At 51.0% G+C, this 285,716-nt stretch overlaps 1 protein-coding gene and 3 long non-coding RNA genes across 20 annotated transcripts; 2 read left to right on the forward strand and 2 right to left on the reverse strand.

Annotated features, from left to right (window-relative positions):
* The first annotated feature begins 21,240 nt into the window (after positions 1-21,240).
* Positions 21,241-30,376, forward strand: LOC138991269 (uncharacterized). Of its 10 annotated transcripts, none has more exons than XR_011467278.1 (6): positions 21,558-21,929; positions 22,389-22,447; positions 22,840-24,077; positions 24,322-24,390; positions 25,690-25,805; positions 25,930-30,371. It is a non-coding gene; the product is annotated as an uncharacterized lncRNA (long non-coding RNA). The 10 variants fall into 10 exon arrangements; XR_011467275.1 differs by having other exon boundaries at positions 21,559-21,929; positions 25,690-25,801; positions 25,930-30,370; XR_011467276.1 differs by having other exon boundaries at positions 21,560-21,929; positions 25,690-25,801; positions 26,636-30,376.
* A 35,421-nt stretch (positions 30,377-65,797) lies between these two features.
* Positions 65,798-200,482, forward strand: LOC102267212 (SPRY domain-containing SOCS box protein 1). Of its 7 annotated transcripts, XM_070385184.1 has the most exons (6): positions 65,798-66,289; positions 74,287-74,392; positions 80,429-81,065; positions 82,498-82,615; positions 96,077-96,346; positions 97,591-101,951. In XM_070385184.1, the coding sequence occupies exons 3-6, from the start codon at positions 80,448-80,450 to the stop codon at positions 98,952-98,954; spliced, it is 2,370 nt and encodes a 789-aa protein (XP_070241285.1). In that variant the 5' UTR covers positions 65,798-66,289; positions 74,287-74,392; positions 80,429-80,447; the 3' UTR covers positions 98,955-101,951. The 7 variants fall into 7 exon arrangements, with proteins under 7 accessions (XP_070241285.1, XP_070241284.1, XP_070241282.1 ...); XM_070385183.1 differs by lacking the exon at positions 74,287-74,392; XM_070385181.1 differs by lacking the exons at positions 65,798-66,289; positions 74,287-74,392 and adding an exon at positions 74,717-74,866.
* LOC138991271 (uncharacterized) lies at positions 117,998-129,606 on the reverse strand. Its single transcript, XR_011467282.1, has 3 exons — positions 129,145-129,606; positions 126,828-127,326; positions 117,998-118,355 (listed from the first exon to the last, which is right to left on the reverse strand). It is a non-coding gene; the product is annotated as an uncharacterized lncRNA (long non-coding RNA).
* Positions 200,483-243,368: 42,886 nt separating the features above from the next.
* On the reverse strand, positions 243,369-257,646 carry LOC138991272 (uncharacterized). Of its 2 annotated transcripts, XR_011467284.1 has the most exons (4): positions 257,544-257,589; positions 254,848-254,991; positions 247,220-247,290; positions 243,369-244,555 (listed from the first exon to the last, which is right to left on the reverse strand). It is a non-coding gene; the product is annotated as an uncharacterized lncRNA (long non-coding RNA). The 2 variants fall into 2 exon arrangements; XR_011467283.1 differs by lacking the exon at positions 254,848-254,991 and having other exon boundaries at positions 243,370-244,555; positions 257,544-257,646.
* Positions 257,647-285,716: the final 28,070 nt, after the last annotated feature.

The raw sequence follows: 285,716 nt of genomic DNA on the forward strand, positions 1-285,716 counted from the left end.
CAACGTGCAGCACTTCTAGGGCAGTATACTTGCTGATTGCTTCCTGCATTATTACTCACAACAACCAGCTAAGACACTGCCAAAGAAACACTCACAGCTGGCCCCGCCGATGACAGAGGGCAGGCCTGTCCCGCTTCTGCTTGAAACCTGCAGAGAAAGAAATGGGGAGGGGAGGAAAGAGGATGGAGGAGAAAGCTGAGATCGCAAAGATCCCAGCAGGGCTGGCCCACGACCCACACTGATCAGGAGGAAAAACAAGCCAGCGCTTCCCTGGATGAGAAGTTAGAAAATGACAATAGTTTAAAATTCATGGGGACTTCCCTGGTGGCCCAGTGGTTGAGACTCCACCTTGCATCCCAGGGGATGTGGGTTTGATTCACGGGGGCAGGGAACTAAGATCCCACATGACTTGGGGGGCAGCTAAGCCCAAATGCTCCAATAAGAGAAGTCCTTGTCCTGCAACAAAGACCCAGGGCAGCCAAAAAAAAAAAAGCAAGCAACAAAATAAAGCAGCAGTGACTGCTCCCAGATCCCAGGCACGGTCTAGAGTGGATCCATCAGAGTTCTGACAAAGGAGATACGGATGAAGATTTATGTCAAGGAGTGGGCTCATGTGCTCACAGGGGCTGTTAGGCCAGGCTGAAGTCTGCAGGGCAGCCTAGCAAGCTGGAGACTCCTGGGCCAGAGCAGACACTGCCATCCAACCACAGAATTTCTTCCTCTTGGGTCCCAGCTGGACTCTTAAGGCCTTCAACTGACTAGATGAGGCCCACCAACTCTCCTGGATGATCTTCACTCAGAGTCAACTGATGGTGGATGACGACCCACCTGCAAAACGTCACAGCAGCACCTAGGGTCTGGCTGGGTTCCTGGGTCCCACAGCCTGCTCATGCAGACGCCTCAAACTGACCATCACAGAGAGGCAGCCTGAAGATCGCATGACTCACGGCTTTGGATGCAGACCACCCAAAGTGCGTGTGGGGGGACATGCAGCAGGTGTTCTCTACCCCAGCAAGGGAAGTCCCAGAAACCTGTGTTCCAGGCAAGGGGGTACAGAGGAAGGCAGCTCCCCAGCCAGAGGAATCTCTCTGCCCGAGAGGAGAAAGCCCCTGGGAGGGTGTCCTACACACACGCTGCAGGAGGAGGGCACATAGGCTTATCCTTTCTTGGCTACAAAATGTCCAGTGGGGCTGATGGAATGACTGCTTACCTCAGTCTTCTGCCCCCAAACAGGTGAACACGTCTGTATTCTAACAAAGCAAGGCAGGGGACTTCTGGTGGTCCACTGGCTAAGACTCTTTGCTCCCAATGCAGGGGGCCCAGGTTTGATCCCTGGTCAGGGAATTAGACCCCACATGCCACAACCAAAGATGCCACGTGCTACAGTGAAGATCAAAGACCCCGCGTGCCGCAACTAAGACCCAGTGCAGCCAAAGAAATGAAGATTTAAAAACAGTAAAATAAAAGCAAGCCAGGCGTTATCTTTTAGTGCGGGAAAATGCCCCAAATACGTCCAGTTTTACCCCAAAAGTAAGTCCTGGCAGAACACATTCATCAGGTTAGAGCACCAGTTTTCCTGTGTTTAAGCATCGGTTTTCCTGAGTTGCCTGGGAGCTTGGAAAGGGGCAGATTCCCAGCCCTACAGTGGAGCTTCTGATCCAGCAGGTCTGGGAAGGGGCCAAAGGCACTTCCTGCAGCGACCATACCCTCCCGTGAGCACAGGGACAAGAGGGGTCTGAGTCTCCCCTTCCCTTGACTCCCAGCCTAGGCCGGCCCAGGCAGAGGACCCTGGAAACTGGAAGCAGAGGCAGGCTTCCCACTGTGAAGATGACTACGTGCAGACCAAGGGGCAGTGGCATGCCTGGCCAGTGTGGGCACTCTCCGGCTGCAGTCCCAAGTGTGGCTCTGCCACTACTGAGGGTGGGAGGGCTGTGCATTTCACGGGGACAGGGCATGTCTTCATCCCTGGCACAGGTCTAGAGCAGGTGTCACAGGGTGTGGGAAGGATGGAGACGAGGGGCCTGTCAGATCCGGGTCCAGCCCACCCTCAGGCTCAGAAACAGTCTGGAAGAAAAGATGCCTCAATGACTTCCGTGGTGGTCCTGCAGTTGGGATTAGAGATTTCAGGTCTGGGTTAGATTCCTGGTTGGAGGGGCACTAAGACCCTACAAGCAGCTCAGGGCAGCAACCCTCCAAAAGAAAGATGGCTCCAAAAAGCAAGATGGGGGGCTGGGGGTATCCAAGCCAGCCCCGCCCCCTGATTTCCATGCGGAACCCCATTTTCTGAACCTAGGCAGCAACTTTGATGAAGAGGTCTACTTAGGGAGGCTGCCTCACTCCCCTCCTCCCGTCCCCACCCCAGGCACCACAGCTGATCAGTCAGGGCTTTCAGATGGAGAGGACAATCTTCCAGACAGAGGAGGCCAGGACCTGAGGAACAATCTTTCCCATCAGAGACAGGAGGCTAGCGTGAATAATCAGTCAGTGCCTCAAATCTGACTGCATTCCATGAAATTTACAAAACACACCAAGTTAGCAGTCTTTCACGGAATCAGACTTTACTGGAAAGTCACGACCCATGTGAACATACTTTTTCAGTGTACTTTCCTTTCTACTGAAACGCTTTGGTCCACTTGCCAGGCAAGCTTCTGCTGCATTAACACAAGATGTTCAAAAGGCCCGGAGTTCCGCTCAGAGCTGTGATGATGCTTCTCTTCTCCTTGCGTGTGTGCTAAGTCGCTTCAGTCGTATCCTGCTCTTTGTGACCCCTATGGACTGTAGCCCACCAGGCTCCTCTCCTCTGTCCATGGGATTCTCCAGGCAAGAATACTGGAGTGGGTTGCCATCCCCTCCTCCAGGGGGTCTTCCCAACCCCAGGATCAAATCCACATCTCCTGCCTTGGCAGGCGGGTTCTTTGCCACTAGTGCCACCTGGGAAGCCCTTCTTTTCTTACAGGGGCCCTTCTGAGCCCCAAGCCCGATACATCTTGCTATAGAGCTAGAGCTGCCGGCCCAGGGAACCAGGAATACAAGAAAATACAGGGAACCAGAATACAAGAAAACCAGAAGTCATCTTCACCAGGGGCGTTTTAAGTTCCTGGCACTTAAATTTTAAGCATTAAAGAAAAAGTGGATTCTGAGAACAAGGCTCTTGAATGTCACCATTCCTGGGAAAGCAAGACCCGTTCTCCATCCACGGAGATGTGGAAATTCACTCAGGAAACCTTCCTAATTCCACAGTGCATCTTTCAGAAAGCATGAATGTCCCCTTCATGAACCCATAACATATTAACTTTCACTGGGTGCTGAAGACTCAATGGGGAGGATGTCCTAGGTCTTGGGAGACTCCTGGTAAGAGAGAGAGATATGGGGAGGAAATCACAGATGTGCAAAATCATAACTGTGAGCAGTGCTGAACCACAGGAACAAGTGCTTTGTAAGAGCCCGGCCTGGTGGCACAAGCAAGGTACTCCAAGAGTCACGGCTTTGCATCATGCGCGCCTCTGCAAAGCTTTGCAAGGAATCCAAGACATTTCATACCAACCATAAGTGTCCTCTTGCATTTCAAAGTGATGTCAAAAGTGGGAGGAAGGATTTCCCTAGTGGTCCAGTGGTTAAGAATCGCCCTGCCAATGCAGGAGACAGATTTGATCCCTGGTCAGGGAAGATTCCACATGCCTTGGAGCAACTAGGCCTGCACACCACAACTACTGAGCCTGTGCCCCAGAGCCTGTGCCCCACAACGAGAGAAGCTACCACAGTGAGAAGTCCACATACCGCAGCTAGAGAATAGCCCCTGCTCACAGCTATAGAAGAGCCCAAGCAGCCACGGAGACCTAGCACAGTCAAAAATAAATAAATAAATAAATAAATATATATATTTTAAAAGGAGAAAAGCTCGAACTCTTAAAAACCACTGGCCCAGATGTTTAAGGAAGAGGGCCTCCTAGGAAGTGAAAGGCTAAGAGTGAATACCATGATTACCTAAATTGCTCTTGCATTAAGAACTGCGTATTGAAAAAAATACATGTGTTTTAGGAGCAAGAGTTACTGCCCCCAAATCAGTCACAGATCTGAATAAACATAAATTTTTGATGTGGCAATACGGCCCCAAATTCACACCCTCTCTCCACCTACTCATAGACTGATTTGATGCAGTTTATCTACCCTCCTCTCCTGGTCACATGGGCCTCAAGAACTCCATCACAGTAACCCCCTCCTCCTTGCCACTGATTGGCTGGGGCTGGACGGGGCATTGGGAAAGTTTCCTCACTTACAATAAGAGACCCCAGGAAGAGTTAGGCAGGAGGTGAGCTGGTGGGACACAAGTCAGTATGTGGAGGATGGCAGAGCAGAAATAGGGACAAAGTCTTAACTCCTTGACCTTGTTGAGTCCTGGATACATAACCTATCACAAAACTCCTCTATCTCTGCACTTATGTTTTATAAAAATTTTAATGTTCTGATCATTTGTTATTTTGAGTAGTGTTTTCTCCTACTTACAGAAGAAGGAATCCTAACTGATATATCCCATAATCCAAGCAATTTGAACACCACAAATTACCTTGGAATTAAAAATGAAAAAAAAAAAGGGCAAACCACTTAACAAAAAATGTGTATGTTACAAAAGGTTCAACAGCATAAGCAGCTTCTGTGTCCTCTCCCTGCAAAGTGCAAGGGCAATTTGAGACAAACGTGGCATCTGCTCTGAGCACCTGGGTGATGTTCCCGGATGTTGGCAGATAGAGGAGGGCATGGAACGCAGAGAGGAAGCAATGCGTAAGTTTAATGATGCCAGACAGGACAAAATCAGTCCCCATTTCCGGCTGAGAGTCCTGGCTTTGTTCTTCAGATCTGTGCTTTTCCCTGCCTGCCCTCAAGCCAGAACCACTCCCCCCTCCCACCCCAAAGACTAAGGGGACAACTTCCGGGCTAAATAAAATGTGGGTGAAAACCTGGACACTGGCTCTCACAAGTCTAGTCCACCTTAGCAGGAGAGGTGACGTGAAACTTCAAACAATTTCAAAATAAAACTCTGCCCAAGGGCTGTAATGTAAGTTTGAGTTTTGGAAGGAGCCCAGCACCCTTCATGCTTCTGAGCTGAGACTCGGCGTGAGGCAGCTCAGCCCAAATCCACTTGTTGTTGTTTAGTCAGTAACTGTGTCCAACTCTTTGTGACCCCATGAACTATAGCCCGCCAGGCTCCTCTGTCCACGAGATTTCCCAAGCAAGAATACTGGAGTGGGTTGCCATTTCCTTCTCTAGGGGATCTTCCCAATCCAAGGACTGAACCCACATATCCTGCATTGGCAGGCGGATTCTTTACCTGTGAGCCACCTGGGAAGCCCAAGGAGCCTGGATGCTGAATGGCAAATCAGGAGGGCAAGGTCCACAAACGAGAGATATTTTTTTTTGTAACTGTGAATGAGGAGCCTGTGGAAGGAAGGCTTTGTTGTGGTTAGGTGGGCTGTTTTCCTTTTCCATAAGGAGGATTTAAGGGCTCCTGTGGTGGCTCAGAGGTAAATAATCCACCACGGATTCTATCCCTGGGTCGGGAAATCTCATGGACAGAATAGTCCATGGGGTTGCAGAGTCAGACATGACTGAGCGACTGAACAACAGCAACAACAACAATCTAGGCTCCGTAAGAAACTTGCTTTTCAGAACCAAGGACCAGACAATCAGATGTGCTTTTCTGAGGCCAAGGCCAAGTTTCCTACATAGGAACACGGCAAGTACTCTCCAAAGAAACTTATGATTTCCCTTGAAAATCTCAAAGGCTTTCTTTTCCCCCAAGGCATAAGTGTTGCCTGAAGTTGACAGTGAACTAAACCAGCAGAAAAGATAAAAAGATGGATTACCTGGTTTGTGGGCTGAGGGAGGACCAGGATGGGACCCTCAGCTGTGCCCCCGAAGCCACTGGACTTGCTCCACCTGTCCGACCTGCCGGGCTCGCCTCCACCTCTGGGCCTGGGCTCACTGCCAGTGCCCAGGCCCTGCCTTAGGTGTGCATTCACCTGCGGAGAGGTGCTGGCACCCGGGGTCCCCTCCCCTCTCTGCCCCCACCGTGTGACCTACCCCCTCCACCCGCCCAGCCTCTCAAGCACTGGAACATCCCTCCTGAGTCACCTGGATCCTAAATCTACAGCTGGTGGGGAAAAAGACAAAAGGGGAGAGGAAGAAGGGAGGAGGAGAGAGGAAAAACCCAGCCCCCACACCCGCCAACAGTGCCCCGGTGATGGGTAGAGGTGGAGCCAGGTGGGACCAGGAGCCTGGGCAAGACCTTTGCAGGGATCGTCAGGGTCAAATTCCAGGGCTGCTCTCTTCCTCTGGGTGGCTATTCTGGGAAAGTAGCTTTCAGGCAGCCGCTGACAGATTGGCTACCACGGAGGCTGGAATCCGGAAAACTCAGAGCTGGCACAGGTAAGGGCAGGGAGAACAGCCCCAGGTAATAAAGGGTGCCCCTGAAACTCCGCTCTGAGTGCACACAAACCCACTCACCTGTCTTGGTCCCAGCCCTTCAGGAAGCATCTCTGGGCACCTGGAGTACTGACTGTCTGGTTTGAGAGAGGAGGTCCTGGCTTCATGTGCTAACCGGGGGTGGATGGGCACAAGTTGGCGGGGCTGGTGGCATCTGGTGCAGCCGGCTAGCGTCCTGCCATCCAGGATGAAGAGCTCTTGGCAGCCAGATCTAGTTTCTGGTCCCTTCTGTTCTCTGGCCAGTCCAGCCCAAGTCAATAGCAAGCATGGAGCTCTCTGCACAGGCTGAATGTGAGGTCACAGGTGGCGCCAGAGGGGTGGGCCTGGGCATCCCAACTGCTGTTCAAGTTCAGTTGTGTGCTTCGGAGGTAGCCAATCGAGCCAAGCCTCGGGGAGCCACAGCAGAACAGAAGCACCAATGCCCGAGAGGAGAGCTGTGGGCACACGAGATCTTCCGATAACTAGAGTTTTCAAGTGCAAGGCAGGTGTTAAGATCTAAAGCCCCCACTTGGAAACCAGGACCCATTTCCCTAAGCAGTCAGTGAGGCAGGAAAAGGAGCCCAAAGAGAGGACCAGTCACAACCCAGCCTTTTTCCTCGGGGTTACAGCCTTGCTTACCAAGTGGGTAGAAGGCGTGGTCTCTGACCTCAGGATTGCATCAGTCCTCAGGGCTACATTGAGCTTTGTGCAGCCCCACCTCAAAGGCAGTAGCTTTCTCAGGGCCTCAAGAGGAGCCCCCAACAGGCCAGGCCTTGCCCAAGGGTCCTGATGCACAGCAGTGGGGTGTGACTCTGGGTGGGTGGGTCCACCTGGAACCTGTCTCTCCTTCCTCCTTCTTCCTCCTCGTCCTCCCTCTCCCCCTCCTGACTCCTCCTCTGCCTTCCTCCCCAGCCAGTCCTAGGTCAGAAGCCTTAAGAAAATCCCCCAAGCACTGGCCAACTCCAGACCGCTCTGGCCCTTAGATCATCTGCTAGTCACTGGGCTAAGGCCCAAATGAATGGGAGAAAAATGCTTGGTGATTTCAGAAAACTGAACTGCAAGGGTACTCACAGTAAAATCTTCAGCAGGAGCCCCGCATGTCCTTGAATGCTGAAGGCAAGGACTTCAGAAGCAGAGCTAAAAGAGAAGTGTCTGCCTCCAATTTAGCAGACGAGAATCTTTTAGATTTACGTACAGAGTCCCATGATAAGTCATTTGGGATCCCCCAACATAGGAAGGCTCTTGTGGTTAGAGCTGGGTGAGTCAACGAAACAAACAAATGAGCTCGATGAGGTCAGCCTTTTGGAAAAGGAACAAAGAAAACTGCACCCGAGTGAGAAGCCGCTCATGATGCCAAGGCAGTGATCGCTGGAAGCCCAATCTGAGTTCTCGAGTCCAGGGGCTCTCAGTAGGGGTGAATCTGTCCCCCGGGGGACATCTGGCAATGTCTGGAGACCTTTTTGGTGGTCACAAGCAGAGGTGGAGATGCTACTGGTAATGAGTGGGTACAGGCCAGGCAAACTGATGCCATCTCACTGCACAGGACAGACCCACAGCAGAGAATGAACCGCCCCAAATATCAACAATGCTGGGACTGGGAAACAGTTCTAATACCACAAAAAAGACTTCCCTCTCTTCTTTAAAAGTCCTGGACAAACGGTCACCTTTAATCACTGGACATGTCCCCAGCCCAGAGGGCCACCTGCTACCTGCTAGGCTAGGTGATCACGGATCAGTATCTTTGCAGGCAGCTCTACGTACAGACCCCAGCGAGCTGCCTGGCTGCCCCACCCCAAGGGTCCCCATCCTCAGAACTGACTCCTACTGTGCAGCTGCAGAGACCTCCCAGTGAAGCCATGGAGAGGGAGTGGTGGCAGTCCTCCTGGTCACAGCACACAACCTCACCGGTGACAGGTGCTTCTCGGGCATCAACGACCTTTCACATACTTTGTCACGCCCAAATAAATAAGAGCCCTGCCCATTAAAGCAGTCTTTCTGCGTTCCTGACCTGCCTGGCCAGTGGGATACCCAGGAGCCACATGTCCAAGGGTGCAGAGGGATGGGGACCTCACAGGAAGGCAGGGGACCGAGGGAAGCTGGGAGCTGAGAAGCTCGAGCCCCTCACCCTGAGCTGAGTCCAGCCAGACTCCATCCTCTGCCTCTGCAGATAGGCTGAGGGTTGGGAGTACCTGAGTAGTAGTTACCAGTCACATGGTGAGCCCCCAGAGACTGGAGCTGGGCTGATCACCCGGCATCTGGGGGTGACCCTGGCTCTGAGCGGCAGACCCCGCAATCGAGGGTCTGGATATGAGTCCAGCAGAGACAGAGGCTCATCACACTCCTGGAGGTTTTTCTACCGCGATGCTCAGCCAACAGTCAATGGAAATCACCCTGAGGGCTGGGTGGGCGTGAAGGACCAAGCCCAGGCTGACAGTGGCTGCCTTCAGGGAGTAGGGGGCCCAACCTACTAACTTCATCTACCTCAGAACTGCTTGACTGTTTTTTTTTAAATGGTTTTTTAAAAAATTATTTTGAGGTGGACCATTTTTAAACTCTTTATTGAATCTGTTACAATTATCACTTCTGTGTTTCAGTTTTTTGGCTAGGAGGCACGTGGGATCTTAGCTCCCAGACCAGGGATCAAACCTGTGCCCCCTGCATTGGCAGGCGAAGTCTTAACCACTGGACCCCGTCAGGGAAGTTCCTGAACTGTTTGACATTTTATGATCATTACTATTAATTTTATAATTTTAAAAGAACATGAAAAAAGATGATTGAGAGCTGAATATCTGGCGTCCAGGCCCTCTTTTGTGGGAACACACTTTGCCTGCTCAGGGCTCTCTGCACGGCCGTCTTGCAGGGACTCTGGACCCCGGGCGCCAGATCCCAGAGAGCTGCCCTGGTGAGACTCTGCGAAGACCACAGAGAAAGGGCAGAGGCAGTGAGCGAGGGCAGCTCCCTTCTGACAACTGCAGGGAACAAAGACGGCCCAGCCAGGTCAGCAACCTGGGTGAGAAGGAGGCTGAGGACACGACACCCCACGTCTCCTGCGACACTCCCTGAGCAGTTGACTGTCACCATGGTGGTCTTTCAGACCAAGACGAGGCTCTGGATCCATTGCTCACCCCGAGGTCCACAATGTGGAGGAAAGCTGTGCTCGGTTAAAATGTGTCTCCCACACCCCATTCCACCCCTGCCCCCCTCACACCTCTAAGCTCAGTGTCTCTCCCCACCCAGTCTGCTCGCAACTGGAACAAGGCCCAGACTCCCTGAAATGCCATTTTGACCTTCATGCACCCCACTTCAGACCCACGGAACCCGAGATCTGGTTTTTCCAGGTCCAATCAGTTTCTGGTCTGGAGCCAGCACTGTCACCACCGTTCAGCCCCTCACTACTCTCCAACCCCCAGTTCTGGGGGTGAAAGCGCCTGCACAGCAAACCGCCGACAAAATGAAGACAGCCTACTGAATGGGAGAAAATGTTTGCAACTGATATAACCAATAAGGAGTTAATGGCCAAACTATATAAATAGCTCATTTAGCTAAAAAAAAAACACATACAATTAAAAATGGGCAGAAGACATGAATAGATAACTTTTCTGAAGACACACAGATGGTCAACAGGCACATGAAAAGATGCCCCACATCTCTGTCATCAGAGAAATACAAATCAAAACCACAGGCGAGAGATACCACCTCATACCTGTCAGAATGGCTATCAAAAAGATCACAGATAACAAATATTGATGAGGATGTGGAGAAAAAGGAACTCTTGCACACTGTTGGTGAGAATGCAAACTGGTGCAGCTATTATGGAAAACAGTATGAAGCTTCCTCAAAAGAGATAGAAATAAAACTATCATAAGATCAAGCAAGTCCACTCCTGGGTATATATACCCCAAACCGAAAAACACTAATTCAAAAAAATACATGCGCCCCAATGTTCCTAGCAGCATTATTTGCAATAGCCAGGATACGGAAGCAACCCAAAAGTCCATCAACAGATGAACAGATAAAGAAGATGTGGTGTATAAACATATAACGGAATACTACTCAGCCATAAGAAAGAATGCAATTTTTCCCATTTTGCAACAACACAAATGGACCTAGGGGGAATTATGCTTGGTGAAGGAAGTCAGACTGAGAAAGACAAATATTGTATGTCATCATTTACATGTGGAATCTAAAAAATAAGCAAATGAATATAACAAAAAAGAAGCAGACTCACAGATATAAATTAGTGGTTAACATTGGGGAGAAAGAAGGGGGAGGGGGCAAGATGGGGGAGGGGACTAAGAGTTACAAATTACTATGTAAAAAAGTTACAGAGATATATTATACAGCACAGGGAATATAATCAGTATTTTATAATAACTTTAAATGGAGTATAATATATAAGAATTCTGAATCACTATATTGTATATCAGAAACTAACATAATATTGTACACCAACTGTACCTCAATAATAAAATTATTTTAAAAACTAAAAAAAAGAATATACAGGTGCGAAGGTAAACAGCACCAGTATTCCCAGTGGGTTAAAAGGAAAAGTCACTCCGATGCTATAGCAATGCTGCCCTATTGGTTTCCATAAGGAGGGAGCAGCTCCCTGAAGACCCAGTCTGGGATCTGGACTCTGGAAGTTAACTGGGGGTCTGGGTTTCAGTGGGGAGAGTGGAAGAGATACAGAAGCCAAGCAGACATTAATTCACTGCTCTGCGCAGTAAATTAATGGAGGAACCTACTCCTTGCCCCCCACCCCCGCGCCCAAAGAGAAGGCTCAGGATCGAGGTTGTTTATGAGGCCGGGCAGGAGAACTCAGTGAACCAACATGGTCAGACAGCTCACCCACCACACCACCTGTGTTTGCTCAGTGTGTCTGACTCTTTGCAACCCCATGGACAGGCTCCTCTGTCCACAGGATGTCCCAGACAGGAATACTGGAGTGGGTTTCCATTTCCTACTCCAGGGGATCTTCCCAACCCAGGGTTAGCTCTGTGCTGTGCTGTACTTAGCCACTCAGTTGTGTCTGACTCTTTGTGACCCAATGGACTGTAGCCTGCCAGGCTCCTCTGTCCATGGGGATTCTCCAGGCAAGAATACTGGAGTGGGTTGCCATGTCCTCCTCCCAACCCAGGATCAAATCCAGGTCTCCCACATTACAGGCAGATTCTTTACTCTTTGAGCCACTAGGGAAGCCAAGGATTAGCTCAAGGCTGGCCAAATAGGAATTATAAAGGAGGGATGTTTGTGGACCCCAGTCCATCCACTTTGCTCTTGTCCCCACATATTAATGGCTCACTTTTCACCTATGCCCCCAAACCATGCCTGATCCCTGATCCCTGAGTTAATAACCCTGTCGTTAGAAGAATCAGACATGCTGACAGGCAAACTGGCTGGCTGGACAGGAAACTCAGCCCATTCAGGGGATTTCGCATCTGAGTATAGAATAAATTTGCTGTTTGGCTTAAGCCAAAAGAATGAAGCTCTAATTTGTAAATTTCAGCCACAAACCAGCTCTCTCAAGGAGACTGGGTCTTGGTGGCAAGGAGGGGGAAGAGTTCCCTGAGATTACACACCAGAACCTTCTGCTCACCCTTCTGCAGGCTCTCCTGCCTCTGTGCCTTACTGGCCAGCCTCTCTGTCTTGGGCACCCTCTTTCCAGCTTCATCAAACGACTTTAAAGTCCTTCAAGTCTCAGTCAGCCCTCCTCTCCTGGGGGAGGCATGGTACCTGCCCTGGCTGTAGGCTCCCGCACCCACCCCAAGCATCATCCATCAGCACCCTCAGCCTGCTCTCAGAGTCAGAGTTTGCATGCTCCACTTGTTAACGACCAGGCTGGGCTGCAGGTGCATTGGCTGTACATGAGGAGGCACGACACAGGTGACGCAGGAGATGGGAAAGTGTTTCAAGAACTTTAAGTGTAAGGAATTGTTTACACGTTAGAGCCTCTGAGCGCACCTAATCAGCAAGTTAACGGTGATTTGGACTCTTCAGAAGTTTGTTAGTTTGGTGCCTGAAACCAGGAATGCTGCAGCCCAAAGGAACCACTCAGTCAGCCCAGGCAGGTGCACTGACCCAGACGGGTCAGAGGTAGCGGGTGGGAGGCTGGGGTGGTCCACTTAGCTGAGTGCTCAGAGCAGACCTCAGGCATCCAGAAACGCCCCCGGGACTGTGAGAGAATATATTGCTGTTGTTTTAAGCCATCCAGTTTGTGGTCATTCGTTACAGCAGCCACAGGACACTCATATGTCCCTGGGGTCATCAGTGAACTCACTGCAACAGGAAGAGGGAGGGGGCCAGGGCTTGTGGTCGAGAAGAGGCCCCCGAGCAGCCTGAACTCCTGCCCTTCCTCAGGATGTACTGTCACCCCCAATACTGTGCACTTTCTGTTAATCAATACTTTCTTTGGATAAACCTAGTTACCCCAACTTTACAGCTAGCTGAAATTCAAAATCAAGTAAGTGATATGACTAATATTAAATGAAAGCAGTGAATCAAAGTTTTGTTTTCAAATGACACCCACGCCCTTTTTCTGATTTTGGGGTGGGGGCAGGATTGTCCTTGAGATCCACTTATTAGCTCATTCTTTAATCTGCCTACAATGCGGGAGACTCGGGTTTGATCCCTGCGTTGGGAAGATCCCCTGGAGAAGGGAATGGCAACCCACTCCAGTATTCTTGCCTGGGGAATTCCATGGACAGAGGGGCCTGGCAGGCTACAGTCCATGGGGTCACAAAGAGTCGGATACCTGAGTGACTAACACTTTACACACAATGTAATCAGATATAGGGGGGTTTCGTGCCCCACAGTAATTTAGAAGCAGCCACTCAGACGGCAGGAAAAGGTTTGCTGAAATTGGATTCACTGGCGACACCAAGCAGAGACAAATGAGGGGTGCAGAGCAGAAGAAGTGGAGATGCTCCAAGACACACTCACCAACACTTAAAAAGAGCACAGGGAGCACGGCTCCGGGCTCGGTGAAGACCTAGAGGGGTGGGAAGGGGTGGGGGTGAAAGAGAGGTTCAAGAGGGAGGGGATATGAGTACACATATAGCTGATTCACTTTGCTCTACAGCAGAAACTAATGCAACTTTGTAAAACAATTATACTCTAATTTAAAAAATGAATAAAAAATAAAAGAGCCAGGAGCCCTGAGGCTGGGGCCTTCAGGCCATGATTCCATACTACACAGCACAGCCTTGCATCTTCAGAGTGATGATCTGGCTAACAGAAGGTAAAATGGTATTTATTCTGCTTTAAGAAACATACTGTTCCCTTTGTCCGCCTGTCCCCACAGTGAACTCCAGGCTGGTCCCCCCGCCCACGTTCCCAGGCAGAGGGCATCCCACCCTCTCCTCTTGTTAACTCTGCCCTGGATTCAGCGAGGGGACTGGTGAAGAGCTGAGCACATGACCCAGAAGGGGCTCACCAAGCGAGCCAGGATCAGGGACACATAAATGGATGGATAAAGGAACAAGAAGAGATGGGTGAACTTCAGATTTTGATTAAATGTCTGAATTCCTCCCTGGGCTTGGCCCTTCTCTCTGCTGACTCTGCCTCAAACTCCCGCGGCTCCATTTCTCTTTCAGAAAATTCCTGGGACCATTTAACCATGGAAACAGCCATGACGATATGAATGGCCCAGAGGGCAGGTCCTCAAAATCCAGGGGGATCAGGAAAAAATGTCAGAAATGCTGCTAGTGTCCTAACTTAAAAAAAATTGTAAATAGCTGGCATGACAAGAAACTATGAGGACAAAAGGCCCACAAATAGAATTAGAAATGGTTGTGGGGGACTTCCCTGGTGGTCCAGTAGCTAAGACTCCAAGTTCCCAACGCAGGGGGCTTCAGTTCAGTCCCTGGTTGGGAAACTAGTTTCCACATCCTGCAGCTAAAGATCCCACATGCCCCAACAAAGACCTGGGGCAGCCAAATAAATAAAATATGTACTTTTTAAAAAAAAAAGAAATGGTGGTGGACAGATCCCTCAGGGCCCATGAGGGTGGCTTCCTGGTGCTCAGGCCCTAACGCCATCTTCTCCCCTTGGGTGTGGACGGGACCTGGGACTTCTGATTGCGAGAAGAGGACTAAGGTGGTGGATCATGGATCTTAAAAGTGCCTTCACACCATCTGGGTTCTGATGCCCTGCAGTCTTTCCCACATTGTGGGGGTGGGGGAAGCAGCAGAGTGATCACAGCTGCAGACTGAGTCATGCTACCTGCACTCAAGCCATAACCACACTTGTGCCAGGGAGGTAAACCCTGCTAAGCCTCAGTTTCCCCATACGTAAAATGGGTACAATAGTAGCTTCCTCACAGCCTTGCTGTAAGGATTAAATAAGGTAATCTTTGAAAAGTGCTTCGCACAGCATCTGGCATGCAGTAAGCACTCAACAAATGTTTGCTATTGGTGCATTACTTATTCACCTCTGTTGCCCTGGCTGGACCGTAAAGTCCACGTGGGCAGCAATGGTCTGTCTTGCCCGCTGTGGCACATAGCCTTGAACATGGGGTGGATCACGGAGTATGTGTGAACCATGCCATCCTCTGCGAGGCAGGCAGGACGGGAATGTTTTTATTCCAAGAAAGTGAGTTGAGAGATGTTAAATTCTTGCCCCAAAGCACCGAGGAAATGGAGGGTAAAACAAGGACCGTCTGGATCCCAAACAATGTTCTTTCTATTTCTCCACCGCCTTCAGCACGCCTTCTAACAAAGTTAATTTGACACATATTTAAGGATAAGTGCTAGCCTCTAGTACAGTAATTAGGCTTAAATGGAAACAATTCACATAAATGAACATAATTAGCACTGTGTGTACACACTCGAGTTTGCATTTCTGGAAGTGTTTGGGAGAAGGTGTGATTCTCTAGTAAAGAGGAGAGACTGAGAGGCTGGGAAGGGTTTGCTGTCCTTTTTTTTTTTTAATTTGGTGTAGGAGGATGTGGCTGAGGAGTGGCATGAAGGGAAGTTTCTGAAGTATTCTGGGGTTAAATGGCTTTTGAGGGGATGGGACAGTCCTCAGTGTGGGGGCCAAGGTGGTGGTGGGGTTTCTGGAGACATATCAGGCCCCAAGGTGCAGGCTCGGTCTGAAATATTACTCTGGGTCCGTCCTCCCTTCTCCCCTGCTAAAAATCTACCACAGCTGCCCGCTTACCCTAGCAGGGTCTCTCTACATCCCAGCCCACATTCCTCCACTGGCTCGGCCCCTGATCAGGGAGGTGGGTGTTAGTGGCAAGAAGACAGCCAGGTGGTCCCTAGGGGAAGGAAATTCAACACAGGCCCCCAACCAGCTGTTCCTCTGCACATTATGAAGTGTTTCTCTGCATCTCCAGGTTGGAGGCAAGGGCTTTGAATTTGCTTGGAGTTTGGGCAGGTAATTCTGGGAACCACCACTCGCCTTGCGGTGATCCCGGGGGAGGAACTGCTCCGTGGCTGATGTCATGGGCCAGGTTTAAACCTGCTTCACCCCATCACGGGTGGTGGGTTTCCTAATCAAAGGGGGTTACAACGGCAGTAGTCACCCACTTTCAAGTCTAGTTTAAATAATTTTGTTGTGAGATGATGTGACAACCTCAGAAAATGTTTTAACGTCAGGTTTAGGAATCAATTCGGCTCAAGTCAACTAACACCCCTCCTCCAGTGTGGACGTCCCTCCCCCACTACAGTCAGGCCAGCTCTTTCGCCTCTGGATGGAACCTCCCTTTCCTCCGCCCACTTTCCCATCTACTGAGTGTCGAAACTCCACTTTCCTCATAGGAAGCTGCGATCAGCCTGGGGCTGATCTGCCAAGTGGAGGATGGGCCAGTCCAGAGGAGGTGATGGCAATTGGGCAGGAGCTGCCCAGACTGGTGCTAAGCTGAGGCAGGGAGGCCGGTAGCAGTGACTCAGCATCACTGGCAGGAAGGGACAAGACGAGCATCAAATGACGGGGCAGTAGAGGTCAGGACTAGACTGGTTGACCATAGACGCCATTTATGGGAGCTGCTGGAGCTTGGTTACCGCTCCAGTGTGTGTGTGCTAAGTCGCTTCAGTCATGTCCAACTCTTTATGACTACGGACTGTAGCCCCCCGGGCTCCTCTGTCCATGGGATTTCCCAGGCAAGAATACTGGAGTGGGTTGCCACGCCCTTCTCCAGGGGATCTTCCCCACTCAGGGATCGAACCCTCATCTCTTTCGTCTCCTGCATTGGCAGGCGGGTGCTTTACCACTAGCGCCACCTGGGAAGCCCATTACCACCTGCCCACAGCCAAGGATATAAAGGATATGGGAGCAAAGAGTATTCTTTCTGCATCCACCCAAGGCATTCTGCTCCACTTAAATCTCTGCAACACTAGTTAACAACAACAAAAAGGAAAGCAGTGATTTTGGGGAAGGGGAAGAAAGGGATATCTGCAATGCAAAATTCTAACAAACAAAAAACTTCAAAAACCTCACTACATTCTATCAGTGTAGAGGAAGTTTCTTCTGATTTAGTCAAAGATTAAACATGCTTGATACCTAACAGCCCCCACAGTGCCCTGCTGCATGGCTGATGTACATTATCTAATTGATTTTACACTGTGAAGTAGGTCCTAACACAAGCTCAGCTTTACAGATGAGGAACCAAAACCCAGGCAGGTTAAGCTGTATTTGCAGATTCACACAGCCAATGACAGAGATGGGCCTGGCAGGCAAGTCCTTGACTAAAATGCCATGAGCTTCATGGACTTTGGGGTCCCAGGGGGAACTGAGGTGCCTTTGAAAGGAGAGAAAAGATCCATACTTGCTAATGGACTGCAGCATCTGGCAGCGTTTGCATGGCATCTACAGCCAGACCCTGAATGGGAGCGGACACCCAAGGTCAGCCACCCAAAGCTTTCACTCCTAAGGACTCTTTTGTCATTGAAACTGGGATTTAAAGTAGTTCTTACCAGTCCTCCTGACTAACACACACATCAGCCCTGGTGGTCAGACAGCCTAAAACAAAATGATGCCGATTCTGTGGGTGCTAGAGCCAGGACTCTCTTCCTCAGGGTGTCTCTGTATTCTTCCTGTGAGACACAGGCAACCCCGACAGCAAAGGCCACCACTGCAGACTCGGCAGGAACTGCTAGAGGGCTCTGGGGGAGCCTACACCCACACCACTCCCTAGGGACCTAAATTCCGAGGTCCTTGTCGCTTTTCAGCAATTAAAAAGGATGATCAGTGATTCCCTGGTGGCTCAGTGGTACAGAATCCCCGTGCCAGTGCAGGGGACACAGGTTCGATTCCTGGTCCAGGACGATTCCACATGTTCCGGAGCAACTAAGCCTGTGCACCACCACTACTGAGCCCACACCCTAGAGCCCAGGAGCTCCAAGTACTGAAGCCCAAGCATCCTAAAGCCTGTGTTTCACCACTGCAATGAGAAGCCAGAGCACAGCAACCAGAGAGTAGTCCCCACTCTGCGACCAGAGAAAGCACTCACGTAACAGCAAAGACCCAGGACAGCCAAAAAAAAAAACCAGGATCATAACAGATAACCAACAAGGACCTACCGCATAGCACAGGGAACTGTACTTAATGTTTTGTAATAACCTATAAGGGAAAAGAATCTGAAAATACATATATATATGTACAAATGAATCACTTTGCTGTACACTTGAAACTACCACAACACTGTAAATCAACTATACTTCAATCAAAACGAAACCAAAAAAAATATTGCCAAGATTGATATCAAAACAACAAAAATGAAGATCCTGATCTCCTCGACCTATCTACCCCACAGAGACCAGAGGATGTACTGTCAGGCACTGTACTGTGGCTGGGTGGCGGGAGGGGGCCTGGTTACCCAAGATCTGGCCAGGTGGAGGCCTGGGGACAGAGACAGGGCATGGGGACAGGCTCTCTGTCCTCCAGCCACCCTTGGGGGGCAAAGAGCTTCAGCCAATTCCACCCCACCCACCCCCTTTCATAAGAACTCTCCACCCAGTCTAACTATGCCATAACTGCACCAGACTCCTAAATATGTCTCATGGATTCCTAATTTTGCTAATGCCATTCCCTTCAATTTACTTTTCCCTCTCCGCAGAATCCTGGCTGCTCTCCCAGGCTCAGATCATATCCCTTCCACTTCCACAGACTGCCTTGGTGTCTCCCCAGCCCTGTGAGTCCCATTTAAAATCCTGTTACATCCCCCGCTGGGCCTTTAGGTACTCAGCACTGCACAGCAGTCCTACGACATTTCATGTGTCTATCCACCCAACAAATATTTATCAAGCATGTGCCATATTGTTCTGTCACTTCCCTTGTCCATTCTCTCTCCATCTCCCAAGGTGACTCCTTTACCTCTTCTCAAGCTCTCCCCCAAGCCTCCCCAAATCCCCCTCAGCAACCTCACCCAGTCTCAAGGTATAAGGTAGTCACTAAGATTCCCCTGCCCTAAACTCTCTCCTATGCTCCAGCTGCCAGCATCAATACCATCTCCACTCGGGTGTCTAACAGATGACCTACTGTAGCCAGATCAGAAGCTTGTAGCCTGTGCCTCCCAGTTCTCCCCGCCTCCATAAATGATTCACCCATCTGTGCAAGCCACAAACTTCAGTCATTTTCGTCTCTTTTTTCCCTGCCCATCCTCCCTTGTCCATCCAGCTACAGACTCAGTTGACTCTACCTTCAACAGCTATGGCCTCTATCCCCTCTGGGCTACAGGCCTCCTGCAGCCACTGTGGTCTCTAGCAGGACCAAGGAATCACCTCTAGTAGGTACTCCCTAGCTGCCACTCCTGTGTATGTTCTCTACACAGAAGCCTGAGCCATTGTTTCAAAACATAAGATCATGATATTTGTAGCTCAAAACCCTCCAAAGGCTGGGGAACATCACCCTTTGGATTTCATTCTAAATTCTCAGCCCTGCCCAACTTAAACAGTTACCACTCACCTCCAGCCTCTCTGGCTTCCTTGTAAATTTCTCAAACGCACCTTTGCACTTGCTGACCCTCCCACCTAAAAAACGCTCCCCTCACTTCACTGACTTAACCTCACCCTCCCAGGGAAACAACACCCCTCCCAGCACTTCACCCTCCAACTCCTTCACAGCATTTATCATGACCTAACATTATTTGAAATATTTATTTTGTTCATTTATTGCCTCTTTCTTCCATCAGATCAGCTGCGCCACCAAAGCAAGGGTCTGCCTGTCTGGCTCATGGGGGTATTCTCAGGGTTAGATGATGCAGGCACACAGCAAGGATTCAATAATATTTGCTGAATGAGTGAATGAATGGGTGCTGACAAGTCATTTTCTTGTTGCCTACTTTTGACCTCCTCTAACCCGAGGCTTGAGCAGCCTCTAACCATTTTGCACATGCTTTCATTTTCCTGTACCTGCTAGCCCAGGGCCCAGTTACAAGGGCAGGTTCAGGGCTCGGGAAGACCTGCTTGTACCATCAACGGTAAGTGCTGCCTGGCTTGCGGTGGAGAGAAGGACCCGAAGCCAGTCTAGGTTTAGCATCATTGATTTGTGATGGGTGCCAAGGGGTGGGGCGTAAAAGTGCAGTTCTTGGGGACACCCAGCCTGGTAACCAAGGGGTTCTTGGGGCCAGAGAAAGATGGATTGGCAGGTGGAGCAGGACTGCCCTGGCCAGTCCTCAAGGTTGGGAAGCTCAGGAAATAAGCCACTAACCCACAGGGCAGCTGATGCCAGTGGCCTCAGGGCACCAGCCAATGTCCCCATCAGCTCTCTGCTCTTGGATAGATCTTCAAGGGGAATAACAGGGAGTACAGGAGAACCCCCTCCTCCCTAGGCCTCCCATTTCAGCCACTGCCATACAGAGGCTCAGGGGAGCGGCCATTGTCGTGGAGGTCTCTCAGATCTGGGGGCAGAGGCAGAACTGGCCCCACATACCTCACAGGGGGCCATTTTGCCTTCCTGACACGATTTCTGGCCACAAGAGCTCCACAGGCACTTATCCAGGACGCCCAGCCACTTCCTGCTGCAGGAGACCAGCGAGAGTGTATGGGGGCCTGGGGGCGCTAACGCCCTGGGCCTGTCTGCCCAGCACGCGGTCCCTTTGCTCCCTGTGCCCCAGCAGCACAGAAACCGTGAAGCACTGGCAGGTCCCCTATGAGGTGCCAGCCTCATCCACCTAAACCAAGGGTGGGCGTCCAAGCATGGCTCCTGTGCCTACCAGGAAGGTGAACTAACTACCGGAAGTGCCATCCTGACCCGGAAGTGCCATCCTGACCTGCGGCCCCAAGCCTGGACAGCGTTTTTACCAGCTGGGGGTGGGGTGGGGTGGGGGTGGGGAGCAAGGAGAGACTGGGATGGGGAGGAGAAGGAAGACAACCCTCCAGACTGGAAGTTTGAAATCCTCTCTTTAAAACACGAACTGGCGGGCTGGACTTCTTGTATAACACTCCTTTAGTGACTGAAGCACTTGTCACAACCACCTTGGGGACCTAGCTTCAATGTCCCCACTTTCAGGAAGTCAAGGTATTTGCTCAGATAGCACGTGGCTGAGCAGCGGCAGTAAAATCAGAATCCCCATTTCCACTCTTAGACCAGTGAGCCCTCCTGCACCCACGACGGAGACTGAGGAGGAGAAAAATAACCAGCCATGCAAAATCCAAAAAAAAAAAAATCCTTTCAAGATTATGAAATCAAAGAGCATTTTGTTGTTTCTTGGACGTTCTTCTTACTACTCTGAGGCCGCAGAATTCAACAGACATCTCTTTATTGTTGTTAAAGTACTTGCTCTATCTCCTGCCTCTGTTACCAACTTTCACACCAACCGAGAACGCAAGCGTTTACCTGGGCTCCATCCTTGGACGGCGAACGGGTCGCGCAGGCTTCCGGCCTCCTCCTCCCTGGGGTTTGGTTCCAAGGCTCCCGCAAAATCTCGAAATCACCCCGGATCGGCGCGGCCACCGAGGGAAGCAGCCCGGCTCTGAACAAGCCCAGGCAAGCCCAGGCAGAGCCCGCTTCGCGGTCCTTCCTCCTGCGCGAACCACCCGGCCCCGGGGCGAGAGACGCGTCTCTCTGGCCCCAGATCCGTGGAGTCGTCTCTCTCCAGAGGACAGGGCGCTGGCCCTCTCCTCCACCTGAGAAGGAAAAGGGCGCAGGTAAGGGCGCGGAGGGGCGGGTGGGGGCGGCGCCAGCCCTCAGGGAACGGGGCGGGAGCGCGGCAACCACCCGAGTCACGTCGGGGTGGGGTGTGCGCTAGGACAGAAGACCGGGGTGCCGCGGCGGGGCGCGCTGCCGGGGCACCGAGCGCGCTCCGCCGTGGAGCCGGTCCCCCACAGGCATCGGGTCCCGACCCCTCCACCACTGCCGCCTGCGGGGACTGGTGCGTCCTCTGCGACAGCGCGGACAGCGCGGCGCCCCTCGTCTCCTCCCGGGGCGCGCTCCCGGAGCCGACAACCGGACTCCACGGCCATCGCGACTCTTCCGGGAGCTTCTCGCCGCTCCGCGGCGGGACCGAAGCCCAGGCGGGCCGAGGGTGGCCTGTAAGAAAGCAAACGAAACCATGGGGCCCGCTCGCCGCAATGCCCAACCCGCGGGCCTCAACCCCAGGAAGAGGGAAGGAGAAACCGCGTCCCGAGCGCGGATGAGGGAGGTGTCCCAGGTCTGGACCTGTCGTGTCCGGGACATAGCCAGCCTGGAAAGCAGGGAAGGACCTAACAGCCCCGATTCGAGGAGCCGGGGAAGGACTTCTAGCGCCAGAATCAGACACCCGGCAGGGGCCACCGCCCGCCGGCGCCCCGCCCCCACTCACCGCGCCCCCAAGTTCCGGCGCTGCTTGCCGCCGAGGTGGCTCGGCTCGCGCGTTCAGGGGCGCAGAGGCGGGTGGTGGTCATCGCCGAGATGCGGCGCTGGAGCGTTGGGCGCGCCGGGCGGGGACCGCGCGGGGGCAGGGCTCGGCTGAGCCGAGGGGCCGGGTGCAGCCCCCAGCATCTGCCTTACAGGTCCCCGGAGGCACAGATTCGGACGCGGCGAGGCGCCGGGCAGCCCGTGAGGTGGTGAGGTGCGCGCCTCCCTGTCCTCGCGGTTTCTACACTGCCCTGCGCATGTCGCGGGACGCCCCTGGGGTTGATGGGGACACATGTGCAGCGGTGGCCCCGAAGACGCCCTTCTCAGTTGTGGGGAGGGGACTCCCCAGCCACCACCCTGCCCCCAGCCACCATAGATCCTACCCAATCCGACCAGGTTTGGACCTGGGACCCTTGGGAGACAAACTGCCCTGCGGCCCTCACGGCCTGGTATGAAGGAAAGAGGAGTTACCCAGGCCTCCCCCTGCAAGAGTTCTGCGCTCAGGGCTGTTGCTTCCTCCGAGGCAAACCCTCTTAGCAAACTCACACTTGGTGGTACTCTGCACGTGATGCACCGAGACCCTGCAGGAACTTGTTTCCTCCACAGGGACACAACTGAAGGACTAGGGTCTTCTTGGCCCCATGAGACACCTGCATCTTGCACTGGGAGAAGTTGGTCCTTGGCGGGAAGTGGCTGCTGCCCCAAGCATGTCATCACATGCACACTGCGGGGAGCAAGTGAGGCCAGCTGTGAGCTGACCCCATTTGACAGATGACAGTCCCCAGCTCACAGGGATGAGTCTGCATGGAGCCCACGTTCCCAGCCTTTTCCAAGGATTCTAGAAAAGTCCCAGAGAAGGAAAGAGCCGGTCAGAATGCCCAGATGCACTGGATAGCTACCTTTCCCCACATGGGCAGAGGACCATTTCCCACCCACCCTCCCCCCAGGGTGGCCATCACTGTACGGTAGCTTGAGTGGGGAAGGTCTTTGCAGATCCTCAAAGATTCAGGAGGATTTAATGAGGCCAAGGCTTCCCTTGTGGCTCAAACAGTAAAGAGTCTGTCTGCCATGCAGCAGACCCGTGTTTGATCCCTGGGTCGGGAAGATCCCCTGGAGAAGGGAATGGCAACCCACTCCAGTATCCTTGCCTGGAGAATCCCATGGACAGAGGAGCATGGTGGGCTATACGGTCCATGGGGTCACAAAGACTGAGCGAGTAACACTTTCTTTTCAATGAGGTCAGTGGCTCTGGAGGTGGCACAGGCGACAGAAGGGAAAAGCTGGTTCTAATTCTGATTCTGTGTGTGACCTCGGGGAATAATAATAATAAAGCTAACTCACACTGAGTGCTCAGTGTGCCAGAAAGAAAGTAAGTGAAGTCGCTTAGTCTTGTCTGACTCTTTGTGACCCCATGGACTGTAGCCTTCCAGGCTCCTCCGTCTATGGGATTTTCCAGACAAGAAAATCCCATAGATGGATTGTCATTTCCTTCTCCAGGGGATGGCTTCCCTGGTGGCTCTGTCTGCCTGCAGTGCGGGAGACACTGTGTGCCAGGCATCAACCTAAATCCACCCTAGATAATAATCTCTTTCAATTCTCTACACAGTCCTGTGAGATACATACCAGTACTACCCCATTTCCAGGTGAGAAAGCTGAGGACCAGAAAGGTAAAACTTGGCCACCATCACGAGGGGGAGAATGAAGTGGAACCAGGACCCATATTCATTCCTTTCTGACTCCCAAGCCTCACTCCTTAAGCAGCTGCATCTGGCCTCAATTTGGCAAATTGCTTAGCCTCTCCACGCCTTGGTGTTCTTGTGTGTACAGACAGCATCAGGCTCACGGTATGGACTCAATATATGTTGGTGGAATGAATGAACGACCCCCACACCCCTCAAGGTGGTTGTAAAGACTGTAGTAAATGGAGTTGCTGCACACAGCAGGCACTTCATCAGCTTACCTAAGGAACCTCTGGAGCCCTGGGCCCAAGGAAGCTATAGTTCCCTGCTCCACACTTATGGACGTTTGGGAGCATTTCCAGCTGAGACCTCCACCCTCACTGGTCCTTTCTTCTCCCTTTCCTTTCAGAGCCACCGAAACGCCTTGACCTGGGCGGCTGACAGATGAAGGAGTACATTTGGGAGACTCCAGACTCCGGTAACTAGAGGACTTGAAATAAGATTTATATCCACTTTTCCATTCAGAGGCCAAACCACATTCAGGCCTCTTTTTTTCCCCCCTTAATCATGTTTGTGTAAGTGAGGACTGGTTTGTAAAGGCATCTCCATATGTCAGTCTGTCTCACCAAGGGTGTTCAGCCCATCTGTATTTCCCCTAGAATTCATCCCATACCCAGATGCAGATGTACACACACCCCTGACTAGCAAGCAAGGGCACTATAGAGAAAGGGGGCTACAGAGGTAGCATGCACAAGCTTCAGTTCATGGCCCCCACCCAGACACAGCTTCAAAACAGTGCACCCGGGAGGCATTCATGTCTTAAATTTAACCACAGAAGCCCAAGAAGTCCTACTTCCGAATCAGCCTATGAGGTTGATCTTGTCCAAAAGTGTGAATTAAAAAAAAAAAAAAAAAAAAAGGCTAGGGACTTCCCTGGTGGTCCAGTGGCTAAGACTCCATGCTGCCAGTGCAGAGGACCCGAGTTTAATCGCTGGTCAGGGAACTAGATCCCACATGCTGAAACCAAAGATCCTGCATGCCGCAACTAAGAACCGACAAAGCCAAATAAATAAATATTTTAAAAAATTAAATGTAAAAAAGGATAGTGATATCCTAGGATTACATCACACTGATGGTTGCACAATTTTGTGAATCTAGTCTCCCTCCATATCTAAGTGGGGGTCAGTTCCAGGGCCCTCTTAAGATCCTCAAATTTGAAGATGCTCATGGTAAAGAACCCGCCTACCAATGCAGGAGACCCAAGAGACTCAGGTTCGATCCCTGGGTTGGGAAGATTTCCTGGAGAAGGAAATGGCAACCCACTCCAATATTCTTGCTTAGACAATCCCATGAACAGAGGAGCCTGGCAGGCTACAGTCCATAGGGCCACAAATAGTCAGACATGACTGAAGTGACTCAGCACACAGGCAAGTTCCTTACATAAAATAAGGTAATATTATATTTAAATATAACCTATGCACAGTCTACTGTATACTTTAAATCATCTCTAGATCACTCATAACACCTGATGCAATATAAATACAATGTAAATAAGTATAGCATTGTGTCAGTCACTCAGTTGTTTCTGACTCTGGGTGATCCCACGGATTGTAGCCTGCTAGGCTCCTCTGTTCATGGAATTCTCCAGGCAAGAATACTGGATTGGGTAGCCATTTAAGTTTAACGTAAATGATAGGTAAATAGTTGCTGGCCATTGGCAAATTCAAGTTTTGCATTTTGGAACTTTCTGGAAATAGTTTCTTTTAATTTTTTTCAGTCAACTGTCAGTGAAATTCATGCAACTGATATGGATACAGAACCCATGGATACAGAGGGGTGACTGTATACTGGAACCCACCAAACTGTACTTTTAAGTGGTGAAATTTACGGTGTGTAAGTTATATCTCAGTAGAGGGAAAAAAGGGGGGCACCATTCTTCCTAGTGGCCCAAAATAAATGGCATGAACCCAGCAGGTTTCTGAAAGCCCCATAACTCTTTTTTCTTTTTTTACTCCAGCACGCTTGATAAATGCTAACTCCCCTGACTCAGAAGATTCCTTGGTGGTCCAGTGGTTAAGACTTTGTGTTCCACTGCAGGGGTTGTGGGTTTGATACCTGGTTGGGGAACTGTGATCCCGTATGCCACAGGAAACCATAAAAAGAAATAAATAAATTGGGCCAAGATACAAAAGAAAATCTAATCCTGGTGTAGGTAACACAAGGGAGTCGGGTATCCTGTGGCTGTTCTGCCTGGACCCTGGCAGGTACTGACAAGTCCAAAGCAGCCTGTCTTTTATGCCCTCGAAGACAGGACTGTGGTGACACGGGGTCTGAGACTGGACCCTGCAGAAGAAAGGGGGCTTGGTGGTGGGGAGGACTTGCCTATTGCAACCCTGCGTCTGTGAATGACAGATGTTTACCATATTGGTAAACAAGGATGCTGCAACCTTCAAGCCACCACATTACCAGCCACATAGACCATAAGCCCTGAGGGAACTCAGGATGGAGGCAGGAAGCACCCACTCCCCAGCTAGAAGTCAGCCGCTGCAGCCACCGCCAGGGGGTACCCTGAGGAGACTCAGGATGAGAAAACACGGTATTCTGGCCCAGAGAGCAGAGGGTATACCAAGGAATGACGTCAGCAAGCCCAGACTTTTGCAACTTTCCCATGCATAGACAAGCGCTAAATTCCTTAACTTGAAATGTCTGGTGTTCTTTAACAGTAAGGTGGCTCAGTGGTAAAGAATCCGACTGCCAGTGCATGAGACAAGGATTCAATCCTTGGGTTGGGAAGATCCCTGGAGGAAGGCATGGCAACCCACTCCAGTATTGCCTGGGGAATTCCATGGACAGAGGAGCCTGGAAGGCTACAGTCCATTGGGTCGCAAAAGAGTCGGACATGACTGAACAACTCAACAACAACAATAGCAGCAATATTTTGATGTTCTGACTACTTGGTCTTTGTTGCAGAAACTCCTATGTATCCTGGCTCCTCGCTTGCCTCTTTGGAGCAGTCCCACAGGGCTATCTGAGAGGTTATGTCCTGGGCTTAAGTTCTTTAAAGATGTCCGCCAAATAAAACAAAACTCTCAGCTCTGAGGTCGTGCTTTTTTTTTTTTCAGTTGATATATCGGAAAGTCATTTGGTGGGCCCATGGTGGATGGGCCAGTGTGGGGACCTATGTGTAACCTGTGGGGGTGCTCCAGGGAGCCTGCCTAGCCCTTGCAAAGCCCTTGTGTCAGCAAGCACACTCTTCAAAACCCCACTTCTGAATAAGGAAGCGCAACTTGACTTGTTGGGTTGGTGAAGAAATCTCCACTGAATTAAAAATAGCAAATAAATGTAAGAAGTCAAAATGCTGTACAAAGGGGAGAATTACTTTAAGTGTTTACTCATGGCTATGCTGACTGGGCATTTTAACTAAATACAGCTTTACGTTTCTCCAGCTCCTAAAGTTGCCCCGTGGCTTGTGCATCAAATTCACCTTTTTTTCTAATTGAGGACAGAGACAGGTCTAATTATTCTTAGGAGATAGCCCTATGGAGCAGTTGATTGATTGATAAATCAAGCACTTTATTTCTTTTTTAGTTTTTTTTTTTGGCTGTGCTGCATGGCTTGCAGGATCTTAGTTTCCCCAACCAGGGATCGAACCTGGGCCTCCTGCAGTGGAAGCACAGAGTTCTACCCACTGGAAAGTGAAAGTGAAAGTCACTCAGTTGTGTCCAACTCTTTTGCAATCCCGTGGACTTCATGGAATTCTCCAGGCCAGAATACTGGAGTGGGTAGCCTTTCCCTTCTCCAGAGGATCTTCCCAACCCAGGGATCGAACCCAGGTCTCCTGCATTGAGGGCGGATTCTTTACCAGCTGAGCCACAAGGGAATCCCAGAATACTGGCGTGGGTAGCCTATCCCTTCTCCAGAGAATCTTCCCAACCCAGGAATCAAACCGGGGTCTCCTGCATTGCAGGTGGATTCTTTACCAACTAAGCTATCAGGGAAGCCCCAACCTAACCACTGAACCGCCATGGAATTCCCAGAAGCATTTTATTTCTGATGTAGATAACTGCCTTATTCTATTGATTAGAAAGGAAAAAAAAAAAAAAGAAGAAGAAAAAGAAAAGTCAACCCATGCCAGAAGGAAAAGTGGCTTGTCCTATAGAAGAGAGGGTCATCCTTGGAGGGTTGGTTGAACACAGTTCCATGCCTGGGCTTTGAGGTTGTTGAGTGGGGAATGTTATAGAAATGCCAAGGACATGGGGCTTCCCTGGAGGTCCAGGGGTTAAGATTCTGTGCTTCCAATTTAAAGGGCGTGGATTTGTTCCCTGATTGGGGAACTAAGATCCCACATGCTGCGAAGCATGGCCAGAAAAAAGAAAAAAATGCCAAGGACAGGTTAGGACCCCCCACGAAATGGGACAGATGTTAAAGAGATACAGTAATTGGTGGAATGAGCCACCCACCTAAAGTAAGTCTACCCCCAAAGGAATGCTGAGGTCAACGAGAAAGCTGGAAAGCCTCCCAGATCCTAGAATATATAGACATTCCAACATAGGACCATGGGGATGACGCTTATGAATGATGCCTCAGGCCCCTGTACTTACTGGAACCCCTTCTCTGGCTGGCCACACCAACACCCGTCCTCAACCCTTTGGGCGGATGCTACCAACTTCTGTATTTGCAGCCATCACCCCTTTCCCCTTAGTTTGTCAGGTTAGCATCACCTCTATCTTTCTATAAATAGAAAGAATGCTTAGCACAGCCTTCAGAAAATCATGTGTAGCAAGCATCTGGAAGAGATAAAGGGCACTCACAGGACATCTTTGCTGGAGCTGGGTCTCCTTCCCTGGTAGGAACACCTTGGGAGAGCAGCTGCTTTGGGCCTCCAGGGAGCTGGGGAAGCCAAGAAGCAAAGCAGTTGTGAAAACCAATGCAATTCCAGCACCAGGTGTGCAGGGAAGTGGCCTGCAGGTGCCTGGCAGGCTGTTCCAGTCTCCTTCACCACCCTTCTCTCCAAAAAGGGACTTTGCTGGGAGGGACTTCTCCTTCGAGTTAAGGCATTGCAGTCCCCAGGAGATGCCTGAGAGTGCGTGTACCTTCCAGAGACCCGTGGGCACTGGTGTCCCCAACAGAATCTATTAGTACAGACATCCAGAGGGGAAGATAGAGATGGGCAGATGCAACCGAATGTGGTGCTCAGGCTGCTAGGCTGAGCACAAGTGCTAAGCGGAGGCTTCTTAGTGACCTGGAGTCCCTCGGAGATTCCAAGGTTGCCTGGGAGACCTGTGGGGTGAAGGCCAGAGGGGAGGGAGCATCAGAGACAATCTGGACCCATTTTCAGATTTTTATCCACCCTATCTTACTCCTCCTGTTTTGAAGAAAAACCTAATTTGTACTTTTCTTTAAAAACCACTTATGTCTGGTCCACTCCCTGTTATCAAATAAGCACATTTATCACACAGACGGAAGCCTGGTGTCTCTGAGAACTTGAACGGACTGTTTACAACACTGGGGCTGCAGGACAAGGTGACCTTCAGATCACAAAAGGGCAGTGCTTTGCGTGCGGCAGGGCCAGTCAGAGGACATGAGGCATCCAGGCCAATGCCGCGTCTAAGGCAACCTGGGAGTTTACAGGATGGAGAGATGTCAAGACAGGATTAGAAAAATGCATTTTAAACATTTAAAATTTAATGCTCTTAGATGTAAGTCATACAGAAAAAGACAAATGTCCTATGATATCACTCATATGAAGAATCTGATAAAAAATGATATGAATTCACTTATAAAACAGACTCACAGATTTCAAAAACAATCTTGTCACCGAAGGGGAAAGGTAGGGGGGAATAAATTGGGAGCTTGGGACTGACACACACACACTGCTATATATAAAATAGATAATGATATTCTGTGATAACGTATATGTGAAAAGAATGAAAATATGTATGTGTGTGCATGTGTGCTAAGTCGCTTCAGTCACGTCTGACTCTTTATGACCCTGTGGACTGTAGCCCACCAGACTCCTCTGTCCATGGAATTTTCCAGGCAGGAGTACTGGAGTGGGTTGCCATGCCTTTCCATCCCCTTTCCTCCAGGGCATCTTCCACACCCAGGGATCAAACACACGTCTCTACATCTCCTGCATTGGCAGGTGTGTTTTTACCACTAGTGTCACAAGAGAAGCCCTGAATATATGACAGTGAAAGAGAAAGTGTTAGTCTCTCAGTCATGTCCAACTCTTTGCAACCCCATGGATTATAGCCCGTCAGGCTCCTCTGTCCATGGGATTCTCCAGGCAAGAATACTGGAGTGGTAGTCATTCCCTTCTCCAGGGGATCTTTCCAACTTAGGGATTGAACCTGGGTCTCCGTCATTGTAGGTGGACTCTTCACCGTCTAAGCCATCAGGGAAGCCTGAATGTGTATAACCAAATCATTATGCTGTACACCTAAAACTAATACAACACTGCAAATGATTATGTGAAAGTGCAAGTCACTCAGTCGTGTCCGACTCATTGCGACCTCATGGAATATACAGTCCATGGAATTCTCCAGGCCAGAATACTGGAGCGGGTAGCCTTTCCCTTCTCCAGGGGATCTTCCCGACCCAGGTATCGAACCCAGGTCTCCCACATTGCCAGTGAATTCTTTACCAGCTGAGCCACAAGGCAAGCCCAAGAAAACTGGAGTGGGTAGCCTATCCCTTCTCCAGTGGATCTTCCCAACCCAGGAATTGAACCAGGGTCTCCTGCATTGCAGGTGGATTCTTTACCAACTGAGCTATGAGGGAAACCCTGTAAATGAATTATACTCCAATAAAATTAAAAAAATAATACAGTAAAGTCAAATGCTTTCAACACACACACAACTCAAATATAAGAGAATTGCACTGTATACTAGAAATTATTTTTAAAAATCTAAGCATCTTTTTTGAACATGGAGCCGAGGCCAGATGTCTCAGCCCCAGCAGACAGACCCTGGAGCAAGTTGCCCCAAGAAAATAAGTGACAGGTATTGACCAGGCACTGCAGCAGGCATCTGAGCCCCAGGACAGGACAGGTCAACTTCTAGGCACACTTATAAACTCAAGTGACCTGGCACACTGGCAAGATGTCTGAGTGCCCACTCTTGACCAGGCTTGACTCAAGGAAGAAGGAGCAAAGGGTAGACCTGGAACCATTAGGTGTCACTGAGAAGTGACCCTGTCCCTCAGTGCCCTGCCACCCTATTGTCATACACTGAAATGCTCTTGATTTTTTTAACTGAAGTATACTTGATTTCCAATGTTTCAGCACTGGATTTCCAAATTTCAGCCAAGTGATTCGGTTATACACATATATATTCTTTTTCAGATTCTTTTCCATTATAGGGCTTTCCTGGTGGCTCAGCTGGTAAAGAATCCACCTGCAATGTGGGAGACCTGGGTTCTATCCCTGGGTTGGGAAGATCCCCTGGAGAAGGGAAAGGCTACCCACTCCAGTATTCTGGCCTGGAGAATTCCATGGACTGTGCAGTCCATGGGATCACAAAGTGTCGGACATGACTTTCACTTTCACTTTTCATTATAGGTTATTACAAGATATTGAATATTGTTCCCTGTGCTATACAGTAGGTCCTTGTGGTTTATCTGTTTTTTATATAGGAGTGTGTATCTGTTAATCCCAAATTCCTAATTTATCCCTCCCCCCTAAATTCTATTGACTTTTTAAAAAATATTTCCCAAAGAGCCTCAGAACCAGCATTTCACTTATTTACTTATCTATTTATTGGCTGAGCGGCATGTGGATCTTAGTTCCCCAACCAGGGATTGATCTTTCTCCCTGCGTTGGAAGTGTAGAGTCTTAACCACTGGACCACCAGGAAAGTCCCTCTATTGATTTTTTTTATGGCAAGTATCAGGGGACTTCCTTGGTGATCCAGGGGTTAAGAATTCGCCTTGCAATTCAAGGGGTGCAGGTTTGATCCCTGGTCGAGGAACTAAGATCCCACAAGCCTCGGAGCAACTAAGCCCTCTTATGTTAACCACTGAAGGCCTCGTGCCCTGGATCCCGCACAACACAACTAGTCTAAGCGCCCCAGCGAAGGATCCTGCACGAGGCCAACAGAGATCCTGTGTGCCGCAACTAAGACTCCATGCTGCCAAATAAGTATTTAAAAATAAGTAAGCAAAGGCAAGGATCATACCCTCTGTTGTGTGTACCTACTCACAGCTCAGATTTTCATGTCAGTGGATGCTTGTTGGGTTGAACCAAATTATCAAAGAATTCTTTGGGAGAAATAATTTATACCACTAGAGTAAAAAAAGTTATGTGTTGTCTACTGGTCCTATTTGAGATGCCCCCAGTCACATTTCTTGGTTAAATTTCTCCACTTCTGTCAAGTTTACCTGCACCTAACCAGGGGTCTGGCAGCTCCCTTGCTCTGCAGCAGTTACATTGACAGGCCCATGCAGTGAGCTAATGACACAGTCTTACACCCACCCCAAACTGGAGAACCAAGAACTCCAGAACCCCTGGGCAGGATAGCATGCCATCTAAAGGCATATTTTACCATAGAGAGCAAAGGTCATCTCATGACACAAGAAAATGAGCTGTCTTTTAGATAATTGCAGTAATTCACCTCTGAGTAGCTGAAGGTTATTAGCAAGAAAAATTTTAGTCTCAAGGGTGTTCAGGTTGGTCTTCCTCACAACTGCAAATCAGCATTAAACAAGTGGGGCCACTGGGGGAAACAGGGAACTCACTGGGCGTGAGACGATGAGCTGAGATGCCAAATAGAAATCCCCAAACAAGGACAGAAAGACAGACCATCAGGGGGGAGATCAGTGGGGAAAAAATGAGGCCAAACCCAGTGGTTGATTCACGTGGACTCCGGTCTGGGTTTGCTACTGTCCTTCTGTAACATTCCTCAAACAAGAGGTGGGCATAAGGACCCACCTGAAATCCCAGGGTGGGCTGAACCTCCTGCACATGGACCAGCATGCCCAGTGCAGAGTTGCTGGTGGTCCAGCCATCTGTCCTTTGCCACCCTGTTCAAGGATGGCCAGCTCTCCCTGCGAATTTTGTGAGATTTCCTCAGATAACAGAGGCACAAATGACTCATTAAGCCTACTCTAAGAACTGTGAACAAAGAAAACCACAGCATACCCCTCTGTATTGAATTCCCCAAGACCTTTCTAAGAAGCAAAATGAAATGTGGGAGGGCCCAGGAGATGACACACATCCTGAATGGCAGGGAAATTTCTAGGTAAACTTTCTGTTTTATTGGTCAAAACATAATCCTGAAAAACTTCTGCCTGAATGCATGCTGCTGCTAAGTTGCTTCAGTCGTGTCTGACCCTGTGCGACCCCATAGATGGCAGCCCACCAGGCTCCTCTGTCCCTGGGATTCTCCAGGCAGGAATACTGGAGTGGGTTGCCATTTCCTTCTCTGGCCTGAATGCATGGGACCAAATAAAAACTCATATCCCCATTTTCCCAAACCGCCAGGACCGCAGTGAGAGGCTGGGTTTTCTTCCTGAGTCCTGGGCTGCCCTCTGCTGGAGGAAGTCTGAGCTACAGAATTAATAACAACTGGTAGCCACCAGGCTTCAGTGGCCCCAAATTCCCAGAACTCCAAAGAGAAACAACTAGAAAAGAAGTCCTACATTTTCTCCCCTGGACACTTTGCCCAGTGAGAGCTGTAAACCAGAGGTGCTGCAAACCTGCTCAAAAGCAACATTCAGTTCCCAGAACAACACTGCCTGATGTCCAGTAAGTTTTGCTCATGGTCTTTAGAACCTGAGATCAGTGTCACCTCCAGGTCCCCAATTTACTTACCTTGTCCTGTTTCACTGGAGTCAGGGTGCTCAATGGGTCCAGCGCTGATGACTTTGTCCTTGTTTGACGTGCTGGTTGAAACACATCCCAGGGACTCACAGACCTGCCCTTGTGCTTCCTGTCTCCTTTGGGCAAGTCAGTTAACCTCTCGGCCTCACGATCCTTGTCTCTGAGCTTGGGCTGCCATCAGATGACTTCAAAGTATCTTTCATGTGTGGGGCTAAAGTTTGCATGCATAAGAGGACAGGTAGCTTCTGATCCTTAACCAGATCTGCTGAGAATGGGCACAGCAGAGAAACCGCTGACTCTGCATTGGGGGAAAAGCAAAAGTGGTCAGTGGAGAAAGCACCTTGAGCCAAGATCTGGCCCTGGGACCCCATGATCCCAGCAACACCTTGGAGCCTCTTCCTGTCCTCTCCACCTGCCCCCCAACCACCCCCCCCCCCCCCGCCCACCGCCTGCCTCTTCGTCCTCCCTGTCTTCGGAACCAGGTGGGCACCACCAGTGTCCCATTTCCAGCTGAAATCCAAGCCCACCACTGGCTCTCATGGCCCTCACCTTTGCTTTACACCTCAGTTCCTGGAGGAGGCCCGGGGACTCGGCTGGCCAGTTGGCTCTGCCTGGAGGGTACAGGCAATCCCTCGGAGAGCTACCTGCCCCTGCGTCCTTGGCAGGAATACTGGCAGCCGCAGCACTGCGCCTGTCCCAGACTGAGCAGGAAGGCTTCTGGTGTCAGTTCTGGGGCAGCCTCCAGCTGGTGCAGGCCCTCAGACTGATGACATCAGCAGGGAGCAGGGTCTGCAGGGCCCTCGACCCCGGCCATCTCCCCCTCGACCCCTGACATCTCCCCCTCCTCTTCCTCTTCTGCCATCTCCTCCTCCTCCCAGCGCAATGCAGGCTTCAAGGGCAGTCTCCAAGGTGGAGACGCTCAAGTGAGCCATGGGAGGGAGCGGCCCCCAGCACCCAGGCTCTCCCTGCAGAAGTCCAGGGCCCAGGACAGTCAGAGGCATCAGTCTCCGAACTGTCTCAGCCCCAGAAGAGCAGGCAGCGTGACATCACTTCCCATCTTGCCAGGAGACAGGTCCCAGGGGACGAGTTGGGCACCATTTTCATGCCCCTGGTATAAACGAAGACCTTCACAGGAGGCTTCTATTCTGAGCAGAAAGTGCTGCCCAGACCCCCTGGGGAACTTCTCTGTCCCCGGGTCCCTGACTCCTGCCCCCTCAACCCTCACTTCATCCAGGAGGGTCCACAGCGGTCAGACACCACCCATACCTGCTGGCTCAGCTTCCCTCTGCAGGGGAGCTGGACTCCCTCCTCATCCAACTTTAACCTTCTTCAACTAACTCCATGACACTGGGAATAAAAAACCTTTCTCCCATCACCTTTGTGCCTCAGTCCGTCTCCATGGGCTTTCCCAGACATCCTGAGTGGAGCATTCAAGGATATGGTCCGAGAAGGTTCCTCTGCCATCACCCAAGAGGATGCCGGAGTTGAGAATCCCTTCTTATCCCCCAGCTGGAAAGGCAGCCTCACTTTCCAGACCGGTGTCCACGATTCAGAGCAGGAGGTCCAAAGCCAGGGCCCAAACACAGCATCCCTGGGCTCGTCTGAAAGCCTTCACCCTCCCAGCCCTACCGAGGTGCCACACAGTCTTGTTCTTCTATGGAGGTTTCCGCAAATCGCGCCCCACACTTGGTGGCTGCTCCGTACAGAAGCAGGTGAAAATGATCCATCCAAGGATTCACGAAGACAGTCGCTGGTACCAGACCCCGGCTTGTCATCCTTCCCAGCCGGGAAGGAAGGCTGCCTCCGGCTCCAGCCCTCAACTCCGAGGAAGTCGAGTCGTGCAGAAAAGGTTGTATAAATAAAGCCCGAGACTCACTCACTGCACCAATCAGAGGCCGGGTGCTGTCTCGGCGCTGGCTGCGCGCAGCCGCCGGGAGGTGGCCGTCGGGACGAGAGCGCGGCAGAGGCGCGCCGCCCGCCAGCCCGGAGCAGTGGTGCAGGGCCTCTGCGCCGCCCGCTGCTGCAGCCCCGGCGGCGGCCAGCACTGCTGACTTGGCCCCGGGCGGCGGGGAGGGCGGGGGAGGGCCTGCAGCGGCTTGGGTCCCCACCGCCCCTGCGCAAGGAGACCCGGAGAACCAGCAACGCGGGCTCCGCGGGCCAAGGCCGGGGCAGGTGATGGCGGGGGGAGAGAAGAGGGCGAGGGAAGCCCTGAGTCAGCACTGGTGCATCGCGAGCCGCCGGGGAGCCTGGGACCGAGACGCACACCACCCTCCCGGCCCCTCCAGGCACCCTTCCCCCCATACCCCCGCTTCCACCACCTAACTTAGGGACCAGCTCTGGCTTTACTGTTTCCCCGCAACAATTACAGGGCCGGGATGCGCCTGTTGTAAGTGGTCTGGGAGGTGGAAAGAGAATTCTTTTTAAAGATCAGCCCAGTCCCATGGCACCTCCTGGAACTTGTCCACCGGCAGGGAGGGGGAGAGTTGCTTCCTGTTCCCACCCTCCTGCAGCCCCTGGGCTAGTGGGTCTGACAGTGGGGGAGATGGAGGCAGGGTGGTGGTCCTCACCAACGGCACTGATTTTCTTCCTGCAGAAACTGGTCCCTGGCTGTCCAGCGAGTGAGGCCAGCTTTCTCCATACCAGCTCCTCAGCAGCTGGCTTCCCCATCCTACTTCCTGAGAGATGAGGGCCTCCGGGGGCCTGCCAGGGCTAAGACCCTGCACACCTGTCCATCCCAGAGGCTCTCAGTGTCACTTTGCTTACTTCTTCCCCAACTGCCTCGGTTCAGTCCTTTTGGCCCTGACTGCACCCACGTGAGGGAAGAAGAGCTCTCACCATGAGAAGCTTGTAGAAACCCCTCATTTCATCTTGTATTGGCAGCACATGTCATTTGTTTTCCAAGCCCCAGTTATGTGCGGGGCTCTCGGGTCATCTGCTCCTCTCAGGGCACATTTGTGAAGTTCCTGCCTCACCTGACCTCCCCTTTGGGAACCAAAGACCAGTGGACATGGGTGGGATGCTGAGATCAACAGTGGTGTTTTCTCTGTAGCTATGGAGGGGTGGCCTTCTTCTTGGCTAATTCCAGATACAAAGGAATTAATTCCAGATGTAAAGGATGCTTGTTTTTAATCCAGGCAGGGGAGGGAGGCGCTGAGTTGAAGAGGAGTTTGCCTGGGGCATGCCAACTCTAGTCTCTTGCTTCGCAGGGTGGGAAGGCCACTGACACCTCTATGACACTGATGAGGGAAAAATTCATCAAGGTTTGTTCAAACAGCACATCCTAGCAGCTTTCTGGGCTGTGGGGGGGGGGTGGGGGGGTGGGGACGCAAGTTCTGCCTGATGCACCAGTGAGGCTCCAGGGTCAGCCCCACATGATGCTGATCATCAAAGACCCTAGTGTGTGGGACCCCTGTGGCTCATCTGGGTGCCCCCAGGCTCGAAGTCTTTCACATCCAAGGATGTTAGTCTGGAAAAATTAAGTAGCTGTATATCTCAGAGGGTTCTGCAAGCCCACACTACAGATTTATGAGCCGAGGTCAAAGATGGTGTTAAATATACAGGAAATGTATAAAAATGGTTGGAGCAAGACAGAGGGACGGGGGTATTGAAAGTGAAGAAGTATCAAGATGCCCCTAATTTGGGAGGGGGAGCTGTTTTCACCTACAGAAGGCTTTTCCAGTCTAGGCAATTATATAGTCTAAGACCCTACAAAATGTTTGTCTATGAGCCCAAATTTCCCCAAAGGCTTGTGGAGGGTTTGATGGGACCACCTCTCACATCCTGAGGAGCTATGGCTGGTATAGCCGCTGCCACAGTACAGGCAGGATTTTCTAAAGATGAGGCCCCAACTCTGACACCCAGCAACCCAAGGAGGTCATGGCACATGACCAGCCTTAGCCTATTGCTGCTTCAGGGACTTGCCTGGATACTTTATATCTGAGAGGTTTCCTGTGCCTTGTTAGAGCAGATTTATTACCAGACCTAAAGTTATTTTTGTTTGTTTGTAAAAAGATACCTTTTTGCTTTGGGAAGAACCACATAGGAGCTCAGCCTGTCTAGTACCCAGGACCACCTAGGCACATTGGCCCTGCGTGACATCACCCCCAGTGCAGACCTGGATCCAGGCACTCCATGTCCCAGAATGCCATGCCAGCAGTGCCAGCCTTGGCACTCCTCCAACCGGCACCTACTGAGGCAGCAACTGCCTTTGGGGTGGCCTTTCAGCCAGACAGGGAGGAGTCTGGTCCTGGAGACAGAGCTCAGACACCTTGGGCTCCTTGTGTATCTCCCCAGAAAGAGCTGCTGCCCCAAGAGTGCTTTAAGCTGCTCTTGTGCAGTCCCCCTCCTCATTTAAATGAGGTTTCTAGGACCCCCACAACTGCCTGGCACCCTGTGCATCAATCACCATTCAACACTACTACTAGTAACACATCCTTTCTTAAATGCTGCAACCTTGGCCCTGCGGTCGCAAATCATCGTTTGAGTTTCCCACCAAAGCTCATCTCAACAAACCCACAAGAAGAAAACCTCCATCCCCAATGAACAAGGCAGCGAAAGCTGCTTCTGTGTTCCCAGGGTTCAAGCCAGGCTGCAAAGATCACAACAGAGATCAGACCAGAATTCTCCACACGGTTTAAAGAGCCAGTTAACCCGACACAAACGCACACACGCACGCAGGCACGCACGGAGGCAAGGACTAAGCTGAAACTCATCAGTGAGTCTGTGGGGTCTCCCCGTGTGCCCAAGCGTGTGGACCAACCCAGAGTCAGATCCTGAACGCACTTTGGATTTTGCCCAGGGCTGAGCGCTCCCCAGGCTGAGTTACCCAACGGGCTGACCCAAGAGTGGGAGTCCCTCTCTTTCCTCTTCCTTCTGCTGTCTCCTCCTGCCGCTGAGGTTCTGCAGTCACTTGAAGGAGAAAGATTTCGCAGTACGGCATTCTTAAAGCTGCAGTGTCCAAATTTTCCTTCAAACCCCAAGTGTCACAGACATCCACTCACTTACCGGGGTCCTTTGCAGAGGGTGGGTGGGCCAGGAGACATGGGATAGGAGGCTTGGAGAAGCCAGGCAGGTGGGAATCAGAGACTCAGACTCTAGCAAGGGTAAAGAGGAGAGGCAGACTGCACTGTGAGAGCCTCTGCAGTTAAACCAGGTTGCTGGGACTGCAGCAGACTGCAATGGAGTAATTTTTTTTTTTTAATCACCAAACCCCCACCAAAAATTTCCCCACAAACTTATATTTATTGTAGCTGAATTAAAACGCAAGGTGCAAACATGAAACCAACATAAGAAAGAAATCCGATTTTTTTTTTAAAACAAGAATTCGCACCTCATTTAACAATTGTTTTGGAAAAATCTACTCTTGTGAGCAACTGACTCAGCTTTCCTTACACAGAAAGCCATGCGGCGAAAGACCTGGATGAACTTCATGGAGCCAGAGTTTCCTCAAAGTGCAGGGAGAGGGTTTCAGCTTTTTAGAAAAGAAAGTTTTTTTAAACCCCCAAGGAAAGGGGATTGTTCTGCCTGGCCATCTAGGAAGTGGGGTGAAATGAACTGATCTAGCATCCAGAAACCCACACACCCCTCCCAGAAAGTTACCTCTCTCTCCTCTGCTCAGCGGCTGCCGGCTGCTGTCCTGCCAGGATGCCGGCAAGTTGCAGACTGCTGCTGGGGAGGCAGGACCCAAAATAAGAAGTGTCAGCTGGGTCCCTGCACCGAAATGATGCCAGGAGTCAACGCTGCAGGCGCGGGGATGGTCTCTCCCCTTTTCCCTCCCCGACTCGGCTTTAATTTAAACCCCTGACACTGCAAGATGCCTGCTTCTACAGAGTCACATCTCCAAAAAGCCTCCTCATCACAAGGTCCAAGGCTTTTGCTCCACCTTCTGCGTTTGTTCACCTGAAGATGATTTTCTGGCAAAAAAAAAGAAGAAGAAGACAGGGACTGCAGAATCCTTAATTCTTTCCTTCTTGGGACTACATTTTGGAGGAGGTGTGACTTGTTTAGAAGTTTGAGAATTGCAGCCTGATGCCCAGGAAGGAGCAGAAGCAGTGAGTGACAAGCCCGCTTTGCTTCAGGCGAAAGTCTACACCGTCACTTTACCCAAAAAAGGGACAGAGGTAGACCTAGGGTGAAAAATATAGGAAAATTCCTCTCTGTCTGCTGGCAAATTTTCAACAGTTTGGGAAATCTCTATTTTTGCTTTCCTTCAAGAAAATCCCATTTTAAAAATTAGCAGGCACCTAAAATGTAAAAGATACAAAAGTGTAAATTTTGTCCTGCCACGTCTGGGATTCTTGAAGTTTTTGCTCCTACCTCCGTGCAAGTTAATATTTAAAATGGAGATGGAGATTTAATTGGGAAAATTCCAGGAGCAAGAAGCCCTTTAAATGCAGATATGTTTAAAACAGCACATCCTAACATAATCCACAAGAGATAAAGCAGAAGAGTAAACTGAGAAGGAGAGCAGGGTGAGGGGTGAAAAAGGAATTTCCAGATTTTGCATTTAACGCAAACTCAGAGTCTGAGAAAGGTCAATTAAGGAGAAAGGCTGGGGGAGGGGAGGGGAACAGAGATTCTAAATAAATTGGTCAGAAGTACCGACTGCATCAATTTCACGTACACTTCATTACCAAAGTAAAGCCTGGTGTGTAACTGGTTTCTAAAGAGACCCCGAGGGAAGGCTCTGCAGCCGGCATTCTGCCTGGGGACACACAGGGCCACACTGCTGCAGTGCACCAGCCACGACGTGTGCACCGCATCCGCGGCTGCCCTCACCCACCTTCCTGGCTCTCGGGTTTTGGCAGAGACGCGTAGGGCTGTGCACCATGGGCTATGCTGGCAGACAGAGCCAAGGACCTGCCACCGTCAGGCTAGGGGCCCCCTCCACGGTGCAGCCCTGGTTGTGGCAGGGGGTGGCCACAGACTCATGGAGGGTCCCAGTGGAAGGGACCCCAGAGAGCAGGCAGCCCCACGCCCCCATTTCACAGACGGGTAATCCTGAGACCCAGGAAATGGTAGGACCTCTCCCAAGGTCACCTGGCCAATGAGAGGCAGAGCCAGGGTTAGAATCGGGGTCCTCCCATCCTTTGTCCTGTGAGTTTCTCACCCTATTTGCCATTTCCCCTGCCCTGTAGAGGAGCCGCGTTCCTCTGCCCCTTCCTCACATGACCTTGGGGATCACCTCTCTGTTCTGTGGTCAGTCTCCCCTCCCTAGATGGTATGCAGACTTAGGCCAAGGAGTTTCAACTCTCTGGAAGCGGGAAAATTCCCAAGTCATTTTCTCACTTTCAGAGGCAAGACCATACTTAAGGCCTAGGAACCAAAGCGAGGGTTTTTTCAGTCTTCTCCAATTTTGAGACCTACAGGGCCATCTGTGTCGTTCTAGGGCTACTGAAACAAAGTGCCACACATTCGGTGGCTTCAAACAACAGACACTGATCGTGTTGTAGTTCTGGAGGCCAGAAGTCTAAAATCAAGATGTCAGCAGGGCAGTTCCCTCTGGAGAATTCATTCCATGCATCTCTCCTGGCTTCTGTTGGTTACTGGTGATGCTGGCCCTTCCTTGCTCAGTTCAGTTCAATTCAGTCACTCAGTTGTGTCCAGCTCTTTGCAGCCCCATGTACTGCAGCACGCCGGGCTTCCCTGTCCATCACCAACTCCTAGAGCTTCCTCAAACTAACGTCCATCCAGTTGGTGATGCCATCCAACCATCTCATCCTCTGTCATCCCCTTCTCCTGCCTTCAATCTTTCCCAGCATCAGGGTCTTTTCCTTGTAGATTCATCACTCCAACCCCTGCCTCTGTCTTTGAGTGGCATCTCCTCCATGTAACTTCTTCCCTTCTTGTTTGTCTCTTCTCTTATAGGGATACATGTTATTGGAATTAGGCCCCATTCTAATCCAACATCATCTTGTCTTGAGATCCTTAATTACATCTTCAAAGACACTTTGCCCCTGTAAGGTCAACTGCAGAGGTTCTACATCTTTCAGGGGGGAAGGGCCATGCTCCACCACTCTGCACTGTCCGCTGAAAATTTTCATATGAGACCCAACGGCAATGGAATATCACAGCGCTGATCCCACCCCAATCGCTTGAGGAGCCATAACACAGAGCCTTTTGGTTATAAGGCATCAATAAGAAGTTATGAGAAGTTAATCATGCCATTTGCAGCAACGTGGGTGGACCTAGAGATTATCCTACTAAGTCAATAAGAGGAAGACAAATATCATGTCCTATCTCTTGTGTGTGAAATCTGAAAAACAGGATACAAATGAACTTATTTACAAAACAGACTTTGAAAACAAACTTATGGTTACCAAAGAGGAAGGGAGGGATGGATAAATTAGGAATCTGAGGTTAACATATGCACACTATTATTTATAAAATAGATAACCAACCAAGGAGCTATTGTATGGCACAGGGAACTATATTCAGTATGCTGTTATAACCTATATGGGAAAAGAATATGAAAAAGATTGGATAGGTGTATATGTATAACTGAATCACTGCGCTATACACCTGAAACTGACCACAATATTTTAAATCAAGTATGCTGCAATATATATAAAAATTAAATTAAGGGACTTCCCTGACAGTCAAGTAGTTAACAATCCGCCTTCGGATGCAAGAGGTGCGGGTTCAACCCCTGGTGAGGGAGCTAAGATCCCACATGACTTACCAAAAAACCAAAACATAAAACAGAAACAATATTGTAACAAGTTCAATAAAGACTTTAAAAATGGCCCGCATCAAAACATTTTTTAATTAAATTCTTGAAAAAAGAAGCTAAAAACTATGTGTACAGAATGTTTGGCCTCTAAGTGTCAATTTGGTTAATTTTTTCAACAACCTTCTGCAGCAGGTACTGTCATTATCACCCCATTTTGTGTGCTGTGCTAAGTCGCTTAGTTGTGTCTGAGTCTTTGTGACCCTATGGACCATAGTCCACCAGGCTCCTCTGTGCATGGGATTCTCCAGGCAAGAATACTGGAGTGGGTTGCCATTCCCTTCTCCAGGGCATCTTCCCAACCCCGGGATTGATCACCCTATTTCACTATGAGGCAAACTAAGGCACAAAGAGGTTCAGGTCACACAAGCTACTGAGCAGCAGGATGGAGACCATCTGGCTCAGAACTCTTACTCTTGATCACACTTCTGCTCCCTTGTGCTGGGGTTGCAGATACTCTTCTCTCTCTCGGCTCGACATCAATGATTTTCTGTCTAGTCTGCATCTCCAGTTGGTTTCTTTTACAGATATTTTCTGGGCATGTTTGGATATGTGCTCTGTGCTGGTCCATCTTCCGGTCAATGTCTTTTGTCATCCCTACATCCCTATAGTCAAAGCTGTGTTTTTTCCAAGAGTCATGTATGGATGTGAGAGTTGGACTGTGAAGAAGGCTGAGCAGCACCAAAGAAATAACGCTTTCAAACTGTGGTGCTGGAGAAGACTCTTGAGGATCCCTTGGACAACAAGGAGACCAAACCAGTCAATCTTAAAGGAAATCAACTCTGAATATTCATTGGAAGGACTGATGCTGAAGCTGAAGCTCTAATACTTTGGCCACCTGATGTGGAGAGCTGATTCATTGGAAAAGACCTTAGTACTGGGAAAGACTGAGGGCAGGAGAAGGGGGTGACAGAGGATGAGACCGGTTGGATGGCATCACCAGTTGGATGGCTCAATGAACATGCGTTTGAGCAAACTCCAGGAGATGGTGAAGGACAGGGAAACCTGGCGTGCTGCAGTCCATGAGGTGGCAAAGAGGCAGACACGACTGAGCCATAACAACAACCAGGAACACCTCTGCAGCCTTTAGACACACTGGAGGGACTCAGGAACATTAACTATGTGGATAAGCCCAAGGGGTTATCCTAAGAATGGAATGCACATCTAAAATTGTCACTCCTGATTAACAAAACATCCGTCAGGTCAGTAATTAACAAGAAACAAGCATCCACTTTCAAATCAACAAGAAAGAAGAAACTTGGTAAGAACAGTGGTCTTTGGGAGCTGCCAACACTGTGGGTCCTCGCGTTGGGTCTTCTTTCTCAGGCTGTTTTAGTTAATTTGGTGAGCCTTTCCCTTTCTTCTAGAGTTCTAACCCCCGTTAGATTTCTTCTCAGCCCTTAAGTCCTGATAGCTTTGGCTATGACTTATACCTTGAGAAATAACTGGGGCTGTCTAGTTCCTCTTTGGGCTTCCTACACTGGCATGGAGTGGTTTGCATGCACAGGGGTAAAAGCAAATACAGTTCCAGTTTTTTTCACTGGCTGCCTTACGTGGGGTTAATATGCAACAGTCCCACTGTCTCTTACGTGTTCAGTAGCAGTAATAGAAGTCTAGGTTCCAAATACTGCTAAATACATTAGGTTCTAAAATATTACTCTAGATCATATCTTCCCCTTCTTTTTTTTTATAAATACAATTTTATTTGTATTTAATTTATTTATTTTGTCTGCACTAAGACAGTTCCCCAACTAGGGATCAAACCTGTGCCCGCTGCACAGAGTCTTAACCACTGGACCGCCAGGGAGGTCCCCAATCTTTCCCTTTTAAGGAGAAGGCAGAACCCTTGAAGGCCCAGAGCTGCCTGGAGATAAACTCTAGATGGCCATCTGACTCAGGAGATTCTCTGCCTCTTACATCATAAAAAGTCCCTTGACCTTTACATAGCAGAGCATCTGGGTTGGAACTAAAGAACGTTGTAGAGTGCATCACAGTGGCTTTTCTTTCCGGATGAGTAAAGCTTTCTGTGATGACTTCCATGTGCTTGGCCTTTTATCTATCAACACAAAACCACCATCACCAGGGAGGGGTCCAAGAGGGTGGCTTTCGTGTTCAGCGGAAGACGAAGTCTTTGCCTGCCTTGAATTTCCTACAGCTTTGATAGCTGCACTGAGCGCAGCTTGTTCTGCTCTGAGCAATGCCACGTGAGGGCACAGGGAGGGCAGAGTCAAGTGCGTTTTACGATTAGGAAGAACACTTCCACCCTACACGGTCACACTGTTCCCTCCTCCTGCTTCTTCACGGTCAGCTGGGGAACAGCAGTCTCCTACCCTCTTGATCTGCCTCTGAGTCTATTTAAACAAAACCATAAATGCTCAAATATCAGATCTGCCAGCTTACATACGCATTTTGTAGGTTTTCTCAGTTGTTCCTTTAAAAACTCTTGGTTGAGGGACTTCCTTGGTGGTCCAGTGGTTAAAACTCCGTGCTCCTGCTGCAGGGAGTGAGACTTCCATTCCTGGTTGGGGAACTAAGATCCCACATGGCCAAAAAAAAAAAAAAAAAAGTGTTGATTGAGCATCTACTATGTGCAGAGTGGTGGAGAGACACACATTTTGTCAACACTGGGCTGAAGGCGAGCTTGTGCTCCATAGGTCACTAATGTATCTTTGCTGAGGCATCAGAGGTTCACAGCTTGAGCTGAGATTCTTCCCCAAGATGTCTGTGTTAACTGCCAAGTGATGATGGGGGCATCTTCAGGCCCTGGCTGCCTGATGACACATAGTTCCAGTGCAAGGAAGCCTACCTGGGATCCTTGAAATGGTCACCTCAGCCATGAACATCTTTCACTGTGTCCATGGGATCTGCCTCTTTTGGCCTATGCCCGAATGTCTCCTTATTGGGGTCACTCTCTTCTTCAAAACAGCACACCAGCACCACCTCCTCACTCTATTCCCTGCCTTGTGAGCAGGTACATCAGCACTTGACATTGTCCACTTGTTTGTTAGTATCTGTCTCCCGGTGCTGGGAGGCCACCTCCCCCAAAGCAGAGAGGTTGGCTCTTTGGCTCACGGCTGTGTCCCCAGCACGAAGGACAGAGCCTGGCGGGCAGGAGAGACTCCCTGTATTTTTGTAAATGAATGAATAGACGAGCAAACACACCCCCTTTCTTTTCTATTTGCACCCAGTGGATTCTTCAATTTCGGGCAAACCTATAATCACCACCACATTGTGTTGTTCAGTCGCTAAGTTGACTCTTTGCAACCCAATTGACTGCAGCACACCAGGCTTCCCTGTCCTTCATTATCTCCCGGTGCTTGCTCAAACTCATGTTCATTGAGTTGGTGATACCATCCAGCCATCTCATCCTCTGCTTCCCCCTTCTCCTCCTTTTCTTAGTTTTTCCCTGCATCAGGGTCTTTTCCAATGAGTCGGCTCTTTGCATCAAGTGGCCAAAGTATTGGAGCTTCAGCTTCAGCATCAGTCCTTCCAATGAATATTCAGGACTGATTTCCTTTAGGATGGACTGGTTTGATCTCCTTGCAGTCCAAGGGACTCTCAAGAGTCTTCTCCAGCATCACAGTTTGAAAGCATCAATTCTTCGGCACTCAGCCTTCTTTATGGTCCAACATTCACCATCTGTACATGACCACTGGAAAAACTATAACTTTGACTCTATGGACCTTTGTCGGCACCTGGGGACTTCTAATATTCCCTCATCAGTGAAACCTGGTTTTCCCCAAGCCCATAGGATGGCTCTGCACATCATGGCTCATGGAAGTTACGGCTGTCCTTCCTGGAGACACAGGCCAGGAGGAAGGGCTAGCAGAGCTGGCCATCTCTCTATGATCGTACACCTCCTTGGATCTGCCTTCTCATCCTAAAATGAATTGCAAACACCATACCAAGGCCCAGGAGGTTGTGAAGTTCAGCCTGGACCCTTGCCTCCAGCCTCCTTCCTCCTCTTGGCTTACCTCTCTTTCTTGCTCAACCCAGCAGCCCCCAGCCTCCTTGTGGTCTTTCTGGAAATCCCCCTGATGGCTCTTCTTCAAGTGTCATCCCAGCTCCTCTCTTTGAACAGCCTCCTCTGATGGGCTCCCTGGAGCAGCTCTCAGCTCCATGATTCCTCCCAGTCAGTTGCCTCAGCCTGGTGTCTGTCACCATCTGTGATTCTCTGGTACATCTGTTCTCTCGGGAGAATGACAGCATTCATCCCTGATTCTCTGTGCAGGAAAAATTCCTGGGTCAATACCACCACTGATGTCGACATCAACAAGAACATCCATTGAATCAAGGGCTGCATGACTGCTCCAGGTGCTTGCTGCCGTGTTCCTACAGACTTCTGTTTCCACACCTGTCTGAATCTGCCAAGGCCACCTTAACAGAATACCACAGACTGAGTGGCTTGTACAACAGCAATGTGTTCCCTCAGTTCTGGAGGCTGGAAGTCCAAGATCCAGGTGTAGGCAGGGTTGATTTCTCCCGAGGCCTTTCTCCTTGGTGCTGGATCCTCACTTGGTCTTCCCTCTGTGTCTGTCTGTGCTTTTGTTTTTTTTGATTCTGACAACTTTTAAAGACTTTATTGCTGCTGCTGCTGCTGCTAAGTCACTTCAGTCGTGTCCGACTCTGTGCGACCCCATAGACGGCAGCCCATCAGGCTGCCCCGTCCCTGGGATTCTCCAGGCAAGAACACTGGAGTGGGTTGCCATTTCCTTCTCCAATGCATGAAAGTGAAAAGTGAAAGTGAAGTCGCTCAGTCGTATCTGACTCCCAGCGACCCCAGGGACTGCAGCCCACCAGGCTCCTCCATCCATGGGATTTTCCAAGCAAGAGTACTGGAGTGGGGTGCCATTGCCTGTCACAATACTGCTTCTGCTGCTTATTTCTGGTTTTTTGGCTGAGAGGTACGTGGGATGTTAGCTCCGCATCCGGGGATCAAACCCATTCCCCCTGCACGGCAAGGTGAAGTTTTAACCACTGGACCACCAGGGAAGTCCCCTGTGCCTGTGTTCTAATCTGCTAAGGACACCAGTCAGATCGGGTCAGGGACCCCTAAAGACTTCACGTTAATGTAGTTGCCTCTTTAGAGACCCCGGCTCTAAGTACAGTCACACTCTGAGGTTCTGTGGGTTGGGATATCAGCATACAAATCTGGTGGGGGACACCTAGCAGCACATAGGCTATGCACTCGCACCACCCCCTGCCCCGGCCCTTGTCATCAGGTGCCCTCTGCGAGCTCTCCCACTCTCCTCTGACTTTGACCTTCAGCCCTAGTCTTGCTCCCACCCCTCCTCTCGGTGACCTTAGCATCCCTGTTGCTCATGTTTTACTCATAGAAGGTTTCTCCTCAGATCCTGTTTCTCAGGCTTGGTTATCCGGTTGCTCAGCCCACCACACAGCAATTACTCCATTTGCTGAGTGCTTACTCAGGGCTGGGTGCTGCCCCAGCACTGCCCACGTTTAAGCCTCACAGGAGGCGGCTCTGGCTACCCCCAGTATTACAGGCAGGAACCAAGCTCACACAGGTCAAATGAGCTGCCCCAGGTCATGGAATTGAAAGTGAGGGGACGTGGAGTGGGACCCAGACTTCCAGCTCCGTGTTCCAAATGCCGTGTTTGCCCACAGATTTCCAGAGCACATCATCCACGGGGAGAGGGGCTGAGACAGGCAGACTCACTTAGAGAGCAAAAGACAGGGTGATCGATAAGAAATGGGAACATTAGAAAGAGCAGAATGAGAATAAAAAGCATGGGACTTCCATGGTGGTTCAATGGTTAAGACTCTGCTCCCAAAGCAGGGGACCTGGGGTTCAATCCCTGGTCAGGGAACTAGATGTCACACGCCTCAACTAAGAGTTCAAATGCCACAGCAAAAAAAAAAAAACAGAACGAAAACAAAAAAAGATTCTTCATGCCACAATGAAGACCTGGTGCAGCCGAATAACTAACTAAATAAAAATATTTTAAAAAGGAATAAAAAGTGTGGCAATCTGGGTCTATTTCCACAATGCCTAAGAGCCTTCCACACCTCAGTAGGTCCCAGTGTATCACCATATACCTCATCATAGGTTAGGTAACAGCATGAAAAGAGCCTGTTCAGTTAGGACTGGCAGAGTCAGCAAATAAAAATACAGAACTCTCAATTAAATTTGAACTTCAGATGAACAGCTAACTATTTTTTAGTATAAGTATGTCCCATGTAATATTTGGGGCATGCTTTTACTCAAAATCTATTTCTTGCTTATCTGAAATTCAAGTTGATTTGGTGTTCTGTATTTTATCTCCCAACTTTGTTTACTACATACACTACATGCTTGATTTTAAAAAGGAAGAGGGTATACAATGTATCCTAGAGGGATTTCCTTCCAAAATGGATAAAATAAAATGATGGGTACTTAAGTGATTCTTCTTTATAACAGATGTCACAGATAAGACTTGTGTAAATGATGGAAGCCATAAATAAAGACTTAAAATAGAGTTTTATTTCTCTTTCATATAAGAAATTCCAGGTGTCAAAGGTCTACAGTGTCAGCTAGAGTCTGGATTTTTCCCACCTTTCTCTTCTGCCATTCTTGGCATCTGAATTTCAGTCTTACTGTCACCTCATGAGCCAAGAGAGTTGCTGGAGCCCTAGCCATTACATCAGCATTCCAGGAAAGAAGCAAGGAGCAGGCGGAGGAAGAATATGAAAAAAGCGTATGCCAACTGTCTATCCCCCTTTTCATAAATTCTACTTGGCAACTTCTACTTATATCTCATTGGCTAGAACATAATCACATGGCCATATTTAGCAGCAAGAGAAGCTTGTAAATGTGTTAATAATTACATACATTGCCACATGGTAAAAAATTAAGGATTTGTTAGTAGAAGAAGGGGAGAATGGATATTAGGTAGGCAGGTAGACCATAAAACACTATATCCTCTTTCCTTACATATTAGGGCACCTGGCCTTTCTGTAGGAGGACTTTAAGGGCCTACTTTTGAAAAATATAGGCAATTTTAACATGACTGATATCTTGCTTTATAGACTTTACTCATTATAATTCTAAGCCACCAAGGTTTACAATTTAATATAATAGAAGAGTAATAAAATAAAGCAGCAGATTGATCTTTTTATATCTCAAATCTAATTAAAAAGAATTTTTAAAGTAGAAGAGCAAATTCCTTGAAGAATAAATTCCAGGTCTCTCTGGATCTCCCCACTTTATCCTTAGATTATGATTCAGTTCAGGCTTTGCCCAGATAGATCCTACTATGCCCGGCATAGTGCAGGCCCAAGGGATAAAAGGAGGGGGGAATGTTGCCCATCAATGGGTTACTTGCTCATGGAGGTTACATATGTGAATGAAATGGTCTGAGATGGTGCCTGGGTTCCTTCCTGGTTGGATTATATGGGTAAATCACTCACATTCCTGACAAAACTCATACAGTGGGGCAGAATTCTGGTCTACTGATACTCCAGGTAGGCTGTAAAGATCTTCATTATCTACTGGAGTTCTTCCTAGTGACTCACGTTTGGGAGCAATTTTCTTTTCCTCTTTTTAAATAATAATTTTATTTATTATTTTTTGGCTGTGTTGGGTCTTTGTGGCTGCTGAAGCTTTTCCCTAGTTGCGGCGAGTGGGGGCTACTCCTCATCACTGTGCTGTCTTCTCATTGCAGTAGCTCTCTTGTTGCAGAGCACAGGCTCTAGCTAGAGCATTTGGGCTTCAGTAGTTGTGGCTCCTGGGCTCTAGAGCACAGGTTCAGTGGTTGTGGTACACGGGCTTAGTTGCTCTTCAGCTCGAATCCTCCCGAATCAGGGGTCAAATCTGCGTGGATTGGCACGTGGATTCTTCACCAGTGAGCCACCTGGGAAGCCCCTGGGGCAATTTTCTGTCTCCTGAAATCACTCTGATTTGCATGAGTCTCTTGAATTCTGCTGAGAATATTTCCCCTTTTAGATTTAGTAGGAAGCAAAGCTCTTAAAAGATGGGTGAGGGGTAGGGAAGAAATCTCTGCTTTGCCCTCAATCATTAAAAAAGTGTGTATTGAGATGTTCAAAAGGGACTCACGGGCTTGATTTCAGCCACGGGTCCAGCCCTGAGAGGCCAGAATTCCCAACTCCAGGGGGTGCAAATATGCAAAGGAGAGGTCAAGCGACTGCTTTGCATCCATCAGCTCAACAACTACTTGGAGGAGACAAAAGATTGCAGGACTTTTGAGATCAGAGAAGAAAGCTTGTCAGTGGTCGGTGTCCTGCGAGTATCGCCCCCACGTGGAGGATCGGGGAATTGCTTCCTCTTATCTCCAGCTGGCTGAAGGAATCTTTATGGAGACAACTCAGGGGACAACACAAGTACCCTAGTTGTTGTTTTTTTTTCAGTTGCTCAGTCGTGTCCGACTCTTTGCGACCCCATGGACTGCAGCACTGCAGGCTTCCCTTCACTATATCCAGGTGCTTGCTCAAACTCATGTCTATCAAGTCGGTGATGCCATCCAATCATCTCTTCCTCTGTTGTCCGCTTCTCCTCCTGCCTTCAATCTTTCCCAGAATCAGAGTCTTTTCCAATGAGTCAGCTCTTCAAATCAGGTAGCCAAAGTACTGGAGCTTCAGCTTCAGCATCAGTCCTTCCAATGAATATTCAGGGCTGATTTCCTTTAGGATTGATTGGTTTGATCTCCTAGATGTCCCAGGGACTCTCAAGAATCTTCTCCAGCACCATAGTTCAAAAGCATCAATTCTTCAGTGTTCAGTCTTCTTTATGGTCCAACTCTCACATCCGTACATGACTACTGGAAAAACCATAGCTTTGACTAGACACACCTTTGTTGGCAAAGGTCCCCCACCTGACTCCCAAGTCCAGGTGCAACTCCCATCTGAGAAATCTAAAGGTGGGGAGGAGGCACCTGACTAAAGCACCCCCTGGTGGTGACATTCTTTCCTTGAGAGCCAGTGCAAGGTGGGAGCTTCCGGGGACCACTGTGCATCTGGGAGAGTCTTAGATCCTCCCAAGGGATCACCTGGGGGGAAAAGAGACCTCAGAGGGACAGGTCTGATCTCCGGGGACTGAGGATGGAATTACAAATAACAAAACACCAGCCAGAGAAGGTGTTTTCACAGTAGTCAAAAAGAACAGCAGGTGTCACCTCTTCCCTGTTGAAATCTCCAAAGACTCTCCAAAGTGCCTGGTCGGAGAAGCTTTGATTATTCGCTGAGCCCAGCAAGCAGCTATGCCAGCGCCCAGACCTCCCAGTCCAGGTAAACCTTGTCTGTCACCTTCTCATGTCTTCTTCCTGCAGTTTTGGAGCAGGCAGAGATCCCAGCTAGCAATTGCAGGGCTGCCCAAGTGGGAAAACAGGAACTGGGCATGGGAAGATGCTGTACCTTGGAAGGACTGATGCTGAACCTGAGCTCCAATACCTTGGACACCTGGTATGAAGAGCTGACTCATTGGAGAAGACCCTGATGCTGGGAAAGAGTGAAGGCAGGAGGAGAAGGGGATGACAGAGGATGAGATGGTTGGATGGTATCACCAAATTGATGGACATAAGTTTGAGTAAGCTCCAGGAGATAGTGAAGGACAGGGAAGCCTGGCATGCTGCAGTCCATGGGGTCGAAAAGAGTCAGACACGATTTAGCAACTGAACAACAGGACGTTTAAAATCCTGGCTGGAGAGAAAGGCTGGGCAAGTCAGATTTCTATTTCAGATTTCATCCAAAGGTGGAGGAAACATTCCAGCAGATTTGAATCGACAGAAAGGCGAGATGAAGTTTTGTCTTTTGCATCCAATGAGCCCTACTTGTTCAATGCAACTTTTGCTACACGCAAAAGCTTTAAAAATATCCCAGGGTTAATCTCCTAGTTGCCAGAAAGCACAATAAGCAGTGCATTAATTAGGGCTCCATTTAACACTTCCTGTCTCACCTCTAAATACTTGTTTATGTGGCACTGGTTCTTCTAACAGCTGCCTCATTCGTGCTGTACTTGTAATTCGGATTTTCTTTAAGTACCTGGGAGCCATGCTCTAACATTACCCAACTTTCTGGAACTTAATACAGATAAACTCATTTGGGGTCTCATCCATCTGGCACTTAATTCTAGAGGAATTAGGAGGATGTTATTAGCGTGTTACCCAATTGTATGGGGGCTTCCCACGTGGCTCAGTGGTAAAGAATTCTCCTGTCAACGCAGGAGAGGCAGGTTCAACGGCTCTCTGGGTCAGGACAATCCCCTGGAGGAGAAAAGGGCAACCTATTCCACTACTCTTGCCTGAAAAGTTCCAAGGACAGAGGAACCTGACTGGCTACAGTCCATGTGGTTGCAAAGAGTCGGACTGGACTGAGGGACTGGGCACACACACACCCCATTGCATGGGCTCTGAGAACAAAGTATTTCAGATACCTTGGCATATGTTTGAGTTTCATTTGCCTTCTATTTGGTAACAAGGACTCACATACTCAACATTCTCCCAAATTGGACTAATGATCAAAATGAAGTGTCTGATTTTAGCTAACACATAATGGACCTTTACAATAAGATTGCAATCGGACAGTTGAGGAGGCGTTGAAAGGGATACAGAAGTAAGAGAGAAGATCTGGGCCCTTGGAGAGGCTTTTGCTGTGTGAACATCGGCTACGATCCCAGCTCCGACAAGTGTCAGCCTTGGGGATAAACTTCTGTGTGTCTAGCACTCCCCGTACAAAGGTCAAAAAGGATGACTGGGACTTCTCTGGTACAGTGAAGAATCCACCTGCCAATGCTGGGGACACAGGTTCCATCCTTGGTCCAGAAGGATTCCATGTGCCTCAGAGTAGCTGAGCCTGAGTGCCCAAACCACTGAAGCTTGCAAAAAGAGAGGCCACCGCAATGAGAAGCCCAGGCACTGCAGCAAAGAGTAGCCCCCACTTGTAACTAGAAAAATCCCGTGCACAGCAACAAAGACCCAATGCCACCAAAAATACATTTTAAAAAGGATGACCAGCTTGTCCTAATCCTAGGACACAGGGGAGCCAGGTAGGCAGGGTATCACAGCCTAACCAACACCACGCAAGTTAGACACTTCTTGGATCTTCATCCACAGGAGGCCGCCCCAATGTGATCTTTTTTTTTTTTTTCTTTTTGTGATTTTTAAAGTTGTGAAAAGTATACACAACATAGGATTTCCCAGGTGGCACTAGTGGTAAAGAACCAGCCTGCCAATGCAGGGGACATAAGAGATGCAGGTTCGGTCCTTGGGTGGAGAAGATCCCCTGGAGGAGGGCATGGCAACCCACTTCAGTATACTGGCTTGGAGAATCCCATGGACAGAGGAGCCTGCCGGGTCCCTAGGGTCCCACAAGAGTTAGACAGGACTGAGCGACTTTCACTTTCACTTAGTGGGTGTGAAGTGGTGTCTCATTGTGGTTTGACTTGACTTTCTCTAGTGACTAATGATGTTGAGCATCTTTTTATGTGCTTTTTGGTCATTTGTAGATCTCCTTTAGAAAAATGTCTATTTAAATCCTTTGCCCATTTTTCAACTGGGTTGCTTGGTTTCCTTGTTGTTGAGTTGAGAGAGTTCTTTATATATTCTAAATATTATAAATATTTTCTCCTATTGTGTGGATTGTCTTTTCACTCACTAGTGTCCTCTGATGCACAATCAGGTAGGATTTTTTACATATATTAAAAAAAAAAAGTTTGATCAGACAAAGATCTGCCAGCTGGCAGCTATGTTGCTGTGGGTTTAGTCACTAAGTCATGTCTGACTCTTTGTGACCCCATGGACTGTAGCCCACCAGGCATCTATGTAATATTAATTAATTCACTTATTTAACTAACAAGTATGTATTAAGGAGGACTTCCCCAGTGGCTCAGCAGTAATGAATCTGCCTGCAGTGCAGGAGCCAAAGGAGATTCGAGTTCAATCCCTGGGTCCAGAAGATTCCCTGGAGGAGGGGATAGCAACCCATGCCAGTATTCTTGCCTGGAGAAACCCATGGACAGAACTGCCTGGCGGGCTACCGTCCATAAGGTTGCAAAGAGTCAGACATGACTGAAGTGACTTCACACGTATGCATGTAATAAAGAGAGCCTTGTTCTGGGGTTTATATTTACAAGATATAGTAGCCACTGGGCAGCTCCTCATTAAAGTATTTATAGCCTAGTTGACAAGACACTTCCCAGAGGCTGGAAAACAACAATGAATGTTTGCAGGTGACATATGATCATTTCAAACGTGTAAATTCCACTCGGATGTGATGGGAGTGCTCCTGCAGCAAGGGAGGGTGGTCAGGGAAAGCCACACAACTTCACATCACTTGCTTGGAGGCACACAATCACATTTCTCAACAGCAGTCAATATTTCCATGCTCACAGTGGGTGATGGGTGACATGTAAACTAGCAAGAACTTGGGAACATTAACCTTAGGTGTTACAACATCCCCAGCTTAGTCCCTAGCCAGGTCAAGATGATTATATTCTGGGGCTAGAGCTTCTTTGTAGCTTTGCAATAGATATAAATACACCACCAGTCCCTCCTTTCATGGAGGCTACACCATCAAAATTGCAGAAACATTTTTTATCGCGTGCCTATTTTATGTAATTTTATTGTTGTTTAGTCGCTAAGTTGTGTCCAATTCTTGGCCACCCCATGGACGTAGCCCTCCAGGCTCCTCTGACCATGGGATTTCCTAGGCAAGAATACTGGAATGGGTTGCCATTTCCTTCTCTAGGGGATCTTCCCAACCCAGGGACTGAACCCGAGTCTCCTGCATTGGCAGGCGGATTCTTCACCACTGAGTCATCAAGGAAGCCTGTTTTTATGTCACGAGTGCTCTCTTTTCTTATTTGGTTAGATCATTTTAAAAAAAATTTATTTTTAGTTGAAGAATGATTACAATATTGTGTTGATTTCTGCCACAGAGCAGCATGAATCAGCCATAGGTATACATATGTCCCCTCCGTCTTGAACCTCCTTCCCACCTCCCACCCCATCCTACCCCTCTAGGTTGTCACAGAGCCCCGGTTCAGTTCCCTGAGTCACACAGTAAATTCCCATGGTTATCTATTTCACATTTGTTAGTGTATATGCTTCCATGCATGCGCTCTTTTCTTAGTCTTAATTTTAAAATAATAATAAAAGTTATTTACGGTTATATACCACTGAATTTAACAGAAGTAGATCTTACAAAACAAAAAAGTTAAAAGGCCATTATTTATACAATCAAAAGAGCATATATTTTTAAAAGCCTTCATCTTAAATTTTTATGAAGAGATTTTCTAAGGCAGATAAGTATACTTTGCCTTAAAACGCAGATTAGTATACCTTGCCTTAAGTGACAAAAATGTTGCTGAAAAACAACATATAATTCAGATACAATATTCCCCTCATGCGCAATATCTGAGTCATATGTTGTTTTTCAGTAACATTTGTTACTTAAGGCAAGGCATATTCTTATTTCAGGGAGCCTAATGCCACTGATTTGAAACTGTCCCTACTTGTAGCCTGGCTCCCCTATGAGAGTTTAAGCTCCTTGAAGGTAGCCGTGTCTCCTGAGCCTTCAGAGACTTGCTTGAGAATGAGGGGACCCAATTGCCAAAGCCAAGGGGTCCCCAACTCCCAGGCCATGAACTGGTACCAGTTCATGAGCTGTTAGGACCTGGGCCGCACAGCAGGAGGAGGTGAGCTGGCCAAGCTTCATCTGTCTTTACAGCCACTCCCCATTGCTTACTTGCCGCCTGAGCTCCGCCTCCTGTCAGATCAGTGGCAGCATTAGAGTCTCAAGGGAGCTTGAACCCTACTGCGCGTGAATCATCCTGAAACCATCCCCTCTCCCAGCTCCCAGTCCGTGGGAAAATTGTCTTCCACGAGACCAGTCCTTGGTTCTAAAAACGTTGGGGACCAGTGGCTTTAATCCAAACAGCCAGACAACATCCTTGATTCTTCCTCCTTCATCACCTACATCTAAAAACATCAGCTAATCCCATCAATTTCCTCTCCTCTCCAGAGCCTCTCCCCACAGAATACAGGTGTCCCTTGGGTGTCAACCATGTGTTTCTGATCCCTTGATGTCTGGGGCCTTGCTGACTGTGGAGGGACTGCCCCTCCCAAGGCTGGCCAGTTCCTAGATATAGTGATTCACTCTGGAGTGTGCCTTTCATATGCGAACAAATTGATCTAATCCCTAAGCCCCAACCTCCTTCTCCATCAGGCTCTCACACCCTGGGCCACTATCGACCTGCCCCCATTACCCTGGACCAACGACAGACAAGTAGGGGGCAGCCTCTACGCCCCAGAGCCTGCTGATGCTCTTCAAACTGGCCAGTCCTAAGCCTACTGACCCTGTCTCACCCACGCCTTTCCATGGCAACCACTATTGAGGCTCTTGTACACATTTTCCCTCACTCCCTCTGTCCCCTGGCTGACCCTGGTGCATCCTCATGACCCTGCATGGGTGGCAGGGCATGCCCACTCTTCTTGGGTACTGCAACTGACTACCTTCTCAGCAGCAGTTCTCTTTTGATTTGTTTGCCTTGCTGTATCTGAACAGTAATTGCATCTACATTTTAATCCATCCTGGAGTTGTGGCCCTAGGCTGTCTGGACTCTATAGTAACCCCACCTACTCAATATGCTTCTCCTCCAGGCCTGCAGCCGTGAACCCGGCGACTTTCCGAAATGAAAACTGATTTTGTCAGTTCTCTTATTTAAAATTCCCCAGGGGCCTCCACTGCAAATTAGAATAAAACCCACGTTCCTTCCCATGGCCTAGAAGGCCTCTCGTGTCCCAGCTTCTACAACCTGTTCTCAGGCCTCCCCCTGCTTGGTACTCTAGCCACACTGGCCTCCTTTCAGAGACGCCAAGCTATTTCCTGCCCCGGGGCCTTTGTACGTGCTGTTCTCTCTGCCTGGAACACTCTTCTCGGTTTTGTGCAACTGGCCTTTTTCCCTCTAGTCTCAGTCCAATGTCACCCCTGGAGAGGCCTTCCTTAACCATACAGTCAGACATCCTATTCCATTATTCTGTTTTATTTTCTTCATCACAATTGTGATTCTGTAATTATTCTTTTGGGCTTCCCAGGTGGAGCTAGTGGTGAAGAGCCTGCCTGCTGATGCAGGAGATGTAAGAGATGCAGGTTCAATCCCTGGGTTGGGAAGATCCCCTGGAGAAGGGTATGGTAATTCACTCCAGTATTCTTGCTTGGAGAATCCCATGGACGGAGAAGCCTGGCGGGCTACAGTCCATGGTGTCGCACAGAGTCCGACACAACTGAGAGACTAAGCTCAACATAGCACAATTATTCTTTTGGGATTCCTAGGCAGCGCTAGTGGTAGAGAGCCTGCCTGCCAATGCAGGGGACACAAGAGACACAGGTTCTATCCCAGGGTTGGGAAGATCCTTTGGAGAAGCATATGGCAACCCACCCCAGTATTCTTGCCTAGAGAATCCCATGGACAGAGGAGCTTGGCAGGCTACAGTCCCAGGGGTCACACAGAGTCAGACATGACTGAAGTGACTGAGAATGCACACAATTATTCTTTCACTGGTTAATCTTCTGTCTCCCCACCACACACCCCGACTTGGAGTAGAATACAAGCTCCTTGAGAACAGGAGCCTTGTTCATGGCTAGGTTCCCCGAGCCTAGACAGCCTGGCATGTTGTATTGGATGCATGAATGAACAAGGGGTACCTTACCTGTGTGTCCAGGACTGGAGAGGGGAGTGGAAGGGGCTGAGGGGTTAGCGATTGTCCCCTGATATGACCCTGCAGCCACTTGGGAGCTGCTGGTTCATCAGAGGCTCCCAGCTCCTGGCTCCAGACCAGGCCACTGCAGAGTCAGGGCTGGGAAAGGCAGACAGCATCTGCTTCCTGGAGAAGCCAACCGGAAGCTGGCCTCTGTCTCGTGAGGTTCTGCTGACCATCACATTTCCCCAGCAAGGGTGCCTTGTCCTTCCGCAGACCCCAGGTTCATCTGTCGCCCGCTCCAGAGGCTTGGCTGTCCCCAGGCTGCAGCTCCACTTGGCTCGAAGGATCTCATGCGGCTTTTGCTGCTGCAGAGATGTCTGGGGTGGCTGCCAACACTTTTATCTTTTCATTTCATCTGCCAGCCAAGAGCTTTTTCCTGCTCTTGCCTCTTGAAGCTTAAGGCAAGGAATGCTGACCTTGAGTACAGGTGCTTCTCGATTCGTCACTCAAGGTTCCCTGCCCTGGTTCACATTCAAGCCAGCTGCTTCCCAATCTTCTCTCTTCCTTTCCCTTGGCCTCCCTGTTCCCTGGCAGCCCTGAAACAAACTTTGGGAATTTTTTTTCTCCCTGAGATCTGGGTTTAGGCAGTAGGAGCCCTGCTAGTATGCCCCCTTGAGTTCCCTCGTGTCCTAATGGTTAGGATTTGGTGCTGTTATTGCCTGGCCTGGTTGCGTGGCTGGGATCCTGCCAGCTGTGCCACATGGCATGACTAAAGTTAACAAAACAAAAAGACTCAGCTTAGTTTGCCCTCTTCACTCAAGGGTACCAAGGCACCTCTTTAGACTCTGGCCACGTGGCCACTGGGAGAAAATATTGCCAGGGTCACAGCCAAGTGCAGAGTGAAGGGGACTCCAACCCCTAAACATGGGGCTCTGATTCCCCACCTTCACCACATTCATCTGACGAACATGTTTTAAGGATCTGCTGCTTGCCAGGCATTGGTCCGCTGGAGTCTCGCTTACTGGACTGGGGAGGGACTTGGATCATGTCCATATTGTAGAGCAATCCAAGAAGATGTGTTTGGAACCCATCATATGACAGTTCAGCAAAGCATTCTGGGACAGCTGGATAGCCACATGCCAAGGGATAAAGTTGGACCTCCTTCCTCTCACATCATCTACAAAAATTGACCAAAAATGAATCAAAAGCCTAAATGTACAAGCTAAAACAAACTTTAGAAGAACATGCAAGCATACATTTTCATGGTATTGGACTAGGCAAAGCCTTCTTAGATATGATTCCAGAAGCACAAGCAACAAACAAAAAAAAAAAAAAAATAGATAAGCTGGACATCAGAATAAAAAAAATTCTCATGCTACAAAAGACATCATCAGGAAAGTGAAAATATAACCCACAGAATTGGAGAAAATTTTTGCAAATCTGGTAAGGGGCTTGTGTTGAGCATACATAAAGAATTCTAACAACTCAATGGTAAAAGAACCCACTTGAAAATGGGTGAAGAATATGACTAGATAGTTCTCTAATAAGATATGGCCAATAAGCATACGAAAAGATGCTCAATGTCATGTGAAAGTGAAAGTCGCTCAGTTGTGTCCGACTCTTTGTGGACCCCCATGGACTGTAGAGTCCATGGAATTCTCCAGGCCAGAATACTAGAGTCTGTTCCCTTCTCAAGGGGATCTTCCCAACCCTGGGATCGAACCCAGGTTTCCCACATTGCAGGCAGATTCTTTACCAGCTGAGCCACCAGGGAAGCCCAAAAGGCCACATATTATATGATTCCATTTATATGAAATATATAGTGTAGGAGAATCCACAGGTACAGAAAGTAGATTTGTGGTTCCCTAGGGCTGAGAGAATTGAGGGGAAGTAAAGACATTACTTTGCCAACAAAGGTTCGTCTTGTCAAGGCTATGGTTTTTCCTGTGGTCATGTATGGATGTGAGAGTTGGACTGTGAAGAAGGCTGAGCGCCGAAGAATTGATGCTTTTGAACTGTGGTGTTGGAGAAGACTCTTGAGAGTCCCTTGGACTGCAAGGAGATCCAACCAGTCCATTCTGAAGGAGATCAGCCCTGGGATTTCTTTGGAAGGAATGATGCTAAAACTGAAACTCCAGTACTTTGGCCACCTCATACGAAGAGTTGACTCATTGGAAAAGACTCTGATGCTGGGAGGGATTGGGGGCAGGAGGAGAAGGAGACGACAGAGGATGAGATGGCTGGATGGCATCACTGACTTGATGGACGTGAGTCTGAGTGAACTCCGGGAGTTGGTGATGGACAGGGAGGCCTGGCGTGCTTCGATTCATGGGGTCGCAAAGAGTCGGACACGACTGAGCGACTGATCTGATCTGATCTGAGGGAGTCAGTGCCAACAGGTACATCATTTCTTGTTGGGGTGATTAAAATGTTCTTAATTGATGTGGTGATGGGTGCACAACTCTGTGGCTATATTAAAAAACAATGAATTGTACACTTTAAATGGATGAATTGTGTAGCATGCGAATTATATAACACTAAAACTGTTACCAAAAAAATCATGTGATGAAAACCCTGGAAAATCAAGAGGGTTTGAGAATCTGTGAATTCATAATTTGTGGTAGGCAGAATTGTGACTCTCTAAAGCTGTCCAGGCCCCAGCGTGTGGAGTCTGTGGGTATGTCACCTTATATGGTGAAAAAGACTTTGCAGGTATGATTAAAGGTATGGACTCTGAGTTGAGGGAGATCATCCTGGTTTACACAAATGGGCCATCTAATCATATGAATCCTTAAAAGCAGAAGTCCAATCCCAGATCCATCAGAGAAATGAGCCTCACAGTAAGGATGAGAGATGCTAAGCACTTGACCTGCCATTGCTGGTTTTGAAGACTAAGGAAAGGGGTCATAAGCTAGAGAATGTGCTAGTCTTTAGAAGCTAGGAATGGTCCTCAGCTAACAGTCACCAAGGCAACAGGAATCTCAGTCCTAAAACCACAAGGATCTGATTTCTGCACCCAAATGAACAAGGAAAGGGCTCCTTATAAAAGGAATACAGCACTGCAACTCTGGTTTTATCCCAGTGAGATCCACATCAGACTTCTGGCCTACAGGACTGTAAGATAATATATTTGGTTTAAGCCACTAAATGGTAGTCAATTGTTATGGCTGCAATAGAAAACCAACATGTAGCTGTTACTTCATGTAGACTTTAATAAGCCAATATTTAAAACAAGAAAAGAGTGCTAGTCATTCTCATGGCTGGGGAGGAAAAGGTATACTCGTGGCTGAAAATCCACAACACCTGTTCTTTCCTCCCTACCCCGTGCAAAGACTGAAGGAATAGAGCTCACTTAGTGACTGCTGCCCCAAAATAGCTTGCCTGGAAAATCCCATGGATGGAGGAGCCTGGTGGGCTGCAGTCCGTGGGGTCTTGAAGAGTCAGACACGACTGACTGACTTCACTTTCACTTTTCACTTTCATTCACTGGAGAAGGAAATGGCAACCCACTCGAGTGTTCTTGCCTGGAGAATCCCAGGGACAGCGGAGCCTGGTAGATTGCCATCTATGGGGTCGCACAAAGTTGGACGTGATTGAAGCAACTTAGCAGCAGCAGCAGCCCCAATATAGAAACTGTAACATGATTTTATTTCTAACTCCTCTGCCCTATCTGGTGAGTCATTCATCTCTCCAGGTCTCACTTTCCACATCTGGGAAGCAGGGCAAATTAACCCTGACTTCTGCCTACCCAACAGTTTAGAAAGAAAAAAAAAACAAAAAACAAAACTCAGCTTCAGAGCTCCAGGGCGCTCGTTGGCAGACACAGTTTGGGTACAGGACACCCTCCCCTCCATGGGGCATCATTTCTTTATTCTGGCTTCCTTCAGAGCATTTTGGGCACACCTGGTCCCTCAGGATGTGGAGTACCTTGTCATGTGGCTTTGCAGCTGCTGTTAGCACAGAAGTGAGAGAAGCTTCAGGTATCCAAAAGTGCTGAAGCTCATCACAAAGTCCTATGGACAAAGTTTGAGATTTTTGGTTTGGGGGTAGCAATACTCTCACACCTTGTTGTTGTTCAGTCGCTAAGTCATGTCTGATTCTTTGTGACCCCATGGACTGCAGCATGCCAGGCTTCCCTGTCCTTCACTACCTCCTGGTGGTTGCTCAAACTCATGTCCATTGAGTTGGTGATCCCATCCAAACAAATCATCCTCTGTCACCCCCTTCTCCTCCTGCCCTCAATCTTTCTCAGCACCAGGGTCTTTTCCAGTGAGTTGGCTTTTTACATTAGGTGGCCAAAGTATTTAACATCAGATTCAGAATCAGTCCTTCCAATGAATATGTAGGGTTGATTTCCTTTAGGATTGCCTGGTTTGATCTCCTTGCTGTCCAAGGGATTCTCAAGTCTTCTCCAGCACTACAGTTCGAAAGCATCATGGGACCAAATTGTTTTCATGATGGAAATAAAGCAAAGTAATGGTTCAGATCAGACTAGGAGGAACAGAGTCAGGAGGAGACTGAGATAGGACTCCAAGACAGGGAGGAGGGCAGAGAAATGAAAACATCTCAACTATGTGTGGGTGTGGAAGTACTTCTCTCATTAGGGAGAAGTGCTGTGATGCTCTAGACTCACTTCATGTTACTCCCCTGATCCACGCCACTGACACCTATGTGGACACAAGCATTTTCTTAATAAGCTGCTTTTGGTGACTTGGCTTTGGGATGTTTTCATTTATTTAAAATTTTTAAATTTTATTTAATGAATGTATTTACTATTGGCTGTTGTGGGTCTTCACTGCTGCATGCAGGCTTTCTCTAGTTGCAGTGAGCAGGGTCTACTCCCTAGTTGCAGTGCTCAGGCTTTCCATTGCGGTGCCTTCTCTTGTTGCAGAGCTCAGGTTCTAGGTCACGTGGGCTCAGTTGCCCTGTTGCATGTGGGATCTTAGTTTCCTGATCAGGGATCAAACCCATGTCCCTTGCATTGACAGCTGGATTCTCAACCACTGGACCACCAGGGAAGCCCATGGAGTGTTTTTAAAGATGTTCTGGAGGTAACTGAAGATCACTCTCATGATGTCTGTACAGGGATCTGGGAAACATCCCCTCCGTTCATCTGTCTCTGGGCACCTGCCTTCTTCTATCTGTACCTCTTTTGGCTTGGGTTTATGTGGTATGTGAGTGCACAGTGCGCCCAGGGCCATGAACATGGGAAGAGCTCTTGACTGAGTCCTGGCATTGTCCAATATAGTTTGGCTGGCCCCTGCCCCTAGACCCTACTAACCACTTCCAGCTGTGGAGGCAGTCTGGCAGGGACCTGGCTCCTTAACTCTCCCTGCAGTCCCCACCCAGCATGGCCAAGTCTTTGCTGACATCCAGCAGCTCCCTGCAGGCCCCCACATGGCCCCTGGCCCTGGTGACAGTGGATCCCAGCCCCTCTTGGCTCCCCAGCCTTCCTGGAACCCTCTTGCCTAATATCCTGTGTGGTAATCGTGCCTGTTGGCCCTCCTTAGTCCTGCTGGCCACTGCCAAGTTCCTTCTGCTAGTTCCTGACATTCCTGCCTCTAGTGGAACCCTCATGAAATAAAAAGCTACTAAAAGTTTTTTCTTTCTGGTCAGAATGCCCCCTCTTGGGTGGTCCCACACTCCTCAGCATAGGTGATCAAGTAATCTCCTGTGTCTGGGATGGAAGAAAGGTGGGTCTGAAGAAGGGAAAGAGCTAAGATGCTCAGGAATGGGCATGGGATGGGGGAGCTATGTCTGGGAGGTGGTCCTGGGTGGTCGTGCATTAACTCAAGGTCACCCAGGGTCAGCTGAGAAGTAGGAAGAAGCAGCTGCTTTTTTGATGGCCATGGCCCCACTGGGGGCACTAGCAGCAGTGTAGAGCTGGGAGAAAAGTGATCACCAAGGTGAGGGTGAGGGTAGGCACCATGCGATCATGGCGAAGAATGGGGCAAAGGACTGGCATACCATCCACTGAGTCCTGAGAGGCAGCTCACAGGTCATCTCCTTTATCATCACCCCATCATCCTTCAGATAAGGCCTTCTTCCCATCCACTGTCTTGCTAATAAAGCCCCAGAGGTGAAGCTACCACTTGCTGAGCACTTATCACAGGTGGATGGCTTAGCGGTAAAGAATCTGCCTGAAATGCAGAAGCCGCAAAAGACACGGGTTCGATTCCTGGGTCAAGAAGATCCCCTGGAGGCAGGCATGGCAACTCAGTCCAGGGCTGCCAGTCCATTCTTGCCTGGAGAATCCCATGGACAGAGGAGCCTAGTGGGCTACAGTCTATAGGTTCCCAAAGAGTTGGACACGACTGAAGTGACTTCAAGGCTGTATATTGTCACCCAGCTTATTTAACTTATATGCAGAGTACATCATGAGAAACGCTGGGATGGAAGAAGCACAAGCTGGAATCAAGATTGCTGAGAGAAATATCAATAACCTCAGATATGCAGATGACACCACCCTTATGGCAGAAAGTGAAGAGGAACTAAAAAGCCTCTTGAAGAAAGTTAAAGAGGAGAGTGAAAAAGTTGGCTTAAAGCTCAACATTCAGAAAACTAAGATCATGGCATCTGGTCCCATCACTTCATGGGAAATAGATGGGGAAACAGTGGAAACAGTGTCAGACTTTATTTTTGGGGGCTCCAAAATCCCTGCAGATGGTGACTGCAGCCATGAAATTAAAAGATGCTTACTCCTTGGAAGGAAAGTTATGACTAACCTAGATGGCATATTAAAAAGCAGAGACATTACTTTGCCAACAAAGGTCCGTCTAGTCAAGGCTATGGTTTTTCCAGTGGTCATGTATGGATGTGAAAGTTGGACTGTGAAGAAGGCTGAGCGCCGAAGAATTGATGCTTTTGAACTGTGGTGTTGGAGAAGAATCTTGAGAGTCCCTTGGACTGCAAGGAGATCCAACCAGTCCATCCTAAAGGAGATCAGCCCTGGGTGTTCTTTGGAAGGACTGATGCTAAAGCTGAAACTCCAGTACTTTGGCCACCTCATGCGAAAGGTTGACTCCTTGGAAAAGACTTTGATGCTGGGAGGGATTGGGGGCAGGAGGAGAAGGGGATGACAGAGGATGAGATGGCTGGATGGCATCACCGACTCGATGCACATGAGTCTGAGTGAACTCCGGGAGTTGGTGATGCACAGGGAGGCCTGGCATGCTGCGGTTCACTGGGTCGCAGAGTCGGACACGACTGAGCGACTGAACTGCACTGAACTGAAGTGACTTAGCACGCAGCACGCAGTGTCTTCAAGGTCACACGAGCATAGACAGAGATTTGAAGCTGTCTGGTGGAGACACGGCCATAGCCTGTTCTCCCACCCCTAAATCACTTCTTCCGGAGATTAAAAATTGGGGGCACCACGCCGCTCCTTCTACAGATGGAGAAATGCGAGGCCTAGGGAAGTCAAGTGATCAGTTCCAGGTCCCACGGCTTGTGCCAGAATCTGACGAGGAGCCAGCAACTCGGCTCCACAACACAACGACTTTCCTCGGCCCTCCCGTGTCCAGGAAGGCGGCCCGGCCCCTACGACGCACAAGAGATTGCAGAGACGCAGAAAAAGGCCCGCTCACTTTGCTCTTAAGACCAGCCCATCCACGCGAACCAGGGAAACATTTGAGAGGGGCCCGCCCGCTAACCCCTAACGACCCGAGCTAGGGGGCGTGGTCTCGCCTGCGCCTCCGCCTCCGCCGCCAGCTCCTGCTCAGCCCCACCGCGCGCGCCCCTCGCCCGGTCCTGCTGCGCGCGGGTGCGCGCGTCCTAGGCCCGGGGGGCGCCCCACTGCGCGCGCCCCTGGCCCGGCCCTACTGCGCGCGCGCGCGACCCACTGCGCGCGCGCCGAGGCCGCGGGGGTTTGACGCCCAGGCCCAGAGGGTCAGCCGCGCCTCCGGACACTGACGCGTCTCGGGTTGGGCCGGGACCGGGCGGTCGGGCTGGACTCGACCTCGCTCCCCCTCCCCGGCTCGCCGCCCCCGGCGTCGCTGGCGAAACCCGAGCGCGCGTTAGGCGCGGGGCCGCGTGACGCGCACCTGTCGGGGCTGGCCGCGCTGACGGAAGAGAATGCGCCGGGCCCCGACCTGGCCTGAGCCCGGCCAGCAGCACCGCACGGCACGCGCCGCCCCCGACGTTTCCCGGAGAAGCGGCCGGCTCTGACGGGCGTGATGAAGTAAGCTGCCTCCCCCGCTTTCTCTCCGGCTTCTTGGGCCGCAGGAGGAGTCTTTTACAGCCGGATGGCGGCTGCGCGCTCGCGCCCCTGCGAACCCGCAGGCCCCGGAGGCCAGCCCCGCGTCGCTGTAAAATCCTCGGGCGTTTGATTGGGAAGAGTCACCCCAGCCACCACCCACCCGCCCCAATTTCCTTCCCCGCGTTCCTTCCGCAAAATAAATTATTCACTTCCTGCTCCGCAGATGCCTTGGCGCGGCAGTGCTGCGTGGTGGCGGGTTGGCTGGAGGCAGCCAGGCCCCGTCGAGGCTGGTCCGGAGGGGCCAGCGGCGTCTCCTTTTCCTGGACTTTCTGGAATTCAGTTCAGTGAGAGGAGGAATTGGAGGCTCCCCCGCCCCCCACTTCCCTTGGGGATCTGCTTAATCTTTGGCACTAGAGCCTAGGTTTCCATCAGCGTTTCAAATGCATCCATCCAATGAATGGTTTTCCAGAAGCAGACCTGTCTGGGTCTTTGAAAATCAGCTCACTCAAATTTGAGTGTTTAAACGGAAGTGAGAACTTCTGGAGAAGTCATAACCTGAAATTCCTTGCCCACCCACCCCACTGTCCCCAGGCAGGCCTGTGGCTCCTGAAGGGTAGTCAAAACAGGAAACCTTCAAAGACTGGTTGTATTTTAAACTATGTTATACACTAATTGGGGCTTCCCAGGTGGCTCAGTGGTGATGAATCCGCCTGCCAGTGCAGGAGACACAGGGTTTGATCCCTGGGTGGGGAAGATCCCCTGAAGGTGGAAATGGCAACCCACTCCAGTATTCTTGCCTAGGAAGTCGCATGGACAGAGGAACTTGGTGGGCTACTGTCCATGGGGTCACAAAAGAGTCAAGACACATTAGTCAGTACATACTCTATAGTGATGGATAGAGTGTTTGAGTTTAGGAGGCTAATCTTCTGGCAAGTTTTAGGAGCACCTGAGAGGAAAATGCTCAGTGTTTGGCATGAACAGAGCTCACTTTTAGGCAGTGTTTTTTAATGTAACTCTTTCTTTGAAGTACATAGCTGCTCAGCAGATAAACACTCCAGGCAGGCATTCAAGTTATTTTATTCGAAGACTAATAAAATTTACTATTGTGGGATGGTTTTAGGCTTGTGGGATGGTTTTAGGCTCTTTAAAGGGGAAACCGTCAAATCTGGGCAAAGGGAAACCAAGAGGCACCTTTGGTCATCTGTGGCCAATCCACTTCTCATTTTCTTAAAAAAATATTTATTTGACTGCATCAGGTCTTAGTTGAAGCATGCTTGATCTTTAGTCATGGCATGTGGGATCTAGTTCCCTGACCAGAGATGGAACTGTGGCCTTCTGCATTGGGAGTGTGGAGTCTTAGCCACTGGGCCACCAGGAAAGTCCCTACCCACTTCTCATTTTATTGATGGAATTTGAACAAGGCAAAATGTCATTGCTTGTTGCCAGATTTCACCATGGATTCTGCCAGTCCCTAACCCACAGGCAGAGCAGGAAGTCTGGTTTTGCTTTCTGTTGCCCTGAAATGGGAGCTGGGTGGCTCTTTGTCTAGGAGACCTTACCACCTTTACCTCCCAAAGTATTTTCACAGCCACCATCTGGGTTTTTTTTCTTTTGGCCAGACATTAAAACAAGGTGAATGCTCCCCATCTTGCAGCTGGAGAAAAGGCCCTGAATAGTTAGTGAAAGTCCCAGGGCTGCAGAGTTAGAGGATTACTCTATTGCTGTATTCTTTGGCCTGGATTATAAACCCCTTATGGGCTGGGGTGGAGACTTTTTTAACCATCTTAGGTTTATGCTGCTGTTGCTGCTTAGTTGCTAAGTCATGTCCAACTTATTGTGACCCCGTGGACTGTAGTTCACCAGGTTCCTCTGTCCATGGGATTTCCTAGGCAAGAATACTGGAGTGGGTTGCCATTTCCTTCTCCCGGGGATCTTCCTGACCCAGGGATTGAACCCACGTCTCCTGCACTGGCAGGCAGATTCTCTACTGCTGAGCCACCTGGGAAGCCCTCTCAGCTCGATAGCCCTTTGATTTTTCATCAGTATGACTGGAAGGTCATGAAGTTGTCAGTGAGCTGTTCCTTGGCATTTTTTCCTGCTGTGCGAAGTCATTTGGTTTCCCAGCAGTTCCAAGAGACAAGCAAGAAACGCCACTTTATTCATGATGCTCTTGGTTTAATAATGATAGTGGCTAACAGTTTTTGGACACTTACTATATGCCAAGCATTGTGCCAGGTGCTTTGTATGGATTGTCTACTTTTGTGCTTCTTATTGACTTGTTTTCCCACTCTGTGGTTGAGGTTGGTTAATTAGTTGTGTCCAACTCTGCAGTCCCATGGGCTACAGCATGCCAGGCTTCCCTGTCCTTTACCAACTACCAGAGCTTGATCAAACTCATGTCTGTCGAGTCAGTGATGCCATCCAACCATCTCATCCTCTGTCGTCCCCTTCTCCTCCTGCCTTCAGTCTTTCCCAGCATCAGGGCCTTTTCCAGTGAGTCAGTTCTTCACATCAGGTGGCCAGAGTATTGGAGTTTCAGCTTCAGCATCAGTCCTTCCAATTAATATTCAGGACTGATTTCCTTTAGGATTGACTGGGTTGATCTCCTTGCAGTCCAAGGAACTCTCAAGAGTCTTCTGCAACACCACAGTTCAAAAGCATCAATTCTTTGGCGCTCAGCCTTCTTCACAGTCCAACTCTCACATCCGTACATGACTACGGGAAAAACCATAGCTTTGACTAGACGGACCTTTGTTGGCAGAGTAATGTCTCTGCTTTTTAATATGATGTCTAGGTTGGTCATAGCTTTTCTTCCAAGGAACGAGCATCTTTTAATTTCATGGCTAAAGTGATTTTGGAGCCCAAGGAAATAGAGTCTGTCACTGTTTTCCATGGTTTCCCCATCTATTTGCAATGAAATGATGGGACCGGATGCCATGATCTTAGTTTTTTGAATGTTGAGTTTTAAGCCAGCTTCTTCACTCTCCTCTTTCACTTTCATCAAGAGGCTTTTCAATTCCTCTTTGCTTCTTGCCATAAGTGTGGTGTCATCTGCATATCTGAGGTTACTGATACTTCTCCCGGAAATCTTGATTCCAGCTTGTGCTTCATCCAGCCTGGCATTTCACGTGATGTCCTCTGCATATAAGTTAAATAAGCAGGGTGACCATATACAGCCTTGATGTACCCCTTTCCCAATTTGGAACCAGTCCATTGTTCCATGTCCATTTCTAACTGTCACTTCTTGACCTGCACACAGATTTCTCAGGAGGTAGGTAAGGTGGTCTGGTATTCTCATCTCTTGAAGAATTTTCCACTGTTGTGTTCCACATAGTTAATGGCTTTGGTGTAGTCATTAAAGCAGAAGTAGATGTTTTTCTGGAACTCTCTTTCTTTTTTGATGAACCAGCAGATGTTGGCAATTTGATCTCTGGTTCCTCTGCCTTTTCTAAATCCAGCTTGAACATCTGGAAGTTCTAGTTTCACGTACTGTTGAAGCCTGGCTTGGAGAATTTTGAGCATTACTTTACTAGCGTGTGAGATGAGTGCAGTTGTGCGGTAGCTTGAACATTCTTTGACATTGCCTTTCTTTGGGATTGGAATGAAAACTGACCTTTTCCAGTCCTGTGGCCAGTGCTGAGTTTCCCAAATTTGCAAGGATATTGAGTGCAGCACTTTCACAGCATCATCTTTTAGGATTTGAAATAGCTCAGCTGGAATTCCATCACCTCCACTAGCTTTGTTCATAGTGATGCTTTCTAAGGCCCACTTGACTGTGCATTCCAGGATGTCTGGCTCTGGATGGTGAGTGATCACACCATCATGGTTATCTGGGTCATAAAGATATTTTTGTACAGTTCTTCTGTGTATTCTTGCCATCTCTTCTTAATATCTTCTGCTTCTGTTAGGTCCATACTGTTTCTGTCCTTTATCGTACCCATCTTTGCATGAAATGTTTCCTTGGTGTCTCTAATTTTCTTGAAGAGATCTCTAGTCTTTCCCATTCTGTTGTTTTCCTCTATTTTTTTGCATTGATCACTGAGGACGGCTTTCTTATTTCTCCTTGCTATTCTTTGGAACTCTGCATTCAGATAGGTATATCTTTCCTTTTCTACTTTGCCTTTAGTTTCTCTTCTCCCCTGCCTCTCATGTGACTTGGGGAAGGGGGCCATGGCGCCAGGACACCTCTGCAGAAGTCTCCCATGACACAGACACAGCCACAATCTGAAATGAGACAGATATCTAGCAGCACAAGTGTTCCCCCTGTGGATGGCACCAGGCTTTGCCATGCTTTAGTTCCTTTGGCCTAAGTATAATCTGTAGTTGAGGTTGGAAGAAGTTAAATAACTTATATAAGGTCACACAGCTACTAAATAGCTAAGATCTCAGAAACTAGCGTCTCCCCCCTCCCCTAGTAAGGGCCTTTCAGGTTTTAACAAAGCAACTCAGCCTTAAATACAGTGCGTCTGCCTGGAACGCGGGAGGCCCGGGTTTAATCCCTGGGTCCGGAAGATCCCCTGGAGAAGGAAATGGCACCCCACTCCAGTCCTCTTGCCTGGAGAATCCCATGGAGGGAGGAGCCTGGTAGGCTACAGTCCATGGGGTCGCAAAGAGTCGGACACGACTGAGCGACTTCACTCACTCACATGATGTCAGAAGTAAGGTGAGTGAATCACTGTTACAGTGAACATCAGAGGCCAAGGGCATTTACAGCAGTTCATTGTCAGGGCAACCTGACCTCAGGAAGCAGAGCTGCTGACCAGCTTGGGTCACTTATGGGAGCATTTAGACCACTGTAATTCCAATCTTGGAAGGGAGCAGAATCTGTGTCCACTAAAACAGTGTTGTTATTGTTTTGTTTTTTTTAGTCTTTTTGGAAAATGTGTATTTATGTATTTATTTGACTACACTGGGTCTTAGCTGTGGCTCGCAGGATCTTCAGTCTTCATCTCAGCCTCCGAACTCTTGGTTGCAGCATGTGGGATCTAGTTTTCCTTCCAGGGGTGGAACCTGGGCCCCCTGCATTGGTACTGTGGAGTCTTAGCCACTCCACCATGGAAGTTCCTCTAAAACAGTGTTTTAAATTTGTCATTTGGGGTTGTAGTCACACATTTTTTTTTCTTACCACATTGCAGCAGGTTTAATAGTGGCCCCCAAAGGTGTGCCCAGTTTATAACCCCAGAACCTGCAAAGGTGACTTGATTGGAAAAATGGTCTTTGCACACATAATTGTGGATGTTTAGATGAGATCACCCTGGGTGTAGGGTGGGCCCTTGTTCGTTTGTGTTCAGTCGTGTCTGACTCTTTTTGACTCCATGGACTGTAGCTTGCCAGGCTCCTCTGTCCGTAGAATTTTCCAGGCAAGACAGCTGGAGTGGGTTGGTTTCCTACTGCATGTCACACGTTTTAGAGGTAGGTGGGAAGGTGCCGGAAGCACACTGCCTGTATTCAAGTGCTGTCGCCTGTAAGCGCCTGACCCTCAGTGAGCTATTTTATCTCTGTGCCCCTTAGTTTCCTGTCTTCTCACTCTAGAAACGGGTATAGTGACAGTGCCCACCACATGCTGCGCTGTGCTCAGTCACGTCCCACTCTTGGCGACCTTGTTCATGGACTGTAGTCCATCAGGCTCCTCTGTCTGTGGAATTTTCCAGGCAAGAATACTGGAGTGGGTTGCTGTTTCCTTCTCCAGGGAATCTTCCCAACCCAGGAATCGAACCCGCATCTCCTGTGTCTCCTGCCTTGGGAGGTGGATTCTTTACCACTGCACCGCCTGGGAAGCCACCTACCTCATAAACTGTGGCAAGAATTAAATGATGTGACACGTGTGAAGCTCTTAGCCCAGGATTTTGCATTTAGTTAAGTGCTCTATAAATATCTCTTTTATTATTCATAGTATCATTTCAGATAGTGAGCTGCTGCTAATGTGTGCTGTGTCACAGTGCTTGAAGTCGCCATTAGAGATTCATCATCCACACAGGCCGCCCATACAGAGTCAACAGTGGTCTTGGGCAAATGGGGTTTATTTGTTCATTCAGTAAATGTTTATTGCGTACCTTCTGTGGGCCAGGCCCCGCTTTTTTAAAAAATTAATTAACTGATTGATTTTGGCTGTGCTGTGTCTTCAGTGCTGGGCGAGGGCCTTCTGTTGTTGCCGAGCACGAGCTCTAGAGAGAGAGGGCCCAGGAGTTGTGGAGCACAGGCTTAGTTGCCCTGCAGGCGTGTGGAATCTTCCCAGATCAGAGATGGAATCCTGTGTCACCTGCTTTGGCAGGCAGATTCCTATCCACTGTCCCACTAGGGAAGCCCCAGGCCTTGTTTTGGATACTGGAGATAGGCAGTGAACAAAACAGAAAAACCCATGTCCTCATAGGGACTTACTTATAGGATCTTGAGGGGAGGGGTGATAGATGATAAAATAAATCTGCTTATCATATGTAGGTATGTACTATGGGGAGACATAAAGCAGGGGATGAGATGAGGGTTGGAGGTTTACAGTTTTACACAGAGTCAGCTGAGAAAGCCTCACTGAGGTGACATTTCAGTAAAGAATTGAAATTAGTGAGGGAGTGAGCCACGTGGACATCTGCAGGGAAAAGTAGGTCAGGCAGCGAGAATAGCAAGTACAAGGGCCCTGGGGCAGGAGGATGGGTGGGTGGAGCCCAGAGAGGGACAGAGTGTAGGAGAAAAGATCAAAGAGGTAAGAAATGGAAGGCCAGAGTGTGTAGACCCTGCCGGCCACTGAACAGAAGGATGGGATCTGACCGATGCTGTAAACAGAGCACTCCGACTCCTGGGTTCAGGCAAAGATAGAAATGAGAGGCCAGGGAGGTGGCTTCACACAAAGGTGATGGTGGCTAGGACCAGAGTGGAGAGATGGAAGGCAGTGAGAATGGTGAGTAGCTGTATTCTAGGTAAATGTTGGTGATAGAAACCATAGGATTTGCTGTCAGATCGAATGCCCCAAGATCTCTGGCCTGAGCCCCTGGAAGAGGGGAGTTGCCATTTACTGAGGATGGGCGACCTGCGTTTGGAGCATTTGGGAGATAAGTCAATTTGTTTTGAACGTGGTACATCTTGTAGACATCCAGCTGTTGGTGTCACAGTCACAGTTGACTGTGTGAGACGGGAGTTTAGGGGGAGAAAGTCCAGACTAGAAATAGCAGCTTGGTGTACAGGCAGTTGTGTGTTGGTAGATGTTTAACAACCTCTGGAAGGGATGGCGGTTGGTGGCCAGGAGCCAGCTTGATAGCATTTGCCAACACCTGCCGCATAAATAAATGTTCCCGCACCGGCCAGTTTCAAGCACACCATTACAGAATATCTTCACCTTATAGATACCAGTCAATCCTAAAGGAAACCAACCCTGAATATTCATTGGAAGGACTGATGCTTAAGCTCCAATACTTTGGCTACCTGATGTGAAGAGCTGACTCTTTGGAAAAGACCCTGATGCTGGGAAAGATTGAAGGCAAAGGAAGAAGGGGGCAGCAGAGGATGAGATGGTTAGAGAGAGTCACTGACTCAATGGACATGAATTTGAGCAAACTACGAGAGAGAGTGGAGGACGGAACAGCCTAGTGTGCTGTAGTCCATAGGGTCGCAAAGAGTTGGGCACGACTTTGTGACTGAACAATGACCGATGCAATAGGTTAAATAATGTCAAGAGCAGAGATAATAGTAATATGAAGTAAATCAATTAGGGAGTATTGAGTGTTTAATATCTTTGTTTTTTAATATAGCTTATTTGATTCTAAATTCGTGTAATTCGGTTTTAATAGGGGCCGTGTTTAACAACTGACTTGACAAATTCCTGAAAATCTAGGAATTGAATCTCTCATGCAGATATGTGATGGCTCTCACACACCATTTGAATTGTTGGGACCAAATATTGACCCCCTAGGTGATGGTAATAAGGATTCTATGTGTTCAGCGGGGGAAATGGTCTCAGAGCTGATCTTGGGGTTCTGTCCCCTGTCTAGCCCCAGGTCACAGTTGACGATGACGGGTTTGACTCGCCTCCACATGGGGGTGTCTGTGCAGAAGGCCCAGAGCACGGAGGGGAGTGTGGGAAGCACACTGGAGCTGGTGAGTGGAGAAGGGACCAGCACATCCCTTTGTACTTCAGCAAAAACTCCTCTTTACTTTGAATCTTTATTTCACTCCCACATGCTCTTGTAAAAAATACCAAGCTCATGAGCTGTGATTTGAAGAAAATTCCTCTTCCCCCTGCCTGGAAACAGAAGGCAGAGGTCAAAAGTGTGGATGTGGCACCAGGGAAGGGACAGAGTGCCAACAGCTGCTGGCGTCCACCTCCCGGCTCCTTTCTCCCGCCCCTCGCCTGCTGGGGCCAGAGGGTCAGAGCTGCTTCCTCCTGTGGTTTCCCAGAACCGGCTTTGCCATCCGAGTGCCCGCCCAGGCCAGGGCTGTGCTGAGACTGGTCCTGGGTGTGCCCCACGTCTGCCTCTCTTGCTTGGGAACCCCGCTTCTGGCCCATACCCTGTGGCTGGCCACGTCCGTGCTTGCAGCTTTGGGGATGTTAGCAGAGCCGCACTTTAAAAGGTGAGTCTCCCAGGAGGCCCAGTAGGAACCCCTCACCCTGGAGCTGGGGGCAGCGAGAGGTGCCCTTGACTTTGGACGTGGGCCGGCCGGTCCCGACCCTTGGATGAACCTGTCACACCCTGGAAGAAGCCTCTGCCACACCTCACTTTGTAGCAAGGTGGGAGCTAGTGGTAAAGAACTCGCCTGCTTAAAGCAGGAGACGTAAGAGACGTGGGTTCGATCCCTGGGTTGGGAAGATCCCCTGGAGGAGGGCATGACAACCCACTCCAGTATTCTTGCCTGGAGAGTTCCATGGGCAGAGGAGCCTGGCAGGGTCTGGTCCATAGGGTCAAAAAGAAGTGGACACAACTGAAGTGACTTAGCACGCACGAACGTGCATGCTGCTGGCAAGTATTTGGAATAATAATTGTAAATGAGATCACATCCTCTACACACTGAAATTAGAGCTTCAGGGAGCTTGGTCTTTTAACTTCTGAGTGACTCTCAGTTATCAGTTCCATGCTTCCTACTTCAGTCCTGTATTTCCTGGCCTAAACTGCCTTCAGAAAGGTGATGGCCATCTCCTGTGTAATAGAGAGGTTATCTCCTTTCCTTGGAAAACAGTTTACTGGGAGGAAAGTGCTGTCAAGCTCCTCTAGCTGCCTCTTCACAGGTGGGGAAACTGCAGTTCCCAGCAAGGAACATGCAAGTTCAAGGTTACAAGGTGTTTAGATTCTTCTGTGTACTAATCACCACGTGTTCCAGTCCACAGTTGAATACACTGTCCTCCTGTCCTGGAGTGGCTCATACATTGCACTCATGGTTTTCTTATTTATTAATTAAACATAGATGCAGTTGATAGTAGGATTGGGCGTTGGAATGCCACTTCCGTGTTTTTTGGCCAAGTTCAAGTATACAATCTTAGGAGAGTATTTCTCAGCCCATTGCTCTCAGAGGAGGCAAGGAAGCAGGAGAAAGGTTTTCAGAAAATCCTTCAGAAGGAGAGGCTTACAGCCTGAGAGCGGTTTAGGCCACAGGTGGCCGTGGAGCCTTGATCCCTGTTACCTCTTCTCCAGGGGCTGGGAGCCTGGTCTTGACTTTGATATAATTGGACTTCTGGGAGCCTGTTTATTCCTCTGTCGGGGCAACAGAGAGGACATCTGTATACCCGTATACCCTCCTTCTCAGGGGGTAAGGGCAAGCAGGGGGGTGTTACATAGACGTCTGGGCGTGTCCTGTACTGTCTGCAGGGCTGGGCTCTGGAGCTCCGGAGAGGAGGGGGCAGTACAGGTTTTCCTGCAGCTGCAGCAACCTGATGCCATGCTGGGCAGGGGCAGGGGGCACTGTACATAATTAACTTAGCATTTGCCTTTTGTTTTGTTGGGTTTGTGTGTGTGTATGTGTATGCATGCAGCGTGTATGTGCTCAGTCATGTCTGACTCTTTGCAACCCCATGGACTGTAGCCCACCAGGTTCCTCTGTCCATGAGATTTCCTAGGCAAGAATACTGGAGTCGGTTGCCATTTCCTCCTCCAGAAGATGTTCCCTACCCAGGGATCAAACTTGGGTCTCTTTCATTGGCAGTTGGATTCTTTACCACTGCGCCACCTGGGAAACCAATATATATATATACATTGGGCTTACTGGGTCTTCTGGAGAAGGGTATGGCAGCCTACTCCAGTATTCTTGCCTAGAGAATTCCGTGGACAGAGGAGCTGGCGAGCTACAGTCCATGGGGTCACACAGAGCCGGACAAGACTGAAGCGACTGAGCACGCACACAGGCACTGGGTCTTAGTTGTGACATGTGGGATCTAGTTCCCTGATCAGGGATCTAACCCAGGCCCCCTGCTTTGAGAGTGAGGAGTCTTAGCCACTGAATCACCAGGGAAGTCCCTAATTGCGCATTTGTATAGGGTTTTTGTCACTGGTATCATCTCAGCTAGTCTTCGCAAACCTCCATTTAGTTTGGGGGGTGTTAGCCCGTTTGATAGGTGAGGACTGACGAGGTGACTTGATTGGACCACACAAAGCTCAGACATGGCCTTAAGCCCAGGTCCTCTGACTCAAAGGCCACCTTCCTCCATTCAACTTGGGGAGCCATTTCACACAGCACCTGGGGCCTCGGGCTCTGGAACTGGACAGTGGACTTGGCCTGCTGTCTGCTCATCTGTGAAATGGGATCCTTGCAGGACTCCTTCCCAGCGCTGTGTGGAGGGAAGGTTGAGAATGTGCGTTTACATCATCTGGCACACACTGACTGCTAGGTAGATGTCAGGCATTATTAGTCTCAAGGTCATTAGTAACCAGGTTTTGCAGGGGGATGGGTCTATCGCCAGCGTTCAAGGTGGCTTTGAAATGCCCATGTGTGCGCCTGCCCTGGGCCCACTGGGGTAGAGGTTCACTGCCCTGGTGAAGGCAGTAGGAGGCAGAAATGTGCGTTTTGAGGGGACTTCCCTGTAGAATCTGCCTACAGTGCCAGAGACCCAGGTTTGATTCCTGGGTCAGGGAAGATCCCCTGGAGGAGGGCATGGCAGCCCACTCCAGTATTCTTGCCTGGAGAATTCCATGGACAGAGGAGTGGCAGGCTACAGTCCATGGGGTTGCAGAGTCAGACATGATGGAAGCAACTTAACACACATAACACACATGCATTTTGAACAGCCCTGCAGCCGAATCATCCTGATGCTCCCATCTGACACTGGCCCTGACTCGGCTTCACCACTCAGCATTCCAGACCCTGCTTCTCACGGTGGGCTCTTGGCACCTTAGGCCCCATCTCCAGACCCTCTGCCCCAGAGTCTGCATTTTTGATAGAGTTCTCCAAGAGATTCATAAGCACACGTATAAGCACACTGAAGTTTGAGAAACACTGTTAAGGTTAAAAGACATGGTAATAAGAAAACCAAACATTCAGGACTGCTCCCCTCCTGACTCATTTAGGAAAGGGTTGTTCCCTGGTTGTTTAGCAACCACAGAGTAAGCAGCCGTGTTGCAATAACTGATATTTCTGATATGTATTTGTTTAAAGGAGGCTGGGGACGTAAGCAAGAGATAAGGCATCTAACCTGAGCTCTGGGAGCCCAGAGAGGGCTGGTCAGAGAGGACTGCAGCAGACTTCAGAGTCAGAACAGGGTTAAATGGAGGCCCGGGGGTCGGCTCAGATTTTCTGCTGTCTCCTGGGGTGGGCGTAGCAGTGCTGGCCCTCAGAGCTCCCTGACCTGCCACAACAGGCCTGTCCAGACCTCTGGCTGCCCGTGTACGATCAGGAGCTCCGAGACACAGCTGCCAGCTGGCTGCTTCTCCTTTTCCAGGCTGTTACATGGGCTTCAGATTTCTCTCTGCCTCTTTCCCGCACTGACCTTGCAGCTTTTCCTTCTCTCCAGACAGGGGTGGTTTGCCAGTTAAGAAGGAAGTGCTTGACGAGCGAGGGATCGGGATCGGAAAGCAGGCAAAGAAAGCTGAATGGCCCCTTGGTCCAAATTTGGGCACAGGTGCCTATAATGGACAGTGAAGAGGAGGCTGGGGGTGCCGCACGTGTGGCCCCGTGGTCCTTCAGTTAGACCTCCCATGACAGGAAGCTCTGGTGCCTGTAGATTCTGGTGCAGATGCTGTTGCTGGGTCCTCATCTTGGTTTGGCCACTAACTGAGGCCATTTTGGAGATGAATCTCAAGAGAGGTGGGGAAAGAAGGAAAGGGCAGATTGAGGGGAGAGGTCTGATGTCAGAGTGGGGGCAGATCTGGTCCTTCAATATAGCAGATAGTGTTGGGGTGAGGGGATTTTCAGAATCCCTTCTGTCTCTTTAAAACTCAATTTCCCCATCTGTATAACTAGACCAGTGCCTCATTGTTGAAGACTGTGTTAACCCTTTATTGGGAGAACACCTGCCGTATAATTGTGCCAAGCCAGTTATCCTCGTTTCTTCTTCAGTCCTCCCACACCCCAGGCTGGGCCCCAGGCCCCTGGCCTAGGTCTGAGAGCCGTGTCACATTCCTCCCAATTCCTTCTGTCTTTCCTTCAAAGCACTGGCCTTGGCAGGGATTTGGAGAATGGGAGAGCCAGGGAGTAAGAATTGAACCTATCCAGCTCTACAGCCTCAGTCTGAGCAGAAGGCCAGAGAAAGCAAACCCTCTGGTGCATCAGTGACCGGTCTGGGGCCTCGCCTTTCCTGCATCTCAGCTGCTTCAGATGAGACTGAAAACTAGCCAATAAGTTAGACTAACCTCAGGGAGACCGTAGTGTGTAATTCCTGCCCATTAGCCCTGGAGCCAAGGAGCCAGATGCCTGCCCAGCTTCCCCCCCTTTCTCACCACAGGACTTTCACCTGCCTGAGCCTCAGCTTGTCTGTCTCTAGAAGTGGGGGACCGTGATAGTACTCCTTCACTGGTTCTTTTTTTCTGTAATATTTCTTTATTTGGCTGCGCTGGGTCCTAGTTGTGGCACATGGGATCTGCGATCTGCGTTACAGCGTGCAGGAGTTTTAGTTGAGCATGTGACCTCTTAGTTGCAATGTGTGGGATCTGGTGCACTGATTAGTAATCGAACCTGGGCCTCCTGCCGTGGTAGCTCAGAGTCTTAGCCACTGGACCACCAGGGAAGTCCCCCCTCACTGGTTCTTTGCAAGACTCTTGTCTGGATTCAGGGAAATCTGATGCACAGAAGTATTTAGCTCAGTGTTTGGCACATGCCAGCATTCAGTGTTTGCTGCTATTAACATACACTATAATGTATGCTAACCCATTCTAGTCCCATAATGATCGTTACCACTTATTTAGTGCTTAATAGGTGGTAGGCATTGTCCAAGACCTTCTCAGCAGTCAGTCATTTTCTCCTTTTAACAGCCCTCTGATGTAGGTACCATGAATACCCTCATTTCTGATGAGGAAACTGAGGTACAGAGAAGTTAAATAATTGTTCAAGGTCTCAGTTGGTTCCAGAATCCGAGTTTTTGATCACAGTGCTGCAGCAATGATTAGTGGTCATTTTGTGGACTTCCCTGGCAGTCTGTGGCTAAGACTCTGTGCTCCCAGTGCAAGGGGGATGGGTTCTGTCCCTGGTCAGGGAAGATCCTGCATGCCGAGTGGCCAAAAAAAAAAAAATGTTAGTGGTCATTTTGTGCTTGGAGCCCAATAGATATGGGAAGAGCCGACAGAGAAGTGACGGGGCAACGATGTCCCCCCCATCTCCAGGTCGTCATCTAAGACCATGGCCTGCTGCTCTGATGACCCCAGCCACCCGTGCTTGTGGACGAGACTGGTGTTGGTCGTAGAGTGGACGGCTCCAAGCACACGACCACGCTGGGGCCTCCCTGGGGGCTGCCGCTCCTGCACAGAACGGCCCCCCTCCAGCGAGTGGCGTTATCTCTGCTTACAGGGTAGGCTCCCGGCCCACTGGCTGCCTGGCACAGAAGCCAGGCTGTGAGGAGGGAGAGGGAAGCTGTGCAACTGAAACATTTTCTTGCGAAACAGGTGGCTGTTCTTGCCAGGCAGGAAATGTTTGATAACCTAGGAATGTGTTCCCCCGCAACATCGCAGCCACCAAGCCATGTCTGATCCTTCCTCGTTGCTTCTCTGTCTTTCCTAGGCGCCCATGCGTCTGGAAGATGCTCATGGCGGCTATGTGCGTGGCCCTGCTCAGCGGCTTGCAAGCCCAGGATCTCCCCAGACAGGTCTCCATCATCCTGCTGGGAGCCACCGGGGACCTGGCCAGAAAGTACCTGTGGCAGGGCCTGTTCCATCTGTACTTGGAGGAGGTGGGGAAGGGCCACCATTTTCGCTTCCACGGGACTGCCCTGACGAGCACCGAGCAGGGCCAGGAGGTCATCGCCAAGGTCCTGGAGTCCCTGTCCTGCCCTGGGGATATGGCCTCGGGTCACTGTGCTGAACTAAAGGCTCAGTTCCAGCAGCTGAGTGAGTACCGCCGGCTGAAGACGCCCGAGGACTACCTGGCCCTGAGCAAGGACATTGAGGCCCAGGTTGAGCACGAAGGCCTCCGGGAGACCGGCCGAATTTTCTACCTCTCGGTGCCGCCCTTTGCCTACGTGGACATCGCCCGCAATATCAACAGCAGCTGCCGGCCAGGCCCCGGTGCCTGGCTGCGCGTCGTGCTCGAGAAACCCTTTGGCCATGACCTCCACTCCGCCCAACAGCTGGCCACAGAACTGGGGAGCTTTTTCCAGGAAGAGGAGATGTACCGGGTGGACCATTACCTGGGCAAGCAGGTGAGCCGCAGCCTGGAGCCTACAGGGTGAAAGGAGCTGGGGTAGGTAAGACGCCGTCCTCAGGGCAGCACCACTGACTGTGGAATTGGCCCCAAAGGCATTGTGAGATCTGGGCTCCCATGGTCATCTGGACTCTGGGCAGGAGGCGAGTGGCAACGGCAGGACTGCTTGGCCCTTGTCCATGCATCCTGTTCTTTTGTGTATCATGGCTTCTGTTTCCCAGCCTGGCCCCGTGTTCTGTACTGAGGGGGCCCTGAGAGGGCCCGGCTTTTGGGTGGGCATGCTGTGAGAATTAGAATTAACCATGTTACTCTGCACCCATCTGCCTTTTCTCAATACCTTTTCCTTTCCGGGTTCTGTTTTGAGCCAGAAGCCTGGTAATGAGATCTTAAAACAGGATAGGGACTCTTTGAGTCCTTGCTTCTCATCCAGGCCCTGTGGTGAAGCAAGGGGCTGGCCTCCTGGGTGAGGCTGGTCAGCTGGCCAGTTCAATCTGAACAGACCCTCAGGGCCCCTCAGGACACTTCTTCCTGGAAACCAGAGCAGAAAACACACAAGCACGTGTGTTCTCTGGCCCTGACCAGGCCATGGGCCCAGGGCCACATGGGGGTCATCATGTTCCATGGGGGTTGGAGCTGCAGTGTTCCAAAGATAAGCCCTTAGACCAGTGCCTGTCCTGGTAGGTTTTCACTTGTTTAGGGGAAAATTAGGAAAAAAAAAATACTGGATGGTATTCAATTTGAAACTTTTCTTGCTCCATTTTTAGTGTTAAAATAACTTTCTTTATTAAAAATGGATGGTAACAGAAGATCAGTTCAGTCTCTCAAGTCGTGTCTGACTCTTTGTGACCCCATGGACTGCAGCATGCCAGGCTTCCCTGTCCATCACCAACTCCCGGAGCTTGCTCAAACTCATGTCCATCAAGTTGGTGATGCCATCCAACCATCTCATCCTCTGTTGTCCCCTTCTCCTCCTGCCTTCAATCTTTCCCAGCATCAGGGTCTTTTCCAGTGAGTCAGTTCTTCCCATCAGGTGGCCAAAGTATTGGAGTTTCAGCTTCAGCATCAATCCTTCCAATGAATATTCAGGACTGATCTCCTTTAAGGTTGACTAATTGGATCTCCTTACAGTCCCAGGGACTCTCAAGAGTCTTCTCCAACACCACGGTTCAGAAGCATCAATAGAAGGTAGAGAATCTTAAATGTTTTCTTTCTTGGCAAAGAAAAAAACAAAAAAGGCTGCTAACCCTGTGGAGGTCACTGAGAGGTTCTCGAGTCCTTACTGGGCTGTGAAGGCCTGGCATCTGGGGACTGTTGCTCTTGAGAGTGTCTCCTCTGAGCGGGATAGAGAGGTTGCGGGCCCTTCCGTGGGGTCGGGATTCCCTCTTGGTTCCAGGAGAAGCCCACAGCTCTGCAGTCTTCCTCCCTGGCAGGTAGTGGCCCAGATCCTGCCTTTCCGAGACCAGAACCGTGCAGCCCTGGACGGCCTCTGGAACCGGCACCACGTGGAGCGGGTGGAGATCGTCATGAAGGAGACACTGGACGCGGAAGGTGCGTGAGCGTCCCTGCCCTGCATCAGTGGTTTGGCATCGGCCCACAGGGCTGGAGGGCCTACCTGGCCCCTGCGTCGGGGCCAGTGCTGCGTGCGTGTACGCTCAGTCACTAAGTCGTGTCCAACTCTTTTGAGACCCCATGGACTGTAGCCCGCCAGGCTCCTCTGTCCATTAGATTTTCCAGGCAAGAATATTGGAGTGGGTTGCCATTTTCTCCTCCAGTGCTTGCTTAGAGAGAAGATTTTGCTGGTGTGCAGTCTCCTTTCAGAGCCTGTGTGTGCCCAGTTCTGTGCCATGCTATACCCCAGGGTGCCCGCAGGCAAGCCCCGGATGGTGACAGCTGCCCTAAGGGAGCATGTAGTTGGATTATGTAGACTTGGCCCAGGCACTGAAAACGCTGGCTGGCAGTAAACCCTGGGAGGTAAGCTGGCTTCCTTGCTGAGTGTGGTGGAGACCATCAGCGTGCAGGGCTCCCAGGCTTCTGCTTACAGCAGCGGCCCCCTCTGCTTTCATCTTGAGTGTCAACCACAGCAGCTGTGGCCCCTTGAGCCCTGGCTTTCTGTGACTCCCATCACATCTCATGAGCATTGGCTGTATGTGTTCAGAGCTTTGACTCTTTTACCCCAATGATAAAAGCTAATTCTTACCGTGTCCTGAGGCCCTAGTAGCCAAATGGGAAGGGCGCTATTATTAGCCTCCACCTACGGATGAGGTTTGGTGATGAGCCCAAGGTCATGGCCGGATATGGTGTAGCCAGGTCCCGGTCCAGGCAGTCTGGCTCCGGCCCCGGGCTCTGCACCATTGCAGCCAGCTCATCCCCTAACTGCGTGCTGCAGCCCTAGGCCACTGTCCCACCCATTGGTGTGGGCCTGGGCAGAAAGGTGGGCCCCAGATCCCTTGGTCCTGGATGGGGCCCAGGAGGTCTGTGTCTCTTTTCCACTCTGTTCCTCCCCTCAGCATTCTCCCCTTTCCCCTTTGAAGTGTGTTTAGTGCTAGAAGCTCTCGGTGGGTGTGGGGGGGGGTTTCAGGGATGGGGACCCAGCTGCCTGCTGTCCCCTGATGCCTCATGGGTTCACCTGGGGATATATATCAGGACAGACTCCAGAATGAATATTGCAGGTGGTGCTGTCAGGGCCAGGTGGGAGGAACAGTGGGCTAGGGTACCAGACAGGAGCCAGCCTCCAGGGTCCCTGCCGTCCTGAAGAGGAGCTGGGCTTCTCTGTCTGGAACCTGTGTGAGAAAAAGTTGCCCTCCTCACTGCAGTGGGCCTTCATGGCTCTCCTCAAGCCTTCTGGATTTCCTCTCCTGTCCTCAGCAGGGACTCAGGCTGTGGGTTTCCTCCTGAGACCTGTGTGTGCCTCCTGTCCTGGTAGGAGTGAGGGCTGGGCCGTGCCCTGGCTTCATCCGCAGAGAGATGACCTACAGATCTGGTGCCAAGCACCTGGCTGGGGGCGGGTGGGAGCCAGTCCCTCTCTGCCTGGATGTGACACTGGGTCTCCTCTCCTCCCCCATTTCTGGCAGCCCTTTCCCCAGTCCTACCCCGTGATGTCTGGAGTCACCAATTGGTATTGTTGCTTCTTATTTTTTCCACCCTGCCACATCATTCTTCTCGGGGTTGTTCAATCACTAAGTCCTGTCTGACTCTTTTTGACCCCGTGGACTGCAGCACACCAGGCTTCCCTGTCCTTCACTATCTGCCAGAGTTAGTTCAAACTCATGTGCATTGAGTTGGTGATGCTATCCAACCATCTCATCCTCTGTTATCCCCTTCTGCTCCTGCCTTCAATCTTTCCCAGCATCAGGGTCTTTTCCTATGAGTCATCTCTTCGCATCAGGTGGCCAAAGTGTTGGAACCATCCTTCTTGATATTTGATGTCATTTGTAGAATCTATATGAAGCCAGGAGCTGGGCAAAGGCCCTTCCTTGCAAAGGTACCTTTGAATGTCAGAGAAAGGAAAGCAGAAAGGAAGACAGAAAGGTAGGCCGAGGCCTGAGCAGATCTGTTAGCCGTGGCAAGCCCATGGCAGGGAGAATCTTGGGTTTGGCTGCTAGTATGACGGCTGAGGTTTAGAGCGGAGGGCGGCCCATGGCTCTGCCTTCAGGGCTGCTGTGTGGGACCAAAGCACTGTCCCGGTTGCCTTCAGGGTGTGGGTTCCAAGCAGTGGGTCTTATTTTTGCCAGCTCGAGTACATGCTGCTTCACTGGGCCCAGAGCAGGGCAGGCCTCGGGGACCCACCCATTGTGCAGGGCTCACAGCCAGGGCAGGGCTGGTTCAGACCGCTCTCCTTGTCAGAGGTGGCCAGTGGCACAGCAGCTGTCCAGGGTGCTGCATCTCCCTGGCCAGGTGCGCACACAGGCCTGACGGTGTAGGGTGGGGTGACTCCCTGCCTCTGTGCTCACCCCTTCAGCCGTGGACCTGGGTCCTCGGGAACAGCCAGAACTGGGGGTTCTCTTCCCTTTGCCTCTGTTTCTGCCTCGCCCTCCCTCTCCTTCAGTCTTGTCTCTCTCCCTGGGCCTAGGGGACCCAGAAGGACACGCGCTCTCTGCATCCCAAGGGAGGGGCCTCGTGCGGCACTGGTCCTGTCTCTCCCCTCCTGATCTGCTTCAGGGCCCTGCTGGACTCAAGCTCAGGCTGGAGAGAGAGGACAGGAGCTGGGGACCCTGTAGTCACCCACCGTGGCCAGTAACCCTGTGCCCAGCAGACCAGGGCCGTGCCTGTGCCTCCCCCTGGGGTTGGGGGTGGGAAGCCGCAGGAGGAAAGGCTGCCCGTCCTGCGGGAGGTCACAGCATCTTGCTGTCCCGTGAGCTCAGCCGGTGAGGTGCTGCAGTGAGGCCGAGTGCGGCCAGCAAGCATCCAGGCAGGAGTCCCAGCCCCGGGGTCTGGCCGTTAAGCAGAAGGGCAGAGTGTGGGGGCCTTTCTCCCCTCCCCCGTCCCCCTCACTCACTCCTGTGCCAGGAGGCCCTGGAGGGACCCTGCTCCTAGACTGTGGCCTAAGTGCTGGAAGGGAGGGGGCTACGGGCCAGGCCTGGTCCCAGACAGACCCTGAGTGGGGGCTTCTGAGCAGCACGGGGGTTTGGATGTCTCCTCTACCCCCCCGCCCCACTCCAACCCATCCCCTGGCTCCCTCGCTCCATGCCTCCCTCCCTGCTGTGAGAGCTTTTTTCTCCTCTCGTGCCGCAGCCTCTGGCCCAGAGGAGTTCGCTGCAGTCGAGGCTGCTGCAGAGACAGGAGAGGGGAATAAAGGAGGTGGGGGAGGGGAGCAGGAGGACCGCCCCAGCTCCCTCTCACCCTGTCTGGGCCACCCCTCTTGGAAGTCCTGTCCTGAGAGTCACAGAAGCCCTGGCCAACCACTCCCTTGGGGGGGTCTCCCAAGGCAGCCCTCTGGGCCATCCAGGGAGTGACCATGTCTGGGCTACTAGCCCCTGTGTGGAAATGACCCCTGCCCGCCCTCATCACAGCCATGGGGATGGGCTCTTCTGGAAGGGGGGCTGTCCTCATGGACTGAGGTGCAACTGTCAGGCCTGGCTGCCGTCCCCCCACCTAGAAGTGCAGGGAGGGGGTCCCAGGTCTGTGGCACCCCAGAACCCAGGCTCTTAACCACTACGCCCTCAGCTTCAGTCTGTCCAAGCCCTCAGCAGTTGGCCTTCCTGTCGGGAGGTGCCCCAGGCATCTCTCTGCCACCCCTGTTCCCCTCTGGCTGGAAGGCTCTCCTTTTTTTTGGCAAGAGGAAGGAGGGAGCTTTCCTATGGACCGTGTGGCTGTCCCTGCTTCGGGGGGCTCCCTGTTCTGACATTGGTCACCCTGAGGGTTGGAGTGACCATTCCATACCCCTCGCTGAGGCAGCCAGCGTCTCCAGGTACACGACAGCTGCCCTGTCTCCTGGCCTGGTGTTTGGGGGGGGCGGTGGAGGGGGTTGCTGGCAGCTTGCTCAGCAGGGCCAGTGCCCCTCCCGGCGTCCGCAAGGTGAGCCCAGAGCCGCTGCTGGGCCTCCAGCCTGTGGGCCTGCTCTGTCCTCGGCCCTCTCCCTGTTTTTATTCTTAGCGGTCCCAGAGCCTATTGGTAGAGATTGCAGCCAGCTTTTGTTTTTGTTTTTGCTTTGCTGGGAAAGCCCAAATCTCCCACTGAAGGGAGACAACCGGGAGGGGGTTCTGGTCTAAGATCTGAAGACTGCATGTTCAGCAGCATCTGCAGTGATGGCCACCCCTGTTGCCTCTCCCTTGGGATTGTTTTAAGGATTAAGTCAGATAATGCACATGGAAATGCTCTACAAATGGAGACTGCTGTTCTCCTTCCAAGTGGGCTGGGAGGGGAAGCAGCAGCGTCTCTCTATCTCTCTGGGCACCAGGTGACTTGTAGGTGACTTGTGTTGGGTTATATAAAGATGGTAATTGATCTCCAATTCTCTCATGTCCATTCTTCACCTAATATTTTCTCTCTCTCACACTTATATATGTACTTAAATTTCCATGTATTGACAGCCTGCATAATGTATCCCTTTCAGTCTCTCTGTGTTTCTGTTCAGTCCTGTTTATATTACAGAATATGAGTCATTCTATTATTAGGCATGTTGTTTCCACTCTTTGCTGTTTTAAATAGTACTTTGTGAGCTTTAAAAAAAATAAAGGTATTCACACACCGTAAAATTTACCCTTTTTTAAAGTGTACTATTCAGTAGTTTTTAATATATTCACACAGTCATGCAACCATTATCTAATTATAGAACACTTATGAGCGTTCTAAGAACTATTTTATCTTTAAGTGTACTTCTGAAGTGGAATGACTAGCCCAGATGGGTCAACACGACCTTATGGCTGTTTTTACATCTTATTGGACTGTTTATCAGAAAATTCGCAACAGCTGCATTCGTCACTGGTGACATTCCTACACTCTGTCCACATCGGGCCCCCGTCTTCCCTGTTCCTGCTGTTCTGGTGGGTTTGCAGCTACTCTTCTGAGGGTACCTTGCATGGGGTGCTGCCCGGGAGGTTGTGAAGGGGAACATGACCCAGGAGTAGAGTGATGAGTCTCCCATACCTGCAGTCTTGTAACTCGGATGAGTTCAGTGTTTGAACAGTTTAGGAGCCAAGTTGGTCTTTTCTCCCAGTTGTCCAGTCTGGTTGTGCTTTGTTCCAGAGGTCCCCAACCTCTGGGATCTAATGCCTGATGATCTGAGGTGGAGCTAATGTAATAATAATAGAAATAAAACACACAATAAATGTAATGTACTTTTAATCATTCTGAAACCATCTTCCCCCACCCCAGGTCCATGGAAAAATTGTCTTCCATGAAGCTGGTTGGTGGCCCTAGTGGTAAAGGACCCACCTGCCAATGCAGGAGATTTAAGGGATGGGGGTTTGATCCCTGGGTTGGGGAGATCCCTTGGAGTGGGGCACGGCAACCCATTCCAGTATTCTTGCCTGGACAGTCCCAAGGACAGAGGAGCCTGGTGGGCTATAGTCCATAGGGTCACAAAGAGTCAGACACAACTGAAGCGACTTGGCATGCACATGCATGCTTTATTCTATCCTTGTTCACGTATTTTTAAAAATCAGGTTTTTTTTTGGTGTCGGTGGGTCTTCATTGCCGCGCTCCGGCTTTCTCTAGTGGTGAGCAGGGGCTGCTCTTGGTGGTGGTGCGTGGACTTCTTGTTGCGGTGGCTTCTCTTGTTGCGGAGCACAGGCTCTAGGACGCGGAAGCTTAGCAGTGTGGCTCTTGGGCTTAGTTGTTCTTCGGCATGTGGGATCTTAGTTTCCCGACCAGGGACTGAACCCATGCCCCTGCATTGGCAGGTGGATTCTTATCCACTGTACCACCAGGGAAGTCCCCCTTGTTCACATACCGGTGGGATTTTACCCCTCAATTTTCAACCTAGGAAAGATACTAGGAGTCATATGTGTCACTTTCAGGAAAAGTCAGTCCACGATAACTGGTGGTAACCAGAAAAAAATCACCTTGTTGGGTGCTGTCAGGAGGACCAGCCCCCACTGGGCTTTACTGCCCTGCCTTTCCCCCATGAGGTGCCAGCCATGGGCCTGATCACTCCACTTTAAGTGGAAAGACAGCTCAGCAGGAAAGGATCAAAGTCCACAAATATATGGGCTGTGCTGAACACATGCTCACTCCCCCTCCCACCCCCAAGCTGGAAATTAAGGAATGAAGGAAGCTCTCTTTTACACAGCGGGTAGTAAACCTAAGAATGCCTCCTCTCCAGGAGTGAGAGCTGATAAAAATAGGAAAAGGGCCACTTAGGGATTTGCTGAGCTAATGACTAGTAAGCAGATAACAGGACTCTTTAAGACTCTGCTGTGTCCTCTCCATCAAAAATTCATCTGCTCTCAAAGCTTTAACTGTCCTCTTTACGCTCCTAAATCTCCTCCAATTCATTGATTCCAAGATACACGTTTTTACATATTCGAGCCTCTCTGAAGTTGGGTCTACCATGGATGGGGTGATAGAATTGAATTGGCAGCCTGTTTCCATCTTGTTGTTTCAGTCGCTTAGTTGTGTCCAACTCTTTGTGACCCCATGGATTGTAACTTGCCGGGTTCCTCTCTGTCCATGGGATTTCCCAGGCAAGAATACTGGAGTGGGTTGCCATTTCCTTCTCCAGGGGATCACTTGACTCAGGGATAGAACTCTTGTCTCTTGCATTGGCAGGCGGATTCTTTACCACTGAGCCACCTGGGAAGCTAAAACGTGAACTCCTTCAAGCCAGATCTTAGTTTCTGTCTCATTTTTGATTTGATGGAATTTAGTCTATCTCCAGCATTCATTGCCTTTCCAAGCCCTGGTCTTACATATATAATCTCCAGTTACCTCTGAGAGACTGATATTTTCACTGGATGTATATCACCATGTCAGACCCAGCAGATTTAGAACTTAAACCACCACTGCATTGTTCTCATGAAATACTGCCTGCCTTTTCTAATTTTTTTTTGGCCGTGGTGGGTCTTGGTTGCTGTGTGAGGCTTTCACTAGTTGCAGTGAGCAGGGGCTTTTCTTCATTGCGTGTGTAGGCTTCTCACTGTAGCGGCTTCTCTTTTTGCAGAGCGTGGGCTCTAAGAGCGAGCAGGCTTCGGTAGTTTCAGGGTGTGGGCTCTGTAGTTGAGACTCGTGGGCTACAGAGAGTAGGCTCAGGAGTTGTGGCACACAGACTTAGTTGCTCCACGGCATGTGGGATCTTCCTGGACCAGGGATCAAACCTGTGTCCCCTGGTGAATTCCTAACCACTGGGCCACCAGGAGAGCCCTCTATCTTCTTCATTTTCAAATAGTGGCTGTTCTCTGAGTTGTCAGTTGTCTCTGACAGACCTTCTCTTGCAGCCCCTGTGATAATAAAAATGCTAGCCAGTGTGTATCAGTGCCTTCTGCATGCCAGGTATTGCTCCACGCCCCATGCACGTGTTAGCTCATTGATGTTCACAGCAGCCCCACAGAGCAGGCACTGTGGCCAGTCCTCTTTTATATGTGACGTAGAATCACTTGCCCGAGGTCACAGGGCTAAAAGAAGGCACAGCAGGTCCTTGAACCCATGCAGCCTGGTTGCAGAGACTGCAGACCATAACCCTGCATGGCCTTTCGTGGATCCAGCCAGTTGTCATGCAGTTCTCCCTCATCCTCTCAGTGTCTTTATGCTTCACTGTTTGCTGTAGCCCTCGTTACTTCCTTCAGTTGCAGCCAAAGCTGTTCATTGACTTCATTCCCACTGGTCCCCTCTCTGTTCATTTTGCAAATTGTAGATGGCTTAATCTTCTCACAGCACCTCTCTCAGGGTTCCACATCTAATAAAAAAAGAGTTTTATGGAGAGATAATTCACATATCATTTGTTGTTGTCTAGCCTCTGAGTTGTGTCTGACTCCTTGCAACTCCATGGACGGTAGTCTACCAGGCTCCTCTGTCCATGGGATTCTCCAGGCAAGAATCCTGGAGCGGGTAGCTGTTTCCATCTCAGGGGATCTTCCCAACTCAGGGATCAAACCCAAGTCTTTTGCACTGGCAGGTGGATTCTCTGCTGCTGAGCCCCCATCATATAATTCACTTACTTAAGGATAGAGTTCATTGGGCTTTGGTATAGTCACAGAGCTGTGCATCCATCACTACAATCAGTTGTAGAATATTTTCATCAAAAGAAGCTCTGTATTCCCCCCCATCCCTGATTAGCTGCCACCCTCTGATTGCGCCCCTCGTCCTTCCAGCCCTGGAAACCATAAACTTACTCCTCATCTCTGTGGATTTGCCTATTCCAGACATTTCGTGTAAATAAGATGTACAGTATGTGAGTTTCTGGGTCTGGCTTCTCTCACTGAGCGTAATGTTCTCAAGGTTCATCCACACCTGTGTCAGTGCTTCATTTCTTTTTTTTTAATTAATTATTTTTAATGGGAGGATAATTGCTTTACAATATTGTGTTCATTTCTGCCATAGATCAACATGAATCAGTCACAAGTATACATATGTCCCCTCCCGCTGCCACCCCATGCCAGCCCTCTAGGTCATCACAGAGCACCAGGTTGAACTCCCTCTGTTATACAGCAGATTCCCACTGGCTGTCTTTTTCACATAGGGTGATGTATATGTTTCAGTGCCACCCGCTTCATTTCTTTTTATTGCCAGATAACATTCTGCTGTGTGGATGGATTCACCACATTTTATTTATCCACTTATCAGTTGGTGGACATTTGAGTTCTTCTTTTTGGCTGTCATGAATAAGGCCGCTGTGAACATTTGTGTACAAGTTTTTTGAGAACATATGTTTTCTTTTCTCTCTTGTGTCCACCTGGGATTGGAGCTGCTGGATTGTGCAGTAACTCTGCTTAACTGGTGAGGACGAGGACTTTTAATAGCTCCTCAAGCCCCTCACCCCCCTTTCCAAAGCCCTTTCCATCTGTTCTCGATCTCTGCTCTTGCGAATCACAGACTGGCCGCTTCTGCCGGACTAGCCAGGCTCACCCCCATCCATCATCTGACCTGTGTGTCGGGACGTCCGCCCTCTTGCTTACGCTTCTCACCCCAACCAGGATGTGGCTCAGTGGCAGAGTCGGCCCCCCACAGTTCTTTGAGACGCACAGCAATTTAAAAAATCTGAATTATTTGTACACGTAAGATTGTACTTAATGATCCGGTTTTTCATGTCCTCTGTATAAATGACAAGGTTTGGTCACTGTGGGCCCACATACCTGTGAGGCACTCCCCGCCTGACTGCAGCCGAGGGACACGGCCCTGCCTTCTCCTCCTCACACCTTTCCTGGCCCGTGAGGTGCTGAGCCCCTGGCCCCTTGCGTCGACCCCCAACCCAACCAAAAAGCCCAGCTTGGTTTCCTGCTTCAGCCACCAGCCTCCACTTCTGAAAGCCACCAGAGCCCTGCTGCTCAGCCCATGCCAGGCACCCTGTTCTGCCGTGTGGCTGTTTGGGTGGGAAGTTACAGGGAGCCCGGAAGGTGGTGAGAGTGGCAGGCTCTGGGACCCGCTTTGTTGTGGTTTAGTCGCTAAGTTGTTTGTGACTCTTTGCGACCCCATGGACATAGCCCACCAGGCTCCTCTGTCCATGGGATTTCCCAGGCAAGAATATTGGAGTGGCTTGCCATTTCCTGCTCCGGGGGAATCTTCCTGATCCAGGGATCGAACCTGTGTCTCCTCTATCTCCTGCATTGCAGGTGGATTCTTTATCGCTGAGCCACCAGGGAAGCCCCTGGGGCCAGCTGCCTAGGTTCCAATTTAATTTTTACCCCTTTCCCAGCTGTGCGACCTTGGGCAAGTCGCTTGACTTCTCTGAACCTCAATTTCCTTTCATTGTATTTATTTTTTACATATTGAAATATGTATTTGTTTGGTTGGCTGTGCCAGGTCTTCATTGTGGCAGGATCTTTAGTGCAGCATGTGAACTCTTGGTTGTGGCATTCGGGATCTAGTTCCCCAACCAGGGATCAAACCCGGGCCCCGTGCATTGGAGTGTAGAGTCTTAGCCACTGGACCACCAGGGAAGTTCCTCTTTACATTTTAAAAGGAGGGTAATAGCAGGACCTCTGTACATGTTGTTACTGTGAGGGGTAAATGGACTGATACACATCCGCCGTTATTGCTATTATCTGTTATCTTTTTCTTGATGTCTTCTCAGTGATATTGTGAGGACTTTGGAGACCAGACCCCCGTGGCGCCAGGAGCTGAGCCTCGGTTTCCCAGCTGGGGGCATTTAGGGTAGTTCAGCGGCAACGGCCGGGCTGGTTGTCCTGTGTGTCCCAGGTTCTGCCTCCTTGACCAGAGCTGCGAACTCACGCTCCACTCCCGAGGACCAGACACCTTCCCAGGAGCCGACTGTGGGTCTCACTTTCTGCCCCATGACTCTGGCGCCACTGCCACGCCTGGCCTGTAGGGCTGAACTCAGGCCAGGTGGTCCCTGCTCACCGTCCAGCTGGCCCGAGGGCAGGTGGGCCAGGCAGGTCTGAACCAGGGGCCTTTTCTTTGTGTTGGTTTGAATTAAGTATTGATCAGATAAAAAAAGAATGATTACACAATGCCAGGTGGCACTAGTGGTGAAGAATCCACCTGCCAACACAGGAGATGCAAGAGACCCGGGTTCAAGCTCTGGGTCAGGAAGATCCCCTTGTGGAGGGCATGGCAACCCACTCCAGGATTCTTGCCTGGAGAATCCCATGGACAGAGGAGCCTGGCGGGCTACAGTCCATGGAATCACAAAGAGTCAGACATGACTGGGCAGGCACGTGCACACACACACACAATCTAGGTAACATATGCAGAACTATCATATAACAGATGCCAGTGAACTTGCCAACCTTGGGTCCCTCCCCTAGTCCCATCCCACTTCCTCTTCTCCACATTCCAGGTTTTAGGTGGACTTGCCCTATGCTTCTTTATCGTTTCTGTGTGGATCCAGTTGCCTGAAAACGTGCTGTTTAATTTTGAAGAGTCATCATGCTGTGTGTGTGTGTGTGTGTGTGTGTGTGTGTTGAGTCTTTCTGTCTCTTTAACCTGCATTCAGGATAATCTGCATGGATCTGTCTTCTAATAACTGACTTTTTTTCCCCCCAACCTTTCGTAATCCGTATAACCTGTCTATGGAATTTCTTATTTCCCCTTGTATTTTTCACTGATTTTAAATTCTGTTTGTCCTGGTCATATTATATTTTCAAAGCAGTTTATGTATTTATATTACATCATCAGCTTTATTTTTCTGAACATGGAACCTCCGAGGTGGATCCCTGGTGGTGTGTGTGTTCAGCTTCCCAACCGCACAGCGTTCTGCGGAGTGACTGCAGCACTGTATCTGATGCTTGAGATGCTGCAGGGAGCAGGCAGATGCAGTCCTAACCTGATGGAGCATCAGGGTGGCAGGAAGAGTGAATAACAGGCAGCACCAAGTTAGTCAGGGGAAGCAGCCAAAGACAGGGCCCTCCAGGAGGGTAGGCCGAGAGTTTGGTAGAATCTTCTAGAAGCCAAGACCTGAAAGACGAGCAGAAGCTGCTGGGTGACAGAGCTGATCCCATGTTACAGGTGACGCGCTCAAACCTTCGATAAACAGCTGCTCTTCCGGTGGTGATGTCACCTTTTTCTGTACATAAGGCTGTGAATTGGCCCGAGTCTCGGCAAGTCAGCGGAATGTGAGCCGTGCCTTGTGAGGGGTTGTGGCGTTTGACCACTGGCTTGTATGTATTTGAGTCACTGGTAGTCAGAGGTGGTCCTGAGCCCTGGAGGAGGAAGCGTGACGTGTGTGGTTAACCAGCTCCTGACTGCTCACCCCAGCCCTGGGCCTCTGACTTCTTCCTCTCATGTAGACAGGGATGGTCATGGACCCGCTGTGCCAGACCCTGTGGGTGTAACAGGAGGGGTGCCTGGCGTCTCCACGCTGTGCCAGGCGCAGTGAGCACTGTTGTCACTGCCAAGCTCTGTGGTCGGTGTTCTTTCTATGGGTCACCTTCTTTTACCTTCTCGGTAACCCCATCCACTGGCCACCTGCCATTTCCACCTGTGTGTTTTAAGCTTAAATATCCCTGGTTTCCCCTCCATCAACCCCTTCCTCTACCCAGTCCCCTCATCTCAGATAATGTCACCATGCCCGTCTTCTGCTCAGGCCTGAGCAGACACCTTCCCAGGAGCCAACTCCCCCCGCCACCGCCCCGAGTCCTTGAAGCTGGCTTTGGCTTCACCTTTTCACTGGTGCTTGCCCGCATGGGTCAGCTTGCATGCTAAGTTGCTTCAGTCATGTCCAACTCTTTGTGACCCCATGGGTTATAGCCCACCAGGCTCCTCTGTCCATGGGATTCTCCAGGCAAGAATACCGGAGTGCATAGCCATTTCCTTCTCCAGGGGATCTTCCCAACCCAGGGATGGAACCCGCATCTCTACATCTCCTGCATTGGCAGTCAGGTTCTTTACCTCTAGTGCCACATGGGTCAGCAGGTCCAGTCAGTTCTGACTCCAGAAGTGCCATCCGCCCTCTCCAGCTACTGCATCCCATTACTTTCGTCCAGGTCCCAGCATCACCCCCCTCCAGGTCCCAGTATCACCTCCCCCCAGGTCCCAGCATCACCCCCCAGGTCCCAGCTTCACCTCCCCCAGGTCCCAGCATCACCCCCCACCTAGGTCCCAGCATCACCCCCCCAGGTCCCAGCATCACCACCCCCAGGTCCCAGCATCACCTCCCTCCGCCCCCGCCGCCTCCACCCCACCCCCGGCCTCTGGGCCGCCACGTGGTCTCCTGCGGTCGCCCCCACCACAGCAGGCCGGGGGGTGTGACTGTGCGGAGGTCTTGCCATCTCCTGCTTCAGCCCCTGCACTGTTTCCCCTGAGCCTGGAGACAAAGCAGCCTTGGCCCCTCATCCTGCAAGCCCCGCCCTCCCAGCCTCGCCCTCCTGCTCCCCTTCTTCTGGCGCCTGGCAGCCAAGCTCGACCAGCCTCAGGCTTTTCCTCTCTTAGCTCCCTTCGTCTTTGCCTGGCTTCTTGCAGGACTGCCCTTGCATGTCTCAGAGTGGACTCCTTATTACCCTCTGTCATGAACTCTGTCTATAATGTCTTTATTGGCTTTTCCTCTCTCCCATCTTCCCCCCCTCCCCCTGACTATAAGCCGAGGGCAAGGACCTGGCACCTTTGTGGGCTTGGTAGGGGGTGACAGTGAGCCCCCTTTGATGGCAGGATGAGGAGCAGAGACTTGAAAGTCAGGTGACTCACCCAGGGTCACGCACCAGCAGGCTGCCCAGGCCCTCACGGCGATGCCTAGCTTCCCGGGATCAGAGCCTTCCCCAGGCAGAGGCCTGGAGAGGCCCACGGGGTCTGACACCTCCTGGTGGGGTAGGTCTCATTGGCTCAGGGCCACCCGCCCCCTTCCTGCCCTGTTCTGCTCTGGCACTTCAGACTAGGGAGTGTGGCTGTGGGCACAGGAAGCACAGGCAGAGGTCAGCCACGTGCCTGGTCCTTATGACTCCTCCCGCACCCCGCCCCCGCCAGGCCGCACCAGCTTCTACGAGGAGTACGGCGTCATCCGAGACGTCCTGCAGAACCACCTGACGGAGGTCCTCACACTGGTGGCCATGGAGCTGCCCGTCAATGTCAGCAGCCCAGAGTCCGTGCTGCAGCACAAGCTCCAGGCCTTCCAGGCGCTGCGGAGCCTGCAGAGGCACAGTGCTGTGCTGGGCCAGTATCAGGCCTACAGCGGGCAGGTGCGCAGGGAGCTGCAGAAGCCAGACAGCTTCCACAGCCTGACGCCGACCTTCGCAGGTGGGCCCCCAGGACTGGGCACGGGCTGCTGGGCCGCCCCCCCATCCCCAGGTGGAAGCAGTCCTCCCAACACAGACCCCTTCAGGGTGGGTCGGGAGGGGCTGGAAGTGGGATTTTACCAAAGTGCTTGGAGGCGAGTGAGAGATGCCCCTGCCTCCCTGGCCTTCTGCCAGCCTAAAGCAGCAGGTCACCTGCTGGCTCCCTCTGGACAGAGGGACAGACACCTCAGTGGTGATCTCTGTTCAGTCCATGGATGTTTCCAGGGCTCGCCCAGCTGGGCTCAGACCTGGCTCTGCCCTGGAGGAGCTTATCCAGCCCCCAGAGAGGCTGCAGGCCGGGGACACACCTGGCTGGCACGCAGCACGCCAGGCAGGCAGGTGCCCACTGGGGCACTTGCACAGGCTCAGAGCTTTCTGGGGATGGCCGGCTCCCTAACACTGACATCACAACCCCCAGCACCAGAGCAGCAGCTGCTGGTCGGGCGCTGATCACGTGCCAGCACTGTATGCACGTCATCTCATTTAATCCTCCCGTGCAAACACATCAGGGAGGTGTCGGTGTCATCCTCACTTAAAGGTGAACAGCTGTGAGGCTCCGCGAGGTTGCTAGAAACTTGCCCAAGGTCACGCAGAGATAGGCCGTGGGAAAACCAGGTTTGCAGCTCAGTCTGGAGGGCGCTCTGCGTCTGACTCTCACCGCCACGGCCCCCTGCAGGCCTCCTCAGCTGCACAGCGGTTCCCTGCAAGCCTGTAGCTGAGATGCCTGGCTCCCCCTCTCCTTCCCCTGCACCCCCCATATCTGACAGCCTCAGCACATCCTCAGTGCTCTACAGACAGGAAGGAAGCACCTTTCCCTAGGAATACCTCCCCCCACCCCCATTTAGCATCAGTGCCACCTTGCAACCCCACCCCTGCTCCATGAGACTTCTCGCAGAATCTCCCAATTGGAGCCCCTCAGCCTAGCTCCCCTTAGGGGACAATGGCGCTGAGAGGCCCCTCAAGGGCGATGGGTGTCTGAGGTGGCCCATGAGGCTGCTTTTTGAGCACCGACTGGGAAGAGAAGATAATAGAAGAGGTGAGAGGTGGGGGTGAGGCTAGCATAGCAAGGCCAGAGGTTCCCAGAGGAGAAATCAGAGAAAAGGAGGGTGGCCAGCAGGAACGAAAGAGGGGAAGGTGAGCCGGCCGGGAGGTCCCGGGTCCTGTGCTGGAGCGTCACCCCTGCGGTCCCCCTGTCACCCACCCCAGGCATCCTCGTTCACATAGACAATCTCCGCTGGGAGGGTGTCCCATTCATCCTGATGTCGGGCAAAGCCTTGGACGAGAGAGTGAGCTACGTGCGGATCTTGTTCAAGAACCAGGCGTTCTGCGTCCAGAGCGAGAAGCATTGGGTCGCTGCCCAGAGCCGCTGCCTGCCCCGGCAGATCATCTTCTACATCGGCCACGGCGAGCTGGGCAGCCCTGCCGTGCTGGTCAGCAGGAACCTCTTCCAGCCGGCCCTGCCCTCCGCCAGCTGGAAGGAAGTGGAGGGCCGGCCCGGGCTGCACCTCTTCGGTCTCCCACTCTCCGATTACTATGCCTACAGCCCTGTGCGGGAGCAGGACGCCTACTCCTTGCTCATCTCTCACATCTTCCACTGCCGGAAGGACTCCTTTGTCACCACGGAGAACCTGCTGGCCTCCTGGGTCTTCTGGACGCCCTTGCTGGACAGCCTGGCCCACGAGGTCCCACGCTTCTACCCAGGAGGAGCAGAGAACGGACAGCTGTTGGACTTTGAGTTCAGCGGCGGCCACCTGTCCTTCTCCCAGCCACTGCTGGAGCAGCTGGTGCCGGGGCCGGACTCTGCTCCGCTGCCCAGTGACTTCCAGGTCCTCAGGGCCAAGTACCGAGAGAGCCCGCTGATCTCGGCCTGGCCCGAGGAGCTGATCGCCAGGCTGGCGGGTGACATCGAGGCCGCTGCTGTGCGGGCTGTGCGGCGCTTTGGCAAGTTCCACCTGGCTCTCTCGGGTGGCTCGAGCCCGGTGGCCCTGTTCCAGCAGCTGGCCACAGGACACTACAGCTTCCCCTGGGCCCACACGCACCTGTGGCTGGTGGACGAGCGCTGCGTGCCTCTCTGGGACCCCGAGTCCAACTTCCAGGGCCTGCAGACGCACCTGCTGCAGCACGTGCGGGTCCCCCACTACAACGTCCACCCCATGCCCGTGCACTGGCGCCAGCGGCTCTGTGCCGAGGAGGACCAGGGCGCCCAGGCCTATGCCGAGGAGATCTCCGCCCTTGTGACCAACGGCAGCTTCGACCTGGTGCTGCTGGGCATGGGAACTGACGGGCACACGGCCTCCCTCTTCCCGCAGTCGCCCGCCGGCCTGGACGGCGAGCAGCTGGTAGTGCTGACCACGAGCCCCTCCAGCCCGCACCGGCGCATGAGCCTCAGCCTGCCCCTCATCAACCGTGCCCGGAAGGTGGCCGTGCTGGTCATGGGCAGGATGAAGCGTGAAATTGCCATGCTGGTCAGCCGCGTGGGCCATGACCCCAAGAAGTGGCCCATCTCGGGTGTCCTGCCGGACTCTGGCCAGCTCGTGTGGTACATGGATTATGATGCGTTTCTGGGGTGATGGAACCTTGGCCCTTTGCTCACCCCTGTGCTTCCCTTCATTCGCCCTCTCTCTACCCTCTCAGTCCTGCCCCCTGCCCATGCGTGCCTTCCTCTCTGGAATCTGACACCTCAGGGTCAGGCCCTCAGCAGGGAAGGACAAGACCCCGTCCCAATCCTGTGACAGTCCCCGTCTAGTGGTGGAGGGTCCCCATGGAACAAGGAAGAGATGGCAGCTCTGCTCTCGAAGATCCAAGTCGGGAGAAATGTCCACTTTAAGAAAAAACCTGCAGCAGTTACATGTGGGCATCCACCAGCTCAAATAGGACCGTCTGAAAGCTCCCCGCCAGAGCAGGAGTGCAGTCGGGGGGTGGTTAACCAGGAGGTACCTGTGGGCCAGGAGCCTTGGACTGCCTCCAGCAGAAAAGCAGTGTGTGGATGCTGGAGCCTAGGTGCCCACCTGGAGCCACGAGTGCCTGCTAGGACCTGCCGCCTCCTCCTCCGTCCTTTTTTTCTCCAGCCTCCAGCTCAGCCTGCTGTCCTGTCCCCTCCAGGGCCACCTCCACCTGCTCTGCATCTCAGGTCCCGTCTTCCTAGACCTCCACCAGGGAGGTCTTCCCACCCACTCTGCTTCTTTGCTGTCCCTCAGACACCCTAGCAACAAACTCTAGGATGTGGAATGGATCCAGGAATCTTGCGACTGTGCTGTGGGGCTCCTTTTCTCAGTAGGTGGACTTTACCAATGACAGGAGGCACAGGTTCCCCGGCTCCATCAGGGAGGAGCCCTGCCCCAGGCATGTGCCGCTGTCTCCAGCCTCGGCCCCGCTGGAGCCTGTCTTGTGGGGGGCGGGCGCCGATAGCGTGGACCTGCCACCACAGCCAGACAGCTGTGCGTGAAACACTGAAACACACTGGACAGAGTTGGTCAGACCATTGCTGGGATCCACACTGAAGAAGATCCTTTTGTCTCAGGGGACTTCCCCAGTGAGTGTTTCTGCTCTCAGCATCCCCTCTTGTTTTACCTAAAAAGATCCAGTTAAATCTTTCTCTTCTGGTAACATCTGGGGGGAGTGAGATGTGATATCAGGGCACCCAGACCATCCAGGGGCTCTGACTCTCACCCAGCTGGAGCCAGGCCTCCCTGGCAGGGCGGCTGCAGCCCACGTCAGCAGTGGCAGTCCACCGCCGTCCCAGGGCCTTCGCTGGTTGTCAGTGCCGAGAAAGGGCAACTGCTGCCCACCCTCTAACACTACCTCGTGGAGGCAATGGCCTCTTGTGTGCCAGCCCCTCCTGCCACCGCTCACCTCACCACTAACACAACACTGAGGACTTGGGGGAGGCGGTCCCGGTCAAGCTTCTCATTTAGAGTAAACGGGTGCTCCTGAGAAGCCCTGGGCCAATAACAGCTGTTTCTCTGAAACCCCCAAGTGGTGGGAGGCATCTACAAAATTCTTTTATAAAAAAGTGAAAATTCTCAAAACGCTTAATTTCAGCTTTCTGCAGAGCCCAAGTTACATCAGTGAAGGATAAAGCAGGGTTTTGTGTGGAACAGCTTTCCCATCTTATAGGCACAGTTTGTATCAGATCAGGCAGATACAAAGTGTCAAGGTCACACCAAGGGCTTTCCTGGACAAGAAGGAGCATCATGAAATGTGTCTTTCAACTTTTGATTGTTTGCACTTTCTTCAAGGCCGTTTACACTTCTTCAAGAATTTACAAGAATTCTTGCTTTTGGAGATGTTTGCCCGTGAGGTGGGCGCTGGCCGGGGGCTCTGCACATAAAGGTACCCATTAACATTTGGCTTCCCCCAGCCTCCAAAGACCCCATCCAGACAGGACATCAGTATTAATGCCCAGAAGACTCACCTTGGCCGATCAGAGCACATTTCCCAGGTGGGAAAGTTTCCTCCCTTTCTGAAAATCAGCGTTTTTAGCTTTGAGGCTTCTGATGGGAGTGGACTTTGGGAGTGGACACGTGGCTGCAGGTGTCACATCTGGCCACATGGGGGCGCCCTCAGACCACCCCTACAAAGATGCTCATCTCTCCCCGCCCCAGGCTCCTGAGCCTCCCTGGATCCGTAGCACTGAGGACCCCCCTTTCCCTCCCCCTCCCCAATCTGTTCCTTAGGAACTTCTTCTGTGAGAAAGAAAGGGACCTGCTCGTGCCCAAGTGTCGCTGCAGGATAAGGGGCCAGCAAACTTCTGATGTCACCATTTCTGAGTAACAGCGAGTTACCACGGGCCTGAGCCAGGCATGTCCTGTTCTGAGAGGAGCACCTTGCCTCAAAATGCACCTTCATCTTTGGAGAGCATGTGTAGGGGCCAGGCGGGGGCAGGAAGTGCCAGGGTTTCCTTCCCAGAATCAAGTGCTCTGGGTTTTTTTGTTGTTGTTGTTGTTTTTTAATTGGGGTACAGTTGCTTTATAATGTTAGTTTCTGCTGTATGACAAAATGAATCAGCTCTTTGTACACACATATCCCCTCCCTCTTGTGCTGCTTCCCTGGTGGCTCGGTGGTAAAGAATCCACCAGTCAATATGGGAGATGTGGGTTCGATACCTGGGTCAGGAAGATCTTCTGGAGAAGGAAATGGCAACCCACTCCAGTATTCTTGCCTGGAGAATTCCATGGACAGGGAGCCTGGCAGGCTACGGTCCATGGGGTTGCAGAGAGCATGCACGCATGCGCCTCCCTCTTGAACCTCCCTCGCAGCTCCCTGCCCCCCCCCCACCCCACCATCCCACCATCTAGGAAGCGCTGTCATAAAGTTACACCAGCGTAGTCCACTGGGAGCCCTTTGTCATATTCCTGCTTCCTCCAGCTCCCCTTCCCCTTTTCTCTCTCCTATCCTGTGCTGGTGGTTTTCAGACTTTCTGGGTCATGATCCACAGCAAGAAACACACTTTACATCATGAGTCAGCGCTCAGACTCATGCATGAATCTGCATCTCAAGCAAAAGTTCCATAAATGAATTCTCATCCTGAGAATTCTGGATACCTTCTTTAAAAAAAAAAATTTTTTTTTTTAATACTGCTTATAATTCACTAAATCAAGCTGATCCATAGTTTGAAACACGCTGCTCTAATCTGACTTTACCCTGTTGTATAAACCGAGGTCCCAAGGGTTGGAAGGGAGCACGGACACCCAGCTCACACACGGGTGCTCATGAGCACTCTGGAACTGGTACCCAGGCTTCCTGTTCCTGCAGCTTCATGCATCAGGCTGGTCTCAGCTGATGCTGCTACAGCCTCTGTGGTGGGATGCTCACTGCTCCCATCACCAGGGAGGGGAGGAGTGGGTGATGGAAGACACATCAATCAGAGCCCCAGGGCTTCTGGAAGCGGCGATGATGTGTCCTATACAGAGGGGTGATGGGTTCTGTACAGAGGGTGGCAGGCTCAGTACTAAACATTTTCTGCTGTATGGTCTTGTTTAATCTTTACAATAACCCCGTGAGGAGGTGGAGGGATCCTGATTGACCGATGATTTTGAAGTTGAAACTGGAGTTGTATAATGACAACAGGCCAGTTCTAAATTGGATGTGGGCCGCAGAGTTGTAGACATGTGCTCCCAGCCATCCTGCGGTACCACCTCCTTCCCAGGGAGCCCAGCGCGGCTCCCAGAGTTTCCCAGACGGAGCCCAGGCAGCTGGAGTGGCCCTGCAGGCCTGTGAAAGGAGGCCAGCCCCTCCTCTTGGAGGCCGGCTCACATCCTCCTCTCCAAAGCAGGTTTATCACCAATTGCTGCAGGGAGAGATTTAGGGACTTTCCCAGCTGCTATAAGCTAGATTCTGATGTTGCTCCTGGAGCAAAGTTTCCTGCCAACCGCAAGTTAGGACAGTCCTGTCCTCCTGCCCCACTTCTCGTTCCTCTGCCGACAGTGCTTTCTTCCCAGTCCCGGGCCTCCTGGGGACCAGCACACCCCGGGCTCTGCCAGCGGGCGGGAGTTCAGAACACTCCCTTGGGGGCTCTTGTTCCAGAGCTTGCAGGCCCAGTCTCCCCGGTCTGGGACCTTCCTCCTCCCCATTTGTGTAGAGAACCAGACAGTGTGGCTGAGAAGGGAGGGAGACGCTTCCGCAGAAACTTAAGGGGCGGTTTCCTACAAGTCAGTTTTCAGAAACAGATTTTTTTTTTCTTGACAAAAATACACACAGTCGTACAGAAGCAGCCTCTGCATCAGCTTTACCAGCTCTATTTTTATCTTAAGCAGACGGGGACCCACGGACCTCAGTCCACGCCGGGCAGTGTGTCTGTGTCTGAGAATGAACAAGCCACAGGAAAGGCCAGTGGTGACAGAAGAGTGAGGGGGCCGTGGTGGCAGGTCCCCGGGCTTGGTGCCTGCCCGCCCCACAAAAGATAAACTCAGCGGGGCCGAGGCTTGAGAGGCGGCTGTGTCTCGCGGTGGCCGCCTGTGTGGCCCAGTAGGGGCCATCCGTGCCCCCTCTTATCGATTCGCTGAACTGAAGAGCATCCCTCTCCCAGCCCTCCCACCTCCCCTCTGGAAACCTCCCACTTCCCCTCAAGGCTGCAGCTGTGCCATGGCAGTCGAGATTCCCATGAGGAAGAGGGTGGGTCCTCCAGCCTCATCCCTGTTTGGCAGCTAGTCTGTGCCCAGGGACAGCATCAGGAGGGATCTGCAGTGAGGTCAGCTCTCAAGGAGGCCCCGAGTGTTTTGACTGAGGTCATGGATTCATTCCTCCAAGAACCTCACCTGTCCCCCCACTGTGCCCCACTGATGGGCCTGCGTTGACCTATAGGCGTCAGCCTGCCAGTCCAGAGTCCATCTTCCCTTGCTCACTTGGAGGTTGGAGCAGGGCACCAGCATGTCCTCTGTGGTCCATCTTCCCTTGCTCACTGGAGATTGGAGCTGGGCACCAGCGTGTCCTCTGTGGTCCTTTGCTGCACACTGTGTTTCCTCCACGTGAGATGAAAATCCCGCTTCCTGCTCTTCCTGCTCTAGAGGCCTTACCAGTGCCAGGTATCTTTACCAGAGGAAGCCCATGGGGACCCACACCAGCCTGTGTTCTTGGAAGATGTGCATCTTCCAGGGCATCCCGGGACCCCTGTCCAGAGGTTCAGGCTTCTGGCCTCTGGCTGTCAGCACTCCAGGTGGGGCCAGAGTGAGGAACTCTTAAGGATTCCTCAGCTCATTGCAAAGCAAGGTGCACACTCACGAACACTGTCAGCACAAGAGAAAAGTAGCCTGAGACTAGAGGAGGCACTTCTGACCTTACAGCGAGCTGGAGGAGTTGGGGGGAATGATCCCTTTGATGAACTGTCCTCTCCAGCCAACTTTCAGGAGCCCATCTCTTTTGTAAAGCAGACGCCAGTGCTGTAACTGCATGGGACCCATAGATGGGGAGGGGCGGAGATCTCAATTAAGTATGCTGCTTTTATTCTTGGTGGTTCTTTATTCGTGATAGTCTTTCCCTTGCTCTCAGGTGTTCTAAAGGAAATCTCTGCATCTTTTCTGTCCCTCTGGCATGGGAAGGGATAAATACATTTCCATTCACTGAAAGTCACATGGAATATGGTTGAGCGACTGGTAGCTTTAGAAACAGAAGTGTAAACAGAACTACGTATGTTCATCAGTTTGGGTCCTTAGCTGAACCCCACGGACGTCTAGAAAGGTCGTTATAAGTGGTGTGAGGTACTTGCGTATAAGAGGAAGGACCCTGGAGAAGCTGGTAGTCAAGGCTGAAGGTGCATCTCTGAGACACGACCTGCACAGTCTGCCCCACCCCTCCTTGGTTTGGAAGAACGGGGTGAGAGCAGGCATCACGGGGCCTCCGCCGGCTCCAACAGCCACCGCTTCCCGAGCCCGAGTGAAGGTTTCCAGACTTCTTGGTGCTGTGTTTAGCAGCTGTTGCCAGGAAGAGCCCTGGATGGGGCTACCCCTGGATGGGGGGTGTGGGCTCTGAAATCATGGTGTGTTGCAATCTGGGTTATGTCCATGCATTCTGTCCCGTGCAGAGAAACAGAAATCCAAACAGGATTTCTGTTGGGAGGGAAGAGAGACAAGCAAGCTGTTAGGTTGGAGGGACTGTCTGTTCCCCCAGGTGGTGGAAGACCATGACCATGACCCCCCCTCTGCCCCCCCACCCCCCACCCCGGCCAATGGCGTGAACATGCCACACCTTTCTGCAGAAAGAGCAACTGCTCCTGGCTTTTATGGAAACACTGGACACTTAACGATGCCTCTGACAATGAGACATATTCAGATCAGAGTTTTTAAAATGCCTTTTTTGTATGTCAAATGTACCATCTATTTTTTAAACAATAAAATTGTTTCCCCCAAATCCCTGCCCTTTATTTTTTCTGGGAGACAGAGTGTGATGGGCCGTGTGTGTGCTCAGAGGGGGTGTGGCGAGGCAGACCCAGTTACCCCACACCTATCACAGGTGGATCTGAGCAGCCAGCCAGTCCCCACTTGCCTGAGGGTCCCTTGGGCTCCTGGGAGAGACAGTGAGGGGCAAGACAACTGGGTTTCCTAAGTTCATAAGCAGCCTGAGGGACGTCATCTTCCCATCAGCCTACCTGGCGGATCACTCTTGGAGCAGGCCTCGCCTGGAGGGCATTCACTGTGATGTCTGAGGTGGGTGTTGGTCGGGGCACCTTTGGAAGCATCAGTATTTTGGTAAAATAATGCATACTCATTATAAGTGAATTCATACATTGCCAAAAAGTACACAAATGAATGTTAAATCACTGCAGTCCAGTCCCCTCCACTGCAGAAGTGTTAGCAGAGCAATATTAGCAGAGGTGACCCGAAGCTCACGTCCTCACTGAGCCTCTGCTCATCGTGTTCTTGACCCTTCCATCTGCCCTTTATTTGGGAGGTCCACTGTCCACCCCTCTTCAAGTTCCTCTTTCTCATCCGCGTCCTCTTCACTAGCAGACTTCTCAGTAGCCTTCCAGTCACTTCTAGCCCCACATTCTGTTATAAGTGGTCTCCAAGGTCACCTCTGATCCACTGGACACAGCCACACCTCAAGGTGGCTGCCACACACCGCTAAGAGTCCACTTCCACAGCATTGGCCACCACAGCCCGGGCAGGAGACCTCATTTCACTGACGGTCAAGAGGTAACTGTCGTCAAGACCTGTCGGCTACCACCAAATCGGGGGGCCAGGACAGAGTCTGGGGTCGGGGGACCTGGCTGGGGTTGGGGGACCTGGCTTTCACTGCTGTCTCCTCATCTTCCTTGATTCTCTTTGTGATTGTCATTACTGCTGCTGCTGCTAAGTCGCTGCAGTCGTGTCTGACTCTGCAACCCCACAGATGGCAGCCCACCAGGATCCCCCGTCCCTCATTACTGGGGGGACCCCAGAGCTGAGGTCTGTCCCCATTCTCACTTCCAATCGAGAGGGGAGGCACATTGGAAAAACTGAATTTTCTCATTTGGATTTTCATTTATGTATAAAAAAGACACCATTAAGGGACTTCCCTGTGGGTCCAGGGGTTACGACTCCTTGCTTCCCACTGCAAGGGGCACAAATTCCATCCCTGGTCAGAGAACTAAGATCCTGCATGTTGCACAGCATGGCCAAAAAAGTGAAAAACAGGAAGTTGTCTGCAGTGCCTGCCACCCCACCTAGTAGTTTTCATGTTCAGCAACCTCCCTCTCTCAGGTAGATGCTCTATCTCTGTGTCACACGGTTTTGTAGCCTTTATTTTTTAGTTTACTTCATTGTGAGCCTTCTCCACGCATCCCCGTGGTCTTCAATCTTGGTTTCCACACAAGTGTGAGATCCACTGACGGGAAGCCTCCTGGAAGCATGTCCCCTCCTCTGCTGTTGAACATTTAAGTTATCTCTATTTTAACCCAGACTCCTTCGGTTGCAAGTGACAGAAACCCAACTCAAACTAGATCTGAAAGAAGGACATCCTGGCTCCACTCTTCGGAAGGGCCAGGGTGGGGCACATTCAGTGGGACCGAAGTCAGGGAAGTCAGCCAATGTCACCAGTAAGCCATTAGGCTCCTCTTTCATTGGGGCTGCCAGATTTAGCAAATAGATCCACAGGACACCCAGGGAAGTTTGTGTTTCAGGTAAAGAACAAATAACCATTTTATTTTTAAAAATGTTTTTAATTGCTAGTTGACTGTTAAAGATTTTTTTGTTTTAATATTTATTTGGCTGCATTGAGTCTTAGTTGTGACATGCAGAATCTAGTTCCTTGACCAGGAATCAAACCCAGGCTTCTTGCATTGGAGTGCAGAGTTGGGCCCCTGGACCACCAGGGAGGTCCCCGAGTGTCATTTTAGTAGCAGTATGTCCCAGGGAACATTTGGGATGGACTTAGACATTATTCTTGTTCACTTGAAATGCAGGTGGCTCAGTGGTAAAGAATCCACCTGCCAATGCAGGAGATGTGGGTGTGATCCTTGGGTCAGGAAGATCCCCTGGAGAAGGAAATGGGAATCCATTCCTCTATTCTTGTGGGAAATCCCATGGACAGAGGAGCCTGGCAGGCCACAGTCCATGTGGGTCGCAAAGAGTCAGACATGACTTAGCAACTAAACGCACATGCACACAGGAAACGCAGATTTCCCAGGGTGTCCTGTGTTTCATCTGGCGACTCTACTGTGCATGGTGGCCTCATTCCTGCCTTGATACATGACCTTTCCTGTGAGGGATCGTGGCTGCCAACAGCTCACAGCATCTCAGTGACCTGGGATGCCCAGGGGAGAGAGAACCTAGGGCTCATGGCTCTGCCTGGGACACCCTAGGGAGGACTTTATTGGGTCCAGCAAGGGTCACTGTGGTGTCAGCACCAGGAGGTGCCTGGAGGGCCCACTCACGTCCCTCCGCCTCATCGGAGCACCCCGTAGATTCTTGGATATGAACAGTTGGGGTTTTCTCAATGTTTGTCAAGTGCTGTGCAATCGATGTAGCCTCAAGGCAAGGACTACATGCCCCTTTTTGGTAATTTCTGTGTGTGTGTGTGTGTATGTGGCTGCTCTGGTCTTTGTGGCAACGCGAGGGCTGTTCTTTAGTTGCAGCAAGCGAGGGCTACTCTCTAGCGGTGCTCAGGCTTCTCATTCCAGTGGCTTCTTTTGTTGCAGAGCACAGGCTGTAGAGCATGTGGGGTCAGTAGTTATGTCTCACAGACTTAGTTGCTTGGCAGCACGTGGGGTATTCCTGGATCAGGGATCGAACCTGTGTCCCCTGCTTGGGCAGGCAGATTCTTACCCCTGGTTGTGGTGGTGGTTGTTGTTTAGTTGCTAAGTCATGTTCAACTCTTTCGCAACCCCGTGAACTTTAGCCTGTGGGATTTCCCAAGCCAGAGTACTGGAGTGGGCTGCCATTTCCTTCTCCAGGGTATCTTCCTGACCCCGGGATCAAACCTGTGTCTCTTGCATTCGTAGGCAGATTCTTGACTGCTGAGCCACTGAGGAAGCCCCCTTAACCACTGACCATCAAATCCTGTGCTCCCCTGTCTAATCAGACCCCTGCCCCAAAGCCCCTGCTCATGGGAATTCAGGTAGCACCCAGCTCTGGACTGATCCCTGGATGAGGTTGGGTGGTGGGGGGTGGGGGTGGGGGGGGCAGATGTCCATCCCTGGGGTGTTGTGATCAGCACGAGGATCTTTCCCAAAAGGAGAAACAGCTGCACCCAGACCCACGTGGCCCTCCACTCGAGCTGAAAGCACGTTGGAGAGCTTCAGACTTTTCACCTGGTGCTCCCCAGGCCTTAGAAATCAGGGCCGCCTAGTGAACAGAAATAACCACTTTAGCAGTTGTTATTCTGTGTTCTGGAGAGGGAACATCCACCCAAAAGTTTTTCTAATCATCAAGCTATTTCAGAAGCAAGTCATCCCCCAAGAAACCCAAGCCGAGGGTTGTGTTTACAACCAGTTTTGCAGGCCATCCGCTCTGCCGCCCACCTGTGTTCGGGAGCAAAGTTAGAAGGTGAGGCGAGAGGGCGTGTCCACGGGTGTCCCCTCACTCCTGAAAATAAACCTGACCAGAGTGCTCTACTTGCCCCCCCACCCCCACAGCAAATGCTAAAATTACTCCTAGTGCCTCAAAAATTCCAGGGCCACCACAGCCTCCCCAGTCTTAGCCGTGGTTTGATTCCTTGCAAATATTATGACTTCATGGGCTGCCATGGAAGGTTTTCACAAAATCCTAAAAGGTGGAGTAGACACCAGAGACAGCAGAGGTGCAGTTGCCCAGCTCTTGAATTTTGTTTTTTATTATTAAAAGACACTTTTATTATTTTAAATTGAAGACAATCTCTGATATGTATGAGTTGTAACCACTCTTAGATAAGTGCTACAGAAAATATCCTGCATTAGAGCAGAGCTTATCAGTTCAGTTCAGTTCAGTCGCTCAGTCGTGTCCGACTCTTTGCAACTCCATGAATCGAAGCACGCCAGGCCTCCCTGTCCATCACCAAATCCCGGAGTTTACCCAAACTCATGTCCATCGAGTCGGTGATGCCATCCAGCCATCTCATCCTCTGTCGTCCCCTTTTCCTCATGCCCCCAATCCCTCCCAGCATCAGAGTCTTTTCCAATGAGTCAACTCTTCACATGAGGTGGCCAAAGTACTGGAGTTTCAGTTTTAGCATCATTCCTTCCAAAGAAATCCCAGGGCTGATCTCCTTTAGGATGGACTGGTTGGATCTCCTTGCAGTCCAAGGGACTCTCAAGAGTCTTCTCCAACACCACAGTTCAAAAGCATCAATTTTTCCGCACTCAGCCTTCTTCACAGTCCAACTCTCACATCCGTACATGACCACAGGAAAAACCATAGCTTTGACTAGACGGACCTTTGTTGGCAAAGTAATGTCTCTGCTTTTGAATATGCTATCTAGGTTGGTCATAACTTTTCTTCCAAGGAGGAAGCGTCTTTTAATTTCATGGCTGCAGTCACCATCTGCGGTGATTTTGGAGCCCCCAAAAATAAAGTCTGACACTGTTTCCAGTGTTTCCACTCTTTCCCCCTCTATTTCCCATGAAGTGATGGGACCAGATGCCATGATCTTCGTTTTCTGAATGTTGAGCTTTAAGCCAACTTTTTCACTCTCCTCTTTCACTTTCATCAAGAGGCTTTTTAGTTCCTCTTCACTTTCTGCCATAAGGGTGGTGTCATCTGCATATCTGAGGTTATTGCTATTTCTCCCGGCAATCTTGATTCCAGCTTGTGAGCTTATGGTCTCTCTTTAACTTTCTTTACTATTTCTAAGCAGTTTTCGTTGTCCAAAGAGAACATTCATGAGTTCTTAATCAGTCATTTGCTGAGCACCTACTATGTGCAGCATTGTGCTACGTGAAGTGGACAAAAGTCAAGGAAGACCTGATCCTGGTTCCTATATGTGACAGTCAGGTTAGAGAGAGGAGACACATGCAATCGGCTTATAGATTCAGGCCAGCTCTTGAATCTGAGCTGCTGTCCAAGCTGGTTGAACTGAACAGATGAGCTATGAGTGGCTGCAGGTGCCATACGCTAGTCACCCTCGGCGGGACGGTCCCTGGGCTGGACCTCAGGCAACCCCGGAGGCAGTTTGGGGCCCAGGGCCCACTGCAGCCTCCCCTCTGAGGGTCGTGTCTGCATGGTCTGCCCGTGTCACAGCCTCTGCCCTGGGATGGCCTGGTGACTCATAAATAGGCTCCATTTTTCCTAAAAAGGGAGTCTTGTAGCCTGTCTCTTCTCTCCTCCACAGTGTCTAGTCCTCCTTGCCCCCTCCCTCTCCAGACCCCCAGAATCTACCCAGCAGCTCCCTGCAGGGATGCCCTCTGCCTGCTTCACCTGCACTCCAGGCTGGGACCTGGGGCCTCGTTCACTGCCTGGGAGGCAGCTGAACACAGCCTAGCAGGCGTGGGCACCAGGCTTTGCAACATCCTCTTTTATCTGTTTCAACATTTAGTTTTCAGTGTTGAGCCCTGGAGAGAGGAGGCCCGTGGCAGGCCCTGGCCTGAGGCCTGGGGTGCTGAGTGGGCTTAACACTATGGGGTTCACCTCCCTCTCCCTTTCTTCCCTCCCCCACCCCCCACCATGAGGAGGCCAGGCCCCCTCCCCCACCCCGGAGAGGTCCAGGGAGAGGAGGTGATACACGAAGGGTCTTCTGTTTGCCCACCTCTGCATCCTGCTCCACCCCCACCCTGGTCTGGGCCCCAGGAGGTTGCATGGACTGCATCTTATGCTCCCTAGGCCCCCCGGCTCCAGCTGGATCCATCGGTGGAACAGGAGCGACAGAGAAATTTATTGCCCCAGCTGTGAAGGGTCCCCTGGGCTGGCCGTGTCCTTAAAGGAAGGTCACAGTGCTTGTGCAGCCAGACTCCCCGCGTGTCTCTCCCCCTTGAGGTTCTAGCGCTTGTTCCCTGGCACCAGCTCTTCAGGTCTAGGGGTGGAGTCAGCCCTCCACCCGGTCCGAAAGCAGTACTGCCCCCTCGTAGACCCAGGTGTCTGTAAAGAGCCCCCTTTGCAGCTCTCCTCAAATTAGTCTTAGTTTGTGTGAGCTTGGACTGGGCTGGTGCCTGGACTGATACACTTTCCCTGGAATTTTCTACCTGGAGCTGGTGGAAAAGAGTGTTTTTCCTGTGACTCAGAGCTGTTGGTGTGTTTGCCTGGGGAGCAGGCAGCCAGGCCTCCTGTCTCAGAGAAAGAAGCCACTTAAACAAGAGGCACGGAGTTCCAAGCATCCCCGTCACCCCCAGGCTTGCTCCACCCGTGTCTTCCCAGTGTTGTGAACCAATCCATCCCACCTCTTTTTCCAACTTAAGATAATATGGATTGGATTTTTGTCAGCCGCTGCATTGTATAGTGGACAGATTATTCTAACACTACACTGGAAGTCTGATGAGAGACATGATGGAGACCATGGCAGAGCCAGGAGGGCTTCTTGGAGGAGGAGGTGCCGAGTTGAATCCTGAGGGTTAGTACAAGTTCAGATGAAGCAACCTGAATTGGGTTTGGGGGGGCCACACAGAGTCCTGTGCTGTCGAGGGTGACAGTCCAAGTGACCACTGTGGGCAGCAGAGGCAACAGAGGCCAGACCTTTGGGCCTTGAAGGCCAGCCAAGAAATGTGGACATTACCCCAGGTCGATCTCAGCTTTTCAGATTTCTTGAAAACGTCACTACACAGAGTTGGGAGAACTTGAACCACAGGACAAACAGCACCACCTCCTAGGACAAAATCTGCGCTCCAGGAGTTGAAGGAAAATATTTTTATGCTAAAACAAATCTAGAGCAGAAAGTAAAATTCCATCCCTTCCCAATATAAAGCACGAGACTCCAAAGATATCTCATGGTGGTCAGGCTGATTTGGGGAGGAAATCTGGAGCATTATTTCCTGGAATAGTGGGGTCATCAAGGCAGCTTCTAACTGGAGAGGGGTCCAGCCGGGTCTGGCTGTGGTGTGAAGGCTCAGCGAGACCAGTATCACCCAGACCACCCGGCCCTGCAGTCATCCATCCATCATCCGTCATCCATCCATTTATCCCACACACAACTCATCACTGTGGTGAATGCTGGGGACCCAGATGTGAACAAGGCAGGCAGGGTCCCCTCTTCCACACCAGCATGTGATCTGTCCTGTGATGGGCCCTCCCCAGTGGGCTTCCCTGGTGGCTCAGTGGTAAAGAATCTACCTGCCAATGCAGGAGACATGGGTTCGATCCCTGGATTGGGAAGATCCCCTGGAGGAAGAAATTGCAACCCACTTCAGTATTCTTGCTTGGAGAATCCCACGGACAGAGGAGTCTAGCAGGATACAGCCTATGGGGTCACAGAGTCAAACATGACTGAGCGCGCACACACATAACCTCCTCACTAGCCCAGCAAGGGTCAACTACTCATCTCCATGGCCTTGTAAACAGTTGGCGCCCTTTAAGTGCTTGTTGACTGAGTCAGTACTGCCTCAGGACGTTGCGTGAGGTTGTGTGGACCTGTGTTTTGGATCAGCAGAGAGGACTGGCTCCAAGAGGTCCCGGCTCCGACTCTGCCCACACAGCAGCTCCCCTCGGGAGGTGCTCCTGCCAAGAGTGATTTCCTTCAGGGCCCGAGGCCTGTCCAAACAGCAAGGGTGTGCAACGTAGCCTGTGGTATGGTTTCCGCCCCTCGGTAGTATGCTGGGAGCAAGTAGGCAGATCCTACCGTCCTGGGCCTCTCCAGGGTCCCCTGGGAAGAGACAGCACGCTATGGGCTTAAGGGTTGGGTTCTGGAGTCAGAAACATCTGGGTTCAGATCCCAGCCCTGATGCTCAGGGGCAGAGTGACAGCCCAGTTTTACCACTGTGAACTTCCGTCTCTTCTGCTGACTGGGAGACTCAACCCAGCTTTCAGGTGAGGAGGCCCTGAACCTGGGTTTCATGTGGTTTCCTGGGCCCTTCAGGAGAGACCCATGGCCAGAGGCACGGGCTCCAGCGAGAGCAGGCAGTGTGTCCCCCATCACACCCATTCATCACACAGTAGGGGTCACTCGGGTGCTGGGGCCTTCGTCTTACACAAAGCGGGCTCTCAAGTGCTGACCTGGGGCGGGAGCAGCAGGAGTTCACAAGAGGCGGCAGTTCTGGGGCTTTGGGGAACAGGCCAGGGGGCCAGGAAACACTCCACAAGTGGGGAGCCTCAAATTAGGTGTTGAGGAAACACTGCTGATGTCACACCCACCCACCATGTTTGCTGAGCACCTACTGTGTGCCAGGCACTGTGCGACGGGCTTCGGATGGGACGGAACCTTCCTCAGGGCTTCCCATCTGGTGGTGGAAGAGACGAGGCTCAGGCGATGGGAGAGCCTGGCCGGGTGCGGAGGTCAGGAAAGGCTGCTGTGGGTCTCGGCTCAGGCCCTCCGGTGTGCTGGCCTTGGTTTCATGGTCCACAAGCAGAGGGCACTGGAGCTGCCAGAACCCCAGAGGATGGTTCCTGTCGTGGTCCGTGCGCAGGCTAGAAAAGAATTTCCAGACATGAGGCAGAATGAGAGGCGAACAGAGTTTATTAGAGTGGGAGACGCTGTTAGAACAGCAGGCCCGCTCAAGGGAGAGTCGAATCTTTTCACAGGCTAGTAGCCAAATTTTCAGAGCTTCAAGATAGAGAAATTCCTACTGGAATGGTGGCATTAAGTAATTGGTTAGGATGCTACAGGGTGGATATTTTACCTAATGTGGGATCAGGGAACTGGCTGGTTTAGATCTAGAGGCTCATGACAAGAGTTGCTATGGAGCTTGGTCAGTCCCAGAGATTTTTATCCTGTGACCTTGGTACAGGGCTTCACACCTGTGACCTTGGTATAGGGCACCACAGTTCTCTCTCGGGTCCTGGCAGCCCTGATGGGATGTGACTCCCAGGTCTCCCTCCCCAGGGGCCTACTGATGACCTGGAAGCCCCTTGGAAGTGCAGAATCTTCGAGAGTGTGGCTGGGGAGGCCGATTTACCAGCAAAGCTGTCCGTCCAGCAGTTAGTCCTTCCTCCTGCACTTGCCAACGTGCCCAGGCTTCAGCTCCACCTCCCGGGGATCACCCAGAACCTAGAAGCCCCTAAGGGGAGACGGATCTTCTCTCTTGGGTCTTAGCTGTCCTTCCCAGCTGCTCTGGGGGACAGAGGGGACCTCCACACATGCACAGGGCTTCCCAGATGGTTCAGCGGTAAAGAATCCACCTGCCAATGCAGGAAACACCAGTTCAATCCCTGGGTCGGAAAGATCCCCTGGAGAAAAAGTGAAAGTACCATAGCCTGCCAGGCTCCTCTGTGCGTGGAATTCTCCAGGCAAGAATATTGGAGTGGGTAACCATTCCCTTCTCCCCTGGAGTAGCAAATGCCAACCCACTCCAGTATTCTTGCCTGGAACATTCCACGGACAGAGGAGCCTGGCAAGTTACAGTCCATGGGGCTGAAAAGAGTCGGACATGATGGAGCACGCGCTCACTCCACACAGGCACAAGTTACAGAGTCATTGGGGAACATTCTTGCAACTGTCCCTGTCGGGCAGAGAGAAACCACCACAGGTTGACAATCCCACATGTGGCTTCAGGCATCCGCAGCAGAGTCTCTCAGATACGGCTTCCAGACAGAGCTCAGCCCGCTCTTGGTACACGCCAGCTGCCTGGGTGGTCTGGTATCAGAATGAAATCCAGAGGCCAGAAGGAGCCTGGGTTCAAGTTGCCACCAATTTCCGGCAAGTTCCTTGTGGAGCTTCAGGCAAACCTACTGGCTGAGTAGGAAAAAAACAGACCCTTCACTTGAAACCAGATGTTAGCATCTGTCCAGGAAGCCTGGAGTGCTGCAGTCCATGGGGTCGGACACGACTGAGCGACTGAACTGAACTGAACTGCACCAGCCCAGGAAGCAGGCTCCCCCCACTTTCCCCCCTTCCTCCCCCCTCCAATCCTAACTTGCAGGCTGGGTCAGTCACCTCCCCGCCACATGGCAGACGAAGACCCTGTTCAGAGGAAGCAGCTTCTTAGCGGGCACCTAAAAATATTGACTTGGGTTTTTTTCTTTAAATAGAAAGGAAATTCAGCTCACTCCACCCCAGTCCTCCTCCTCCTGGGTAGTGAGTGGGCACCCTGGAGACCTCACCCAGACTCAGCTTCCCCGACACTGAGCAGCTATGGCGGTCTGGGAGATGGAGCGAGGCCAGGGTGGAGGACAGGGAGGGACTCGCCCACTCCTGAGGGCAGATTCCTGGGGCAGGGTAGGAGGGCCTGACATTTTAAAAAAACATTTATTTGCCTGCACCAAGTCTTAGTTTCTTTCGGCATGCAGTGTTTTTCGTTGCAGCATTCGAACCCTGAGTTGCGTCATGTGGGATCTAGTTTCCTGACCAAGGATGGAACCCACACCGCCTGAAATGGGAGCGTGGGGTCTTAGCCACTGGACCATCAGGAAAGTCACAGATCCAATGTCCAAAGCACCATAAGTCCAGAGGCTCTGGGCATCTCTGTGACCTAGAAATCACAGGATGAAGTCATAAACGACCCCTGATGCCCCGGGACACCTGGCTTACTGACCTGGTCTCCTTTAGATCCTCCAGGCACCTGGCGGCCGGGCAGGAGCTCTCCCTCTGGCTCAGACCCCGGGGCTCTATGCTCTGCCTGGGCCTGACAGCCCCGCTCCCATGTCTCGGTGGCTGGCTCAGGTGGGTCCTCAGCACATGGGGAAGAGCTGTCCCAGGGCCCCCTCCAGACAGGATACCTGTCTGGATTCTGAGCCACCATGGAACACTCGAGAGAGATGCTTGTGCTCAGACTGGACCGTCTCCAAGAGAGGAGTGAAGGGAGAACCATGTGTGGAGGAGTATGGCCCCCAGGTCAGAGCACAGATAGGTCTGGGTGAACACAGGAACACAGGAAGCTGGCCAGTGGCCTTGGGGAGAGGGGACGGGGGATCCCTTCGTACCATTTGAAGCTCCTTTTTTGGACTCGATTTGTGTTTTAATCAAAATAGCGCACGCAAGTAGTTTTTAACATTTCAGAGTAAAGTAAAACAAGTAAAGCAAAATTCCCCAGCAATTTCCTGTCCCACCCCTCCCTACGCCCAGTTGCTATACCCAAGAGGTGGCTACTTACAATTCTTTTTTAGCTATTTCTTCTGATATTCATAGCTGTATTTCTCAACAGCTTGTTTATTTTTTCACTATGACATCATCCAAATGTAAGAACCATATCGAATAATGGCTAAGATGCTGACTTTTGAGCCAGATTACTTGGGTTCAAATCTAGACTCTGCCACTTACTAGTAGCACAAGAATGAATAAGTTATTTATCTCATCATGCCTCAGATTTCTTATTATAATGTGGGATAGTAATACCTGTCCCATGGGGCTCATGTAAGGAGTAGATAATTTACACATGTACTTTGGGCCTGGCATGAAATAATCTCTCAATAAGTGTTGGCCGTCAACATCATTTATTATTAACATCCTTTCATGAGAGATAAAAATCCACACTCCTTCCAACTTCATAAGATAGTTACATCACTATGTTTTTATTTTTTTTAATTTTTGGCTGTGCTGGGTCTTCATGGCAGCACTCAGGCTTTATTTGCGGCACTTGGGAGCTTCTCTCTAGTTGTGGCATTTGGGCTTCTCTACTTGCAGCACGAGCACACAGGCTTGGGAGTTGTGGTGCACAGGCTTTGTTGTCCTGCGTCATGTGGGATTTTAGTTCCCTGATCAGAGATCCAAGCCAAGTCCTCTGCATTGCTAGTAGATTCTTAACCATTGGATCACCAGGGGAGTCCCCACCATTTTGATTAAATAAACATTTATTGTGTTTATTGTAAGGACTTATCTGGTGGCTCCAATGGTAAAGAATCTGCCTGCAATGCAGGAGACCAGAGTTTGACCCCTGGATTGGGAAGATCCCCTGGAGAAGGAAATGGCAACCCACTGCAGTGTTCTTGCCTGGAGAATTCCATGAACAGCCTGGTGGGCTACAGTCTGTGGAGTCACAAAGAATCTGACATGACTGAGTGACTAAACACACATACATACACATACATCTAAATATCATTTATAGCCGAGCCACATAGTATACTATGATTAAATTTCTTTTCTGGTGTGTGTTTTGCTCTGTTTTTCCTGTGGTTAATTATTGCCTTGTCTTTTAATTTTGTATCACTAATTCTTCCCTCAAATCCCCGAGAAAACTGTGACTCCCCTCAACACAGGCATCCACCAGTCCCGCTTCTGGAGCCTTGTGGCCTCAGCTCCAACCCTGCCTGGTTACTCCCCGAACAAGAGTCCACCACGGGCAAGGGCCGTGAGAAGGAACACCCAGGTCCTGACTTCTAAATCTTCCTCTCCAGCAAGAGGAATCAGGGCTCCTTGGGAACATGGCTGTAGCAGGGCAAGTATAAAATGAGCCCGGAACAGCTCGCCGTGTAGGAAAGGACAGGCACCAACGGTGGCACGCAATTGTGGAATGGGTCTTTCTGCTCTGAAGGCCTTTATTGGGACGACTGGCAGAACTCGTAGGGTCTGAGGATTAGATATGTTCACATCCCAAAGTGAGGCTCCTGATTTGAAGGGATGTATTGTGCTTAGGTACGGGAGTAGCCTTGTTTTGGGGGATGTTGAGGGATCATGTCAGAACTCTCAAGTCATTCAAGAATTTTAAATTATTATTTATTTTATTATTTTTGTTTGGCTGGGTCTTCATTGCTGCTTTCTCTTTGAGGGCTTTCTCTAGTTGCAGCAAGTGGAGGCTACTCTCCAGTTGAGGTGCATGGGCTTCTCACTGCAGTGGCTTCTCTTGCTGGGGCACAGGCTTCAGCGGTCGCAGCACATGGGCTCAATTGTGGTGCATGGGATTACAGCGCATGCTGCTGTTGCCCTGAAACATGTGGAATCTTCCTGGACCAGGGATTAAACCCGTGTCCCCTTCCTTGGCAGGCAGATTCTTATCCACTGTACCACCAGGGAAGTCCAAGGAAAAAAATTCTTTACATTGTTCTTGCAACTTTCCTGTGAGTTTCAGGTCACTGAAAAACAACAGCAAAATTATTAGTAAAAGTAGAGAGTTGTTAGGGAAGGTTGTACCTTCTCTTTGCTATAGCAGCTCACAGATGATGCAGATGCTGCTAGTCTGGGTCCCTGAGTGAAGAGGAGGCAGGGCTTCCCTATATGTGAGATGAATTTGGAGTGTGGATGATAAGTCAAAACTCTGAGCTCTGGGGAACTGGTACCATCATAATCTCACCTATCTTGATCAGCTTGGAGGCTCTGCTCAAATATCTGCCATCCTTGGCTCCCCTTCACCTTTGAAAGAGAGGCTTAGAAAGTGGATGGAGAGACTTAACCTGACAGTCCAGAGGTTGGGAATCTGCCTCCCCATACAGGGGGCATGGGTTCGACCCCAGTCCAGGGAGACTCCACATGCCTTGGGCAACTAAGCCCTTTCTCCACAACTACTGGGCCCGTGCTCTAGAGCCCAAATGCCACAACGCAGCAAGAGAAGCCACCACTGCGATGAGAAGCCTGAGTAGGGGCATGGGAGGGTGGGAGTGGTGCTTATCCACGGGTGGAGTGCACTTGTTTGTTGAGGGCCCTCAACTGTGAGAATCTATAGGTCTTTGCTCTTGGACGGTTTAGTTTTTCCCAGAAAGATCCCTCTAGTTTCTCGTCTTTGGAGGAAAAGCTTGGTCGCCAGTGCCCTGGGAGCTGGTGAAAGAAGCAATGTTTCCACTGTTACCAAACCAAGCTTGAGTTCACGCACCCACTCACAGTAAAGCCAGTCTACTGCTCCTGGGTTGTGGTGAAGGACAGTTCAGTGTTTATTGCAGGCACCAAGCAAGGAGTCTAGGCAGCTGGTGCATAAAAGGCCTGAATTCCCCAAAAGCTTTCAGGGAAAGGTTTTTTTAAGAAGACAGGACAGAGGAGCCTGGTGGGCTATAGTCCATGGGGTCACAAAGAGTTGGAGTGAGACTTCCTTGGTGGCACAGTGGATGAGAATCTGCCTGCCAATGAAGGGGTCACGAGTTTGGTCCCTGGTCCGGAAAGATTACACATGCCTCGGAGCAACTAAGCTGCCCACCCTAGAGCCTGTGCTCCACCACGAGAGAAGCCATGGCAATGAGAAGCCCGTGCACTGTGGTGGAGAGTAGCTCCCACTTGCCACAACTAGAGAAAGCTAGGGCAAAGCAATGAAGACCCAGAAAAAGATAGGGGAGGGGAGAGGGGTTGTGATCAGTTTGTGGACATTCTTCTGATTGGTTGTGATTGGTGAGTGGTGAGGTAAGTGGGAGTCAGCATCATTAACCTTCTGGTTCCAACCAGCCTGGGGTCTGCATGCTTATGGGCAGTATATAGTTATCTTCCACCTGCTGTGGGTTTTGCGTGTGCTTACTCAGTCCTGCCCAACTCTTTGCCACCCTTAGGACTGTAGCCCGCCAGGCTCCTCTGTCCATGGGATTTTTCAGGCAAGAATACAGGAATGGGTTGCCATTTTCTCCACCAGGGGATCTTCCTAGCCCAGGGACTGAAGCCGAGTCTTCTGGGTCTCCTGCATTGCAGGTGGATTCTTAACCTGCTGAGCCGTCGAGGAGGGCTTCCCTGGTGTCTCAGATGGTAAAGAATTTGCCTGCAGTGCAGGAGCCTGGGTTTGATCCCTGTGTTAGGAAGATCCCCTGGAGAAGGGAATGGCTTCCCACTCCAGTATTCTTGCCTGGAGAATTCCATGGACAGAGGAGCCTGGTGGGCTATAGTCCATGGGGGTCACAAAGAGTTGGACATGACTGAGTGACTTTTACTTTCACTTTCCATCAGGGAAGGTCATGGTGGGGGTTTTAGTATCTGCAAAATAGCTCAAAGGTTCAGCTCAGTTCAGTTTAGCCGCTCAGTCACGTCTGACTTTTTGCGACCCCATGGACTGCAGCACACCAGGCCTCCCTGTCCATCACCAACTCCTGGAGTTTACTCAAACTCATGTCCATTGAGTTGGTGATGCCATCCAACTATCTTATCCTCTGTCGTCCCCTTCTCTTCCTGCCTTCAATCTTTCCCAACATCAGGGTCTTTTCAAATGAGTCAGTTCTTTGCATCAGGTGGCCAAAGTATTGGAGTTTCAGTTTTAGCATCAGTCCTTCCAATGAATATCCAGGACTGATTTCCTTTAAGTTGGACTGGTTGGATCTCCTTGCTGTCCAAGGGACTCTCAAGAGTCTTCTCCAACACCACAGTTCAAAAGCATCAATTCTTCTGTGCTCAGCTTTCTTTATAGTCCAACTCTCACATCCATACATGACTACTGGAAAAACCATAGCTTCGACTAGATGGACCTTTGTTGGCAAAGTAATGTCTCTGCCTTTTAATATGCTGTCTAGGTTGGTCATAACTTTTCTTCCAAGGAGCAAGCGTCTTTTAATTTCATGGCTGCAGTCACCATCTGCAGTGATTTTGGAGCCCCCCAAAATAAAGTCTGTCACTGTTTCCACTGTTTCCCCATCTATTTGCCATGAAGTGATGGGACCAGATGCCATGATCTTAGTTTTCTGAATGTTGAGTTTTAAGCCAACTTTTTCACTCCTATTTCACTTTCATCAAGAGGCTCTTCAGTTCTTTTTCCGCTTTCTGCCTTAAGGGTGGTGTCATCTGCGGTTACTGATATTTCTCTCGGCAGTCTTGATTCCAGCTTGTGCTTCGTCTAGCCCAGCGTTTCTCATGATGTACTGTGCATATGTTAAGTAAGCAGGGTGACAGTATACAGCCTTGACGTGCTTCTTTCCCGATTTAGAACCGGTCTGTTGTTTTACGTCCACTTCTAAGGGTTGCTTCTTGGCCTCCATACAGTTTCTCAGGAGGCAGGTCAGGGGGTCTGGTATTCCCATCTCCTTAAGAATTTGCCACAGTTTGTTGTGATCCACACAGTCAAAGGCTTTGGCATAGTCAATAAAGCAGACTTTTTTTGGAACTCTTTTGCTTTTTCGATGTCAAAGGACATGGCTAAGCATATTATCTGTAGTCCTTGAGGAGCAACTAAAGGTCCCTGGCTTTGTTTAATGGCTCAACTATGATTATTTTACCTTGCTTGATTGTTTTCCTCCAATCTGATTCCCACTCAGCAGTGGAAGTGATATATGCAAAATGTGTATCGGAATAATTAACGTGCTCACAAGGCTCTAGGCAGTATGCCTTCTGCCTGTCCCTTCAGCCCACATGAATGGCCCCTCCCCCATCTCTCCTGGCTCCTCCAACTCCCTGCTGCAGCTCCTCCAAGTGTCAAGCTCCCACCTGCGTGAAGCATCGTCCCAGGGCCTCTCTGCCTGGATTTTCCTTCCTTGCCTGCTAGTCATCCTCTGCCTCTTCTCCAGCTCCCAGCTCTCATCCTATCCGACCCGATTCCGTCTTCCCATTGCACGCTCTCCTATGTACCCCTTCCTCTGTAGACCTGTCACAGGAGTTATTTTCACTCTCACTTTACTTTGAGCTCCACGCACTGTAGGCTCTTGCATCAGTCGGCTGTTGCTGCATAACAAACCACCCTAAAACACAGTAGCTTCCAGCCACAAATCATTTGTTCTCACTCACATTTCTGCAGGATGGCTGGGGGCCAGTTACTCCCACCAGGCTTGACTGGGTGACTTTGCTTTGGAATCTAGAGCTCCCTGATGTGGCTCAGAGCTCTGTTCTATGCGTTCATCCCAAGGAAGAAGGGGTAGTAGAGACTCTTGAGAAGCTCTTCTGATGATCACAGAGGTGCCAAGAAGTAGAGCCCAGCGGTGCAGGCTCATTCAGTCTGGTTGCACCACACACTGCTTACATCCCATTGGCCTAAACAAGTCTGAGTTCCAGGTCACGGGGTGGGGAAGGAGCATCTCCAGTGGCTGGGGTAGAGGACAATAAATATTTCTCTCCAGCAGTTTTCAGTCAGCATTTGCTTGAGCAAGATCAAGCATATGGGCATAAACAGATGCAGAATTCCAGGAGGGTCCTGCATGCTTTCCAAGTTTGACAGGCCCAGTGCTGGCCTTCAGGAAAGTGTCTGGGAGATTTAATGCAAAGGTCAACATTAAGATCCCATGGAAGAGCATAGAGATGCCCATCCAATTTCATCATGGCCGCAGAGGGAAATCCTGGGGTGGACTCTCTCCTCACTTCCCTAACCGCTCTAGTGATTTCTCCTTTCATTACACCGACCCTGTAGATGCCCCACAGCCCACAGCCAGCCAGCGGTCAGCCCTGAGTGCCCTGCCCGAGAGAGCGTGCTGCCCTGCTGGCCACACCCAGCAGTGCCCTGCTTTCCCTCTTCTGCTCTCAATGACAGACGGCGTGTTCCCATGTCTGGAAGTTACCTCTCAGAACCTGTTCCCAGGGTCAGGCAGGAGGCTGACCGAAGCTTCCCTGCTCAGCCTGGAACTTCAGCTGGGCAGCCTTTTCTACTCACAGAATCCTCCTCCACGATCATACTATAGGTTTGGATACCTTAATTCTTTCTCTCTTTTAAAGTTTATTTGTTTACTTTTGGTTGTGCTGGGTCTCGGTTGCTGCCCAGGCTTTTTCTCCAGTTGCGGCGATTGGGGCCTACTCTCTCATGGAGCATGGGCTCTTGGGCATGCAGGCTTCAGTAGTTTCGGTTCGTGGGCTCTGGAGCACAGGTTCAATGGTTGTGGTGCATGTGGTGCCTAGTTTCAGGCGCTCCATGGCACATGGGCATCCTCCCAGACCAGGGATTGAACCTGTGCCTCCTGCACTGTGAGAGAGATTCTTCACCACTGAGCCACCAAGGAAGCCCCTGGATACCTTAATTCTTTCTTCTTCCAACCTGCTCTCTCCTGGAGAGACATATTCAGGACATTGCCAATGAGCATACAGAACCAGCATCACCAATTCCCAGCCAGAAAGTGCCAGGCTTTGTGCAGAAAAGTGAAAGGACTGATGCTGTAAGGTCTTGGAGGCATTTTGCCAGCAGTGAGGCAGAATGGGAGCTGATTCATCTCTTTCTCCAAACTGGTCTCTTGTGGAATCAATGCTAAACCTTAAAAGCTCGCAGCACAGAATGGGAGCTCACTCCCACTAAAATGCTTGCTTAATGAGTGTGGTAGTAGAGCTTCTAGCTGGAAGAATGGGTATCCAGAGATGAGCATGGAATACAGAGGTCAAAGCTGAGTCCGGACTCATTTTCAAGGGGTCGACCAAACATGGCAAACTGCTGTGGGGGAACAGGAAGGAAATATGAGTCCCTGACTATCAGGGGTCTCTGCTCTGCCATTTGGGACGACGGGTGACCTTTCTAGAACCTTTTCATAGAGATTTAAAAATGTATATATTTGTTTGGTTGGTTGTACCAAATCTTAATCGGAGCACGTGAGCTCTTAACTGTGGCATGCGAACTCTTAGTTGCATCATCTGGGATCTAGCTCCCTGACCAGGGATCAAACCTGGGCCCCCTGAACTGCGAGCACGGAGTCTTCGCCACAGGACCACCAGGGAAGTCCCATATGTAGAGTCTTAACGATCGAACTGAGTCCACTTGAATACTTTTGTATTCAAGTATGTTTGTATGTATGTATGTTCCTAAAGAAAAATAGTCCACCGAGCAAATTTATATAAAACGACTCTTTCTTATCAGTTAGTCTCTGAAATGATCTCATTTACTGTTTATTTTCTGTCTCTCCCCCTCCCATGGAAATTCTCTGAGGTAAGGAGCCTGGTCCGTTTTGTTCACTGCTCTCTCTCCAGCCTGCAGAATAGTGCTGTTCAATACTTATTCATTTGGTTCTTCAATATTTAGTAAAAGAATAAATACTTGGAGAGGTGCTTCACTTGTACTGGCATTTGACTATAATAGTGAAGATGTTCCCATGGGGGAAAAATACACTGAAAGACTATTGAAAATGTCCACGGGAGAGTCAAGATAGGCATCAAGGTCTCAGCCAGCTCACTTCCTGGCACTAAAAGTGTTTTTGAAGAACTTTTCAATAATTATTGTGACAAATCCAAGGTCATCTATTCATTTCTTCTCAAGGTCATAGGAACTCTCCTCAAGCCTGGTTGCTACCCAATATCTCATTTAAAGTAGCTGAGGACTTCCTTGGTGGTGCAGTGGTTAAGACTCCATGCTTCCAATGCAGAGGTCACAGGTTCGATTTCTGGTCAGAGAACTAATATCCCACATGCCACATGATGCAGCTAAAAAAATTAAAAAAATAAAATTAACCTGCGGAAACTTTGCTCAACATCACCCCTTTGTTCTGATGACCAGCAGTGTCTGATAGAGCTACACTGCAATATCACACTCTGCCAGCAGGTGTCACTGTCTGCTAATTATGTGATCCGGAGTGAACCCCAGAAGAGTTAAAGAGACTGTCTACCAAGTCCCAGGTGGCACAGTGGTAAAGAATCCACTTGCCAGTGCAGGAGACATGGGAGACTTGGGTTCGATTTCTGATCAGGAAGATCCCCTAGAGTAGGAAATGGCAACCCACTCCTGTATTCTTACCCAGGAAATCCTATGAGCAGAGCAGGGCAGGCTACATTTCATGGGGTCACAGAGAGCTGGACACGACTGACTGAGCAGGCACGCACTAACTCATGAATGCTCTAAGATCAAAGTTCTGAAAGGTAAGGTCTACTCTACTTCAGTTTTACTTCATGACATCTCGTATTAAGGATGCAGAATGGGTCTAAATTCGAAAAATATGTTTCAGTTCTTTTTGTTCTGGTGGATCTTGTCACACTTTTGTGTTATGGATCCCATGATTTTCTAGAAAACTTATTTTTTTTTTTATTGTCAATAATAGTATCTCTGACTCACTTTGTTGTACAGCATCAAGTAACACAACACTGAAAAACAATCATACTCCAATAATAAAGTAATAATATCTAAAATGTGTCTATTATCTTGACATTCCTCAAAACTTTCTGCATTTCATTTTAACACAATACCTTGCACATGTTGTGCTCAATTAATATTTGTGGCATGACTGCTACCCTTCCCCCACCACCAAATTCTGGGAAACATGTAGAGCGATTCAACAGAGGAGGAAACTGGGTCCTAGAAAGATTAGGTAACTCGCCCAAGGTTACACAGCTGGTGAATGACAGTGCCTGCTGGAAGATTCTTGAGACTACAAGGAGATCAAACCAGTCAATCCTAAAGGAAATCCACCCTGAGTATTCATTGGAAGGACTGATGCTGAAGTTGAAGCTCCAATACTTTGGTCACCTGATGGGAAGAGTCGACTCACTGGAAAAGACCCTGATGCTGGGAAAGATTGCGAGCAGGAGGAGAGGGTATCAGAGGATGAGATGGTAGATAGCATCACCAACTCAATGGACATGAGTTTGAGCAAGTTCTGGGAGATAGTGAAGGACAGAGAAGCCTGGTGAGTTGCAGTCCATGGGATTGCAAAGAGTCGGACGTGACTTAGCTACTGAACAACAACAATCAAGACTACACAGTTGGTGAATGGCAGCTGGGGTCTGCATTACTTGTCTAACACCAACTCTCTCGTCCATTCCCTTCAAACACCAAAAGGGACTCAGAGACAATGGGAGCCCCGAGGAGGCGGGAGCTTGTGAAGGCAGCAGAAGTCTGCTCTAAAGGCTTGCAGTGTGTCTGAGATAGCTCTGGACAGACCTTTTATCATCACAGACAGCAGCTGAGAGACTTCTTTGGTAGTCCAGTGGTTAAGACTCCAAGCTTCCACTGCAAGGGGCATGGGTTCGATCCCTGGTCAGGGAACTAAGATCTGGCATGCTGTGTGGTGTGGCCACAAGAGAAAAAAAAAAAGAAAAAGCAGCTGACAGCTAATTTGTTATCTAACAATTTCTCCCCATAATTTTCCCAAAACAGAGAAGGGAACAAACTGTGTTTATGCAAGTGATGAAATGTAAGTGGAGGTGGAGGTGCAGTTGAGGGGGGAGATGACACCACCAGAAGCCCATCATGCCCCCTCCCTACTCACCCCCATGGAATGACAGATAAGTGGTTTAAGACTTGAGTCAGTCTTCTAATTCCTGGATGGTTATCTGCTGATGTCACAATATGTAACAACCCTGATACTGGGAAAGACTGAAGGCCAAGACAGACGGGGGCGGGAGAAGATGAGATGGTTTAGATGGCATCACCGACTCAATGGACATGAATTTGAGCAGGTTCTGGGAGATAGTGGAGGACAGGAAAGCCTGGCGTGGTGCAGTCCAGGGGGCTCACAAAGAGTTGGACACGACTTAGGGACTGAACAATAACATGTATCTTTTTAACAAAACAATACTGCTCGTGCTGATAGGACGAGTATACACCCCTTTCATACAATCTGGACTCCACTATTGCTCAACACTGTTCCCAGTCACTGCGGGATGACCAGCTTCCCAGCATCGGTCGGCCTACCTGCCCACGTCCTGGAGGAGAGGAAGGCTCACTCCCCAGGGATTCCTCTGGGAAATTTAGGTCAGTGCGATCTCATTACCCACTGGATCAGAGCTGATATGTGGGAGTGCTGAGGCTGTCTTACCTGGAACAGTGTGTTTCAGGGTCCTCGTATCAAAGGTGGGGTCTCAGGTCCCAGATGGATGGCCTGCCACTCGAATTATACCTTGGTCTGCCTCAGTCTAAATTTCCTAAAGGAAATCAACCCTGGATATTCACTGGAAGGGCTGATGCTGAAGCTGAAGCTCTAATACTTTGCCCACCTGATGCGAAGAACCCGTTCATTGGAAAAGACTCTGATGCTGGGAAAGATTGAAGGCAGAAGGAGAGGGGGGCAACAGAGGATGAGATGGTTGGATGGCACTGACTCAATGGACATGAGTTTGAGCAAACTCCGGGAGATGGGGAAGGACAGGGAAGCCTGGTGTGCTGCAGTCCATGGGGTCGCAGAGTCGGACATGACTTAATGATTGAAGAACAACAACAAAGTTGAACTCCAAGCTCTGCTACGACGAGGCTTTTCACCAGTTACTCCTGCTGATGCCGGAATCTTGGCCTCTGGGCAGTGGTGCCGAACTGAACCTCTGAAACAGAGTTTGGGGTGACATAGAAAAGGATACTTTTATTGCTTTGCCAGGCAAAGGAGGCCTCTGTGGGCTCCTGTCTTTGAAAACTGTGTGTCTCAACACTGGAGGATTTGATGAGGAGCTTTATAACAATAGTACAAGGGTGGGGTTGCTGGTAAGACTAGGCTGTGTGCAGGACCTGCAGTCCTTTGATCTGCTCTCAGGTGATCTTTATTTTTAAAATTTTGGCCACACAGTCAGGCATGTGGGATCTTAGTTTCCCGACCAAGGATTGAACCCAAGTCCCCTACAGTGAAACAGAGGAGTCTTAACCACTGGACTGCCAGGGAAGTCCACCAGGTAATCTTTGTGATGAACTTTGGTTTCTTCAGTCTGGCCTCAGGTGGTCCTCCCAAGGCATGGAGAATGCTGACATCTTCCATTTGTTGGGTTTCAATTCTGTGTACTCAGTGTACTCGGTCGTGTCCGCCTGTGTGCGACCCCATGGACTGCAGTCCACCAGGCTCCTCTGTCCATGGAAGTTTCAAGGCAAAATACTGGAGTGAGTTGCCAGTTCCTACTCCAGAGGATCTTCCCCAGCCAGGGATGGAACCTGAGTCTGTTGTGTCTCCTGCGTTGGCAGGCAGATTCTTTACCACTCGTGCCCCATCAAGAGTTTAAGACACTGTTAAGTGTGTCCCTTGAGGCAGAATGAGGACCCTACCCCAAGGCTGTTTCTTGGTTGTTCCTCCCTTGACTCTGCATCACCCCTCTTCCTGGATATGCAACTGCTTGAAACAGCCCTTTAGAACTCCCGGGAGGTGCTGGAGCCTGAACGGAAAGGCTCCCTGTGCCCAGGAACCCCTGCAGGGTTCACTGCCTGATCTCTACAAGTCAGTGTAACAGTTCTGCCCTTATAGTTATGGTAAAGATGAAATTACTACGGAACCACATTCTTCTTAACAGCTTCTCCAATGTGAATCTTCCATGCCCTTCAGTGAACACTACACACTACTGGGGGTGGAGGAATGTAAAGAGATTTGATCTTTCCAAAGTTCTTTCTTTAAAATCTTCCCAGTTCTAGAGGGCAAGTGACTGCTCTGTTGAGGGGAGTGGAGGAAAACTCCTTTGGTGGCTTGGAGCCAGCTGACACTTTTATACAGACAAGTCTTGGGTGGGGTGGTGGGTACCCGCCTGGCACTCTTTCATTCATTCAACAAACATTCATGGGGAACCACCAGCTGTATGCTCAAGGCCATCAAGAAGCTGGTGATGCCCTGGTACTGGCCCCTCAGGGTCTAGGAATCCCAAGACACCCTCCCTGGGTCCACCTAGATGGAAGTGCCTCAGTCGGGGGTGGGGGGGCTGGGGGGGGCGGGGCTCCAGCAGGACTGGCAGTCCTTGGATTATCTGCTGGCCAATGAACTGCTCTCCTGTGCCCTAGAAGTACAGAACTTTTAGTTTCTGATAATTTGAGATGAGGGTTTTCTAGGTGGCTCAGCAGAAAAGAATCCACATGCAATGCAACAGAAGTGGGTTCGATCCCTGGGTGGGAAGATCTCCAGGAGAAGGAAATGACGACCCATTCCAGTATTCTTGCCTGGAAAATCCCATGGACACAGGAGCCTGGTGGGCTATAGCCCAGGGGGTTACAAAGAGCCGGACAGGACTGAGCGACTAAACAAGCAAAGCCTTGCTGCCAAGGTTATTGAAATAACCCTGACCCTCCCAAGAGGCCAAAAATATTATTATTAGTAAGCCCCCCCCCCCAACCCCGCCCCTACGCTGACCCAGCACCGCTGCAGCCCTCCGGGTGTTGCAACCAAGGCCTCTTACCCAGCGGAGGCTGCCCAGCGTTTCCCAAAGACGCCTCCGGAGGGACCACAGCCTCGGCGCCGCCCGGAGCGCCCCGATGGCCTCCGGGTGGGGCGATGGCGCAGGCAGAGGAGGGGGGGCGGTGGCAGAGGCGGTGGAATGACCGCCGGGCACGTGACATACCACCCGCCCCCCCGCCCCAGCCGTGCACGCCGCCCCCCGCGCGACCGCCTGAGCCCCAGCCGGGGGAGGGGCGAGGCAACAAGAAGAGGGGCGGGGCGGGGCGGGGGCGGGCTGGTCCCGCCCCTAGCGCGTTCCTTTTTCACTTTAAAGCCTTTGGTTGCATTTTCTTCTGTGCACAGAAGTAGCGCGCTCGCGGCAGGCACCAGGCTCCAGCGCTGGCGCCGGGGCCGCGGGGAGGAGGCGACTTCGCTCCCTGCGGCGAGAAGCCTCCTCGGCCCCGGAGAGCGGGCGGCGGCGGCAGCCTCCCCGGAGCGGTAGGCAGGGCCGGGCGCGGGGACTGGGTGGGTGGGGGTCCCGGCCAGGCGCGTGCTGGAATCGCAGCACCTGGGGATCGAGTGGGCACCCGGGCGCGGGGCTGGGGTGGCGTCCCGCCTGGAGACCCGGTACGGGTACGTGGGGAACCCTTCTCTCGCCACGGGTCCCAGGAGAGGGGCCCGGGGCGCCGCCCAGCGCTGCTGCGGCTGCTGCCCGTGCAGGCGCGGGCAGGTCGCACGGCCCCGGGCCCCACCTGCGGGGACGAGACGGGGCGGGAGTCCAGGCGGCCCGGAGACCGTCGGACCCGGGATTGAGTCTTGGCGGCTGCAGACCTAGGAAGAAGCCCGGGACGCACGGCGGCCCCCGGCGACTTCTAGTTGTCCAGACGCCGGGGGCCTCGGGATCGTCCCTACGGCGGAGGCAGGGGCGCCGACCTGCCCCTTCCGCTCAGGGGCAGCGCGACCCCACTCCACGGAGTTACTGTCGCTTTTCCCGCCGGTGGGGGCCGGGATCCGCATCACGGCCCAACTAAGCACCATCGGGGGTCCCCAGCTCCGCCGGCGGCGCCTCCCCCAGGGAGCCCGCCGGGCGACACCCCGGGCGGCGCCGCCCTCCCCGCCGCCCCGGAGCCGCCGCGGCTGCTCGGGCAACCAGGGGAGAGCCGAGAGTTCTGTCGGGAAATCGATTAAAACAGAAAATCCAGAGCAGCCCGGGTCAGTCGGTGGTAGCTGTCCTGTTCAAGTTCAAGGCAGAGGCTCCCGGCAATGCTAACGGCCCCGCGGGGCGATGGCTTGGTATGCCGGGGAGGGACGGCGAATTGTGTGTGTGAGTATGGTGTGTGCTGAGTATGTGTCTTTGTGAGCCCGTCTGCGTGTGTGCGTGAATAAGTGTATGAATGTGTATGTGTGATGTGTTTGTGTGTGTGTGCCTGTGTGTCTCTGAGTGTGTGTTTGTGCGAGTTAGTGTGCACCTCTGAGTGTGTGTGTGTGGTGAGTGTGTCTCTGTGAATGTGTGTGCATCTCTGAGTGCGTGTGTGTCTGTGTGGCTTGAGTGTGTGTATGTGTGTGTGTGTGTGTGTGTGTGTGTGTGTGTGTGTGTGTGTGTGCCATCCATGGTAACCTGGCAGTGAGGATCGCTGGCTCCTGGATCCGCTTAACTTGCCTTTCCCTGCTTGGTTCTCAAAACAGGGCTGCCCTGAACCAGGGTACAGGGCAGGAGGGCAGGGCGCCTGGTACCAGCTGAGGAGGGTGCAGGCTCCTCCCTCCCTCTCTCTTTTTCTCTGAAAATGAACTGAACAGTTCGGGGGTGAGTTGGCAGGGGCCGCTTCCTGAGTGAGTAATATTTAATTAAATGCTCCAGCCAGTAGCATCAGAAACTGGTCATGAGTTGAGTTTTAACAGGTGTTGATGGTAAAAAAGCATCTCTGGTGACTAAAGCCTGGTGTCCTTGAAAGAATTCTCTCCTGGGTAGAACATTTAGGGGGGGCAAACCTGGAATCCTGGTTTGGATGTGAGGACAGGAAGCAAGCTAGGGGGCAGGGCTGTCCCTCCCTTTTCTGATGAACCCATTCCTGACACCACCCCCTTCCCAGTGGCTCCCCCACTGGGAATCACAGAGCTGGGGAAGCCGTGTCTTATTAATACTTATGGGGCATTCATCTGGGCCGACCCTTCCTTTCCTGCAGAAGCCCAGAGAGGGTGGCTGGCTTACCCAGACTGCACAGCCAGAGCTTGTGGACCAAATCTCGGGAGCCCTAACTGTTACTGGTTGGTTACTGTCATTGGTTACTGTCGCTAGTGCTGAGATCATGGGCCAGGCACTTCGTGTCTCCCCAGATGTCAAGTGATGGGCTGGATCAGATCATTTCAGTTTTCTTGTTCTCTTACTGCTTTGTCTTCTGCAAAGCGAGCTTTACCCAGTAGATGGAGAGAGAGAGAGAGAGAGATGGGGTGGCATGGCCTAATGCAATAATAACTCTACAAACTTCCTTTCCTTTCCCAGTCTGGCTCCCACTAGGGAAGCAGAGAGAATAAAAACAGAGGCACATTGACCGCAGTGGCTCTGACAGTCACGAGCAGGGCAGGCCTGGCGTCAGAGAGGTTGGGGCTTTAGGGAGAATCAGTGGGTTCTGGGGCTTATTAGGGAGGAGTGGTTCTGCCCGGGGTCCCTGATGATGTCACTTTGGAGCTGGGAGAGGCTACTTTCATTGGGCTGCTCCAGCAAGTCTGAAACCACCCTTCAGTGGGCTCCCTTGGGTTGCCTGGTAAAACTCTGACATGGCCTGGGCAGTCATCTTCCTTTGAAGCAGGGGAGGAGGGTAGGTGTCCAGCTGATGGAGGCCCACACTGCCTGCTGCTGAGCTGAGAATGATGGCTGCATGTTCCCTCAGGGCCGTACCTTCTCCCACCTTCCCTCTCCTCCTGGGTGAGCAGAGACTTGCCTGCCTTGTATTTTCACATTTAGTAAAACCTCTGATTCATACAGTTTGCGAGCTGTGTTCACGAGCTTCGTCTAGGAATTTTGCAACAATTCCTCCCAAGAGCTAGGTTCTGGCTGTTGTTCATGATCGATTTATCTTTGTTCCTGAAAAGTTTGAGAATGAGCTTCTTAATCAGGACAGAAGCACAGGGTATGCCTCGATCCACCTAGGGATGCATAATCTCATCCTTCCTCCACAGGCCTGACTAATGAAATTCAGGCTTAAAAGGACCTTTATTTTGGACTTTCAGCTGAGTGCTCTTCTATATCTCGGTTATCTGATAGCCTCCCTCCCACCTCCCCAATCTAAGAGTAAAAATTCTGCTCCAGTAGGTGCCAGACACTGTGCTGCTAAGTGCTTTATGGGTGAGATCTTGTCTGACACTGATGATGGTAAGAATAAGAATATTAAAGAGAAATAATGTTATCTGCTACTAGGCTCTGATCTGAGTCCTTGACACATTAACCCTTGTCTTTTTCCTAAGAACCCAGGGCAGCAAGTGGGTTCTTCCGCTGTCCACATGGCTTGGCCAAGGTTAGGATTTTGGCACCTAAGCCCTTAATCAGTACAGCCTCCCACCTCCATCACCGTAGCCTTTCCTTAAGGAAGCATGTGTTAATTTTTAAGTAAAAAATTGTTATGATTATGGAAAATTTCAAACATATACCAAAATTGAGAGAAATATAAGGTTCCCTCACCAGCTTCAAGTGTCAGCATGCACACACATGAATGTATATGCACATATGCACGCCCGCCCCCACCCACACATAAACACACATCACACACACGTACTGTTCCTGGCTTGTGTATGGCTCGGATGCTTAGTCGTGTCTGACTCTTTGGGACCCCATGGACTGTACCCACCAGGCTCCTCTGTCCGTGGGATTCTTCAGGCAAGAATACTGGAGTGGGTTGCCATTTCCTCCTTCAGGGGATCTTCCTGACCAAGGGTTTGAACCGGTATCTCTTGCATCTTCTGCATTGGCAGCAAATTCTTTACCACTGTGCTACCTGGGAAGCCCTTTCCTGGCTTGTTGGGAAACAAATCTTAGACGTAATGTCAGGTTACCTGTGAGTTCTTCCTAAGAAGCTGTTAGAGGAAGCATTAAGTGTCCAAGGGGCTTCCCAGGTGGCACTAGTGGTAAAGAATCCACCTGCCAATGCAGAAGACAGAAGAGACATGAGTTCAGTCTCTGGGTCGGGAAGATCCCCTGGAGGAGGGCATGGCAATCCACTCCAGTATTCTTGCCTGGACAATCCCACGGACAGAGGAGCATGGCAGGCAACGGTCCACAGAGTCACAGAGTCAGACACGACTGAAGTGACTTCATGCACGTAAATATCCAAGATGTGGACTTTGGAGGGCGAGCTGGGGTAAAGGTACTTTTCCAGACTTGGAGCTGAGGGTCCTTCCTGGCTGGGCCAAGGGGAGGGTGGCTCTAGAGAGGGATCTGTCCTGTTGCCACGCACCACCCGCTGCAACCCAAAAAACGTTTGGGAAACTTCCTGCTGTTTTGTGTTTTAAAAGTTCTATTCCTTGCCCAACATAATGAAGAAGTGCGTCTGCTGGTTGGGAGACATAGCACACAGGCTCCCTGGGCCTCCGTTGGAGGAGCTGCCAAGGCACAACCCTAGCTGCGCCCCCCAACCAAGGCTGGGCCTGGGCAAGGCAGGCCTGGGCTTTCAGGCAGGGCTGGACAGCAGGAATGTGGAAGTGGTTGATCCACAAATGCTGTGCCAGACCTAAGCCTGAGCTTAACCGTCTTGAATTCCCCTGTGGATGATGGTGGGCGTGAGAGCCTCGGCCGCCCTCGGGGTACCTCTGGAGGAGGAAGGAGGTGGTGGGTCATGCGGTCCCAAGGCTGTGGACGTGTGGGATGTCAATGCCACACTGAGTAGAAATCTAGGATCAACCTGGTGACACGGTCTTGACAGGTGCCCCAGCTGTGAACAGCCCTCGCTGGACAAGCTGCTTGTGGTCACACACAGCTGCCGGCTCTGCCCTCGGGGCCTCTGGTTGTTCAAAATGTTGCCTTGGGTTCCGTCACATCTGTTTCCTGCCGGGCGGATGGCAGTGACCACATTTTCAGGGTGAAATTGGCAGGTTTGGTGACTTGTTGGGCGTAGGGCATGAAGAAGTGGGAAGAGTTGCAGGTGTCTGTTGGGAGGTCAGAGTGGCTGGTGACCCTTTAGGGAGGGCTGGGGGCTAAGGAGACATGGGTGTGCCTTGAACCTGTCCCAGGTGGAGATGGTCTCTGCAGATATGTCCAGATGGCAGGTGGGCCTAGGGCTCAAGAGAGAGGTCTGGGCTGGAGACAGAAACTTTGGAACCTTCTTTTAAAGCGGGTTAGTGCCATCCCACAAGAGAGTGTTTGGCATGGGGTGAGGCATGCCTGGGGCATGGAACCCTCATTCCCAGCATTTCAGCTAGAACTGGGGAAGAGACCCTGGCACTAGCACCCTCAGCCTAGTGTTCCCGCCTGGCCTGTGTGTCCTGGGAGAGTCCACCCCGACAAAGAGGGTGTGTGCTGGGGTCTCCACAGTTGGCACCTGGATGCCCAAAGGCCATCTGGAAAGACTTCTCTTGGCTTAAGGGTTTGATTTTTCTCTCTCTTATCTTAATCATGGTAAAATGTACATAACATCAAAATTATGTCTTAACCACCTTTAAAAGTTCTTTATTTGATTTTTGGCTGCACGGGGTCTTTGTTGCTGCCCGAGGGCCTTCTCTTGTTGTGGCGAGCGGGGCTGCTTGTGGTGCACGGGGCATCTCATTGCCCTGGCTTCTCTGGCAGAGCACAGGCTCCAGGTGCACAGGCTTCAATAGTTGTAGCACCTGGGCCCAGCAGTTGTGGCACACGGGCATAGCTGCTCTGTGGCATGTGGAATCCTCCCGGACCAGGGATCCAACTCGTATCCCCTTCCTTGGCAGGTGAACTCCCATCCACTGTATCACCAGGAGTCCACATCTTAACCATTTATAAGCGTACAGCTCGGTGGTATTAAGTACTTCACTTTGTTCTACCACCATCACCCCCTCCATCTCCAGAACTCTTTTCATCTTGTGAAACTGAAGCTCTATCCCCATTAAGCACTAGCTCCCCACCTCCCCTCTCCAGCCCCTGGCAACCACCATTCTACCTTCTGTCTCTGTGAATTAGACCACTCCAGGCCCATCAGATAGCTGGAATCACATGTGCTTGTCCTGCTGTGACTGGCTTACTTTTCCTAGCATGATGTCTTCAGGGGTCATCTGTGTTGTAGCACGCGTCAGAATCTCCTTCCTTTTAGGGCTGAATAACATTCCATTGTATGCATGGACCACATCTTGCTTATCCATTCATGCGAGGCTGGACGCTTGGTCTCTGCTTTTTCATTGCTCTCCCTGAGAGTTATAGGCTCCCGGGAAGGAGCCCTCATCGTGGGCCTTAGGGGTCCCTGTGGGAATGCAGAGTAAGGGGGCTCTGATGGTGGGCTCTGGGGCTCCTGCCCCTCCCCAATGTGACTGGCCCAGCTTCACAGCTTGCTGTGCCCTCCAGCTGGTCAGAGGTAGATGAGGCTGCTCATGGGGTCATGCATGGACCTGGGAGCCAGGGTCACAGCCGGGGGGAGGGGCCCCAGGACTCAGGCTTCACTTGGCCGAGAGCTCCCAGACCTGCTGTTAGGGTGGGAGAAGCGGCCCCTCCAGCCCCATCCAGCTTCTCGTTCCCAGGGCAACATACACCTGGTTTCCCCTCCCTCACTCCCCTGGCACTGGAAGGTCTTTCCAGGAGCTCCTGGAGGTCCCCGTGCTAACTGCCCAGGCTCTCCAGGACCTTCTAGCTCATGTCCACTCACCATCCTGCTGCTTTGGCGCCGTGGCCCCCTCTCCGCCTACAGAGCACTCTCCCCCGCCCCCTTCCACCCGGACCACTGCTGCCGCCTCTTGGCCCTTTCTACCTTGTCTCCCCCACAGACCCCTCCCACCCCCACCCACAACCCCTCCTCACATCTCTCTTGGGCCACCCACCTCCTCATGCCGGCCCCCCTCACCCCCTCCTAGCTTCAGTCACCAGCATCTGAATCCTGCTGACTACCCCCACCCCTTGGACTCTCGTCATAGGACCTGACCGCCAAGTTTTCAATTCCCAGATCGGCATCTTCCCCACGGCTCCGTGGACCATCAGGAACTCCAAAACAAGCCTCTTCTCGTGCGCTGTTATTGACCCACTTGTGTTCATTCTTTCATTCAAACTTTTGTTGAGCCCCTGTCGTGTGTGGCCAGTCTGCTGGGGCTGAGAATACAATGATGGAGTTGAGGGGGGTTCCTAGCTCTCCGGGTCCTATCTGTCGAGTGGGAGATGCAGGCTTGTCTCCCTGATGACCTACCCTGGGGCGTAGAGGGATACTGACAGAGAGAAGGTCGTCAGGAGGCAAGTGGGCCTTTCAGGTGGAAGGATGGCAGGTGTGGAAGGTGAGTGTGGGCCAGTGTGTGGCTGGAGTGGGGCTGAACGAGGGCAGAGAGGATGGAAAACACCAGGAGGTGAGTTTGTGGGGGAGAGGGGCCAGGATATTAGGAAACACTCCCACAGGGAGGGGGAGGACACCGGGGGATACTCCAATGGGGAGGGGAGGACACTGGAGGGTGTTCCCATGGGGAGGGGGGACTTTGGGGGTTGCTCACACTGGGAGGGGCAGAACCCAGTGGATGCACCTGGAGGATGGGCTCTCGTGTGGACTCTTCAAGGCAGTGACTGAGTGTTTCAGGGCAATGACTGGTTCTGTTGGCTGTCTCCACCTTCTTGGCCATGAGTCCCCACAGCAGGGTGGCTGAGTCCTGGGCCTCCATCGTGGTGGGGTACATGTTGCTTCCTGCTCCAGCTCATTACATTTTCACTAGGTAGCTTTGACTGTGGAGAGCCCTCTGGGCACCACAGAACTGGTGTGTGAGGCAGGGGAGAACCTATTCTCCTGGGGTATGCTTCTTACCCTCCAGCCCAGATGCAGAAGGGAGTGTGGGGGATGTGGGCATAGGTGGGCAGGCAAGTTGGGCTTGGGGATGCTTGAACGCCAAGCTGGACAGTTTGGATGTGATGGAGTCACCATTGTAGGAAGAAGAACCACACACAGGAGATCAGGAGGAGAGCGGGCAGCGTGAATGCACGCACAGTGCTGGGCTCAGAGCACTGCCACCCACAGCCACCTAATGGAGGTTGGCTTCTCTGGATGCTCTCCCAGGGGCTGTGTGTGGCCAAGTGGCTCAGCCTTCATAATGTCAGTGAGGCCTGTAGAATAGGTACGTGTTACCCCATTTTACAGATGAGGAAACTGAGACCAGTTCAGGGCTGCTGGGAGCTAGGAGCTGAACTGTGCAGCCTTGGCTCCCGGGTCTACACACTTAAATACCACGCTCTGCCACAGAGAAGGGGAGCAGTAGAAACAAGTGAGCTGTGAGACAGGCTAGAGGGTTACATGTCACCTGTGGCCTGGTGCATTGACTGATGGGGGCTGACAAGAATCAGAAGTGGCCCTAGGTTTGAGGGGAAATGATGCCCACCACACACACACACATGTAAATGGGGTTGGTAGTTCTAACTCCAGGATGTGTCCATATGCTCTGTGATACCAGCTGATTATAGTTTTCTTTTTTTAATTGAGGTGAGGTCCACAAAACATAAAACTAACCATTTAAATTTCTTTTCTTTTGGCCGTACCATATGGCATGTGGAATCTTAATTCCTCGACCAGGGATCAAAACCGCACCCCCTGCAATGGAAATGTGGATGGAGTCCTAACCATTGGCCCACCAGGGAAGTCCTCCAGATTACCCATTTTTAAAATGAGCAACTCAGTAGCAATTAGTACACTCACAGTATTGTGCAACCAGCTTCATCTAGTTCCAGAACTTTTTCCCTCCAAAGAGAAAGCTTGTACCCATTAAGCAGTCCCTTCCCGTGTCCCTCCCCCAGCCCCTGGCAAGCACAGTCTGCGTCCTGTCTCTGTGGATTTGCCCATTCCGGATATTTCCTATACATGGAACCATCCACTCTGGGGCCTTTTGTGTCCGGCTTCTGGCTAATTACGTGGGGCACAGCAGATTGAAGTGTTTCCTAGAAGGAAGTTGGATTTCCCCTCCTGACTCGCTTGGGGGTCACTCGAAGGTAGAAACAAGAGCTTGTCTAAAACATCCACCTGGAAAATGCAGAAAACAGCAGACACCTGCCTTTGGCTCCTTTTCCATTGCCACCAAAGACCCAGACACTGTCCTCTTGCAGTCCGCGGACTTCTTCATTATTCTGAATTTTTTTCCAGTGATCTTTTAAAAGTGAGCACCTGCAGTCTCAGCTCCCTTCTTAAAGCCCTTCAACAGCCACTGTCACCGGTAGGGTGAGTCTCCAGAGCCGGGACACAGCCCTCAGGGCACGACCTGGTCTGACCTCACTTTGTGGCCCCTCCTGCCCCGCTCCTTCCCTCTCAAGCAGCAGAGTCGCTCACCGGTAGGGTGGGTCTCCAGAGCCGGGACACAGCCCTCAGGGCATGACCTGGTCTGACCTCACTTTGTGGCCCCTCCTGCCCCGCTCCTTCCCTCTCAAGCAGCAGTGTCGCTCACCGGTAGGGTGAGTCTCCAGAGCCGGGACACAGCCCTCAGGGCACGACCTGGTCTGACCTCACTTTGCGGCCCCTCCTGCCCCGCTCCTTCCCTCTCAAGCAGCAGTGTCGCCTGTATCTTTTGTGGACCAGCTCCAAGGCTGGGGGTGGTGGTTTCCCGGGGTGGGAATTTTTTCCAGGATTGGTCTCTGATAGTGTTGCAGTTTGGTGCCACTTTCGAATCCTGTTGACCCGTCTGGAAGCAGAGCTTTAGCTTCAGCCAGGTATTTTTCTCTTCCCCTTTCCTCCCAGTTTTCTGAGACCTGACTGTCTTTGTCTCATCTGCGGTGTGACCGAGAGCTTCTGCCCTGCTCTGGGTCGGTGATGTCCTGACCAGTGTCCACGGGCAGTGGGGTCATCTGCTGTGTGTCCACCCTTGACTCAGTCAGCAGCCATGGTGCCATGACTGTGGGTAGGGAGACGATGTGTTGACAGGCCCAGAAGTGGGGACGGTGGCATGGGGGGGACCTTGAGATGTCACCTGAGGGCACACTGGCCTGGTAGTCATAGGAGCCCTCTGACAACATTTCCCTGCCTTTTCCTCCCATTCTTGGACCAACACCTCCTTGAGGGTGTCTCGTTGCCCCTCTGCTCTGTGTACGACTCTGCTAGAAATGGTCTTAGCTTGCATCAAACACCCCCGTGTGCCAGGCACCGTGCCTGCCGCCATAGATGGATTTCACAGCCTGTGAGTCAGGCATGACCTCCCTGTTCACAGAGGAGAAAAGTGAGCATCAGAGATGTCTTCTGAACCACAGAGGTGACATGGCTCTGTGGGTGATAGAGGGTTGGCCTGATCAACAGCTGTGTTCTTTCTGCTGTGCCTGCTGAGCACACTGCATCGTTTACTGGGCACTGTTTCCCAGACACCACGCTAGAGGGGTGGGAAGCAGCTCTGGGCCCTCTGGGATCTGGGATCGAGCAGGTGGAGATGAGAGACGTGTGCTGGAGACACTAGTTAGCTGCCAGGTATGCTAGTGGGCCTGGTGGGGGGCTTCTGTGACTGTCTAGGGGGCCTTGCTCTAGACTGGGGGGTTTTCATGGTGGGCTGCAGTAGAGTGACCCTGAGGAGGGACAGGTTTCACAAGGAGGATCACGCCCACGGGCCAGCTGCCCTGTGGCAGGGAGCCCTGAACACCGGACTCAGGAGTTGTCAGCTCCCCCCATTGACCCCAAACATTGCTCCTGTGATGCCCGCACAAACTAGACATCTTGTCCCCGTTTGCTTTGTGGTCAGCACTCTGACCAGTACCTCTTGGAAGCATCACTTCAGCGCCCCAGTCCTTTTGCCTGGATGTGCTAGACACTCGGTGAGCAGATCATTTACTGTCTGCTTGGCGATCTGGCTGCAGGGCTGACGGACACTGGGGTTTCTGGCTGGGGTGGTGCCGCTGCTCTGTGGCCCTGCACCTTCCCTCGGGTGTAGGGGCTCCTGGGGAGACCCCTGGAGCTCCTGCACCTGCCATGGGAGGGCCACACAGGCAATGGGTCATGTTGTTGGACCTGCCTGTTGGGTTGATCCCAGGAAACCTCACACAACCCTGAGATTAAATGCAGGACTCAGAGGGAGGCAATTTTTGTGGAGGGTGAGGGGCCCTGCCAAGTGCAGGGTTGAGGGCACTTCAGTGGATTTCTGGGGGAGGGAGGGTCCTTGCTTGTCTGAGGGTCTCTCAATTTGGAGCTTTTAAGAAGCTCTAATGAGACCGTTGCCCTGCCTTTGTGAAGCTGGGCAGGATCATCTTAAGGGCAACACCAATGTGAACTGTTCTCATTACGTATAAATTATATATAAATGTCAGGGTCCCTTTAAAAAATCGTCCTCATCTTTGGAGAACTTTGATGTTCAAAAGATAGGGCTTTTCCCCACTTCCTTCCAGTTCCAGCCTGTGGGGCCAATATGAGCTGTTTTGTATGTTTTGTCCCTTTGCCCCCCACCTCCTGCCTCAGGCCCTCCAGGTTCCCAGAGAGCGTATCTTCCACACCATTGTGTCACTCTCAGGGGTGTCTAGACAGCTCGGGATAAAGGGTTTTTTTGTTTAATCCTTCATCATCCAGCCAGTGTTCCCTGAATGCCCGCTCTGTCTCAGCTGCCATGGCCTGCACTGAGAGCTGCCCACACAGCTCCAACCCAAGAGGCGCATCCAAGCCGAGTCCTGAGCCATGACTGGGGTTTCTCTCTGCTCCCCTCCGCCCCCAGGGTGTCTCACCCCACTGAGGTTTTGGTTTGTAGTCAGTGTTTACATGTATTTTTTAAATGGAAAAATGTGAACACAAGCCAGAGCAGAGGCTGGTGTGGGGGAGCAGTCACCAGCCAATCACTGGGCTCGACCGCACGCAGTGGACAGCTTCCTTTCTAGGCAGATTGGACTAAGGGATGCCCGTGAAGTTCCAGGAGGGTCAGGTGGGGCTCTTGTGCTTTGGAGGGTTGAAACTGTGTTCTTGTTTCCTAGGCAGCTCTGAGAAGGGGACGCTGGGCATCTCATGGGCGTCCCATGACCACCTGCTAAGGAAGGCTGGGCGGGGCTGTGTGGACCCCATCATCTCAGCCCCTGATTTCCTGCTGAGCCTCAGGGATGCTGCAGAGAGCAGCGGGAAGACAGGCCATTTGAATAGAGCACTTCAACATTTTTCTTGAGCAGGGTGGGGTTTTATACGAGGCTCAATTTAGGGGGAAAATTATTTTAGCTGCTGGAAATAATTTGGGGGTCTCCTCTCTTAGAGGCAGATTAGGGGTGGTCTTCTCCACCCTCTCCTGCCCCTGCCATCCCCCACAACATACTTCAGTAAACTCTTAGGAATAGATAAAGGTGAGGACCAGGATGAATTGCAGCACCCAAGATGGTTCTGCCTGAGATACTGAGTTCTCTGGTGTTTGGTGCAAGGTGTGATTTTAGCCACAGGAAGAGGGATTAAAAAAACAGAAGGTACAATCTGTTTGTAGGACATATATTAAGTTCACCTTAAAAATGCATTTCAGATACAGTAGATGCAGACAAATACAGTTTGATTCCACTTACACAAGGTACCTAGAGTAGTCAAATTCATAGTGAGAAAGTAGGATGGTCGATGCCAGAGGCAAGGCGAAAGGGGTTGGGGAGTTAGTGTTTGATGGGGACAGAGTTTTAATTTAGGAAGGTGAAAAATTCGGGAGATGATGATGGTGAGAATTGCATAACAATGTGAGTATACTTAGTGCCACTGAACTGTACAGTTAACTATGGTTAAAATAGTATTTTTATATCATGTGACTTTTGGTTGGTTGGTTGTTTAGTCCGACTCTTTGCAACTCCATGGACTATAGCCCGCCAGCCTCCTCTGTCCATGGGATTTCCCAGGCAAGAATACTGGAGTGGGTTGCCGTTTCCTTCTCAAGGGGATCTTCCCGACCCAGAGATTGAACCCGCATCTCCTGTACTACAGGCGGATTCTCTACCACTGAGCCACCAGGGAAACTTTTACCACAATAAAAAAATGTTTTTGTTTTTGTTTTTGTTTTTCAAAATGCACCAGGAAGGTACATTTGGAACATCCACGGGGACTTTTCTCCTCGGGTTGAACCACACATAAGTCCTAGTCAGATGAAGTCACTGTGTTTAGACAAAGCAGAAAAGTGGAGCTGGCTTCCCCTCCTTCCATCATGGGCACCCCTTGAGGACCAAGTTTTGCCTTGGGTTACCTGTTTTCCCTGAATTTTTGTAAGACAGAGCAGGTAGTACCCACCTGTCTGGATACTGTAGCAGTGGGAGGCTCAGAGTGTAAACAGTCGGGGCTAGTGGATTCGCTTCTCTGAGGGTGGAAACTGGGGCAGGGGAACTGCAGTTTTGCCAAGTTCCATAAGTTTGCCAAGTCTCCTGGGTGCTGGTAGAGATGCAGGAGGATACAATCATAGAGGTTTCTTAGGTGAGCCGCTCATGGGCTGAATTTTGAGGACTGGGTGATCTCAGCCCTTGCCCTCTCATAGAAGCAGGACGGTTTGGGGGAAGCACCTACTGACAGCTGCCCAGGTGGAGTCTGGGGCTATGGAGGATGCAAACGTGAGGGGATCAGCAACAGCCAGTGCCAGTTGTACAAATGGGACTGGAGGCTGTGTGTGTTCCTGGCGGACCTGCATACGAGGATCACCTTTTCCTTTTGGGTTTAGACCACTTTGCTTAATGTTTATTGAGCACCTGCTATATGCCGGGCACCATGCTTAGCCCTTTCCTGTGCATTAACTTATCCTGCTCCCAGGAGTCTTGTTGAGTGTTGAGTGTGTGTGTGTGTGTGTCGGCGGGGCGGAGGGGGGCGGTAATTGTGCCCATTTCACAGATGGGAAAACTGAAGCACAGAAAAATGAAGTCATTTGCCTGGGACCACACACAGCCATGTTAGATACAGATCCAGCCTGTGGTCTGAATCACTGTTGCACACAGTGTCTGAGCCTGAGGAGGCACATGATCTGGAGGAGGTGGGGAGTGGGTCTGGAAGCAACAGTCACTGGAGGAGACCGTAGCCAGGCAAAGGAGGGAGCCAAGCTGGGGAGGGGAGAAGGGGTTCATGTGATGCTGCAGTGTGGGATCGAGGTGGGTCCAACCTGGCCTTGCTGTGTCACCATGTTCAGCCCTTAGCAGTGGAGGCTGAATGTGCCAAGAGTCATTGGTGAGGCCGGGAAACGAGAGATCCTGAGTCTTGATTTTTTCCCTTCAGGAGTGACCCAGACAACTTGAAAATGTCCTCAGACTCCACTGGACAGTTTCAGCATCTGTGCTGAGCTGTTAGTAGGTCCAGCTGTGTCTGCTGACTCCTACCTCCCCTGTCCCTTAAATAAAATAGCCAGTCAGCTTGGATAGCTGGGGCTCCCCATCCTGTGAGCAGCCATCCTGGCACCGCCCCCCCAAAGGACCCTGCCTGGGTTTCCCTCGACAAGACTGGCACAAATGTCTTCTTACATTGTTGTGTTTTCCTCTGAGAAAAATCAGCCTTAAGCCTCAGATTTTAATCACCTTCTCGAAGGACACTTCCTGTGGATATTTTGAGTGACAAGTGGCTAAGGTCATGCTTCTAAGTAAAATTAGACTTTTAAACTAGGTCACCAACTCAGATGCCCCCAGGGGCCAGGAAGGAGGCACAAATGAAGCAGCCTGTGGAAGGCTATAGGGCAGGGTGAGGACTGTGGCAAAGCGGCATGCGGGTGTCCCGTACGAGGGGGTGGCTGTCTTACCTGGAGATGTGGAGTCCAGGGAACTACAGCGTCTGCTTTTTTCTCTCCTAAGGGAGGCCAGGAATCTGGATTTTTTTTTAAGTAGACAAATAACTTAAAAAGCTTACTGGGTTTTTTGTTTGTTCTTAAAGAAACAACACAGAATAGAACGTCTGTGCCCTTTCTGTACAGATGAGAAGGGCAGGGCCAGGGAGCCTGGTGGAGTCACACAACTTGGGGCTTAAGGCGCTGGGACAAGACCTGTACCTGCTGGTACCTGGCCTGGCCCCATTTCCCCCTGGCCTGCCACATCCTGGATAAAGCAGCAGGGCTGGGAACCAGCTCAGTAAATTCCCCTGCACCAAGAGGTACACAGCCTTAAGACAATTGCATCCCTGCTCTCTTTTGCTCCCCTACAAAAGGTGTGTTTACGGCTGCCTCTCTGGCACCAGGCACAGAGAACTTCCTTTAGATTGACCCTGGGGATCTCTGGCACTGGCGGAGATCTGTTGTCCTCATTTTACAGATGAGGAAACTGAGACCTGCAAGTCCAGCTGACTTCACGGAGTGGGGATTTGAGCGTGAGCCTGACCCTGAGCCTCGGCTTGTAACCATCCCCCGTGTATAGCAGTGAGAAGGACATTTCACCCTTCACCTGGAGCCGGGGGACTCTCCCACAGATGGCAATGTGTTCTCAAGCTGACCCACCCCCCAGGGCATCCCCTGGACTTTGGGGAACCTGGTGTGGAGGTCGGTGCCACCCTGCTGCCCTCCTGGTTGGGAACCTCGAGAGCACAGTTGGCTCCACCCACGGAGGGACCACTCCTCGGCTCACAAGGTTGCTGACTAATTCTCTTTGCAAACGGTTCGGTTTCACATGCTTGAGTTTCCAGTAACTACGTGGGTGGATTTGTTTCATTTAAGGGCAAAACAAAACAAAACACGGAGGGGGTTTTCTTTCCCAAGAAGAGGACTCGCCAATTATGGGTTTACTGCGTGCGGCTCTGGGCATCATGGTGCCGGTCGGCAGCCAGCGGGGCCCCTTGCCAGGCGAGCTCCGAGGTGGGAATCGCTTAGTCATTACCCGCGGGGGCCAGGTGCGGGAGGTTGGGGAGGTGCAGCGGCCACTGGGTCCTGCAGAAGGAACAGGGGCCCTGTGCTCCTCCCCAGTCAGCCCTGTCCCCCAGGGCGGGGGCAGGGGACCCAGGGAAGGTGCCAGGTAAGTGAGATAGCCGGTTTTGCTTGCCGTGGGGCTGGCTGCACCTCCCAAGGGACTGGGCCTGGGAAAGAAACACTGCCCAGCTGGCCAGGCCACCTGCTTCAGGTGAGTTGGAGATGGTGGTGTGCCCGGGGAACAGTAGATTTTGTTGGGGAAGGAGTGAGAGACAGCTCCCATGGGCAAGGGAGTATGTGTATGTGTCTGTCTGCCCCCACAGGCTTCACCAGGTGATGTCTGCATGCTGGTTTGGCGGGGGCACTGGCCAAGCCGAGCAGACTTAACCTTGATGTTGGGCCCTGAGGGTCCTGCCATGCTGGGCATGACCACTTTAGTTGCTGGATGATAAGGGGCCGTGGCTTGGGGCCAAGGGGCTGATTGATGGAGAGGGCCTCCAGGGGCTCAGAGAAGTTGCTATTTATCAACAGGTCTGGGGTTGTGTGATCTCAGAGGCCACGTGTTGCCTTGGCGCAAGTGCAGGCGCTTTGCTGGGTGGCATCTCTGGCCCAGGGTTTCATCCCTGGAGGATGGTGTGCATCTAGCCTGGATTTTCTGGAGGATGGTGTGCATCTAGCCTGGGTTTGGGGGCTGGAGCAGTTATGAACCTGGCCTCGGAGTCAGATGGAGGTGGCCAGAGTCTTGCTGTAGTACTTCTTGCCTCTGTGACGTGGGCCTCAGTTTCCATCCATCAAATGGGGATGTCAGAGGACCCTGTGGATGGAATAAGTTGACATGGATGAGCTGCCAGTACTGTCCTTGTTGTAACTGAACTCTAAGGCCTGGGGTGGGGCGGGGCCTTACTGTTCATGCACCTTCCTTCTCTGAGGAGGGAACATGCCTTGGAATTTACAATCCTTAGTCCTGGCCTTTGAGAGCTTGCTTGGAAGGGAAGAAGGGCAAATATACTGATAACTCTGAAATAATATCATGTTAGACAGAGGGTAATAAAGGCAGTGAGAGGCAAGTAGAGTTCTGGAGGATTTTGATGAGGTTTAGCAAGTAAATCCAGGAAGGCTTCCTGGAGGAGGTGACACTGAAGCTAGACCTTAGGATATGTAGAAACTGGAGAGGGAGGAGGAAGAGAAGAAGGAAAGCGATCTTTCACTGGTCAGAGGGAATGTGCATATGCTTAAGCGCTCAGATGGTCCCCAGTGTTAATAAATACCATCATCAAAATCTGCAGGACTCCAGGGTTTTCAAAGATGTTTTTATAGATGTGGGAATTGACGCTCAAAGAAGCCAAGTCATTTGTCTGGGATCCAGGTTGGAAGGCAGAATTTAAACTCATTGCCTTGGCTTCCTGGGCCAAGAGGTGAAGTGTGTGTGTGTGTGTGTGTGTGTGCGCGTGCACATGTACGCCTGCATGGGCTGGAGAGTGTCAGGCCACCAGGTGGGAGAAAACAGTTTTGAAGCTGTGTGCAGCTGATTTCCTGTGGCAAGGGGGCCGATCTTTTTGAGCCCCCGCAGTTCTGTGGGCTTCTTGGGTGGATGCTTTTTATTCTCCGTTGACCTTCTGGCCTCGATCCGTGTGCTGGCTCTGGCCTGCCCTGGCCGCATAGACAGGAAATGAGGACCCAGGTGAAGACCTGAGGGGAGTCCCAACCTTGGTTTGGTTTTTGTGCCCGGGTTCTTCTGGAACTTCCCTGAGCCATGGGCCTTCCCTGGAGCTCCCGGACAGGCGTGAGGGTCTGACCAAGCTTCCCCTGGGAGCCAGGGGATGCTGTGGGCCACCGTGCCTCTGACAGCCAGGTGGGGACCAGAGGAAGCCGCCACCTTCCTCTCCCTTTCCGGGCAGATTGTTCTGGGCTGATGCTGCATGGGGAGGGCTTGCGCTTCCTGTGGCCTTCTGGGGGTGCGGGGTGAGGGGTGAAGATAGGTGTAAGCACCAAGAGTCCCATGATGCCCCTGGGTCCTTGGCCTGGGAGATGGCCACTCATGCCTCCCCTGTCTGGTCCCTCCAGGTCTGTGCCACCTAGACTGTCCATCCTCCCTGGCCCCTGCCTCCTTTTTACACTTCCTCCCCTGCAGTGTGGGCCCTGCCTGATGCGCAGCATCTCCAGGCATCGGTGGTACAGGAGGCAGAACATGATGTCCCTCTTTGTCCCCGAGGCTACCCCCGCCTCTAGTCTCAGGCTTTCAGCAGGCTGGGAAGACTGGGAGGTTTTGTTTTTAATATTTATTGATTGATTATTTATTTATCTAGTTGCACTGGGTCTTAGTTGCAGCACACGGGATCTTTATTTGTGGCATGTGGGATCTTCGGTTCCCTGACCAGGGATCGAACCCTGGACCCCTTGTACTGGGGGTGTGGAGTCTTAGGCACTGGACCAACAGGGAAATCTCAGGACCGTGAGTTTTGATTCTGACTTTCGAACTGGATCCTGGGTAGATGACTTAGCCTCTTTGAGTCTCAGTTTCCATGTCTATAAAGTGGGTGTGAGGATCACCGCAAGGACTGAACTACGTGGTGCCTCGGAGAACTGCTCTTCTGTCATCTAGCAGTTCAGGCGGCTCGTCCAGGTCAGTGCCTCGGCGGGGCTCTGGACACAGTGGGGACCCTCGAGGATTCTCTGTCCGTGGTGGGGACAGTCATGTGAGCTGTAGACAGAACAGTGTGACTGGTGTGGTGCACAGCTCCGAGGAGGGCCCCCTAGCCCAGGAAGCCCACCTTGCTGGGTGCTGCTGTAGTGAGTCCTAGAGAGCAGGTGGGGCTGGGAGGTGGGAGCCGAGGGACTGCTGCGGAGAGGGCAACAAGCAGAAGCACCTTGTGGGCTACAGGCTGAGTGTGGACACGGCAGGCTGGCGACAGAGGCAGACGGGGCCACCCCAGCCACATGCTGTTGACCTTGACTGTGGGACAAGCCCCACCTACCCTCAGGGCACCCCGCAGTGGCTGTCCCTCTTCTGGGGCCTTGAAATGCAGGAGCAGGAGGGGAGGCTATCTGCAGGGACGGAGACAGTGCTGGGGCCCTGTTGCTCCACTCCCTGCTTGGGTGGAGGCTGGTCCCCTCTGGAGTTTAGGAAGAGATGGGGGATGCCTGAGGTTAGGCACTTGGGGAAATCCTGGCCTGTGCGGCTGATGGTGAGTGGGGAGAAGACCTAACCATGGAGCAGTCCCAGGTGTCCTCTCGGATCAGAGGCAGGGGTCACAGGCTGGGAACGGACAGAGTGAAACTGAATTGCAATGGAAACAGGTGATGGATTTCTGTAGCTTTGATGTTCAGGCTCCTCCCACACAGGCGTGTCCGGTGTGGTTTTGGGTGGGCGGTGATGTTGGTAGGGTGGGGTTTCAAAGCACCATCCAGCCTGGTGTCTTGTCCTGGAGACAGGATAGCCCGCTTGACATGAGGTCCTGAGTCCACACCCACTGGTCCTGTGGCTGCCCCAGCTTCTGCCTCCCCACTTCTCCCGTCTCCTGGATCTCGTGGGAGGACCCTGGCTGGACCTGGCCTTGAGTTGGCCACCTGTCTGCCCAGTCCTGGAGTCAGAGGTAGGACTCTCCTTCTCAGAAGGGCAGAGGGGGATTCATGCTCCAAACCCATTGGGTCAAGTGACTTCTATTGAGGCAGTGGGGCCACCTGCGTGGACAGGGTCAGAGTTCTCTGCCAAGCCCTCCAGATATCCAGGTTGGTGTCCGCGTCTCACTGTTTCTGGGTACCGTCCTCCCTCCTTTGGTTTGTCTTTGCCTCCCTCTTAAATTTACATAGCAGTTACCTCCTTCTATAAATATTTACTGAGCACCCACTCTGTCATGGCCATTGTTCTAGGCAGGGAGGTTATAGCAGGAACAGGATAGATTGGAGGGTGATAATTAACCATTACCGTCTGTCAGGCCAGGACCACCCTCTGTGATTTGGGTGCATTTCTATCTTCAGGGTCCACTGGCAACGGCTCCTCCTCCTCCCCCACCCCCAGCTAGGTGGGTTCATTTCATGTCACGCTGGGAACTGGTGATATAGAACTGGGGCTGGCCCCTGTGCTCAGTACCTGGCCTGAGGGCTTGTAAGGAATCCAGGAGGTGCTGTGGAAGTCCTGGGGATGTGGTGTTAGTTACTGAAACCTCCTCCAGGGCGAGATCTTGGTTCTCTCTGGTCAGGTCCTGGTGTCTGCCTAGCACGCCAGCTAGGACCAGGTCCGGGGTAGTGGGAAGAACTTGGAGGAATGAGTGAATGAATGAGCTAGCCAACCTCTTCACTGACTGTAGGAAAGTTAGCATCTTTGATCCAGTCCGCACATATTCCATGGTTGGTTGTGGACTCTTGTCTCCATGAAGCTGGGGGCTCCATCTAACTAGTTCGGCAGCCAAGGTACTTAAGACAGTACCTGGAACACGGTGGGGCTTGTTCAGCCAATTCTTTTTTAGCCATCACTTTATCTGGGCTGTAGAGGGTGCTGTAGGCACCCCCGAGTGGCTGCCCCCCACTCCCGCTGATCATGTCCTTCCTTTCAATGTACCCTGGAGGGTGGGCTCCGTGTCTCTTGTTCCCTTGTGAGGACTTTTCATTACATCACTGGTGTTTTTGAAGCCCCATCTCCCATCATGGCTGGTTTTCAGGGAATGGAATTATAGGAAGCTATGGTGGTGAAAGACTGGTGTGACCTGGAGGAGTCACCCCTCAGGCTTTGGTGGAAAACCCTCCCCTCCTTTAAAAATAGGCCTCTTGCTTCTCCTCTGCTCCATCATGTCTCAGTTCCTGAGTTTCTGCCCCCTCCCCAGGCCAAGGCAGTGGAACTGGCTGCGGTGTGGTTACAGGTACTGGATATGGTCCTATTTCCCTTTGAACCTGCTCCTTCTACACACACACACACACACACACACACACAGCTGACAGGTACTGGCTATGGTCCTATTTCCCTTTGAACCTTCTCCTTCTACACACACACACACACACACACACACTCACACAGCTGATAAAAAGCTCTTAAACCTCCTCAGTTTAGTCTGCTGAGGCCTTGCAGACGGTAGGCCTTAAACATTTGCATTCCTTGGGCTTAGCCTATTCTCTGGAGTGTCGAGTTTCTGGGTTAGTGGTACGTGGAGGGTAAAGCCAGAAGTCTTGACAAAGAAAGTGTGTGTGTGTGTGTGTGTGTGTGTGTGTGTAGTGGAATTCCAAATATTCTGGATGGCGCAGAGTGGCCTTCAAGTGCCAGAGCCCTTTCTCAGGGGAGAGCAGGCCTGACCTGTCAGCCATCCCCTTGGTACCCTCAAGAGAGATGTTTCAACAGTTTGCTTCTCAGACTTTTAGTGAACACTTAATGTTTAGCCAAAAATGGATAAGAGGGCTGTCACAGAAGCTCATGAACCGGGGCAGGAGACGGACACGGGCAGCTAGCTGATGCTGTGTTTCATCACACGTATGGCGCATGCAGAGGAAAGTCCACCATTCTGTCATGAGCTGCCCATTGTCACTGTAACGAACTGTCACCTCCAGAACCAGCCCGATTTCAGTGATGTTAAGATGTGAATCACACTGAATCGTGATGGAGAAACCGTGACAGGATGGCCTAGCCAAGGGCATCACTGAGTTCATGGAGAGGTTCATTCAGCTTCAGCAGGTACCTCGGGGTGGGGGCAGTTTCTGGGCAGAGTAGGGCTAGGAATACAGCAGCAGCAGTGAGATCAATGCCAGTGGGCACCGCTGACCAACGTGTGGCCCTGTTCTGGGCCCTCACTGTTCATTTGTTCACCGCAGCCTCTTACCTTCGGGGGAGCAGCCGCAATAAGTCTGCTGTACAAGTGGCAAAGGTGGGCCCAGGTAACTCACAGCTGGGAATAGCATCAGGCAGGGGATTCCAGTACCACTCTCCCTGAGCTCCCATCCCAGGAGGGTCTTTTTTATTCTTAAAAAATACTTATTTATTTATCTGGCTGTGCTGGGTCTTAGTTGCAGCCTACTAACTTTGAGTTGTGGCATGTGAGGTCTAGTTCCCTGACCAAGGATCGAACTCAGGCTCCCCTGGACCAGGGAAGTCCCTCTCTCTCTCTTTTTTTTTTTAAATAGTCTTTGGACTTTTTCCAGATTAAATATCACTGATCATTTTAAAAATTCTATTCGAGTATAGTTGATTTACAATGTTGTGTTAGTTTCTGCTGTAGAGAAAAGTGAATCAGTTATACATATACATGTATCCACTCTTTTTTAGATTTCTTTTCATACAGATCATTACAGAGTGTTGAGTAGAGCTCCCTGTGCTATACAGTAGGTTCTCGTTAGTTATCTATTTTATATATAGTAGTGTGTATATGTCAGTCTCAATCTCCCTATTTATTCCTCTCCACCCGTTGAGGACAGCACACAGGCCCCCGTCCTTCACTATCTCCCCAAGTCTGCTCAGATTTATGTACATTGAGTCAGTAATACCATCTAACCATCTCATCTTCTGCCACCCACTTCTTTTGCCTTCAGTCTTTCCTAGCATCAGGGTCTTTTCCAATGAGTCAGCTCTTCACATCAGGTAGCCAAAGTATTGGAGCTTCAGCATCATTCCTTCCAGTGAATATTCAGGGTTGGTTTCCTTCAGGATTGACTGGTTTGGTCTCCTTGCTGTCCAAAGGACTCTCGAGAGTCTTTTCCAGCATCACAGTTCGAAAGCATCAATTCTCTGGCGCTCAGCCTTCCTTATGGTCTCCAGGAGGTAGTTAAGGACAGAAGCCTGGTGTGCTGCAGTCCTTGGGGTTACCGAGTCAGACACAACTGAGCGACTGAACAGCAACAAACAACCCCCTGAGTGGCTCTTTATTAAAGACCCAAACCTCTGGGGCTTAGAGCCTGGTGCCTAGGCTCCTGCTTCTTTGTCTTGGACCCATCCCTGTAGCTTGTCTTGAGTGAGCGCTCCATATGTCCCAGGCCCTGGGGTGCATGTGCATCATCTACCCCTCAAGCCATCCTGGTGAGACAGAGGGTTATCGTCCTCATTTCACAGCTGGAGAAACTGAGGTCCAGAAGGTCTCAGGTCAGAGATGGGATTTGAAATCTGGGTTGGCAACTCCCAAGTCCTTGCCTGTCCCTCACTTTCACAAATTGTCAACCTATGCTCATTTGTTATTTTTTCCCAGTTTGTATCATGCCTTGACCTTTTGGCAAGTGGGATGTCAAAGCTCTGACTTGATGACTGAGTGAGAAGGGGCATCTGTGAGTAAGACCCAGGGTGGCAAGTGTTTCTCAGAACTTCGTGAGAAGTGGTATAATTCCTGGTGAGAGAGGTACTTATGGGCTCCTGGGCCGAATTCTAGAGAGGCCAGGACCGCCTCTGGTTCCCCTGAGGGTGAACATGGGCAGAGTCATTCAGAGGGTCAAGAGAGCCAGTGTGGCCAGGGTCCGGCCATCTGGTCCAGCCATGCCAGTGGTCAGCGGGAGGCCCCCGTGTGGAGGGGAGGGGAGCGCCGCGTTGGACGTTCAGACACCTCCAGCCCTCCCCCAGCCCCCTGTCCTTTGTTGTCTGGCTGCGTCAGACGTCTGGGTTTGCTGGGAGGTTCCTGAATGGGCCTTGGAAATAGGTCACTCCCTTCCCGTGCCGCCGGCGCTGACCCACATGTGACCTTCCCCGTGGTGACAGTGTCTGGCCGTCACTCTTTGATGCTGTCTGTGGAGGGGCAGTGAATGAGTGGGGGCAGGGAGGCCGCCCCTCCCCTCGCCGGCGGTCGAGGACTTTGCCGCCCAGCACCAGCGCCAGCGCCCGCCGGATGCGCCTGCCGGATGCGCCGGCCAGCGGCCCTCTTTCCCTTGGTCATATCGGACAGGGGAAATCCAACACTCCCGACCCTCTGTCTGAGCATCCGACCTTTTCCGCTCCATGAAGAGCCCTGGCTGGACCGGCAGCTTTGACTGGATGCCTGCTGAACCGGAGCCGAGGGGGCTGGCGGCTCCACTGGGCCCCTCCTCGGCCCCCAGCCCCTCTGCCTGGCTCGCGCACGCATGTGCGTTCTGCAGAGTTGCTGGGGTTTTTCTGTCTCTCCCCGTGGCTGGCCTGGGGAACCGTCCCTCAGAGATCGTGGTGGGTCTCAGATGAGCTTGCTGTGTGGCCCTGGGCACAAAGTTGACCCCGAAGATCCGCACTTCGGCATTGACCAATGTCTGGAGTCAGTACTGGACAGCACTTCCCCTCACCTGGGCCTGGAACCCTGTCTGCCACAGAGGGCTTAATTTGGGCTTAATTTTTCGGCTTCATGGAACCCAGACATGCCCATTGCAGAGACAGAACACCAGGTTCATCACCCTCCAAGGAGGCGGTGTCCTTCTCACACCTGGCTGCCCTGGATCGCTGGCACCAGATTCCTGGAAAGTGGCCTCTGCCAATCCTTAAGGCCTCCTGGGCCTCAGCGAAGACAGTGGACACTGTCCACACCATTGACATCCCAATGCTGGGGCCGCCTGGTGACAAGCAGTACCTGTCTGCTGCGATGCTCGCACACCTCAGGGGTTGACTGTCGGGTCTCGGAATCACAGGATTTCAAAACCAGGGGGCTGGTTTGGGGCCTCTTCCCTCCCACCTCTCGGATCCTTCCTCCTCATGGATCCTTTCTCCCTGAGGCCAGTGGGAAATTCAGGAAATTCTTTCCTTCAGGAAGGAAGAATCAGGATACAGACCCAAAGAGTGGGTGACGTGCAGGCTTGATGTACCATCTCCCCTTGGCTGCCTGAATCCCTCCTCGGGGTAGCCTGGTTGCTCCGTTCTATCAGTCCCTAGTTTTTTTTCCTAGGTTTTTTAGGCCATGTGATTTTTGTGTGCCAAAGCAGGGGACTGGATCCCTGCTGGGTAATCACATGTTCATGCTTTTCCGAGCTGGTTGGCGCATCTGATGCAGCTGGAACGGGCTCCAGATGGACCATGCTGTGCCATGGACCCACTGCACGCTCAGCACCAGCACATTGTGGGGCTCTTTCCAGTTCCTGGCATTGGTGAATTGTGGCCTGATTAGCTTCATCACATTTGCCAGCCTCCTTTGTGGCAGGTTCCACTGCGATTCTGTGGCTCAGGTGGTCCTCCGGGAGGTTTCAGTGGGGAATGGCCCTTGCTGTCTTCTGTGGTGTGTCTAGGTGCCTGGTCTTGGAAGGGTCAGCTTGGAAGGGCTTGGATCCTGGACACTGTGTATCCAGCAAGGAGGCCAGCTCGGCTGGGGATGGGCAAAGTCAAGACAAAGGCCCAGTTGTGCCCTCGGAGAAAACCCAAACCTGGGTTTCCCTGCAGCCGAAACTGCCAGTGCCCGGCCCACCTCATTCCCATAAAGGGAACTTTGTGTGTGGCTCCTGGCGGCGGAGGCAGCCAGCATCGCCCGGCGCCCAGACGCTCCCTGGGAATGGGTGTGACCGCCTCGGAGCCACAAGTCGCTGCAATGATAACTCCTGTGACCCTTGACCTCTTAGAGCCGACATTGGGCCAGATGATGTCCAGACAGTCCCTGTGTTGGGGACAACGAGTCTGTTCTCCGTGTCTGTAGGCCAGCCTTGTTGGGACCAGACCAGACACATTCTTTCTTGGAAAACCTAGTGGGTGGGGGCTGCCAGGACAGGACTATGATAGGAGGCACCTCGTGAGCCAGTCTGTGCCAGTGGGCGGCAGGGGGCCGTAGGATCCCTGTCTGGAAGCCAGCTCCTCCCTTGCCCCCCACCGGCTGCTGCCCCCTGAATAGAGGGCTTGTGTAGACACTTGACGATGGGGCCCCAGGGCTCAGGGTGCAGTATGTGGCCGAACTGCTGCTGCTGCTCCTGGGATTTCCAGGAAAGAACAGCCAGTGCAGGAGAGAAGTGGTCCAGGCTGCCATGTCTCTGGGTACCAGTCAGCCAGGCACACTGAGGATGGTTTGGGCTGTGTAGGAGTGGGCTATTGGGGTATTTGGGAACTGAGTTTTCAAGAAATGAGGGGTCTGCACATTAGTTGTGGGGAGATTCCAGAGCAGGTCAAGGGCAGACATACGGATGCCTGACCCTCTTTAAGAAAGTGGTGAAAGACAGGGAAGCCTGGTGTGCTGCAGTCCGTAGGGTCACAGAGTCAGACATGACTGGACGACTGAACAACAATGCACGCGAGAGTTTGAGCCTTTCCTTGAGGGGGCTCTGTGCCCGGTACATAGTGGCACTTGGTAACCTTGCCGAGGTGACCTGTGTGTCTAATGGATGCCCCCCAGGTGGTTTCAATCTGGGAAGCCGCACAATCAAATGAGCGTTTGAGAAGGCAGAGCCTGGGCCGGGCTGGGGGCTGGTTGGGAGGGGGCGTGCGGCCAGGGCCTTGGGCAGACTCAGGACAGAGCCTGGGCCCCCACCCCCCCCACCCCCAGGGCTGGGGTGGGGAGCCCCCTCCCACTCCCGCTTCCTCCTGGGGCAGCCTGTCACGCTGGCCCCCACGCCCCTCTCCGTACGAGGCCGTCTGGACAAGTTTGGGTGGTGGAGCTGGATCCTATCATTAGCTTTGCCCCCAGCATCCTCTCAGCCCTCTTCTTATCCGGAGAGCTGTTTTGTTCACTTCCCTCTTTTAGCTGCCGGCTAATGTTTGTGGCGGATGAGCAGGGTGTGTTTCTAAAAGCAGCCGGCTGCCCGGTGAGGCCGCCTTTTCACTTGGGTGGCCCGGCTTCCTGGGCTGGCATAAAACTCCCTGCGGTTGAATTTTTTTTTGCTCCTTAAAAATTCAAGGGAAGATACATTCAGGTCCCCTCATCCGCCCTGACTCATCCCGGGAGCAGAAATGATGCTTCAGGGGGCCTGGGGTCTGTGAGGTCAGAGTAACCCACCCACTCCACCCTGCACCTTGCCTGTTCCCACGAGTGTGGCTGGGTCAGCAGCAGCTTTGGAGCCATCTGGTGGAATGCTCTCCATGGGGCTGAATTTGCTCTGCCCTGACTTTGGTTGGTTGGGTCTTTGGTGCTCATGAGATTTCTTGGCTAACGAAGCATCACCGCTCAGTCACCCAAAGTGCCTGTAAGAAAGTCAGTGGGTGGGGTCCAAATGGCCCCTGAGCAGTGGCTAAGAAGGTGAGATGCCACGTTGCTCCTCTGCGGTGGCTGCCTGCCTCCGGCCCAGTGTTTCCTGCTGGGCGGGCTGGCCTGGGAGGATGGGAATGAGGGTTGGGAGGCCCAGCCCTGGAACTGGGGGTTGAGTCTGAGGACCCCAAAGCTGCCGTGCCCACAGGCTCTCCTGCAACTGCGGTGCCCACCTTCCAGAAAGGGGCCACAGGGCAAGGTCACCCTTTGCTCCACCCGCCCCCACCTCCCCAGCCCCGCAGCCAGCCGTCTTCCCTCCCACTCGCCTGGCGGTGGTAACCCCCGGCCGGCTGTTCGGAAGGGGCTTTCCTCTTTACTGCAGTTTAGTCTGCATTGGTTTAATTTGAAAGACTTGTTGCCTCTGAGTCAAAACATAAAAATCCCCTTGGATGTGCTGTGGTGTTCATTGCCTTGGGAGCCGCTGGCGCCATCTCTGGGGGGGTCCCTAATCCTTCCCTTCCTGCCGCAGCCAGGTGGGCGAGGCTCCTGGGTCTTTAGATCCCAGGCCTCCACCTCCCTTCCTCCCACCTCCATGCATCTTCTGGGGCAGAAGCTCAGGGCTAGGTGTCAGGATGACTCCCCATCCTTATCGGATGTCGCTGGCTGTGGACCAGCCCAGCCCCCTTTGTTGGGATTTCCCTGGCAGACCAGTGGTTTGGACTCTGCACTCTCACTGCCGAGGGCCTGAGTTCAAGCCCCGGTCGGGGAACTAAGATCCCTGCATGGCCAAAAATAAAAAAGGGAAACAACAAATACAGAGAAAGCAGCGCCCCTGTGTCCACATGCTGAACATGTAGAGGGTACCAGGGAGCTCCATGAGCTAGCTGCCTCCAGAGTGGCTGTTTCTAAGATGGTCTGCAGGGTTATGGGTAGAAATTAGTAGCTTTGTTTTTACTTTTATCATCTCTTGTTGAATATCTGGGGGTTTTTGGTGTGTGTTTCATAATGTATGTCATCTATTGATACAGAAGTATGTGAGTATAATATGTGCCCAATATATGTCTTCGGGGAGACACCTGCTTTAAAGCTAGCAAACAGGGTGCATAACCAAAAAAAGGCTGATTCATTCTGCTGTAAATGAGCTCTGGTTTGTGAAGGGAGGGGGCGTCACTGGGGTCCAGGGAGGGCTGTGCTGGGGCATTTGCGGGTGCGGGGCACAGAGGGTGTGGCTGTGGGGTGGGCAGACTGTAGGCTCTTGGGTCCTTCCTGGTTTTTGGTCACTGTGTGTTATTCAGGTACACACGGAGGCCTGGGCCTGCTACAACAGGCTCTTGGAGGAGTTTGTGGGAGAAGTTTGGCTCCTGTAGACACTATGATAGACACCATTTCTTTTATTTTTTAATTATTTGTTCAAGTTACTAGTTAACTTGGCTGTACCAGATATTATTTGCGGCATGCGGGGTCTTCAATTTTCATTGCGGTAAATGGGGTCTTAAGTTGTGGTGTGCAGGATCTAGTTCTCGACCAGGGATTGCGGCCAGACCCCTTGCACTGGGGGAGCAGCGTCTTAGCCACTGGACCACCAGGAAAGTCCTGGTGGATACCACTTCTTAAGTCCTAGATAAAGGGCTCCTAAACTCTTAAGGGCCAGAGTGTAAAATTTAGGCCTGTTGGAACTACTTGACTCTGCTGTTACAGCAGGTGAGTGGGAATGCCAGAGGCAATGTGTAAACCAAAAGGAGTGGCTGCGTGCCAATAAAACTTTATTTACAAAACCAGGCAGTGGGCCAGATTGGCCCATGGAGTCATTGTTTGTCAAACTCTGGTCTAGATTAAGAGGAGAGACCCAATGGAGGCTCAGAACCAGCCAAGATTACCCACCAAAAAGCACGCCTCTGACCTTGCTCCACTGGACCCACCCTCAGGAGACTTGGGGGCAGGGTGTGGCCCAGCAGAGAGTCAGTGGAGCAGTAAGCAGCCCCTAACATCCCACTGGAGAGCACTCAGCTGGCAGCACGCTTTCACACCTTCTTTAGAGCCAGAGAAGTGTGGCCTTGGGAGGAGGCAGAGCCCTGCCCATCCTAGAATCGAGATGCAGCAGAGCCAAGAGAGATTTGGAGGCCCTCCAAGCTGGAGTCCCTAGGGATGTGGAGGGGAAAAGTGTGGAAAGAACATCCCCTTCTCTTCCAGGGTGGGAACCACTAGAGTTGAAACCTGCCAAGCTGGACTTCACCTGCAGGACTTCTCAGAGCCTTGAAGATGCTGATGGGTTTTCTGATTCTCTTGGAGGGAATATAATATTTCCCCAGACTTAGAAACAGTTTTTCAGGATCTGTCCAGATCACTTTAGAGAAGAGCTGCTTTCCTTCAACCCTCCGTTTTATAGACCTAACGGAAACCTAATGTCCAGAGAGGCTGAATGTCTTGCTCCAGGTGACACAGGAGGCTGGTGACAGTGTTGGAACGGGTGCTGACTTCCTACTCAGCCACCTTCTTCCTGGCGTGGCCTTACCCTGACCTGAAGTCACAGGTATGGGTGTCCCAGGTTGCGCTTCTGGCCACAAGAAGATGATGTTGTCTCAAGGATGCACTATATTCTTCCATCCGAAGCCCGCTCTGTCTCTGGGTTTCTTAATCTTGCACTGTTGACTTTATGGGCAGATTCATTTTGTAGCAGGCCTCCACCCATGACATGTCACCCCAGCTGTGACCACGAAAAATGTCCCCAGACCTGGCCAAATGTCCCCTGGGGGTAAAACCACTCTGGTTAAGATGCACTGAGCCAACATGTGTGGAGCCTACATTTGCTGGAGTTGTTATAAATGTTAGAAAGATTTGTGGGAGTGCAGGAGAGTTCTCAGGGCTGGGGTGGGGGTGGGGGGTGGATGGGGCAGTGGGGGAAGTGTCCCAGGCAAGTTGCTGGAAGAGTCCTGAGTGTGTAAAGCAAGATGAGGGAACAAGAGGTGGTTCAGTTCTGCATTAGGGTCAGGTGAAGACAAAGGTGAGATCCCAAATGGATGGAGGGTGCGTGCCCTATGGTCAGTGGACTTCATTGCAGCACTGGAGGGGAATGACCCTGCACGCAGCGAGTATTCTGGAAAGGTGATGAGGCTGGTGGAGGGGACAGATGAGGGGGTGCAAAAGACAGTGGGATGGAGATTGTTTCAGGAGGTGAGCCTGACAGCCAATCGGAAGTCAGCTGGAGTCCAGGCGACCTCTTGGACCTCGGCCTTGGAGGACAATGGGCTTGGGTGCAAATGTGTGCGATGGGAGGTGTGTGGAGAACATTCTGTGGGTAGTATCACCTACAGACTTTATTCTCGAAACTTTGATGTTCTGAAGCTTTTAGAGTTTTTTTGGGGGGGGGCCTGATGCCTTAGAGTCCAGGGAGGAAAATTGATCCAGATGACGGACAGCTGGTTCAGAATAGTCTGGGAACAGGTGTGCAGAGAGAAGGAGAAACCTGACAGGCTGAGTGGGCCTTGAACCACCGTTTGGGGTACACAAGGTATCCTATCTCACTAAAGGTTTTAATCAGCTCCTGGGTATCTGCATTAGGGCACCAGTCACACAGGGAGGGCTTGTTTCAAAGCCTGACAGGACGGACTGCCCTGGTGGTCCAGTAGCTAAGACTCTGCCCTCCCAATGCAGGGGCCTGCGTTTGATCCCTGGTCACAGAGCTGGAGCCCACATGCCACAACTAAGACCTGGTGCAGCCAGACTGAAAAAAAAAAAAGGTCTAATGATTATGGAAAGGAAAGGGACTGTGCCCATGGGCGCAGGTGTTTAAGGTGATGGAGAACGTGCAGAGGGCTCTGGAGGGTCTGCCTGGCTCTGTAGTGACAGCCTTCCAGGTGAGTGGACCGTGGGGAGTAGCATGGGCACGTGTGTGAGCCAGACTGGGGGAAGGAGCAGCTGGAGGAAGGAGGGAATGTTCCTAGAGAAGGCAGTTCTGTGGCAAAGTGGGCTGAGGTCAGTGTGGGAGCAGCCTTTGGTGCCCGTCTCAGATGTTTGTCCTTGTGATCGTGGGTGGTCTAAGCAGAACGCTAGAGACAAGGTGACTCAAACAGCAGACAGTTCTGGAGGCTGAGAAGTCCCAGGTCAGGGAGCTGGTAGCGCTGGTGTCTGGCGAGAGCCGTCTTCCTGGTTTGCAGACAGCTCTCTTGTTGTGTGCTCATGTGGCAGAGAAGAAGATCATCCCTCTCCTGTGTCTTTCATAAAGGCACTAATTATATTCACAAGGGCTCCACCCTCATGATCTAATCACCTCTCAGAGAACCAACTCCTAAAACCATCACTTTAGGGGTTAGGGTTTCTACATATGAGTTTTGGGGGGACGCATTCAGTCCATAACATCTTTTTTTATTCTTTATTCCTTTTTCATTTAAATTGAAGTATAGCTGGTTTACAATGTTGTGTTAGTTTTGAGGTGTAGAACAAAGTGACTCAGATATAGCCATATATCTGAAAGAACACACTATTCTTTCTTAGGGCTTCCTAGGTGTTGCTAGTGGTAAAGAATCTGCCTGCCAATACAGGAAATGCAGGTTTGATCCCTGGGTGGGGAAGATCCCCTGGAGTAGAAAATGGCAACCCACTACAGTATTCTTACCTGGAAAATTCCGTGGACAGAGGAGCCTGGCAGGCCACAGTCCATGGGATCCCAAAGAGTTGGACACGACTGAGCACACATGCACACACACACACACACACACACACACACACACAATTCTTTCTTGAATTCTTTTCCACTATAAGTCACTACAAGGTGTTGAGTATAATTCCCTGTGCTATAAATAGGTCTTTGTTTACATATTTTGTATAGTAGTGTGTATCTGTTGATCCAGACTCCTAATTTTCCCCCAACTCTTGATAACCATAAATTTGTTTTCCATGTCTGTGAATCTGTTTCTGTTTTATAAATAAGGTCACTTGTATCATTTTTTAAGATCCCACATATAAGTGATATCATATGATATTTGTCTTTGTCTGACTCGCTTCACTTAGTATAATCTCTAGGTTCATCCATGTTGCTACAAATGGCATTGTTTCATTCTTTTTATGGCTGAGTAATGTTCCACTGTATTTATGTACCACATTTTCTTCGTCCATTCCTCTGTCAATGGACCTCAGTTTCCTTGTCATAGCTATTGTGAATAATACTGCTGTGAACGTTGGGTTGCATGTGTCTTTTCAAGTCATGCTCTAGCATGACAACATCTGAACCATTTTTATGTGTATAGGTCAGTAGTGTTAAGTACATTCACAGTGTTGGGCAATTATCACCAGCATCTAGCTCCCTAACTCTTTTCATCTTGCAAAATTGAAACTGTCTCCATTAAAGAAACAAACAACTCCCTATGTCCCGCTCCCTCAGCCTTGGTCATCTGCCATCCTACTTCTTGTCTTTATGAATTTGAGGTATTCTTGTTACCTCATGCAAGTGGAATCACACAGTATATGCCTTTTCGTGACTGGCTTATTTCACTTATCATAATGTTCTCAAGGTTCATCCATGTTGTAGCCCGTGATAGGAATTCCTCCTTTTTTAAGGTCAAATGGATCTCCACGTTTCGTTCATCCAGTCATAGGTTGATGGACACTTGTGTTGCTTCCACCTTTTGCCTATTGTGAATAATGCTGCTGTGAATATCTAGGTGTACGATATCTGTTTGAGACCTTGCTTTCAATTCTTTTGGGTCTGTACCCAGAAATGAAATGTTTTAGGAACCTCCATACTGTTTTCCATAGTGGCCGCACTGCTTTACGTCTCCACCAATAGTACACAAGGGTTCCAATTTCTCCACATCCTTGCCAACATCCCTTCTTTTCTAATTCTTTTAACCTAAACCTTTTATGGAAGGGTAAGACACCCTGAGTAACTCATACCTTCCTTCCTGCCCAGGCATATATGTATGTTTCTTTGGGGACACCATTCTTTGTGTTTTTAAAAAATATTTGGCTACACCAGGTCTTAGGGCGAGTGGGATCTTTAGTTGTAGCATGCGAGCTCTTAGTTGCAGCATGTAGGACCTAGTTCCCTGACCAGGGATCGAACCCAGGCCCCCTGCATTCGGAGCATGGAGTCTTAGCCACTGGACCATCAGAAAATCAGGGGACACCACTGATTAAAATGGGCTTTCCTTTCATAGTCTACCCTGTTGTCCTCACTGAACGCATGTGGAGATGCCCCCAGGCTTCAGTGTGGTTCTACCTTGTTCTTTTAATTGCTGTGTGATGAATGGTTCATGGTATAGATGTGACAGAGTTGTCCACCTGCCACCTGATCAGTTGAACATGATGGCAACACTCAATTTAGACTGGCAGAAAATGGCAGAGCCTCTGTAATAAGCACCTGTGTAGATGTCCTCTGTCCAGGTGCTTTTATTCTTGTGGCCCACGCTCCAGGAGCAGCGTGGCTGGCTAAGCCCTCAGCTCATTTCCCCAAAGCTGCGAGGTTCAGAGTCGACGAGCCACACTGTGCACAACTTCCTCCCCTGCCCATCGGTAGGAGGTGCCATCTCTCTACTGACTGTGTAGAAATCTGGGGCAGGGGGTGCAAGGTGATGGATCACTTCTTAGTACTTAATTTTTTGTTTCCCCGTTTACCAAACACGTCAGGTTTTTTGTTTGTTTTTTTTTTTTTCATATAAGCTTATCACTTGCATTTAGTTTTTGTTCCTGAGTTGCTTCATCAGGTCCTCTGGCCATTTGACCATTATGCAGTAAAAGGACCAGAAGCAAATGTGACAGGCTGTTGACAGTGGTTCATTTTAGGTGCTGAAAATATGTGTCTCTTTTGTACACGTTTGAGTTACATATTTTCAAAATGAAAAAAAAAAAAAAAGACTAATATCTAAATGAGAGTGTTTTAGGAAGATCCGACGGGGTCAGAGAGGTGTTGTGGGCAGGGAGACCAATTTTGGAGACTCCTACACTAACTTTGCAGGTGATGATGACTTGAACCATGAGAGTGGGCGACAGATTTGGGCAACTCTGGGGGGTGGGATTTCTACCATTTGATGATAATGTGGAAAGCCAAGAAGAGGAGGAATCCAGGAAGATGAGAGGTTTGAATCTGGGTGACTGACCAGGAGAAGGACAGAACTTGGCAGAGATGTAGAGGCTGGGAGGGGGCCATGTTTGAGTCTGGCAGGGAGCTGTGTGGGATGCAGGGCAGGGTTGCTGTAAGAGTCATGCTGTTCATTGATGCCGTCGCCATAAGGGTGATGTGTCAATTTCAAGGGGAGATGCTCCCTGGAGCCGTGAGAGCAGAGAAGCCCACAGAGAGAGGAACATCTGTGATTAAGGAGAGGAGGAAAAACTGGCGAAGGAGCTGGGTGGGAGCCTTGCAGAACAGGGAGCACACTGTCACAGAAACCAGTATTTCAAGGTCAAGGTCACAGTCAGGGTTTTCAAATGCAGTTGCAAGGTAGATGCTTTTTCAGGCCATTCAATGTATTAATCAGGAGGTCCTAATGTGGAAGAGCACGTTCCCTGAAGTGTCTGGGGCCTGAAGTCAGCTTGCTGGTTTCTGCAGCCTGAGTGCACAGAGGGTGACCGAGGTCACAGGAAGTGTGGGTGGCTGCAGGAGAAGAGCCCTGGCACCCAGCTCTGTGCCATTCTGGTTTGGTTTCAATGGTGCTTCACCCATGAGTGTGGACTGAGCCGCCCTTGGGGGCTGTGCTGGGCACCTGCCACCCCAGGTGTCCCAGGGTCCTCGGGGGAGTCCGCCAGAAGCTGCCTTCCTCTTGAGAATCTCAAGTATCTCCGTGTGTGCTATTCAGCGTCTGCTCCCGAGCAGCCTCAAGGGACCAAGGGAGACATGAGTCATTTCCTGGATAGCAACCTGTCCCAGCTTCTTAGCCGTTTGAGGCCTGGCCTTTCCTTTTTAAGTCCACCTCTGTTTCCCGCCAGTGCTGCCTCCTCATGAGGTTTGTGAGGCACCTGCAGTGAGAAACAGCATATGAACACCCCCACGGGTATTCAAGTCCTCCTTATTCCAAATGAAAAATAAGAGAGATTGGCCAGGGGGTTCTAAGGAACCCAGTAGCCAAGTAAATGGTGGTATTCTGTCTCTGCCGACTTTCCAGCATGACTTCTGGGACAACAGCTCTGTGTGTGGACAGCCTTGGCCATCGGTTGGCTTAGAGACGCAGATGAGGCGGGTCCAGGGGTGGTGGTCAAACACCTTAGCTTTGTCCAGCACATGTTCCCGTAGCGTCAGAATAAAGGGACCCACTCCCCTTTTCATCACTTTTTGTGTCTCACATTTTTTTCCTTCCTTATTTTCATATAAAATGAAGCACTTTTTAAATTGTGGTAGAGTGTACATAAAATTTACCATTTTAACCATTTTTAGATTTTTTTTGTTTGTTTGTAGATTTTTTAAAATTGAAGGATGATTGCTTTACAATTCTGGTTTGATTTCTGCCATACATCAACATGAATCAGTCATAGGTGTATATATGTCCCCTTCCTCTCGAACCTCCTTCTCACCTCTCACCCTTTCCCACCCCTCTAGATTGTTAGAGAGCCCCCGTTTGAGTTCCCTGAGTCATACAGCAAGTTTCCATTGGCTATCTATTTTATATATGGTAGTGTATATGCTTCTATGCTTCCCTCGTAGCTCACTGGGTAAAGAATCTGCCTGCAGTGCAGGACACCCGGCTTCAATCCCTGGGTTGGCAAGATCCCCTGGAGAGGGAAATGGCAACCCACTCCAGTATTCTTCCTAGAGAATCCCACAGACAGAGGAGCCTGGCCTCTCCTGGGGTTGCAAGAGTCAGACACAACTTAGCGACTAAACCATCACCATGCTTCCACACTACTCCATTTTAACCATTTTTAAATGGTGGTGGCATTCAGTGCACTGTTGTACAACCATCACCATCATCCACCTTTGTAATTGGCTTTCTTCTCTTCACATCATGTCCTCAAGGTGTGTCCACTTTGCAGTGTGTATCAAAATTTCCTTCCTTCCTTTTCTTGGCCACTCCTTGAGGTTTGTGGGATCTTAGTTCCCTGTCCAGGGATCAAACTTGCATCCTCTGCATTGCAAAGTGGGATTCTTAACCACTGGACTACCAGGGAAGTCCCCCTTTTGCACTTTAAAAGAAGGTTATGGTTCTCTGGTTCTGTGGTCAGTGGCTGGAAGATGATCTTCAGAGTTAAGATCTGCTTACCCAAATGTCATGTAGCAATAAGACCCCGATGCTGGGAAAGATAGAAGGCAGGAGAAGGGGATGACAGAGGATGAGATGGTTGGATGGCATCACCGACTCAATGGACATGAGTTTGAGCAAACTCCGGGAGATGGTGAAGGACAGGGAGGCCTGGTGTGCTGCAGTCCATGGGGTCGCAAAGAGTCAGACACGACTGAGTGACTGAACAACAACAACAGTAATTATAGCCACCACCGAAACCCTGAATACACGTGTAAACGTCAGGTATTGTCTGAGCACCTACTACGTTCTGGGAACTTTTTGGCCTCTTCAGGTACACTCATTATCCTCTTTGCAGATTAGGTATTTATCATCTCATTTTTTCAGGTGAAAAATTATGGTTGCTTTCTCATGGTGTTGATTTAAAGCGATATTTCTCGGAATGTAAACACACCCAAGCTTTCTGTTTATGTAAAAGAAATGTTCTAATTCTTTCTTCCTGGTTCTTCACCTGCCTCCCCCGAAGTACTTATGGAACGTCTGCACCCACAGCTCTTTTCGTTAAGCTATGCAAGGGCAGCTGCTCTGTGGAAAGAGGGGATGTCACTTCTCCGTTCCCAGTATTTTCTGGTTCTATCCGGAAATCCAGTGGGGTGCTGGCTGAACTTAGGAGCAGGCTTTCTTTTTAAAAATTAATTATATTTATGTATTTTTGGCTGTGCTGGGTCTTTGTGCTTTGTGGGCTTTTCTCTAGTTGCGGCGAGCTGGGGCTGCTCTCTAGTGGCAGTGCTCAGTCTTATTGCAGTGACTTCTTTTGTTGCAAAGCATGGACTCTCCTGGTGCAAGGACTTCAGTAGTTGTGGCACATGAGCTCCCGGGCTCTAAAGCACAGGCTCAGTAGTTGTGCCACACGGACTTAGTTGCTCCAAGGCAGGTGGGATCTTCCTGGACCAGGGATCAAACCCATGCCCCCTGCATTGGCAGGCAGATTCTTAACCACTGGTGTGTGCTTAGTTGCTCAGTCATGTCCGACTCGTTGCGACCCCATGGACTATAGCCCGCCAGGCTCCTCTGTCCATGGGATTCTCCAGGCAAGAATACTGGAGTGGGTTGCCATGCCCTCCTCAAGGGGATCTTCCCAACCCACGGATGGAACCCAGGTCTCCCACATTGCAGGCAGATTCTTTACTGTCTGAGCCACGGGGGAAGCCCAAGCATACTGGAATTGGTAGCCTATCCCTTCTCCAGGGGATCTTCCCAACCACTGAACCACCAGGGAGGTCCCGGGCTTTCTGATCTGTCGCCTTCCATCTGGCGCCTGTGCCTGAGTCCAGACTCCTCGTCATGACATTCAAGGTCTTTGTCATCCAGACTATGTTCCCCGCCCCTCTCTCTCCCTCTCTCCAGTTACTGCTCAAAATTCCCAAATGCCATTCTAATCTCCTGACCACCCTTTGGGTCCCAAATACACCTCCTCACTTCTGTTTGTGACGGGGGAAGGGTTCTCTCACAGCAAGGGTGGTGTCTGTCTGCTTCTTCCCTCAGCTCACCCTTGCTACTAAAATCCCAGCCTTGGTCAGAACCCCTCAAAGGGGATGTCCCCGAGAGTCCCACCCCACCTCCACCCCCACCTATCTCAGCAACCCCCGAGGTCGAGCATCCTGCTTCTACTGAAGCTCTTTGAAGACATCATCTCTGCTGGGAAGCAGTGGGTACCAGGCAGTTTGCTGGCCTGTCTCCTCCCCACCACTCCCACCAGGCTCTGCCTTGTGGGACAGACCATCAAATTTACCAAATGGATCGTTAGTGGTAAGAGAAGAGCAGGGCTGTGTTAAGAAGCTCTTTACTTTTTCCTGATGGCTTAAATTTTCCTTCACCATGTGAGGAGAAAGACTACAGGAGAATGCCAGTTTGTGGATATTTAAACAGTGGCACTGAGTGACCTCTTCCCTAGCCAACCAGGCTCCTGGTGGGTACAGCAGCCATGTGTGCCATGCCCAGGTCCTCAAAGGGAGGCAGGAATGTGTTGAGGTGGGGATGCCAAGTGGGGGTCTGGTATCTTAGCCCAGGGATGCTTGGCCCCTTCTCTTCCCTGTCTGGGATCAAAGTCAAACCTGGATGTCTGGAAGAAACTTCATCAACTCAAGTGAGAGGTGGAGGGGTCTTTCTGAGAGTTTCTATCCAGTTGTCCCAGAAATGCTCCATTTCAGTTCTCAGCATCTCAGAGCCACGTCTGAGACTCTAACCCCAGTGTTGACTCCCACCACTGAGCAGTCCCTGAATAACAGCTCTATGCCTCTGGGGCTGGTGAGGGTGGGGACTGGCCCCTGGGTCCCTCTGAGAGACTAGGCCGGGCAGCAGGGTGACCAGGTACTCCGGTGAGCCAGGTCTTTACCTCCAAATGTGCTGATTTGATTTTTTAAGAAGCAGGGCCTCCTCACGGTGCTCAGCCTGTCCGGTGAAGCTGCCACTGCTGCTGCTGTCACCACTGTCGGTCCCCCTTCCGCTTCCAAAGCACAGCCCAGGCTGGTCCTTGGACCTGCAGGAGCCCAGGCTCCCTCCCTGGGGCCACTGGCTGAGCTGGTCAGTGAGGTTGCTGACTTGCTTTAGCTTCAAGACCTCCCTGGTTTGGAGACAGGACACTCTCTTTGGGAGGGGCCAGAGTGAGGCTGGAGGTGGGCAGAGGTGCACCCCAACCTCCCACCCTGCCCCGCTCCTCTGGGTACCTTACCGGAGAAGTGTCCCCCACTGAGTACCATGGGGGAGGGGAGTGCAGCTCCCACTCAGAGCCTGAGCCCGCCCTCCTGATGGGGACCCTGGGCCAACACGAGTCTGCTGAGGCTGTGGGGCCTCCACCCTCCTGCTTCCCATTCCTATACTTCCTTTCCAGCTTCTTTGTTTGTCTCTCTGTCTCTTTCCCTGCTTTCTCTCTGAGTCTCTATGTCTCTGTCTGTCTCTGTCTCTATGTCTCTCTCTTTCTCTGCTCTCTGTCTGAGTCTCTACCTCTCATTTTCTCTCTGTGTCTTTGTCTCTCTGAGTCTCTCTGTCTCTTTGTGTCTCTGTCTCTATGTCTCTCTCTTTCTCTGCTCTCTGTCTGAGTCTCTACCCCTCGTTTTCTCTCTGTGTCTTTGTCTCTCACTCTCTGTCTCTTTGTGTCTCTGTCTCTGTCCTTGTTTCTCCATTTCTCTCTCTCTCTCTGTGTCTCTGTCTCTCTTTTTGCTTCTCTGTTTCTCTCTGTCTCTCCAAATCTCTGTCCCCTAGGAGGTCCGTAAAGCCAAAGCAGGCTCTTCTCTCTTGAGACCATTGTGGCTTCTACAGGATGGGAGAACTGATCAGTGTCCTCTGCAGGGTGGGGTAGGGGAATTCAAGAGGGTGAGACAGGCCCTGTTTGTCTGGGGTTTGGACCTGCGGCCACGTTCCCCATCTGAGGTCAGCCATCTGGCCTCAGAAAGGTGCCACACATTCACTGTGAGGGAGCAGGGGGAGAGGCAGGCTTGAAACCAGTGCTTGGAGGACGTGGAGGATCCGCGGTGGGGGGGGAGGAAACCTTCCTGCACGTGCCCCCACCTTGGGGGACCTGGAGATGGGGCTGGGTGTCACTCAGCCCTCCCCCTCTCCACTGGGGGCTCCCCACGGTTTCTGCTTATGGGTCTGGGGTCACAACCAAAACCCCGGGCTCCAGGATGTCTTCTAAGAGGAGGTATGTGACTGGCTGAAGGTCCCAGATCTGCTAACAGGCAACAGTTGGGGATCAGTGCCTGGGCTGTACCTGAAGCACCCCCCGCCTCGCTGGGTACAGTCCTTGGGGGGTGGCCATGGCCCAGGCACTATCCTGGCAGATGGTCCACCAGCCCCGGCTGGAACCTGGCAAACGAGCTCTTAACTCTTCGCTGGTAAGTTTCTGTTAGTTTCATGACAAGTTGCTTGGGGACAAGAGAGCTGGTTGTTGCTAGAAGGGGATCTAGGAAGGGGGATGAGGTGAGTCTGCCCCTGCAGGCTGGCCAGGATTCTGGAACGTGCTTTGGGCACTGAAGTGGCACACTGCCCACCTGGGACTGTGTGCCCCGCTTCCTCTGAGGCTCCAGCCTTGCTCTGCCGGGGGTCCCTGCGCCAGGTGGAGAGAGGGTCCCTGGGTCTTGAGGAGGATGCAGCAGCAGCAGGAGGGAGGGAATGGGTTACAAACCAGCCTTCCCTTGGGCCAGCAGCCTCCCTTCTGGAGGGCTTTTAAAAACTGGCTGATTACCTTGTAATTGTTCCCAGCAGTGAGGAGCCAGTCCAGTGTTTGTTTTGCCTTCTGTGTTCTCCCAGCCAGCGGTAACCAAGGGCCGCTTCCCCTTGGTGACGGTGGAGCTCACTCCGGCCAGGGCTGATCCAGCCGGGCGAGGGAGGCCTGGGGACCCGCAGGGCCCGGCCACTGGCAGGGAGGCTCCCTGCTCCTGGGGCACCAGTGAGCTGCCTGCACTCCGCTTCCGTCTCCCCCGGCCCGGGGATCGAGGGCTTCCCTCCTGGAGCTCCCCCATCTCTGGGCACTGGCCCGAAACATTCCAGAACTCCGCCAATCCTCCGGTAGGTGTGCGGGAGACCGTGAGGCCAATACTTGCAGGCAGGCCGTGTGGGAGTGGGTCCTGGCCAGGGTTGTGGACCTGGGCCAGGGTGCTGCTAGGGGCCAGGGATGACCTTCATTCTAGATTCCGGCAGGATCCAGGGTCCTGAGCTAGTTCTGGGGGAGGTTTTTGCAGGGAGATGGAGACCTGCTGTGAAACAGCCCAGGTCGTGGAGGCCAGCCAGGGACAGCTCCGTGGCGGAGAGGACCAGGATTGGTCTCGGATGGCCCGGATTCTGGTCGGGTGGGGTTGTTTGAAGTGAAAGCAAGGGCTGCAGGTGTGGCTGCAAGAAAGCATGAGGCTCCTGGAGGCTGCGGGCTGGCTTGGCTAGTCGGGGAATCGGGGCTATCTGGAGGAGCAGAGAGAGCTGGGGCGCAGAGGAGGGCCTGGAAGAGGTGTTGCCACCGCCTTGGGCTTCCCAAGACCGCAATCGACCAAGGGCTTCTAGAACGTCTGGGGCTAAGGAATCCATAGCCTGTTCTGTGTGCCCTTTGCCCTTGTGGGTCTGGCGAGGACGGGGCCCTGCCAGGCTCTGCCTGTGACTTCTGTTAAACTTGTCGGCTTCTAGATTTGTTTTCTTGGGAGTCCGTTATGTTTCAGGACTGGCTTCCTGGAACGGGCTGGACGAGCCTCTGTTTTCTTTATTTCTGATGTGTTTCCTGCCAGCCTCTGCCTTGAGGACCCAGGCCCAGCCCCCACCCACCTGGGCACACGGATCACCTGTGATAGGGCTGCTCAGAGGCAGGGGCCAGGCCCAAGACTCTGCATTTCCAACCAGCTCTCAGGCGATGCCTCAGCGGCAGACCCATGGGCTCCCCGGGAGGGGTCGGGGGGTGGGGGGCGTGACCAGATGCAGGGCACTTGGCGTGACTGGCTCCCTCGCTGCTAAAAGGATCACTTCCCAAGGAAGGAATCATCCGGCTCCGTGTGCAGGATCTTAGGTAGGTCTGGTTTTCCATTTGGGGGCCTGGAGAAGAAGTGCTGTCAGTCAAGATCGGGGTACCTGGGGGGTGGGCAGGGCACAGCACTTCTGCCCTGGTGCTCTGCCCAAGCACCTCTGTCTGACTTTCACAAGGATTTCTTCTACCAACCCAGCTGCCGATACTATTTAACCTCAGTGATTCATTGAAGTGCTTTTCAAGGGAAGGCGTGCTACAGAAACGTGGGTCCCAGAGGCTTGTTTTGTTGGCAGGTCTTGCCGCCTCAGCAGAAAAGAGGTGCTTTTGATATGGGAACGGAAACTTGGGACAGCCTTAGAAACACGCAGTGTGTTGGGTGGGAGGGGACCATGGTCCTCCTCTGTTACAGGATGGCGCTGCCCCGGGGCTGGCTGCCCCAGCTGGGCGCCAGGGAGGGGTCCCCACACCTGGGTCTGTGGTCTTGTGCCCCCATAGTTGTGACGAGGCTGCCTTCCTTGACACTGAGGTGTGGGGGACACGTCCCCCGCTCCCCGTGTTGCCTGTGAAGGTGACATGCTGCTGCTATGATTTTATGGAAGGTCCACCTTGCAGGGGAAATAGCTTTCTGAGCGTGTTCTGTCTGGAGTCGCAGTGCAGCCCTGCAGAAGCGAGCGCATGAAACGGGCGTGTGCAGCCCTCACTCCTGCTAGGTACCGAGGCCCTGGTCCAGCTCCATTGGCCCTTCCTGGGCTCGCTTAATTCTGAAGTATGGCTGACAAGCTTGCTGGGCAAAGCCAGTGCCTCCATCTGGCTTCTTCCTCCCTCTGCCCCGATTGCCATCCTGGATCAGCCCATTAAATGGTTATTGGACCAATTTCCCTTTTTTCCATTTCCTCTTTCCTCCTTTTGTATCTTCAAATGTGATAAGCGGACCAGATTCACCCCAGTTCCAAGTTGCTTTCCCAAGAAACTTCTCCAGACGTGTCTGTCCTGGCCCTCTGGCCCCAGAGAGCACAGAGGCATGGCAGACCCACCACCACTGCCGGAACCGGCACATTGTCGGGGGAGCGGCACGGGGGATGAGATGGGGGCAGACAAAACCATGGCTGACTTTGAGCGGCCTCAGCTTCAGCATCACCTGGGAGCTTCCAGTGGAGACCTCTCTGTCACCATTAGTGAGCTTGACATGGTGAGAGGCGGCCACGGAGCTGGGTCGTGGACACCCCAAGGCAGTTGTTCTCTGGGAGAGTACTGATTTTGCAGTGGAGGATGGGTGTCAGGATTCGCATGGCTGCATTCCACCCCTGGGGAGGAGATGCCTCCTCAAGAAGCCCTCCCTGCCTCCCTCCCTCTCTCCCTCCCTCCCTCCTTCTCCTCAGACCATTAAACTACACATACATGGCCACTGTGGCTCTTTATTAAGTGCTGAGCTTTTTTAAGTGTTGGCATTCCCATTTAATCCCTAAAGCAAATCAGTAGGGTTGAACAGTCATCATCCCCATGTCAACAGATGAGGAACTTGAGGCTCAGAGAGGTTGGAGCACTTGTCCAAGGTTGCCCAGCTTGTGGAGCTGAAAGTTAAACCCAGGCAGCCCGACTTCAGATTGCAGCCTTCTCCATCTTTGTCTGTTGTAGTCTTCTCCCTTTTTCCTTGATCCACCCTGTTTTAGTTCCAAGAAGTCTTCAGTAGAAGCCTCAGAGCTACCCAGATGAGGATGCCAAGGGGCTGCGCTGGGCCCAGCCTTTGGGGTCATTACGGCCCGCCTTCATTGGGGTCATTATGGCCCGCCTTCATTGGGGTCATTACGGCCCGCCTTCATTGGGGTCGTCACGGCCCACCTACACTGGGGTCGTCACGGCCCACCTTCATTGGGGTCATTATGGCTAACCTACCTTTTGCATGTTCAAGAATGGGATTTTCCCCCCAATATATCCAGTATCACCAACTCAGTGGACCTGAATTTGGACAAGCTCCAGGAGATAGTGGAGGACAGGGAGCCTGGCATACTGCAGTCCATGCTACAAAGAGTCAGACACAACTTAGTGACTGAATTTCAACAATGTATCTAATATTGATAGCATTTTTTAATTTATTTTAAAATATCTTTATTTATTTGGCTGCACTAGGTCTTAGTTGTGGCATGCAGGATCTTTAGATGAGGTTGCAAACTCTCAGTTGCAGCGTGTGGGATCTAGTTCCCTGACCAGGGATCAAACCCTGACCCCCTGCATTGGAAGCATGGAGTCAGCCACCGGATCACTGGGAAATCCCTGATACAGTTTAGACATACCTACCAAACTCACAAGAGACTGATGTATAAACCTGAGGCAGGCCACTCAGGTCGCATTAGTGTTTGCCTCTGAGAGGAGCAAATGGGAGACACTGAACCAGAGCTCAGGGAAACTGACAAGTGGCCCTCATGACTCGTGCCTCAAGTTTTGTAGCCTGATATCCCTGTTAGGCCAGGAGTAGACTGAACAAGAGCTGGAGTCATGGGCCTTGGATTAGACCACTGTGTCACTGGGCTCTGCATCTGTGTCTTCACTCACCACCACCTTTAAAGCTTAAGCAGCCTTTTGCTTAGACAAGGTATATGATGTCTCCTAGGGGGTTATGGGCTTCCCAGGTGGCGCTAGTGATAAAAAGTGAAGTGAAAGTCGCTCAGTTGTGTCCAACTCTTTGCGACCCCATGGACTATTCAGTCCATGGAATTCTCCAGGCCAGAATACTGAAGTAGGTAGCCATTCTCTTCTCCAGGGGATCTCCCCAACCCAGAGATTGAACCCAGGTCTCCCGCATTGCAGGCAGATTCTTCACCAGCTGGGCCACCAGGGGAACTCTAGTGGTAAAGAATCCGCCTGCTAACATAGGAGACATAAGAGATGCAGTTTCAGTCCCTGAGTCAGGCAGATCCCCTGGAGGAGGGCATGACAACCCACTCCAGTGTTCTTTTTTTTTAATTAATTAATTTATTTTAATTGGAGACTAATTACTTTACAATATAGTGGTGGTTTTTGCCATACATTGACATGAATCAGCCATGGGTGTACATGTGTCCCCCATCCCGAACCCCGCTCTCACCTACCTCCCCATCCCATCCCTCAGGGTTGTCCCAGTGTACCGGCTTTGAGTGCCCTGTTTCATGCATTGGACTTGGATTGGTGATCATTTCACATATGGTAATATACATGTTTCAGTGCTATTCTCTCAAATCATCCCACCCTTGCCTTCTTCCACAGAGTCCAAAAGTCTGTTCTTTATAGCTGTGTCTCTTTTGCTGTCTGGCATATAGGGTCATCATTACTATCTTTCTAAATTCCATATATATGTGTTAATATACCATATTCATGTTTTTCTTTCTGACTTACTTCACTCTGTATAATAGGCTCCAGTTTCATCCACCTCATTAGAACTGATTCAAATGTATTCTTTTTAATGGCTGAGTAATACTCCATTGTGTATATGTACCACAGCTTTCTTATTCATTCATCTGCCGATGGACATCTAGGTTGCTTCCATGTCCTGGCTATTATAAACAGTGCTGCGATGAACATTGGGGTACACGTGTCTCTTTCAATTCTGGTTTCTTCGATGTGTACGCCCAGCAATGGGATTGCTGGGTCATATGGCAGTTCTAGTCCCAGTATTTTAAGGAATCTCCACACTGTTCTCCATAGTGGCTGTACTAGTTTGCATTCCCACCAACATTGTAAGAGGGTTCTCTTTTCTCCACACCCTCTCCAGCATTTATTGCTTGTAGACTTTTGGATAGCAGCAATTCTGACTGGTGTGAAATGGTACCTCATTGTGGTTTTGATTTACTTTTCTCTGATAATGAGTGATGTTGAGCATCTTTTCATGTGTTTGTTACCCATCTATGTCTTCTCTGGAGAAATGTCTGTTTAGTTCTTTGGCCCATTTTTTGATTGGATCATTTATTTTTCTGGTATTAAGCTACACGAGCTGCTTGTATATTTTTGAGATTACTTCTTTGTCGGTTGCTTGATTCACTATTATTTTCTCCCATTCTGAAGGCTGTCTTTTCACCTTGCTCATAGTTTCCTTCATTGTGCAAAAGCTTTTAAGTTTAATTAGGTCCCATTTGTTTATTTTTGCTTTTATTTCCATTACTCTGGGAGTTGGGTCATAGAGGATCTTGCTGTGATTTATGTCAGAGCCACTCCAGTATTCTTGCCTGGAGAATCCCATGGACAGAGGAGCCTGGTGGGCTACGGTTCATAGGGTCACAAAGAGTCGGACACGACTGAAGTGACTTAGTGTGCATGCACTCACGTGGGGTTATATCTAGTTCAGGTTACACTCTGGATCCTACCGCTTCCACCACTCCCCCATCCAAGCTGCGTCCTTGCATTGAGTTCCTAGCTGGTCTCTGGCTACCAACAGCCTCTTCTCAAAACAGCAGCCAAGAGAGACTCGGTTAGAAGGGAAGTCAGATTGTGTTCTCTGCATGCACAAAGCCCTCTGCTTGTTTCTCATGACACTGAAGACAAAATCTGAAGTTCTTCCTTGTGACCCTCAAGGCCTGGTGTGCCTGCCCTCTGCACACCTTGCACCACCTCCCTCCACAGCCTCTTCCTCCTCCTGTTCTGGCCACACCACATCTCTGTTGTTCCCCTGACCTGCCACACATGCTCAGACCTCAGGGCCTGTGCACATCCTGTTCCTTCTGCCCAGGACACCCTTCCCTTTGAATACTCACATGCTTTTCTCCTTTGCTTCCTCCAGGTCTCTGTCCATGTATCACTGTGTCAGAGAAGTCTTTCCTCACCACCTTCCCCCATCCCTTTCTCTGTCCTTGCTACTCTGCTTCATTTTTCTTTGATACTTATTACCTGGCCCCATGCTAGATATGAATTTGGGCAAACTCCAGGAGATGGTGAGGGACAGGGAGGCATGGTGAGCTGCTGTCCATGGGGTTACAGAGAGTTGGACACGACTTGGTGACTGAACAACTACAACAGTGTTCATTCATTCAGTCAAGTCTTGTTTGTTTAGCACCTGCTTTGTTTCAGACAATGTTCTAGGCATGGGGCCTCCCATCTTGAACACAATAGATAAAAACCTGTGTCCCGAAGCTCACATTGACTGCTCAGAAGATTGTTACAATGGCTATGTCTCCCTCATCAGACTGTAAGCTCCTTGAGGGCAATGGTTTCTACTTCTATAGTATGTATGTTGTTCAGTTGCTAAGTCATGTCTAACTCTTTTGCAACCCCCTAGACTATAGCCCACCAGGCTCCTCTGTCCATGGGATTTCTAGGCAAGAATATTGGAGTGGGTTGCCATTTCCTTCTCCAGGGGCTCTTTCCAATCCAGGGATTGAACCTGTGTATCCTGCATTGGCAGGGGGATTCTTTACCACTGAGCCATCAGGGAAGCCCTATAGTATGTATATGTATAATGTATATAGTAGGTGTCTAACAAATATTTTGGTAATGAATTCCAGCCCTAAAGCACCTAATTTGGACTTGGCTTTCCCAAATGCTCATTAGCTGAACATTTGCAGGCCACCCCTCAGTTTGGATCACTTCTGCAGTTGTCTGTCTTATAGGTTTCGTCAAGTTTTTCCAGCTTCCACCTGGGGAAGATGCTTTCTGGCAGAGTAGGTGGAACATTCTCTAGCTTTCCCAGGCGCCAGTTCCCAGTTTTGAATCATCCACTTTATTGAATTCCTTGGACTAAGGAACAAAGAAAGGGTCTCAGGAAGCTCACGCTTCCCTATGGGGATTAGCAGGTGCTTGTGGGATGGGTGAGAAAGCAACTCAGGTATTTATGAGCACCTACTATACTTTGGCCACCTCATGCGAAGGGTTGACTCATTGGAAAAGACTCTGATGCTGGGAGGGATCGGGGGCAAGAGGAGAAGGGGACGACAGAGGATGAGATGGCTGGATGGCATCACTGACTCGATGGACGTGAGTCTGGGTGAACTCCGGGAGTTGGTGATGGACAGGGAGGCCTGGCATGCTGCGATTCATGGGGTCGCAAAGAGTCGGACATGACTGAGCGACTGATCTGATGTGATCTGATCTGACTGTATACATATATGGCTTCTCTGGTGGCTCAGTGATAAAGAATCTGCCTGCCAATGCCAGAGACATGGGTTCGATCCCTGGTCTGGGAAGATGCTCTGGAGAAGAAAATGGGAACCCACTCTAGTATTCTTGCCTGGAGAACCCCATGGACAGAGGAGCATGGCTGGCTATAGTCCATGCGGTCGCAAAGCGTCAGACAGGACTTAGTGACTGAATCAATCAAGTATATACGTATATAGGCCTAGAGCATGGCCCTTTGGGGCCCATTTTTCCGTGTTTACCAGGAGTGAATCTGGCCAAAAGGGGTTTGTGGGAGAAGGTAGCACCTGGCATGAGAAACAGGTCTCTCCAAGTCTGTGAGCTATGATCGGGAACACAGACACGGGAACACAGAAACTCCACCCATGAGAGCGGGTTTGCATGTGGCAGCAGGTCCAGTCACACTGTGCATTAGCCTGGGGCCTGCCTGGCCTGGACCAGTGCCCTGTGCTGTGGCATCATCATGGCTGGCAGGTGGGCACCAATGTCATCGATGGGGAGTGAGCAGGCGCTGAGTGGCCTTGTAACACAGTAGCCTTTGCCAGTTTGTAGTGGCCTCGGGGTGTTGAGCTGCTCCGGAAACAAGCCAGAACCTGGAACTCCGGGTGTTGTCTCTCCTCAACCTGCCTCCTTCCCAGAGTGGAGGATGTATGGATGCAGGGTCTGCGTGACCTCGGTTCTCGTACATCCTCCTCCTCCAGCCAGGGGCACATGTGTGTGTGTGTCCATTTGTCTCCTTCCCGCACCACATCACAGATGCAGGCACCAGGATGCAGGCACGCATTCTGGATTCCCCCAGAAAAACTCTGTCCACAGGTGCCGTCTCAAAGCAGTGGGGCTGCCAAACCACAGCTCTGAGCTCTTTCTTTCCTAGGAAAGGAAGGGGTAGGGTGGGGAGTGGAGAACTCAGCTCTAGAAGGCTCTTTGCTGCTCACTATGAGGCTCTTTAGCCCTGTCTCCCTGTGTAACCCTGGCTGAGGGGCCTGGTTCTGCCCACCGGGTCTCCACAAGCTCTGGGTTCATCTCCGCTCTGCGGCCCTTCCCACACCTACCTCCTGCCATGAGGGTTTTGGAGAAGTGCATAGTTTTCATCCATTTGTGTTTTTTCCTTTGTTGTGACATTCACATAACAGTAACCGTTTTCAAGAGGACAGTTCCATGGCATCCAGTACCTTCACGATGCTGTGCAGCCACCACCTCTGTCCAGTTGTAAAATGTTTCACCCACCCCCCACCCCCCATAAAAGAGACCCTGACCCCTTAGCCTTCACTCCCCATTCCCCACCCCTGGCCCCTGGCAACCACCAGGCTGCTTTCTGTCTCTATGGGTTTGCTGATTCCGGCTATCCCATAGACGTGGGAGCACCGCTGTGTGACCTTTTCGATCTGCCTTCTTTCCCAGCATGAAGGATTTGAGGTCCACCCACGCTATGGCAGGTGTCATATGGCAGTCCGTTTTTCCTGTGTATGGCTGAGTGATAGTCCATTATATATGGTTTCCGTTTGTTTGTGCCATCATGCACTGATGGACATTAGGATTCATCCATTTACGGTTTTGCAACAACCATAGGACAACAGTAAGGAACTCTGAAAGAAAGGGAAGCTCATAAACTCATCACTCTAAACATAGAAACAATTTTTGCTGCTTATTTTCATCTCTTTTCACACATGTGCCTGTATACTTCTTTCTAGACTTTACTAGTAGGGCAGATACAGTTGTGTCCTTCCTTCCACTTTAGATTGTTGTTCATTCACTAAGTCATGTCCAACTCTCTGTGACCTCATGGACTGCAGCACGCCAGGCTTCCCTGTCCTTCTCTCTGAGTTTGCTCAAACTCTTGTCCATTGAGTCAGTGGGTGATGCCATCCAACCATCTCATCCTCTGTCACCTCCTTCTTCTCTTGCCCTCAATCTTCCCAGCATCAGGGTCTTTTCCAATGAGTCGGGTCTTTGCATCAGGTGGCCAAATTATTGGAGCTTCAACTTCAGCATCAGTCCTTCCAATGAATACTCAGGGTTGATTTCCTTTAAGATTGACTGGCTTGATCTCCTTGCTGTCCAAGGGACTCTCAAGAGCCTTCTCCAACACCACAGTTCAAAAGCATCAATTCTTCGACGCTCAGCCTTCTTTATGGTCCCACTCTCGCATCCGTACATGACTACTGGAAAACCCATAGCTTTGACTACATGGACCTTTGCTGGCAAAGTGATGCCTCTGCTTTTTAATACACTGTCTAGGTTGGTCACGGCTTTTGTCCCAGGGAGCAAGTATCATTTAGTTTCGTGGCTGCAGTCACTTAAGATAGCAGACCTTTTCCCTTGCCCCTCGTACAGTGATCCTTTCAGCTAGCATCTTGGACAGCTGTGTCCATCTCCATAGATTTGCCAGCTGGGGAGACCCCTTCCTGCCTCCTCACCTCATTCCTCATGTGACCAGCTGGCACCATGGGAATCTGGTGCCCGGACCCTCATGTTTGCCTGGAAGTTCAGGATGAATGCATTTGCCACCTGTGAGCCTGCTGTGGTCTCCCTTGTGGAGTTATCAGTGCAGGTGTTCAGGACTTTCCAGGCTGACAAGATTGGAGGAGGAAGGCCAATAGCCTACAAGAGGAAGTTTCTGCAGGCCATTGTATCTTTAAAGGATATTTAAGTCCCTTTTTTTCACCAACTGACCTGTGAGGCCCAGGGATTTGCCTCTTCCTTGGCATCCTGTTGTGAAATCCTCTGTGAAATCTCATCCAGGGAACCATGATTAGGTTGCAGTAGGAGACGCACTGCCCCATTCCTTTTAGAATCTTGCCCAAGTTCATTGGCTGTGGTCCATTCAAGGTCCAGTGGACAAACCTTCAGCCCAGTGAGTGCAGAAACTTGTGAGTGCCTTCAGACCCCACAGTTCTAACAGCAGGAAGCCTGATGGTAGGTTACTTTCACATTGGATTTTCTTCTTCTAAAAATAGACAGTGGGGTGGGAGGTTCTGAGGTCCAAGATTTTGAGGGAAATGAGAGGAAAGGTGGCCGTGAATTAAATGGGAAGGCACACAGGAATTCCCTGGCAGTCCAGTAAGTAGGACTCCTTCCAATGCTTCCTTTGCAGGGGGCATGAGTTTGATCCTTGGTTAGGGAACTAAGATCCCACAGTCATGTGACACAGCTAAAAAAAGAAAAGTTACCAAAATTGTGATAATGGAATATTACATAGCTACTAAAGCATAAAGTTGATGTAGGCTGGAGCTAATATATTATGACTTAGAAAAAGCAACTTGGGTGTAGTGTGTGTGGTGTGATCCTTTGCTGTGAGTGGACAGTCCCTGCATCTGTGCTAGAGTAGGAGGGTGATATTTTATTTCTCTGTGAGCATGGATTTCTTATGAGAATGGACCTGCCTGGTAGCTCAACTAGTAAAGAATCTGCCTGAGATGCAGGACACCCTGGTTCAGTTCCTGGGACAGGAAGATGCCCTGGAAAAGGGATAGGCTACCCACTCCAGAATTCTTGGGCTTCCCTAGTGGCTCAGATGGTAAAGAATCTGCCTCCAGTGTGGGAGACCTGGTTTCGATCCTTGGGTTGGGAAGACCTCCTGGAGAAGGAACGACTACCCACTCCAGTATTCTGGCCTGGAGAATTCCATAGACAGAGGAGCCTGGCAGGCTACAGTCCATGGGATTACAAAGAGTCCAACATGACTGAGCGACTTTCAAAAAAAAAGAGCATATATAACATTTGAAATATTTCAAATCAGGACAGAACAAGAAATTTTAAAAAATAGTAGTCATCAGTCCAAGCTTGTCAGTTCTCAATGTGGATTTGAGATTCCAAAATCTTGAGCTGTAATTCCTTTAAACTAGCAGTGTCCTAATCCCTGGAGGGCTCATTAGAATGCCAACCCCACCCCCAGCATGCCTGATTCAGATTAGGGTGGGGCCCAAGCTTTTGCTGTCTCTAAGGATGACACTGATCTATTGATTCAGGGACCCTGCTTTGAGAACCACTCCTTCGAACCTCTGGCTTCCCTGGTGGCTCAGAGTCTGCCTGCAATGAAGGAAATGTGAGTTCATTCCCTGCGTCAGGAAGATCCCCAGAGAAGGGAATGGCAACACAATCCAGTATTCTTGCCAGGAGAACTCCATGGACAGAAGAGCCTGGTGGGGTACAGTCCATGGGCTCACAAAAGAGTCGGACACAACTTAGCAACTAAAGAACAGCCTTGTTAAAGGGAGGTGGGAGAAGGCAGGGAGTGGCAGGTATTAAACACCTACCGTGTACCCCCAGTGCTATGTGAAGTGCTTCAGCTATGCCGAATGCCACTCTTCCCCCTCCTTTTACATCCTAGGTGGTTTGAGAGCATCACCTGAGCCTACAGGTGGGATAAGCAAACACAGGCCCCTCTAGCTCTCTCAGCAGCCAACCCCCCGAATCTCTGGGAACTGATTCCTCTCGCAGCCTCACATCTCTCCTTGGCCTCCCTCCTGCTTATTCCTCCTGGAGGGACATGGGGTGACCTATGGGGCCACTCTCAGAGGTTACCTTTCCCAGTTGGCACGTCCCATTGGAAGAGGCCAGAGTGTCACCTGCTCGCACTCAGGTCTCTAGGCCCTAAAGCCTGGACGTGGTCAGGCTTTGCTCTGGGGGTCCCCATGCAGGCGAGTGGAGTTGTCCCAGGCCTCCTCACAGGCCACACGGAGCTGGAGTGAACAGGTGAGCGTGTGTGCTGCAGGCGGCCAGTGCAGAGAGGACCCTTGTTTCCCTGGGGAGCCTTGTCCCAGCACTCACCCAGGGAAAGGCGAACCCCACTTCTCTTGAGGCTGGAGTGCACTCCCTGGGACCAACAGTCCACCGAGGTTTCTGGGCTTCTGCCACCATCCAGGGTGGGGCGAGGAGGGACCTGCATCCCTGAGCCTTCCCCCTTGGGCACCCATGGGCTCTCCCCTGGGAAGTGGCTGTGACACTGTCCTCCATGCTCCCTTCCTGCCCTCTTCCCACAGACACCCCTCCCCCGTCCAGTTCCTGCATGGCCCGGGCAGACCCAGTGTGACGGACCTCCCAGCCTGAGTGACATGGGGAGTCCACTAGACTTCCTCCTCACTGGGCATCTGCTGCTGTCTCAGAAAGCTTTCTGGAAGGTCACCGTGTGTCATTGTCACTCAGCTCCCTCCCAGGAGCAGAGCTGCTCATGTGAACGGAGCCGTTGTCATCATAACCTCAACTCGGCTGCAGCCGTGACTTTTTTTTTTTTCATGATTTTTAGTCTCTGAATGAATGTGAATGCTGTTTCCCAGAGGCCAGGCTCAACTGATTCGAGCCCTTTCTGAAAGTGCCATGAGTAATCTGGGTCCTTCCGTAGGTGTTTACGGCAGGTGCATCTTTTGGTCTTTTGAGGTCAGAGGCTAGAGCTCCAGCCCGTGTGGGATTTTTCTCTCCAGAACCACTCATCAGAACTTTCCAGAAAGGTCCAGTCCTTTTTGTTGATTCTGGGGGCAGATGCTGACTTTTCTAGCCCTGCTTGAGCAAGAAGACAGCTTTCATGTGTCTTCCTGGGTGTCTCTCCTCAAGGCTATAGGTGCACGGAGTAGAGGTGGTAATGGCCACATAACATGGCTTTTGTCCTGTGGTTGGTGGCATGTTGGCCCAGGCTCTGTGGTCAGGCTTGCACGGAGCACACCCTCCCTGGGTGCTCCCACCACCAAAGCGTGAGCCCCTACTCACGAAGCACAAATCCCCAGTTTTGTGCTCTCTGCCACGCAGCCCAGCTGCAGAAGCTGTGTCCTGATCTAATAGCCCATTGCTCAGGCCTGCTTCTCTTGCAAAATCCTCGGCTGCAACCAGCGCTGTGTGAGGCGGGGAGGCGGAGGGAGGGAGCTTATTTGATCTGCAGGTGAAAGGAGGCTTTATAAATAGGTCACCTTGTTCCACATCCTGAATTTTATTCTTTCCCCATCACGTGTTGAAACAATGGTTTTACTGTTCTGGGGGCAGTCGGACGCACTGAGGGGGAACTGAGCTGAAAGCGGGGTTGGGTGTTCTCTTGCCAGGCCACAGCGACCGCCTCTGTGTATCCCCTGCCTCCCCACACCGTCCCATCCATTTGTCACCTATCACCTTGGACGTGTCTCCAACAGAGGGTATTGCTCGCTCAACAAACATTTTTTTGTCTTTAACAACAAAACAAAAGGGTAATTTTTAGCAGTTCCAATTGATCCGAAAGTGCTGTTTTGGAAGGCGGAACTGCGGAGCTGCTGATTTAATTGAAGGGACAGTGTTGCATTCCCAGCAGGTGCTGAGGGCGCTGTCCCAGCTGAGTCAAGGTTGGTGGTCTTGCCCCTCTCCAGCCTCTGCCCCCTAGAGGTCCTCCTTCCTCATCCTGGCCTTGGCAGAACACAGAGCCCCGTATAGCCACCATGGCTGGGTTTCCCATCTGAGGATGGCGCAGGTCTTTTCTTGTTTGGAGCCCACGGAAACAGATTATTGTTTTTCAGTCCCTCAGTCATGTCTGACTCTTTGCAACCCCATGGACTGCAGCATGCCAGGCTTCCCTGTCCTTCAGTATCTCCCAGAGTTTGTTCAAACTCATGTCTGTTGAGTCAGTGATGCCTTCCGACTGTCTCATTCTCTGTTGCCCCTTCTCCTCCCGCCTTCAATCTTTCCCAGCTTCAAGGTCTTTTCCAGTGAGTCAGCTCTTCACACCAGGTGGTCAAAGTATTGAAGCTTCAGCTTCAGCATCAGTCCTTCCAATGAATATTCAGAGTTGATTTCCTTTAGGATTAACAAATAGCTACCCCATTTTTGCTGGGAAAAAATAAAATTCGAGATGTAAAAGCAGTGCAATTAGAAGTCTTGGGAAAACTTATTGTAGAAATACTGTCCTCTTTTGGGGGGATGGCTCCAGAGCTGTAACTGGGAATTCTTGTCCTGTATTTTAAATGCCCTGCTGTCTCCTTCATGTATATCTTCCTGTGTAAATTAAGTATTTATCCTCTGTTTGCTTTATAAGAAGTGACACATGTGGAAAGACTTTAGGAGTTGCTTTGAGAACAATTTGCTCTTGTGAATGTAGTGTGTTAAATCAGTGTATGTCCACCTTTTTATTCTTTTTTGTGTGCTTAAACATCCTTTTCATTGCAAAACAGAATACATGCATTAAATTTTTTTTCAATTCAAAGAGTCCTTAAAGTCAATGCATCCCACCCCCCACTCTCCAGTATTAACTGTTGTGACAGTTTTGGTGTTTATTCTTCTAGACCTTTCTCTATGCCTATTAAAAATTCTGTTCTTACAAACGCCAGTTCGTGCTCTGCATGTTGTTCTCCAATTTGTTTTTTAAAATATAACAGTGTCATGTTACATGTCACGTTAAGTCAGCACATCTGAGGGGCCACCTCCTTCTCTCCACAGCTGCTGGAGTTCATGGTGCAGTGGGCATCTTTGCCCACATGTCCGTGTGCAGGGCTGCAGGGTTTTACAGACAAGACCCCTGGAAGCGTGGTCAGTGGGTGATTGCAGCATGTTTTACACCTTACTGGAGACTGTCACGTGGCACCTATATGCCGAGAAGCATGTCCCAGTGGAGTCTGTCTGTCTGGGATACATGCCCACACCTGTACACAAACAGCCTTTCCCCCACATCTTCCCCTGTTCCTTGTGCATCCCACAAGGCTCGCTGGTCCCTCCATCAGCGATAGAAGCTTGTCGGCATTACTTTCCTCTTGCATAGTGAAAACCGTGGGTGTATGTGTTCTCAACCATGTGTGCCCAGGAGACAGATATCAGTGTGCCCTTCCCTCCCGCTTCAGAGAGGATTGCTGCCTTAGATCAGCAAAGGCTGAGTACCCTTCCTCCGGCCCAGGTCTTGGACTCCCAGACAGTGGGCTTCAGAGGTGCTTCTGACTCCTCCCCACTCACTGGGGGTCACTGTCCAGCTCTAGGCTTCCTTCCCGGCACGTCCTCCAATTCTAGATCTGGTTCCCCTGCCCTCTGAGAGCAGAGAGCCCACTGGAGGAGCCCAAGAAGCTGGAGGGAAGGTGCTGTGTGAGGCTTTGGTCTTCCTCTCGGTGGAGAGCTGTGGCCCCCAGCAAATCCTCTCTGAAGCCAGGCTTTGGGATAGGAGTGCTGTTCCCCAGACCCTAAGCCAAGAGCACGTAATTGGCTGCTGGTGGTGACAGTGGGAGGGGTTCATCCACTTAGCGCTGGGGGTCCACCTGGAATTCCATTGTGAATGGGCAGCTCTGGTGGGTTCTTAGAGTCCCGGGACACCCCATCCCAGGAAAGACACTATGTGGAAGGCTCTTGCCCATTAGAGGGTCCGAGACACATCCCTTTTCACGGTGAACCATGAGCTGACTTTTATCCCAGCATGATGGGTGTGGCATCCGGTGGGAGGGGCGTGTTCATGGTAGGTGGAAAACGTCCAACCCAGTCAACCACAGGGCTTTGAAGACGTCCCTCCCCTCTGTTCCAGAGCTTCTTTTTTAATGTTTATTTTTAATTTTTTAAATATTTATTTATTTGGCTGTGTCAGGTCTTTGTTGCAGCACTTGGGATCTTTAGTTGTGGCATGTGGGATCTTAGTTCCCGGACCAGGGATCGAACCCCAGCTCCCTGCATAGGGAGTGTGGGGTCCTAGTCACTGGACCACCAGGGAAGTCCCTATCTCAGAAGTTTTTATCTCATTCCCTCTCCTGAAAGTAAATGCAGACTCCATGAGGCCTTGCCAGGCTTCTAGTGTGACGTGTGTGTGTGTGTGTGTGTATGCACCCGTGTTTGTGAGAGCTGTATCCCTCTGTGTCCCTCCTCGGGGGAAAGCGAGTCCATCTGCAGTACCAGTGTGAATCACAGTGTCCCGGTCCTGTGACTGTGACTGCCCACTACTCCCGCTTCCCTTCTCCTCCCACCCCCCCACTCCCACCCCCATACCCCCCAGGGTATGAGAGGACATGGAACCCTCACAACCACATGCTCTGCTCTGATCCTGGGGACGGGCTTTCCTCTTTGACACCCATCTAACAGAAGAGCAAACTGAGGCTCAGAAAAGCGTCGGATAAGTCTCAGGCAGAGGGCTGAAGATGAGAAGCCGCAGGAGCAGGGCTGGCAGAGGAATGATGCAGAGTCTGGAGGCTAGGATGGGAAGGAGCCTGGGGGGAGCACCCTGGCAGGCCATAGTCCCAAAAAAGAGGGCTAGTGGGTCCCTGCGGCCCCCAAAAAAGAGGGCTAGTGGGTCCCTGCGGCCACATTTGAAAGTAGACAGGAGATGGAGAGCAGGCAGTTGGCTGATTCGGACAGACAGCTGACCAGCTGCTGAGAGGTTACACTGTCTTTTCTGACCCCTCATTCTGGGGCTGGACTGACCTTGCTGCCACACGATTCCTCCCAGCAAACATCTCGTGCTTTCCTGCTGCCCTGATCCGTGTGTGGGGTTGGACGACTACCTCCTGGTCTGCTCTTGTAAATAAAGTTTTATTGGAACTCAGCCAGGCTTCTTTATTTATGTGATGTCTGTGGCTGCTCTCAGGCGACAAGGCAGAGCTGAGGAGTTGCACAGAGACTCTTGGGCCCACAAAACCTAAAGCATTTACCAGCTCCCCCTTGACAGAGAGTTTGCTGATCCTGGTCCAGCTGTGTTGTGGTTCAATCACTTAGTCATGTCCGACTCTTTGCGGCCCCATTGACTGCAGCACTCCAGGCTTCCCTGGTCTTTACCATCTCCCGGAGCTTGCTCAAACTCATGTCCATCGAGTCAGTGATACCATCCAACCATCTCATCCTCTGTCATCCCCTTCTCCTCCTGCCTTTAGTCTTTCCCAGCGTCAAGGTCTTTTCTAGTCATTCAGCTCTTTGCATCAGATGGCCAGAGTATTGGAGCTTCAGCTTTGACATCAGTCCTTCCAATGAATATTCAGGGTTGATTTCCTTTAGAACTGACTGGTTTGATCCAGCTACAGTAGGGGTTACGTGTGTGCACAGGCCCAGATGTACTAGCCCACGAGCTCCCTCTGTCCCTCTCTCCCCCTCTCCCCCCACCACCCTATCAGCCCTTCCCTCCTTCCATCTCTGACTTGACCTCAACCTCCTTGCTGTGGTCCTTCTCCATTCCCACTCATTTCTCCCCAAATATTTTAAATTAATGTGTTGGAAGGACTTTCCCACCACCACCCTTCCTTCCCACCTGCCCAGGTCTCCTCTCCCCCTACCCCATCCCTAGCCTCCCCCTCACTCTCTCCATCTGCTCTCATGGGTGGTGTGGGGTGGGATCTTTGACCCCATGAGATTCAGGGAGAGAGGTTCTTCCTGCTATGAGGCTTGAGCCAGCTGACAAGAGGGTGATAGCCTGGAAGGTGAGAGGAATGACCTACTCACTGAGATAAGGGGGTCCAAGCACTCCCACATGGGCATTTGCCAAGAGCCTGCCTCCCAGGACCCCTGGCCGCCTTGAGGATGGGGCATCTCTGGAGATCTTGTCCCAGCTGATGAGAAGAAAACAGTTCCAGATCGGAAGCCAATCTCACTGCAGATCCCTCCTGTCCTCCTGGTCCTGTGGGTCCCTGGGTGCCCAGTGGGGAGGCCAGTGGTCCCAGGTTGCCAGATCTTCGGCAGCCAGTCCCTGCCCTCATCCCCTGGCAGACGCTTCATCTTGTACCTTGGAGGGAAAATGACACGCTAACTGCAGCCCCACACTGGACTCCCTTGTGTTGTCCTTGTCCCAGGCACCATCGTGCTCCTGGGAACAAGTGACCCTGTGATGCTTCTCCAGCAGCCAGGCACCCATGGCCTCTTGCCCAGCTCCTCTGTGTCCTCATTTACTCCTGTTTATGTAGCCAGGAGTCTGCCTGCTCCCTTGTCTGGCCAGTCCTGGGAGAGCGTGAGAGCGTTCATGCTCAGTCATGTCCGACTCTTTGTGACCCCATTGACTGTAGCCCACCAGGCTCCTCCGTCCATGGGATTCTCCAGGCAAGAATACTGGAGTGGGTTTCCATGTCTTCCTCCAGGGGATCTTCCCTACCCATGGATTGAACCCATGTCTCTTGCATCTCCTGCACTGGCAGGTGGATTCTTTACCACTGAGTCACCTGGGAAGCCAGTCCTCGGAGCCTGTCCCCCAAACTAGGCAGCCAAGAGGCCCTCCCATGGGCCAGGGGAGTGGGAGGTAGTGGTTGTGATGGCAGGAAGCACCTTCTCTCTTGAGTGAGGCTCAGGAAATGGGGACTGGAGTGGTGGGGGTGACCAGAGTCCTATCTGTCCCACATTTCAGCCCCTCCTCCCAGTGCTGCCAACAGAGAGGACAGACAGTGGACTCTCCCCTCCGGCCTGTGGCTCTGCTCTCCCTTAAAGGACACAGGGATGGTGTAGCCTGGGTGGAAATGAGTCGTCTTGGAGTCGGACTTCTTTCCCAGATGGGCTGTGGGGACTGGAGGAGCCAAACACTAGACACCAGTTGAAGAATGTGGGTGGGAGAGGATGGCTGTCTAAACGTGGGTCCAGAACCACTCAGGGGTGGTAGTGAGAGCCCTGTGCCCACCTGATTCTGGGCCAGCTGGGTGGGGGCATTGATGTGCCCCCTGGAGCCACTGAGCCAGGAGTTTTATGCCCACCCTGGGGTTCCCTTCCCTAGTGTGAACTGGTGGTACATCCTCGGAGGTGGCTGTGCTGGAAGAGAGAGGAGGGACTGGGAATCAGCACCTCAAACGGTTTCTGCTGCCATGCAGGGATTCACCTGCCCTCCAAACAGCAGGTGCTGAGAGTAAGCCTCCCATTGCTTTGACCAGAGGAGACGCCCACTGCCCTGAGCTGACCTTGTGATCAGGCCAACTTGGCCTTCTGCCCTGAGAAACAGTGATGAATTCGCAAGCCTCAGGCTGGACACCTGACACAGTTGGGCGTAACACCTGCCCCCAAGGCCACCTCTCCACACAGACTTCCAGGTGCACGGCCCCCTCCTTTATGCTAACCTAGCTGCAGGGGCAGAGGGAATGTCACTCGGTGCAGAGGCTCCGGTCTGCCTGGAATCAGATGTGATGGGAGGGACATGCCTGTGTGATGTATGAACCTAGTGGATTTCTCCCCTTCTCTCTGCACCCCCAGCTCACCTCCTGTTTCTCCTCCCACCCACTAGGCAGCACTGGATGCTCCACATCACCTAGCAGCCTCCCTCAGGAGTGCCATCCCGGCCTGATTGAAAACTGGAGAAGTGGCCCCACCATTGATGAGTTTGTCTTGGGAGTTGGTGACCAGGTGAAACGGGAGGCCGACATGGGGCAGAAGGTCACTGGAGGGATCAAGACGGTGGACATGAGGGACCCCACGTACCGGCCCTTGAAGCAGGAGCTCCAGGGTCTGGACTATTGCAAGCCCACCCGCCTGGACCTGCTGCTGGACATGCCTCCCGTGTCCTATGACGTCCAGCTACTCCACTCCTGGAACAATAATGACCGCTCACTCAACGTCTTCGTGAAAGAGGACGATAAGCTCATCTTCCACCGGCATCCGGTGGCCCAGAGCACGGACGCCATCAGGGGCAAAGTCGGGTACACGCGTGGGCTGCACGTATGGCAGATCACGTGGGCCATGAGGCAGCGGGGCACCCACGCCGTGGTGGGGGTGGCAACGGCAGACGCCCCCCTGCACTCCGTGGGGTACACAACACTCGTTGGGAATAACCATGAGTCTTGGGGCTGGGACTTGGGGCGCAACCGGCTCTACCACGACGGCAAAAACCAGCCAAGCAAGACGTACCCGGCCTTTCTGGAGCCGGACGAGACGTTCATTGTCCCCGACTCCTTCCTAGTGGCCCTGGATATGGACGACGGGACCCTGAGCTTCATTGTGGATGGACAGTACATGGGAGTAGCTTTTCGGGGACTCAAGGGCAAAAAACTGTATCCTGTAGTGAGTGCCGTCTGGGGCCACTGTGAGATCCGCATGCGCTACTTGAATGGACTCGACCGTAAGTGTCCTCGGCTCTGTTTTTGGTGGTGGTGTCCCTGGCCTCCCTGTGCCCTGCTGGTCCTGGCTGGGCCCAGCTAAAAGTCTACAGTTGTTGCATTTAAATGTCTTTAAGTAGACACCCCAACTTTCAGATCCTCAGACTCTTGCCTTGCCTCAGATTAGATGAGATTTCTAGCTAGAGTCTGCAGATTACATGGCAGCCCCTCATGGCTGGATGGTGGATGGATGGATGGATGGATGGATGGATAGTTGAGTGAGTGAGTGACTAAAGGAGTGAATGGATGAATGGAGGGGTGGACAGATGGATGGATGGGTGGATGAATAAGTAATGGAGTAGATGGGTGGGTGGGTGGATGGCTGAATGAATGAAAGGGTCAGTGGATGGATGGTTGAATGAAAGGGTCAGTGGATGGACGGTTGAATGAATGAAAGGGTCAGTGGGTGGATGGTCTTTGACAGATGTGGTTTGTTTCTGGTTGACCTGCCTCCAGGTTTGATCTGCAGTTGATCACCTTCTAGCACAGTAACCATCGTATTATTGAGCTGGGCTTTGCGTCCTGGGGGTACTAGGGCTGCCCACATAGTGAAAGCCAGTGACCTCTCATTCATTCGACAGCAGATAATCCCCTGTACTCCATGGGGTACAGATGTTTCTCTTTGGAACCCTCTGCTGCCCATCTTTCCCTTGCTGCTCCTGGCAGGCTCTGACAGGGTGAGGGCAGTGAGCCCACAGCCAGGTGGGGTGTCCACCTCACCTGTGTAGCCCAGCACTGTAGGTCCTCCTGGTACTCCTGGCAGGTGTGTATCCAGCAGGTAACCTCCCTGAGGAAGTCACTCAGACCCGGTCTAGGGAACCAGCAGGGCAAGTTCTGTGAGTCCCTCTCTCCACAAATCAGGCTAGAAGGTTCACAGCCACATCTACCCTGTGCAGGGATGGGCAGGAATTGGGAGCCCGGGACCCGGGGTCTCAGGGGAACCTGGCCTGTAGTCCTGCTTATCTCTTCCTAGTAGAGAGTGACTACAGCCCCAGGGAGTTCAGTGCCATCCCCCCATTTTTGTAATATTTATTTATTTGGCTGCACTGAGTCTTAGTTGTGGCATGTGGCGTCTTTGATCTTCATTACAGCATATGGAATCTCTAGTTGCAGCTTGCGAACTCTTAGTCGCAGCATGTGGGATCTAGTTCCCTGACCAGGGATTGAACCCGGCCTCCAAGCATTAGGAGCTCAGGGTCTTAGCCACTGGACCACAGGGAAGTCCTTTAATGCCTGCTCTGTGCAGACAGAGGAGTGAACTGTTGGGTCCAGGCTTCTGAGACTTGGTCTTTCCAAGAACAGGTCAGCCCTGGCCCCTCTGGAAACAGGTCCATCAGTGCTGATGCCGGGAGTGCACAGTTTCACTGCTTACGTGCCCAGCTCTGGGACAGAAGGCAGACCTTAGAGCGGCCGGGAGGGGCCTGTTCCCCCATGGCGAATCAGGGCGTGCACGAACAGAACTGTTCCCCTGCTGAGTCAGGACAAGGCTCGGCAGTGGTTCTGCCAAAGCAGTCCTGGAGGCCCAGATGGGTGTGATCGGTCAATGCCCTGTCAGCTCTGCATTAGATGGGAGGTCAGATGTCTTTGCAATTTTTCTTGTTTGGGAAACTTAAAGGGATGGAGGCAGAGGGCATGTGTTATGAGAAGGCCACCCCTGAGCTGGACCCCGGGGTGGAGGGGGGAGACTGGAAGTGCCCAGAGGCTTGAGCCCCCTCCACACTCTTGGTGTCTGATGAGGATGCTCCTCTGTCCCCACAATAACGCCAGGCAGTGCCAGGGCCCCATTGGCTTCTAGCCTTCTACTCTCCTAATCAGACATGAATGGGCCCCACTCTGCACTGCTGGCTGGCTTAGGAGGAGCCGGGTGGGAAAACCTGTGAGGGTAAGGCAGCAACCCCAACCTCTGCAGGGTGTTTGATCTTATGTCCTAGAAGGGTCACTTTGGCTGCTGTGTAGAAGTGGACGGTAGGGGCACGAGGGGCCACCAGGAGGCCAGGGAGGAGCCCTGATGGTTGTCCAGAGGAAAGGTGCGGGTGGGGACGAGGGCCAGGGTGGGCACCGTGGACGTGGGGAAGTGACATTTGTGATGCTCACTCAGCATGTCACAGTGACTCTGCAGGTCTGGAGACAGGACAGTGGTCAGTGGAGATGGAGCTGAAAGCTCTAACCCTGGATGAGGTCACCAAGGAAAGGAAGGAGGAGAAGGCTGAGGCCCAGCCCTGGGGCGAGTCATTATTTAGGGTGGATGATGAGGAAGGAAAAGTGGAGTAGCAGAGGCTGGGGGGAGGAGTAGTGTTCTGGACACCAAATGAAAAAAGGACTTCAAGAAGGACAAAGTCATGCCAAGTCAAGTACACTCAGCCAAGTCAAGTATACTCAAGACTTGTCCATCAGCTTTGGCGGTGAGGCGATGGCTCGTGACCCTGACGAGGGTCATCTGGATAGGGTGGGTTCAAAAGCCTGAGGAAGGGGCTGGTGTAGAGAGGAGGGGGTGTGGTTATTTCCTGGGGCCACAGGAAAAAATGACTGCCAACTGGGAGGCTTAAAGTAACAGAAATGGTGTTTCATCTCAGTTCAGGAGGCCAGGTATCTGAAACCAAGGTGTGGGCAGGGCAGTTCCTTCTCAGGGCTCTGAGAGTCTGTCCTGTCCCAGCACGCCTTGGTTTGTGGACGCATCACTCAGTCTCTGCCTCCGTGGTCATGTGGCCTGCTCTGGTTGTGACCTCTTATAAGGACAGGGCTCATTCGACTCCAGTATGTGTGAGTGCTCAGTCACTCAGTCATGTCCGACTATTTGTGACTTTATGGACCGTAGGAGCCCACCAGGCTCCTCTGTCCATGGGATTTTCCAGGCAAGAATACTGGGGTGGGTTGCCATGCCCTCCTCCAGGGTATCTTTCCGACCTAGGGATAGAACCCGAGTCTCCTGTGGCTCCTGCATTGCAGGCGAATTCTTTACCGCTGAGCCACCAGGGAAGCCTTATTCCAATGTGACCTCATGTTAACCAGTTACATCTCCAAAGACCCTGTTTCCAGCAGGGTCACATTCTGAGGTTTTCAGATGGACTTGAATTTGGTGGGAGGGGTGCTGTCCCACCCATAGTTCCTTCCCCTCCCTGGGCTGCTGCCTTCGGGGGAAGACGAGGCAGTAAGAGACAGAGCCCAGAGTATCTGTCAGGTGAGGTCAAAGGGCACCCAAGTCCTCTGCCCAGGAGGGTTTGCTTTACTCCCCAAGGCAGCTGAGGAAGAAGGGATGTCAGAGTCCACCCAGGGAACAGGGCATGACAGGCAGAAGCCCTGGCCAAGTCTGACCAGATACATCTTCTTGGTGTCAGGCCTGGACTGGGCTCTGCAGTCTTCGAGCAATCTTCTTACTGCTCCCTGGGTCGTCTGGAAAGTCCACTCCCTCCTTCTCCACCCAGTCCCACTTCACCCAGCTGCCCGGTGCTGACCTCAGCAGGGAGCAGCTGTTTGCAGAGCGGGTCAGCCAGAGTTGTCAGAGTCCTGTTCACCCCTTCCCCCACCTCACCCCACCCTGGGTACTGCAGTGGGCATTTTGTCCTCCCAGTCTGCCTTCCCCCGAACGCCAGGTGGACCCTCCCCGGAAGAATCCCTGCCCCAGTGCCGGAACCCTGGGCTGAGCTGGCCTGGACAGGGCCAGAGCAAAGGCTGTGTGTCCTTGTGTGACCTCCACCACTGTCCAACCACCTCTGATCACAGACCACTTGTTCTGACTCTTCCTTGGGGCTCAAGGTCTCCGGGGCTGAGGCTGCAACCAGAGGGGCTGCTGTGTCATCTTGCTCTTTTCTGGGAAGAAGGGGCAGCAATGGCCATTGGAGGGGGAGACAGGGCCCAGTTTGGCTCCTAGGCCTGCCCACCCCACTCCCTGGAGAATCAGAAGGAAAGGCCTTTTTTTTTTTAAGCTGTGCTGTGTCTTCATTGCTGTGAGGGCTTTCTCCAGTTGCAGTGAGCAGGGGCTACTCTCTAGGTTCGGTGCTTGGGCTTTTCATTGTGATGGTTTCTCTTGTTGCAGAACACGGGTTCTAGGGCACTGTGGGCTTCAGTAGTTGCGACTCTAGAGCACAGGCTCAATAGCTGTGCTGCACAGGCTTAGTTTCTCTGCAGGATGTGGGATCTTCCTGAATTAGGGATCAAACCCGTGTCTCCTGCACTGGCAGGTGGATTCTTTACCACTTAGCCCAGGTTTTTTTTTTTTTTTTTAATATTTATTTGTTTGGCTGCACCGGGTCTTAGTTGTGGCCTGTGAGATCTAGCTCCCTGACTAGGAATTGAACCTGGGCCCCCTGCACTGGGAGCATGGAGTCTTAGCCAGTGGACTACAGAGAAGTCCCAGGAAAGGCCTATTTTCAAGCAGCAGACCAGCTGTCATTCAAAGGAGAGTCCTCCTGCACCTCTCCCCCCAACTTTTAATGGCACCTCCCATTAAGGAAGCATTTCCTTGCAGTTCAGCATTTTCAAATTCTCCTTTTTTTGGTTCCCAGGACCTGGGAACTGTGAAGGTGGTGGGTGGAAACGTCTCTGAACTGGGCACTTCCTGACTTGAGACGTACATCCATGACCTCACAGACCCAAAGTCCATTCACCGCCCGTGGACTGGACACAGAACCAGGCTCTGGGGTTGCGGGTGAGCATCTCTTGGAGAACTAGGAGGTGACCCTGGCTGTGCATGTTCAAATCGTCCACCAGGTGGTTGCTCGTCGTGGAGATGTGGATGTGGGCACGTGGCCTTGTCCAGTTCCTTGTCCTTCTGCCCCCGTAAATAGCGCCAGCTTCACTTCCTGATTCCTGAGCCATACTCCATGCGGATGGAGCCGGATACAGACCCTACAGCCCCACACTCCCCACCCTGGGTAAAAGGACTGAGGGCGGGAAGGCCTTCTGGGTCCTGGTAGTGACCAACCAGAATCTGTGGGACAGATGTTTTTCCTGGCATGATGTCCACATCCATCTCTGGAGCCTTGCACTCGGTCTCTGCAATCAGACCAGGACCCCAGGCATTATAGTCTTGCCTCCTGCAAAATTGGCAATGGGTGGGGTGAGGATGACCTGCTGTTTAGAAACATTTCTTCCTGAGGGTGTTGATGAGCTGATTTGATACCCATTTAGCCAAGAGGTGAGGATGGGAACTCCCTCTCAGCCCTTCCCACGGCCCAGCAGGCTCTCCATCATAGTCAGTGGCTTTTGAAGCTTTCTCAAGTGTCTTCAGACATGAGGGGAAGCCCCTCTGGGGCTGAGCCACATCCTTGAATGAGGCAGTGCTGGAGGAGGATGGAGGAGAGTTTCTGAGTGGAGGCATGCGTGCTCAGTTGATTAGTCATGTCTGATTCTTTGCAACCCCATGAACCGTAGCCCACCAGGCTCCTCTGTTCTTGGGATTCTCCAGGCAAGAATACTGGAGAGGGTTGCCATTTCCTTCTCCAGGCGACCTTCCTGACCCTGGGATTGAAGCTGTGTCTCCAACATCTCCTGCATTGGCAGGTGGATTCTTTACCACTGCGCCTCCTGGGAAGCCCTTTGAGTGGAGGAGAGGAGCCCAATTCCCCACTCAGAGGCTCAGAGGACCACTCGCTCCTCATCCTGGCATTGCTGGACTTCAGGCTCAGCCAATGGGACTCTGGGGAGCGTCTGGTCCAGACCCCTCGTCTTCCATCTGGGGAAGCTGAGGCCTGTGAGAAGGGAGCCATTTGCTCGAGGTCAGGCTGCTATGCAGGTGAAGGTGAGGGGCTGGGGTTGGGGTCCCCGAGGCAGGTCCAGTGAAGGAGACCAGGTCTCTGCAGGCCAGCAGGTGGGATGATTCCATCCCGACCCACCAGGAGTCTGTGGGATCCTTGACCCGAACATATGGAACATCATTTAGTTAATCCTTCCTCCAGGAAAGGCCCCGTTTCAAAGCTTTCCATGAAAAACATCTACCACTTCCATCCTGTCTCCTGGGCTTCCCTGGTGGCTCAGACAGTAAAGAATCTGCCTACAATGTGGGAGACCTGGGTTCACTTCCTGAGTTGGGAAGATCCCCTGGAGGAGGGCATGGCTACCCACTCCAGTATTCTTGCCTGGAGAATTCCATGGACGGAGGAGCCTGGCAGGGTGGCTGCATGGGGTCTCAAAGAGTCAGACATGACTGAGCAAATGACACTATTAGGACTATCCTGTCTCCTGGGACTGCCCAGGGGAGATAAAGAGCCATTGTCTGTCTTCTTTTAAAGCCTGGAATTTCATAAATGCCCTGTCAAGCCTAAGATGTATTCTTTTTTTAAATAACAGCTTTACTGTGATATAATTCACATGCCATGCAATTCACCCATTAAATTGCACCGTGTGGTGACCTCTAGCTTACTAACAGCTGTGTAGCCTCTGGTGTGGTTCATCTTAGAACACTTTCATCATCACCAAAGGGAACCCCTACTCAGTCATTCCCTATTTCCCCAAAAACCACCAGCCTTAGGATTTGGTCTTCAGTCACTGAATTTTTATTTATTTATTTATATTTTGGGCCACACAGTGCGTGGTTTGCCGGATCTTAGTTCCCTGACCGGAGAAGGCAATGGCACCCCGCTCCAGTACTCTTGCCTGGAAAATCCCATGGATGGAGGAGCCTGGTGGGCTGCAGTCCATGGGGTCGCTAAGAGTTGGACACGACTGAGCGACTTCACTTTCACTTTTCACTTTCATGCATTGGAGAAGGAAATGGCAACCCACTCCAGTGTTCTTGCCTGGAGAATCCCAGGGACGGAGAGCCTGGTAGGCTGCCGTCTATGGGGTCGCACAGAGTCGGATACGACTGAAGCGACTTAGCAGCAGCAGCAGCAGTTCCCTGACCAGGGATTGATCCCAAGCCCTCGGCAGCATAAGCACCAAGTCTTAACCACTAGTATGTGACGTATGTGAAAGTCACAGTTGTGTCCAGCTCTTTGTGACCCCATGGATTATACAGTCCATGGAATTCTCCAGGCCAGCATACTGGAGTGGGTAGCCTTTCTCTTCTCCAGGGGATCTTCCCAACCTGGGGATCAAACCCAGATCTCCTACACTGCTGGCAGATTCTTTACCAGCTGAGCCACCAGGGAAGCCCAAAAATACTGGAGTGGGTAGCCTATCCCTTCTCCAGCGGATCTTCCCGGCCCAGGAATTGAACTGGACCACCAGGGAATTCCCAATGACTGAATTTTTAAATATTCTTTTTAATATTCTGAGACACACTGGTGAATATTAAAGAACTTTTGTCGCTTTTTAATTGGTGGAATGGGATCTCAAGGGAAATGCTGGGGGTTTTCTCAGTTTTTCGGTTTGACCTTTTATTTTGTTCACAAGGAGGTTTGGGGAGACTGTGGACGAGGTCACAGATCCACTCACTTCAGCTCTTTGTGTGTCCAGGACCCCATGGGGGGGAGGGACCCCGAGCCATTCATCTGTGCTCACCTGTACCTGGCTTCATGGGTGAGAGCAAGGAGTCAGCCATGGGGGTCAGGAGAGCAAGGAGTCAGGCATGGGGGGAGAGGAGATGAGCAGAGCCCACGACAACTCAGCAGCCTCTGGGGCCTTGGAGGGCATGACTTTCTGGTTCCTTCTGGAGCAGAGGGTTTATCTGAGACGCAGGCTGTGTGGAGCCTGTCTTGCAGGAAGCTAGGTCTTAGGCCCTCCCAGGGACACGAGGGCAGAGGTGCCCTTGCAGGCTGCTACCAGAAGGCCCTTGGGATCCAGGTTCCTGATGCAGCTCTACCATGAACTGGGCCCCGACTGCAGGGGTTTGGACCCCAGCCTGTAATCCTGGCGCTTCTTCAGCCCCTTCTGCACCTGAGTGCCCTCAGCTGTAAAATGGAGAGGAGAACCGTCCCTGTGAGCAGTCAGGTTAACATAGAATGATTCTCCTCCTGAAAGACCAAGTAGGGTCTGAGACTGGATATATGCAGGGGAGAGTCCATGAAGAGGGCCTCTAGTTCAGTGGCTTAGAGCTAACCCTGATGCTAACCCTTGCTCCTTGTCCTGCCAGTGGTGTGGCCCTGGGCTAGTTATTTGGACTCTATCCCTCAGTTTCCTCATCAATAAAATGGGGATGATGATCATGGTATGTGATTATTAGATCATTCATAACAGACCATCATGGGGATTAAATGAGGGCTTACAAGGGGGCCTGGCCCAGTGAATTTTCTGTGTTAGCAATTAATAACTCATTTAAAATGTAAAATGAGACAGAAATCAAACCAATATTGTAAAGCAATAATCAATCAATTACAAATAAATAAATTTTTTTAAAAAAAGGTAAAATGAGGGGAGCCTTTGGTGGTCCAGAGGTTAGGACCCCGCGCTTTCACTACCGAGGGTCCAGGTTCCATCCCCGGTTGGAGAACTAAGATCCCATAGGCCACACTGCATGGCCAGAAAAAAAAAGTAAAAGGAGTTCATTTGTAGTCATCTGGGTATGAAAACTAGTATCAAGACTTCCATGGTGGTCCAGTGGCAAAGAGTCCGAGTCCCCAATGCACAGGGCCTGAGTCTGATCAACCAAGACCCTGTGCAGCCAAATCAATAGATCAATAAACATTTTTTTAAAAAAACGTCGGGTATCAGTAAGTGATGCTGTTGCTGCTGTTGTTGGTGTTTGCTCTCAAACCACCCAGAGCCGTTCTAACAGGCGTCCTCTCTCTCCTCCTATCCGCAGCGGAGCCCTTACCACTCATGGATCTCTGCCGTCGCTCGGTGCGCCTGGCCCTGGGGAAGGGGCGCCTGGGTGAGATCCACGCGCTGCCACTGCCCGCCTCCCTCAAGGCCTACCTCCTCTACCAGTGATGCTCCGCCTGGGACCGCCAGCACAACCACCCCCCCGGTGCCAATTCACTGAGCCACCACAGCGCCACGAGCCTTGGACCGGCGTCCAAGGCGTGGGAGGAAGTCCCGACTTCCTTTTCATCCTCCCTGGCTGCCCAGCCGGACACAGACGGCTTTGGATACGGGCCCTTCTGCTCCCCTTCTGGACCTTGGCAGAAGTCCCCCGCATGCCATATCACAGCCCCTCCTTGGAAAAAACACAGAGGATAAACTGCTGCCCTGAGCTCTTACCTACTCTTGGGGTGGCCTGGGTGCTCCCCACACCTGCCGGGACCCCCCGGTGCCGAGAACAGATCCCAGGGGTGCGAAGAGGTGCTTAGATGAGGGCCAGCACCCGCCCAGCAGGGCAGCCGCAGCGGACGAAGCTCAGGATGTCAGAAGCTCACCATGGCCACCGAGGCAGAAACCAAAATGGGACCTGCCCTAGGCGCATGAGCACCCAGCATCAGTCCTGGCTGCCGGAGCCTCCAAACCCTGTATTTATTCTTTTAACAGTAACAAAAGCCATTTATTTATTCCATTTAGAAAGGACACTTTGTTCGGGTCACTTCTCTCTGGAGTGTTCTGTTGCTTTGCTTCCACCTGCCCCTTCCTGGGATGTGTGTGCCTCACTGGCCCTTTCGCTGGGTCATGTTTGTGATGTGTCCCCATGTGGGCACAGGGGGACCTCTGTGTGGGCCCCTCGATCTACAGTTTCCAGGGGGCTCTGCTCCTGAGTGCCCAAGCGGGCCCCTGAAAGGGCACCTCACGTGCAATAATGAGTGTCTTAGGGACCTGTCTGCAAGGGCGGTGGCAGCTCCCGCGTCCCCCCAGACAGCCACTTGTCACTCAGGCTCATCCATTTTTGCACGTGGTTTTATTTTTTTAGTCTTCTGTGGGGTTTTTTGGTGTGGGTTTGGTTTCATTTTCGCTTTCCTACCTGAGATTTGCCACACGAATACACGGAAGCTCTGGCTTCCCCTGTCGAGGACCTGCCGAAACAAGACGGGGGATGAGTGGGTCTGAGAGGCCAGGGGCAGGGCAGGCGGGGGGGAGACCAGAGCAGAGTTGTGTGTCCTCAAAGCCAGTGCCTGTCTCCGCTTGGTGCCCCTGTCCGGGCTCTGGGCTGAAGTGGAATAGCCTCGGTTCATCACAGTGCCCCAGAGCCGTGGGGTAGGGCAGGGTGGGGTGGGGCGGGCAGCCTGCAGTGGGGGGGAAGCACCCTCCCTTGCACAACTCCCCCACGTAGCAGACCCCAGCACCTGCCACCAAGTCACCTTTTCTTATGTCTTGAAGTCCACCCTCTTAGAATCTGCCTTCTGTTCATTTCTGTACAGGTACAATAGATGACTTTATTTGTTTAAAATGTTTAATATATATGCATATATATTTGTCCGTAAAAAATATGTTTTAAACAGCTGCTGTAGGGTACCTTTAAAAAAAACAGTCTTCCAGTGGAGTATATTTTTTAAAGCACAAAATTGGTGCCAAGACTGGGTGAGGAATGTAAATGTCCCCTTGCTATTCGGAGGTTTGTTTTTCCCCCAGTGGGTGGGAGGAACCGAACCTGAGATGTTTAAAGACTGTCCTCGCTCCTGTTTCAGGGTGGGCCATGTTCTGATGAATGTTACACATAAGAGGATCTCATTAGACAGATCTCAGCCTTATCGCCTTGACCCAGTCGTCTCCCACAGATGCTGGACAAACCCCCGGGCTCCTTGTTGTCTCTCTGCACCCCTGACACCCCAGCTCCCCGAACCTCAGTCCCATCTGTCTTTCCTCTCAGCCCAGAGCCTTGTGGCCTGTACAGTTTTGAAACTCCTGTTCTATTTTATGATGGTTGATAATAGTCAGTAACCTAATAAAAGAAAGTTTATTAAAATACAAAGGCGCTTTGGAGTCCCTCTTTGAGCTCTGTGCTGTGCTGTGCCTAGTCGCTTCAGTCGTGTCCGACCCTTTGCGACCCCATGGACTGTAGCCTGCCAGGCTCCCCTGTCCATGGGATTCTCCAGATGAGAATACTGGAGTGGGTTTTCATGCCCTCCTCCAGGGGATCTTCCCAAACTTTGATCTTTAGGGGAAGGGAAAGGGCATGACGAACCCCTCCCGGGTCCATGGTTTCCAACAACAGATAATGGGGTGACCCCCCAGAGCCCTTGGAGGAGGGTGGAGTGTCAACAGGGGTCCCAGATGGAGGAAGAGAATCCCAGAGGGATGATCCTAGAACATCCCCATCCTTTTCAGAAGTTCTTGAGCCTGTAGCTCAGAATTAGGGACTCGCTGAGCTAGTAGAAAGGATTCTGCACATCAGCAAGGACCCTTGGCTCATTGTTGAGTTGACTGTTGGCTTTTCAGAGTCCAAGCACTGGGCACTCAGCTAAGGGAGCTGGTCCTTCACCCATCTTTACATCCCCAATGCCAAGCACACAGGAAGGCTGAATGAGCCCATTCTGCTAGCTGCTCCCCACTCCACACCCCAGCGGAGAAGATAGGAAGTTCTGGCTTAGACGACTGGTGACTGATAAAGTGAAGAGTCAAGAAGTTTACTAGATATAACCACACATCATGACTAGTTTCCAAAGAATTAACAAGAGTGCATTCTGCTCCCTGCGTGTGTACGTGTGTGCTCAGTCACTCAGTCGTGTCCAACTCTTGGCGACCCCATGGACTGTAGCCCGCCAGGCTCCTCTGTCCATGGGGATTCCCAGGCAAGAATACTGGAGTGGGTTGCCATTTCTCCTCCAGGGGATCTTCCCAACCCAGGGATCGAACTCGTGTCTCCTGCGTCTCCTGCATTGGCAGGCGGATTCTTTACCACTGAGCCCCCTGGGAAGCCCTCAGCTCCCTGTGGGCACTTTTCATTCTAAAGGCATGTTGGGATCTGCTGGTACTGGGCAAACTGCCCTGGTCTGAGGCCCAAGACCCCTGGGACCAAGAGCCCCTGTTGCTTTCTCTGAGAACCTCCTGGCCAGCTTTCCTGAGACCACTTGCATCAGACCCAGCTGAGGGGCGTTAGTTAAGATGCTCATCTCTGGACCCTGCCTGAGATGGACAGAATGGACATTTCTGGGACCAGGTCCAGGGATGCATGACTCCCTCCACCTCCCCAGGTGACCTTCTGTGAGAGTTTGGAGACCACTGGTGGTGACTAGGTCAACTCTATTCCTGGGAAAGTTGCAGGGTAAAGGGAAATCCTTTCAGCGTGTGGCTGGGTTAGACCAGCAAGGAGCACATGGCCTCCTGAATCAGACCTGGGTTCCAGTGTTTCTTTGACCCTCATGAGCTGTGTGATCCTGGTGAGCCTCTGCAAAGTTGCATCACCATGGTCCCCGTCTCTGAGGAGGGTAGCAAGAGTGACAGAAGTCTTTAATTTTTTTAAAAAACATATTTAAAAAAAGTATTTATTTTTGTTTGCACTAGGTCTGTGTTGCTGTGCATGGGCTTTCTCTAGCAGCAGTGATCGGGGGCTACTCTAGTTGTGATGCATGGGCTTCTCATGGCAGTGGCTTCTCTCGTTGCAGAGCACGGGCTCTAGGCACAGGGGCTTCAGCAGTTGCTTCACGTGGGCTCAGTGGTTGTGGAGCAAGGGCTTTGCTGCCCTACAGCGTGTGGAATCTTCCTGGACCAGGAATTGAACCTGTGTCCCTTGCATCCGCAGGCGGATTCCTAACCACTGTACCACCAGGGAAGTCCTGTGACATAAGGCTCTAGAACAGAGCCAGACATATCAGCAAGTGTGTAAACACATGCTTTCATAGCTCTTGCACCTCTGGAGAATGACAGTTCCCAGATTGGAACTGGTCTCTGAGAATGGACCAAACATTTCTCATCCAACTTCCTGAGAGATATGCTTTCTTCCCAGGTAAAGTTCAAAGATCAAGGTGGGCGTTGGGAGAAGGGACCCCTAGATGCCTTCCCCAGATGCAGTTGGAGGAAAGGGTTGGGCTGAACTTATTTTTAGGTTGGAGTTCATGTCTGGGTTGCCACTCCAACTTGCTTAGAAGGAGATGGCAGCAGGAGGAGAAGGGTCAGGGAGTGGAGAGGGGATGGGGGTGGGTGGCAGACACAGAGGGAAAATAAGGGCCTTTGTGTTACCGGGAGACTTCTGGGGAGCAGGGTTTCGTGTTGAAGGGAGCGGTCTTAATAAAACCATGGTGCAGACTGGCCCATGTGGTTGTAATTAATACCCTGCCTTCAGGCAGGTAGCAGGCTCTCGGGCTTGGCCATAGATGGGAAGAGCCCCCTCCTCCCTCCACCGTCCATCTTCTGCACATGACTCCCCACCCGCCCTCCATCCTGCTCCTCCTCGGCGGCGAGATGAGGAATGTGGATTTACTGAACCATAAAGTATGCTGGGGGAGCTGGGGAGGGGGCCGAAGACAGAGCAATTAGTTCATGCTCCAGTCCAGACACCCAAACATGGTTGGAGGCCAGCTGCAAGGAATATTTGAAATAAATGAGCTGCCTGGGGCCAGGAGTTTGCTGTGTTTTCTGTGCGGGGCCATGGCAACCAAGGAGGAAATCATGAGCTAGGGATTGGACTCTAGAATCAACAAATGATGTCCTGGCTGAGCAAGACCGGAGGAAGCCGCTCAGGGCTCTCCGAGGGCTTCTCGGGGTTCAGCTGCCGACGGGCAGGACTGCTCGAGTGTACTCCTGGTGGAATCGGTGGATTCCTGTCCCAGCTTCAGCCCTCTCTGCCGTCCATGGGGTTCTGCTCTTACTTTTTCTTTCTTTCAAGAAAAGAGAAAGCTGACACCTCCCTGGAACCTTTCTTCCGAGTCTGGAGAACAGCTGCTGGTCTGATAATGCTATTCCTGGGCCGAAGGGATGTTCCCACTAGGAAAGCCGAGGCCAAGAGCAGCTGGCAGCATAGAAGGTGGCACTGACCTTGCTCTGGGGTCTGTCTTTTCACCCAGCTCAGCAGAAGCCTCCTCTGTGACCGCTTTGAAGGTACAAAAGGCAAAGGCCCCATGAATCCCTTCCCTGACTCTTCTGAAGTAGACCTCACAACCATCCCTAAGAATGTGTCTTATAGAAGCATAGGAATAACAGGACCTAGTCTAGGACCCTTAACTTGAAGTTCAAATACCTCCTGTTTCTGAATCATCTGGTGACCTCGAGGAAAAAGCAAAACCTCAGAAATTTTGATGCCACAGGTGGGATCTGGGAATCTGCCTCTTGGAACACCTGTAGCTGATTGGGAGACATTGTCCTCTGAGACCCATGCAGACCCTGCTCTGGCCCTCTTTTCCTTCAGAGACCTGCAAGGAGCTGTGATCCAGAGGAGCTTGGTGAGCACTAGAGTGGAAGGTTCCATGGGAATCAGCTCCACCTACTCTGAAGTGCAAGCAACAGCCCCAGAGAGCTGGGGCTGCAAAGCCAGCATCCTGCCCGGGCACAGAGGTGCTTGTCTTGGAGGAGTGAACAGGATGGGTCCAAGGGGAAACCTCAGGCCTGAACTTAGGCTTCGCCTGTGAAACCAGCCCTGTGAAAGCTGAACCAGGAGCTGACAGGCGCCATGACCCAAGCACCCCCCATCAGGGCCGGTCACTCCACAGATGCTCTCGGCTACTTCCCACGACCTTGGTGCCCACCCAGGACCACATGCCCCCATCTCCTCATGGCATAAGGAGCAGGCATTCCACTCTCCCTCACACCTGCACCCCGAGGCCCCACCTGTTGAAAGATTTTCAACCCAAGCCCATTTATGAAGTATCTTCCCGATGATTTCTGTTAAGCAAAGCAGCCATCAGGCTGCTGATAGCTTCAGGTAGAGCCAACTTCAGGCTCCAAGTAGAGAACCTCACCTTCCCGCTGGTCCATGTGTTGACAGGGGAAGGGCCCAGACTCCAGAGCCCAGGATTGATGCCCAGCTCTCCTCCTCACCGCCTGTAGGGCAACAAGAGCCCCAGGAGCCTTGCTATCTCCATCTATGAAGTAATAGCCATACTTTCCTGCTGAGGAGGTCCACTGAGACACTGTGCGCTTAGGGCAGGGTACATGAGGGTAGCCGGTACCAGGCATTCCTGCCTCACCACTTTCCAACTGGCTCTTTTTAAAAATTAAGCTGAGGACTTCTCTGGAAGTCCAGTGGTTAGGAATCCACCTATCAATGTAGGGGACACAGGTTCAATGCCTGGTCTGGGAAGACCCACATGCCTCAGAGCAACTAAGCCTGTTGTTGTTCAATTACTCAGTCGTGTCCGACTCTTTTTGACCCTGTGGACTGCAGCATGCCAGGCTTCCCTGTATTTCGCCATCTCCCAGAGCTTGCTCAAACTCATGTCCATCGAGTTGGTGATGCCATCCAACCATTTCGTCCTCTGTCATCCCTTTCTCCTCCTGCCTTTAATCTTTCCCAGTATCAGGATCTTTTCTAATGAGTCAGCTCTTTGCATCCAAAGTATTGGAGATTCAGCTTCAGCGTCAGTCTTTCCAATGAATGTTCAAGCCCATGCCCCACAGCTATTGAACCTGTGCTCTAGAGCCCGGGCCACAACTGCTGAAGCCCATATGCCTAGAACCTGTTCTGCAGTAAGAGAACCCACTGCTATGAGAAGCTTGTGCACCACAGCTAGAGAGTAGCCCTGCTCACTGCAACTAGAGAAAAACCCACGCAGCAACGAGGACCCATCACTGCCAAAATAAATAAATAAATGATTTTTTTAAGTAGGTTTGTAAAAACTTAAGGCACTGCCCAGCGCACAGTAAGTGATCAATAAAAGCCACCAATGTGATTATTTGCACACTGCCAGGGGTGTGAGAGACCCTTGTCTTGGCCCAGAGACCCTTGTCTGGGGTCCAGTGGCACAGACACTAAGGCACTAAGACTAACGGCATTGTGCAAGGCAGTTCGCTGGGCCTGCGAGCTTCTTTCCTTCTGGATGGAAATGAGGTCACTTTTCTAAAAATCAGTCTCATTGTCAGGGCGGCAGAGTACCCAGCAGTTAAGAGCAGCATGGTCCGGCTCAGTCTGTCTGACCCCCAGTCTCCACAGTTTTCATTTCTGGTTTCTGCCACAGTGAGCTACCAGACCCTGGGTGGTTTCAAACAGCACACGTTTATTGTCTTACTGTTCTGGAAGTCAGAAGTCCAAACTTCAGGTGGGGACAGAGCCCTGCTCCCTCTAGAGGCTCTCGTGGAGGGAAATCCTTTCTGCCTCTTCCAGCTTCTGGTGGCTCGAGCCTTTCCTGGCTGATGGCCACATCCCTGCAACTCTGCCCCCGTCATCAAGTGGCCTTCTCCCCGTGTGTCTCCATGTCTGTATTATAAGGACAATTGTCACTGAATTATCCAGGATCCTTAATGCAATGGCACCTAAGACCCTTTTTCCAAGTAAGGTCACACTGACAGTTTCCAGGGTTGGAACAAAGACCTGTCTTTCTAAGGGCGATTATTCAACTCTCTACACACATCCCTAGAATGGAGTTCATAAGATACCCACTTATGCCCATAAGAATATACACAGGATGCCCATAAGGATTTATGAAACAAACAATAAAAGTGGGAAACATAGCCCAGTGCCAGACTGGGCTAGGTGTGGTGGGTGCTGCCGCAAGGTGAGAATTCCCGGAGTTATCAGCTACAGCCCCACGGCCCTCCTGCCCCAGCCCTGATGCCCTATCCCATAAGAGCAAGTTGGCTGTGGAACTGATAGATAGTGGGCACCTAGGCTGAGCATGGAAGCCCCGAGGCCAGGCTCAGGCCAGAATGTGGAGAGAACTCGTAATTCGACCATGGACAGAGGACGTGGCCCCCTCTCTCTGGGTTTCCCTCTGATCAGCTCCGGTGAGCCAGTGGTGTGGTCTGGAAAGTTATGGGCTTTGTTCAGGTGTCATCAGAAACTGAGGCCGGGCCAGGAAGCCCCAGTGCGCCATGCCCTGTGGACTCTCACTGCCCACCTCCCCATCTTTCTCTGGACAGAGGGAGGCACTCCCACCCTGCAGCCTCTGCAGCCACACAAGGAAATGGAATGCGAACCCTGGGCTATTTAAAGAGCACAAGAGCCGGGGGCGCGGCTGGGACCTGGCCAGGCAGGGAGCCTCAGGTCAGCCCGGGGCTCCTCTTTGCACATGGCTTGATTTACGGGAGAGCCGCGAGCAGCTCCAACTTCAGACACAGAACTATTTGAAGCAGCTGCCAGATGTTGTGTCTGAGTTGGGTTTTTACAAGTTGCTTACTGGTTAGCAGCCTGCCTCCCGCCGGAGTTCATCTTGCCCCAGCGGGGTCGGGGCCCTGGCACCGCCCACGACGGGCCTTTGTTCAGCGGCCCTGCTGCTCCCTCCCGCGCAACCCAGGCCTGCTCTGCCTGAAGTGGAGCCAGGCTGGGAGCCTGATTCCCAGAGCATCCAACCTGGCTGGGGGGCAGCATGGCCCTGACTTCAAGGTGTCTCAAAGGCACCAGAAGCTTGTGGAATGTTCCCCTGGGATGCTATTCAGTCACTAAGTTGTGTCCGACTGTGCAAGACGCCATGGACTACACCACGCCAGGCATTTACATCCTCCCCTGTATCCCGGAGTTTGCTCAAATTCATGTCCATTGAGTCCATGATTCTATCTAATCATCTCATCCTCTGTCACCTCTTTCTCTTTTTGCCTTCAGTCTTTCCCAGCATCAGAGTCTTTTTCAACAAGTTGGCTCTTCACATCAGGGGGCCAGAGTATTGGGGCTTCAGCTTCAGCATCAGTCCTTTCAGTGATAGGCAGGGTCTAAAACCAACCTTGAGACCCTATGGACAGCTCTACAATGAACACCCCTTGGAGCAGGCCTTGCCTGCCAGGGCTGTCCCCGGGAGGTATGGACCCAGACCTCACTCTTTCTTCCCAGCTCTTCCATCCTGGTCCCACTTTGGCCACCTGAAACCAGCCTCTTCAAATGGAGCATGAAAAACCACAGGGGCCCAGAGCTGAGACCACAGTTCATTTGGGGGTGGGGGGTGGTTCTGGAGGGTTCCCAAACCTCTGGAAATTCCAGTGAACCAAGGAAGTTCCAGGGAGGCACCAGTAAGACCAATCTTTGGATTGAGGCCACCGTGTCAGGTCAGAGGCCAACCTTGTCAAGTGCGCCAAGATGTCCCAGTGTGAGACTATTGGGGTCCACAAAACTCGGGCTTGGGGCGTTGCTTCTCAGCCCCTCTCCGCTCCAAGGAGGCCTGTGGGGAGAGTCACATGACTCAAGTGTTCACTTCCTGAGGCCACTTGGAATGGCTGCTCAGAAGCTTGCTCTGGGACAGAGCAGGCAACCAGGGGAAAGGGTGGGGACAAGGGGCGGGGTGCTGAGGAGCCGGGAGGGAGGGAGGTTGTGCAATTATCTTGTTGCATGTGAAAGCACACTTGTGTCCATCCAGGAATCCCGAAGGCTGCCAAAGTGGACACAGTGTTCAGTCCACTCCTGAAAGTGCCAGCAATGTTTTGTCCACTGAGCAAGAGAACATCCACGGCTAGCGCTCGAATCTGGCTCTCCCTTAAATGAAATGCCTCTTGGGGCCGCGCTGGGAGGAGCTGGGTGGAGGCAGCTCACTGGGCCCTGCGGGGGGCCTGCCTCCCCCTCTACAAGGGGAAGCCCCCCAGACTGCTTGATCTAGCAGTCCTCAGGGACCCACCTCCGAACCACTCTTTCCCAGCCCTGCTTGCTTTTAACTTCTGAATCTTCCAGAGAACTTGAAAGAGAGATGGCAACCAGGGCACCTTCTCTCCAAGAGCCCAGGTTCCCTGTGGCAGAATTTAGGAAGTCCCCAGGCCCACCCCCTGCAGGATGAGGCCCACAACAGTCGAAAGAAGCGCAGAGACCCAGGCAAGGCGACGCAAAGGCTGGAATTTGGGGCTTAGATTTAGAATATCAATTACCAAGAAAATAAAGTCTGTTACTGCTTCCATTATTTCCCCATCTATTTGCCATGAAGTGATGGGACCGGATGCCATGATCTTAGTTTTTGAATGTTGAGTTTTAAGCCAGCTTTTTCACTCTCCTCTTTCACTTTCATCAAGAGGCTCTTCAGTTCCTTTTCACTTTCTGCCATAAGGGTGGTGTCATCTGCATATCTGAGGTTATTGATATTTCTCCCAGCAATATTGATTTATTCCAGATTTTCTTGGGCTCCAAAATCACTGTGGACAGTGACTGCAGCCATGAAATTAAAAGATGCTTGCTCTTTGGAAGAAAAGCTATGACCAACCTAGACAGCATATTAAAAAGCAGATAGATTACTTTGTCAATAAAAGTCCATATAGTCAAAGCTATTGTTTTTCCAGTAGTCATGTATGGATGTGAGAGTTGGACCAAAAAAGACGGCTGAGCGCCAAAGAATTGAAGCTTTTGAACTGTGGTGTTGGAGAAGACTCTTGAGAGTGCCTTGGACTGCAAGGAGATTAAATCCTTTAGGATTTCCTTTAGTCAATCCTAAAGGAAAGCAACCTTGAATATTCATTGGAAGGACCGATGCTGAAGCTGAAGCTCCAATACTTAGGCCACAAAGATTGAAGGCAGGAGGAAAAGGGGGTGACAGAGGATGAGATAGATGGCATCATGGACTCAATGGACATGAGTTTGAGCAAATTCCAGGAGATGGTGAAGGCCAGGGAAGCCTGGCGTGCTGCAGTCCACAGGGTTGTGAAGAATCAGACGTGACTTAACAACTGAACAACAACAAAAACTGGCTGGGTTCATGGTGCTGCGAAGATCAAATGAGCCTTCAGCGTGGGCAGAGCCTTGAGAAGCTGCAAAGCCCGAGCTAGCCCAAGATCTTTGTATCATATCTGTTTGTGAGAAAGTGAGAAAGATACGCATTTGACAGAAGCCTGCTGCTCCCAGAAAGCACCTGGCCTTCAGGTACTATGGCTCCACCTTATGCAGCCAGGAGCCATCCCTAGAAGTTGGGGATCCCCTCTGAGTATCCCCCACCCCCAGTTTCCTAGAAGGTTTTCCTGCTCCCTCCTGTCCAGTTGGGGCCCCCAGCTCCACACCATGTGTCTAATGAGCAGGCTTGTTGTAACAGGCTTGGGGTAGGCTGGGGATGTAGAAAAACCATTAAGGGACAGCACAGAGCAATGGCACACGTGAACATTGGGACACCTTTGTGTCATGCCAGTGCTCTCTTACCATGCAGTCCTCTCCCTGAGGTGCAGGGTCTGCGCTCACCCCCATCTTACAGATGAGGACACTGAGGCACAGAGCAGCTGGCCACACTGCCCACACAGGGCTGGCAGGTTCAGTCGGGCTCCCATGCACATGTGCTTAGCTCCCACCCTGTACTCCCAGGACCTCAGGGGGTAAAGGGGACAGGGAGGACCCTTGCCTAGGGTGGGGACTGCTGGGGTCTGAGGTGGGCATGGCTGAGATGGGTGCCCTAGGTGGGACCTGGGGAAACACCATCCAGAACAGAGTGAGCAGCCTGTGAGTGGTTCCGAAAAAGGAGAAGGGGGTCCTGGGGAAGGTGGGGCGCCAGCTAGGGCTGAAGGGTGTGGACAGGCAGAGGGCAGGGAACTGGGGAGAGATGAAGCTGGTGGTGAGGATGATTGGGCGGGGTGCCCACCTCTCCCTCACGGGTGCCAGGTAACTTTGCAACTAAGGAAGTGGTAAGGTCAGATCACTGGGTTTGTTGTTGTTCAGTCCCTAAATCGTGTCTAACTCTCTGCAGCTCCATGGACCACAGCATGCCAGGCTTCCTTATCCTTCACCACATCCCAGAGTTTGCTCAAACTCATGTCCATCGAGTCAGTGATGCCATCCAACCATCTCATCATCTGTCGCCCCCTTCTCCTCTTGCTCTCAATCTTTCCCAGCATCAGGGTCTTTTCCAAATGAGTCAGCTCTTCGCATCATGTGGCCAAAGTATTGGAGCTTCAGCTTCAGTATCAGCCCTTCCAATGAATATCCGGGGGGCCTCCAGCATTTTGCTCCAGGACACTCACCTGTGTTTTCACATCTGTTTTGGATCATGTCCCTCGGAAGCATCTTGAAGACAAGACCAGAGTTGCTGCCTTGCTGTAGTTTAGTCAGTCATCTCCAGCTCATTAGCAATCCCATGAACTGTAGCCCACCAGGCCCCTCTGTCCATGGGATTTCCCAGGCAAGAATACTGGAGTGGGTTGCCAGGGGATCGTCCCAACCTGGGGATCAAACCCATGTCTCATACACTGGCAGGTGAGTTCTTCACCCCGGAGCTGCCAGGAAAGCCCAGGATTGCTGCCTGGCGTGTTGGAAATGCTCAGAATGTATTTGTGAATTGATTCAGTGAATGAACGAATGGACGTGTGAGATGAGCTCCCGGACACGTGTCTCCTTGATCAATCACTCTTCAAGTCCAGATAGCTGGGGTGACCAGCAGTGGTCTCTGTGCTGGGGGTGGGAGCCCCAGGAGATGGCAGCTGGGTGCTTGGCAGCCCTGGGGAGGCCGAGGTTTCCGCGCTGCTTCAGAGGCCGGTCCTGAGCCTGGTGGTGGTCCTCTGTCCTCCCTTTCCCCCAAAGGAGAGACTCTGTAGCCCCCCACCTCCACCCCCCGGTGATCTCTGCCGAAGGGCACCAGCAGAACTGCGGGCTTCCCCTTGTTTTCTCTGAAAGCACCCCCAGGTCCAACACAAACAAGGACCACTGACCTCGCTGGGTTACCTTGGTCTTCCCGGCCCAGAGCTGTTCCCAGCTTATTTTTATGAGCTGTTTAATCTGCACGCTGTCTTCTGTTCTCAATAAATGGGGCTGCGCATTCCAGGATGGCCTCGAATGATAACACCAGCTGTCTAGACGGAGGCCAGCCCGCTGACACTGTCATAAATAAAAATAGCTTTGTCTTCCAGCCTCTCTCTGGAGCCTGGGGAGGGCTGAGCAGACTCCCTGCGGCTTGGCCGGGATGCAGTTCCCGTCACCCTGCCAGCCTCTGCCCCGCCTCCAGACCCCAGGCCCACACCTGGCGGGCTGAGAAGCCCCCACTGCCTGTGGGAGGGAGGAAGGCAGCCAGGCACCCTTGGAGGGGCTCCCTGGGACCTGGGTGCTCTCCCGTCTCTGTGGGCTGGCTACTGGAGTAGCAGACACCTAGGCAGCCACTGGGGGTTTTAACCTTGGACTCCAAGGTCAGTGGACCTGGGTCTGGGCTGGAAGAGGCAACAGGCCCAAACCCAGAACCACTTGGGGTTAAACTGAGAGACAGGGCGCATCCTCCACCAAGCAGGGACCCCGAAATCAGCTAGGGTCCTGACTCTGCTCAGCATGAAAGTCACGGCACAAGGTCAGAATTTTACAGCCGCTCACCCGCTCCTTTGTCATCACTTGTCCCATATGTCACTTGTCCCTTCCGGCATTCGTTCACTTATTTGGTCTTTGCTTGTTCCTCAAACTCTGATTGAGGTCTGCCCTAAGGGACCCTTGAGAGCAGCAGGTAGGTGGAGGGGCCTTGGGGACACCCCCAAGCTCGGTGGGGATGGCCCAGCTGCATGTGTGTGTTCTGTGTGTGCCAAGAATGTGCAGGGTGGATGTCCAGTCCAGTGTTGCTGTTGTTGTTGTTCAGTCACCCGGTCATGTCCAACCCTTTGCGACCTCGTGGACTGTGGCACGCCAGGTCTCCCTGTCCCACACCATTTCCCAAAGTTTGCCCAAGTTCATGTCCATTGCATCAGTGATGCTATCCAGCTATCTCACCCTCTAACACCCCCTTCTCCTTCTGCCCTCAATCCTTCCCAGCATCAGGGACTTTTCTAATGAGTCAGCTATTCACATCAGGTGGCCAAAATACTGGAGTTTCAGCTTCAGCATCAGTCCTTCCAATGAGTATTCAGGGTTGATTTTCCTTAAGATTGACTGGTTTCATCTCCTTGCTGTCCAAGAGACCCTCAGGAGTCTTCTCCAGCACCATAGTTTGAAGGCATCAATTCTTTGGTGCTCCGCCTTCTTTACGGTCCAGCTCACAACTTGTATGTGACCAGTGGGAAAGTCATAGCCTTGACTATATGGACCTTTGTCAGCAGAGTGATGTCTGTGCTTTTGAACACCCTGTCTAGGTTTGTCACAGCTTTCCTGCCAAGAAGCAAACGTCTTGGGGTTACCAAGACGTTTCATGGCTGCGGTTCTGATTTCATGGCTGCGGTTCTGATTTCATGGCTGCAGTTACCATCCTCAGTGACTTTAGAGCCCAAGAAGAGAAAATCTGTCACTCCTTCCACCTTTTCCCTTTTTATTTGCCATCAAGTAATGGGTCAGATTCCATGGTCTTAGTTTTTTTAGTATTCAGTTTTAAGCCAGCTCTTTCACTCTCCTCCTTCACCCTCATCAAGAGGCTTTTTAGTTCCTCTTCTCTTTCTCCCATTAGAGTGGTATCATCCACATATCTGAGGTTGTTGATGTTTCTCCCGCCTATCTTTATTCCAGTTTGTAACTCATCCAGCCTTGCATTCCTCATGATGTGCTCAGCATGTTGATTAAACAAACAGGGTGACATGCAGACAGCCCTGTCGTACTGCTTTCTCAATCTTGAACCAATTGGTTGTTCCATACAGGGTTCTAACTGTTGCTTCTTGACCTACATACAGGTTTCTGAGGAGACAGGTAAGATGGTCTGGTATTCCCATCTCTTTAAGAGCTTCCCACAGTTTGTTATGATCCACACAGTCAAAGGCATTAGTGTAGTCAATGAAACAGAGGTAGATGTTTTTCTGGAATTCCCTAGCTTTCTCTATGATCCAGAGAATGTTGGCAATTTGATCTTTGGTTCCTCTTCCTTTTCTAAATCCGGCTTGGACATCTGGAAGTTCTTGGTTCACATAATGCTGAAGCCTAGCATGCAAGATTTTAAGCATGATCTTACTAGCATGGGAGATGAGTGCAATTGTCCAATGATTAGCACATTCTTTGGTACTACCCTTCTTGGGACTTGGGATGGGGATTGACCTTTTCCAGTCCTGTGGCCACTGCTGGGTCTTCCAGATTTGCTGACATATCGAATGCAACACCTTGATGGCGTCATCTTTAAGGTTTTGAATAGTTCTGGAATTCCATCACACCCACTAGCTTTATTAACAGCAGTGCTTCCTAAGGCCCACTTGACTTCACTGCCCAGCATGTCTGGCTCTGGGTGACTGGCCACACCACTGTAGCCATCCGGCTCACTTGGATCTTTTTTCATGTAGTTTTTTAGTGTATTCTTTCCATCTCTTCTTGATCTCTTCAGCGTCTATAGGTCTCTACTGTTTATGTCCTGTACTGTGCCCATCTTTGGGCAAAATGTTCCCTGGTGGCCAGTGTAGGGGCCTCATAAAGAAGGGCTCATCTGGCCCCCCAAAGTCACAGGCCTGGATGCTCACACTTGCCCACGTGGTCTCATACAGGACAGTGCATGTCTGCACTGCCAACTGCCCTCACAGGCCAGGCGCCCTTGTGCAGTATACAACCTCATCATCTAGACAAGGCAGGCCTGGGCCACCTCCCCTCTCTTCCTAGCCAGACTGAGTCTCTATAACAGAAAATCTAGCTCCTCCATGGTCAGCGGAGACTTTATTTGGGCCTCTGGTGTGCACTGGAGGAGCCCTGGGGGTCAGTGGGTGAGCAGAAGAAAGATTTACACAGAACTAAGAGGCAGGAGCTTCTCTGGTGGTCCAGTGGTTGGGAGTCTGCCTGCCAATGCAGGGGAACACGGGTTCGACCTCTAGCCCAGGAAGATCCCACATACTGCACAGTAACTGAGTCCATGAGCTGCAACCACTGAAGCCCGTGTGCTCTAGGGCCCATTCTCTGCAGCAAGAGAAGCCATAGCAATGAAAGCTTGTGCATCACCACTAAAGAGAAGCCCCTGCTTGCCACAATTAGAGAAAGCCTGAACACCACAACCAAGATCCAGTGCAGAAAAAATAATAAATAAATAAATGCGGCTTCCCTGGTGGCTCAGACAGTAAAGCATCCGCCTGCAACGCAAGACATCCAGGTTTGACCCCTGGGTGGAAAATCCCTTGGAGAAGAGAATGGCTACCCACTCCAGTCTCCTTGCCTGGAGAAACACATGGACAGAGGAGCCTGGAGGGCTACAGTCCATGGGGTCACACAGAGTCAGAAATTGGAAAAGACCCTGACCCTGGGAAAGATTGAAGGCAAAAGGAGAAGGGGGCAGCAGAGAATGGGATGGTTAGATAGCATCATTGACTCAATGAACATGAATTTGAACAATCTCTGGGAGATGGTGAAGGACAGGGAAGTCTGGTGTGCTGCAGTCCATGGGGTCGCAGAGAGTCAGACACAACTCAGTGACTAAACAACAAATAAATAAACACGAGGCAGAAGCTTTGGGATGGACCCCGGCCTCAGAGAGCTGTGGGCTGGATTCACAAAGGACATGTGTCCAAGTGCCTGGCACACCCAGAGGACTCTTTCTGTGAATGGAGTAGAGCTTCTGCTTCCATTATGGGGGACCTAGGAACTAGATCTCGCCCTTCAGACTCCTATCCTGTGCTCCAGCCCGTCCAGGAAGCCAGGGTTTCCCCAGATGGGATTCGGCACACCCACACTCACTGGCTTCTCCAACACCGCCTCTGCAGCCACACCAGGTAGGGAAACTGAGGGTCAGAGGTAGAATGGGAGGGTCCCTCGCCATGAGCTTCATGCACCTGAGCCACCCCCAAGCCCCCAGAGCCGCAGCCAGGGGAGTGTGGGGGTCTTTCCTACATCAATTGGACCCGGCCTATCAGATCTAAATGGCATCTTTAGACCAGAATGTTCGGTGGGTGATTTCCGAGAGCATGCAGAGCAGCTCCACAACGAGGAGGGACCACCTTCCTTGTCCCTCTGGCTGCAGATAGGCCTCTCTGCCTGGACCCCCTCAGACCAAGGTGGCCCTGAAGACCTTCAGCAAAGAGACTGCACACTCCTGAGAGCTTTCTCCCTCCTCCCCTTCTCTCTCCCCTCACACCAACAGCGGGCACAGAACAAGGGGATTTCTGGCCCAAGCATTTGGTAGTAACACCACATTATAAGAGACAGTGAGATGCTTCCTGTGGCCCCAGGCCTCCGGTCACACAGACAGACTCCAACCCCTGGGGCCAGAGTCTCCTCACCTAACTGGGAGGCCACTCCACCCCCAGGCATCTTCCTTCCCCGGCTGCATGGAAGGACAGGGTCTGGGGAACTTGAAGGGAGGGACAAAGAAGGGGAGACTGGCTGCTCGTCCACCCCATGGGATGATTCTCATGCTTCCAGCTCGTTGAGGCCGGTTAAGCAGGAGGGGAAGAGCAAAGGGAGAGATCACAGAGTCTGAGTGCACAGGCAGCCACTTTGTAAAACTGAAAGTGATTGAAAATCTGAGTCAAGGGCCAGGAAGGAGTGGTTTGACAGTGCACAGCTGGGAGGCAAGCGACTAGAGCAAAGTCAAACCACGACAGGCTGTTCAATGAACCAGCCTGGAAGCCTACGGCTTAGGCACCAGACCCCTGCAAGGCCCTCGAACATTCTACTTCAGCATAGGAAGCACTTCCAAGCTGTCTGTCATCATTTTACAGAGAAGGAAAGTGAGGCCCAGAAGGGAGTGGGGCAGGGGGGAAGGTTGGCTGAAAGCAAGATGCGCAGCTGGGAGGAGGCGGGGTCTGGGTTTGGATAAAGGCTGAAGCTCCAATACTTTGTCCACCTGATGTGAAGAACCAGCTCATTGGAAAAGACTCTGATGCTGGGAAAGACTGAGGACAGGAGGAGAAGGGGGCAATAGAGGATGAGATGGTTGGATGGCATCACCGATTCAATGGACCTGAGTTTGAGCAAACTCCAGGAGATGGTGAAAGACAGGGAAGCCTGGAGTGCTGCAGTTCATGGGGGTCACAAAGAGTCAGACAGGACTGGGCGACTGAACGACAACAACAATGGCAGCTCTGATTCCAGGCCGCCTGGCCCCCCCTCCTCCCCCTGTCCCCTGCTTCCCCATGTCACTCACTGCCTGGCACTGGGTCGGCAGAGATATGTTTATTCCATGCCCCTGTTGGAAAAAAGCAGAGCTGTGTCTGCCTAGCCCCTCACACTTCAGCCTCCCGACAATGAAGGCACCAGGGGTAGCAAGGACCACAGAGGATCAGCAGCCCAGGCTCTACGGGCCTCCCACCTGGCTGGGCACAGAGTGAACAGAAGGGACACAGAGGGGACAAGAAACACAGGTCCTGTGAGCAGCATGACAGCTCATCACAGGCCTGGAGATGCGACTCCGGCCCCAATGAGGACAGGGTGCTCATTGAACGTCAGCTGAGGCCCTAGGCAAACTCCTCTGGTCCAAAGTCCTGCTTGGTTCTCTCAAAAAAGGGAGTGGGCCACCTTTTTACAGCAAAGGAAACTGAGGCCCAGAGAGCAAAGGGCCAGCTCAAGATCACACAGCAAGGATGAGGCAGATGGAGTGCCAGCCTTCTCTTCCCACATCAGAGTCTTTGTGGGGCACAGCTACGGTCTCTGGAGCCATAGAGACAGACTTTGAAGAAGCAGCTCCATCCCTCAGGAGGGTTTATGGTGTTGAAGTCCTGTCCATCTGCACCCCCTGCCCCTGACAGACTGCCCACCTCCTGCTCCCTAGATCTCTGGACTGGAAGGACCCTTGAGCTAAGGATGAAGGAGCCCCAGCCCCTCATCTGCCCACCTTGCCCTCACTGCTGTGGATGACAGGTAAGACCTTGGCCCACCGAGTTCTACAAGCTGGAGGACATTGCAACTGCCCTTTCCAGAAGTCTCCATGGTACCCTGACTTCCCTGTGGGAGGAAGTGCCTACCCGGCACGAGACCCAATCCACCAAGGTCTCCCCTGGGGCTCCTGTGGGCTCTGTCGAGAAGAAAGCTCTCTCCCTGCTGAGGAACTAAAGCTGGGAGGAGGAAAGCCAGCTTGGCCCTTCGAAGACAGAGTCGCTGAGGACAGAGCTAGCACCGGGGAATGCAGAGCCAAGAGATGGAAACAGGTAGATTCCACACCATCATTTGCATATCAGAGGCATCTCAGGCCAGGCCACTCCCAAGGGCGTCTCAGGCACATGAGTCCATAAATACTCTTTTTGCTGAAGCCAGTGAGAGCTGGGTTTCTATCATGGCAACAATAAGCATTAGAGCAGTCCAGGTGCTCAGACCCTAACTCCTCCTGGGACTGCAAGAAGATCCACCCAGTTCATCCTAAAGGAAATCAGTCCTGAATATTCACTGGAAGGACCGATGCTGAAGCTGAAACTCTAATACTTTGGCCACCTGATGCAAAGAGCTGACTCATTGGAAAAGACCCTGATGCTGGGAAAGATTGAAGGCAGGAGGAGAAGGGGATGACAGAGGATGAGATGGTTGGATAGCATCACCAACTCAATGGACATGAGTTTGAGCAAGCTCTGGGAGTTGGTGATGGACAGGGAGGCCTGGCGAGCTGCAGTCCATGGGGTTGCAAAGAGTCGGACACGACTGAGCAACTGAACTGAACTGGGATCCTGAGAGAAGGAGGATATTGCTTATGGCTGTGAAGCCCAGAGAAGCCCTAAAGCCCCACCTCTCAGTCTCAAGGCTTTGCATGAGTAACAGCCTCATGGAACTTGTTTCTTTATTCAAGTGGAAAATGAAAAGTCATAGTGTTAGTTGCTCAGTCATGCCAGACTCTTACAACCCCATGGACTGTAACCCGCCATGGAACTGTCCGTGGAATTCTCCAGACAAGAATACTGAAGTGGGTTTCCATTCCTTTCTGCAGGGGATCTTCCCCATCCCAGGGATTGAACCCAGGTCTCCCACATGTCAGGCAGATTCTTTATCATCTGAGCCACCAGGGAGTTATTATTAATATTATAGGACATCCCACCTGATCTCAAAAGGAGAGCTGTGGCTCAGGGGCATGGAGACAGAAGCCCCAGGGACCTCAATGGACCCCAGGTTGCCTGGGGGTGCAGGGAGTCCTGCTGCCCATGTCTGTGCTGATGATGATAATGTTGGCATCTGGGCACATTACTCCTTGTCTGTCATCACCTGGGCAACTGTGAGATTTTCCAGAGAGCCACCACATGCTTTCTTCCCCATGCCTCAGGCCCAAGTCTGTGGTTACAATCATCATGGAATAAAGCATCAGCAGAGGGTCTTCCTCTGCAGTAGGGTGTCCAGGAGGACTGAGATGGGGCCACCTGTGGAGGGGTATTCTCTGTTTCCTCCCAGTGATGGGTGGAGACATCTGAGTGGGGAGTACTCTGGTCATCACAGAAGCTCCAGAGTCAACTGACCAAGCAGTATAGTGCAATCTGTCATGATCACCCCCAACAAGTACTAAAGTGGCTGCAGTAAGGACGAGGCAGCACGTGGGCAGGGGGTGCTTCTCTCCCTGTGACTCCAGCCCTTTCTCTCCCACCTGAGGAAACCAACCTCAGAACAAAGAGCAAGAGATGACATCATTATAAGACTCTGAGTTGCAAGTGCCAGAATCTCACCTCGAATCGGGTTAAGCCAAACAGGGGCCCTAGTAGTTCTGAAACAGAAGAGAAGGGGGCAGGGCACAACCTTTAAAAGAATGGCATAGGATTTCCCTGGTGGTCCAGTGGTTGAGAATCTACCTGCCAATGCAGGGGACATAGGTTTGATCCTTGCTCTGGGAAGATTCCATGTGCAGTGGAACAACAAACCCATGCACCACAAGTACTGAGTCCACACTCTAAAGCCCATGCTCTGCAACAAGAGAAGCCACTGCAATGAGAAACCCACTCACTGCAACTAGAGACTAGCCCTTACTCACCTCAAGTAGTAAAAGCCTGCAACAATGAAAACCCAGCACAGCCAAAGAGAAGATATTAATAAATAAATTTTAAAAAAGAATGACATAGCCTAAGGACAAAACATAAACTGATTAGAACCAAATAGGCCCAAGGTGGTAGACAAGTTGACTTTCATTAGACCTTGAACCTCAGTTCAGTTCAGTTCAGTTCACTCAGTTGTATCCGACTCTTTGCGACCCCATGAATCGCAGCGCGCCAGGCCTCCCTGTCCATCACCAACTCCCGGAGATCACCCAAACTCTTGTCCATCGAGTCGGTGATGCCATCCAGCCATCTCATCCTCTGTTGGCCCCTTCTCCTCCTACCCCCAATCCCTCCCAGCATCAGGGTCTTTTCCAATGAGTCAACCCTTCACATGAGGTGGCCAAAGTATTGGAGTTTCAGTTTCAGCATCAGTCCTTCCAATGAACACTCAGGACTGATCTCCTTTAGGATGGACTGGTTGGATCTCCTTGCAGTCCAAGGGACTCTCAAGAGTCTTCTCCAACACCACAGTTCAAAAGCATCAATTCTTTGGCACTCAGCTTTCTTCACAGTCCAACTCTCACATCCATACATGACCACTGGGAAAACCATAGCCTTGACTAGATGGACCTTTTTTGGCAAAGTAATGTCTCTGTTTTTGAATATGCTATCTAGGTTGGTCATAACTTTCCTTCCAAGGAGGAAGCGTCTTTTAATTTCATGGCTGCAGTCACCATCTGCAGTGATTTTGGAGCCCAAAAAAATAAAGTCTGACACTGTTTCCAATGTTTCCCCATCTATTTCCCATGAAGTGATGGGACCGGATGCCATGATCTTCGTTTTCTGAATGTTGAGCTTTAGGCCAACTTTTTCACTCTCCTCTTTCACTTTCATCAAGAGGCTTTTCAGTTCCTCTTCACTTTCTGCCATAAGGGTGGTGTCATCTGCATATCTGAGGTTATTGATATTTCTCCCGGCAATCTTGATTCCAGCTTGTGCTTCCTCCAGCCCAGTGTTTCTCATGATGTACTCTGCATAGAAGTTAAATAAGCAGGGTGACAATATACAACTTTGATGTACTCCTTACCCAATTTGGAACCAGTCTGTTGTTCCATGTCCAGTTCTAACTGTTGCTTCCTGACCTGCGTATAGGTTTCTCAAGAGGCAGGTCAGGTGGTCTGGTATTCCCATCTCTTAAAGAATTTTCCACAGTTTATTGTAATCCACACAGTCAAAGGCTTTGGCATAGTCTATAAAGCAGAAATAGATGTTTTTCTGGAACTCTCTTGCTTTTTCGATGATCCAGCAGATGTTGGCAATTTGATCTCTGGTTCCTCTGCCTTTTCTAAAACCAGCTTGAACATCTGGAAGTTCACAGTTCACATATTGCTGAAGCCTGGCTTGGAGAATTTTGAGCATTACTTTACTAGTGTGTGAGATGAGTGCAATTGTGCGGTAGTTTGAGCATTCTTTGGCATTGCCTTTCTTTGGGATTGGAATGAAAACTGACCTTTTCCAGTCCTGTGGCCACTGCTGAGTTTCCAAATTTGCTGGCATATTGAGTGCAGCACTTTCACAGCATCATCTTTCAGGATTTGAACCTCAGTATACACTCATTGTACACATCAGCAAGCTACATGGCACACCCACAGGCAGCATGACAGTTCCAAAGCCCACCATAAAGGTCCAAAGGTTGGCAGTGGCCCAATTCCTGGAAATCCCCACCCCTTCCCCAAAATAGCTGGAATACGCCTCCCCCTCATTAGCCTATGAAATGACCAACCCCTATAAGAACGACAACCCCAGGGCATGCCCTGGTGCTCCTCTCACCTTCTGAGATAGCCCACACTCTGTCTGTGGAGTGTGTTTCTCTCCAAATAAGCCCACTTCTAACCTATCACTTTGTCTCTCACTGAATTCTTTCTGCAATGAAACGTTAAGAACTTGAGCTTCATTAAGTCCTGAGACCAGGGATGTGATCTGTTAAAAGACCACAGGTTCAAGTCCCGATCTGAGTTACACAGTTTCAGTTCATGTGTCAGCAAGCTCAGGATGGGGCTACTCGGGGCTTGACCTAGAGGTCAGGAGGCACCTGGGCCCCATCTCAGTTCTGGGTCCTGGATTATTTGCATGGGCTCCATCTCAGGGTGGCCTTCCCCCCGCAGTGGCCGATGACTGCCAGCCCTCCCAGCTCCTGTTCATTCTCAGTGATTTTCTCTTCCCCACGGTTTCTTCGAAAGTTCCAGGATGGAGCCTTATTGACTCAGGCCACCTGTCCCGGGGCTGGAGAAATGCGTCGTTGTGATGTTTTCATTTTCTGGTTACCTGTCCACTCAGGGGCTAGGGGCTGGGGTCAGTTCCACCCAACAGGGGGAGGGAGGGGAGGTTCCCAGAGGAAGGTCCAGGAGCTGCCACCGGGGATGGGGAAGGAGGGCCAGACAGGGCAGACCTCAAATGGCCTCTGTGTTAGTTCCCTGTGCTGCTCTAACAAACTGTCACAAAATGACCCGTGTGTGTTTGTGTGCATGTGTTCAGTTGCTGAGTCATGACCAACTCTTTGTGACCCCATCGACTATAGTCCCCCAGGTTCCTGTGTCCATGCAATTCCCCAGGCAAGAATACTGGAGTGGGTTGCCATTTCCTACTCCAGGGGATCTTCCTGACCTAGGGATCGAACCCATGTATGCTGCATTGCAGGTAGATTCTTTACCACTCAGTTCAGTTCAGTCCAGTCACTCGGTCGTGTCCAACTCTTTGCGACCCCACGGACTGCAGCGCACCAGGCTTCCCTGTCCGTTACCAATTCCCAGAGCTTGCTCAAGCTCATGTCAATTGAGTTGGTGATGCCATTCAACCATCTCATCCTCTGTCGTCCCCTTCTCCTGCTAGCACCACCTAAAACAACACAAATGTATTATCTTACAGTCTGGAGGCCATAGTCCTAAAATCAAGGTATCAGCAGAGCTGACTTATGGAGGCTCCAAGGCAGAATTTGTTTCCTTGCCTTCTCCAATGCCTAGAGGCCGCCTGCATCCCTTGACTCATGGCTCCTTCCTCCAACTCCTCTTTCTTTCTGCTCTGGTTGCCATACAAAATAGCACTGCCGGGATGACTTGAACAATAGAAATCTATGTGTTACACTTCTGAAGGCCAGGAAGTCCTGGATCAAGGTGCTGGCTTAATTCCTAGTGAGAATTCTCTTCCTGCCTTAAAAATGGTCACCTCACTGTGGCCTCACATAGTCTTTCTTTAGAATATAAACACAAGTTGGGGATGGAGGTGAAGAGAAGAGTAAGAAGGAGGAAGAGGAGAAGAAGAAGAAAGAGGGACTCTTCCCTGGTGGTCCAGTGGCTATGACTCTGCTCCCAGTGCAGGGGGCTTGGATTTGATTCCTGGTCAGGGAACTAGCTCCCATATGCTGCAACTAAGATCCAGCACATCCAAATAAAGTGAAGTCACTCAGTCGTGTCCGACTCTTTGTGATCCCATGGACTGTAGCCCACCAGGCTCCTCTGTCCATGGGATTTTCCAGGCAGGAATACTGGAGTGGGTTGTCATTTCCTTCTCCAGGGGATCTTCCTGACTCAGGGATAGAACCGGGGTCTCCCACATTATAGGCAGATGCTTTGCCATCTGAGCCACCAGGGAAGTCCAACAGCCAAATAAATAAATAAATATTTTTAAAAAAGGAAGAAGAAGAAGGGGAAGGGGAAGGAGGGCAGAGGGAGGAAGGGGAGGGGGAGAGAGGAAATGGGCAAGGGAAATAGGAGAAGGAGAGAGTGCAACCTCTCCAGTGTCTCGTCTTATAAAGACACTAATCCTGTCTAGTCAGGGCCCCATCCTTATGACCTTGTTTAATCTCAGTGAGTTTCTTAGATGCCCCATCTCCAACTATAGCCACACTGGAGTTGGGGGAGTTGTTAGGGATTAAATATGTGGATTCTTGGGGGATACAACATTTAGTTCATGACTGTCTCTCTCTTTCTGACCCTCGTGCCTCTCCTTTATAAGGACCTTGTGACCATGTGCGGCTCACCTGGATAATATAGGCTAATCTTGCATCTCAAGGTCTTTCATCACGTCTGTAAAGTGACTTTTGCCAGCAAACTCATATCATCACAGGTTCAGGGGATGCAGAAGCAGACATCTCTGGGCAGCCCTTATTCTACAGCCTCCCCTGCAAGGATTAGCCCTGTGTCCATCTTAATGCCAGTCTTAACTCTTACTAGTGACAAATCATTTGGTCCTGCGTCAAAGAACCATACAGCCTTTTAGATCCTGCAGTTGGAACCCTGTCCCTGACCTTTGATCTATGCAAATGGAACCTAGCTCTCAGTCCAGTGGCAGACAGAAAACCTTCTCCTGATCGGGAGGGGGCAGGGCAAAGCCGAGGCCCAATGCTGCTGAAAGCCCAGAGGACACTGGTACCTGGAGCATCACTGTCACCCATTGCCCCAGGAAGCCAACAGAAGGCACAGTGAGAGGGAAGGACCTGCTGGAAGGAGGGAGGGACTCAACTGCTCCCAAACTTTCTGACCCACCTACATGGACTCAGGAGAGAATTCCAGATCAGTAAAAGAGCATTAAGATTCCCCCAAAAGAAAAAGAAATGATACAAATGAACTTACAAAACAGAAAGAAACGCACAGACTTAGAGAACAAACTTATGGTTGCCAGGGGGAAGGATGGGGGGAAGGGATAGTTAGGGAGTTTGGGATGGACCATGGAGAGCAAGGAGACCAAACCAGTCCATCCTAAAGGAAATCAACCCTGAATACTCATTGGAAGGACTGATGCTGAAGCTGAAACTCCAATACTTTGGCCTCCTGATGCGAAGAGCTGACTCACTGGAAAAGACCCTGATGCTGGGAAAGATTGAGGGCAGGAGGAGAAGGGGATGACAGAGGATGAGATGGTTGGATGGCATCATCGACTCCATGCACACGAGTCTGAGAAAACTCCAGAAGACGATGAAGGACAGGGAAGCCTGGAGTGCTGCAGTCCATGGGGTCAAAAGAGTCGAACACAACTGAGTGACTCAACAGCAACAACAAATATTTTAAATGGATAACCAACAAGAACCTACTGTACAGCAAAGGGAACTCTGCTCAATATTATGTGGCAGCCTGGATAGGAGAGGAGTTTGGAAAATGAATACATGTATATGTATGGCTGAGCCCCTTCACTGTCCACCTGAAACTACCACAACATTGCTTGCTAATTGGCTATACCCCAGTACAAAACAAAAAGTTTAAAAAACAAACAAACAAAAAAAGATTCCCCCGAAGTGAGTGATTTATGAGAGGAGAGGGCAATGGATACCAAAATGGTCACACTTCCCTAAGCTGGCACCTCCAGGACTGACTCCACACTCAGCAGTGTCCTGACAGCCTCCTCTCGGCCATTAGGACCCCAGCAGTGGTGTTTGTGGACAAGGCTCTGGGCCTGCAGAAGCATTCTGGTCTCAGCAAACCCCAGGAAGGGGAAGGACTCCCCAGTAGAGCACCCTGGCCAAGGCTGATGCCCTGGTGCTCTCTGCTACCCTCGGGGTCTCTCTGTAAAAGCCCAGCCCTGCCCCCCAAAATCCTGTCCAGCTGGACTCCAGGGGACTGAGGCCTCCATAGCTTAGGTCACCCTGCTCACACTGGGCCCTGAGGCTCCTGTCCTGGGGAGGAACAGGTCCCTCCAGGCTGGGGACTAGATGCGCTCCTGGACCTGGCAGGCTTCTCCCCTGGAATGGATTCCAGAGTCCAGAATCCTCTGCTCAGCCATCAGTGACCAGCAACTGAAGAGATTGAAAAGGACTCTTTGGTGAAGTCAGAGGCTGAGCAGCGCCCTTGTTTGGAGCGGACAAGCCCGGGCACTGCTCAGCTGGCACAGGGCCCCTGGCCAAGGCCGGCCAGCCACACCCTTGGACAAGCCAGGTTTTTCCTGAGTGGAAGCAGGGTTCAAATCCCATGTGCTCTGCAGGACCCAGGAGTCAGGCAGGCCATCCGGGTCCCGTAGGAAAGGTGGGGAATGCTGGCCAGCAGCCGGGGAGGGGATGGGAGAGGATGTGGAGACGCTTCCAGGCTGCTTCTCCACCCTCCTGAGTCACACGGGAACGTTTGAGACCAGAGGCAGGTGGCCGGGGCAGGGGAGGGGGGCAGGGGAGCTGCGGGGAATGGGAACCTTCTCACATTCCCTGCTAGGATCACCGTGGGGGTAGGAGGAGGGCGGTGTGGAGGGGGCAAGGGAAGCTGGGAAGAGGTGGAGAGTAGGGTCAGCTGCAGCTTCAGCCTCTTTGCTGCTTCCTCTCCTCCCCACCTCCCTCCTGGCCAGGGACGTGGCCCACCAGGACCTCATTCTCTGGACACACTGGCGGGCCCCACTCACAGGACAGGGGACTGGCCTCCCTACTCCCCTCGGATCCCAGGGCAGCCTGGACTCACATTCACCCCACCCCCGCTCTCTCCCACCCCCGTGGACTTCTCCTTCACTCTGCCCCAAACATCAAGCCAGGCAGGCCCTTGCAGGGCAGTAAACACCACTCTCATCTCTGTCTTGGCATCACGGCACAGATTCTTTCTAGTCCCCACTATGCCCCAACAGGGTCCCTCACAATTAGTAACTAAGCAACCAGCAAGAGCTGCCTTCCATGACCCCAGAAGAGGTGACTAGGAATCAGCCTGGGTTCCCCCCACCAAGCCCCTGTCTGGGCTTTTAACAGGAGCCACCCTCAAGCCCCCTCCCTGGGAGGATCCCGCTGTCCCTGGGATCCACAGGCTGTTTCTGGGCACCGTCCTTGTTTGCCATTTGGTGCTTCGAGCAAGCAGGGCCCTGTTTTGCCAGCTGCCGGCTGGCAGCTTGGTCCATCCTGCAGCTGGAGGCCCAAGCGGGGAGCCCTGAGAAGCCCTTTGAAGTCCTGTCTGGGCTGACAGCCCTTCCCCGTGGCCTCCTACCCGGGGATCCCACTGCCTCTGGTGTGGACAAACACCCCCAGAGCTCCGAAAAGTGCAGCCATCTTTCCAGAAAACATGCAACCAGGCTGGGCCTGCTGGCAGCCGCTGCATGCAGTTCTTGGGGCTAGACCCATTGGGGCCGATGGCTCTCTGCAAACTGACATGGGCTTCGGGGTGCAAAGAGGAACCAGAAGACCTCAGGGTGCCGAGCTAAGCCCCACCCTGACCACCTCCTACACAGACAGGACTGAGGAGAACCTGGCGGGGTTGGGGGGGCAGTGTTTAGTGCCAGCTGCTGCCTTGTACCCGGGCCTAGAGGGCGGGCAGCGATGATTAGTCAGAGATTCCAAGTTGGGTCCGTGGCCAGCCCAATCATGGGGATCTTCTCCAAGTGAAAACCTCGGCCTGGGCTTGGACAGAAGTTGGCCTATGAGCTGGAAAGAGCCCGGTCCACCTGGCTGGAGATGTTGATGGCCCAGGCCACGCCAGCCTCCAGGGGTCTGGAGAGGGAGGAGTTTGGCTTTGCTATCTCTGCCCCTGGAGGAGAGGGGTGGGTTCCTTCCTGCCAGGACACACAAGGGGTTTGGGGACCAGCAACTAAGCTTCCAGTTCAGCTGCCCACAAACATCCCTGAACACTGCTCTCTGCCAAGCCCCATGGATGGTGGTGAGATGTGGAAATAGACAAAACCAGTCCCTGTCTTAGAGGAATTCCCAGGAGACAGATAAATGGCATCACAGATGTACAAAAGCCCAGAGAAGCCACTGAGAACCACTGGAGAAGTGCACCTGAGCTGAGCCTTGCACGATGGGGAGACTGGGTCAGCAGGAAGGGGTGAGGATGCCGAGAGTGGCCTCTGCAGGGGTGAGGGGGGGCCGGGGCTCATTTGTTCAGCCATCCTCTCCCAGTGCCCCCCACGTGCCAGGCCCTGGGAGGCGTGAGCCAGCGCATAGCCCCCTAATCCGAAGCCTCTGTCATCCGGGAGGCTGGAGGCCACAGCTGCACCTGCCCGGCCGGTGGCCAGGGGAAGTGACTCGCCTCCCAGGCTCCTGCAGGCTGCATCTCGAGGGAGCCCACAGGAAAGAGTTTGCAAGTTTTATGGCCACTGAAGTCAGCTTGGGCCTGGGCCGGGCGCAGGCCAAGCCGGCCGGTTCTAATTAGAGGACTGGGCTCCTTGCAGTGGCCCTCGGGGCCGGGGGCGACGCCAGGTTTGCAGAACGGCCAGCACTGTTTTGTACTGGTATCTCCCAGCAACGGGGGCCACTCTGATGGTGGGGAGGCACCCTGGGAGCTGGTGAGAGCCGAGGCCAGCCTGTTGCACAGCCTGTGAGCAGCCAGGCCTGGCTGCCCTGGGCTGGAGCTGGGCCTCCCACCCTTGCCAGCCCCTCGAGGGACTGAGCTTGGGGAGCACGGGTCCCTGTGGGGCTGAGGAACCACTGCCCTCTCCTACCCACGGTACCAGGGCCAGGACCCAAAAGGATGAGGGCAGAGCCTGGTACTGGCAATTACTTTATTGCCTTAGGTTGCCCTGAGCTAGCATTCTAATACCATGCCTGGCACATGCACGGTAGGTGCTCAAAATAATGAAGGACAATGGGAAGTGGGAGGGAGGTTCAAGAGGGAGGGGACATATGTATACCTATGGCTGACTCATGTTGATGTATGGCAGAAACCAACATCATATTGGAAAACAATTATCCTCCAATTAGTGTGTTAGTGATAGTTCTCAGTTCAGTTGCTCAGTCGTGTCTGACTCTTTGCGACCCCATGGACTGCAGCAGCACTTTCCTGCACACCCCAGGAAAGCACGCCAGGCTTTCCTGCCATTACCAACTCCACCAGGTTCCTCTGTCCATGGGATTTCCCAAGCAAGAATACTGGAGTGGGTTGCTGTTTCCTTCTCCAGAGGATCTTCTCAACCCAGGGATCAAACCTGAGTCTTCTGTATTGGCAGGTGTTTTCTTTACTAATAAGGGAAGCCCAATCCTCCAATTAAAAATAAATTTAAAAAATTTTTAAAAGAAGCCAAAAAAATAATAATAATGAAGGACAAATAACTGGAACCCAGTGTCCAAACAATGCCTAGCACACAGTTGGTGCTCAAAAAATATACCCTGAATAGCCAAATCCAGTGGTTAGAACTTTGCCTGGCCTATGGCAGGAGCTCACTATGAAGGAAGCAATGAGATTTATCTTCAGCAGGACACCATTGGCTAGAAGCAGGTACCCTGCTGTGCTTCTCTTTCCCCCCACCCCCACACCCCCACCCAGACCCTGCATCCCCAGTGCCCAAGCCGGAGGTTCCTGCCCCACTGCTGGGGGTGGGGGTGGGGGAGAGACGCCCGCAGGCAGCTGGTCAGACAGTGTGAGTCTGGCCTTTGAGTGCTATTCCCGGCAGTTCCTCTGATTCACAGCTGTCCCAGGAACAGTCATGGCTGTGTCAATAAATATTGGTGACTCTCAATGACCTCTCCGTCTCGCAGGGCTGTTTGGGCCTTCCTGCTCCAAAAACCCAGTCCAGGCCATTGTTATTCCAGCCAGTGTGTAACTCCTCTGGCTAGTGAGAGGGCCTCAGAGAATGAATGACCCTGCTGAGCTGATAATCCAGGAAGCATGTGCTGTGTCCCAGCTTTGCCTTTTCACATACCCACAGCTCCCCAGACCACCTGGGAATTTGTGAACCTGGATGCAGACAGTTGGGCGAAGTTGGGACCTGAGGCAGAAAAATATTCAACTTTGATCCTGCCCTTCCCCCCGCACCCCTGCCTTGGGTGTTCCTTGTCTCCCTTCATGATCTGAATGGACAATATCATGTCACAGATGGACACCACACGGCTGGGCAGAGACAAGCTGCCCTTGTGGTTTTCAAGGTCCTCACTTTCCATGGTTTAGACTCAAGAGTTCAAATTTGCAGTATTTCCTCTATTGCACCCTCTTTACGGGGTACAGATTTTATCACAAAAGGACAACACAGTTATGAGCACAGGGGATTTCCTGTCATCTCCTAGATTCAACTTCAAAAAATATTTATTGCCTGTTACCTATATGCCTGGAACTCTGGGGAACACAACCAAACCCAAGACAGACTCAGCCCAGCCCTCAGAGAGCTGGCAAAGCAGATGGTTAAAGAAGCTACTGCTTAGAGAAGGATTAGGGCTTTGGTGGGCAAGCTCAGATGCTACCAGAGATCACGAAGACAAAAAGGGCCTGTGACCAGCCACCACGTGTAATTCTTGTTTAGATCCTGGATTAAAGCAAAATAAGGCTGGTCACTAATTTTAGGGACTATTGGGGAATGAAATTATGGATTGCATATTGGATCATATTCCTGCATCAAAGTTAAATGTTTGGGCATAAAAATGGAATTTGGGTCATGCAGGAGACTGATCTTGATCTTAGAAGGCCCTTGTTTAAATATTCAGTAGACGGGACTACCCTGCCAATGGTTAAGACTCTGAGCTCCCAATGCAGGGGGCCCAGGTTCCATCCCTAGTTAGGGAACTAGATTCCACAGGCCTCAAAGGAGATCATGTATGCTACAACTAAGACCTGGTATAGCCAAATAAATTTTATAAATAAATATTCAGGAGTGAGGGTCATTGTGTCTGTGATTGGCTTGAATATGTGGTTGTGATCGAGGAGTCATCACCTGCAGGCTGAGCAGGAATTAGCTGAGAAAAGTAGGGAGTAAGTACACAGGACTGGGGTTAGCCTGGCAGAGGCCAGCACTCAGGAGTGGCTGCAGGGAGAACACGTGGGAGGCAGGACATCCTAGGACGTGGCAGGCAGGAGGCAGCCAGAAGGCAGGACGAGGACGGTGGTGGTGGGTGTGGAGAGAAGCAGGGGTAACTGAGGTAGAATTGACAACGTACGGTGCTGTATTGTATGTGGGGAGAGGGGGTGTGGAAAGGTGGAGAGACCTCCTAGTTTCTGGCATGAGATCCAGGACAATGGAGGTACCACAGTCAGAGGCAGAGACCTGACTTGGAGAGAAGCAGATTTGGAGTGGGAGAAGGTCCGGGCTCGGATCAGACTTGTCAAGTTTGGGGCTTGTCAGTTCAGTTCAGTTGCTCAGTCATGTCCAACTCTTTGTGACCCCACGGACTGCAGCACGCCAGGCTTCCCGGTCCATCACCAACTCTCAGAGCTTGCTCAAACTCATATCAATCAAGTTGGTGATGCCATCCAACCATCTCATCCTTTGTTGCCCCCTTCTCCTCCTGCCCTCAGTCATTCCCAGCATCAAGGTCTTTTCCAATGAGTCAGTTCTTTGCATCAGGTGACCGAAGTATTGGAGTTTCAGGTTCAGCATCAGTCCTTCCAATGAATATTTAGGACTGATTTCATTTAGGATTCCTTTGGTGCTTGTAGGGCATCTCAATTAGAGTTCCAGGTGTCTTAGGGGTAAAGAATCCTCCTGCCAATGGAGGAGACGCAGGAGATGGATTCAATCCCTGGGTAGGGAAGATCCCCTGCAGGTGGAAATGGCAACCCACTCCAGTAATCTTACCTGGGAAATCCCATGGACAGAGGAGCCTGGCGGGCTACAATCCATGGGGTTGGAAAGAGTTGGACATGACTGAACATGCATGCACAGCATGCACTGCCCCCCAAAAACTGTGAAACCAGAACTCTGACCTCAGAAATGGGCTGTGCGATGCTGTGTCCTTCAGCAATGCCATCCAGCCTGACGAGGACAGATGCAAGGACGTCTAGAACAGAAAATGTGTGACTGCCCATCCCGGGTCTGTTTTCCCAGTTTCCTCCCCATCTGCCTGGAGGGATGGGCGGGGCTGGGACCCTGGGACTGTGACATCCTCCATCCCCACAGGGCTCTCAACGGGAGCCAGGATCCTGACATGCACCCAGAGGCCACCCGTCTCCTGTCACGGGTCTGATTTCCCAGAACTCAGTGGAAACAAAGCCACACACTTCAGCCTGGACTTTCTGTGTTCCCACTTGTCTTGTTTATTTATCACCAGGGCAATGCTGTGGCAAGTTTTCATCAAATGGGAGCAGGCTGGGCCAATGTCAGGAATCAGGCTGTGTGCCTGGGCTCTTCCTGGCTACCTGCAGGTGAACACCTCCCCCCCACTATTTAGTAGTCACTCAGCACATAATTACTGAGCACCTACTGTGTTTCAAGCATCATCCTTTTTTTTTTAAACCAAAGAAGATTTGTTTTTTTCTCTCTTTCTTTCTTATTTTTTGAATTATGAAAGTGTAATAATACATTTACAGGAGACCTGGAAAAGACAGAACAGAGTTACATATAGTTCTACTATATATTCAAATTCTTCTTTTATATTACAATTCTTTTTGAGTAGATAAATTTAGATTTTTAGTTGGAGTTTCAATATCAAAAATTAATAGAATGAATAGACAGAAAAGTAGGAGGATATAGTAGACCTGAAAAGCACCATGAACCAATTCAACATAATTAAGATTTATACAATTTTCACACAACAGTAGGATACAAATTCTATTCAAGTTCCCATAGACTATAAACTAGAAGACACTGAAACACATCCAAGGACATAAGATCAAGTGCAAAAGTTTGATGGTCTAAAGGTATTGAAATCCTACAGAGTCTGTTCTCTTATCACTGTAGAATTAGGTTAGAAAACAACATCTAAAGATATTTGAAAATTACCCACATATTTTCAAGTGCAATGTGACATTTACCAAGAGAGATCTTAGACTTAGCCATTGAAAGCCTCAATAAAATTGGAAGACTGAAAATGGCAACATTCTTTTTTTTAAAGAAAATATTGATTTGGCTGCACTGAGTCCTAGTTCCAGCACACAGGATCTTTGATCTTCACTGTGGCATGCAGGATTTTTTCGTTGCAGCACATGGGATCTTAGTTCTCTGACCAGGGATTGAACCCAGGCCCTCTGCATTGAAAGTGCAGAGTCTTAGCCACTAGAGCACCAGGCAAGTCCCTCCAGGCATCATTCTAGATGCTGGCAATAGACTAGCAGGCAAAACAAGAGGTTGAGCTATACTAATAATCATTTCTTATTGTGATAAATAAGTAACAAAATACAGATAATAATGGGTAAGCACGTGGTCATGCCTACTATTTATGGAGCACTCCGTATACACCAGGCTCTGTGCCCAGTGCCCTCCTCCAACCTCCACAACCACCTATGTGTACTAGTAATATCCCCACTTGACAGAGGGAACAACACAGGCTCAGAGAAGCTAGGTGCCAGCTGCCCTTCGGTAGGTGGGAGTTAAGAAGCTTGAGACTCGATCTTGGTCTAGGTCTGCCCCTAGACCTAGAGGTTCAGCCTGATGCTTCTGCATCCTTCAGCTCCTGGGCTCCTCCTCAAGGCTGCAACTGACCACCTTGCTCCAAGCAACACCACCCAGGGGGATGGCTAGAGAAGAGGACCCAGGTGCCAGTTCAGGCAGCTGTGGGTGGCACAGAGTTGCCAAATGTTGTTAGACTAAAAAGTTATTGGTTGTTTATCTAAAATTCTAATGTAACTGGAAGTCTTATTTCCACTAGTGAAATCTACTAGTCTTAGGGGCTGGGGTGCAGAGCAAGGTGGACGTTCCCAGCAGGAAAAAACACGGGAAATGGGTTTGGGGGAAACATCCCAGGAAGATTCACCTTTGGGCCACTTGTTTGTTTATAATTGAAGTCTCATTGATTTATAATATCATGTCAGTTTCAGGTATCCAGCAAAGTGATTCAATTATAATAAATAACCTGTGTATGTATGTGTGTGTGCTCAGTTGCTCAGTGGTATCTGACTTTTTGCAGCCCCATGGACTGCAGCTCACCAGGCTCCTCTGTCCATGGGATTTCCCAGGCAAAAATACTGGAGTGGGTTCCATTTCCTCTTCCAGGGGATCTTACTGACCCAGGGATCGAACCTGTGTCCCCTGTGTCTCCTGCATTGGCATATGGATATCTTTATCACTGAGCCTCCTGGGAAGCCCGTGTACATATCTATATTCTTTTTCCCCATTCTTTTCTATTATAGCTTATTATAAGACATTAAGAAGAGGTGGCAAGAATACACAGAAGAACTGTACAAAAAAGATCTGCACGACCCAGATAATCACGATGGTGTGATCACTCACCTAGAGCCAGACATCCTGGAATGGGAAGTCAAGTGGGCCTTAGAAAGCATCACTACGAACAAAGCTAGCGGAGGTAATGGAATTCCAGTTGAGCTATTTCAAATCCTGAAAGATGATGCTGTGAAAGTGCTACACTCAATATGCCAGCAAATTTGGAAAACTCAGCAGTGGCCACAGGACTGGAAAAGGTCAGTTTTCATTCCAACCCCAAAGAAAGGCAATGCCAAAGAATGCTCAAAATACTGCACAATTGCACTCATCTCACACACTAGTACGGAGAAGGCAATGGCAACCCACTCCAGTACTCTTGCTTCGAAAATCCCATGGATGGAGGAGCCTGGTAGGCTGCAGTCCATGAGGTCACTAAGAGTAGGACACAACTGAGCGACTTCCCTTTCACTTTTCACTTTCATGCATTAGAGAAGGAAATGGCAACCCACTCCAGTGTTCTTGCCTGGAGAATCCCAGGGACGGGGGAGCCTGGTGGGCTGCCATCTATGGGGTCGCACAGAGTCGGACATGACTGAAGCGACTTAGCAACAGCAGCACACACTAGTAAAGTAATGCTCAAGATTCTCCAAGCCAGGCTTCAGCAATATGTGAACCGTGAACTTCCAAATGTTCAAGCTGGTTTTAGAAAAGGCAGAGGAACCAGAGATCAAATTGCCAACATCTGCTGGATCATCGAAAAAGCAAGAGAGTTCCAGAAAAACATCTATTTCTGCTTTATAGACTATGCCAAAGCCTTTGACTGTGTGGATTACAATAAACTGTGGAAAATTCTTTAAGAGATGGGAATACCAGACCACCTGACCTGCCTCTTCAGAAACCTATATGCAGGTCAGGAAGCAACAGTTAGAACTGGACATGGAACAACAGACTGGTTCCAAATAGGAAAAGGAGTACGTCAAGGCTGTATATTGTCACTCTGCTTATTTAACTTCTATGCAGAGTGCATCATGAGAAACGCTGGGCTGGAAGAAGCACAAGCTGGAATCAAGATTGCCGGGAGAAATATCAGTAACCTCAGATATGCAGATGACACCACCCTTATGGCAGAAAGTGAAGAGGAACTGAAAAGCCTCTTGATGAAAGTGAAAGTGGAGAGTGAAAAAGTTGGCTTAAAGCTCAACATTCAGAAAACTAATCATGGCACCTGGTCCCATCACTTCATGGGAAATAGATGGGGAAACAGTGGAAACAGTGTCAGACTTTATTTTTGGGGGCTCCAAAATCACTGCAGATGGTGACTGCAGCCATGAAATTAAAAGACGCTTCCTCCTTGGAAGGAAAGTTATGACCAACCTAGATAGCATATTCAAAAACAGAGACATTACTTTGCCAAAAAAGGTCCATCTAGTCAAGGCTATGGTTTTCCCAGTGGTCATGTATGGATGTGAGAGTTGGACTGTGAAGAAAGCTGAGCGCCGAAGAATTGATGCTTTTGAACTGTGGTGTTGGAGAAGACTCTTGAGAGTCCCTTGGACTGCAAGGAGATCCAACCAGTGCATTCTAAAGGAGATCAGTCCTGAGTGTTCATTGGAAGGACTGATGCTGAAGCTGAAACTCCAATACTTTGGTCATCTCATGCGACGAGTTGACTCATTGGAAAAGACTCTGATGCTGGGAGGGATCGGGGGCAGGAGGAGAAGGGGACGACAGAGGATGAGATGGCTGGATGGCATCACCGACTTGATGGACGTGAATTTGGGTAAGCTCCGGGAGTTGGGGATGGACAGGGAGGCCTGGCGTGCTGTGATTCATGGGGTTGCAAAGAGTCAGACATGACTGAGCAACTGAACTGAACTGAACTGATAAGACATTGAATATAGTTCCCTGTGGTACACAGTAAATCCTTGTCATTTCCCTCTTTTATATATGGAAACATGCATCTGTTAATCTCATACTCCCAATTTATCCCTCGCCCCACCTGTGGGCCTTTTATATAAAGTCTGAAAAGCTGACTTGGCTACTGGCTGATCTTGCCAGTCCCACCGGGGCCTGTCCAAGCCTGCCAGGCAGGAGGTGCATGACCTGAGTCAAAGATTCATGGCACTCCATCAATTGTTGGGGTGCTCAGTTTGGTGCTCTGTGGTGACCTAAAGGGGTGGGATGGGGGTGGGAGAATGGGAGGTCCAAGAGTGAGGGGATATGTGTATACATACATTGATTCACTTTGTTGTGCAGCAGAAACTAGCACAACATCGTAAAGCAATTATACTTGTAAAAAAAAAAAGCACCTACTACAGCAATCATCCCCACTTGCAGACTGGTCCTGCCATGGGGGACGTGCTTTTAGCTTCTGCCTGGTCAGGTGGGGGGGTCCTTACAGCCTTTGAACCTCCCTCCTGGCTCACTCTCCCGGAATTATGCTCACACAGGTTCTCAGACATTCGAGAACCTTTCCTTCCTGCCACCTAGAAGTTCAGGCGTGAGCTTCCTGTCTCCTGATGGCTTTCATTCAACCCACATTTGCTTATGAGCTTTACTAGTACAAGAGCGACATGTGAGCCTGGCTTAGTGCTTCCTATTTACAACAGTAACTAGGACACTTCCTCATCTAGTCCCCCACATGCTGCCAACCCCACCCCCACCGCTTCCAGCCACACTCTAGAGCTGCTGGGGCCTGTCCCTTCTGCCTAGAACATTGCCTCCACAAGAGAAAGAAAGATCAATGAAATAGATGACTAGCACCTAGCCCAGAGCTGGCACAGACAGGATGTTTTGTGAATAAATGAATGACTCAGTGTGAAGGGCTCAGTGTCTAATATTTTGCTTGCTAGGCTGGACTCACCCTGAGCGTGCCCCTCGAGGTCACCCCTCACAAACACGCACACACAGAGGGCCATCTAGGCCCACAGTCCAGCCCTTCCAAACAGCTCAGTCCAGGTTCACCTGCGTTGTCTGGGTCATCTCCAGGATGGACCAGCCCAAACCTGGGGGCTCCCACCCTGGGTTCTCAAATGCCTCACCTGGCACACATACCTGTGTGCCATATAGCCCCAAGGATGCCCAGCAAAAGTGACTTGATGGGCAGGGAGATGGACCCTCCAGGCCATGGTTACAAGAACCAGTTTCCACCTCAGCTCAGACACACACATTACCTTCCCATAATGCTCTGGCTGTGGGGCCATCAGCTGAACTGAAACTGCAGATGGAACACCGTCTCTATGTTAAGAATTTTGACATGCACACTCACATTCTGCGCTGGGCTGGTAAGTGTTTAACAACTGGCTCTCTGAGGGGGAGGTGGGTCCATAGATGTATGTGCATAAGTTAAATATAAACTTTACTACAAATAAACACTTGATTACTAAATCCACCTTAACAAAAGGAATCACTCATGTCATTGAAGAGTGAGTGCCATTCTGACATGAAGGTAATATTTCCATTTAGTGAGGAAGAGAGAAACAGTGAAGATGTGTATTGGAACTTCACTTTTTTGCTGAATTGCATCAGTGTTTAAGGGCTCCCGATGTTTCGGCAGTAAAGAATCCCCTTACGATACAGGAGACACGGGTTCAACCCCTGGGTCAGGAAGATCCTCTGGAGGAGGGCATGGGTACCCACTCAAGTATTCTTGCAGGACAGAGGAGCCTGGTGGGCTGCAGTCCATGGGGTCACAAATAGTCGGACAAGACTGAGACAACTTACCACGCGTGCACACATCACAGTGTTTGAACACAGGAAGAATACGTTCTTAATTTTTTTGTGCTATTCACAGTGCAGTGACCAGAGACATGACTCACTTTCAAGTTTAACCTACATTATCATATTCTCCATCACTCTCTTAAACCTATAAAATCAACAGGACAACAAAGCAAGCCCTGATTAATAGTGTTTACCAACTTCCTTGGTGTGAATCTTCCACCATAACTGATTCCAAGCCACTGAGTCGGCATCACCAGCCGTGGAATTGAGAAGAGACACACAGCGGCTGCCACTGCAGTCTTTCCAGATGTAAATCAACTCAAGGGCAAAGACAATAGTAACACACAGTAAAATAATAAGAAAGTGATGACTTTTGAGTAGTTGCTTTCTTTTTAAAGCAATTTATTGAATCGTAAGTTGTAAAACTAAATTGTTAGTGATGACCATATTTAACCACTGGCTCACAAAATTCCTGAAAAGTGGCCATTCCACTCTCATGAGGCAGCACAAGTCAGCTCCCACAATCCAGTGAGTACAGATCTCATTCCCCTACAGCTCTGTAGAACAGGTTTTACTCTCCCTGTTTCACAAAGCAGGATGTTGAGGCTCAGAGGCCACTAGTCAAGTGCTTGTAGCCAGGATGCTCTGATGCCAAGGTGATTTTAGACACCCACCTGTCACTCAGCTGATGTGAACAGGGACTGAACAACAGGTGTGTTTGGGGGTTTGCTGTTCTGTCAGGAATCTGTGAACACACTATCCCAGTCTGAGGTGGCCTCAGACGTCACAGCCCCAGCAGGCAGAATCCACAAAAACAAAGTTAACAACAGACTTCAAGAGAAGATAACATGGCAGCAGACTTTTCCCTTCCATAACATAATACAGGGGAGCTTTGCCCATTGCGTTCTAAGAAGAGAGGTCAGGGATTTCCCGGTGGCCCAGAGGCTAAGACTCCGTGCTCGCAATGCAGGGGGCCTGGGTTTGATCCCTGACCAAGGCGCTAGATCCCACATGCAGCAACTAAGACCGGGCACAGACAAATAGATCATTTTTTTTCCATTTTTAATTAAAAAATTTTAAAAAGAAGGGTCAAAGGCTTTCCCTGGTACTCAGGTGATTAAGACTGTGCACTTCCAATGCAGGGGGCACAGGTTCAACCCCTGGTCAAGGAACTAAAGCCCCCACATGCTGTGCAGTGCAGTGAAAGAACAGACAAGAGCATAAGCATTAAAAAAGAGATGCAGGGGTCAAATCTCATAGCCCATATGCTGAAACTCTCCAGCCAAAAATAGTTCAGAAGTATGGGGTCGGGCCTCAAGGTTCCTCAAGCTCAAGACTACTGACCTTTGGGACTGGACTTTCCTGGTTATACTGGAAGGGAGTTGTCCTGGGCATCAGAAGATATTGAGAGCACCCTCAGCCTCTGCCCACTATATGACCTGAGTGGGCATAACAGCCCAACCTAGAGTTATGACAATGACTGGAAGTGTCTCCAGACATTCCCAAATGTCCTTGGGCAAGGGGTGGAGGAGAGGAGGGAGGAATCACCCCAGGCTGAGAACTGTCAGGCTCAGGAAAAGAGGGGCAAGGGAACCCAGCTCAGAGTGGACATACGGAGGACAGACTGATGATCGATCTACGTGTGCCCTGGGCCCCAGCATTGGCCTAGGGCCACTGGCTGAGCAACAAGAAGCTTTGGCCAGAGTGGAAGAGCCCAGGGAACTCTCAGAGCCAGCAAAACTCACTCCAACGGACTGCCAGCCTTGAGTCTTGAAGTCTGGGCTTTTTCTAGAATGATAATCATGCGGATTTGTGTGAGGGTGAGGCCCAGAACTGTGGACTTCTTTCAGACTCACCAGCTGTGTCTCTGATTACTTTCATAGCCATGGAGGGACTTCCCTGGTGGCCCAGCAGATAAGAATCTGTCTACCAATGCAGGAGACATGGGTTGGACCCCTAGTCGGGCAAGATTAAGCATACCACAGAGCAACTAAGCCCATGCGTCACAACTACTGAGCCCATGTGCTGCAACTGCTGAAGCCCAAGCACCTTGAATCCACGATCCACAAGAGAAGCCACCACAGTGAGAAGCCCGAGCATCGCAACTGGAGAGCGGCCCCTGCTCATGGCAACTAGAGAAACCCTGCTCACAGCAACAAAGACCCACTGCAACCAAAATAAAATTAACTAATTTTTTTAACATTCTTAAAAAAATAGCTATGGAGTCCACCGTGTGCCTGATGCTGCAGGTGCCAGGGAGACACAGGTGAGAGGGGAGCAGACCCTGCCCTCTGTCCCCTCTGGAATGAAAGCTCCGAGAGGGCAAGAATGTTGGGTTTTGCAGAACCCAGAGCAGGTGTTCCACATGTACCTGCTCAGTGGAGGAAAGGGAGATGGGAATTTTCAGCGTGGCTGGGGGACAGATACATAAACCTACAGTCATACAGGGTCAAGGAAAACTTTGTGAAGCCCTGAGTAGAGAGGAAGCACTGGCAGGAGCCAGCCAGCTAAGAGTGCCAGGCAGAAGGCACAGCATGTGGGAGGACATGGAGGTGAGAGAGCTAGAGTGAGAGACCATTGCTGCTCGGGTGTATTATTTTCTGGACTGCTGCTGCAACGAGTGACCACAAATTTAGTCACTTACAATAATAAAAGTTCATTCTCTTAAAGAACTGGAGGTCAGAAATATAAAATCAGTCTCATTGAGTGTCATAGACTAACTTGTGTTCCTCCCCCCAGATTCCTATATGGTGTGTGTGTGTGTGTTCAGTCACTCAGTCCTGTCCAACTCTTTGCGACCCTTTGGACTGCAGCCCACAAGTCTCCTCTGTCCATGGGATTTCCCAGGCAACAATACTGGAGTGGGTTGCCATTTCCTATATGCACAGGGAAAAGGTCAGGTGAGGGCACAGCAAGAAGGCAGTCACTACAAGCTGTGAAGAGAGCCCTCCCCCAAAATCGAATCCTCTGGTACCTTGAACTTGGACTCCCAGCCACCAGAAGTATGAGAAAATAGAAAACCACCTAGACTACGACATTTTGCCATGGCTTACCCAGTAGATGATACACAAGGCAAAAAGCACAGTGTCATGAGGGCTGCTCCTTTCAGAGGCTCTAGAGGAGAATCCTCCTTACCTTTCCCAGCTTCTAGAGGAACCTGCATTCCTTGGCTCACGGCCTCTTCCTCAATTCGCTCCAGCCTCTGTTCCTGTTGTCACATCGCCTTCTCTGACTCTGATCCTTCTGCTTCCCTTTGATAATGATCCTTGAGATGACAGAAGGCTCACCTGAATAATCCAGGATCGCCTCCCTGTCTTGAGGTCCTTAACGCTAGTCAAGTCTGCAAAATCCCTTCTGCCCATGAGGGGACATAGTTACAGGTTCTGGGGACTGGGACCTGAACATCTTTGTGGGCTCAGTCACTAAGTTGTATCCAACTCTTTGCGACCCCATGGACTGTAGCCCGCCAGTCTCCTCTGTCCATGGGATTTTTCAGGCAAGAATACTGGGGGCTTGCCATTTCCTTATCCAGGAGATCTTCCCAACCCAGGGATTGAACCTGTATCTCCTGCTTGGCAGGTGGATTCTTTACCACTGAGCCACCAGGGAAGCCCATTTTTGGAGGGCCCCTAGTCTGTCTAGTGGGCTTCCTCAGTGGCTTAGCGATAAAGAATCCGCCTGCAATGCAGGAGACCCCGGTTCAATCCCTGAGTTGGGAAGATCCCCTGGAGGAGAGCATGGCAACCCACTTCAGTATTCTTGCCTAGAGAATCCCATGGACAGAGGAGCCTGGCGGGCAAAGAGTCTGACATGACTGAAGCGACTGAACATGCCTGCATGCATGCATTTGGCCTAGCACACTGAGGTTGGGCAAAGAGAAGCTGTGTGTGTGTGTGTGTGTGTGTGTGTGTGTGTTGGGGGCTGTACTAGGTCTAGTTGTTAAAAAATCTACTTGAATTGGTTCCTCCTTAGGACCCAGGCCATATCCTTCAGGGTGAAGCAAGCAACAATAACCCCTGCAGGCTTCTCTCTTACTTAATAGTACCAGAAGCCAAAGTCATCCCCACTTAAGGGGAAAAACTATAAGCCTTGATCTAGAAACTGGGCCAGCTTCAGGTTCAGGTACAACAAGATCAACGAGGTCAAGTGATATCATCAGGCCTCCATCTTTCCCAAAGATAAAGTCTCTAGGATCAGATTAGCTGGGGGGTGGGGGATGGGGCGGGTCACCTGAAACCTAAAACTTGCCATTCTTACCACTCAGCTGCCCTCCAAGGTCATCTACAGGAAAGAGAATACCTGCCCAGCAGAAAATGCCTAGGAGGACTGGTGTCAGAGGTGTGAATGGGTACCCTGATTGGCAGGTTCTGAGTCATGTGCCCACCCCAAAGAAGAGGAGGGCAGGGTCTTAGAAATGCTGAGAACAGCTCTTGTGTGATAGTGGGTGCTTCTACGGGGAGGGGAGGTGGTTGCTGGACCTGCATAAACAGCAGTGGCCCCTGGTTGTGGTGGCCTGGTTGAGGCCCCACCCAGCTTTAACTCTGCAGTGATCCTTCCAGCGGACCCCTAGTCTCTGAGGACCTTTCTGTCCCTGAAACCAGAAGAGTCCAATCACAACACAGAGGGTGGTTCAGGCCTCCTTCCTCTGCCTCCAGGTCACCACTTGTCCTGGGCAATCAGTGACTTTGTGGGTTCTGCCATTGATTCTGGGGCACCCTGGTGTCTGAGGCCCCCTGGTACCATCCACATGGATGTTAGAAGCACAATCTCAACCTAAAATGAATGTCTAATATATCAAAGGAAATGTGGTAAGAAGTTTCACTTGAGTTCCAATGCACCAGGTCTAGACAGGAGGCCAAGAGGTGAGAGACAGCGTTGCTCCAAGTCTGGGCTGGAGATAAGCAGTGGGGTGATGGAGGTTTCTTCTGAAAACAAACCATATACTCTGCACCCAGTGGGTGATTAGCAGATGTTTTTTGATGGATGTAGGCTGTTAGAGAATCAAACCAAAATAATTCCCCTTGCTGAAAAATAAAAACATGGCCATATCCTGTGCCACGTCCCCTTGGGCCTTGGGAAAGAGCACCTATGCTGCAAAACCAGTGCCTCTGCGTGCTGGGTTCTGGAGGGCAGTGCAGGTGGCAGGTCCTGGCCATCGTGTCCCCCACACCCAAGCCTGCCCTGGTCCCTGGTCCCAAGCCCAGCCTCCCCACCCTGTCCTCGTCCTGACCCAGCAAACAGGGCTTGGCTAGCCTGACCTGTTTTGCCTTTCTAAGTGGAAACAGCCTGCTGAAAAAGAAAGTCAGCTCAGGGCAGAACCTGGTAACTCTTGATTCATGTTCACCTCTGACCAAGACAGAAACCCAGCTGTGGTTATCAGAAAGCAACTGAGAGGCTGGGAGTGGCGGGGCGGGAGGGGAGCAGGAGGAGGAGGGTGGGGGCAGGATGGGATGTTGGGGGAATAGAGAAGTTCTGAATCACAGGATCTTATTCATGGAGCCCATGTGGCCACAGGGTGGGATGGGGTGAGGGTGGGGAGTAGAAGTCCTCTGTGGGGGCAGGCTGCACAGAACAAGACTTCCATATCCCCCACCTCCCTCATGCCCCCCACCTCCCCAGAGTGCATAGCATTTCCATGGAAGGTGAAGGCAGCAACTCTCCCAAGATCAAGGGTGTGGAGATGGTCCCAGGCCTGGGAGGGGTGAGCTGGCCCAGTCTGTTGGGGGTGAATGAGTCAACAGTCACCTGAATCTTGCTAGCAGATTCCAGGGGACCAGGGTGGTGGCCTTGACAGAGCCCTGGAGCGAATGTCCCCACCTAAGCAGGGTGAGGCAGGGCAAGGCCCAGCAAGCCCAGACCCCACCGAACCTCCAGGGCCAAACCCGCCATTGATTGGCCAACCCATGGAATGGAGGTGGAAACCCCCCTGCCTGTGGCCAACAACTGCCAGAACCACTTGAAAAGGGAAAGTCTCTCACTGGTTAGGAACTTCAGACTTTGGAAAGGTCAGGATTAATTAGCAAATTGGTTGCTTCGAGGTGCTTAGAAAGGCAGTGGAGGGGATGCAACCAGGATTAAGAGGCCAGAATGGAGAAGGTGGGTCTCGGGGCAGCCCATCAGCAAGCTGGCTCCCTGGGGTACAGGGGCAGCTCTCAGGTTGATGGTGGTGGGCTCACTCTGACCTGAGACTCCATGCAGGGAGCAGCTCTCACCCCAAGAGCCTGGGCCAATGCTCTACCTCTTCCCACAAGCACAGGGAAATTTCCAGGGAACTGGGACCTCCAAGCCCAGAGAGAACGCCTCCAAAATTCCTTGGGATCTTTTCTTTTTCTATGTGTCTATTTATAGATGTGGAAATATGCATGGAGAAAGGACTGGAAGGAAACACACAAAATGTTAACATGCTTATTTTCTTCTTCTTTCTTGGTGTCATTTTATTTTTTTAAAAAAGACTCTTAAGGAAAAAGATATTTTTAAGTATAATTAATCTTGATATAAGTGTTCATGCTTTTTACAGGAAAGTGGAAAGGAGAAATCAGAAATCACCAAAGCACTTCAACCATTAACATCTCATCGTGTTTTCTTTCACTGTTCCTCCCATGCAGAAATTTTTTGATGTAAGGCTGTTTGTTTAACATATCCGTGATCATCTTAGATTACTACAAAGCTTTTCCATGTGACCGCAGAATCACCATAACCATCTTTCAAAATGTCTATCTAATATTTATGCAGTAGATAATGTTAATACCATTATTCATCTGGCCATTCTCCCACGTTAGCAAATCTAGGTAGTTTCCAATTCACGATTATAAATAACACTACTGTGAACATCTTTGTATGGAAAAGTCTTTCATTTTCTTGGCGATTATTGTCTTCAAATTCTCACATTTACAGATATCGGATTACGGTGTGAAAATAGTACACCATGATAGTCTCAGTTCAGTTCAGTTCAGTTCAGTTGCTCAGTCGTGTCTGACTCTTTGATACCCCATGGACTCCAGCACGCCAGGCCTCCCTGTCCATCACCAACTTCCGGAGTTCACCCAAACTCACGTCCATCGAGTCAGTGATGTCATCCCCCATCTCATCCTCTGTCGTCCCCTTTTCCTCCTGCCCCCAATCCTTCCCAGCATCAGAGTCCTTTCCAATGAGTCAACTCTTCGCATGAGGTGGCCAAAGTGCTGGAGTTTCAGCTTTAGCATCATTCCTTCCAAAGAACACGCAGGACTGATCTCCTTTAGAATGGACTGGTTGGATCTCCTTGAAGTCCAAGGGACTCTCAAGAATCTTCTCCAACACCACAGTTCAAAAGCATCAATTTTATTGTTAGCAGTAAATAAAACCCTGTGAGTCCAGCCCTGCTGCTTTTTACAGGTTGTCACAGAGGGTGAGGAGAATTGAAAGACTCCCCAGCAGAGTTGGGGAGCTAAGGTCTTAAGAATGAGCTGCCTGGACCACGAGGGAGAAACCCCTTGTGCCACAAGTGGGAAGCCTTCTCAGCCATGAAACACCAGCTACATCTTCCAAGATGGGCAGGGTTCCTGCTGACAGAGCAGAGGGTAGAACACTCCCAGAGCTGGGGCCCCAGGGTGTGGGTTGGCAGTTAGGGTGCATGAAGAGGAACCCAGGAGGTAAGAAAGCTGGAGAGGCCAGGCTGACAGAGGGGCAAGTCAGTTCCAGGGGGGCGGGGACTTAATTTGTCCCCCAGTGAATCTCCAGGGACGTAAGACAAAGTCCTCCCCTCTTTCTTCAGTGTTTTGGAGCATTTCCAAAGTTTCTTCACCTTTCAAGCATCCCATCCCCTGGACTCCCCCGTCCTCTCTAGGCCTATGTCCCATCCACCCTCTCAGCCATTGCCTCCTCTACTCCCTCTCCGGTTCCCGTTTTTCTGCAGAGACCACAGCATCCTGTCCCCACCCAGGAGAGCTGCTGCATACACGGAGGGTGAGCAACTTCCTGTCCCTGCCAGACTCCAAGGGGCTCCTGTCTCCTGGCTGGTCCAGCCCCAGAGCAGAGGGCCATCCCACATTCACACACCTCACAGCGGCATGCTCACACTTACCCACACATACTCACTCCCACTTTTACTCACACTCCCTGTCCACCCTCCTGCTGACTCAGAATACCTTACCATGCTGCCCCACGAGAGAAGCAGGGTCCTGGCCAATGGGACCAGCTGGCTGGCATCCACTGTCCCCAGCAGCTGCAGCCCCCACCTCAGCTCCTGCCCCCTCCATGGACACATGGAGGACTCCATGGTGTCCATGGACACCAGGTGACACACCCAGAGGAATGACCCAGGTCCCTGGACACCAAGTGACACGTTCAGAGGAAAGACCCAGGTCCCTGGACACCAGGTGACATGTCCAGAGGAAAGACCCAGGTCCCTGGACACCAGGTGACACGTTCAGAGGAATGACCCAGGTCCCTGGACACCTGGTGACACGCCCAGAGGAAAGACCCAGGTCCCTGGACACCAGGTGACACATTCAGAGGAAAGACCCAGGTCCCTGGACACCAGGTGACATGCCCAGAGGAATGACCCAGGTCCCAACCCTCTCCCTCCACTCGTTACCTGGGAGGAGACCAGGGTCGTGGCCTCTTTCCCTGTCTGCAGGAGGCTTGGGTGATTAAATGACATAACGTGTGCTAAGGGCTGAGCAGGTTGAGTGCTATGCAAGTCACAGGGACTGTAAACAGACAGTTGAACATCCTCACGACCAGAACACCTCAGACGTCTAGCTGCCAGGCCAGCGCTGGGGCTCCGGGGCTGAGCGCCCTGCAGCTGCTCTCTGCGCCCACAGACACTAGAGCCAAAACCCAGCACCCTGGCCCTACCTCGTTTCCTGCCAGCCAGACATACCCAGACAGCACTTATCCCCAAACTGGGGCATCTCTGCCCTCAAACTGGGGACCCCAGCCCCTCCCACCCAATGGCTTTGATCAATAACCATTTTATAATGATTTTATAACTCCCCTCAGGCTTCCCTTGTGGCTCAGAGGGTAAAGAGTCTGCCTGCAATGCAGGAGACCTGGGTTCAATTCCTGGTTTGGGAAGATTCCATGGAGGAGGGCATGGCAACCCACTCCAGTATTCTTGCCTGGAGAATCCCACAGACAGAGGAGCCTAGCAGGCTACAGTCCATGGGGTCACATAGAGTTGGACACGACTGAGTGACTAACACACACACACGACCCACTCGGCTCTGCTTCTCTGCTCTAAATATTCTGATGCTTTTCTTCCCTCCAGTCCGGGGATGCATGCTGCCCGCCTCCCTTTTCCGGCCTCAGAGCCCCTTTCTGCTCCATCTTTCCCTAGCCTGTCTGTCCACACCCCGCCCTGACCACTCGGCCACTGTGCACCCCCACCTCCCCCCTCTCCCTCCACACCTGCAGCCGCTTCCCCTTACCTCCTCCCCCTCCCCAATCCTCGCCACCCAATCAGACCAAGCCAGCTCCCTGGAACCCAGCCAAAATTTCAGCCCAGGCGAGTCCTTCCTTGAGCAGTCCTTCTGTGGACAGGGTGCAGTGGGGAAGGAAGTGATTCCAGTGGGAGCATCAGGGGACCGGAACTGAGCGTGACCGGTGTGAACGGGGCACAGGATCCACACCTGCATCCATCCTGCCGGGAGCCCCAGATGGCTGTGGAGGTCTTGTTGGCTCAGTCCTTGCACTCTCTGGGGCCAGGCAGTCATCTGAGGGGTGCATGTTTGGGCAGACTGGACTGAGGCCCCCTGCCTGTTCTGAAATAGCTCTCCTGTCACTCTTGGAGAGACGCCCACAGCCAGGGGAAGACGAATGCCCAGCTACTCCTGCAGAGTCCTGAGCCCATCCCAGGCTGATCTGCAGCTGGGAGGCCTGCCTCTGCCCCCAGAAATCTCCTGAGGACCTTTCCATGGGCTGCAGGTGGGGATCCATGCCAGGGACTGGGAAATCTCCATCCTGGCCATTGCCCAGGGAGCACTCACACTGGCAGCAGGCATTGATATCCATCTGCCCAGGATGGCTCACCTTGTGTGGGCCTGCTGATAATGAATTCAGTGTCACCAGGTGCAAAAGACAAATGTCATTTACGCTGCTTTGTACTCTGTACAGCTTGGAAGCCAGGTTTGGGACCAGACACAACTGAGTTTGAAGCCCAGCCATGCCTCTCCTTAGCTGTGTGAACCCTGCAAGTGACTTAACCTCTCTGAGCATCAGCTTCCTCGACTGTATGATGGCGATTGCTAAGAGAACTTACCTTCAGGATTTGAGGATGAAGTCATCTCGTGCTTATGGAGTCAGTCATGGGGTGGGCACTCAGATGGTCTCCTAGGAAAGAAGTAGAAGTAGCTGCTGTCATTGATGTTATTTCTTTTTAAAAAATATCTATTGTTTATTTGGTTGCTTCAGGTCTTAGATGGGGCACACAGGACCTTTGTTGCATCTTGTGGGAATCCATTGTAGCGCGTGGACTCTCTAGCTGTGGCTCACGGGTTTCAGTAGTTTCAGCGTGCAGGTTTAGTTGCTCCCCCGCATGTGGGATCCTATTTCCCAGACTAGGGATTCAACTGGTGTCCCCTGCACTGCAAGGAGGATTCTCAACCACGGGACCACCAGGGAAGTCCTGATATTATTTCTTAACTCCACTCAAGGCCGTGTGGGAAACAGGGTGCTGTGCCAGGTGCTCAGGAGGGAACAGCAGCCTTAAGGCCCTGAGCCAGGACCCAGGGGTGGGATTCAAGCACGAGGCCTGGTCCAGGCTTTTCCTTATTTGCAACCTGGAGCTCACCCTCTCCCATACCCCAGAGACAGAAAAGGAGAATGAGCCCATAGGTGTTTGTTTCAACTCCCTCTCAGAGGACCAGCAGGTGAAGTTCTGCTGGGCTGCCCGTTTGCTTTGGTCACCTTGTTGCTCTGTAAGGCTCTTATCACTGGATAAAGGGTCACGGTGACTTGGCTGGTTTCCAGGGCTGGCAGGAGAGAGAAGACCCAACTTCAGTTCTGCTTCTCCCCCCTTCAAGAGGGCTGTTTCCTTCCATCCTTCCTTCTTCTTCTCTAAGAGGTCCCAGGTGGTAAATGGTGGTGGTGGTTCATGGTTTAGTCGCTCAATCATGTCTGATTCTTGCAACTGTAGTTCATCAGGCTCTTCTGTCCATGGGATTTTCCAGGCAAGAATACTGGAGTGGGTTGCCACTTCCTTCTCCAGGGGATATTCCCAACCCAGGGATTGAACCCACGTCTCCTGCATTGCAGGTGGTCTCCTGTATTGCAGGTGGATTCTTTGCCACTGAGCCACCAAGGAAGCCCCTGGTAAATGGGTGGGTGGATAAAAATCACAGTAACAGGTGGAAGCAGGAACCGGTTGGTGCGAGTTACAGAACCATCCTTCTGGTTTCATCTTCTTTTCCTATCTGAGTCTTTACCTGGCAGAATTAGATATGAGAAAGCCACTCCCACCAACCACACACACACCCCTCTTTTTTTACACTTGTAGCATCTTAATTTACTTACAATAAGATGTACCCACTCAAAGTGTACAATTCAGTGAGTTGTGGCAGATAAATACACCTATGAAACCACCACCATAATCAAGACAAACACCAAATCTATTTAATTGGCTATGGGTGACCCATTTGTATTATTCATGGCATTTTTATTGACAGGTGGCAGGAGCTCAACTCATGCTACCTAGGCAAAGAAAGAGGAATATTGATCTATGTAACTGGACATTCAGGAATATACCAGCATCAAGTATGGCTGGATTCAGGCATTCAAGTGACATCATGAGTATCCTTTGCTCCCTTGATCTCTAAGAAATTCTTTCCCTGTGTCTGGCAAGATGACTGCTGACATCCTACCTCTTTAACAATGCCAAGGGAAAGAAATGGTCTTCTCTGACAGCCCTAAGAACACAGCCAAAAAGCCTATGACTTGCTTTATTGTGCTATTTGCTTTATTGTGGTAGTCTGGGGCGGGGGGCGGGGAAAGCCCTGCAATATCTCTGAGGTCCACCTGTGCTCCCACCACGGCCAATTTCAACCATCATCTGAAGCAACTTAGCACAGAATGGAGACAGACATAAAGAATAGACTTATTGACATGGGGGGCAGCAGAAGAGGGTGGGATGTATGGAGAGAGTAACATGGAAACATACACTGTGGTTTACTTGCTCAGTCATGTCCAACTCTTTGTGACCCCATGGACTGTAGTCCACCAGGCTCCTCTGTCCATGGGATTTCCCAGGCAAGAATACTGGAGTGGGCTGCCATTTCCTTCTCCAGGGGATCTTCCCAACCAAGGGATCAAGCCTGGGTCTCCTGCATTGCAGGGAGATTCTTTACCAACTGAGCCACCAGGGAAACTCCAACATATACACTACTGTATATAAAATAGATCAGTCAGCACAGTTCAATTGCTCAGTTGTGTCAGACTCTTTGCCACCCCATGGACTGCAGCACACCAGGCTTCCCCATCCATCATCAACTTCCGGAGCTTGCTCAAACTCATGTCCATCGAGTCAGTGATGCCATCCAACTGTCTCATTCTCTGTCATCCCCTTCTCCTTCTGCCTTCAATCTTTCCCAGCATCAGGGTCTTTTCCAATGAGTCAGTTCTTTGCATCAGGTGGCCAAGGCATTGGAGCTTCAGCATCAATCCTTCCAATAGCTAGCCAATGGGAAAATAGATAGCTAATGGGAATTTGCTGTATGACTTAGGAAACTCAACTGGGGCTCTATAACAACCTAGAGGGGTGGGATGGGGAGGGAGGTTCAAGAAGGAGGGGACAGATAGTATACCTATGACTGATTCATGTTAAGGTATGGCAGAAAATAACACAATATTGTAAAGCAATTATCCTTCAATTAAAAATAAATAAATTTAATTTTAAAAATCTTTCTTGGGGTGGGGGTGGAAAACACCTTCTGTTATGAAAGAGGGGAAGGAAGTAGAGACTGGTCAGACAGAAAGAACAGAAGAACTCCACTTTATACAAAGCTGCCGGAACAGATTTCAGAAAGCAATCTTCCAGGGTTTCCTCCCACCTGAAACTCTGGTCAAGGGAACCCAGGGTCAAGAGAACACTGACCCTGACAAGGCTGGACCCCTCATAGAAACAGTCCAGTCAATATGCAGGACAAGGGTCCAGGCTGTGTTCCTCCCCTCCCTACCCACATCCCCCCGCCCCACCCCCGCCACTGCCAGTCACATTCTACAGAAAATTCAGGAACTTTCTGAGCCCACCACTTTCTGCAAAGCCATTCCAACCACCAGACCCGTGATTTTCAGCTTGTTCAGCTCTTTTAAAACAACCCTTTCAAAGCAGCCCAGAAAATGGGGACTGTGGCTTGATTTGAGGTTAAACAAATAAGTGCCATTTATCCACCAACACTCGAGGAATGAGATTTCTCAAGGCAAATTCCCCAGCTACGTGCTCCAGAAAAACTGCTGCCCCAAATTGCTGGGTTCCAGTCCAGCGTTCTCCATTTCCGAAGATATTTGGGTTGCTTTCAGCTCTGCTCTGCGCAGAGCACTCCGAGGAGGGTGGGGCTGGCAGCCAGGCACACCGCCTCTAGGCTGTGTCAGCCTCCCACCCAGCGCCCACAGGACCCTGGGAGCTCTTGGGTATTTCTCAGCCTGCTGGGAGATGGCTCCCCTCCAGCCCAGGGAGCCGGGCCAGACTGTTGGCTGCTCAAGGCAGACTATTTCTCTTCCCATGTTTTGAGGGCAGGCAAGAATGAGAAAAAGGAAGAAGAGAGAGAGGAAAAAAAAACAAAACAACTACTACATTCTCAAACAGATAAAACTCGGCTCTACCAGACAGGAAAGCTGAGCTTCTCAGCATATAGGGTGCAGAAGCAACTCGACAGAGAAATCTTTCTTCCTTTTCTCTCTGAGAAACATTGGTCTTTGTGCCCTTGCTGGAAATCTGGGCCAAGAGTTTCAGATCTCCCTACTCTAAGCAGGAGGTACCCTGTAGCAAAAACAATGCTGCTGCCGTTGCTGCTGCTGTTTAGTCACCAAGTTGTGTCCAACTCTTTGTGACCCCATTGACCATGGCCCGCCAGGCTCCTCTCCATGGGATTCTCCAGGTAAGAATACTGGAGTGGGCTGCCTTTTCCTTCTCCAGGGGATCTTACCGACCCAAGGTTTTAACCCATGTCTCCTGCTTGGCAGGTGAATCCTTTACCACTGGGCCACCTGGGAAGCCCATAACTTACCTGAAATGTGCTCAGACCACTTACATTAGCCTACAATTGGGTAAACAGTGCTCCCCAAACATGCCATTTGCTCCCCTGCCTTTCCCAGCTATGCGTCTGACTAGTTTCAGCTGATGAAATTGAGCAGAAGGGATGCATGCCATGGCCAGGCTGAGGCAGTAAATCGCCCAGGCCCCCACCTCTAGTCCACTCTGACAATGGAAGAGTGTTCCAGATGGCACACTTCTGCCCAACATCTTCTGCCTGGGTCCCTGCATGAGCTTGTGGAGCAGAACTACCTGCCGATGTGCTGGGATATACAGCGTGATCAAGAAATAAATCCTCGGGACTTCCCTGGTGTCCAGTGGCTAAAACTCCGAGCTCCCACTGCCAGGATCCCAGGTGTATTCCCTGGTCAGGCAACTAGATCCCATATATGTTGCAACTAAGAGTTCGCATGCTGCAACTAAAGACTCTGTATGCCACAAGAAGGACTGAATGTTTCACATGCTGCAACCAAGACCTAGCACAGCCAAATAAATAAATTAAAAGAAATATTAAAAAGAGAGAGAGAAAGAAACCCTTATTGTGTTTAGCCACTAAGACCCAGTGTTGGTTCGTTACTGCCCCATTACCTGGCATGCCCTGACTGATTCAGGCTCTGCTGCACTTTGCCATGTTGTTCGCTGGGAGAGACCAGTGTAGGAGACGTGGAAAAGCATACTTCCTCCCCTTCTGGCCAACAGCCTTCACCAAAGAAGTGATTACGTTCAGGGGCCTACAGTTCCCTGTCTCACCAAAGATTTAAGGAACTTCTCAGGTTTCGGCCTGGGTCTGTGCCTTCCTTGGAATTCTCCACGGCACTTGGCTGAGCATGAACACAGAAGTGGTCACCACTCACACTGTCCCATTTCACTATCACTGGTGGTCCCCCGTGAGGTGGGTGGGAATGGCTTAATTCCTATTTTAAAGATGAGAATATTGAAGCTCGGAAGGAGTCAATATCCTCCTAAGGTTGCACAGCTATTTAAGGAACTTGAATCTAGGTCTGCGCCTCTTGCCACACCATATTTCTCAAAATGTAGCTCACAGACTCCAAGGTGGGGCCTGAGAATCTGCATTTTCAGAGCTCCTCCAGCAATAATGATGCTCACTGAATCTGAGCATAAGACTTCACACCATACTCCACTGCCTCTTCTGTCAGACGAAGCCAGCATAGGAGCAACGCGATTTGAGGGGTAGAGAAAAGGACCACCTCCCCAGCCAAAACCACCACAACAAAATGTCTTCCTGGCCAGGCTGCTATTTGTGAAATTCTCCCCAATGAGCCATTTCTTTGATTTTTCCCAGCTAGGCACAACCATCTGCAAGACATCACTCTTCAAGGTACATTTCTGCAGGGAAGCAAGACCTTTCTCTGAAAGCAGGGATGCAGCTGGAGGCTGCAGGCAGGGAGGTCTGCAGGAGGAGGCTGGGCCTTGTGTGGTGGGGGTGGGAGGAGGGCTCCCAGGAGGAGATGAAAAAAATGCACCTGCAGGAGGCGGTTAAAACCTCACGCACACATGCACACACAAGAAAGAGTCAGACAGAAATGGAGAGGAGTCTCAGTCTTACTATTCACTACCTCGGTGAACTTGCAAAAGTGACTTCATCTCTCTGAGCTTCAGTTTTCTAATCTGCGAAATGGCACTACTCACAGAGCCTACCTGCAGTTAGGTTGCTGTCAGAATCAAATGCAATTGAACACTGACGACAGTTACTATTTATCCATCCCTTACCAACTGCCAGCAGCCATTCTAAGTGATTTACACACATTAGCTCATTTAAGCATCGCCATTACCTTACGATGTGGTGATGATCCTTAGTGAAAGTGAAAGTGTCAGTGGCTCAGTTGTGTCCAGCTCTTCATGACCCCATGGACTGTAGCCTGCCAGGCTCCTCCGTGGAATTTTTTGTTCATGGAATTATCCAGGCAAAAATTCTGGAGTGGGTTGCCATGCCTCCTCCAGGGGATCTTCCCGACCCAGGAATCAAACCTGGCTCTCTTACATCTCCTGCACTGGCAGGCAGGTTCTTGGCATATTATTGGCAATAGATATTACTGTCTCCATTTTACAGATGAGGAAAATGGGCCTAGAGAAGTTTAATGACTTGTGGTAAGTCAGTAGCACAGTGCTGCTTCAATCCGTTGTCAATTTGAATCTAGAGCCACTTATGACACATGATGGTGAGCCAGGACTTTTAAATTCAACCCCAAAGTATTCAACCCTCAATATTTTGGCTACCTGATGTGAAGAACTGACTCACTGGAAAAGACCCTGATGCTGGGAAAGATTGAAGGCAGGAGGAGAAGGGGATGATAGAGGATGAGATGGTTGGATGGCATCACCGACTCGATGGACATGGGTTTGAGCAAACTCCGGAAGTTGGTGATGGACAGGGAAGCCTGGTGTGCTGCAGTCCATGGGGTGGCAAAGAGTCAGACATGACTGAGCAACTGAACTGAACTGAACCCCAAGATAAAGTTGCCTGTCCCTCATTCATTCCTCCATGTGCTGAGTGTTTCTGAATGGTTATTCTATGCCAGAGACTGGCTTAGGAAATGTGGCAACTCAGTGTCATTCTATTCTATTCTGCAGCTTCATTCTATTCTGCAGCAATGCAGATCTATATCAATAGTATATTTGGAGAGATTTCTATTGTCCCCAGGATCTAGCCGACCATCAGCCCCAGGGTTGATCTGCAGGGCTAGGGGGACTCAGCCTCCTCCTGGGAGAATCCAGGCTCTGGGTGTTTCAGGAAATGTCTGACCTGCCAGGTTTCCGTGTGACTGATCAGTTAGAGCTGAGGAAGGGGGTGGGCCGAGAGGGGAGGTTTCCCGTCAGCCCAGCTTTTGTCTCTCACATGAGCCCGAGACAGACAAACCACAACCACAGACTCGACCAGCTGTGGAAGCATCGAACAGGAAACCCAGAACATCTGGTGCTTTACTTCCTCTGAAGGCTGTGTGTGTGTGTGTGTGTGTGTGTGTCAGCCTGTGTGCATGTCTGTTTTCTCTCCCTCTGTTGTTTAGCGGGACGGGGATGCAGACAGGGTTGGAAACCACAGGTCTTGTGGTGACAAGGGAGCCAGACACTCGCTCCCCAGCCCTTATGGTGCCTCATCCCTCCCCGACGGTGACCCAGGATCTGACCTAACCTCACAGGCCACCCTCCAACACCTAATGTGAAGCCTCCACACACTTCAAGAAAACGATTTGTTTTTTTTCCTTTTGGATTTGAGTGGTTTAAGAGGAACTTGTTTGCAGATGAAGTGGGAGAGTTCTGCTTAAACCTAACTTGGCCTCAGCATGACTGTGTGTGTTAGTTGCTCAGTCATGGCCTCAGCATACAGACCCACAAAAAGCTGCGCCTGGATGACAGCTGTCTCTGAAATAACTTGAGCAGAATCTGTGGATGACCTCTGAGGCTGTGTGCTGGTCAGAGGGCTGTTTTCCCACTAGTGGTGTTGTCCTATGTGTAAGGCCTGAAAAGACAGGCACTGAGAAAGGAAGAAACATAAAGAAGTGCAAAGAAAAGCCCCCTCAGCCAACACATAGCACGAGGTAGGCCTGTTGTCTTTAGGAGGTAGGATTATGCTCATTTTTACAAATCATAAAATTGAGATGCAGAGGAGGCTCATAACTCACCCCTGGATCATTCAGCAAGTCAGGAGCAGGGCCAAGTTTCAATCAAGTCTGACTCCTGGCTGCACCATATCTCCTAGATCTCACTTCATTCTTCAGTGAACAGTAATCATGCCCAGCACACAACTGGTGCTCAAAGTGATGTTTCTGGAATGAGTCAATGAAATGAGCTATCACTGATGGCAAGGGCTGTCATCATCATTGTATCCTCTGGGGCTCAGCACCCCTGGGTGCTTCCAAAGTTCCTGAACAGTGACATTTCATTTACCTGGAGGTCATTTACCTAGCCAGGACAACTGCTTAGATCCTGGCTAAAAATCTGAAAGAAGGTAGAAGGAACCACAAGCTGTCAACAGAAGTCACAAATCCTTAAAAGTTCAAATACTTAACTCAAGAGAACTTTTCAGGCTCTCAGTCACAGTTGGGTTACCCTTAATTTACCTATTTCCAAAGAAGGCTGAGCACCAAAGAATTGATGCTTTCAAATTGTGATGCTGGAGAAGACTCTTGAGAGTCCCTTGAACAGCAAGGAGATCAAATAAGTCAATCTTAAAGGAAATCCACCCTGAATATTCACTGGAAAGACTGATGCTGAAGCTGAAGCTCCAATACTCTGGCCATGTGATGCGAAGAGCGGACTCATTGGAAAAGACCCTGATGCTGGGAAAGATTGAGGGCAGGAGGAGAAGGGGGTGACAGAGGATGAGGTGGTTGGATGGCATCGCTGATTCAATGGACATGAGTTTGAGCAAACTCTGGGAGATGGTGAAGGACAGGGAAGCCTGGCCTGCTGCAGTCCGAGGGGTCGAAAAGAGTCAGACATAACTGAGTGACTGAACAACAAGTGTTAAACTTGTTAAAGTGTTAAAAAGTCTGCTTGCTGACCTTACAAAGCACTGGCTTAGAAAGGAGATGGTCTGCTAGAGCAAACTTGCTGGAAACACAATCTGGGAATTCAACTAGAATTTTCAAGAGTAGAAATTATTACAGGAATTAGATACACTTCAGCAACAGCTAGATTCACTGAATATGAAAAAAGAGAGCTTGGAATCTGTAAGTATAAAATGAAGTAAAAGTTTTCATATTACTCAGCTACAAAAGGTAATTCAGTTGAGTGTATTAATGGAACTCATTCAGGTATATATTTATTTTGTAGTTTACTAACAGGAGAATAATATATTTTTTTTCCCATTCAGGACTTCAACTATCCTAGTTTAGTAAAAAAGTAGATTCAGTGGGCATGGAAGCCCCACGCCAGTGTTTTTGCCTGGAGAACCCATGGACAGAGGAGGCTGGCAGGCTGCAGTCCAAAGGGTCTCAGAGAGTCGGGACATGACTGAAGCAACTTAGCACATCATGGCAGATTCTGTTATTGAGTACCTACCTGTACAAAAATCACGGTGCCTGCTGAGGCACACAAAATCTAATGGTAATTTTAAAACATGTGAACAAGAGACTAAAAACAAATGAAAAAGGGGAGGTCAGTTCGTTAAAAATGTAAAAGCTCACATTTGCTTTATTTATCTAAAGCATTTTGAGGGCTTCCCTGGTGGCTCAGAGGTTAAAGTGTCTGCCTGGAATGCAGGAGACCTGGGTTCGATCCCTGGGTCGGGAAGATCCCCTGGATAAGGAAATGGCAACCCACTCCAGTACTCTTGCCTGGAGAATCCCATAGATGGAGGAGCCTAGTAGGCTACAGTCCATGGGGTCGCAAAGAGTCAGACACGACTGAGCGAAAAGCATTCAAGGTGTCATTAAGGATGCAACGGCACCAGGGACACGACTGAGCAACTTCACTTTCACTTTTCACTTTCATGCATTGGAGAAGGAAATGGCAACCCGCTCCAGTGTTCTTGCCTGGAGAATCCCAGGGATGGGGGAGCCTGGTGGGCTACAGTACATAGGGTCGCAAAGAGTCGGACACAACTGAGCGACTAACACACACACACACACACACACACACACACTCACACCAGTGTTCTTGCCTGGAGAATCCCAGGGACAGGGGAGCCTGGTGGGCTGCCGTCTATGGGGTCGCACAGAGTCGGACACGACTGAAGCGACTTAGCAGCAGCAGCAGCAGCACCAGGATCGGCAAGAGACAGGAGAGACAAACTGTCTGATTCTCAGGTATCTGCCCTTCAGTTCAGTTCAGTTCATTTCAGTCGCTCAGTCATGTCCGACTCTTTGTGACCCCATTAACTGCAGCACGCCAGGCCTCCCTGTCCATCACCAACTCCCAGAGATCACCCAAACTCTTGTCCATCGAGTCGGTGATGCCATCCAGCCATCTCATCCTCTGTTGTCCCCTTCTCCTCCTGCCCCCAATCCCTCCCAGCATCAGAGTCTTTTGCAATGAGGCAACTCTTCGCATGAGGTGGCCAAAGTATTGGAGTTTCAGCTTTAGCATCAGTCCTTCCAAAGAACACCCAGGACTGATCTCCTTTAGAATGGACTGGTTGGATCTCCTTGCAGTCCAAGGGACTCTCAAGAGTCTTCTCCAACACCCTTAGGCCCGTAGAAAGCCAGATGGAACTGAAGCAAATCTCTGATGGCTTCTCTGGCTAAAATTAAAGGCATAGCAGCACAGGCACGCAGACTTTAAGAGTGCTCGCTCACAACTTGGTGTTTAAGAACTACACAGGCGCCAACCTGAAATAACACATGCGCAGTGTCCGAAGTATTGCTCGTTTTCATACCTGCGGGCAGGCTGAGCCCTCTTCTGCGCTGGAGCTGATGTCATGCAAGCGCCGGGGGTACATGACGTCATCCGAGCGCGCCTCCCACGGTACCCAAGCCCTGGGCTCAGACAAAGGCGTTGCTGTGGAGACGGGGTGTTGAGCCCCGTCCCCGATACGAGATTGGAGGAGAGCGGGTCAGCTGATGTTGGTAAGCTTTCCGAAAGCTTGCGGGCGGCGCTGTAGGTCTCTGTGTGCATGGGTTCCCCTGGCAACTTAGACGCCTTCTTGAAGTTCGCCGGCGACTTCCAGGAACCCCCCAAAATTAGAGTCAGAGCCCAAAATTTAATTTGAAGGGTTTCTTGACTTAAGGTAGTAAATTTCGGTTGTACCTCTGGTCCAAGTAAAGTAAAAATTCAAACTGCCCTAGATCCTATTGTGGGCCGGGCAGAGAGACCCCAGTAAGGCTTAAATTTATCACTTATGCAGCGTAGGGATGGGAAGAAGACTCTGGACCAGACGACTTAGTCCTGGGGGGTAACCTAACCTTTTTGGGCCTCAATTTCCCATAAGCATGAAAATATTTTTTCCTAAGAAACTCTTTGATTCCTTTCTCCCTCGGACTCACACCGCCACTCTCTACCTTTCTCCAAATATCAAAGCTCCTTGAAAGAGTGTTTGTAGTCCCAGTGGCCCCCTCTCCCCACTCTTTGTTGAATCCTTTAACTACACAGTTTCTTCCTGTTGTTTTCTCACCTGCTCTGTCGGCATCATTTGAAACAGTTTATCACCTCACCTCCAAGAAACAGTTTCTTCACTTGACTTGCAGGCCTGCTCAGTCTCGGTTTTCTTCTTCCTACTGAAACTGAACAGGACCCTTTGGTCCTTGTACCCCACGTCCTCTGCCTGCCTTTTGTCTGTGGGTGGGGGGGGGACTTTAGCTAAAGAATAAATTTGATCAGACAAGTGAGAAAACACAGAAACAAAGAAAAACAATCAAAGGAGAGTAAATAATAATAATGTACCATTAAGCATAGTTCCTTCTTTGTTCCTTCTCAAGGGCTATAGATAATATTCTGAGCCATATCTTGTCAGCTGTCTTCTGAAACCCCAGGTGGAAGAAGTTAACTACATCATGACCAGACTGTACCCATGACATAAACCACCAGAATTCCGAGAACTGGATGCAAGAAATGAAAACAAACTGACCCTGGAACTGAATATTAACTGTACTTAAAACTGTCGAGATGACACTGGTCAGACCACCGATGACCAGTTTCAAGGTGACTGTCAGCTGATAGTTCTGTTTCTGTATGTAGCCCCCTCCCTCAGCCTCTAAAAGCTCTTGCCCACTATCAGTGGCAGGGAGTTGGCCTTTGGACAGACGTCCACCCTCCCTTTGGTTGCTGGCATCCAAAATAAAGGAAATGCCCCTTTCAACCAACCTGGCCTCTTTAATGGCTTTTGAGCACTGAGCAACCAAACCCCACTTTCAGTTACACTACTTCTCAGTCTCAATTGTTAGTTCTTCCTCATTCCACTGAACTGTCAATGTTGCAGTGCCCAGAGTACTGGTTCCTTGAATTTCTTTCTTTCCACTTACTATACCTTGGTGATCTCATGTAGTTTCAGGACCTTGGAGACCATCTATATGCTGATAAGAGCCTCTCCCCTGAACCCCAGTACTTAAATATACAACTATCTATTTGGAATCAAAACTTGAGTTCCACTCAGCTACTCAAACTCATCCTGTTGGAACAGGACTCCTGAGCCTCTCCACCAAAAGGTGCTTCCCCATGCTCTTCCTTCTCTCAGAGAATGGAACACCCGACCTTCGAGCTCTCAGACTCCAAACCTTCTTCATCCTACATCCTACTCCAATTCTTCATCCTACATCCAATCTGTCAACAAATCCTATTGGCTTTTTCTTAAAAATATACCTAGAATCCTACCTCCACTTACACCGTCTTAGACCTAGCCCCTCATATCTCATAGATTATTGTAAATGGGTTATCGTAATGGCTTCCAAACTGTTCTCCCAGACTCTACCTTTACCCATCTCTTTCTCAGTCTGTGTTTCACATGAAAACAGCCTGAGTAATTCTGTTCAAAGTCATACCACATGGCTCCTTTTGTGCAAAACCTTCCAAAGACTTCTCTCTCACTCAAGTAGAAGCCAAAGTTTGACCATGGCTACAAATGTCCTCCAGGGCTTCCCTGGTGGTTCAGTGGTAAAGAATCCTCCTGTCAACCCAGGAGACACAGTTTGTTTCCTGGATCAGGGAGATCCCCTGGAGGAGGAAAAGACAACCCACTCCAGTATTTTTGCCTGAATAATCCCATAGACAGAAGAACATAGTGGGCTACAGTCCATGGGGTCACACAGAGTCAGACACAACTGAGCAGCTGAACACACACGCACAAATGTCTTCCATCACCTGACTCCTGGAAGCTTTCTGAGCCCCTCTCCTAATATCAATTCACTTACTTCCTTTACTTCAGCCATATAGGTCATTTTGCCAGGCTTCCATCTGCCTCCAGGACACTGAACTTGCTTTTACCTCTGGTTGGAGCTCGTCCTCAAGTAGCCCCAAGTCTCCCTCTCACCTCCATCAAGGCATGACTCAAACAGTCCTTATTCAGATAGGCATTCTCAGACTTCCCTGGCAGCCCAGTGGTTAAGACTTTGTGCCTCCAGTGCGGGGGGGAGTGGGTTTGATCCCTAGTTTGGGAACTAAGATCCCACATACCTTTCTCAAGGCATGGGAAAGAGAGAGAGAGGGAGAGACAGAGAAAAGAAAGGCATTCTCTAAACTCTGATTTGCAGTTACATAATCCCACACTTCCACTGGGCTTCATGGCATTTATTGCCTACTAAAATACCATATAACTTCTTCATTTTATTTGACATCCCTCTTCATGTGAAGGCAGTGATTTTGTCCATTCCATCACGGCTGCATTCCAAGTGCCTAGAAAGAAGTCAGCAAGTGATGGGTGCTCAGGAAGCAGTGAATATGCATTTCAAGCTCAGAGGGTTCAGTAGGGTTACCAATCAGAGCTTTAGGGGCTTGCAGGAGTTCCAGTCCTCCTTTGCTGCTTAGCTGCTTTAGGAAGCTTAACCGAACCTCCACGTCCTCATTCTTAATGTCAGTGAAATAATACTTCAGACTTTCATTCAGCAACGGGGAGCACCTCACCCCCACGTGACCAGCAAGCACCGTGCTTGCTAGTTGCTGGAGACTATGGAGAACCTAAACACACATTTCCTCCTGTCCAGGTGTCTGGATCCTGAGGATGGGATACAGATGACATCCAGGTAGTCTTCCAAATAAGTGACTGATTACAAACTGTGATGTGCATGACAGAGGAGAAGCAATGTAGTGCTGAAGGGAGGGGGGAAAGGTCTCTGAGGGAGTGACTTCTTAATAGTATTAGTCAGCTTGGGCTGCTGCAATCCAATACCGCAGGCCAGGTGGCTTCAACAACAGATATTTATTTTCGCACAGTCCTGGAGGCTGGAAGTCCAAGATCAAGGTGCAGACACGTTTGGTTCCTCCTGAGGCCTATCTCTTTGGCTTACAGACTGGCACCTTCTCCCTGCATCCTCACATGGCTTTAAAAAATTTTTTTAAAGTTGTCCATACTGCATAGCATGTGGGATCTTAGTTCCCAGAAGAGGGATTGAACCCACACTCCTTGTGGTGGAAGTGTGGAGTCTTAACCACTAGACCACCAGGGAAGTCCCACAAGGCCTTTCTTCTGTGCACTTGCAACCACGGCTTCTCTCCAGATGTCCTAATCTCTTCTCATGAAGACAGCAGCCAGATTGGATTAGGGCCCACTCTAATTTTCTCATTTTAACATACTTAACTTATTAGAGGTTCTGTCTCCAAAAGCAGTCATATTCTGAGGTACTGAGGGCTGGAAATAACATCAATCAAGGCCTAAAGGATGCATAGAAAGGAGAGATGGGACAAGGGGAACCCCAGGGATAGGGAAGAATATGCACAGAAATTTCATGGCTGGAAAGTGTATGACAACTTGGAAGAAACAATAGGTCCATGTGGCTTGAGCTTGGAGTGAGGGGTCTTGGTAGGAGATACAGTGGGGTTTGGGGGCAGCAGGGCCCTGGAAGCCACCTAGGCCTGTGATTGGTGATGTGATAAGTGTTGTCTTATGAAAAGATTCCTTTAAGCACAATGATTGGAGGGAGGCTGTCCCCAGCTCCAAGGTTGTGGGCTAGTGAGGATTATCTGATAGATTACATGATGAGTGTCTCATTCAAGGGCTCAATGAAGGGTCAACTATGAGTATTTTTTAAAATAATTGTATTTCTTTATTTTATTTTTGAATGTGCTGGGTCTTCATTGCTGCATGGGCTACTCTCTCGTGTCTAGAGGGGGCTATTCTCTGGCTGAGGCAGGTGGGGGCTACTCTCTAGTTGCAGTGCATGAGCTTCCCACTGGGGTGACTTTTCTTGTTTGAAGAGCATAGGCTCTAGGTATACGGGCTTCCACAGTTGCAGCACATGGGCTCAGAAGTTGTGGTGCTTGGCTTTAGTTGCTCCACTGCATGTGGGGTCTTCCCAGATCAGCAGTCGAACTCTGTCTTCTGCGTTGGCACTGAGCCACCAGGGAAACCCCAACCATGAGTATTTTTAATAGTGCCCCCCGACACAGTTGATAGAGAGCTGAAAAAGAGACCAGACATAGGCTTAACAAACAGAAATGATAAACAGACAAGCATAGTAAGGAGAAGCATCCAAAAGAAACCAGTCTCCACATTCGGGGGTGTTGGATACAACAGAGTTTAGACAGATGTGATTTGTGATTGAAACTGAAAGTTTTAGATGAAACTAACACAAAAGAGAAAATGTGTAGATGGAGCAGATGAACACTTACCTCTGGAAGCCAAAACACAGTGGAAATGATTTGGTGAGAGGGAGCACTCATCTTTATTTTTTTCAGGCCCAGCTAAAAAGCTTCCCTTAGGCTTTACCTTTGGCGAAATGGATACACAGCATGTAGTCCTAAAAGACTTGGGGTAAAGAGGGTGGTCATCTCCCACAGACTCTCAGTAATGGTGGGGACAGAGGGTTCTCAGTTCATTCCTAGAATTTGTATCAGGAAGTGAAACCCGGTGTCATCTCCCTCCCACCTTGGTGAGTGGAGAGTGGTGAGTCTACCCTCTGATGACTCCATGCAGCAAAGTTCATTGCTTCTTTGCGTTGGAGGGAAACAAGATGAGCAGTTCATCTCAGGGGCTAAGGAGCAATAACTATCCACTTTGACAGTCTGGACAAGGGGCCATCTGCCAGTGATTGGGAATCTACAGGACAGCCCATCCTAATTGGGGGCCAAATGAACTTTGGAATCTGCTTTGCTGCTCCCGTGGTGGCTCAGATGGTAAAGAATCTGCCTGCAATGTGGGAGACCTGAGTTCGATCCCTGGGTTGGGAAGATCCCCTGGAGAAGGGAATGGCAACCCACTCCAGTATCCTTGCCTGGAAAATCTCATGGACAGAGGAGCTTGGTGGGCTACAGTCCATGGAGTCGCAAAGAGCTGAACACGACTTAGCTAAGCATGTGTATCACATATATATATTACCTCTTGTAAGTCCTGGTCTGGTCTTGAGCTACACAGACCCTAACGCCTCCTCTTTATAGAGTCAAGTATTTGTTAATAGCTGTATGGTACCCTTCTTAGGCCTCCAAGACTGATACTAAAAGCTCAGTTTCTCTGTACACCAGTGCTAAATCGAATCTCAGAGACAGAGTTTTGGGTGAAGTAGAAAAAAATAGCTGTATTGCTTCACCAGGCAAAGGGGGACACAGCAGGCTCATGCCTTCAAAACCATGTGTCCCAACTTGGGGAAGACAGTGAGAAGTTTTCTTTTTTTTTTTTTAGAAGTTTTCTAGTAATTGTTCAAAGGGGGTGATTAACTTATGGACATTCTTCTGATGGGTTGGTGGTGAGGTAAGTAGGAGTCCACATCATTCAACCTTCAGATCCAGCTGCTCTGGGGTCTGCATGCTTGTGAGTAGCATGCCATCTTTAGTCATTAACTTCTCCCACCTGGAGAGGGTTTCAGTATCTTCAAAATAGCTCAAAAATATTATTGTGTGTATACATTGATGGGGAAATGGGCCCTTGCTCCAAGGCTGCTCTTGACTGTTTATTCCTCCCTGGTCTCACATCCCCTCCCTTCCCTAATTAACAAAGGCTTGAATCTGCCCATTGGAATTTAGAGAAGGTCATGGAGGCTGAATGAAGACTGTTTCCTATAATCAAAAAAATGGGGGGACTTCCCTGGTGGTCCAACGGTTGAGAATCCACCTGCCAATGCAGGGGACACAGGTTCCACATGCCACAGAGCAACTGAGTCCGTGCGCTGAGCCTGTGATCTACAGCCCATGCTCTATAACAAGAGAAGCCACTGCAATAAGAAACCCATGCTCCACAACTGGAGAAAGCCCACATGCAGCAGAGAAGACCTAGACCAGCCAAAAATAAATACATAAGCAAAATTATTTAAAAAAAGAAAAAAGAAATGGGGGACACAGAAAGGCCTTGTGCCCAGGAGCTCCACAGGGCCCTGAATGGTGTTGCAACTTCTGTCCCCAAACTGAACACCACCCGCTTCCCCAAAAAGTGTTCTTCTCTTAACAGTAATTTTATGACTCTCCTTGTACATAAATCTTAACATAACTGCCTTTGGATTCATTCTGATAAGAGAAACCACTGGGATAAATTGTACATATTATAGTTTCTGCTCTATGTTTCCAGATCACCCTCCAGAATGGGTGGTTTCTGTTTGTAAGCCCAGAGTCAGTTTATAGGAGAGCCTATTTCCTCACTCCCTCACCACCAAATTGGGGAATTTTCACTCTTTTAATTGTTGCCAATCTGATAGGGAAGAGTGACTATCTCACGCTTGCTTCCATTTCATTTCTTTGACTACGGGTGAAGCTGGACATGTTTTCCAACCACATCCTATACTTTTGCAATCAAGTTTTGGAGCTAGATGCGGGAGCTTACATGTATTCCAGTTACATTTTATCTTGCTGGATTCCATCAATCATTCCTTCCTGTTGAGATAATTTGGATCCCGATTCTGTGATTCCGACATATTGGCCTTCCCACACAGCCCTGTGTTATTTGCACGGTTGATAAGCAGTTATCTTTGGCTTCATCCGAGTTGTTGATAGATGTTGAAGAGTTTAGGGCCAAGGATAGGACTGTTGCGCAGGCCACTGGAGAACGCTTTGGGAGGACACTGTCCCGGGTGCTGTTTGGATTCCACCTGACCACACCCAGGAGCCACGGGGAGGAGAGAGAAGGGAGCAGAGCCTGCAACACGGACAGGGGCCAGGTACAGATTCCAACCCGAACACTAATTAGCTGTGTGGCCTTGAGCAAGTGGTGTCACCTTAGAGGGAGATGTGACACATGATTATCTACTGTCCCTTCAAGCTCTTGAAGCCTGTTGGTCACTATTTTGTCCATAAAGATTTCATGAGAAACTTTAAAACTGTAGTCAGAAGTCATCACTCTGGGATTTCCCTGGTGGTCCAGTGGTTAAGACTGCACACTTCCAATGCAAGGGTGCACGGAATGTGGGTTTAATCCCTGGTTGGGAAACTAAGATCCCACACGGCATGTGGCATGGCCAAAAACTAATTTAATACATAATACACAAAGTCGTGTGTGACTCTTTTGCAACCCCGTGGACTGTAGCCTGCCAGGCTCCGCTCTCCATGGAATTTCCCAGGCAAGAATTCTGGAGCAGGTTGCCATTTCCTTCTCCAGGGTATCTTCCTGATCCAGAGATCGAACTCCAGTCTCCCACGTCTCTTGCTTGGTAGGCGGATTCTTTACTGCTGAACCACCAGGAAGTCCAAATAGATAGTTAAATAAGATTAAAAAAAAAAAATCAGACAAGATTATTCTAAGGAAGGAACAGTAAACACCCCCATGTAACAGATAAAGAAATTAAAAGAGAAACTAAGTAACTGGTTTAAGTGACATAATGAGTCAGTCCTAACTCTGGCCACCTGGCTTCTTGTAGCCCTGTCTGCGGACTAGTTGTTGATTTTTCACCTTGTAAATTTACCACCAGCTTACATAAAGATGGCCATTCCTTGCTGTGTGATCTTGCTCATTCATACTAATAATAACCGTAAGAATGATAACAAAGGCTGCTACTTAGCTGTCCTGTGTGTGTGCCAAGTGCGGTCCTGAATGCTTCACACAACTTAACCCTTTAATCCCAGCAGCACCCCTGCAGAGTCAGTGCTGTTTTCACTTTTTTTTTTTTTTCCCCGGAAATGATGAGCTGGAGGCACAGAGCAAAGTTTAAGTGACTTGCCCAAGGTAACCCATCCTAAAGGGCAGAGGAGCTGGGCTTGGGACTCAGGCAGCCCAGCTCTCCCATTTACTTCTCTCAGGAAAGAGAAGTAAATGAGGACAAAAATGTAGTAGCCATTAGAAGTTAGTGTTAGTTGCTCAGTCATGTCTGACTCTTTGCGACCCCATGGACTATATGTAGCCTGCCGGGCTCCTCCATCCATGGAATTCTCCAGACAGGAATGCTGGAGTGGGTTGCCATTCCCTTCTCCAGGGGATCTTCCCGACCCAGGGACCGAACCCAGGTCTGCTGCATTGCAGGCAGATTCTTCACCTTCTGAGCCAAAATGTGGCAAGGATTAAAAGTAATTTCTCCCCCCAGTTATGAATGTCTTGCAAAGAGTGGTCTCAGCTGTTTATGGAGGAGCAAATGGATTCTTTCACCCCCTGAATGAGCTGTGTGTAAAAGGGAGAAGGAGCCAGGTGGAAATGGGAAGTCAGGGCATGAATAACCTCTCAGGTGGGCGCACAGGCCTAGCAGAATCCCAAGTGGACGGCAAAAGCCAACAGTGAGCGTGACCTCGACGTGTGACACATGAACACCAGGACCCAGGAGCACAGCCAAGCCTGATCATGAGACAGGTCCCTGCTCTATGGCCCCCGCCTTCCAGTAACAAGATCCCAAGCACAGCGGCCGCTGGCACAGAGGAGGGAAGGGCTGCAGACCCGGCCAGGACTGGGCGCCAATCCACGGATTCCCAATCTCATCTTCCAGTTGCTAGACTACGCTGCTTTCCAGTACATTATTTGGGATATAAAAACGACAACGTAAGGAAAGCATTTTCACATAAATAATTTCAACCGCAAAGAGGCAAACTGGCTTCTGATTCCTTTGGCAGGAGCAGGTGATGAACTCACTCCGATTGACATATTGAGAGCTGCTCTTCCCAGATCCAGCTGGCAGCTTCGTAATTATGGAAACGTCCATGTTGTTCCCACTTACCCAGGGCTAGGCCTGCTGGTATCTGATTCAGTGTTTACTTCATGAATGAGGTCAGTTCCCAGCACAGCTGGGCTTTCAGCAAAGAAACCAGAGTGGTCAGCAGACCGCGTCCTCACTCACATCTGACTGGGGATGTCAGGGCCGCCTTCTCACAGCTCACCCACATTAGCCACTCACTCTGGCATTTTCTGGGGCTTGGCTTTCCTCCCCGCTTTGCTGACACTTCCCTGTAGAAGCAGACAGAGCCCGCGCAGCAGCCTGGGCTCGATGAGATCACGTCCAGGTTTCCCAGTACAACGGTTCACTCTTCAACCTGCCCCCCTGGTATTGCAACATCTTGCCCCTCATGAGTTTCAGAACTGCCAGGAAACTGGGTAGGTTTTTGGGGTTTTTTGTGTTTTGGTTTTTTAAAAATTATTTATTCCAGGATGGTTCCACTTGTGTGGCGTGAGAATGACTCAGAATGCCTTGGAAGCCACCTCCAGAGGTAACTATGTCCCACAGGCCAGAGCGTCCTCTGGGCCAACTCTCCACACCGATGAAAACAGGAACAAAAGCTCAGGAGGGCTCAGAACACTCGTTTATGGAGTGACATCCCCAAAGTTTGTGGAGGCGACTGGGAGAACTGCTGAGGGCAGAGAGGAAAGGTGATGATGCTCCAGGGAAAGGCAGGGCTAAGCTCCCAAAGGCTGCACGGGCAGCAGTAGACTTCAGTGTCGTTGACCCACTCCCCTTCTTGACTGCAGCCGTGGGTCGGCAGCAGGATAAAGCCTGGAGTCTGAGTCTGAAGCAGCTATTTCTCAGCTCTAGAGTGTGTGTGTGTGTGTGTGTGTGTGTGTGTTTAGTTGCTCAATCATGTCCGACTCTGCAACCCCCATGGACTTAGTCATCCAGGCTCCTCTGTCCATGACTATTCTCCAAGCAAGAATACTAGAGAGGGTTGCCATTCCCTTCTCCAGGGGATCTTCCCAACCCAGGGATCGAACCCAGGACTCTCGCATTGTGAGCAGATTCTTTACTGTCTGAGCAACAAGGGAAGCCCAGAATGTCTTTATCTCAACGAGATAAGGTCCTAGGAAGGTTAGAGATAGCAATTTGGTTTGGATTCCACAGTGATCATGGGAATCATATGCTGAGATGGTTTCACTTAAAATCTGGGGCAGAGTGGAGGGGAATCTGGAGTAGAAAGTGGTTTAGGAGCTGCAGGCAAAGGCAGATTCAACAAGGAAGCTTCCTCTTTCTCAGTCTTGACAAGGCAGAGGATATGGCACAACCCATGTTCGCACCTCCTAACAGAGCAATGAGACCAGTGGCTGCTAACACACATGCCGGAAAGCAGCGTGGAGGAGCCACAGTCCCAGATGTAGAGACGTAAGCTCTCTCCTCCTTTGACCTCAGCAGGGTTGTTTTAGGAATACTCTGCTTTCTCTCTCATACAAAGGATCAGTCCCGGGGCAACAAGAGACCTCAGAACATCTCTGCCCACTGGAGGATCTAAAGACCCTGTTCGAGTTGAGCCGGATTCAGATCACTTCCCTGACATCCTCCCTCTGGAGTACCACCTGAGAATTCTCTGGTGGTCTAGTGGTTGCAAATTCACCTGCCAATGCAGGGGACATGGGTTCAATCCCTGGTCCAAGAAGATCCCACACGCCAAGGGGCAACTAAACCCATGCATCACAACTACTGAGCCCGAGCACAGCCAAAAATAAATATTTTTGGAAAAAAAAAAGAGAGTACAACCTGTGTCAGCCCCAAGATGCTCTATCCACTCATTCCTGTGACCCAACCCCCATGACTTGCTGTCAGTGCTGTTGCCTGTTCTAGCCATCATTGTCATGTCACCTTCCAATCGAAATGATCTTTTCCCTTGCAAGTGCTTCTGGGAATTTTTGAACACTAGACTCTAAACAAAGTTCCTTCCTTCACCCCATCTGGCTTCATCACCTCAGCTCTCTGTCCACTCAGTTGCTGCCACCCCAGCCATCCTGCTTATTCTTGAACTTATCAGACACACGTGCAACTGGAGTCTTGGCACATGCTGCTTCCTCCATCTGGAATACACTCTTGGGGTCATCCACGTGGCTCCCTCGATCCCTTCCTTTAGGCCTTCATCCACGTGCCTGCCAGCCAGTGAGACCTTCCCAACCATGCTCCTCCCCAGACTGCCCCAGCCACCCACCCCTGCATGTCCTCCTTCCACACAGATGATCCCTGGAACTTTCATCCATATCTGTGACAGCAGCTGCTACCTGTCTGTTCTCTGCCTGCCTCCCTCATTGGAACACCAGCTCTGTGCGGGCAGGGATTTGACATTTTTTTGTCCACTGTCACAGCCCAGTACCTGTAATAGGACTTATATATCCACCATAAAGGAGGCTGAGTGCCAAAGAATTGATGCTTTCAAACTCTGGTGTTGGAGAATACTCTTGAGAGTCCTTTGGACAGCAAGGAGATCAAACCAGTCAGTCCTAAAGGAAATCAACCCTGAGTATCCATTGGAAGGAGTGATGCTGAAACTGAAGCTCCAATACTTTGGCTACCTTATATGAAGAGCTAACTCACTGGAAAAGACTCTAATGCTGGGAAAGATTGAAGGCGGGAGAAGGGGGCGACAGAGGATGAGATGGTTGGATGGCATCACCGACTCAATGGACATGAGTTTGAGCAAACTCTGGGAGATAGTGGAGGATACAGGAGCCTGTTGTGCTGCAGTACATGGGGTCACAAAGAGTCAGACATGCTTTAGTGTCAGAACAACACTAAATACACGTTGAAATATTTCCTGAGTGTTCCCTGCACACCAGGCACTAGCTGAGACACTGGATGTTTTTGCAAAAGTCTATTCAGTGATTAGGCATTCACTCTACTTTAAGGACATTACTTTGCCAACAAAGGCCCATCTAGTCAAGGCTATGGTTTTTCCATTGGTCATGTATGGATGCGAGAGTTGGACTGTGAAGAAAGCTGAGCGCCAAAGAATTGATGCTTTTGAACTGTGGTGTTGGAGAAGACTCCTGAGAGTCCCTTGGACTGCAAGGAGATCCAACCAGTCCATTCTAAAGGAGATCAGCCCTGGGTGTTCTTTGGAAGGAATGATGCTGAAGCTGAAACTCCAGTACTTTGGCCACCTCATGCGAAGAGTTGACTCATTGGAAAAGACTGATGCTGGGAGGGATTGGGGGCAGGAGGAAAAGGGGACAACAGAGCATGAGATGGCTGGATGGCATCACCAACTCTATGGATGTGAGTTTGAGTGAACTCCAGGAGATGGTGATGGACAGGGAGGCCTGGCGTGCTGCGATTCATGGGGTCACAAAGAGTCGGACACGACTGAGAGACTGAACTGAACTGAACTACTTTAAGGAACTCACTTCATGGCAAATAGAAGGAGAAAATGTGGAAACAGTGACAGATTTTACTTTCTTGAGCTCCAAAATCACTGCAGATGGTGACTTCAGCCATGAAATTCAAAGACACTTGCTCCTTGGAAGGAAGGCTGTGACAACCTCAGTTCAGTTCAGTTCAATCACTCAGTCATGTCAGACACTTTGCCACCCCATGGACTGCAGCACACCAGGCCTCCCTGTCTATCACCAACTCCCAAAGTTTACTCAAACTCATGGTTCATTGAATCAGTGATGCTATCCGACCACCTCATCCTCTCTCATCCCCTTCTCCTCCCTCCTTCAATCTTTCCCAGCATCAGGTGGCCAAAGTATTGGAATTTCAGCTTCAGCATCAGTCCTTCCAATGAACACTCAGGACTGATCTCCTTTAGGATGGACTGGTTGCATCTCCTTGCAGTCCAAGGGACTCTCAAGAGTCTTCTTCAACACCACAGTTCAAAAGCATCAATTCTTTGGTGCTCAGCTTTCTTTATAGTCCAACTCTCACATCCATACATGACTACTGGAAAAACCATAGCCTTGACTAGATGAACCTTTGTTGACAAAATAATGTCTCTGCTTTTTAATATGCTGCCTGGGCTGGTCATAACTTTCCTGCCAAGGAGTAAGCGCCTTTTAATTTCATGGCTGCAGTCACTATCTGCAGTGATTTTGGAGCCCCCCCAAATAAAGTCTGCCACTGTTTCCCCATCTATTTGCCATGAAGTGATGGGACCAGATGCCATGATCTTAGTTTTCTGAATGTTGAGCTATAAGTCAAATTTTTCACTCTCCTCTTTCACTTTCAAGAGGTTCTTTAGTTCTTCACTTTCTGCCTTAAGGGTGGTGTCATCTGCATATCTGAAGTTATTGATATTTCTCCCGGCAATCTTGATTCCAGCTTGTGCTTCATGACAACCTAGACAGTATATTAAAAAGCAGAGACATCACTTGCCAACAAAGTTCTGTATAGTCAAAGCTATGGTTTTTCCAGTAGTCATGTACAGATGTGAGCTGCTGCTGCTGCTAAGTCACTTCAGTCTTGTTCGACTCTGTACAACCCCACAGACGGCAGCCCACCAGGCTCCCCCGTCCCTGGGATTCTCCAGGCAAGAACACTGGAGTGGGTTGCCATTTCCTTCTCCAATGTGTGAAAGTGAAAAGTGAAAGGGAAGTCGCTCAGTTGTGTCCGACTCTTAGAGACCCCATGGACTGCAGCCTACCAGGCTCCTCCATCCATGGGATTTTCCAGGCAAGAGTACTGGAGTGGGGTGCCATTGCCTTCTCTGACAGATGTGAGAGTTGGATGTAAAGAAGACTGAATGCCGAAGAATTGATGCTTTTGAACTGTGGAGCTGGAGAAGACTCTTGAGAGTCCACTGGAGAGCAGGGAGATCAAACCAGTCAGTTCTAAAGGAAATCAACCTGAATATTCATTGGAAGGACTGATCCTAAAGCTGAAGCTCCGACACTTTGGCCACCTCATGTGAAGAACTGATTCACTGGAAAAGACTCTAATGCTGGGAAAGATTGAGGCAAAAGGAGAAGGGGGTGGCAGAGGATGAGATGTTTGGATGGGATCACCAACTCAATGGATATGAATTTGAGCAAACTCTGGGGGACAGTGGAAGATAGATGAGCCTGGCGTGCTGCAGTCCATGGGGTCGCAAAGAGTCAGATAGGACTTGGCAACTAAACAACAACAGCAAAGGAATGCAATAGTTCTAGAAGCTGAAGGAAGCCTCCTGATTCCTCAAAGAGATGGGAAGAGTTGGACAAATAGTTTGCGTCTCTTCCTTGCTGCCCCCTTGATTCTGTATATTCTGCTTTTCCAACAGACACGGGAAAGGGGAGGTCATTCCAGAGGAAAGGCAGAACCTTCAATGATTTAGGAACACAGGTGTTCGCTCTGCCGGGGCCAACAGGGTCTGCTTTGTACGAGCTCCTGAGAAGGAAATGCATCTGACATGTTGTCACCTCCCTGGTTGCTAACAGAGCCCTGGGGCTGGCGAAGCGGCGGGTGAGGCAGCCACAGGCAGGCGGACGGCCGTTACACAAGCTTTCCAGAAAGATCGCGAGAGCTGATGCCCCAGCCACAGGAGAGGGACGGAACCTGCAGCCAGCAGCCGGGCTGGAAAGTCTGTGTAAAGGACACCTGGAGGAAACGGGGCCTCCACCCCTCTCCGCCCCCCTGGAACCCTGCCTGCCTCTCGCACCCACTCCCCACCCAAGCGGTTCACAGCCCCAGAGGCTCACCACGTCTTGATCATTTGAAAGCTCACTGGTTTCTCCCGACACATCAGAACTTTTTTTTCTTTCCTCCTTTTTGAAAAGCCTTTTTGTGAGGTTGGGAGTGACCCAAAAGTAACCTCTCTATTCCTGTCTGAAGGGAAAATATTTCCAGATCAGAGGAGCAGTCTGCAGTGCTAACCCCGGGCATATATGAATACTCGATTATGCCTCTTAAGTCCCAAGTCAGTCACAGTTTCAGAAACGAACCGTAAGCAGAGCAAAGGCGTTGTGAATCAAGAGGTTTATTATTTTCCCCTATGAAGTATTTTGAAACTGAAGTTTCCACATTTTTAAGGGTTTGATGTCATAAATTCCCATGTAGGACTGCATTTTGAAAAACAGGGTCATTGTATGTGTGTGTGTCCGAATGTGAGAGGTTTAGTACATATCTCAGAACCAGGAATTTGAGATGCACAGGCAGGCCAGGCCACTGGGCATTTGCTGTCACGAGTTCATGTGATGTTAAGACTGTTCCGGAACCGTCTGGAAGTTAAACGTTAGTCTTCTGAAAAGAAGTAGGACCTCCCAGCCCAGCTGTTGTTATGGCAAGTGCAATGTAAGCAGGTTTCTATTTAAAACGCTCACACCTGGTACTTGACTATTTCTTGTTTTCCAAAGGGTACCCTCTCTCCCCCGGATTTTCTTTTCCACCTTCCCTTTTCCGTGCTAGTCTGGCTTAACCCAACCTGCTGGGTTTAACCCAACCCAAAGGCATGAAGAGGAGGACATTTTTAAAAGGAGCTGGAAAGTTGTGGTCTTGTGCTGCCAGAACTGGGCTCAGATGGAGACAAGACAGCCCTGGAGACAATGATGGGGGTGAGGGATGGAGAGGTGTGGCAGACTGGAAGAAGAAGGGTTTCCCTGGCTTCGTGTGAAAGAGTTAAAGGCAGATACTCAGTACTTATGCCTTCATAGCCTGTCTAGTAGGTCCTTGGGTGCCCCCTGGGATCCAGGGCACCTCATCTAAATAAACTCCAGATCTGTGGACAGTCAGTTGCCTGTAGGAGGGGCGGGGAGCAGGGGACACTCAAGAGAGGAAGAAGGAGAATCTAGAAGGGGAGTGAGTGGGGCTAGTAATAGAGCGATCTGCAGCCCAGGCAGAGCCTGTGGATGAGCTGGGTGTTAGGAGTCTGCATTATCACTTAGACCCCAAATCTTCCTCAGGTTCATTAGTGAAAAGCATTAAGACTTAGATACTCAAGGACCAGGGGGGTTAAGGCTGTGGATTTTGTTCCTATATTTTCTCAGCTGTGTAAGACTTCTCACTTCTGATCTTCAGAGGGTCCTCCTCCCGCCTCCATCCACCCTCCTCCCTCTTCCATCCTCCTTCATCCTCTCCCTCCTCCCCCTCTCTCCTCCATCTTCCCTCCTCCCTCCCCCTCTCCCTCTTCTTCCTCTTCACCTTCCTCCTCCTGGACACAAGAAGTCTCAGAGGGACAGGGGCAGCTCGGAGTGACACTGATGGGGATCTAGGTGTCCTGGAACTGGGCCTATGGTGGCCAGCCCCAGAACAGGCAGCACTTGTATACACAGAGGCTTTTCCAGGCGGTCTCACAGATACAGGGATGCAAGACTGAGAGGAATAGAGAAATTCCAGAGATTTTTCACGTGCAAGCAGATATTTCCTCTGAGAGTTTGTAGACTAAATAATACTCCTCGTGTCTGAGGGATGGTGCGTACTGCTGACCTGGCAATGTTCTCTGCGCTCGGAGCAGGCACCGGGAGCCCCACAGCGGGCTGGAGGGAGGTGGAAGCAGAGTGAGGTGAGGCAGCCTGAATAAATGTCTTTATGGAAGAATATTGGGGGTGTTCTCCCACTGCCAGATACGATATCCATCTCAAATATGGAGGAAGAACTTGTTGGCAGGCCTTGGGAATGCAATGGGTTAGGCTTCTAAAAATAAATATATCCAGGCTTCTCTATTTACCATTTTCAAATACATACATATACTTTATTTCATTTAAAAAGTTTTTGGCTGTGCTGGGTCTTCATTTGCTGCTCTGGTTTTTCTCTAGTTGCAGCGAGCAGAGGCTACTCTCTCATTGTGGTTCGTGGGCTTCTCTTTGCAGTGGCTTCTCTTGTTGTGGAGAACAAGCTCCAGGGCTTGCGGACTTCAGTAGTTGCAGCACTTGGGCTCAGTAGCTGTGGTTCCCGGCTCTAGAGCACAGCCTCAGGAGTTGTGGCACACGGGGCTTAGTTGTTCCACAGTATGTGGGATCTTCCTGGACCAGGGATCGAACTTGTGTCTCCTGCATTGACAGGTGAATTCTTTACCACTGAGCCACCAGGGAAGCCCTGTCCTAGAGTTTGATAAACATTTTCATGCCTTGAGTCTATCCCTATCATTAATCCAAAGAAGACAAGTGTACTATTAAAACTAACTGCTGGCCTAGTACCCTCAGCTAATACAAATGAAATAAGGTGTTAAAAAATGATTCTGCTTCAACTCTGGTGAAGGTCCTGAGGCAGAGAACAAACCAGTAGGTACCAACTATTCCTATGTTCCAGGGAGGCACTAGACCATGTCTGCATGGCCCGCAAAGAGCTGTGACCAACCACAGACTAGAGGTGGCAAGGCGGACAGCGAGAGATTGGAAATTAGATGATTTCTGTTTTCTCTACTGGAATATCAATAACATTGGATTACAATGTTGGATTAGTTTCTGCTGTACAACAACATGAATCAGCTATCTGTACATACATATCCCCTCCCTCTTGGATCTCCTCCCACCCCAACCCACCCCTCTAGGTCATCACAGAACACTGAGCTGAGCTCCCTGTGCTATACAGCAGGTTCCCACTAGCTATCTGTTTTACACACGGTAGGGAATATATGTCAATCCTAATATCCCAGTTTGTCCCACTCTCTCCTTCCCCTGACCCCCAACTGTGTCCACATGTCTGTTCTATACATCTGCATCAAAATTAGAAGACTTCTTCAAAGAGCCATGAAGCTAAACCCCCAGCTGAGTGAGGCTCCATCCCCCTCAAGGGAACCACAGGTGAGCCGTCCCCAGCTCCTGGGAGCCTCTGAGGGACCCCAAAGCCCCTCACAGCTTTAAATGTCTGCCATGGCCAAAGGAAACAATGGCTAATGACATGGCTGCCCCCACCCACTTCACCCTGGAGGAGCCTAATGAGTGGGAAGGAGGAGAGTAGACAGACAATATGGAGAAACCAAGTGTGGGGATTCATTCCATGTGTCAATTTGACCAGGTGCAGGGGGCTTGGGTACTGAGCCAAACGTTATTTCTGCATGTGTCTGTGGACGAGCTTAGCGTTTGAGTCCACAGACAGAATGAAACCAAAGGCGCTCTCCCCACTCCCACACCCTGTGAGTGTGCCTCTCCAATCCACTGAAGGGCTGAGTAGGAAAGAAAGCTCTCTCTCTGCCCAACTGTCTTCAAACTTGGACATCGTCTGCTTTCTGCCTTCAGACTCTCGCTCCCGCTGGAATGCACACCTTCGTCTCTCCCAAAAAAAAAGTGAGGTCATTCAGTCGTGTCCAACTCTTCGGGACCCCATGGACTGTAGCCTGTCAAGCTCCTTTGTCCATGGGATTTTCCAGACAAGAATACGGGAGTGAGTTGCCATTTCCTTTTCCAGGGAATCTTCCCAACCCGGTGATTGAACCCAGGTCTCCCGCATGGTGGGAAGACTCCTTACAGTCTGAGCCACCAGGGAAGATCATCTCTCCCAGGTCTCCAGCTTACCGTCTCCAGATCTTGAACACATTCACCTGCATGATCCTTGAAGCCCGATTCTTGAGTAAAAACACCTCTATCTCCTAACCGTTCTCTGGAGATCCCAGCTGAAAACACAGAGGGGACTTCAAGAAGGGGACTTCCCTGGTGGTTCAGTGGTCAAGAATCTGCCTTTCAATTCAGGGGACACGGGTTCCATCCCTGGTTGCATGCCTTGGGGCAACTAAGCCCGATCGCCTCATCTAGAAAGAAGCCGCATGCCTCAAGGACGATCCCACGTGCTGCAACTAAGACTTAATGAAGCCAAAAATAAAAAGAAATATTTAAAAAAAAAAAAAAAGAAGTAGTAGAAGAAAGGCACATCTACCATCTCCCAGTGCAGGGTCCTGGCTGGGTGCAGCCAGAGCTGGGGGTGAGGGGGAAGAAATTGAACCTCTGCCCATCTGCCTTGTGGAGAGACCCTGTAGACTTGAACTGACCAGAGAACTTTCTACCACCCAGTGGCTGCTCAAAGGTCAAGAGCTGCCGAGAGTGCCCTGGTTGGGGGTGGGGGTGGGGGATGATACTAGAGAGAAACCAGCCGCCCAGGTATGTGGGATGGGCCCGCAAGAGTAAAGAAGAGGCTTCACTCTGCTGCACCCACAAACCAGGCAGTTTCACAAACAGGGTGCGTGATGCCGGCAGTGGGCTTGTGTTTGCAGGAGGAGCCGGAACATACCCCAGGTCCCTTCTCCCAAACACTAACCTCCTTTTTGCCTCCTTGGCAATCTATGCAGGTTTTAGAGCACAATACTGTGTGGAATGGAGGTCTTTCGTTTGTTAAATGTAAGAAGGAGCTTCGAGGAGCATAGAGTTACACGACTCCGTTTGAAATGTGCTTGAAAAGCAACTCCTTTCAAAGCCGTATCATTTCCCATCCTGCAGGAATCCCACTGGAATGGGGAGGGTTGCCTCAAATTGAGTTCCAAGCTGTGTCTCAGCCGGTGAGAGACGCGGCAGACAGTGTGTTGAAAACCACCAGACCAGGAGTAGCTGATGTTTATCTGTCTCTGCCGGATTCCCAGGAATATTTTGGGAGTTTCCAAGCCCACGTGAGAAGTGTTGTCAGCCTGTGGCTGGAGATGCAAAAAGTGTGAGATTGGGTGATTTCTGCATCTTCACTCCCACCGGCCTCATCCCTTTTGGTGTTCACTCCCCTCAAGTCCTCTCAGCCGCTGTGCCAAGGCAGGCTGGATCCAACAGGATATTTATAGACTGGGCAGCTAGCGGGAGCAGATGGCTTCTGATATGGGGAAAGGGAGCTATTTATACCGGGAGTTGGATGAAAATGAGTCAGAGGGCAGGCTGCAGCCATAGTTGGTGCTCCTTGTCCTACTGATGCTGGAGAAAGTTCTCGGGATCCTCAGGTGAAAATCTCTCTCAGCCTCACTGTCCAGACAATTCAATGCTGATAGAGCACCAGGTGCCATGTGGGCCCTGAGATGAGTAAGACTGGTCCCTCTCCTCTTTACCGTCGTCCTAGAGGGGAGACCCTATGAAAATGGATCATGATAATGTGGTCCACCTCGGCCCGCTGAGAGCACCATGAGAACACAGACTCCAACATGGTGGAGGCTGCTGGGCCTTGGGGAATGGAGAGGGGTCAGGGAGAGGGGAAGGAGTGGTCAGGAAGGACCACCAGCCATGACCTGGCTTGAAAAAATAGACAGGAAAGGTCCAGGGAAGAAGGAATAGAATCTGGTGTGTGGAGGTTTTGTAGCCTGACCTGAGGCATCCTGGGAATATCCAGGAATCAGCCATGAACTGAGGGACCAGGGGCTTCCTGAGGGATTTCAGAGGAGGAGGCTGAATAGGTGAGCTGGAGCAGGGCCCGAAGGGCTCATCGTCCACACTGGGGAACATGTGCTAATGCTGACATCACTTCCAGGCAGGAGGAGCTGGCAAAGCTTTCTAAGCAAGGAAGCGAGCATTATTCCAGGGAGCAATGGAAACTGTGGACCGATCAGCTGGTTCCTCCTGTGTCTCCTTTGGAACTGTGCCTGCCACACAGTCAGTGCAGCATAAATGTCTGTTGAAAGTGAAGACTCACCAAACTCTTAACATTAACACCTCCTTGTCTGGAGGTGGCATGCAGACCATCCACAAGATGAGTCCAGGCAGGCTTGTTGAGTGCCGGATGGGGCTGCAGGCGCCGTGTCCTCCAGCCCCTTAGGCAGGTCCAAGCCTCGCCAAGATTGCTTCCCATCGCACTTCTCTGCCCCACAGTCCAGTCTGCCCTGCCCCTGCTCTGATTCTGCCTGTCGCTTTATCTCCAGCTTGGCATCAACTCTGGCATGGGTGTGACCTCATGCCTTCTGTATGAAAACCAAGTAAGGATAATAATAATGTCAAAAGACGTTTCTGCATTCTTGCTGAAGGTTTGGGGTAGTTGAAGCAAGTTTATGAATGCTAATAACAATATGAGTCTTCTGCTTGTTCTTAAACATCCATCAACCATCTCTTCCTTCATTCCCCCACCTCTTGCTTCTCTCTCTCCCCACCAGATACCTGTTCTTTGACTATGCAGAAGAGTTTAAAGTGGTTGGGGTTTGGTTTGGTTTCCTGTCTCCTTTTCTGTGGTTTTCACCTTTCACCCCTTCATGGGGTATTTTCCTAAACAAAGACCTTTTGTTCCCTGAGGAGAATGCTGGTCTCTTAGGTAAGAAGGTCATTTTTCCCACATCACAGCTTTATGGAGAAGCTGTGGGATACACTTAATACCTGGCACCACATGGGAATGAGAAAAATCGGTACTTCCAATAGGCAAATATCGGGAAAAAACAAAGATTCTTTGCTTGATCAAACTTTTTCAGACTCCTGAACTTTCTAGGCCCATCTGTGGCCTTCCTTACAAAATTCAGTTTTAGCAAGAAGTTTCCACCCTCGAAATCTGATCAGTTTCTCATTCCCCACCAGCCCCCAGGGGCTGTCTGCCCACCCTGGCCTGCCTTTAGCAAAATTCTGGTGAGGATGGTTTAGCTCACCCCTGATGTTTCCTCTTAGGAATTTTCCATCCACCAACCCCACCCAACCGTGGTCTCTGGCTGTAAACCCCCACGTGCCCACCCTGTGTTCAGAATTGAGATCATTCTCCCACTGCAAGATCCCACTGCAGGGGTCCCTGCACCCATTGCCATGGCCCCTGTTTAAGTAAAAGTCTGCTTTCCTGTCTTCAACAAATGTCATTACAGACTTCCCTGGTGGTCTAAGACCCCACGCTCCCAATGCAGGGGGCCCGGGTTCCATCCTTGGTCCAGGAACTAGATCCCACATGCCCCAACTAAGAGTTCACATGCCACAGCTAAAAGATCCTGCGTGCCCCAACTAAAACCCAGCACAACCAGATAAATTAAAAAAACTTTTTTTTGTTTAAGTGTCATTGAATAGTTTTTTCTTTAGCAGGAGACAAGACAACCTAGAGCACGTCAACTTAGTATTTAATCACGTGCTCCACGAGTGGCCACCCTGTGCAAAGTGTAGAAAGCAGAGGTGGAATAGGCCTGTGGTCTGGGAGCATACAGAAGAGGAAAAGCGCTCTTCCTCATGACCTTGTAAGGGAAGAATGTACAGTCCAGGACAACTGATGGAGCTGATGGAAGGAAGAGGAGCAGCTCATGGGGTCAACTCGGGATGAGGAAGATTGGGGAAGGGAGACGACGAAACAGGGAAGATGAAAGAGAAGCTGTTTAGGGGAAGGAGAAAGTATAAGTTTTACACGTATGAGAGACAGAAGTCGAAAGGCATCCCCCGGGCTGAGACCATTTTCTGAGCTATGAACAAGAAGAGCCCAGTGGCATCAAGGCCAGAGCTGAAGGATGCTCTGGACCAGCGGGTCTGGGCTGTGCTCCTAAGGGAGCATCTCCAGGGGCATCACCTGGTCCTCAGCCCCCAGGGGTGATAAATTCTCAGTGTGCCTTGTCTCTGTAGAGGGATTATGAACTTGCTGAAAATTTTGGTAGGTTCCTGACCCTTCAGTGTTTGACTCAAACTTGGTTTCTTCTTGGAACGCTTCAAAGGTTTTCAATGCAAATCCAGACTTTCTCCCTCATCTGCATATTTCTGTGCCATACCCATTTGGTCACAGGTTAGCAGAGGAAGCTGGGAAACTTCCAAGTTGGATGCCACTGGCTTAGCCACTCTGAGCAGCACCCCCACCCACTGCCATTCAAGGTAATGAGGCCGGTTTGGAGGTGCCATGGGGAGATGTGCTAGGATAAGCACGCAGAGACATGCAATGCAAGTAAGTGTCTTGGTGAAAAACCAATGCCAAGTCCCACCAGAGGTAGACACAGGACCCAAGGGAGAGGAGGCAAGGTGGGAGAGAGGCGCCAGGTCTGCAGGGCACACTGGAGCCTGACAACAGGGTCACAGATGAGCAGGGAAATGCAAAAATACCAGGGGAAGTGTGCCAAGTGTTTCATAAAGCAAGCTGTATTTCACTGAAAGGCCATCCGGGGATTTCTCTGGTGGTCCAGTGGTTAAGACTCCAAGCTTCCACTGCAGGGGCATGGGTTCGATCCCAGATTGGGGAACTAAGATCCTACAAGCCACACCACGAAGCCAAAAATAAATAAATAAACATACACTGGTCATTCATTCTGAGAGTAAACAATTTCCTGGGAAGAGTTTTCTTTTTAAAAAATGATCAGAATAGGGAATCCCCTGGTGATATGATGGTTAAGACTCTGTACTTTCACTGCCGAGGGCTCATGTTCAGTACCTGGTTGGGGAATTAAGATCCCACACACCTCACAAAGTGAAAGTATTAGTCTTCAGTCGTATCCGACTCTTGGTGACCTGCTGGACTGTAGCCCACCAGGCTCCTCTGTCCATGGAATTCTCTAGGCAAGGTTACTGGAGCGGTTGCCATTCCCCTCCCCAGGGGATCTTCCCAACCCAGGGATCGACCCTGAGCCTCCTTCATTGCAGGCAGATTCTTTACTGTCTGAGCCACCAGGGAAGCCCTATGCCTTGCAACAGGGCTAAATTTAAAAGAAGGAGAAGAATAGTACGTGGCTGTTGCCCTTAAAGTTCGTATTTGGCAAACGTGAGAAGTGGTTCCATTTAAAAAGGAAGCCATGGGAAGCCCTGACCTGAAGAACACCTCTCCATCACCCAGTTCGGCAGCAGCACTCGTGGAGCCGGGCCCTCTGCGGGGGAGCTCCAGGAGGATGGCCTGTGGGAGAAACAAGTCTTTCTGATGTCTTTCTGAGAGCCTCCATCCCTGCAACAACCACCACATGAATTCTCTGTTGTAAAAATGTCCCAGGACAGGCTCTTCCCTGGTGGTCCAGTGGTTCAGACTCTGTGCTTGCGCTGCAGGAAGTGTGGGTTTGATCCCTTGTTGGGGTACTAAGATCACGCATGCTGGACAGCGTGGCCCCAAAATAATTTCTTTTAAAAATTATTTTTAAAACTTGTGGGGCCTCCCTGGCCCCAGGCAGTAAAGAATCCACCTGCCAATGCAGGAGACACGGATTCAATTCCTGATCTGGGACGATCCCACGTGGCTCAGAGCAACTAAGCCCTAGCACCACAACTACTGAGCCTGTGCTCTAGAGGCCAGGGACCTCAACTACTAAAGCCTGCATGTGCTCGACGACAAGAAAAGCCACCACAATGAGAAGCTCATGTACCGCAACTAGAGAGTAGTCCCTTCTCACTGCAACTAGAGAAAGCCCACATGCAGCAACAAAGACCCAGCACAGCCAAAAATAAATTTTAAAAATTCTTTTTTTAAAAAAGTTCCAGGGCAAAAACTTGCTTAAACTAGGCTGAGGGACATGGCGTGCCTCCCAGCCAGGGTAGTGGTGGCCAGAACACAGACCCCAGGGGACCAAGGCGAGCTGACCTGTAGAGGCCCTGGATGAAACCAGAGCTGCTTTTCCCATCCAGGGCCCCCAGCCATCCCAGGAGAGACCCGGAGGGGCTCTGCAATGAAAGTATCTAGACTGTGAGGCCTGCTGGGCCTGCCCTCCCCAGCGTTCCAGGCTCCCTGGAGCCCATGGGCACGGGGCCAGGGGGGAAAGCCACCTTTATTATCAGTGACACGGAGCCTAGTAAGGCTGGAAACACCCATGGGTGGAAGAGGCACAGCGAGACTGGCCACCTGGGGAAACAGAGCAGCACAGATCCCCCAACCAAGAACAGAGACAGCTCTAGGACCCAGCTTCTGCATCCTGAGTGCAAATTATACCAATGGGCAGAATCAGGGGAGGGACTCCCCCAGATTGCATCCCTGTGGCTTTTACACATGCATACACACCACACCATTGCATAACACCTCCCCTTGCTCCCCTGGTGGGAGAGTTAAGATCCATCTCCAAGGACTCCTGGGCTGGGCTCCCCCAGGTAGTGTTCTGAGCAGCTTTTCGCTCACCCATGGACACTGAGAGCTGTGCTGATGGAAGGTCTGTCCTTGGACCGCCTGTCCAGCCCATGGGGCAGAGGACAGTGGTCCAATCCCTGTGTGGCTGAGGGCTTCCATCCTGTTTTCCTTTGAATGACCAGCAGCACCAAGAAAGATAAATGTCTTGGTGGATTTTCTTGGCGTAGTACAGCTGCACCCAAGATTAACAGGTCTGTAAACAGGCTCTTTTTAGAGAAAGGATCCACTTTTTCAGATGCACTTTTTTTTTTTCCTGGATCTCTATGCCACAAAAGATCCCATATGGGGTGGATGCGGTCCTCGGAAAAGGAGGAAATTATTTTTGAGTCATAAAATGGAATAGGAATCAAGAAGGAAACTCTTGCTTGCCGTCTGTGGTTCAGTACAAAAGCTGGTCATTTGATCAAAGAGCCTTTGTCAGGACAGCTGAGTTTTCGCTCCTAAAACCATCAAGCTCCCCAACAGGCAACGTGATGCCTCTGAGTCATTTGCAATGTGGCGATTGTGAGAATCTAGAAAGTGCCCACCCCCTTTACCTGAGCCTCTGAAATCTGGAAGCCAGACTGGGGGAGCAATAAAGGAGTGTGGCGCCCTCTGGCGAGAGCGGATCGAAACGTCCCAACCGAGCGCCCAGAGTGGGCGTCCAGGGCAGTGGACTCGAACCTCCATCTCCAGTCACCCAACAACATCTTCTCACCTTTGTGCAAAACCCAAGATGACTAGCTTCACACATGATCCTTCAGAGTCTGCATCCTCAGACAGTGTGAAGCTGACGTGGTTCTATCTGGGAAAACCTAATTAAGATGTTAGCCAAGCGGGGAGGGAGGAGTTTATCCCAGGGAAGATGCAGAGACCACTGAAGGGCTGAGATCATGGAAAGCCAGATGAGACCAGAGGGGTCCAGGCTCCTGATCCCAAATGCAGACCACAGGACCCAGGAAAAGGAGCCATGGTCAGACAGCCCTCACTGCTGGGGCCTCAGGGTTCTCCATGGTGAGGAGGGACCAGGCAGACACCAGGGAGCCTCTGAGTTGAACCAAGCGTCTCTGTCCATCTGGGATAAAAGCACTTGTCAGCTTTGACTACAGAAATTCCAAGGGAAGATTCAAAACAAAGGCCATATGCTTATAAAAAGGCTTGGTCTCGGAATAGCCCAATGGTTTTTCCTGTAGTCATGTATGGATGTGAGAGTTGGACTGCGAAGAAGGCTGAGCACCGAAGGATTGATGCTTTTGAACTGTGGTCTTGGAGAAGACTCTTGAGAGTCCCTTGGATTGCAAGGAGCTCTAACCCGTCCATTCTGAAGGAGATCAGCCCTGGGATTTCTTTGGAGGGAATGATGCTAAAGCTGAAACTCCAGTACTTTGGCCACCTCATGCAAAGAGTTGACTCATTGGAAAAGACTCTGATGCTGGGAGGGATCGGGGGCAGGAGGAGAAGGGAACGACAGAGGATGAGATGGCTGGATGGCATCACTGACTCGATGGACATGAGTCTGAGTGAACTCCAGGAGTTGATGATGGACAGGGGGCCTGGCGTGCTGCGATTCATGGGGTCGCAAAGAGTCGGACATGACTGAGCGACTGATCTGATCTGATCTGATCTGAGGACTCATCTTCTGGGTCAAGAGGAAAAGTCTGTGGAAGGCCAAGGAAGATGAATTTTGTGCTTTCCAGGCCCCAGCTTGACGCCTAGAGGAAGCTGTAGGTGGACGCAGGCCTGACACTACAAGAATCTCTCCAGGCTCAGATTTGCATGTGTGATGTTTCCAGGTCCCACACCAAGATACCACGGGTGGGTGATCTGACTTCTGTAAATCACAAATGTGACTGTGCAGGGTTAATCAGGGGCTCTGGGCGTGAACCCCGAGGAACTGGGGAAGAAACAGGAATTTCTCTCTCTGCTATATGTGCTATTTGGAAACCTAGTTCCTTCCATGCATTCTGTTATTCCTTGGAGGGATCGGCCATGGACTCGGAATCAGACAACAGGGACTTCATTGCAGGCTAACACCAGGAGGAGGCAGGTGGCCACCTCCTGCAGAAGGTATGATGGTCCCTGAGGTTGGGCTCTTGGAAGGCTCAGCAGGGGCCCTGAGAAAGAATCTCAGAAGATCCCTATATGACATCACGGGCCCCTCTAGAGAAGAGCTGAAGCTTGCATGCACTCTCTGGCCTTAACATGCCAAATTACAGATAGATTTTTTTTTTTTACCTGAAAGTACAAGAATACCAGTGAGCAAACCTGAAAATGTCTTGGTGTTTTCCGCAGGAAAGTAAGAGCTTTCAGCGTCTTGGCAGTGGTATTGAGGGAAGGGGTCTGACCTCCAAGGAGGAATGTAAGTGTGGGAAGGACTCCACAGTCCCTCTCTCCGTCTCATGGGTCCATCCGTTCTTTATCTTTGTGATGCTGACAACACTCACCCCATTCACATTTTTTTTCCCTTAGTTCCCCAACTAAGAATCCAACTGGCACCCCCTGCATTGGAAGCATGGAATCTTAACCACCTGGGAAGTCCCACTTTTTTTCTTACTCTTCACTTTATAACATACCCATTGTTTTTCTGAGATATAATTCACATACAATACAACTCATCCTTTTAAAGTTATATGATGCAGTAGTTTTTAGTATATTCAGAATTGTGTAACCATTACTACATACACACATACATATGGAAATTCTATCTTTAATCTTTCCAGGAATTGCCAGGCTGCTTCTACCCTTTTTGTCTAAGAATTGGTCGGTCATGTTTGGCAAAACAATAACAGTATCACTGGATCTTTCCAGAAAGCTTCTAAACAAAAACGAGGATTAAATTCCAATTTTAGCTAAGAAAGTTGGCTAACCAGTTACTTTGGTTAGATGAAATTCAAAATAACACTTTAAAAATCCCATTTTAAAAAACTTATGTTGAGAAATATGTTAATTCAATTTCACATCTTATAATTGCATGTCTTAGAGAGAAGGGTGCAAGGAGGATCATCTGACTTTCCTTGGAGGTTCAGTTCAGTTCAGTTCAGTTCAGTCGCTCA

Source organism: Bos mutus, chromosome 16, assembly GCF_027580195.1.
Source record: "Bos mutus isolate GX-2022 chromosome 16, NWIPB_WYAK_1.1, whole genome shotgun sequence".
Lineage (NCBI taxonomy): Eukaryota > Metazoa > Chordata > Mammalia > Artiodactyla > Bovidae > Bos > Bos mutus.

Bases quoted from the DNA above. Each gene is read 5' to 3' on its own strand.
- LOC102267212 (XM_070385181.1), top strand. From the start codon at position 74,841: ATGTTAGCAGAGCCGCACTTTAAAAG. The intron at 74,867-80,428 runs GTGAGTCTCCCA...TGTCTTTCCTAG, and splicing joins GCAGAGCCGCACTTTAAAAG to GCGCCCATGCGTCTGGAAGA. The intron at 96,347-97,590 runs GTGGGCCCCCAG...CACCCACCCCAG, and splicing joins CCTGACGCCGACCTTCGCAG to GCATCCTCGTTCACATAGAC.